The 288358-nt window shown below is 45.9% G+C and overlaps 1 protein-coding gene across 1 annotated transcript; it reads left to right on the top strand.

Annotated features, from left to right (window-relative positions):
* The first annotated feature begins 78017 nt into the window (after positions 1–78017).
* On the top strand, positions 78018–272005 carry LOC126524340 (uncharacterized). Its single transcript, XM_050172670.3, has 3 exons — positions 78018–79032; positions 233508–233691; positions 269204–272005. Exons 1-3 carry the CDS (start codon positions 78223–78225, stop codon positions 269908–269910), a joined length of 1701 nt encoding a protein of 566 aa, XP_050028627.2. The 5' UTR covers positions 78018–78222; the 3' UTR covers positions 269911–272005.
* The last annotated feature ends 16353 nt before the right edge of the window (positions 272006–288358 follow it).

The raw sequence follows: 288358 nt of genomic DNA, 5'->3' as shown, positions 1-288358 counted from the left end.
CGAACAGCCTACGCTTGCGTCGCTGCTCTGCCACTTTTTAAGTGCCAGCTAGTGCACTTATGGCTGCTTGTGAGCGGAAAGCTTGGGAGCAGTGCAATCACGACACGCAAGCGGGTATGTCACGTTGTGTTTCTTGTATTTCGCGGGAATCCGCAGTGAGCTGAAAAACACAAATACGTAATAAATATAAAGACAGAAACTGTTTACTCGCACGTTTCGCAAACCGCTCTGAAACTTTCTCATCGGAATTTTTTCGCTAGCTTCGTTGCTTCAGAAGTTAGTTAATTAATCTTGACTAATTATCTAATTAAGCGAAGTACAAGAATGGCTACACAATGCGTACAAAAGTGAGCAACATGCATTTGGTCGTGTCGTCTTAGAGTGCATCGGCATATTCTTAAGCTCTGGCTAAAGTTAGCTAAAACACCCTGTATAATGCGTCAAACAAGGCAAGTGAACATGTCGCGAGATCACAGATTCACAGATCACAGAATCCTAAGGCCCGCACCCCCCTCCCTCCACTCCCCCTGTGCATCGCGCGCGATGGAAGGCGGCGCGCTTCTTTCCCGCTTTTCTCCGTTGCACACACAAGACTGTACCACCATCGTCGGCAACCCCCCCCCCCCCGCTACGCTTTCCCTCTCACATACAACATGCGGCACGGCTGACCATGTTATCGCCCTTGGACTTCTTACGGAACATGACGGCGACGAAAGGAATACGCGTTGAGTGTCCACCTAATAGTTATCGCACTAACATAGCAAGAGTATCCGGTAAGTGAAGAGTCCCATTACTTTTCGCAAAAGTAGTAACAAAATCGATCTTTTAGCATGCGATAATTCGCTGCGCGCAACAATGTCCTTGTGTGTTTGTGGGAAGGGAAGGGGGGGGGGGGGAGGGACCGAAATAAAAAAAACGCAAAGGAAAGCATCTTGGCCCCAGTCGAATGCCTACTTGGGGCCGAAACGTGAAACGCTTCGTCCACAGAGAACCAAATGCACGCTGCTCGTTATCCTACACTGGCGAGTTAAGACTTTCCGTAGGCGTTGCGATAACATCGAAACGATGGTGATGCCCTCAAGCGAACGCGTTGCAATCTGTCGAGTCCCCACAACCGTGACGGCGAGCCACCATTGCTTCTTTTTCTCGTCTGCTCGCCATAAACCGTCCAAACCTCTCCGAGGCCAAAGTCCACTCGGCCAGAGAAAAACGAACGCGCACCGCAGTGCGCCGCGCGGTTTTAAGGGCAACACGTGAAAAACGCATGACCTCAGGCTGGCTCTGGTAGCCCTCGGGTAACAACAATAAAAAATTGGAGAGGCTCCATGCGTCTTCGCGAATAAAATTCAAGGCAGAAAAAAATAAAGAAGAACGCAGTTACGTTTGCTGGCTTTAGTGTCTTGACGTGGATAGTTTGGCGCACGTGAAAAAGATGTTGATATTGTTTTCTGTGACATGATGGCAAATATGAACCATCACAACGCTTCGTCTCATCGGAACTTGCTGCCCGCTCTGCCCACTTGTCTGATAGTGTATTTATTTGACTTGTTTCGTTGTGTGGTCCGATGTACGACTTTAGAAAAGTCAATGCAGCTTTGGCATCAAATGTTAATAAGAACATGTCAATGCACATTTCGCATCAAAACTTTGTGATCTTTATACGTCTAAGGCTTCTTAATTGAAATCCATGCGCTTCGTAGATTCTGCGGCCTCTGCGACATGCCGCGACGAGCCCGCTCGCCATCAAAGCGCCCTTGAAACTTTGTGCTCGGATGGGGATCGTTGCGTTATGTGCATCCAGGTGCATGGGCGTTGCCACGAAATCCAGCCCGAGTTCACAATCTTCGCGCCGAAATGTCTTTTCGGGCGCGAAAAATACATTCTAGAGGAAATCCAGAATTATTTCCGGCGCCGTGGGTTGTTTTGGTTGGCGATGCAGCGCAGCACGCAAAAATTTCGGGGGGTGGGGGGGCTGAAGCCTCATAAGGCCCCCCCCCCTGGTGACGCCCCTGATATATATATATATATAGAAATATATATATATATATATATATATATATATATATATATATATGTTGTACAGGTGGATTCATGAGCATACAGCGTAAAATAAACGCACCACTAGAAATAGATACCCTTCACAGTAGCGCTAAAACAATGTCATAGTATCGAGAGTGGTAACAGTGTCATCGCAAAGGCGGTAACGTGGAAATTGTTCGAAGCGCGGTATTTTGTTTAATTTATTTTTGCTCACGCGGAAGCAATGTTGCCTTTTGGGGAAAAGAAAATAAATTAGAACTTCATCTGTTTTTCGCTTTTCTTTGTTAAGGTATACTGAGACTTTGCACGTGTAACTTCAGCTTGGCACAATATACCTTAGACCATGCAATCCACAATGTTCTTGTGTGTGTTCGAAGGCCCTACTTAGGCCTTTTAATGAGCGGGCCTGAGTCCGGCCCGGGGGCGCGGCCTCAAGCCCAGGCCCGGCCCAGGCCCGCCGAAAAACGCTTCGGACGGCCCGGCCCGGCTTGCGGGTCGGGCCAGTCCTGGGCTTTCCAGGTCGACCCAAGCCCGTGCAGTGCTCTAGCGGATGGTACTAAGCAGACTGGACTGGCTGTTCGAGAATACATGGTGCATTTCCGGATTTTATCAATGGATTCCGAAGAAGCCGATCGTTTATTTACAATGTAATCGACCTTCTCTTCAAAAGTAGAAGAGACCCCGTCGCTTGGTATGTGCAATATTTCTGGATATAAAAAGTGCCTACGGCAACGTCTTCCACTACTCGATTCTTCAGGCGCTTGAGAATATCGGAGTTGGTGGCCGGATGTACACGTGGGTTTACAGTTATGTCTGTGGCCACACCATTTTCATGTTCACTTCGGACGGTGAGACTGATGGACATGACGTTCGCATGGGCGTATCGCAAGGTGGCGTCCTTAGCCCAATATTGTTCAAAGTCATACTGGTGGACCTTGCAGACGAGCTCCTGACAACTCATATCAGCAGGTACGCGGATGACATCTATATCTGGTAATCTGGGGTCACACGTCCGCAAGTGTGTGCGAGGCTTCAACGTGCGGCTACCATCACGGCGAAGTACTTGTGCCGTAGAAGCCTTCAACTACCAGCAACTAAGCGTGCAGTTTTTGCATACATGCACAAATCAACGTCACAATATTCCATCGTTGTCGACGGAATATAGCTCGCTTTTGTGACCCACCACAGATTCCACGATGTGATAACAGACCGCAATCTTTCTTGGACCAAACATGTTACTGCGCTTATGGCTAAACTGAAAAATTTCATGCACGTTCTTCGTGTTATATCTGGACTGAGATGGAGCCCCTCTGAACGATGTTTTCGCCAAGTGTACTCGGCACTTTTTGTGGACTACATCCGCCACAGAATGCCTAGGTTAACTCACATGGGATTATCTTGTATGCGCACGCCGGAGAGCCTTAAGGCACAAGCACTGTGATACGCCTTGGCTTGCCACGCTGCCCGTAAACTAAGGATACAATAGCGGAAACACGGACTTGCCCAATCGATATATACTGGTCTTGTGAACCTTTGCGAACTTCGCCTACTGACCAGACATACCATCCACTGTGAACACTTCCAAGAGCCAACCTTGACGGTGTTTTTTCTAAAGCATGTCACTCAAGCATAATACCTACAAGGTTCCAGGCCGTCAACACCCTCGAGGCGCCCCGATGGGACCACTAGGAAGGCTTCAAGTACCCGGAATTACGAAGAAATCCCACGTTTCTTCCATTCGCTTGAGACAGCTCACCCTGTCCCATATATTTACATTATATAGTGGGATTGCATCAGTATATACCGATGGTTTTGTCACACCATCTGCCACAACGGCAGAATTTCTTATCCGACAACTTGGAATTACTCGGCGATTTCAATTAGATCTACGGCGGCGGAACTTGTGGCAATACGGCAGGCTGTTCGTTTTATGAGAACGCAGACACCTCATAAATGCACGGTGTTCTGGGATGCCAAATAGGCGCTAAATGTGCTAAAATGCTTTTTAAAGAAAGGACCATCTTACCTGCTCGTGCTGAAAATCGCCGAAATTCATCACAGTGCCTAGTTAGGTGGCCATGTGATCACTTTTCAATAGGGGCTTAGTCATTGGGGTGTGATTAGCAATGAATTCACTGACAGTGAGGCAAGATCGGCATTCTCTTCTTCTGATAAAGTACGGATTGCCTACTCGTGACCTGACACGAAATCTAAGATCAAGGCACCCATGCAGGACTTTACAATGGCATACAGATCCCACGATTACATCCACAGACGCCTACAGATGATTGAACCAGACGTTGAATTCTGTTTTCCTCCGAAGGTTGCGCGGAGCAAAACGTAATTGCTATACAGGATTCGGCTGGGCGTTGCTTTCATCCGTCGCTACGCACACCTCATCGGCCAGTCGAACAGCCCTGAGTGTGAGCACTGCCAGACGCCTGAAACCCTGGAAGACATATTGTGTGATTGCCCAGCATATATGCTGGAGTGAAGGACGCTGGAAAGTTCCCTAGCCAGCGTTGGCAGGCAACCACTGTCGAATAACGCTATCGTTGGCCCATGGCCTGACACTGGAACTTCAATGCGGGCAACTAAAGCGTTGTTAAAGTTTCTGCAAGACACCAAGCTAGACGAACGGCTGTAGTGGGGCTTTGTGTCTGATATACACAAGCACTATCCACCTATCTTATCATCATCACCGATCCCAGTACTTTCGCTCACCTGCCTTCATCCCTAGTGCAGAGTAGCAGACTGGAGCGTGCTAGCTTAGCTTACGGAGGTATAAGCCATTGAGAGGCGCACGTGTTTTTATAAGCATGAAATGCTTTTTCACTCCCGTTGTCGGCGACCTTCAAGAGACCTTGAGCAAAAATCCGGAGCCGTTACCCGGGCACTCAAGACGAGAATGGTTCGAACATGGGGCGAGAACGAAACGAGACTATCCGGCCATTCTTGCGAGAGCAAAACAAGATCATCCGGGAAACCAGTCAAAACTTAAGAAAATGCGGTCTCTGGCCCCCAACCTCTTTTACAGGACCGCATTACATACGCTAGTTCCTGCCCAAACAAGTTACACAAAAATATTGCTCCCGATTCCTTCCTAATGTTTGTTCACAATATCACTGAATCTGATTTTTTCTACGCTGAAGTTTAATTTGTAATTCCCGATAGCGACATTCAAAAGGCAGATAATGTGCACCATACAATTCATTGTCATTTTTTGGCGCTGAGACCGGGCTTTCCGTGCTCTTTTTCAACGCCAGCGGTCGGCGAGTTCTGCGGTGCGAGCTCTGCGCCGCCTCCTCCGAGAGATGGCGCCATGCTGCGTGACCAAGCCGGCAGCGTCCGATGTGCCGCGGGTGGCCGCAAGATGGTTGCGAGTAAACGTCGTAGTTACTCCAGCCAGTCCGCTTTCCCAGCAGACATGTCATGCTTACATCAACTCACGATTACGGGAGAGCCACCACTCGACTATGCTCTGCGTTTCTGTACGTTGTATGCGTGATTCCAATTGATGCATACACTGTACGCTTCACATTGATGTGTGCTTGTAAGCCCTGCATTATGAGAGGTATGAGGCATCGCATTTTTTGCTTGCTTGAGAGGTAACAGCCATTCGCGATGATAGTTTTTGTACCACTGGGCCGGACGACGTGCTTTTTTCGAGGCCATCCGGGTTATGAGCCACTTAAGGCTTTTACCTTAAAGAGCGTAAAAGACAAAGATTTCTGAAGAACAAAGAAGAAGGCAACGAGGAGACAGCCCACGCATACTAATGTTAAGGAGACAAATGTGTATGCAGCATTGTTTGGCAAGGAGCTCCTGCATGCGTTCAGATCTGCGGTGGATTGGTTAGAATTGAAATGTCCGGAGGTGGCCTCTTCTCCATCGTTACTAGATTAGGTTATACAGAACCGTGCCCCCCTCTAATAAGTTGTGCTTTCTGCTTACGGTCTTATGGGTGCCCTTCCAATGCGCGCACGAATGAATTTGCATAGCTATGCACGACTTTGTCACGTATTTCAGATTAATGTAGGCTACAGTAAATATGACGTAATGTGTACGGAAAGAAAAAAATACGCTGAGGTCAGCCTTCAATATAATATAATAATATCTGCGTAGCCATATACAACGCAGGGTATCTTGTGTCCGGTAATTTAATAATAATGGAGGTTAACAGTAAAGATGATGCATTAGGCTAGAAGCAGACAAAAACAAGAAAATGCTGAGGCCACCCTTGAAAAAAAAAAAGATGACGGCAGCCGTTACCGATTTTACAGGGAGCACGTTTTTCTCTTTTTGACAGCTGGAGATTAATGCACCCCATGCTTGCACAGTACACCAGTAACCGTAGAGCTTAGGCGGCTCTACTTCCTGACATGACCTGGCGCCGGCTCGCGTTCGTCATTTTTCATGGTGAATCCGGTTTTCTTTTTCCTTTCTTTTTCCGTCGAGCTTTTTTCTCTCCGATGTTACGAACGGCCACAGCAATCTTGCGGCACAAATGTGGTGGCGGAAGATCAATAAAGTGCGCTAACAGAAAGTTTTTCTGATCAGACAGGCGGCTCCGTTGTCTTCGTTCCGTCTTTCGTGGTTCTTCCCATCGCGATATATTGAGCAACGATGCATCATCCGAATGTTATTTTGAGAGAAGTGACATGTTGCGATAAAAAAAAAAAAAAACTCGCGTCCGGGACTTTGTCAGCCTCACACAAGCAATGATTGAGGGAGGAAATATTCCAGCAGAGATAGGAAAGGAAGCGCCGCTATTGATGGTGCTGTTTTCTAAAAATAAAAAGATGCACAGTTACAACTACCATAGTTGTATACCCGGTAGCTCGAGGTTTCTTACGTCCGATGGTTATGTTCGACGCACCTACGTACTAATTGAGGTTATACTAGCACCAACTGCACAAATGTGAAGCCGACCAGTTGTAAAAGCGGCCCGTTGTTGCGATTTTTGCTGTGCAGTGATTATCCCACAATTCTACGAAACAGAGGTTAAGAAAAAGCTCTCGATTAGGAGCCTCTGTCGGAAAACATCGGAGAGAAAAATCGCTTTTCCTTAGCAACCACTGCAATGATTTTAATGAAGGTTGCTGAATTTAAATGCAACATTCAAATTTAGTTAATAAAGTTCGTCCATCTATCCAATTTAGTAATGCAAGAAGTGGATGTTCAAATAATACGATCAATGTTTTAGGAAAATTTTTCAAAATAGCAAAACTCAATAGAACACGTGTGTCAAGTGTAAAACCCTGCAACTCTGCAATAAAGACAGATATCACAAATCTACATTGTGCCGAAGCTTACATCGAAAGCGGAGCAAATTAATGTATCATACACTGCTACGCAATCTACGACTAACTATATGTGGGCACGACGTGTGCAGAACCCTCGTGCAATTGTTACAATTTCAGGTAAATTTATATATCAAATGTACCTGCTCTAATTGTTCTACCAGACACAGTTTACTGAACTGCAATATGTGTTTTTGGTGCAGAATTTACGCATTTGTAAACTTCGTGCTTGTAGGTTTCGAAACATCAATATTCGGTGTATTTGTGCAAAACAATGAAGGTGGTACATCAATAGGCTGCTTTCTGTATTTGCTAATATTTTACTGTGTCCCTCAAATGCAACGAATTTTACTCAAAAGACTAAGTGGCTGTCTGGTAAAAGCATTTCAGCGTTCTACATATACGTGACTAGGGAAATAGATCTGTCACTCCCGTCGTGGGATTAGCCGGGTGCACATTTTATCGAGTTTTGCTAGATCCAGTAAAAGTTTATTCACTCACTCACTAGGGAAATCTGAGTTACTACCTAAGTGTTTTCACAACGACTTTTTGTCTTGGCTTGTGTACCAGCCGAAACACCAGGAATATAATTTGGAAGACCAACGTATGCCATACTCTTTTCTCTGAATAGGTTTCTCTGAGGACATTGTGATTCCTGCCTGTATATATGTATATGTAAATATACTAAACAGGTGCTCTGACGGACGCCCGAGCCCCGTCCACAGAGCAGTGCTGGTCAGAGTCGCTGCAGGCGTAGAAGAGAAGGAAGCAGCTGCCAAATCCGCACGCCACTGAGGCCACGACGGCTACCTGATGTATTCGGACTCGTGTCATGCTTTGTCGACACCGCGAAGTTGGTTTACTGCACTCGGTTATTTTTGTGTTCCGACTAAGCCTGACGAGTGGCTAGCGCGTTGGTTTTTCCACCCAAAATATAACGCTATCCTGAAACCCGTGGGACTCCGGCAGTCCCCTGCACATGGCGATGATAAAGCTGCAGGCAAGGATCCGGAAGTCGCCGATGTTACCTAGTCTAGTTGATGCGATAGCAACGAGGTGGCTCGCATGAGGTCCGCGAGGCTGTCGGGCGAACCTCCCCAGCAGACACGGGCGGCGTCCTTAGAGGATACGGCAGCCCCGATGCTCACTCTGGCGATACGCATTTCGAGGGATACGTGGACGGCGTTCTCTGGCCGCAGGAGACACTGAAGACGCCGTGGCGCTTCGAGGGCTACGGTTAAGGCTAGGCCGTCTTAGGCTGCGTTTTCGTAAGCTGCGCCATTGCAATACAAAGAGACAATCGGTCGCGCACCAGAACGCATGTTTATATATATGTAGATGAAAAGTCTTGGGATATACTGGCACGTACACACCCTGGGGGATAGGGTAAAAATCGGGTGGGTCAAAGTAAAACATAACAGGAAAAAATTTTAAATAGGTAAGCTAGAATCGAAAGGTAACGATTGGCAAGCCTGTCTAAATTTATGAAAATAGAGATTTTACCGTACCCATCATGATGAAACAATTCAAACTCAATTTGCGTGTGAAAGAAAAAGAAGCTTAAAATTTTGTATTCAGAGTTTAAATCTAATAGATCCTAACAGGACTAACAGGAAGCCTTGCATGGCAGCGCTAACCTTCCCGTCGCTGTGCCCAAGTGTGGAGGCACCCAATGATAGTAAATTTTGAACAGTTAAATCTAATCCACGAAGGCGAAAGAGTGTTTCTAAGGTTCGTATTCTTAAGCTGATAAGCTGTCGACAAAAAATTTCAAAAAATTTCTATGGCTTCATCTTTCCTCCACATATGACAGATTGGTGAGGGTGCCAGACCAGTGCTGTGTAAATAAAAATTTTGAGAGGTATGCTTCAACGAAGCCTGCTAATAGTTACTTCAATTTTTCTTCATGGACGTAGATTACTATTTCAGGGGTACAATAAGCGTTTAAAATCCGAGGGATGTGTTATTGGTGGTGCAGAGAATTATCGCGGCATCATTTGCCTCCGAAATGTTGCAGCTATTATCAAGGCTGATGTGTGGAGAAATTGAATGGCTGGGCCAATTATGGACCCCTTTGCAAATGAATCTGCCTTTTCCGTTAGAGCTAGGCCTGTACGCCCAGGCACACAGACTAAACGGATGCGTGTTGAGGTATACGCAAAACCTGAGATTCAGTAGGTGCTGTGAGTGAAGTGCACAAATAGAAAGAATCAGTTACAATGACTGCGCAGTCTGTCGGTGGCCCTTATGTGTGAAGGGCCAGTACTACCGCTAAAGCTTCTGTCAGGCAAATTAGTGGAAAGTCTGAAAGCCAAATGAAAAATGCCCAACCGAAAATAGGGCTTCATTGCCACATTTTTCTTCGTTCTGAGTTGGATCAGTCGTTATGACCACGTTTGTTTGTGATTTCAATAAATAATTCTGTAGAGTAGCACGTCACATTAGTTAATACAGATGTTTTGCATTACTTGGAAAAGTGTTGTTAGGTTGTATGTGAATATAATTTTCTCCGGCGCAGATCGGCTTCACCTCCCGACTTCTAAGCTTCAGAGTATCAACAAGAGTTCGTACACAATTAAGAAGAAACTTTTGCTCGGGTGTTCCCATCCAAATACATCTTTTTTACGTGTGTAAGTTTTTTATTTGGGCAAAGTAAATACAAGATTTTCCCGCAATGTAAGGCAAATTGAGGGCGTAAACCTCCTAAGGCCTCTACCTCGCTGGAGGTCCTTTAAAAGGAGAACTCGTTTTTCTCGGCAATCACTGCACCAAACTTTACGTTTCTTGTTTGTTGCATTTGAAAGCGAATCTTAAAATCTAGTGACCTGGTTTCGAATTTTTGATTTAGGTAGTAATTATTTGACTAAAATTGGCAAATATCCTACATTTTCTAAAAACGAAACTATTAAGTTTACAACTCCGTAATTAAGCAATGAAAAACCATATCACAATTCTGTGAATTGCATGTCATAGTACATTTAAAGCAGACAAAATTTATATTTTACATAGCAATCTAAAAAATTAAGTAATGTGTAAATACACATTTTGCAGAACCCTTGTACACAACGTACACAACTCAGAGAAAAGTGGTTTAAGTCAATAAAATTCGCTCCAACTTAAGAATTGCGTAATCCGTGCTTGTAGATATTTGGGGAAATTAAGATCTCGCAGCTGGCTTACCAATACTCCGTGTTCAACGCTACCTTATGCCTTGGGGATATTGTTACGGAAGGATAAAAGAAGTCGAAGGAAGAAGATCGCGAGACGCTGGCTGCAGCGTGTTGTTGCTCGTCAGTCATCTTTAACTACACTGACTCTGCTTGTGTATATATCGTAAATACAGTCTTTCTATACTCCCAACATCCCCGTAACATATTGATGGTAGGTACGGGGTACCACGGCTGGAAACGGAGATCTGCAGGGAACGTCGCACCCCCGTCCGCACCATGAATGACAGTGAGCACGCGTGATCAACGTCATTGCCGCCTCCAACGTCACCGTCGCCAGCTACATTGCTGTCACCTTCGGCTGTCGTTGTGCATCCCAAGGACCCTGGATCTTTCTGCGGGACCGATGGCGCCGTTTGAGGAGTGGGTGGCGATGTACGAACGTGTGAGTGGAATCAACAGATGGTACCCTACGCTCATGCTAGCTAACCTGTTCTACCTAAGAGGTACGGCAAAGCACGAAAACCAAGAAGAGGAGCTAACCAGCTCGGACTAATGCAAAGACAAGTTTACAGAGTTGTTCTGCAAATCAGCTGGCCGTAAAATTGCCGCAAAGGAGGAACTGGCCTTCCGTGCCCAATCCCCCACGGAGTCCTATGTCTCGTACATCCAGGACACGCTGGCACTCTGTCGTAAAACTGATCACGATATGACAGAAGCTGAGAAGGTCGGGTACATGCTGAATGGCATTGCCGACGACGCTTTTAATCTGCTCGTGTGCAAACGCTGCTCGACAGTTGATGCTATCATAAAGAAGTGCCGACAATTGCAGCTGGCCAAAAGCCGATGGGCCTTGCAACCATTCGCCAGACTTCCCAATACTGCCGCAACGTCGACATGTGAAGATCAACCCGCACAGCAGCATGCGCCACCATCGGAGGACGTGGTGCGAATTGTTCGACGCGAACTGGATGCGATGACGCCCTCAGCTTTCTGTTCGCGTAGCCCTGATGCTACCGCTTCTTCAGTTCCCCTCGTACAACCTATCGTTTGCCAGGAGCCTGAAAACATTGGTTCACATTCGATCTGAGCTGTCGCTAACCCCAGAGCCAACGAACGCCCTTCTACTATTTTCGCTCCACCCCGACGCTTCTCTCCGCCTTATTGCGACCCGACTCAGTGGAGAACTGCGGACGACCAGCCAATATGTTTCACTTGTCACCGCATTGGTCATGTCGCCCGATACTGCCGCAACTCGTGGCCCTCAACACCTCGCACGCCGACCAACCTGAGCCTTTTTGATGGAAATGCCCGCAGTGTTTCGGCCACCGCCAAGTCTAACAGCGCCGACAACTTTGCTCGAAACACGTGGTACCGTCGCTCACCATCGCCGCGCGGACATCAGTCTCGTTCACCGCAAACTTGTCGCCCATCTTCCAGTTCACCGCACCCACGTCGCTTTTGCTGCCGTGTGGCGTTTGGCCGCTCCCTTTCAGGAAACTAAGAAATTCAATCCTCGGGGGCTGTGCTGCATTGCCTACTACTGCAGCAAATCTCCTGTCTGTCCGCACAAGGAGAAATGTAATTGACGTTAAAATAGACGGCATACATGTGCAAGCACTCGTCGACACTGGAGCCTACGTATCTGTGATGATTGCTAGCCTACGTAGACGTTTAAAGAAGGTTCTCACCCCAGCAGCTGCCCAAGTGCTTCGTGAGGCCGACGGCAGCGTGTTGGTTGTACTTGGAATGTATACTGCGCGCAAAGTATAGCCGGCCGCCCTACTTCTGTTCTCTTTCCTGTGATTGACAACTGCCCTTACGACGTTATCCTTGGATCTGACTTTTTATCCAATCATTGTACTCTCATCGACTGTGCAACCGGCGTTCTTTAGTTAGAACTACCTCAACTCACCGACGTGCTTTTGAACCAGAAATTTGCGGTTCCGCATGTACTCGTCATGGTTACTAATGGCGACGTCGGTCTACCGCTTTTGAATTTCAACATGTGCCCTCAAGTGCTTCCGGCCGGCATTTTCTTGGCGAGCGTTTCTAGTAGTTCCGAATTTGACATTGAGAGTCTGAATGCCGAGGGTGGTTTATTAGTGCCAATCGCAGCTGACAGCTCTGGTTCCTTAACGGACGACTTCGTGAAAATGATTGTACTTGACCTCACCTCTACACAAGCCACGGACGCACGTCTCCTACTCCAATCGTACAGTGACATCTTTGATTCCGGCGACAGGCCTTTAGGCCAACCATCTGTCATTCACCACCATATAAACACTGGAGACACGAATCCTATTCGTCGGCGTCCCTATTGCGTATCGCATGCTCAAGGTCGAGTCAACTAATCAGAAATGGACAAAATGCTCCGCAAAGGGGTCATCGAACCATCCAGCCCTTGCAATTCGCCTGTCGTCCTTGTGAAAAAAAAAATATAGTACCTCGCGTTTTTGAGTCGATTATCGCCACTTAAACAAGATCACGCGAAAAGACGTCTACCCACTACCACGCATCAATGACGCTTTGGACTGCTTGCATAGAGCTAAATATTTCTCATCTATCGATCTTTCATCCAGATACTGGCAGCTTTCAGTTGATGAAATGGACCGCGAGAAGGCGGCCTTCATGACGCCGCTGGTTTATATCAGTTCAAAGTCATGCCCTTTGGACTATGCAATGCTCCTGCGACATTTGAACGTATGATGAACTCTCTTCTCCGATGCTACAAATGAACCACCTGTCTTTGTTACCTTGACGACGTTATTGTTTGTTCTCCCACGTTCGGCAGCCACCTTACCAGACTCGCTGAAATTCTTGCGGCCTTTCGAAAAGCCGGTCTCTAACTGAATTCCACGAAGTGACAATTCGGGCGACGTGAGATTACCGTGCTGGGACACCTCGTTGTCGCATCCGGTGTCCAACCAGATCCGGAAAAGTGCGCACCGTACGCAGTTTCCCAGTACCACCTTCTGCTTCTGACGAGCGCTGCTTCGTCGACCTGTGTTCGTACTGTCACCGTTTGGTCGAAAATTTCGCCGACGTTGCTCGGCCTTTGATAGACCTTCTAAAGAAGAACACGCCATTCTCATGGGGCCAGGAGAAGGCTAACGCGTGCGACGCTCTCATCGGGTTTCTGACCACCCCTCCTATGCTTGCCCACTTTGATACAGCTGCACCGACCGAAGTTCACACTGACGCGAGCGGCCAAGGCATCGGCGCTGTGCCAACAACAGAATGGTACGCACTGCGCTGGCTGTCTTCCTTCCGGGACCCGACAGGAAGGCTTGGTCGCTGGGCTTTGCGGCTCCAGGAATTTTCATTTATTGCTAATTACAAGTCTGGACGCCTTCACAAAACAATGATTGCCTCTCTCGTCACCCCGTGGATCCTTCTGATCGTGCTGCGCATGAACCGGCGACCTGCGTGATGGCTTTTACTGACATGACCGGCGTGCGCGCTGAACAACAAAGCGACGAATCCTTACAGTCTATCGTCGCCGGAGTGCAACCTGGCAGGACCGAAGGCATGTGCCGCATGTTCGTGCTGCATGACAGCATCCTCTACCGCCGCCATGTCAACCCTGAAGTCCCTGAGTTGCCCCTTGTCCTTCCTCGTCATCGGCGATCCGTCCCTCTCGAACAACTTCAGTACGCACCGACCGCGGGACACCTTGGAGCTTTCCCTACCTACAACCGCGTACGCCGCCGGTTCTTCGAGCCGGTTCTCTACCGCTCTGTGCTTCATTATGTCTCAACTTGCGAATTGTGTAAGCGCCGGAAGAAACCTCCCCTGCCACCTGTCGGATGACTCCATCTAATTGACGTTCCATCTGAACCTTGCTTTCCCGTAGGCCTTGACCTGCTTGGCCCTTTTCCGACGACGACTAGAGAGAATAAATGGATCGTTGTCGCTACTGATTACGCGACACGCTACGTGATCACAAAGGCGTTGCCTAGTAGTTGCGCAACAGACGTCACTGATTTTCTCCTCCACTACGTCATTCTCCACCATGGTGCACCTTGACAGTTACTTGCAGACCGCGGCCGCTCGTTCTTGTCTCGAGTTGTCGACGACCTCGTCCGCTCTTGTGCCACTGAGCACAAGCTGTCCACCGCCTGCCAGCCACAAACTAACGGTCTTAGGGCACGTCTCAACCGAACACTCACAGAGATGCTGTCGACATACGTCTCCAACGATCACCGCGACTGGGACGCCACACTGGCCAACGTGACATTCGCGTATAACTCGTCCTGACGTGAAACCGCAGGATATTCAGCCTTTTATATTTTGTATGGTTGTGGCCCCACATTGCCGTTTGACAACATCCTCCCTTCTGTGCCACGCGTTGCAACTGAGTACGCTCGTGAGTACCCTGTCGCTTCATGTGGAACCGTTCGCAAAGCAAACAAAGTTGCCGGCAGACAGTTCTCCCAGTCCTCCTTATGCTCGTAACAGAGCGCACGCAAAACTCGCTTAAGCACCGAATGCCACCTCTCTACACTGTTTGACTGAGGGTGATAGACAGAACTGTGTATTAACTTTACCCCGCACTTTTGCAAGAATGTGGAAGTCAGTGCGCTCGTGAATACTGACCCTTGATCTGCCTGAATTTCGGCTGGAAACCCAACTCGTGCAAACACTGTTAAAAGCGCGTCTACTACTTCGGTGGAACTGAGCTTTTTCAAAGAGATTGCTTATGGAAACTTGGTAGCCGGACATAGCATGGTAAACAAGTACCTGTAGCCCGATTTTGTTTTTGGAAGAGGCCCTACCGTGTCTATTACAAGTCGTCTGAAAGGCTCTGTTATTAAGGGCACTACCTTCAGTGGAGCTTTCCATGTCTCTCCTGGTTTACCAGAACGCTGGCAGGCGTCGCATGATCTTACAAAGTTTTCTACGTCTTTGAAACAGCCAGGCCAGTAGTATTCCATAAGCAATCTTTCCTTTGATTTGTTTATGCCTAGGTGGCCGGACCACCCATTTCCATGACAGAGACTCAAAAGGTCCTCCCTATACTTAGTAGGTACGACTAACTGATCTAAAATCCTACCCTTTCGATCTCTGTAGTGCCGATACAACAAACCTCCTCTCTCATGTATTGTCACGTTGCGCCTACCAATGCCTTCTTTAGCTGTGTCATGTAATTTAGCTAAGCTCTCATCATTCTTTTGCTCAGCTGCCAGTGACTCTTTATCCACACGTAAGAGCTGATCAAAGTTCTTTGAGACCGGTGATAATAACGACCCTGTCTCGCTTGTGAGTGCGTCAGCTTGCTCTTCCTGCAAGCCAGAACCTTGACACTCTAGTGCTACGCTCTCTTTGAGCTGGTCAGCTGGCAGGCTCTCCTCAACTGTTCTTTTGTCCCTCGGGCCTAGCTCGGATTCGGGTATTGAACTTATCCCCTTTTCTGCTTCCGCTGGAGGAGCTTGAGCATTTTCAGCCGAAAGCGCTGCGATCTTACGAGCTTGGCCTCGGGTCAATGCTTGTACTATGCCCTCTCCCAGTTTGAGCCCTTTGTCACGCAGTAACTGATTCGAACGATTCGAAAAGATGTAAGGATACTGCAGTGACAAAAATTTGGAAACTGCAGCCTCAGTCTCTAGCTCCCCGAATGGTCCATTGATTTTGACTTTGGCCATGGGCAGACACACGCTGTGTTCTTCTACAACCTGTTTTATCCATGCTACTTCTCCGGTGAAGTCATCTACCGTCACGTAAGATGGATGGACAATGTCCATCGTGGCGGCACTGTCTCTTAGCACTCGGCATGGTTTTCCAGTAACTTGCAGGTCGTGAAGATATGGACTTAAAAGTTCCATATTCTCATCTTTTTCCTCCACGTAGGAGAAAACTACGCTAGGCTTCTCGCAGTTTACAGCTATGTGTCCCAGTTTGTGGCATTTGTAACAGCGAATTGATCTAAAAGATTCGGATTTTCTTTTCTGTTCTTTTTGTGCGGTTTCTCCGTTAAGTTTCTCCTCGCTCTTTTCTGCGGGCTTTTCCGCCATGTCTACAGGCTCCGATTGTCTAGTCTGCGCAACCCTTTTGAACGGAAATGGTTTCCGCGGTCCATTTCGACCATCCAAGTTTCCGCCCTCAGCGTTCAACATTCTACGGGTTCCGTACTCTTCGGCTAATTTGGCCGCCCTTTCCACAGTGTTTACATTCCCTCTGTCTTGCACCCACAGTTTCACAGCTTGGGGGATGGTTTTGTAAAACTGCTCTAGGATAGGATAGAAATAAATTTAATAAAGTGCCGGCAAACGACGATTTAACGAGTCGTGACGCTGGCCAAGCGTCGGCCCGGGGTTATACTCTACTCTGCACTAGCCCCGTTGGGCCCGTTTGTAGTGGGTCACGAGGCTTGTGCTTTTCGAGCGCACCCCGGGCCTGCTGGACGGCCCATAGTTGTGAGTCCTTGTCTGTAGACTGCAGTGCACTTTGAAGTTCTGGCGGGTAAGTCCTGCCGTCGGGAACCTGGCACAGTCCCACATGATGTGCCATTGGTCCGCCGGACCCGGTGCACAAACACCACACAGCCCACTCGGATAGAGCTCTGGGTGAAGCACGTGCAGCATTGCGGGGGCGAGGAGTGACGCGGTCTGTATTTGTCTTAGGATTACGGCCTCCTCCCGACTGAGTGCCGGGTATGGAGGCGGCATTGTCCGTCGAGCTAAGCGGTAACACTTGGTTACTTCGGCATAACTAGTCAATCTGTCCTTGGTTTCGAACCACCACACGGAACGGTCACTCTCGGGGGCGCGGAAGGTAAGCGCTCGCGCCGCCGAATGGGCAGTCTCGTTGTGGTTCGGTGAGGATGCACACTCGCCGGCGTGCGCCGGGAACCACTTGATACGGACGGTGCTGCCGCGGTCTTGAAATTGGAGCTTGCCGATGATGGCGGCCGCCGGCGCGCATATTCGCCCCTTGGCAAAATTGCGCACGGCATTCCTCGAGTCGCTGAGCACGGTGCGACACTCGGCCTCGGTGATCGCCAGAGCGATGGCAACCTCCTCAGCGTCTGTGGCGTTCGTGCACCGCACGCTCGCTGCCGTTGTCTTGGTGCCGTTAGCTGCCGCAACGACCACTGCTGCGAAGCCTTCCCGCTTGTATTCCGCGGCGTCCACATACCGGGCGTGCGGGTCTTGGGCGTGTTGTTCGGTGAGGGCCTTGGCCCGCGCCTGCCGCCGTTCTTGGTTGTATTCTGGGTGCATGTTCTTCGGCATGGGGTCCACGTAAATGTGGGCCCGTGCCTCATCTGTGATCTCGCACGGTTGCCGGCTGGGAGCTTGGGGGTTGTAACCCAGGGACGTCAGTATACTGCGCCCCGTCTTGGTTGTAGAGAGGCGCTCGAATTGCGCGGTGAGCTGCGCCTCGGCTATTTCTTCTAGGGTGTTATGGACGCCGAGCTGCAAGAGCCGAGCCGTACTCGTGGTTTCCATTAAACCCAGCGCCGTCTTGTAAGCCCGTCTGATCAGCGTGTTGATCTTGGTCCTGTCAGTGACGTGCCAATTAAGGTAGGCCGCAACGTAGGCAATGTGACTGATCACGAACGACTGGAAAAGGCGCACGAGACTGTCTTCACGCATGCCCGCCCGTCGTGTAGAGACTCGATGTATGAGCCAGATGGCGTCCATTGCCTTGGTGGTAAGCTTGTTGATGGTCTCGTCGTTGCGGCCGCTCTTGTTGAGCAGCAGGCCCAGTACTCTGATCTTGGGCACCTCGGGGATGCGTTGCCCCGATGCAGTCACAATTTTGATGTGATCACACTCCCGAAGAGGAGCGCGCTTCCGTCCCGATCGAAGCGGTGTGAGGACGAACAGCTCGGATTTGGCGGGCGAGCACATTAGGCCTGTGCCATCAAGGTGGTGCTCGATGGCGGTAACCGCCGCTTGCAGCTGTTGCTCGATGCTGGCGTCGGTGCCACCGACCGCCCACAGGGTAATGTCGTCGGCGTAGATAGTATGCCGGACGCCGGTCCCCGCTACTGCCCTCGCTACCCCGATCATGACGAGGTTAAAGAGCAACGGCGATATGACCGAACCCTGTGGAGTACCCGTACTGCCGAGCTTGTGTTCGGGGAGCTTGAGGTAGACACATGCATTCAATGATCATGTCTCTGCTGTCGTACCCTTCCGCGCTTTTAAGCCACTCGACTAGGTTGGCCTTTAAGCTATATGCAAACTCCGGATATCCCTCGCTATCTTTCTTGCCTGTGCTCCTAAACCTTTGCCGAAAAGCTTCGGCTGAAAGGCGGTATTTCTTCAGGAGTCTCGCCTTAACTTTTGCATAATCATATGCATCCTGTGCACTCAATCTGGCGATTACTTCCGCCGCCTGACACGGCAACATAGATAGCAACCGCTGTGGCCATGTACTCGGGCCGAAGTTCATCTTTTCCCAAGTCCTTTCAAAATTGCTTAGGAACAAGCCTATGTCGGTCCCGTCCTCAAATGGCTTTAATAGCCTGTCCATGCGGTACGATTCTGCCTCACTTGATTGTCCCAGAGCGCCTTCACTTCCTTGAGACAACTCCAAACGTTTGCTTTCAAGTTCAAGTTGCATTTTTCTTAACTCGCGATCTTTATCGCGTTCCTCTCTTTCTCTGTCCCGTTCTTCTCTTTCCCGTTCTTCTCTGTCCCGTTCTTCTCTTTCTCTGTCCCGTTTCTCTCGTTTTTTGAGAAGTTCAAACCCCATTTCAATTTCTTCCTCACTGGCCTTTTCGGAAATTAGCTCCAATAATTCCGATTTTAGCATTTCCTTGCGCACATCTAGGCCAAGTTCCTCACCAACAATCAACAATTCGTCTCTCAGCAGTGTCCTTAATTCCATGATTGCTGCTTTACTGCCTTGATCCTGCTCTCTAAATCTAGCTATGAAAACACAACCTAGCTAACACTCAACAATCTAGCTTCCTTACAGTTCTAAACAGAACAACCACAAAATCAAGCCTAGAGAGTCAAAGCAAGAATCAAGCACTCACCGCAGATACAGCACCATCTCGCAAAGTCCATCTCACCGCTGTCAGCCAGTTGTCAGGATTGGGGGCTCAATCCCGTCGCTCGTGATCCGTTGTCAAGTTTGGAGTCCGGCATGAATTCCAAGGTAGCTGGCCCATGCCGTCGTCCAACTTATCCACGCTGAGGACGTTGATGAAGGGAAGAACTGCTTCTCATCGAGAACGAGGAATATGGGTTTATTTACAGTATTTAAATCAGTCTAACATGACTGCTTGAGAAAAAGGGTGTCAGTCCAACATGACTGCTCAAGAGAAAGTGTGTCAGTCCAACATGACTGCTCAAGAGAAGTGCATCGAGCATCCGCACAACAGCCGTTTTTAAACACTCGGTCCGCCGGTGATACAAGGTGACGCGAACGTTCGTTTACTCATTGTAAATTCGCCGCCGCCCCGCAGAACAGTTTACGCACACAAAGGCACACACATTCCGATGTCCGGAGCCGACGTCAGAGGGGAGCCGTTCCGGATACCTCGGAGTCATTCTGGGTAGCTCGTTGTCCTGCGTCCTCTTCGGCGCGTGGGAAGCACCAAAAAACGGCCTTCCCGCGGCAGCTCGCTCACGCGTAGCAGATCAGGTCCGCGCTGGGGAGTTTGGACACAATAGTTCGTTCGCCGAACTCATTCCGTCACAACGGCGATGGGGCTAGGGGATGGCGGCGGTTTTCAGCACAAAGCCCGCTTCATCGAACGCATCCTAGCTGAAGCGACGGAGAGTGGGGGATGCGCGTCTTGTTCCGCAGTCGTAATTGGGTGGCAATCCTGCATTGCAGCTCGCCATTCTTAACATCGTGAAGTCATCGATCGCGCTCACATGGCGCGTCAAGTCACCCGATCTCGTTTATTAGGCTCGCAGCATATACAAAAAGAGCTTTATGACCAGTGCCGTCGCGATGTCAAGTTCGCCCCAGGTGCTTGGGTACTGCTGTAGTCACCATTATGTCGGGTCGGCCTCTCCCAGAAGCGTCTATCTCGATACACGGGGTCTTATGAAGTCCCACGTCGAGTTAATGACGTCAATTACGATATTTCGCAGTTACAGCTTCATCCATCATCAAGTCCGACGCCTGTTGACATCGTGCACGTTTCGCGGCTAAAGCCATACTTCGCTCGCAATTGTTCGCCTACGATGCGCCGATACAGCTCTTCAGAACCAGGGGGTCCTGTTACGGAAGGATAAAACAAGAGAATGGAAGAAGACGATCGCGAGACGCTGGCTGCTGCGTGCGGCTGCTGGTCAGCCATCTTTAACTGCACTGACTCTGCTTGTGTATATATTGTAAATACAGTTTATGTACACTCCCAACATCCCCGTAACAATATCAAGCGCAATCAATGCCGAATACTGGCCTTGGCGCCCTGCAACTCGAGTGCAGTTTTCAAGGTCAATATGCGCCTGCCATAGTAAGCACCCCGGCCTGCGTCTAATTTCACATGGGCTAAGAAGCATTGCCTTGTTAATAACATTCCCAACAGGAACGTGTAAGGATCTTTCTATCAAGTTTTCAAGATTTGATTTTAGGGCAGTTCACGTGATGTTGTCTTAGGTGTAACCCTCTGTCGGTGGTTTACGTAACGGTATCCTCTTTGCAATTTTCGATTCTGGCGGAATGAAAGCCCCTCTGACAGAATAATTTAACGTGTTTAATCGATCTTCTTGCTACTCTTGATGCAAGATGTTTAACATCGCCGAAGTGACTCCCTGAAAGCTCGGAGCCGTCGTCGGAAATTTCCGTAACACATTTGACAATTCCTCAACAAATATATCCATAAAATCCACATCAATAGAGAAAATCAACATAAGGGAAGGAACATTAGAAGTACAGCGATGCTCGAGCTCTTTAGCAATAACTTTCATTGTCTCCGTTATGTCTACTGGAGATATGACTGGGTTCTATGTTTACCGGCAACAGAATGATTTCCTCACGTCTAAGAAAGCCAAATAACGTGCCTTGGTTACTGGGTATTGAAAGAAAATAAAGATGCTTTATCTAATATCCATCGTCTGCTTTCAAAAGAGTACGTTTAAATGTACTTGCAGATAATTTATTGTCTGACCGATTATTCGGTCATTGGTTCTGTAACAATTTCTTCCAGGCGGTTTTTCTTCTTCTAGCCTTCTTCTAGCCTTCTTCTAGCCATCTGAGTATTTAATAGCTGGCGTAAGCAATGTGAGGAGCTGGCGACTAATCAATACATCGTTTTTATCATCACCTTTTCAAATGCAGCTTCAACTGTCTGCGCAAAGGTAGTATTCATGAAAAATGTTTGGCGTGCGGTAACTACAGCGCACATCTGAGTCCTCACCTTGGGAATCGTCATAGTGTCTCTTCTAGAGCACCTCTTGTTGTGTATAACTTGTACCACTTGCGTTTCTTGCACACTAACGAAAATTTTAATAGTCCACTATGTGCGAACCTTCACAGAGGCTACATTTGTCAACTTGGGCAATGCAATCGATATCAGAGCGGCCTCCTCCACATTGCAACAGCGCCAACAAAATTTGCTCCCACCAGCATTATGATCGAATAACCAGCAATGACTGCATTGTAGGACAGGTGAAGCAAGAAGTTTAACGCTGAAGACAAAGGTGCTTGTCAAATCAAAGGCCATACTTTGATTTTTGATGGGCACGATGTATCAGCAAATGTCGCAATAACCGACTCAGTTGGGGCCCTATTAGTTCCCACAATGCGAATACAGCGGTAAATCGCTGCAACTCCGATGGCGAGCTTTTCCAGGGTTTCAGATGGTGGTAATTGAGAGTAAACTCAGCGCACAAGTCCCTTGGCGAATGCAACATGTGGTGGTATGAGCGAACTCAGCGGGACAGAAGCAAATGACGAGCACTTCAGTTGGTCCGCTATGGAAGCCTGGTCCGGCGAACTGCACACTATGCCTCCACGACCGAACTGCCGCACATCGGTGATACTCTGGTCGTGGGGAGTCACAGCATGAATTCGCTCTTGAATTGCTTTGTTCAGCCTGACAGAGCCATTTTCGAGGTCACTTGCGCGACAGAAACGATGCTTACGCCACTGCGGAGAGAGGTCTGCAAAACTAATTGATCAGGTTTGAGGGAGGCTGTCCAGGCGGAACGCACCTGCCGAGTATAGTTCCTGGACATACAAGCGGCCGCAGATGTATGGCTGCAAATAAAACTCATTCCAGCTTAAACAAGAAAGAAATGAAAGCAGCAAGCAAAATTAAACAAGAACTAGCCTTTTGCTGCTGCTCGTCTGCTCACAACCGCATCATGATCGCCCGTACCCAAGTGCGTCTCTCTGTATTCATTGCAATATATATATATATATATATATATATATATATATATATATATAAATATATATATATATATATATATATATATATATATATATATATATAGAGAGAGAGAGAGAGAGAGAGAGAGAGAGAGAATACAAAAAGGAGCTCATTCTAAGTGGAGAAAACATTTCAAGAAATCTACGTTGAAAAGAGCCACATATGTATTCATGATGTTCCAGTCGGTCCACGGCCGCACCGTCTAAAATAAAATAAATTTGTTTCTGAACGACCGCAAAGCCACCCTGACGGTTGGCGACCTCGAGTCCGAAGAATGAACCCAGGGAAGTGCAGGTGCCCCCCAGGGCTCAGTTATATCTCCGCTCCTTTTCAACTTAGTCACGCTAGGTCTCCCCAGCATACTACGGGAAATCGAAGGAATCCACCACGCTATACACGCAGACGATATAACGATTTGGGCGGACCGCGGCAGTGACGAGCAAATTGAACACGCACTACAAACGGTCATTCACGAAGTCGAAGAGTACCTCCAAGGAACGGGTCTCAAATGCTCCCCGAGCAAGTCCGAACTACTCCTTTACCGGCCCACGCGCAGAGGCATGCCACCAAGGAGCTACGCAGGACCCCGGGAGTACGAGGAAATCGGCCTGAACACCCAAGACGGAAACGCAATCCCCAAAGTAAACAAGTTCACTATCCTCGGAATGATGATTGAGGCCAACGGAGCTAACGGCGAAACCGTGAGGAAGATCGAAGGCGAAGTCACGAGCGCCACAAAACTTATGAATAGAATAACCAACAGACACGCGGGCATGAAGGAAGAAAACGTCGTTCGACTGATCCCCTCATTCGTTGTCAGCCACATCGCCTACGTAGCTGCCTACCACAACTGGTACGTCGCGGAAAAGAACAAGATCAATACGCTCATAACGAAAACGTACAAGATAGCCCAGGGCCTCCCGGAATCGACGAGCACCGAGCTCCTGGCTCAGCTGGGCATATACAACACCCTAGAAGAAATAGCCGAAGCACAACGCATCTCGCAGCTCGAACTCCTGTCGACCACCACGACGGGGAGGTACATTATGAACACGCTCGGCATAACGTACCACAACCAGCACGGCCAGAAAATGCAAATCCCCAACAAAATCAGAGAGACCGTTACGGTGGCAACCATCCCCAGAAACGTGTACCCCGATTACAACCGAGGTAGAAGAAAGGCAAGAGCCGAGGCTCTGCTCCGTTCATTCGGCAGGGAGAGAAACGCGCGCTTTGTCGACGCAGCCGAATATGCGAACGGCCAAAAATACGCCGCCGTAGTCATAGACGCAGACCCAAAAATCAGAACTACATGCAGTGTATACACCAAACACTCGGAAATAGCGGAGTAGTAGTAGTAGTAGTAGTATAAAACTTTTATTAAAAAAAATTACATTCAGGTCCAGTGGGTGGGTTCCTCAGTCCAGGGCCCCACTGGCGATCGCGGCACGCCGGGCTTGGTCGAGAAGGGCCAATTGGTCCTCCCGCACCGTGCTGGCTAACCACACCTCCCACTGCCTACTGTTGGAGTTTTGCCCCATAAGGGGTGATTGGATTTCTTATGGCCGACTCTGGCACGACCATGTGATATGGTCAAGAGATGGCCGCCCTCCGCACCAAGGGCAAGTGTTGGGATACCGGGTGGGGTGCATGTGGTGTAGTAGGAGTAGGTGTGGGTATGTACGGGTTTGTAGTCGGCGCCAGTCCCGCATTTGCGCTGAGTCCAAGGATGTGTCTGGAAAGCTATACCGTTGCCTTCCTCGTCTCTGTGCCTCCTAGATATCTTTTGCTGTGATCGGAGATTCTACGAGAGTGCGTTCCGTCGCTCGGATGCTATATTCTCGATGCGAGGCGGTCCGCCCTCTCGTTACCCCTCCCTCCGGCGCGGAATGCGAAGTCGTACTAAGTGACTCGCAAACGGCAGTAAAGAATTATGCCAAAGGTCGAATTTTCAAGGAAGCCCTGTCCATTCTGGCCAAAGCGGGCAGATCCAAAACAGCGAGCTCCATGATCATATGGTTCCCTGCGCACGTCACCACGGAAGGCGACGCGCTCCCGAACCTAAACGAGACGGCGCACCGGATGGCGCGAGACATGACCCGCCGCGCCGAACAGGGCAACGCCTCTCGCACGATAGCGAACGCTTCTCGAGCAGAACGGGACCGGCTCAGCAGATACAACGACATAACCAGTGCATATTTGAGCGCCAGAAGGATATACCCACCGCCGAGTCCCAAATTGAACAGGAGGCAGGCCGTCGCCTGGCGACAACTCCAGACGAACACCTTCCCTAATCCATTCCGTCTGAAACGTATCTTCCCAGATAAGCATCAGGACGACACGTGCAAATTGTGCCACGAAGGACCAGCAACACTCAAACACATGCTGTGGGAGGGCAATGTAGTTATAGGAGGGATGGCAGTTACTCCGGAGACCCTGTCGTCGAGGTGGGCCGCCGCTCTGCGCAGCTCAGACCTCGGAATCCAGACGTGGGCAGTCCAGCAAGCCCGTGAGGCGTCGTTGAGGCAGGGCCTTGACGTTCCCCCGTGGGAGACCTGAGCCCGGGCCACGTTAAACCTTGCCGGACGTACAAGAAAGTTGTATCCATCCATCCACTTTTTTTTTTCATAGCGGATTTCTTCGTATAGAGGGTGTTCCAGGTAACTTTAGCCAGAGTTTAAAAATATTCAAATGCCACACAATTGGACAGAACAAAGATCCTATTGTTTGCAGTCGATTGTAGACACTAAAACTGTCTTCACCGCTACGCCTAATTAGATGAGCAGTGCTAATTAATGAACTCTTTATTTATTTATGTATTTATGTATTCATTTATTTATTTGTTTTGGGAGTACTGCCGACCTCTAGTATGAGGCCTTAGGTTGGACTGGGTTATAACAAAGAAACAGATTTGAAAACAATGAGAAACAATTCTAGAAGCGCAGCGGGAAAATTTGCCAAAGTCCAATGCAGGTGCTAGGGAGAACATGATTCATGCACAGGTAGAAGAAACTGAAACGCTAGAAACTCGAACACTAGAAATTATACAATTCAAGGGCAATTATACAATTCAATATTATAATTGAATGAAGAGTGTCAATGAGAAAAGTGTAGAGCGACATGAGAAACTCCCGGTACAGCTTTCAGTTCCTCAATACGTGCTACATAAAAAGATTTCTCCGAGCCTGCGCACATCACTATTTAGGTGCACACGATCAATACATTGGGTGATCGCCATAACTGACCACACACCTCAAAACGGCTGGTTGCAACAAACCTGCTTCGAGGTGGCGTCAAGGCGTAGGACCAATGTGCAGGCCACAAGTATCTGTCCTGGGTAGGATTGACAGCAGCTCTGACAGCTGCTTTCGACCGTATTTTTTCATGAGGTTTCTTTGCCAGTCAGGTACAATTAGAACACCGTAGTTATATGTCTTCTGGGTGTGCGTGCAAATGCCGCATTGACAATTTGATAATTACGACAGTACACCTGGAGTTAGCTCATTATTACAATTACCGAATTAAATCTAAGTAACGAAAGAATTACTGGCGGCTACTCTTCTGTACCAGGTATATATATATATATATATATATATATATATATATATATATATATATATGGGGTTAGGAAAGCTGGTCGGGCCCCAGCCCCACCCCGGAAAAATAAAAACTCTCCGCGTATGTTTTGCACCACGGCGTCTTTCCATGTCAGGCAATGAGGCAAACAAGTCCCCATGTTACAACGTTCGCCGTAGGCTGAAGCTTCTCTTGTGCGGCTGTTTGCTGATGACGCCGTGTCCTCGGGATGAGGCAGAGCCAAATACAAAAGAACGCAACAGGAATAACAGCCTAAGGTATGCAAAACACGATATAAAAAAAATTATGTCTGGGATTTCTTGTTATGCAGCTGCTTGCGTTATCATTTGTCCATGTAACCGCGTATCTCGGAACCATAGAGTTTCTCACTATAACACCTAGAGGGTAATCTGGCGCCACCGTCTATGGAAGTTTCTCAAGGGGGCACCGTGCCGTCATGGGAATGACGGTATATGTGTCTGCGAGGCTCGCGTTGGCTGGTGTTGTAAGAGGCTTCGTCTAAAACGTGGATATGGCTACGCAAATAACGCGTTCTCAAAGTAAAATCTTCATAAAATGTTTCCATTCACGCATTTTACATCTTTACTCACCCACGATGCATGACCAAGCGAAGAAAAGCAAGAACAGACGACCAACTGTTTCAAAGCGAGCGCAAACCTTGTCGTCTGTCCTCCAACTTTAGCGGCCAGCTGATACTTTTTACGTAACATATAGTCGTACACACAATAACAAGTTCTTATAGTTAAAAAAACATGTTTTTGCGTAATAATAAAGCTAAAACAGCTTTTCACGTGCTATTCTAGTAGAAAATGAATCATTGTGACAGACAGAACGGTACTTGCCAAGCGCGTCTTCAAGGTGTCCTGTCTTTACGAGAACGATGCCAATCCGAATCCACAATATACCGGCATTCCCATGCATACCGCAGCGCAGCAGCGCCAGATTTCCCTCTAGGTAATGTAGTGAGAAACTCTATGCTCGGAACAACCAGAAAGCGTGCATCGTTTGTTGTGGATGAGTTCGGCGCGCGTTATCAGCCGGAACTTGCCACTTTGTGGCATCGCGATACCGCAAGCACCCTGAGTCCGAGTGCATATTCCGTTAAACCCGCCGTGGTTGCTCAGTGGATGTTAGCCCCGAGAACGAACTACAGGGGCGCTGCGAGCGCCGCTCGTGTGACGACAGGGCAAGTACTCGCGCTTGTCGGCTGCTGCAGTTCGGGGGGTGTCCGGGCGCCTTCTGCAGTGTTTTCGTTTGTTTGCTCTCGTTCCCTCTGCTTGTATACTGATGGCGGTCCTCTCAAATACACCTTTACGACGTCTTCTTTCGGGAAAATTTATTCAAAGAGATTATTTCTTAGACGACAATACAGTTCTCAAAGGCAACGTTACAGTGCCAGCCGAAGGAACGCAGACCAGCCTAGTGCGACTTTTTCATGCGCGGATCGACAACCGCAAGAACATAGCATATCAGAATGCAGTTATGATACCATACGAGAAGCGGTGGAACAAATATATCACAAACGCTGGCTATATATGATTTCTACAACATTTACCTTCATTTTAATCAGCTACGACAGGTTTGCTCACGACGAGCAGTTCACGGTATAATATCGAATTTTTGCATTTCTTCCCAGAAACACTCGGCAGTAACACTGGAACTTAACTAACACTGCAGTTTACATTATACCAGGCCCCCCCACTTGGCTTCTTCAACTACTTCTCAAAATTAGGCGGTTCTTCACGTGTTTACTGGCGGTAATCTTAAGTAAAGCTAATTGAGGCTTACAGCTGTTTACAGAATACCAAAAGGAATGTACCAATATATACTCCTTTAACTGTGCAACACGTTCAACTTACTGGAGCAATTTACTGGTGTTTGTTGCTTGAGGAATATACATGACACCCGCCGCGGTTGCTCAGTGGCTATGGTGTTAGGCTGCTGAGCACGAGGTCGCGGAATCGAATCCCGGCCACGGCGGCCGCATTTCGATGGGGTCGAAATGCGAAAACACCCGTGTGCTTAGATTTAGGTGCACGTTAAAGAACCCCAGGTGGCCGAAATTTCCGGAGTCATCCACTACGGCGTGCCTCATAATCAGAAAGTGGTGTTGGCACGTAAAACCCCATAATTAAAAAAATATATATACATGACGAATCTGCTGGGCGATCTGACACAGGCCGCTCGGCCCAAATTTTTATGAAATATGAATTTTGTACTGTATGACTGCAGCCAGAAAGAAGCCGAACCGTCATTCATTAGTATATGGGACACATTGAAGATATTTACGATATTTACTTTACGAAGCTTCGCGAGGTTCTTTTTTATGTACGGACGAAGCGAATAGTTCTGCGGTTGTAGAGTTAAACAATGCTGGATAGAGACATGGTCAAGCAGAAGCTGCTTGAATTTTCCTTTTCTAGGCAGCCTAAGCTGTGCTGCAGTATTCGAGTATAGTTTAGGCATTGCAACTGGCGCTGTAAAAAACTGCTTTATGGTTTCAATTCGAGCTTGTACGGCACTGACGGGTTTCGCGAACAATGCGTGCCTCGCCATAAGTACAGTCGGTTGCTAACATTGTTCGAGGTCTGCGCCATATTGTCGATAAAGGCTACTGAGGGCCACCATGAAACATTTCATCGCTTGCTATTGATTGGCTCTCGACCATAACCACGAAACTTTTCTTTCAGGTGATTGCTACTATGATATTTGTGAATTAACTATGTAAATAATCTACATAACACGCCTTCGGGTTAGCAGCCATGAGCAATTCGTTTTACACGGGCTTGTTTCAGAGAGCGGTGAAAGTAGTAGCAAAAGTTTTCACACGACATGCGCGCCTAACTCTTTCTTTTACGCATTAATAAAGTCCCCATATTTGACTAGAACAACTCATTAGAGTAATAAGGATCATGGTGAGAGCTTCGCAGGGCAGTTTCTAACACGGACAACACGTTGGCACCAAGTACCAGAATTCTTCTTCCACGTAGAATGTCTCTCATAGCTAAGTACTAAGGGAATGTTACGTATTTAGCGAAGCATCGTACTCAACTTCAAGTATTGAGTTTGCAGACATTCTTCTTTTACGCAAAATTTATGGACAGACACGGCGCATACATGCACTGCAAAACCAGTAGACATTCAACGCTACATATAGCTTGCGATATCCAAGCCGCAAACTTTCTCAACTCACGCGCTTTTGAAGAAGGAACAGTGGTTCAGGCATGGCAGCAGAAAGGAGACGACATGCCCTTCAGTAACTATGGCTCGAGCCACCCGCACCCCAAGCGTACGCGAAGGCAACGAGGGCACGCGGCCGCCGAGCGAGCAGGAGCGAGCGGCGTCCTGTAGAGTCACTGGAAAAAATTTCAGAGTACCGCAAAGGTCGGGATTTGACTGGCAACATTGAGCGGCCACCGCCACATACCTTCCAAGCCGACTGCGTCGCGGGAAGGCCGCCGTGTTGGAAGAGCTTGATATTCGGTGACACGTCGGGTTGAGTATTTACTGAAGTACAAATACTTTGTGCCCGGAGATAATGGTTGCTAAGGACGAAAATAAAATGTTATTTTGTGCGAAGTAATGCAGCCGCTGGTTGTTTTGCACGCCGATCGTGTTTACTGCTGGAACTGTGCTTCGATTGTGGGCAGCAGCTTAGCGCTGCTATCGGGAGCTTATGCACGCGTTTTTTTTTTTTTCCGCTTCCGCGGAGCGAGCAACTAAGGAAACATTTCGTCACTTCGAGCAGGAATGAGGCAAGCTTGTGCTTTTGGGCATGAACCTCGTGGACCGCCGTCGGCTTCTATTGAATGTTTCCAAGCAGGGCGAAACTAACACCTGACAGTGCCACAGGCACGTACGTTGATTGTATAATTTCACAAGCTAAATCGGATACATTTAATTTAGTTTGTAAACGGATACCGCGCGTTCTCCATTCTGCCGGGCGACTTCGTCCGCCGTATACGCACGACACCCTTCGACTGATGAATACATTGTTGCGCCAAAAAAAAGGAAAATAAACACTTGGGAAGGAAGAGGACGAAACGACAGATTGAGCGCTGAACTTCAACTGATTTTGTTCTTAGAGCAGGGCAGGGAGAATAAACAACTGCGCATGCAGCTTCTGCATGCGCATGCGCATGCACCTTTTTTGGCGCACCAATGTATTCATTAGATCTCAACCAACTCGCCCAGGAACAAGTTCTACACTTCGACTGCCGTGTGCGCACCAGTGTTTGGCCGTGATCGTAAAACGATCTTTGCACAGCAGGCGTAAAAACCAACTTCGATGACCATTTTGCGCACTAAATCTTGTGGAAGGCCAGTATGAGACATTTGCGTGATTACAGCAACGTATATGTACTTCTGTACACTGATAATGAGCGAGAGTTTGCTACACTGCGATTTATGAACGCGGCTGTCTGTGCGTTCATGAACGGCTACTCTTCTCAACTTATTTATGATTGTTTTCTTAGACTGCCAAGATTTTCTGCCTGTGTAAACAAAAAAGCAGGAACGCCCGCTGGTGACGCAGCACATTTTTTTTCTAAGTTACATAGGCGATGTATAAAATTCTTGTGCTTTTAGAGCGATTTATGTAACGTGCATAGTGACAGAGTGAAACTAAAGCTACTGGGTGTTCTGTTGTTTTGCATTTCTTGTTATGCATCAAGCACAACATTATTTGGGTATGCACCGTAGCATTTCAACATAAAACATAATATGTATGCTGACTTCAGTTCATTGCATGTGCTCGGCTTACAAGCTCAAAATTTGAAGCATGTGTTGTGAATATCACCTGGCCATTGGTTTCAAGCTCGAAATCCGTATGTATAAATGAGCAAAGGATAAGTGGGAAAAAAAAGTATCATGGGCCTCGTATTGACCATGTTTTCATTGACTGCGATCGTCACGATCTGCGAAAAACAAGTGCCACATGGGTCGAGTGACTCGAGGCGAGTGCGCGCTCACGTGCGCGGAGATATCATGCGAGTACCTGGTGCACGTGAGGACGCGGAATTCTCGCGCGACAAGTGTGCCTTCGCGTGCTACGAGCACGGAATAACCGCGTGTGTTGAGCAACAAACGCGTACACGTGTACCCGCGTCAAGCGTGCAAGACGCGAACGATCCCTGCAATGCACTCCTATTTTCGTAGCATCGCTAATACCGCGTGCACTTCGCTTAAATATCTTCCAAAACAGGACCGAAAAGCACAAGCAAGGTGTACTTATACCTCACACACGCGGGTGTTTTTTGTAGGCTTGAAGTTCTCCCGGCCGATTCTGTGTAATCACGCAGAACGGCGCTCTCGGTCATTTATCCCGGTCGGAATCGAGTCTGGAAAAGTCTTTCCAGACTCGGTTCGGTTGCTGCATCCGAAGGCGCAGCAGCCAGGCATGATTTCCTTGTAGTCAAACGCGAGCGCGACAATGGAAACAGAAAAAAAAACAAAAAACGTAGGGAGCCTGCGCTGCCTGCAACTCAGCCAGCCCGCCCGGCGCTTGGAAGGTATATGGCACCCCAAAGTCACATGGTATGGTTGGGCCAATGAACGCGTCGGCGGCGCGGGGAAAACGAATGCGGTACACTGAAATTTTTTCCAGTGATTCTAGCGTCCTGGCCGTGACGTCACTCGCGAGAGGGCGCCACTCCAAATTATCGCCGCTAATGGTGTTGGTCTGCTGAGCACGAAGTCGCGGAATCGAATCCCGGCCCCGACGGCCGGATTTCGAGGGGGGCGAAATGCGAAAACACCCGTGTGCTTAGATTTAGGTGCACGTTAACCCTTTACTGCATAATTTTATGTTTCCTCAAAATATTATCCATGGAATTGTAGGGTAGCATAACAGTAGCTGTACTCCCATGGAAACTAACTTTAGCGAATTTCTTTGGCTTGAATTTGCAGAAAAAGGGTACGTTGCGTATTTGCAACAACGTGCAAATAAAGAAGTTGAAATTGAAAGGTAGACTTAATGCAATTCATATTCAGATGTATATTTGCTTGTGACGATCATTGGTGCACCAATGATTTAGTGTGGAAAAAAAAGCCATTGTACTTGCTGGTGCAGGCACAGGTGGTTGCCACACTTTGTGCAGTACGTCATCCAGATTCCCATGCAGCCAGGAAACAATGCAGTGTTTTCGCGTTATTGTCAAAATTTAGAACATAGAAGCACAGACGTGAGGCTGTGCCCGTGACGACGCGACACGGCAGCGTGTGGATGCACCACGTCCTTTTTTTTTAAGAAAAGAAAGGGGGGGGGGGGGGGGGGGGAATTCGACCAGAAAACATCTTGCACGCATATTGAATCGAAACGGACTTACACTCGTGGTTGTCATCACTACTGAAAAGGTCGCTGCATTCACTATCGGGAGGAATTGCTCGGCCGTAAAACGTTTGGGACCATTTCACTTTTCCGAAAAAAATAAACTATGTACACGTTGTTGCGTTTGCGCAACATAGCAACGTTCCGTCGCCAGGAACAGACTATTCGGAAATAAGAATGTTTTTTTTAATCTTCAGAGTCACGAGGATGTGGAGCTCAGCGTAAGAGTTGTTTTTTTTTAGCTTTGTCTTATGGAGAAATATATTTACAACTGGCAAAACTTACCTGTATCACTGCTTGCATGCAAGCACAGCCTCCGCCACGTTTGTTTTGGTAGAAGATGCGAACGATGACCACAAATGGCAGCACAAAGCAGTGCATTTTTCAGACGAATGTTGCGGAAATGCAACAACGTGTACAGGCAGCTCCAAATGGACTTTGCATGTGTTTTTAACGCCGTTCATTGGAATGTTGCGTAAATGCAACAAGGTGCAGTAAAGGGTTAGAGAACCCCAGGTGGTCGAAATTTCCGGAGTCCTCCACTACGGCGTGCCTCGTAATCAGAAAGTGGTTTTGCACGTAAAAGCCCATAATTGAATATTCCGTTAAACAAGGGCACTATTCAACGCTGCCACTCGTGCAAAGCAGATCTGCAAGTGAATTAGGCCGCGCATGCTCCTAGGCAAGCCACCTTAGAACCCGCTACCGCCGCAAGGTGTCGCGCCGCGGAACATAGCTCGCTGCTCGCGCGCTCTACGCGGGAGTGGACGGCACTGTACTTCAATGCGTTGAGTAGATGCGGAGTTGTTGGCAATCATTTTCTACGCGGTGCTTCCGCTCTTTCTTCGAGGACTTGGAAAGCGAAGGCCTGCCCACAACGCTCTCCCTATTGAACGCCACCGTGCCGTGCAGTTCAAATTTGATTTTGGATGTTCACATAGGGACCACTACTTCCTACATTTGGCGCCTACGACGCACAAAAGACGGTTCTCATAAGCGAGCCGAAGTGCGCTCAGGCAGCGGAATCGTCGCGGCGGCCCGCGGTGGTCGCCGTGCATATATACGCTATGCATCAGACTCTAACTGCAGTGAGTATGCGCTGCGCTTGCTTTGTGCACGATGGTGCTTCATCGCGCTCTTATAATCCAGTGTGGCCGTGCTATGTGTGTGCGTACAGGCTTTGTCCTGCGCTAGCTTGAACGACGGAATGTAGCCACATCCAAGTTGCGCATTTCAAAGCGCTCTCAATAGCTCAGTATGAAACGAAGTCGGCCAAGGCGTCTAACCAGGAACGGCCATGATTGAGCGCGGTGGCAAGCATGCGTCTAGCCTCACCTTAAGTTTCGAGTAGTTCAAGGCTAGTGGAATTTTCAAAACTAGTTGCAATTAGCGAGACCCGACGGCTACGAAACAAATAAGCAGGGTGGCCAGCCGCGGCCGACCATGAGGAGGCGATAGCCGGCTTGTTCCGGAAGTACCTGATTATTATCGAAATTCGAAAGCAGATTTTTGTTCACTTCAGCCTGTTTATGAAACTGCGTCAATAAAAAAACACAGTAACGGTCGGAAGAAAAGCACTGATCGAAACACCCTTCTTGACTGACATCATCTATGGACCAATCACAACCGAGTATGCGAATGCGCTATATTACGAGATAATGCGTGAAAACAGTGAGGGGCAGGTTTCTATTTAAAGAAAAGCGTTTGATAGAACGGTGACTTCGCACTTCGCTTGCGAGCTCCACGTGTCGCGAACAGCTGCAAAATTGGGCTGAGATGTTCGAATCAGTGCATGTTATTAGCGGACTGCCTTTTTTCAACATGTCCGCAGGGTGTTTCAAGACCCGTTTAATTGGTGCGGCCCATTCGTTGCCAATAGATCGCATTTCAGATGTGCTCAGGCCCAATTGCTAATTATCGATTTCACAAGTGTTGTTACCGGCACTTTGCTATCTTGGATGATTTTACTTTCTAATATGCACGAGTCTGCCTCCTAGAAACGCGTTTTCTTCCTTCCTTCCTTTCTTTCTTACTCCTTTAAATTACCAGCGTCTCAATACCGCCTCAACTCTCCCGGCGGTGTGGTATTGAAATGTTACACACGGCGAAATAATTTCTCAAAAGTACCCGGCTCGATCGACGGACGCATCTGAAGCCAAGGTGAGAGGTTGTGTCAAGTGCCCGTCCGAAGTCACTGCGCAGTGAGGTAGGCCCGCATCACCAACCGGCTCTGCCGTCGTGTCGCTTGAGCTGACGTGCACGCCACGGTTCGTCTCGAGCGGCGTAACATATGTCAGGGCTGTATCCCTCCCTGGCGTCCGCAGGCGTGCAGGCGTCATTAATGGTGTTGTCGGGCTGCCTACTCGACAGTGGTGTCACGTTCTTAGAGCGCGCACCCCGCTCAGCCGCTTGGCTGCTCTCCCTCGCTCTCCCGCGTTGCCGGCGTGGGGGCGCAGTGGTGAGAGAAGGCTGGTCTCTCTCTCTCTCTTTGGCGCCATGCCTTGCGTCAGCGATTTGAACTTGCTTCTTCGATCAAACATTTTCTTCACTGCATCGTTTGAGGAAATGGACGTGAACGAAATGCTCACCCGCTGTGACGGAGCGCGTGGAGCATTCTCTCTTCACCGGTGTGCTGCCATACCCACGCAAACAAGCGCTCTTCAGCCCTTAAAAGAAGAGGCACCGCCTCACGCTGCGCTTTGTGACATTGAAGGCCGCACCGGGGGTGGCACGTCATCGAGCGCATTACGCGTAGCGAGGTGAACGAGCGCGCTTCTGCGCTTCGTTTTTGTTCACTTCTGCGGCAAATTCGATTAGGCGGTGGCACTTTGTTTCTGTTTTACGACCTGCCCTTTTTCCTGTTCGCTGTGTTGGCAGTAACGCGTGCTCGCTGTAACGCCACGCGGACATGTGCGATAAAATTAAGCATTTTTCTACCGGCTGCATATTCGTTTCTTGATGTTGCTCATTAGCAGATTTGCCGTCAGTTACTTTGTGCTTCAGATCACCTCTTGCGCGCGTTCAATGTTGATCCATGATTTGACCTTGAGTATTACGCACCTAGAATGTAGAAGAACCCTTTTCGTGCTCTGAATATTGCGACATGCGCCTGTCATCTTTTGTGTAAGGGGCCTTTCGTGCCTGTGCGAGACTTATGCCACATTTTTCACTATCTTCAACTCAGACACATGTCAGCGCTCTACTGCTTAGAATAGCTGCGCGGTGGAGCTGCCCAGGCTAGAAAATTTTCTTTCGTTATATAGTGACGATTGCTTTTCTCTAAAAAATATGCAACACTTTCTTAACCAGCAATGGTGTGATGTCGCGGACCGGCCAAAGGACATGACCACACAGCATAAGTATCTGTTGTCTAAAGTGAAGTAATCGTACTTGCGTGCCTTCGCTCGTATTTATTCCCTTCTAATTTTCTCTTTTCGAGGTATCTTAGATGTTAGCCTTGTACTCCTTGATCGTATCCAGTACACACTATTATTCACTACACACTATGTACACACTATGTTCGAACTGGACGACGGGTCTTTTCAATACGCTTAATTTTTCTTAGAAATAATATGACTTTGTCCTTACACCTCGTTTGACATAGCCCCTATTTTGGTTGTTGCAGTGGTATATTTCGTGAAACGACACAAGAAAACGCGATAAACACTGGCGTGCTTGTCACCGCATATGGTTAAATCACTCTTTAATTTCAAGATGGCTTGCTACCTACGGGCGTTACTGCTCGTATTTGGCAACGCCAGCACACACATATACGTATGCACGCAGGTACCTCAAGCTCAATTTTAAGGTGCAGGGATTATATGACCGATCACCGTTTGGTGTACTGCGCCTAGCTGGCGGCTTGCAAAAGCATGAACATGGTGACGATGTCAAAAGTGCCGCAACGTTATTCAGCGCAAGAATCGCGTAATAAACATGAGTATATCAAGACGAGTATAAAGTTAATATTTTTCCATCTGGTTTAAGAAGTTTAGCACCATCATTATGATTAATGCGGCAGAACGTGAAGGAGTGACACAGTCCAGTTTGATCATTAAAAGCTTTTATTGCACTCATCACTGACATAATTGAATAGCATAATTTACACTTGCTAAAGCGTTTGCAGCGCGTAAATACAAAGCATAACTAAAACTGGCTCTTGTGAAGTGCAAGATATATTTCATAAGAAGTGTATTCGCATGATGTGACACTACGCACATTGTTAACGAACCAAACTTGCTTCTGTGAAAGAAATTACGACTTCTGGAAAGAGGCAGTCATATATTCAAGCAAAACTTTTTTCTAACATTTTCTGGCGATATGGAAATAATAGAAATCGGTGTATATTTCTCAATAGCGTTTTTTTCTTCTATATTTACAACCACAAAAAGCCAACTTTCAATGAAGCCGAAGAAGCATAGGCAAAATTAAGCGTTCTTTTAATTGGAATAGAGAAGATGGCAGAGTGAAAGCGGCAAGAGGACAATTTCTACAAGTGTGAGCCAAACGCACATCTTCTCCATTACGCGTGCGATTCTCTAACATTGAGCTACCGTGTCAGCCAGCGCCACTCATGGTCACGGTGGCAGATGCGGAAGATCCTTTGAACGGCTGGCCTTACATAGTACTAGATAACTATACCTCGCAGGCTACATCATGGCATGGCAGCTGCCGAAGTCGAGACCCTCAGTGCGAAATGAGAGAGATAAATCGGAGAGCATAGCGGTGAGATTCTTTCTATTTTTTGTAAGTTATAACCAGTTCAACAATACAGAATAGCATCATTGACATTTGCTAAAGCGTTTGCAACGCCTAAATATAAAGCATGACTAAAACTGGCTCTTGTGATATGCAGGATATATTTCATAAGAAATGTATTCTCATGAGGTGACACTACGCACATTGTTAACGAACCAAACTTGCTTCTGTGAAAAAAAGTACGACTTCTGGAAAGAGGCAGTCATATATGCAAGTAAAGCTTTTTTCTTAAATTTTCTGGCAATATGGAAATAATAGAAATTCGTGTATATTTTTCAATGCCGTATTTTTGCCTTCTAAAGGGTTTTCCCAATGGCTTTCTTCAATTTTCCTTATTGGGTTTGGTGATTAGAAATCCGTTTAACATAAAAAGCGCAATCTCCCATAGTCACCAACGAAAGGGTGTTTCGTGATGGAGTGAGCGTTTAGACAAGTGGACTTGGCTTCGTGGGCATCCATTGTTTAGAAGTTACGCCTGTCGACACACCAGCCACCGTAAGACGTTCCTTGTTCCTTTACCCTCTGTTTTTTTTATCGTCCCGTGGAACTATCTCGTAGCATGTCCGATAGTGTACAACATTTATTTGGGAGTGTAGAAACCGACATTTCATCTATTTCTTGTGGCTTGCTGAGACAGGAAATGGCGATAAGCCGGCGCAAGATCTCTTTTGATAGCGTAGGCAAAGACGTCGAAGTAAGCACAGGTAATTTTGGCGTACAGGCACGTTTCTGTGAGAAAACATTGCCAGAAGCACCCGTGAAGGCGCGAATGAGAAGTTCAACCGTGGCGTACTTGCTTCTTCCCGAAAGGAAAAGCAAGAATATGAATAATAATTTTCAATCCGCATACGTTGATATAGAAGATATGATGAAAAATCGTCAATCCCTGATACTGGGTTCCTGCCTAGTTGATAAAAAGAAAGGGCAACAGGCGATGAAAGAAACATAAGCTGTAAAGGTAGTTAATAAATTAGCCGAGATTTTCACTGTAGGTTAAGAATTTAAGATCAGCTTAAGGGAAGGATTATTGGCAGCGTACGCTATCAAACTACTGCAGGTCAGACAACGAAATCTGGTAATGGCTTGTATTGACACTTGTAAATTGATCATTTTTGTGGTGAACAAATCTTTGTAGAATAGCGCACCGCACCACTCACAATAGACTGACTGGGCTAAGCACGTTGAACGAGAGAAAGGCCTAATTTAAGGTGAACTAAAGAGTAAGTTAAATTCAGGAGAGACTTGGTGATCAAAATCACCAAGTTATTGCGCACGCTTTTCCTGACGGAGTGTGCAACTACACAGCCCAACTTTCTGCACCATTATTCAGGGCATGGTCTGCGGAGAAACCGGGGAGTGACGGAAGATAAACTTGGAGATCGTCAAGTGCCGCTGTCGCCTCCCTAGCGGTCAAAGTTTGGTTTGTTTACATACACTTCATAATTGTAGCCTTCGTTGACATTTGAGTCTTTTCGGCCCTAGATTAGGCTTTGAAGTTGTCGTCGGTCGTCAGTTATTGTTGTATCATTACGTCGTTATCAGTTGCCATGTAATCATCAGCCGACGCACCCGCTGGTGCTGTATATACAATAAATAGCATACGACATGAGCGATTCCTGGAGCAGTGCAGCAGGAACGTAATACCCGCTCGCCCTGCCGTAAGCGCTACCGCACAACACAGCTATGTCGCGTCCGCCGACGGCAGTGGCGGCCCCGCTAAGTGACGTTCGTTGTAAACCAAGGAATTAGCTGTCAGGCACGCTTAAGTTCGCTCGTTATACAGGCTAAATCGTTGTAGAGGCTTTTATTTACTATACGCATAAGGGATAATTCGGCCGCGACATAAGGAAATCTTCATTCTAGAGGTCGTTTCGTACTATAGGCGTTGGTTCTAGAGGCGTTCGGCTATAAATTACGGACGCGCTTGCCTAGTAGGTCATATTTCGAGGAATGAAGACTCTAGTCGTCGTTATCGTTGGGCTGGCGCGTTACTTGTTAGCTCTGCAGCACAAATTCGCCGAATAAATAGTGAGTTTTTTTATTTGCTGTTGTGCCACTGTTGTTCCTCACCGTCAATACAACGTGAAAATATGAGAAAACATGATTTTTCACAGATGTTACGATAATTGTCATGTGCCCACCATTATTCCTTGTGGTAAGTGGCATCAAATGAGATTTATGACAATAAGGAAGCAGCGACCCAGATAGGTGCCTAAAGGCTAATCTGCATAACTACTATGTGTTTATGTTTTGCTCGATTTTGAGAGACATTAGTAACCTGTAAGTAAAACAAAGTATTCATAGGAATAAGGCACTTTGAAGTGAGAAACTTCAAACATTTTGACAAGGCCATTCGATGTCATACTTGACAAAATACGATTGTCAGACAAATATCACACGAGTGCTACATGAAAAAATGGGCTTGTGAAGACCACTTTGACAAGTTCCTGTGGGAACTTGATCACCAATTTTTTCTAATATCTAGTCGCCCTGAAAGCTACCCGTCACCATAAAAAGCGACAGTTCACTTCATGCAGCAAAATAAAACTGCGACTGCTCGGGAGGAAATTGACTTCACTGATACTGTTGACAGAGAAATGCCTCAGCCTAGAGTATTGCTTTCTTCAGTTGAAATTTAGGCCTGCAGTCCCGTATATTAATCAGAGTTGCGATATCTTGAGCTGTACTTTTATTCAGATGGACAATAACTGTTTCACTGTTTCTTTATTACCATTGACTAAAACTGGAAGTGTGGGAGTGTTTTCTTCGGTAAATATGAAAACAAATGCTCAAGAAAACTTTGTCATTAGCTTTTTCCAATCAATATATGTGGCTACGTTATGTTGTAGCAAGGCAAGTGTGGTATTTGTTTTAGATTATTTATCGTTTTCATTATACTACAGGCCTTCTGTCACCGATGCACAAATTGTTTAATTCAAAATATACGCAATACCAACAACGTACAAGAAGATGAGAGTTTATAGCACCATACTTTAAAATACTGGCTCAGTGAGGCAAGAGGTTGTAGCCGCTCCGCATTCTTGAACCACCCTCTCCTTCTTATAATGTTACTAAGGAAAAAAAGAACACCCGAGAAGCTTAATTTTATAGTTTTTAAGACACCAACTTGTGCTATAAAAACGTTGCCTATAGCATTATTTATATGATGATTGATGATGGTTCGTTCAAAATAGCACAAACCAACTGTGGGGTTAGGCCAAAAACTCAATGGCATTATAACAAAGTATAGGCGAAAAATGAAATCAAAAGGTTTGAATGAATAAATTTTTAAAAAGACACCGCCATTACCGTGGCCAGAAGTGACTCATGACTAGAACTGCGTGGCTCGTCTGCAAGAACTCCGAAACTCGGCACCGCCTGCAGCTAATCCACCAAAAACCACGTAATGTACGTAGACGCAGCCACACAAGATCCCAGAAAAGAACGCAGAGCCGCCCCCGTCATCCACGCAAACCATCGCGAAATCACAAGTGGTTCAATGAGCCAAAGCACCATCACTGGAGCTAAGAAGTTAGCAGTCGCTCTAGCAGCGGCGAAGTTCTTCAGAACCGGCAAATCTCTAACCATTCTAACTCATTCCCAAGACGCCTGTCAGAATTTTCTGAATGGCAGAATAAGCCACCACGCACCCCGTGTGCTCCGCAAGATTACAGGCGGCGTAACACGCATGACAACGCAGCCACAGGCGATGCAACACAAGCTATTGTGGGCGCCGGGACATGCAGGAATCGCGGGGAACAAAGAGGCGGACAGGGTAGCTCGAAGGTTTGCAATCCGAGCGCCCGAAGAGTCTACACTCAAAGGTTTCACCGTTTGTTCCAAATGAACACCCGGCTTTATTGGAACACTACAGGGAAACTAGGATACGGTAAACTACCCCCACATATATCACTCGCGAGGGCGGAGGCCACTGATTGGAGGCAGCTCCAGACAGGCACCTTCCCCAACTGAAACCTACTCAATAAACTGCACCCCTCCAGATACGCAGCTAAGTGCCCGAGGTGCGGTCGAAGGTCCACCTTGTATCACACCACATGGGAATGCCAGTTTATAACAGCAGTCCCCAAAATCATAAATCCAAGTGCGGAGCAATGGGGGGCACTGCTGGCCAACGACCGCAGCGAGGAACAAATTGGTCTCGTGCAGCGAGGACGCAGGGCAGCTAAGGCCGTTGGAACCCTGGACAAATGGCCCCACCCATGCATGCCAGTTGAGAGCGGTCAAGAAGCCCCTGACAGACTACCACAAAAGACCCTGTAAATAGAGACCGATAATGTTTTTCATGATGATGATGATGATGAAAAATCTCGGAGTCTACTTAAGTGCTATTTCAAACCTGCCAATTGAATGTGCAGATGCAACGCGCCTGCAGGAATTAATGTGAAGCGAAGCTATAGTGGAGCGGTAATCAAATACTTGACACAAACAAGGATACGTTCAATTTTGCTTACTTTAATCACAAGCAACGTAAAATCATATGCAACGTTTATGTTTGTCCACCACAAAAGCCACAATTTTATTCTCACGGAATTTTTATATTATCTAGTTTTACGTCCCGTGTCACAGTGGCGTATACCCACCGTGAAGGTTTGGCCAAGGATGCCTACACGCCCTGCGGCACATACCGAATGCCTAAATCAAAGAAAGCGAAATAAACCAAATAATTCGTAAATAGAATGCACTGTTCCTTTAATATGTCGGTGTGCTTTTGATATATATGTGAGCCGACATTAGATGTTCAGCTGCTGCCCAGGAATTCAGTTCTTTTCTTTCGCAGGCGGAGGCACGCTACTCCTGCGAAACTTGCGTACTTGCGCTATTCATCGGCCAGAATAAAATGGTTTTACATTGTGCTTTTCCTGGACCATACAATTTTTTTATTAAGAAAGTAATGGGCGCCGAAAAATTGGCGCTATTGCAGACGAGTTCATAGGCGAGGTGGACACGTTTTTGTCGCAACGTCAGCTTCAGAAAACTAATTCACATTAACGTGAACATTTTCTTAGTGCCTTGGGGCAGTTGATTAAATGAAAAATTTGGAGGCAGTGACATTTACGTGCACACCCATCTTGTAAACATCTCGAATATCGCACTTAATTGGCGATATTCATCATAATATTCCAAAGATCAATCGAGGCAATGTCGAGACCACGCAGCAAGATAACTTAGGAAGAGAAATTTGCCTTCCCCCGTTCGTCCCCGGCGGTCATATAATGTCACAATTAGGCTGCGCCCCGTGGTCTGCAAAACTGATTGCTTATTGGCATCCGCTTGAAACTGGTGGTGACAAATAGTAACTAAGCATACTTGAGTTACTCAGGCATGCTATACATGTTTTTCATTTTGGCATTCTTGTATACATCTCTTTAATATTTGTTTCTGTTCCTCAAAACTTCTCTATCCACCTTGTACCACTACTTATGCCTGTAACTGATCCGGCAATATCATTTTCTTCGTTGCTTTTTTCAGCCAGTACACCAAACATATCTTGTTAATATCGAGTACTGACCAATTGATGCTTCCGTCCGCTTTAAACCGAAGCGGTACGGTGTACGTTACCTACGGGGCTCATTTGATGAATCCCTTCGCACTGAATTAGAATGTGCTCTGTGGTGTGCAGAGTTTGGCTGCAGCATACACAAGTCTCGTCTAGTTGCAGGTCCTTGCTCCGGTACGTTTCTTTTTCTTAGGCAACAAGCCCTAGTCTCAAAGAGCAAGGCATTACCTTCGTGTTATCGTACAGATTTGCCTTCTAATTTCTTTGTTCACATTCTCGTAAATCTGCATGGTTCATTTTGCTTAAATGCTTTGCATCCAATTCACTGTCTCCGTTTCTCTCACTTTCTTTGTGATAACTGCTGGTTGTCTATGTACACTTTCAATTACTCTGTACTTGGCTGCCAACTTTATAGACCTATTCCTCCATTCTGTGCCCACGCTTTTCAGGTACAGACACTTGTGCACTTGAACCGCCCATTTATTTTGATCCTTGTTCCTCAGCCTTCCTTAAAAACTAATTTTGATCTGCGCTTCTATGACTTCAAACGAGGTCCAACCCATGTCCCCCTGCACTGCCTCATTTGTGGTTTTGCCGTGGGCTCCCAAAGCCAACCGGCCTATCTACCTTTGACTAACTTCGAGCACCAAGATATAAAATTTTAAGCATATAATGGCGTTCGTGAACTTTAGCGCTGGCACCATTACTCACTTCTAGATTCCACGCAGCACCACATATTTATTGTGGCCCTAAAGGGCTCTGTTTCGTTATTGCTGCATTCTGCTTCCACTTTATTTTCAGATTATCTTGATGGGTGCTTCACTAAGTATTTCCTTCGTTTATGTATAAACCGAGATGTCTGTATTGGTTAAATGTGGGTATGATTTGCTGTTAAATTGACACCACGTATAATTACTCGTCGCTTCATTGAGGATCATAATTTTCCATTTCTCTATGCTAAACTCAAGGCCTACATTTGTCTGCGCGTTGCGCACATATTCGCAAGTGTCTGTAAATCTCTTTCATTGTCCGCTAGTCGGCGAATGTCGTCCGCATACATCAGTCTGGGGAACTTCTGTTGTACCATTTGTCCATTACGCATGCATTATGAATCAAACCCTAATTCACTGTATTCCAGTCGTCTTTGTTTGCCCTTAACAAAAAGCATGAACAACAATGAAGACAGTGGACAATATCTCCCTCAGCAGCTCCACGATATTGTCATTTATACTTTGTGCTTGCGAATATCCCCTAAGGATTCCCGGTGTACGTGTACTGGCATGGCCGGGCGCGCCATCTGTCACAGGCGGTGAAAACGTTATCAACTCCAGTCAGGCCCCAGAGATTACATGGCGGGCCGGCGCGATCCGGGAGGACAAGGCTTCGCGCTAGCGTGTGAATGTCTCGCGAGCCATGTTCCGAAGCCATTTCGAAAGCTCTGCGGTCACCTAAGTTGGGGACGGATTCTGCGGTGATTACTTTGGAGATGGAGATACTGTCGCCTTTGCGTGACGTAGTGCTCAATCAGCTAATCAGCTCATCCTACTTTGCTCCAGCAGCCAATCAGCGCGCGTCTGACGGTGGTACTATCGCCGAAAGCGATCGTCGCAAAATTCGTCCGTTAGTACAAAATCGCTAGCTGTGTTCCATGCAAAACTGTGCGTGAGAAATTGACTGGGTGATATTGTGATCCGGATCTGGGTTCGTACTTCGGACTCAGGCGTCATACAGCGCACCGCTTGCATTGGCTGTAAATACGGTAACTGGCTCGCTATGCAGGGGCTTTGCATTAAGCTCCCTAAGCGGACCCACGGCGTCGTCCGTATTTATCGCCGAAAGTTGTTTGTTGATGAGGAGATAAGGTCGTCAGGTTAAACGAAACGAGAAACGAATTATTTTACATGTGTTCACAACTGGCTCCGGGTATGGGAGCACACTTCAAGCCTGGGCACGTTGCATGTCTGAGTATACACATGTCAGCACATATCTCACTGCACCAAAGGTGTCCGCGTTTAAGCAGTTCCTTTTCCCTAGTTCTCTACACACCGGAATTCCATAACCTTATTGCGTCCCATCAGAGGGGTCGTATACTGTTCGCAGCACTGCGCCCATGGTCACACCATCTAGCTGGACTCCGCTCCTGATATCCAACTTTCGAAGCCACCTACGAAGCGTTTCAAACTTCCCCTCGCTCTTCCCGGGGCGTTTCGTCGGTCTCAAGCAACAGCTGGCCCACCTTTACTGCGCTCTCTCGGCGCTCGGTTTTGACATTTATTGGAGTTACGGTTGAAATTCTATTATAAGTATATCATATTAGGCACGTCCTTACAGAATAAAAATAATTAGGTTGAATTAAAATGTGTTCGCTTTCAAATTTGCCAGTTAACCAACTGCCCCTAAGACACTAATAGAAAAAGTTAAGTATTACATTTTTGTTAACTATTGTTTTGAATCTCGCGTTATCAGCAGTGAAGTATGTCCGCCTCGCCCAGGAACTGGTCTGAAAAAACTCCACATTCGCCGCAATTGCAGCATTTTTTTTAAAAAGAAACATCTGCATTTTCTAAAGAAAGAACAGCCAATATAAGCCTGTTCGCTGACACGTGCTATGGCCGCACATTTAAGCTTTGTTTATATATATCCACAAAGTCGTCTGCGGAGATACTCACAGCCCTAGCAGCAAATCAAGGGCCACGGGAGGCTAGGCAAAGAAATTTGATGCGTGCTACAGAGTAGCCAGCCTTGCATAAGGGAGAACCAAATAATTGAGGATTCCGTATCCTCCGGCGCAGCAAGAGCCACTGGCAACATGAGAGCTCGTCATTTCCGCTTAACTTCTGCACGAACGCCGCTGCTTCGTACTCGCGACAAAATTGGTGATGGGGGGTGGGGGCATCGCCTGACTGCAGTGCGCATTAAAAACCACAGCCCAACTTTCTGCCAAACTTTACGGATAATTGCTTGCAGTATAACTCGCGTTGGCACGTTGAGTCGCCTGTCTTCGTTCTCGGTGGTTCAGTAGTGCCGTGGCAGCAGCAGAGATCGTCGTTAATAATGAAGGGCCCCATAGAAGCCAGAGTACTCTCGATCGCGACTCGCACAATTCATTATTTATGACGGCGGGCCCTTGCATGCCAGAAGCGGGTCCAGCCACACGAAGCGCGATAATTGTCTGAGGACGCGGAGACATGTGACGCGCGCTCAACGCCAGCTATTATTCCAGTGTGCGCTTGGGCAGCGTAGCCTGATTTGAAATACCGCAAGAATAGCGCATAATACAACTGTTAATAATTCAGAATGGGGTCACATTTCATAAAATGTATTTTCTATACCGGTGAGTCAGAAACATGTGCCCGCATGTTGTGATCAGCGCTCTAAAGAGATGTCTTTATATAGGCGCGAAGCAGTTTGAGTGGCATCCGTTGAGCTTGCAGTTGTATAAGCAAAGTGCGCTGCCGCGTGGAGCACGTGCTCGATATGCGACGCCTGTGCAGCGCGCCCGATCGACCACCCCTGCTCGAGTTTTACACAGCGCGCAAATGTACAAATTTGACCTTTGTTGCACTAAAGTGCAACTTCGATAATTTGATAAGAGTAAAGCTGGACAAGTTCAGTGCTCCTTTGAGCAGAAATAACTCAACTCCGCCTGAGAGCTGTTTGCAAAAGTATCACAATTATCAGTTTATGAATTCATCCAAAAATATCAGTTTTAGTAACAAGTTGATGGCTATTTTCAATATAATTGAAGTTGTCGATTAAAAGGCATTTGCGACCGTAACTTTGCTTTTAGAATATTTTCTATGAATGATACAAATCTGTGAAACGATCGTATTATCCATGAAAGTAGGTCAGATTTTAGCAAACATCTTGAGCGTCCAGTAAAAGGCCAGCGAAAAACATTTGCCAAGCGAAGACGCGTATTCAGCGCTGTCCTGCAGAGGGAAATTAAATGTTATTACTTCATCCGTGTCACTAAGCGCGACACGTCATGGATTGAGCTTGGCTCCTGTGTAATGAATACGGCTCAGCGTGTGCGTCAAACGGAAGGAGCAAACTTCCCTAGCCAGGCTCTTGTCGCAGACCCTTTTTTTGCTCCTGCCGCAGCTAGCGCACATGCTTCCCTGGCGAGAGCTGTGCAATAATGCGAACAAGCGTTTTAGTGTTAGGAACGAAGCGACGATCTCAGCCGAACACAGCTGCAGTTGACGTATGCTTGGTAACAATTTGTTTTTCCTATGGGCACGTCATGTGTACGTTAAAATTGAAGCAACAAATGACAGTACACACACCAATGCTGCCTTTCGAAGGGACGATGGCGCGTATTCCCTCAAATAATACAATATTTTTACTCTGTCACTTATAACGTAGCGTTGTGAGAGTAGCTTGAAGACAAAACAGGGAAAGATAGAAGAAGAAACATTACGTCATGATAACCGAAAGTCATATAAATATCCGCCATAAAAAGTGATAGCGAGATTCATTTTTCCACAAGGAAGCCCAAGCAGTCTAGGCGCAGCACGACACTTGGGAATACCGGGCAGTAAAAATGACATTTCAACACCGGGCGTAATAGTCTATTGCACGCAATATCTTAAACACTACTGCCACTACGAAACAGCCGAACAGAGCTGCCGGAAAACTCTGTATTCAGGCAACATAAACGCACATTTACGGGCTCAATTTTTTTAACGATAATTGCACGGCTCAATAAAATCAGTTATTTTGCGCAACATTTCCTTGGCTCCTTGGTGGGTGGCTAATAATTCAACTGGAACCACTCGATTGCCTCATTTTTACCGACCACCATGTTTGTGAGAGAAACTTGAAGGTTAACGAATAAGCTCGAGAACAAGGACCACGGAAAGAGCGATGCAACGAAAATTGTTAGGCATGACGTTAACAGACAGTAAGAGAGCGATGTGAATCAGAGAGCGAACGGGGATAGTCGATATTCCAGTTGAAATTAAGAGAAAAAAATGCAGCTGATCCAGCAAGTTAGAATCCATATAATGGAAGCTTGGCGTGAGTACATAAAGAGTCGAAACACGAGTACACGCACGCACAAACGCGGGTGCACACAAATTATATCGATCCTTTTTTAAGCGGATCGAGTTCCTGACTGCTAGCGCGTACGACGGACGTCTTGAACGCAGCCCGGTTTCAGAGGCAGCATGCGCATACGTACATAGCGCAATTCGAATCCTTTCTATCCTCAAGAAGCGTTTGGTTCCTCATTGCCGTGCAGCGCCAGATGCGCGATGGCGAGCTTTCGGGTTCTTGTTTATCTTTCCCTGCACGGCCGGAGCCACCGCTGCCGCTGATGATGATGATATTAATTCTTTATTGGCGCCCCCTTTGAAACGGGGCGGTAACAAATCGTAAACTGGCCTGCTTGGTTTAATAAACTATACTGTTCATGCGTTTCATTCTAGCATTTGTTTTTACATCTTCATAATCATTTTTTTCCCTCGAAAATGATCTCTCTACCTTGTATCGCTCCCTAATCTTGTAACGCATCCGGTCATATCAATTTCTTCCGTGCTTCTTTTTTTCCACCAATACTCTAAAGTTATCTTGCTTATCTCGCCAGGCAACCGGCTGACGCTTGCGTCCACTTTAAATCCAAGCGCTTCTGGAAGATGCACGTTACCTCCGGGTCCCGCTGTGTGGATCACATCGCATTCTATTAGCATATGCTGAGTGGTCTCTGGATTTTTCCCTCAGCGTACAGTACATATGCCCCATCTTTCTGTGAATATTTCCTCTGGTGAATCTTGCTCGTGAAGCAACCAGCTCGATGCTCAAATAGCAAGGCGCTGTCCTTTGTGTTACCGTAGAGTTTTTGCCTTCTAGTTTCTTTCTTAGCATTCTTATAAATATATCCATGGTCTGTATTTGTTTCCATTCTATGCATCTAATTCACTGTCTCTGTATCTCTCACTTTCTCATGACTCCTGGTTGTCTATTTACATTTTGAATTACCATGTACTTCGTAGCCAACTTCCTTGACCTCTTCCTCCATTCTGTAGCCACGCTTTTCAGGTAAACATATTTGGGCACTTTAGCCACCCATTTATTCTGATCCATGTTCCTGAGTCTTTCTTGAAAACTAATTTTGCTCTGCGCTTATGTGACTTCAAAAGAAGCCGAAACCATGTTGCATTGCACAGCCTCATTCGTGGTTTTACCGAGGGCTCGCAAAGTCAAACATCATACCGATCTTTCGTTAACTTACAACCCAAATAAGATATCCGATTTAAAGCACTGAATTGTATTTTGGAACGTTAACGCTGGCACGATTACTCCTTTCCGGATTATACGCACCACCTCATATGTCAACCTCCCTCTTATATTCAGATTACCTTTACTGAGGAGGCGCTCTCCTCCGCACTCGGATTTGCGTATGTATGTATGTATGTATGTATGTATGTATGTATGTATGTATGTATGTATGTATGTATGTATGTATGTATGTATGTATGTATGTGCGTGCGTGCGTGCGTGCGTGCGTATCTACGGACGGACGGACGGACGGACGGACGGACGGACGGACGGATGGATGGATGGATGGATGGATGGATGGATGGATGGATGGATGGATGGATGGATGGATGGATGGATGGATGGATGGATGGATGCTATGAGCGTCCCCTTTGGAACGGGGTGGTGGGTTGCGCCACCAAGCTCTTGTTATTATATTGCCTAATGTCCTACCTATGTTAAAAATGAAAAAAAAAATGAAAGGGAAACATGATGAATTCCCATAACCAGACCTTCTTGACCTCTATTTTGAACTTTGTTTTTCTACGTTTCCGTTTTTTGACGTTTCCCTACTTTTCTTCCACGAATCATCCAAGCGCTGGTTACTGATCTCTACTCCGGACATGTTTATTTTCACCCTGCTCTCCCTGACCCCAAGGGCTTCAAGGAGTCCAATAGTGCCTAAATCCACCTCGGGGGAGATATCTTCACATCCTAATAAAACATATGCTCCATCGTTTTCCTAGCTTTACCACAGCAACCACATGCTTCTTCTTCCTTCTATCTCGCTTTATAGGTGCGTATACTAAGGCATCATTATCTCGCTTCGAAAAGTGATGAGCTTCCCTTTGACTTATATTGAATTGTTCCTTTTCTGCTTTTGTTTCTTCCTCGTAAGAGTTACTCATGGCAGGTTTCTTTTCCGTTGCCGCCACCCATGATATTATTTCAGCCTCTCTGACTTTCCGCTTTACCTTCTTTGTTGCTGTTTTCTTCACCTACAGGCCGCATAGTTTTACTTGAAATAAATAGTTGCTGGTAAGCTTCCTAGTTCGTTTCCTCCACTGTGAATCAATGTTTTTTTCTGTACACCCACCTCAACACTGTCCCAGCCCATTCACTTTCTTCCATATTCCTCAGTCGTTCTTCATAATCAATTTTACTGTGAGCCTCCGTGACTTCAAAACTTGTCCAGCCCAAATCACCGTGCACAGCTTTATTTGTATTCTTCCCGTGGGCACGCAATGCGAGGCGTCGCACGGACCTTTGGGTGCCATCGAGTCCTGATTGTACCCCTGATTTCAAGCAAACAACCGCATTTTCAAAAGTAACTCCCGGAACCATTACACCTTTTCACATACCCCGTAGTATCACGGGCATATTGTATCCCCATAGCGCTCTGTGCTACATTATGCCTGCGTTTCGCTTCCTCTTTACTGTTATTGTTTTTTCCTGTGTTTCCCTGTATCTATTGCCTTCGTTGACTTTTTTATTGCTGAACTACGCCACGAAGGAGGTATTTTTTTATAGGTGAAGCAAATTTTTTAAAGATTGCCAATGACAGATAGAGCAATTCTAATCCTTGATCTAAATTACGAGATGAGGAAGCCACTATTTGTACGATAAATGAAAACGTTAAATTGAATAATTAAAGTAATTACGGTAATTAATTCCTTAAATAATTTTTTATGCGCCACGTATTTCAATCTACGAATTTCAGCCGTGGAGTTCGCATGGCGTGTTCACTTGGAACGAATTCTCTGGACAGGATAAGTTCCGAGATATTAATTTTCGAAGTTTCCGCAGAAATGCATTGGTGTTCCAGTTACTTCTGTGCTTCAGTGCTGTTAAGATTGGGGGCTCAATCCCATCGCTCGTGGTCCGTTGTCAAGATTGGAGTCCGGCATGAATTAGAAGGTAGCTGGCCCATGCCGTCGTCCAACTTATCCACGCTGAGGACGTTGATGAAGGGAAGGACTGCCTCTCATCGAGAACAAGGAATATGGGTTTATTTACAGTATTTACATGCAGTTCATCAGCCTAGCATGACTGCGAGACAAAGTACATCAGTCTAACATGACTGCTTGAGAGAGTGTCTCAGTCCAACATGACTGCTTAAGAAAAGTGTGTCGAGCATCCGCACAACAGCGGCTTATAAGCACTCGGTCCCCGCCTTGATTCCAAGGGGACGGAAACGTTCGTCCAGTCATTGTAAGCACGCCGTCTCTCTCCGGGACGGCTTACACACACACACGCACCCACACACACACACACACAGGTTCACGGTGCGAAACCGACATCACACGAATTTCGTAGAACTCGGAGCGGACCCTCGCAGCGCGACCGGCTAGCCATTGTCTTGCGTCTTGGTCGGCGCGTGGGAAAGGGCCTCCGTCGACGTTCCCGCGGCAACTCCCCCACTCATAGCAGAGCAGGGCGGCGTTGGTGGGTTCGGTAACAATAGTTGGCCCGCCGAACGCATTCAGTTACAATGGCGATTTAGTGACGCCGTGGCTAGAGGTTTGCGGCGGCGCTTCAGTGAAAGATGACGCCCGCGGTCGCAACTGGTTGGCAAAACTTGCACTGCAGCTGGCCGTTCTTAACAGTGCATAGAACAGCGTTTTTTTGTGTAATAGCCATTTTTGCGTCTTTAGGTGTGTGCTACTGCTTATGTGTCACTGCATATGTATACGGTAGCTTGCACCTATTTTTGGCCACTCTTACAGAATCGGTATGTGCCACTGTGACAGTAGAGGGGACAGAATCTTTGGTGCATGTAAACATATCATCCTTATTCTCTCGACCTGCATCCTACATCGTCTCCATCCTCGTGATACAGCTGCTTCGACGTCTCACCCTGAACGAATCATCCTCTCTTAGTACTTGCATTTCTACGTATCTATCTCCCCCTTCCACTCTGTTTCTCTTTTTATCCCCCTTAACCCTTCCCCCTGCGCAGGGTAGCCAACCGGAACTACTTCTGGTCAAACTTCCTGCCTTTCTCTGCATATTTTCTCTCTCTCTCTTGTAAATGGTGTAACTGCTCAACATTTCATAAAATTATAGTTGTAAGCTGTGCGGTGCATGAACATTGACACTGCGTACGGTTATACTTCGCATAATATGAAAAAAAAAGCATTTGTAAGCATCGTATCTAGTTGTATATAATTTAAATAACCCCTTCACCTACGATTCCCTTCACAGAGATGCCAACATATCCATAGTATTTGCGTAATCTTTTTTTGTGTGTATTGCGATAGTATTTGTCTAGCTTAGAAATTACGACCCATATGTATTCCATGCTTATGTATATGCTGCCTCAGCAGTGCAGTTTGTGACGGGCCCTGTTGGACTGCTGCCAGCCGACGCGACCTCGCCATGCCATCCAGCGAAATTGCTGTCCCAGCAGGCAGCGGCTGTCCCGCGCACTCTGTTGCCGGAAGTTCGTGCTCTTCTGCGTGATCGGCTACAGGAAGAACATTAGGCCGATGAAACAGTCCGCGGCATCGGTCCGATACGCGTCGCGTGCCGCAGAGTTTTACGATGCGTGTTTCCTCAGCCGCACGCAGCACCCTGCTGTCGTGCGCAAGGAAAATGTGCGCATTTCTTGCGAAAACATTCCTTGCGCTGTTTCATTAAGCAATGCGTGTAGAACACCTTCGCGTCATTATAAAAGAAGTGCAACGACATTGAGTAAACAAATTTTTTGTAAGTAATTAAGCTTTCAACATTTTCGTTTCACAGCAAAGACACAGCCATCACCACCTTCTCTTCAACAACCGGAATGTCACGTTAGCGCGCCACTGTGGCTATGTACGCAATGTAAAACAGAGAAAAATGTAGTCGGTTATCACTCGCCTTTCATTGCGAGATGATCTACGAGCTAAGCCATAAGCTCTTTAGTGGCGCCATGCGCTTGCTGCCGCTTTTCAACTAAATATGCGACGCGTTTATAAAAAAAAAAGGACAAGCGTCTCTACGACGACAAGCAAATGTGAGGCAGGGGTGCTCGCTCTAGCAGCAAATTACCAGCAATGACGCATGGCGACCGCTGTTTTCTTTTTATTTTCTTTCTTTGGCTAAGCTTAAAACAGAATTATCCGCGCTTACGTTGTGCTTTTTAGTGAAATGTTGATCACATTTCCGCCTCGCATTCTTCCTAGAAGCATGCTGAATAGTTTAATTCCTTGTTTGCTTAGAAAAATAAATGAAGCCGCCCTCTTATGCGCAACTTACTGTTCGAGAACCAAGCTTTTGCTGATACGTGGACGGGATTCACTAACAACGAGCCACTAAACTCCGGAATAACGAGGCAATTGACGATTCCTAGTATATTATTGAGCAGGACGCAAACGAATTCAACCTTTCTGTAAGATTTTAGTGGGAACAAGGGTGGCGCTATAATGCTTGTTTTGAAGTTGTGAGAAGAAAAACGGGGGGAGGGGAAGCAGTCAGTGTACAGACGCATGACAAAACCTACAGAGAGAAAAGATAGAAGGCAGGTGTTAACTGAGAAACGTGTGGTTGGTAACCCGGCGTCGGAGGATGGCAACATCCGAAAAGAAATAGCTGTAACGAATATCACTCATGCATTACGTGGTCCTCTTAAAATGAGAAGAAGAAAAAAGAACAGAGAGGGTCACGAATATAGCCGGTTTGATGCCTTCACGTAACGGAAAGAATTTATTGGTCAGTCGCATGACCCTAAAGTTCACGTACAACGCGAAGCCATCGGTCAAAAGGATGCTGCTCCTCCTCTGCCTTGACGACGAATGGCGCTGGCTAACGCTCCTCGGGTTACACTTCGACCGCACACACGAGTATCCAAGAATGTGGACATGGAAACAGCCGCCGCCGTAGCGCAGCTGGTCGAGAAAACTCACGCGTAAGGCGGAGACTGTGGGTCCGGCTCCCATCGGCTGCAAGTTGATTTTCGCCCACTTTCATTTCCCTTTACTTGTTACAGCAAAGCTGCTAAAGCCTACATTCCCTACTATCGTGTCCGCGCGTAGAGAAAAAGTCCCGAAGATAATGCAATACCGGGCCGACCCGCGACAGAAGTAATGCAGGCGTTAAACACTCCCCATATGTGAGCCGATCTCAAAGATGGTGCAATGCCGGGCCGAACCGCGACGGAGGTGCAGTTTGCCAATAAGGGGCCCGCATATGCAGCTTCGGTGGTCATCCTTCTTCACAGAGTGGAAGGGCACTGAGTTTTTTTCGGACGCTTCAGTATAAAAGAACAAATTGTGTCCCTTCTGCTTTCCTCGTCTTCCCTAACTGTTGGCTTCGTATTGTATGCTAGGAAAAACTTCATTCAGCTCAAGTGGCCCTAGATTCCGAGCCAGAAGCGGGCTGCTCCCACGTCGGGACAGAAAGGCTCCTTGGTTTCCGCCCTTTAATGGCATTGAGGGTGGCTTAGCACTTGTGCCGGCGATCCAAAGGGATATATTGTGCCTTCTCTATATGTTAGAATACGGCGACCGGTTTTATATCAGATTGTAAGAAAATGGTGAAGATTCAGTAAATTAAAGCACAATTAGCGATATGCGAAGTGTGAAACGCGCAGGAAATTTTCGATATTTCACGCGAGAAAGCGAGACCCGCTGACGTGCCTAGAAGAAAGATGTGGAACGACAACTCGGAATCAATGTTTGGTTGTTGAAGCTAAACATACAAACATAAGGTGCCCGGCTGCAGGAGTCGCTAGAAATCAAAGTCAAGTTAGTCGAATACATAAAGTTAAAGCAGGACATCGGCTTGAAAATGCCGGCCAACATTCAAGTCAGGGACTCAAGAAGGGTATTTATAGCAGCTGTGCCCTCGCATCGTGACATTGGATACTAATAATCACGGGCGATGAACATCTAGTTGCTAAAATACTGCAAATTCATAATGCGACTGCAATACTGCAATACCTACACTGTAAACGAAAATAAACCCACCTGGGAGTTTTTAAGAGGGGATGTGCCCTAAAACCTCCCCTCCTCAAATATTTACTCCGATGTATGGGAGCAAAACAGCGCCATTCCCTCGTTTCACTCCGCTGGCTAGCTGCGGGAGTATTAAGGCGACATGACGCGATTTTACTCCGCTTAAAAATCTTGTTCTCCCGTGAAACTCCGACAGGGAGTTTTAAAAAACTCCCCTCCGCCGATACAGGTTGGTCACGTGGCGCTTCCCATCAGGCTGTGCGCCTCGCCAGCGACCGGGCGCGTTCGGCGGAGCGGGCAGTGCTCATGGCTGACGGTTTGTTTACGTGTGTGAAGTGTCGTTCCGTGACAGCGTTTCGTCAATTTGTTTCCCGTATTTCCTTCCAGAAAGTGTTATAGGCATGCCTGAAGCTCACTGTATCTCAGCTTCAAGTACATTAGCTGTGATCACTTTGCTGACAACGATGATTGCAAGAGCCACGTTTTCAAGTGCGGAAAAAGGTTTAGGTATACCTCGAAGCTGCTCACTGGCTCGTGATGTCGGCTCACATTCTGGCTGTGTTTTCGTGCTGCGTCACCCTGTCTTGTGTTCTTCAGCACGTGAAATGCGACTTCTATGTCCTTTTGAGTACATGCTGACAACGTCCAGTGTAGTGTTTGAAAGGACCACGTAGCAATGGCAACAGCAGCCACTGTTCGAGCGACGACATCCGTGCTAGTCGCGCATGAATGGCGTAACCCAAGTTCGTTGCGGTGCTGTGTTGCCAGTGAGAAAGACCGGAGTGCAAGCAACTGTTTTTATGTATCTGTGAACGGATATCCTTGCCCGAAGAAAAACGGTAGGACATAAGTATGCGTACTGAAAATAAAGCTTCTTATTGAGCGATGTGAATCGAATTGTTATCGCGCATATATGTTTTGGTCACGTCGTTGCTTCCGATATTGCATTAACATTACGCTCTATCCGAGACACTGATTTAGACGCATGCCTGCTGGCTCCGAGTTTAGGGATTCACTCGACAGATCAGCGATGTAGCTCCTTTTCGCAACCGAGACAGATTGCTTGGACGCAGAGAAAGTAGTGCGGTGTATAAAATGTATGACTGCGCATTTTTCGGTGTTACGTCGGCTGCTGCGGGTCATGCTCACACGTAATAATTTCTTGCTACGCTACCACTATATCGCAAACATTTAATTTTGCTATGCAGCACATGCACTTACATTTTTCTTGCTTACTGTAACTAACGCACTACTTTTCGGCCGCGAACGCCGGCAGTGTGCGAAGTCGCTTCAGCACTCACAGAATGGCATGATAATTTTGAAAAAATTACGCCATTAACTTCTTTTCTCTCACTATATTGAATTAACAGTTTTGTGTTGATTAAGGTATTCTGTTAATTTCAGAGAGGCAAATGTCGTATGAACGAGCATGTGAGTCGTAATTCTGAAAACAGCACAGCTGCTCCCTAGGCGGTTTCGAGGCACACAGTATCGTGGCTATATATACTGGCACCATTGCTTCTTGAGTATCGCGTGTACGTGGGATGTCTTTCAAATTTCTGCATTGGGCGCTTCTGAAATGTTTATGTATGTCATGATATATGTGCTTTCATTGACTTGTTTCGTCGAATTTGACGCGGTCTCGTGTGCATATTTCGAAATTTGACCAGCAGCCTCTGCATGTGAACATGTTCGCGCAAACTCACGCGATGCCTCTTTTTATACTCCAGTTGCACCTCGAAAAAACTCCGTCATTTGCAAAGCAAAAAATAAAGAAAAGACAGAAAAAAAACTCCCATAATTCCACGCAAAAGTTCCGCTCGTATGGAGTAAAAATTCTACTCCGATCATACGGAGCATAATAAACTCCGAACCGGGGGATCGCTAGAGGACAAGCAGTATACTCCCACCTCGGAGTGATTTCAGTTTACAGTGTAGGTTTATTTTCTTGGTCTTCGATCGAAGACATTGATATTCTCTATAGTCACGCTTAGGTTTCACGGCATGCCAAGAACACTTTTTTGCAGCTCTATCCAGCTTCATTAAAACGTATTTCTGGGTGAGTTGGTGCATACTTGATCTGAAAATCGTAACAGCGCTAACACATGCGTCCACAAAGTAACAAGGACGTGAAGCGCTTGTGTCTCGTCCTTGTTACTTTGTGGATGCATGCGTTAGCGCTGTTACGATTTTCAAATTATCTATCCAGCTTCCTGGAAGCTTTCTTCAAGCGATGAAGTAGTGGACGTCTTCTTTTTTTTTTTTTTCGTCCGCCCCGCCATATTGCACTAACACTAGTACCATCTATGAGCTGTCTGCTTTCGCCGCCATGCTTGTTTGGGCTAAGGATCAGTGTTATGTGCGAGATATATATGCTCGGCGGCAGTTGCTGATGGTTTTACTCCGACTCACACGGTCCACACACTATAACGCGGAGCCCTTAAGGTTCGCGAGGATTCTGGGAGACGCACTGAAGGTGGCATGGCGGGAGTTCCCCGCTTGCGTTGAGCCAGCTGGAGCACCCTATGCGATGTGCGCGCTTATGTTTAAGCATACAGTCCGCCTCGGCGACGAGTTGGGTATCTCTCAAATTCGTTTCATGAATGTGTCCTCATTACAACATTCTCTCTGTAGTTCTAAGCTCTGGTTTAGCAGCAATGAATGTTTAAGACACTTACATGACGATGGTAACAGTGCAGGTACCGTGCTCGTACGGAACAGCTTCTGCTGCTTGCTTTGACAAGGATTTAAAATATTGGCAGTAAATACATTGCGCGACTACCTCGTTCGTTAGACGTGGTTTTCGCTTCAGAATCAAGTAACATTAGTTAGCAATAACAGCATGCCCTACGTGTGAATCGTATTAGCCTATAGCGGTCGAATGACCGGCTGCGGACCGCGTGAGTTTCCGAAGCAGCTACTCAGCAGTAGTTGCTGCGCGTAGATCTGTTGGTCCTATAACGCATAGACCAAGCATGCGGCATAACTATGGCGAGTCTTATTGCGGCGTTAGAACGCGTTCATTTTTCTTATTTTTTTATGACCGATGACGATCAAACCGGCCGATTCACTTTCTTTTTCCATAAGGAATGTCGCTGCCGCTACAATATTATCCAATACTCAATTCCACAATATTTCCTGGAGCGATTCACGCAGTACAAGTCTCAACAGATAAAAGGAAATTGAATTCCGGGGTTACACGTGCGACTCTCTGACCTGATTTTTAGGCACGCCGTCGCGGGGCGTGCGCCTACGTCTAAGTACACAAAAACCGATCTTTCTTTTTTTTTTTTTGTCACCGTCCACATCGAAGTCACCCGTCTTGTGGATATTGTGTCCTCACAAATAGTCACCGCATTTTTTTATGCGATCCCCGTTGAATATTACTGCTATACTTGGCTGAGCCAATGCCAAAGAACAAAGCTTATATTTCATGTTGTTTACAACCGCAGTGATCGCTGTGTTGGGCCCCAGCAGCGCCATACAGAAGGCTAACGTAAGCATAGCATAGTAGACTCGGAATATTTGAGAATGATGCCGGGGGCTGACGAAAATGTTCTAACGCTTGGCGTTCAGGTATGTCGGGGTTGCATTGGGTTGGCCGCGCACGGGCACTCTTGTATTCAGTTCCTGCGCCAAGCGACGAAATGGAACATTTTCCGCTTCACGAGAGCAATCAAGGAACCGCTGTTCTTCGTCAAGTGGAACACGATGCAGTTCCACTCGGCTCACACAATCCACTAATTGCGGGTACGAATCTCATGTTTAGGCAGGCCGGGCAACTTTTCTCAGCTCCTGCTGCACCCAAAAGCTGCATTATGGTCTGCCGACGCGCATGCATAAAATGACACCACTGTTTGGAACGTCTCCCAATCGTTGCGCAGCACACGATGGCAACACATTAAGGCACAAGCTGCAGAAAAGGCTCGCGGCGCTTGCCAGACTTCTCCTCCTCGTGCGATGAAAAATTCTATATGCCAAGAAAATTTTCTTGAGAATATAGGCGCGCAGTTGCGCACTGTCTCATATTCAAGGGTTCGGCAAAACGTCGTCTGGTCAGCAGAACTTTTCGCTTAGCGAGCTCGTACATCACAGTGACTGACTGAACGGCGCAAACACATGCAATGTATGGCGAACAAAAGACCCATTTGATGCTGGCAGAGCTGCGTCGAATGCCGCGCTCTTGCGAATGGATCCCTAGCCTTAACACCAGCAAGGATGCTCTAGAAGAATGTGCCACAGGTGAACTAACGCAAACTCATTGTAAAAATATATTCACGTGCTTCAGTTACAATATTTGGTGCCGAAGCTTTTTTCTTTTTTAAACGATGTCCCTCAAGATGCGTAGTATGGCATCACGCACAACTTATCAATGCCCGTCACCCCAGAGAATTCTTTACTCAAGAGTTTGCACAGCTGCCCCAGCAAATCGTGTGGTTGTTTGAAATTGCAGGAATCGCGCGTGAGAGAAAAAGACGTTTCCTTAATTTTATTTTTTTCCTTTCAGAAGATGCTTGGATGAATCGCACAGTCACTCTTAGTGAAGGTCACCGAGCTTATTTCCGGGACATTGCTCGTAGCAGTGGCTGCACATTGATGAGCACCGTGCCCAGTGGTCGCCGAGCAGACAACGCAGGTGACGCTGTCAGCCTGTCTTTTCAACCTTTCCACTTTCCCGAACAAATAGCGATAGAGCTGAATGGATGTTTACCCTAATGGCCTTCTAATATTTTGCCAGGTCACACCCAGGAGCAATCTAATTTATTTCACTTTGCCATTTATATCTTTCTTCTTCAATCAATGGTCGCATGGTTGGGATATCATTAAAGCGACGTTCTTCGTTCTGCCTCGGACGACAGCGCCTCTGAATCTCTTGATTTGAAATGGTTCAATTTCTTTTTAGCGCCTTTCCTGCAGTACCTAAAGTTAGCATATTCGGCACTTTCATTTCACTTAAGCATGTGGGCATGCGGCTTTGTATATTCAGGAAAATCCATCTGCCAAGTGCAACTTTGTTGACATCCTGATTATTACGCACATTTCCGTCTTTTTTTCAGTTTCGCTCTTTGTCTCCCGTAAACAACTTTTCAGCTAATATATTAAAACTTGTTTTCAAATTTTTGCATCAGGAATTGCGCTACTGCGACGATGTTACGCAATACTCAATTCCACTATATTTTCTGGAGCTACCAAAAAAAAAAGTGTCGGTTGGAAAGCCCATCTATAGATATACGCACAAGAATTTCAAATGCAATTGTCAGATCATGGTGGCGCAATCGAAAAAGTAGCTTGCTTGCAGAAGTGCACAAATAATGGCGGTAATATATATATATATATATATATATATATATATATATATATATATATATATATATATATATATATATCGCTCTGTGGACCATTTGAGGGCGCTACCGATCGACTGCTGCAGTGACAGCCCACTCTTTCAGGGCTCATGGAAAATTTATCTTCATCATTATTGTCAGCCTATTTTTATGTACAGGACAGGACGGAGGCCTCTACCAGTGATCTCCAATTATCCCAGTCTTGTCCTAGCTGATTCCTAGCTGTGCCTGCAAATTTCTTAATACCATCATCCCACCTAGTTTTCTGCCGTCCTCGACAGCGCTTCCATTCCCTTGGCAACCATTCTGTAACTCTAATCGTCCACCGGTTATCTACCCTATGCATTACAGGTCCTGCCCAGCACCACCTTATTCTTTTTATTATCAAACAGAATATCTTCTACCCCCGTTTGCTCTTTGATCCACAGCGCTCTCTTCCTGTCTTTTAACGTTACGCGACAAATTTTTCGTTCCATCGCTTTTTGCGCGGTCCTTAACTTGTTCTCGAGCTTCTTCGTTAGCCCCCCAGAATCTGCCCCATACGTTAGCACCAGTAGAATGCAGTGATTGTGCACTTTTCTCCTCAACGGCAGTGGTAAGCTCCCAGTGAGGATTTGGTAATGCCTGCCGTATGCACTGCAATCAGGGTCCCCTGTGAGTATTTCACCTAGATAAACGTACTCCTGCATACTCTTGAGGCTGGCTGGCGATCATGAATTCTTGTTTCCTTGCCAGGCTAAGGAACATCACACTCGTCTTCTGCATGTAATATGTAGACCCACTCTGAGGCTTTCTCTGTTCTCAACTCTGGCCAAGCGCACGAGTTTCAGCCCAGCCCAGCAGCACCTCCTTTCCTGTGCTCCCTGACCGCAGCTACGTCGCGGGCGGCGCTGCTCAAATGCGAGCGTGTAACTCCAGCAATTAAGCGACAACACTTATATTACAGACTTTCTCGGCTGAAATCCTGAATTATTCTTTGCAAATTGTCCCCAGCTTTGCTGAACAAGCATAACGTAATGTAAATGTAAAGCCGAAAGGAGAATGTGACGAAGAAAAGGAGAATGTGCTGAAGTGGTCGGTCAGTGTGTGACGTGGCCTCGGGCAAGTGCGGGCGCGTCTCCAGCTCCTGCCCTGGAGATGGTAGGGGGTAGATAAGGCTGCCCGGCCCAGAGAGGGGACCACGCACCGTCCACGCATCGGTCTGCAGTCCCCTAGAGCGCTGCGATTGTTCATCGCATTATCCTGGAAGGTTTCTGCTGACAGTCCGCGCCTCGTCTGGTGCCACGGGGGTGAGCCCAGGCTTCAGTGCATCACCACTCACCGAGCCGCGTCCTATGCAAAAGGGTTCAGCCAAGCACCGAGCCCGGGTTTGTGCCACGGCGGTTCCTACGAGACCAGGGCACGTCAGCCAAGAAGACTTCCAAACGATCAGGACTTTTCATGTAGGACGTGTGTACATTGTGCCGGGTGTTTCTGCGAAGACTGTGGTTAATCTTTAAAAATAGTCTATGGCAGATAGAACAATGATAATCCTTGAGCGTGATTTCTCAAACGGGCGGACGTTATATTGACGAGAAATCGAAATGCAAACTCGACTATTTAACAAAAGTGCACTAATTAGGTTTGAACTTATTACTTTACTGCACGTATTGCAATGTCCAAATCGTAGATTGGTAGACCACAAGGTAGACCCACCTGGAACGAATTCTCAGAATGGCACCAGTGTCGTGATAGCAATTTCAGAAATTTGCGAAGAAATTCATTAAAGGACCAGTTACACTTGTGGCTCACTGCACAGAACGGCGTTTTGTTTGACGGTGCACATCTCGAAAGCAGGTTTGATGGTGCACATCTCGAAAGTGATGTCATCCACAGAATTCTTTTCATGTTTATATTCCTGGCAGCCTCACAAGCTACAATTTGTGAATTGCAATACGTGACGTACGGTTATGTGTTACAAATATTTAGTGAATTTTTTTTAATGAGTATACTACGCATTTGAATTTTTCGTGCAAGTAATATTCCCTTCTTAGAGTAGACTAGTTCAGGGTGTATAATTGTGCTATCTGCCGTAGGCGATGTTTAAAAATTACTTAATTGCCTCGCAGAAACACCTGGTGTAGAGATTTAGGTGTCCATAATGCGCGTGCACAGTTTAAAGTATTTTTCATCACTGTTTGTTTCTGCGATTATAAATGGTCGTTCTTGATGTGCAACTTGTGCCTGTCTCTATATATATAGTCTGCCGGAATTTGTGACAGCATACCATAACGAAGAGATACTGGTGAGGCATGGTGCAGGGGATGACTCCGGGTAATTTTTACTTCCCTGACCAAGGTGAGCCACTATGCTACCACGGTGGGTTCGCAGTGAATGGTACTGGAGAGGGTCTCTTTGCCTAACCCCTTTCTCTGGAGGTATTTAGCCGCTTTCCTTGTAAAGAATTAATGTAGCTGTGGAGCCTTTACAAATAATTGTTGATATTCAAGTGTGCTCCCAGTATTCATTGGTCACGCAGTGCCTCCGTGATTGCTGGAATTTCCGCTGAATCAAATGGATTTTGCTGATCATGAAACCCAAATAGAGAGGTTGGTTGCCCTCGGAAGATTTGCCAATTACCTCATTGATGACGTGGATATGATCCATTGTAGAATACATGTTCCTGAAGCCAGCCTGCCCTCTTGGTTGATTGAAGTGTTGACCTGATTCTTTCGGAAATTATATTGGTGAATACTTAATACAATACTGAAAGCAAGTAGAAGGCCTATAATTCTTCATTTTTTTAGGTCTCCCTCCGTATGGATCAATGTTATGCATGCATTCATCCAACTATATCGTACACTCGAAGCCGTGAGGTGTTATGTATAGAGGGCAGCAAGCTTTTGAAGCATATGATCTCCTCCATCTCTGAGTAATATGGATAGGCAAGATAAATTTATCTTCTGCTCTCGTGCAGTTCTGACAAACGCCTCACATGGCGAAGGCTCTCCACGACTGTAACGCTGCTGCCGGCCTTCCTCATCGTGCCAGCCTTGTCCCACTGTGCCTGGCATCTTCGAGGGCATCATTCCTGCTGCGCGGCAGCATTTGTCTCTCCGGCTGCGTTGTGCCATATCACCTCCGCATATTGTTAGTAGCTAGAGTATTGTAATTAAAGAAAACTGTATTTATTAACCTAATTGGTTTAAGAACTCTGCGAGGAACATGAGCGCAACCCTAAATCTCGCTATCGCTTTCGGTGCTTCGGATGCGGGTGAAACTTCCAATATTTTACTTTATTAAAGTCATACTTTTGCGCACAGTACAGCACTCTTAACCAATCAGTTTATACGTAGCCACCTGTACTGCCGCTTGAAATGCCCGGGTCGTCGGCTCTGTTCTCTACGCGAGTAGGTATTAAATTGGAAACGGTTCCGAAATGTAATCACTGCAACAGATGTGCGCTGTCGAGCACATCAGCCTTTCATTAAAGGAAGTTTTTTTCTGCCTTCTGTATTTTGCCTTGATTCACTTGCTCGGTCGCTCGCTCACCGAAAAAGGTCGGCTGATCCTAAATTGGGCTGATCATGGAAGCGGCGCAATTCACGGTTGCGTGGGTGACATGGTCGGGGGTCCCTGCGTTCTGTCGATTTGTCGGGCCACGTAATCGCTACGCTTGAAAACACAGTCTGGAAATGAGCAGTTCTATTATATCTTATTAAGCGCTTCACGAAAGATTTGCTTCACTCTGATTCCAGCACATGCGTTGAATTCGCATACGGTTCTGTTTCTCCACGAGTAATATTCGATCCGCCTTTCTCCTGCGCCGGCTCGCAAGCGCACCTTAGTGTCGCCATCTTTCCTGTCTGACTCTTTTTGTCTCTTTTTCTGAACATGCCTCCTTTCAAGAATTTTTCGACCAAATATCGAGCCTTGAACCAATTTCAAGCTGTCTGGAAACATTGCCACGTGTTCAATGAGAAATCAAAACTGGAAAAAAAAAATCACGGGTTCTCTTATGTTATCCCTAAGACGACTTGAAGGGGAAAGCCCAAGCGCCGATGCATTAAACACGGATAGATGTACACATCTCCCTTAATTCGCTTGCTCTGCTTCGCTTAGTCATCCATTTAATTCATTTACGTCGTTTAGTCGTCCCTCTCAATTACAAAGGTCCAGGGTTCGACAGCCATCCAAAGTCGCGGGTTGGAGTGCGGTAATTAACCCTATCTTATGTAACTGTGCCTGAATTAACTTGCCCTTCATTACCACCTATGGTCGTGCTTTCGACTCCCACCAAAGTTCGTGGGTTCGAGTGCCTTAAGTCTAACTAACTTTGCCTTCAATAACGCGAAAGTTCATGGGTTCCATTCGCACAAATGGCCGTGGTTCCACTCCAACCAAAGGTCGAGGGTTCATAGCCTTAATTAACAACAGAGGTCTTGGGTTCGACTCAGACCAAGAACCTGGGGGTTCGTAGCCTTTTTGTACCTTTCGTGTTCGTCGACGCGTTTTCGCTCAAGGTCGACTAACCGATGAGGCGTATAAGGCTTGTGTCTGAATGCGACAATTTTCCTTATATAGGCATAAATGACACCGACTCCTGATGGAAGTCTTTTCATAAAAGAAAAAGAAAAATTTGAAGAGCCGTTGCAGCCAGACCCTGAGCGATTTAAAATGGTTACGTCCGGTTTAATGTGCCCTCGTTAAACATTGTGGCTAATCACTCATACATATCGAGCGGCAGCAGGCATGCGTGATTCGAAAGGAGGAAAGGTGCTGAGTGCCTTTTTCTCACTTTTCTTCTGAACCCTCCGTGCCACTCGATGTGGGTAATACCGAATTTTCGTCTTGTGTGCGCGAGGCGCTCCGTGCGCTGTATATACTTGAACATCTCTTTCGTTTATTATTTTTCATTTACAAGCTTAGACAATGTGAAATTGTATCACGATATATAGAACACTTTAAATGAATGTTCAGCAGCGTTTTCGCACCTATGGGAATAGCTCGGGTGGTCGAACCCCAGTTGCGTGCATTTTTGAAATTGTCCGACAACGTTCTTGCGGGGGCCTTGCCGTCATCAAAGGCGTCTTTGCTACCCCATATTTGGTGACCTTGTGCCCCAGTGTATCCTACGAATGCCCGTTTGAAACTTCATCTATTGCGTGGTCGTTACACAATATTGGTTTGTTAGCATTTTTTTTCTATTTTCAATTGCTTCTGTGTCTGCAGTCTATTGGGTGTGAAGCAATGTTCAAAAGGAAACCGAACTTTTTACCTAGCGCGCCAAGCGGCAGAGGGAGCGCGCTGTGACTGCTGAGCGCACGTGATGGTTGTTGTGCACAACTAACTGCCATTTGCCGCATTTCACTCCGACCGTTAGTTGGTGAGTTACGGCCGCTGAAGTGAGAACGTGCACAAGCTGTTCGTTCGATCAGTATCAAAGTGACAATGAAAGAGCTTGAAGGACAACGTGTGTGGCGGGAATTTTGCTACAAGTTTCGCAAAACATTGACATGCATTTTAATTGCTTAGCCAAGCATACGGAGAGTCCTGTATGAGTCGCATGCAGTGCTATGAGTGGTTTAAGCGTTTTAACACGGCAGAATACAGGTCGGTGACGATCCCAAGCCTGGACTACCTTCCACATCAAGAGATGATGACCATGTCGAAAGGGTTCGTGCTGTGAATCGTGGAAATTGTCGTTTAACTGTTCGAGAACTTGCTGATGAAATGGGCATCAGCGTGTGATCACGCCACCAAATTTTGAGTGACAAACTACAGATGTGTTGTGTCAGTGCAAAATTCTTGCCGCATTGACCTGTGTCGGAATCAGCCAGGAACTGCTTGTCACTCCCAATGACATTGAAAACTTCTTCAAGAACATCGCGAAAGGCGATGAGGCGCGGGTTTTAGGCTATTATATTGAAACGAAGGTGCAGCTATCGCAATGGTTGGGCAAAGGGTATCCTCGTCCAAAAAGAAAAGCACGCTTGAGTCGGTCAAGGATCAAGGTGATGTTCATTGTGTTTCAAATGCGTAATTATTTCTATGCTTACCCAACGAGAAAACCGCCCGTCCAGAATGACGACCGTGTTCGAGATAGCACCCGCAGCAGCGAAGCAAATTCACCTTCGAGCAGTCTCTCACCTAAACGCCAACGAAGCGGCGGCAACACAGCGCATGCGGTGCTGTCAGCACACGCCTCACTCTGGAAATTTCGCAGATCGCTTTCAAGATACGGGCCCGCCCGTCTCTCTTCAATGCTAAGTAAGCGGTGAGAACACAGCGCGCGAAGCTATCGGCAGTTTTTTTGTCGACGTCGCAGATCGCATTCAAGGTGCCGCGCACGCGGTGGTGCCATACGAAGCCGCCGCCTGAGTACGTTAAGAAATGGTTCATAAGGGTTCGACGCGGATGCATACGGCATTAAAGAGCTATAACGGCGTTTAACGATCGGAACAGCATCACTGCACCTGTCGTCGCCACCTGTAGTACTGTGCTTGTGTCATCAATGCTCCTTGCGCCGCAGTCCGCACAAGTTCGCGTTGCCACTGCGACGTCGTTACTACTGACTGATCAAGTTTCGTAATTGGTAATGATACCAGGCTGCTTGGAGATCACATCAGCAAGTGGAAATATGCTTACGCATACTGATACAACTCCCAGAGGAGTTTCTGCATGACTTTTTTTTTACTTCATGGGCACTGTCCATCAAGAATGGTAAACAAAGAATTCTAAATCTACCAGGGCATTCTAGCGCATTTGAGGGATGCTGTGCGCAGTATGAGGTCTGAATTGTGGCAATACCAGACTTGAAAGTTGGATCATGACCGTGCGCTGGCCCACACGTCGCTCCTTGTCCGCAGCTCTCTACAAAGCATCACACTCCCGTTCTGCCCCATCAACCGCTTTCTCCGGATCTAGCCCCAGTAGACTTTTTCCTGTTTCCCAAACTTAAAACCACATTGAAAGGACGTAGTTTCCAAACCATAAAGGAGATTCAGGCCAATGCGACAAGAAACCTGCGCGTCATCTCACAAAGTGTGTTTCAGGAGGCTTTCCAAAAATGAAAGAAAAAAGCGACAAGAACAGTGTATTGCTAGTAAAAGGGCTGCTTTGAGCGTTACAGCGCTTAGAATGTTGTACATTAAGCAATAAAGACGCTATGGCTAATGTTCTGCTTCTTTTTAAACGCAACTTCTACTTCACGTTTTATATGAAATCCTCCTTTATCGAAATGTCAAGAGGGTTAAAAAACAGTTCGCTCAGTGTGAGGTGCATTTCCAAGATCTGCGACCCATCGATCAAACATTTGTAATGTCTTTCCGCACGTATATCCAAACGAAAGAAATGCGTGTAGTTGTAACCACCTGTCATAATGGAATAGGTATAATGTAGTTTATCTTCGATGTAACAAGGTGAGCTGTAAAAATAATATTAGGTATTAAACCTTAATTGATTGCTGTCGCTTGTTTGAATGTTGCATCTGCGGAAGATAGGTCAAGCAAGACTCATATCATGATCTACTGATAGAAACGCTATGCTTAGAGCCAGTTTCGAGAAATAAGTTTTTAACACGTGTCTTGAAATGCGCTGCTATTTTAGGGAGATATAATATATATATATTATATGTAGCCAAAAAACAAGCTTAACCTGAGGGAAGTGTTCGAAACCTGTGTGACACACCCTTACCCGAGGAATACCAGCGTGTTCTCCGACGGGGCTCCACGTTTTCGATTGAGCACTTGTGCCGTGTGCCACTATCTTCGTCTTACGAAGAAAGTGATACGACGATGAAATGTTAACTAGCCCACTTCTCCATCCTATTGCAACGTTACTATAGACTGAAAATTGTCGGCTTTTTCATCGCCTACATTTTCTTGGTCTGACGGGGACAAAGTGAAATCAAGATGTTCATTGCTGGAATAGCGCGAATGGAAAAAAAGACGCCGCAAGAACACAGGGCTAGCAACGCATCGTATCGCTGAAGCAACGTTTATTTAAAATCTGTAATGGCCATTCTGGGACTCTCGTCGGTTCGGCTACAAGTGAAATGCAGTTTCTTTCCTACCGGCACACTTTGCTATGGCAACCGCATGACAAGGCTTCCCATCAGCATGACGGCATAGCGAAGACTCCGTGACGACGATGTAATGCGAAGAAAGATTGGCGTCAATGGAACGGACCCAGGCGGTAGGATGACGATGACATGGCCACAACGAGATGACGACTTTGAAATGATGACCGTGGTATAATAACTACAGCGTGATTAATACGGCATGAAGACAATGGGAAGACGGCGGCACGGTGCTTGTGGCCTGACAGAGATGGTACGACGACAACCGCATAACGAGGCTGGAATGACGACGATGCCACGACAGCGGTGCCATAATCGCGATTAAATGTCGACAGCAAGACTGCGATGGAATGATGAAGGACTCAAGTCGATACAATGACGAAGGCGGCATGATGACGACGCCATGTTGGCAATGATATGGCGTTTTTGAAGTGGTGACGATGAAAAACTACATTGTTACGACGATGGCATCAGGATAATGGTATGTTGACGACTGTGTTACAACGATGGCGTGACGAGAGTCGGATGACGAAGTTAGCATGACGGAGATAGAAGAACAAGTGACGGTATTATGGCTATAATATGACAACGAATGTATGACGAGTGTAGGACGACAATGAAATGGTCTTATTGCACTGCCGACCTACAGTCGCCATGCATTTGTTGTCATGCTACCGTCTTTGTGGCATGGACAGTGGTATGGGGGCAACGAGTTTATGACGATAGCGTAACGATGACTATATCACGAAGACTTCGTGACGACGATGTTGTGACGAGAAACAGATGGCAAGGCTGTAGTGACGATGACGGAATCAACACGACCACGGTATGACAACAAATGCATGACGACTCGATGGCGACGATGGCATGACTGCGTCGGCATAACGACAGTCAAATGACAAAGCTGTGATGACGGTGACGCAACATCCATGACGGCATCATGACCACGAGCACATACCTCTTGTCCTAAGCTATTAGACAACTCAGGTAGCTGGGTCTGCATAGAACGCGTGACCACGACAGGATCAGGATGACAATATGACAGCAAATGAATGATGACTGTATAATAACGATGGCATGACAAGGGCATGACGTCAATGAGATGACGACGATGACGTGACAACGATTTCATGACGAAGATACTATAAAGACAAAGGCGTGACGTGAGTCGTATTACAAAGCTGGAGTTTCACGTACACCGGGGTGGCGCAGTGGTCTCGGCACTGCGCTGTTAAGGTCTAGGCGCGGGATCGAATGCCAGCCGCGGCGGTGGTATTTCCATGGGGGCGAAATACAAAAACGCGAGTGCGCCGTGCATTGGGTGCATATGATAAAATCCCAGGTGGCCAAAATTAATCCCGAATCTCCCACTACGGCGTGCCTCATGATCATATCCTGGTTTAGGCACGTAAAACACCAGAATTTAGGCTGGAGTGATGACGATTGATCGACCGTGACGGTAACACGATGACCGTATGACAACGAATGCATGTGACGATGGTCTGAGGATGTCCCTGTGACAAAGCTGGAATGACGACGGTGCAAAGACCACGATGACATCACAACCACGAGCGCATACATAGTAACCCAAACTGACAGCCCGCTGAGTCGGCGTAGAAGCCGTGACGACGACGGCATGACGAGGGGCAAATCACAAAGGTTGAATGATAACGAATGAAGGACAACAGCGGTATCACGACCTCGAGCACCCAGTGGCTGGCTTAAGCTGGTAGACGTCTTGAGTCAATGGGTCGGTGTGAGCGGCAAAACAGATAGATAGATAGATAGATAGATAGATAGATAGATAGATAGATAGATAGATAGATAGATAGATAGATAGATAGATAGATAGATAGATAGATAGATAGATAGATAGATAGATAGATAGACTCCAATCACCTGAAGTAGGCAAAGAATGCTCAATCGATTAAAATTCACAGCTACTTTGTGTTTGCATTACAAATACATTTCACTTCCTTATATTATATCTGCATCGTGAAAACATTCAATAATCTCGCGCTCTTGCGCTCATTTTTACTTTGAACACGGAACCCGTAGCGGTCTGGAAACTTCATTATATGGTTATTTCCTTTTGCACCTTGGATGTCAAGTGGAACGTCAAGCGGAAAGCCAGAGATGCTGAAATAATCTCATGGGTGATGGTAACGGAAAACAAACATGGGATGAGTTACTACTTAAGAGCAAAAAAAGGAAATCAGAAAAGAAACAATTCGTGATAACTCAAAGGGAAGTTCATTACTTTTCGAAGCAAAATCAGGATGCCTTAGAACACGCCCCTTTAAAGCGAGAAATAAGACGGAAGAATGAGCATGTGCTTGCTGCGGTAAAGCTAAGGAAACGATGGAGCATGTTTTATTAGAATGTGAGGAGTGGTCGATTTAGGCACCACTGGCCTCCTTGAAGCCCTTAGGTTCAGCGAAAGCAGGGCAAAAAGTAAACATGTCCGCAATAGAGATTAGTAAGAAGTTATTGGAAAGTTGGTGGAATAAAAGTAGGGAATCGACAAAAAACGGAGACGTATAAAAGCAAAGTTCGCAATAGGGGGTCAGGAAATTTGGTTGTGTGAATTCATCGTTTTTTTTTCTTTTTCCTTTTTTAACCTAGGTAGGTTAGTAGGCAGTATAATAGCAAAAGCTTGGTGGCGCAATCCACCACCTGGTTCCAAAGGGTACGCTCATAACGTCCATCCATCCAGAACAGAACGAGTTAACGGAAAATTCCCGACCAACTGTGTAGGCTCGCAGCTTCTCCAAAAAGTCACAGGCCTCCGTGACACGGACAGCGCAGTCAGAGCGTAAGCTGGACAAGTGACTCCACACTGTAAACGCAAATAACTCCGAGGTGGGAGTATAATGCTTGTCCTCTAGCGACCCCCCGGTTCGGAGTTTATTATGCTCCGTATGATCGGAGTAGAATTTTTACTCCGTGCGAGCGGAATTTTTGCGTGGAATTATGGGAGTTCATTTTTCTGTCTTTTCTTTATTTTTTGCTTTGCAATGAACGGAGTTTTTTCGAGGTGCAACGGGAGTATAAAAAAGAGGCATCGCGTGAGTTTGCGCTAACACCTTTACATGCAGAGGCTGCTGGTCGAATTTCGAAATACGCACACGTGACCGCGTCAAATTCGACGAAACAAGTCAATGAAAGCACATATATCATGACATACATAAACATTTCAGAAATACTCAATGCAGAAATTTAAAAGACATCCTACGTACACGCGATACTCAAGAAGCAACGGTGCCAGTATATATAGCCACGATACTGTGTGCCTCGAAACCGCCTAGGGAGCAGCTGTGTTGTTTTCAGAATTACGACTCACACGCTCGTTCATACGAAATCTGCCTCGCTGAAATTAACAGAATACCTTAATCAACACAAAACTGTTAATTCAGAATAGTGAGAGAAAAAAAAGTTAATGGCGTAATTTTTGAAAATTATCATGCCATTCTGTGAGTGCTGAAGCGACTTCGCACACTGCCGGCGTTCGCGGCAAAAAGTAGTGCGTTAGTTACAGTAAGCAAGTAAAATGTAAGTGCGTGTGCTTCATAGCAAAATTAAATTTTTGCGATATAGTGGTAGCGTAGCAAGAAATTATTACGTGTGAGCATGACCCGCAGCAGCCGACGTAACACCAAAAAATGCGCAGTCATACATTTTATACACCGCACTACTTGCTCTGCGTCCAAGCAATCTCTATCGGTTGTGAAAAGGAGCAACATTGCTGATCTGTCGAGTGAATCCTTAAACTCGGAGCCAGTAGGCATGCGTCTAAATCAGTGTCTCGGATAGAGCGTAATGTTAACGCAATATCGGAAGCAACGACGTGACCAAAACCTACATGCGCGTTAACAATTCGATTCACATCGCTCAATAAGAAGCTTTATTTACAGTACGCATACTTATGTCCTACCGTTTTTCTTCGGGCGAGGATATCCGTTCACAGATACATAAAAACAGTTCCTTGCACTCCAGTCTTTCTCTCTGGCAACACAGCACCGCAACGAACTTGGGGTACGCCATTCATCCGCGACTAGCATGGATGTCGTCGCTCGAACAGTGGCTGCTGTTGCCACTGCTACGCGGTCTTTTCAAACATTACACCGGACGTTGTCAGCATGTATTCACAAGGACATACAAGTCGCATTTCACGTACTGAAGAACACAATCCAGGTTCACGCAGCACGAAAACACAGTCAGAACCTGAGCCGACATCACGAGCCAGTGAGCAGCTTCGAGGTATACCTAAGCCTTTTTCCGCACTTAAAAACGTTGCTCTTGCATTCATCGTTGTCAGCAAAGTGATCAGAGCTAACGTACTTGAAGCTGAGCTACAGTGAGCTTCAGGCATGCCTATAACACTTTCTGGAAGGAAATACTGGAAACAAATTGACGAAACGCTGTCACGGAACGACACTTCACAGATGTAAACAAACCGTCAGCCATGAGCACTGCCGGCTCCGCCGAACGCGCCCGGTCGCTGGCAAGGCGCACAGCCTCATGGGAAGCGCCACGTGACCAACCAGTTTCGACGGAGGGGAGTTTTTTAAAGCTCCCGTCGGAGTTTCACGGGAGAACAAGATTTTGAAGCGGAGTAAAATCGCGTCATGTCGCCTTAATACTCCCGCAGCTAGCCAGCGGAGTGAAACGAGGGAACGGCGCTGTTTTGCTCCCATACGTCGGAGTAAATATTTCAGGAGGGGAGGTTTTAGGGCACATCACCTCTTAAAAACTCCCAGGTGGGTTTATTTTCGTTTACAGTGCATGGAATACCGTCTTAAACTGCTTGAACATGCTATATGCAAGTACTAAGCATGCGGAAAGTATTATGTTTTGATTCGGCCGCATTTGTTGAAACACATCCGTCGTCACAACAACGAACTGAACTGCCGGACCGGCGTCGACGGTCAACCGCGGCTTGTGTTGATTTCTGCACAGCGGTCTGCTGAGCCCGACATAGCCTGGTTCCAGCCGCGCGCGTGGCTCTACGATTCGCTTCTGCAGCAGTGGTTCGTACCTTGCGACGAGGTGCCATAACGCCTCACAAGGAGTGAACAGAGGCATCTAGACTACGCGGCGCACATGTCACATCCCTTGACGCGTGGCAAATTGCAATGCACCTGCTACATTTCCTGACACCCGGTGGAATACAACGCAACTGCAATGCAAAATTTGCACGTATCGACGCTAAGCGGCGCACATCGCGCATCGCGTGACACTTGGTATGATACGATGCAACTGCTACACGACGTGCCACCTGGTAGAACTATATGCAACTGCAATGCAAGATGTGCACGTATCGACGCTAAGCGGTGCACATCTTACATCGCCCGACTCCTCGCACGCTAGGACGCCTTATATGGCATGCTTCTACAGCAACTAGGAAGCGCTGACGTCGCACAGTGCTAGAGTAGCTAAGTCCTGCGCGCAAGGCCCGCGTTCGATTCCGCCGGAAATGGGGTATTTTGACGCGATAGCGTTAATGAGCTCGTGTCGCAGAAAAGCCGGTGTCGTCGGCGGCGTGGGCCGCGAGCGATAAATCCCAGAAGGTACTTCACAAATAAAAAAAAAACAACTCGCAAGATGGGCTGGGTGGGAATCGAACCGGGTCTCCGCAGTGTGAGACGGAGACGCTACCACTCAGCCATGAGTTCGATAGTTCAAAGTAACACAAAAGCGCCTCTAGTGAATGCGGTGTTGCCTTATAAACGTGCCGTAGAAAGTTCTACTGTGGTGTATACCGGTAATTATGAGCATGTAAATTACAGAAGTCTCAGTTACACGAGTAGCGAAGTACGTTTCCGCTACATTTCTTCTGCGCTCTGCGCACGCGCAGAGCCATCTTACGGCAAACACAGAAGACCCCCTCCTCGCAATGTACGACGCTGCCCCGACAGGTGGCGCGCCACTCGCCCGCGCGACGCGCCTCCTCTTTCCGCTCACAGCGCGATTCCTAGGTGCAGTGTTCGATGCGGGACGCCTCTGACGTGATCGCTGCGCCGTAGCGCGTCTGGTGGCAAAGCGTCCCCTGCGATATGTGCCGTGCTGCTGGCGAGGAGCCATGCGTCTGCGTGGTGCTCCCAAGCGAGATAGAGGACGATCCCATCGAGGCGTCAGCCCCATGATCGCGTCCGCCTTCATGGCACGTCGCGGCCCGGCTGTCCATGCCGATTACGACGTTTGACTCGCGTAGATCGTTTCTCCCTCCGAGACACCGAGTTCTTTGGTTCGTTCCGCTTGCTCAAGCGCACGTTTCGTCATTTTGTGGCTCAAGAGCAGCCGAGCCAATGAGTGGGTGGTGCGAACGGGGTGCGATAACGCTATCGCGTTCCACTCTTGAAGGCGAAGCTTAAGCGTCCTCCAATTTTTTTCCTCATTCCTGGCGATAGCTGCGACGAACAGCGGCGGCGGGGGCAGAGAGCGTCGCCAACCGAAAGGGCTATTGGATTCAGCCCATAACAGCTTACGCTGTAAACATAAATTCGAGGGTTTTACGTGCCAAAACCAAGATATGAATATGAGACACGCCGTAGATAGGACTGTGGATTAATTCTGACCACCGGGGATTTTTTAACGTGCACCCAATGCACGGTACACGGGCCTTTGTGGATTTCGCCTCATCTCAAAGTGCAGCCGTGGCCGGGATTTGATCTCGTGATTAAGACCAAAGCCACTACTGCACCACGGCGGGCAAGTGCGAAGTACCATGGTTGGAAGATCGTATGCAGCGGCGTCTCGATTCACTAACTTAATTTGTTCTGTGACTCCACACGCGAACCGAATTGGTCGTAAATCAAACAGACTTTGCCATAGTAAACAAGGTCAATGTGATTAATCCATTCAGACCGTACTGATTTAAACGAACTTTACTTGAACACCAAGATGTCAAAACAAGCTTACTGTTCCCTACTTCTTAACGAGAGAGGGAACACTCACAATCTTATGGTGGCAGGGGCACGAAACTTGTTGGGTGACAGGCTGTTCACGGTTGAGTCATTCTGAATAGAAACTTCGTTTTCCTCGATTTTTATTCTCTCTTCATTGCTCTTTTAGCTGTAGGCTCAGCTGTGACAAGAAAGATTGTTCAATTTCAATGCTTTTACTTCGCTGTCAAACCATCCGGAAATTGGAAACCTTGTCGTTCGTCGTCGTTAAGCACTGTGTTAGTTACAGTTAACCCTTTGTTAACGAGTGCTGCCTACAGGCAACCATACCAGAAAAAAAATTTTCTTGCTGAGTTTCAGTATTGAGTACGAAGTTTTCTGCTTAATGTTTTCGGCCAACACTGAATAACAGGCAACAATCGTCATTTCTTGGTTTAGAGCAAGAACACTGGGTGAGGAAGAAGTTTGGTGCACGACAGCCTGCCTTTTGAAAGCAAGGTCAGAGGAGACTCACCGATGCAAGATCTCCGGCTGCAGCGGCGTCACACATGTGATGTAAAGCAAATGAAATGCGCACCTATGGTTCACATATGATAAGAGCTGTCTATACAAATTGAAAACGAAGCCTTAGGAGGCCTAGGGTGAAGCCCACTTCCAGTTTCTTGCCTTGGGTTTTTCTCCATTTCTGGAAAGCTGTCCGCAAAATATTTTGTTCTTTTTGTTGATTATGCTTATCCTTGAGGTGTTTTGCATATTTAGATAGAAAAGAAACATTTTTTTTGTGGGTTTGTACATGTGTCAATCTTAAAGGATTAAATTGGGCTGGGACTTTTCGAAGAAGTCTTCGCAAACTTGGTACATTTCTTGAAATAGGGCATCAAATAGAAAACCAATTTTAAGAGATGTAGGGAATATTTGAGAGAAACGTTATATTAAAAGAGTATTTTCTTTGACTTAACATTAAGTCTGTGACATCATCTGAGCGTCACACGAGCGACCTCCGTAAATGCGATGCCAAGTTTGTAAACCGAAATCGACTTCTTGAAGCGAGGTAAACGGGGCTATTAGAGAGTCGAGTTCGCGAACGGAAGCGCTAGTAAACCGAAATACCACTGCGCTGGTCGCTGTTTTTTACTCTTGTCTTGCTGTTTCGTTATACGTCGCTTAACATGCTTTTATCGACACATTCATTTTCTTCACAGTACGTTATGATCAGCTATAACTGTTGTACGGCATACCTACACAGTGTATGGAGCGCTGCATCCCTCTTTGCTGCACCTGTTTTCCGTTTAAGACATTGGTCGATCTTGATGAATAAGCTTTGGTTGTTCTGAGCCAGCGATGTCTTCGCCAAAAGTGGGTGGCCTCCTCATTCCAGGTGGCCGTGGGTCCAGGCTAGTGCTCGCTACGCGGTTGAACTTGCAAATATTTGGTAACGATTAACTTCTATCGATTGTTTTTAAGCACTGAAACTGCATATTCGTGAATCTTTTGACCAGTGCAGTAATTTAGGATGTCAATCTATTTCTGTGAGACGCTGTGCTATAAGATGATATTTTCATCTCTTCTCGCACTTCCCTTGACGCTGAGTATACTAAACACGGGAAATATGTTCGTATAAAAAAAAATACCCAATTTGGTCCCCCTTGACTTTTTTTTTTGCCGTTGTCTGACCTGTATATTCAGAACTGAACCAGCAAATAGCGTACTACTGCCTAGCAGTTTTCCTCGAATAACGTTAATGTGAACGATTCATTCCGTAATGCAGTCTTTGCTAGGTAGGAACATGCGACTAATTTCTTTGCTAAAGGGCGTTCTGTACAAACTCTCATACGCCAGAAATCAAACTGTAGCCGCATGTAGCTCGGTGACCGGTGGCTAGGTATGTTGACGTTTGTTCTTTATGCACGCGAAACAGCCACCAGGCGCTCAGACAAGAGCACATCCGTTTGTAGCTGGCTCCTTGCCAATACGGACTACAACGCATAGACCCTTGCTTTATCACTACATGTTTTGCACCATTCTACGCACCTGCTGCAAGCGCACGATATTTCCGAGGGACATCCGCCAAACGTTCCCTTACGTGCTCCGCAAGCTGCCGTTTGACTTTACAGGTACGTGAAATGCTATAACGACCAAAAAAGAATCTGAATACATTAACAGATCTTCGTCAATCATTCATTGCATGTGCCCGAGTAAGGGCAATAGGGTGTCGAGTAGCATTGCTTGATTGGCGCTTTCCTGCGTGAACTGAACGTTGTCGGCCGCGGCAGCAGATTGTCATCTCCACGCGACCGACAGCGCTAGCGTTGTTTGGACGGCGAACTGCGAAGCGTAGCTCCTTCGCGAGCCATTGGAGCTGCGCGGAGGAGAAGGGCTTGCACGAGGGCGAGGAGGAGCGCGATCGGTGAAGCACCGTCGGCGGAGTCTCCGCACAACCGCCGTTAGCTGCGGCGCGTGCTCGGCCCGTCCCGGCGGCGTCTCGCTGTGCGCGCGCTTCGCCCGGCGTGGCGCGCCGTAGGCACCCGCTGGATCTCTGGCACGCGGTGTCGTTGCCTGACACGCACCTCTCTTTGCCTCTTCGGGAGCGTCGTTCAAGTTTTTTGTTTCAGTATTTATCTCTGTCTCCGTGCGCTCTCACTTATTTGTGCGACGACCTCCTATGCCATGCGGCGACGGCCGTCACCAACGTGCCAACCGCGATTCCATCAAAGCGGTGTTACGTGACCTTCATTTTCTCGGAAAACAAAGGCGCGTGCGTTGCAGCTGCATCTCCCGTTTCACACCGCTCCGCGCTATCGGCTTGCTCGTGGGAGTCGAGCCCGAGCGTAGTAGAGGCATGCCGCCGCACGAGGGAAGGAGGAAACGCTCTCGCACCTCGTTCGGTCCAGAAGTGATATCGCTGACGTGCATTTTGTTGGCTGTGCCGGATGTCAGCGCGACTGTTCCAGCTTACGCAAAAAGAATGAGCTTCGAGGACTTGAACGCGACCAGTAGGGCCGGTGCTCAGCCGCCGACCCCGTGCGGGGAGCTGTGCGAGCTGCCCACGGCGCCCGTCTTCAAGCCCTCGTCGCTCGTGCGAGTGGTGGTGCTCGCCGTGATAGGCGCCCTGTCTCTGGCTGGCAACGCGGCGACGCTGGCATCGATATGGACGCACCGGCGTCGGCGTTCTTCTCTGTACATGCTACTCGCCCACCTGTCCGTGGCCGATCTTCTGGTGACGTTCTTCTGCGTGTTGGCAGAAGCCGCCTGGACGTGGACCGTGCAGTGGGTGGCCGGTGACGCGCTCTGTAAGCTCGTCAAGTTTCTCCAGATGTTCGCCCTGTATCTGTCCACTTTCATACTGGTGGTGATTGCCTTCGACCGCTTCGCCGCCATGCGTTTCCCCATGCGGCGTCCCAGCGCCCGCCGTACTGCCACCCGCATGGTGGCGGCCGCGTGGACTTCAGCGGCCTTGCTCAGCTTGCCCCAGGTACGATACGGCCAAGTCACATTTACTCATTCTACCGTGTGCCAGAAACTTAAGCTGTTGTGAAAAAAAAACTCTTGTTGACATACTACTTCACTGGTTTATAGGAACTCCAGCCAAAAATTGATCTCAATTACTTTGGGCAAATGATTGGCCAAAGTAAAAGACGAATCCTTTTACAATGCCTGCCAACACAACCCCCGCAGACTCATATACCGTCATTCCCATGACAGCACAGCGCCCCTTAGGAAACTGCCATACACGATGGTCCCAGATTTCTCTCTAGGTGTTTTAGTGAGAGCTATGCTTGATCGTTATAGCAAGGCCGATCCAACTGGACTGCGAAGCTTCGGGCGGAAAGCGGTCCAAAAGCAATCGTCGCCTATATCAGCAAGGGGAGTTATGGGAGCTGCGATTGAAGCACGACTATGGGAGGAAGTAAGAAACATGCGAAGAAAAACCGCTTCTTTTTTTAAATTAATGCAAGAAATAGTTTGATATCATTCATCGAAAATAAAAGTCCTGGTCACAGTTACGTACGTGTGGCGAGGAATTATAAGACAACTCTCTTTTACTTCAGCATTAAGAATAAATACCCCTTTTCAGCGCCCGCTGTTGAAGTATGCATAAAGGCGCGCTCGTAAAGCCCACCTTCTGCTATACGCCCCCCCTTACACGTTGTGTTGTTTTGCTTGTATACGCGTGTCTGAGTTCTGGTGGCGCAGCGTTTGCGCGCCATGTTTCATCGTTGTTGTACGTGTTCACCCAAACGGAGTGAGTTGCGACCACCAGATAGCCTACTTTAGCTGCCTTCGTGCGAATGCCCTGGAGGACGGGCTAGGAGTCTGACGATGCGACCTGCCTACAACACCCAAAGATTTTATTTTTCGCCTGCAGAGGAACTATATTTTGCTCGTTGGTGCGATTTTGACACCCGCAGCATTCACGTTTTGCTGCATTATTCTTAGTGTTAAAAGCTAAAAACACCCACCGAGTCAAATTTCCAAATACAGCTCCAATGGTAGGCCACGAAACCAAATTTCACGCCTTTAAAAATAAGATCACATCGCTTATGTTTTTTAACGACAACCTTTAACTTTAACGTCACACTATTTTTGGTTCCGGCGGAAGTATTCCCTCGTCACATACATGGCGCTAATCTCCATGAATGGCCAAGTAACGGTCATTTTTGAACGTATGGCCCTCTTGGAAGCTTCGCTACTAGGTATATTTACCATAGTTACAATGTCACGTTCTTGTTCCGTGTTTGTTTCTTGCCGTTCCAGGAACGTATTCATAGCGCAAGTGTGATGAAAATAAAACGGCCATTTATTTATTTATTTATTTATTTATTTATTTATTTGGTTATATTTTTACGTATTTCTATTTATTTATTGATTCATTTATTTTATTGGAAACGTGTTGTTCCTTCTCACACAGCGTCAGAAAGTGATAACTGTCAAGAGGGAAGAATGCGAGAAACTGTACATGAGGCATGTGGCCAGAAATTCGATATAGCGATTTTGGCACGAGTGCAGCATGCCTGCCATTGTCGGCCTAATGATTAGAGTATTGGGGTGGCCAGCCGCACGACAGTGGTTCCATCCCACCATTGGTTGTACATTCCTTCGTAGGGGAATTCCCCCCCCCCCCCCCCCCCCCCCCCAATTTTAAGCTGTCTAACAAAAAACTGGAGGTGTGTTGACGTACGCGAGTGCGTCACAGCGTGCGCGAAATCTTGTACCGTATCATGATACTACTTCAAATTATCTTTGCGCAGCCCTGTCCAGCATATAAATATATATCGTCGGGCATTATTTGTTTGCTGATTTTCATTCTTTTACTATTTACGCAATGTACTTCGCTACTGATATTACATAAACCTTCATCAGGAGACAACGGCTTTCATTGTAACATCGACGAATGCATCAAACAGGAAGGAAACCAGAGGAAACTATCAGGAAAACACAGCGTAATAAATAGGATGGGTGCCGCTCTTTGGTCTGTATCTCTCTCGTGCTTTTATTTTCATTGCAGTTTTCTTCTGGTTTGCTGGTATTGCCCTACATATAATACCATGTCACACACCAACTGGCCAGACAAATTGAATTGATATCTGTGGTTTTACTTGCCAAGCCTACAATTTGACTATGAGGCACGCCGTGGTGGAGGACTCTGAATTAATTTTGACCACCGCGAAAACGTTAACGTGCCCCCAATGCACGGGACACGGGCCTTTTCGCATTTCGCCCCTATCGAAATGCGGCCGCCGCGGCCGGGGTTTGATTCCGTGACCTCGTGCTTATAGCGGCGCAACAGCATAGCCGCTAAGCCACCGCGGCGGGTAAAAAAAGATTACTCTTCTGTCGTGGCTTTCTTTAGAATACGCGCCGGGCGTTAGCAACGTAACGTCCCACGTTACTTCCACGGACGATCACGTGGCGCCCTTATATGCAGTTACGCCTGGACATTGGCAAATATGTTGCAGCACTGCAAATCTAACAACTGGGACGAGAGAACTTATTGCTTAAACCAGCATCTTGCAGTGCCTACCAACGTGCAGTCAAATCGTATTATAGACGACCGCCTTCTAGGTCTGCCTGTGCGTGCTGCTCACAGAATTGTGTTCATAAGCATCACCTTGTCCACTATCAGGATTTACGGGCATGTACTTTATTCGGTAATTCCTTCCGTTTGATAGGCGAAAGCGAGGAAAATGAGAGAATTACGTGTCTGGTAAGAAGAGTGGATTTGTTGACAAAACGTGACACCGTCATTAATGAATGAAGGCACATCAGCGAATGCCAAAGTTGGGCCCGCTCAAGTGTTGCTCTGACACCAGCATTACACGTGGCATAAATAAAACTGAGGTTTATAGGGAAATGGTCCTCAAAGCTGCCATTCTCTGTCCACTTTTAGGAAGTTGCTCTACAATTTTCTCATTGCCGCTTTTCATCCAATTATAATATTTGAGAAGTTGAATAATTGATTACAACTTGGTATGTAATTAGGTAGAATTAAAGAATAATCAGAGTATCTCCTAGTCAGGTCAAACAACATTATTTTGGTTCTGTCAAGATATACGTGGCAGTAGGTTATTTTTAAACTCGGTGTCCTGTAAATGAACGTCTTACCACACTTCACACTCACACACCTTCCTTGCAGTTTGATGCTCCTAATTCGAACGCATTACAACATATTTTCTTCGACGAATAGTAAACACAACCACAAGACAAGCTCTGGATAACAGCAGAAATTTTATTGAGTCGGAGGAAGAATGAAATCAAGTACTCTACTTAAGCGGGAATACACTCGTGACAGAGCATTTCCATTCCAGCTAATCTCGTACTGCAAAACAGACACCGTAGGGCCTAACCGCTAATATTTTTCTGATAACGAAACTCAGCCAACTTTGTTTTAACGAATTGTCGAAGCTGTTCATTTTTCTACACCATGTAAAACCGCTCACTAGCAGCGCGGATGATGTTTCCCGCGGCCAGAACAGTCCATTATATCGCCCGGCATTACGAAAAAGCTGGTTCCTGTATCGTTTATTTATTTTATTTAGTATCTTTTTTTGCGAAGAAAGGCGAGGGGGAAGGGGTGGGGGAGGAGGTTGAATTGAACTGGAGACCCGTTGCGGAGTGTGGCCTCCGGTCACGCCGCGAAATGGCATTTCATTTAGATGGAAGGAAAGTTCGGGCAAGTTGATATGGATCCATTTCACGGCGATGAAGAGCGAAAGAAAGCACGCGGCTAAGCGTGCGCATGTGCTCGCTTTTGTGCCTCGTCGTTGCCATGCTTTATTGCGTCTTTGATCGTTAAAAAAGAGCATTTCTTTGCCTCTAATGACTTCTTCTCTTCTTTTTCTTTTCTGGCGGGAAGGCGTGCTTGTAATTTTTCTACTATAAGAGAGAAAAATGACACTATTGCATCCCTTAACAATGAGTAGAGCGATTTACTAGGCGTGCGATATGAAGGCGGCGAGCTACACATCGCGAAAAGCAACCTTTCTGTTAAGAGGACTACACAGTGCGTATAACTGTATTGAGCTTCTGCGTGCTGAAATACGTACGCAATACGTGATGCTCGCACCCAATTTTAACCTGACAACGTTCAGGCATATCTTATTCCGTAGATAAGGTATGCAAGCATTAGTCCCGAGAACGAACTACAGGGGCGCTGCGAGCGCCGCTCGCGTGACGTCTGGGCACGGACTTGCGCCTGTCGTCTGCTACAGTTCGGGGACAGTGACTATAGTTCGGGCGGTGTCCGGGTGCGTTCTGCGGTGTTTTCGTTGGTTCCCCGTCGTTCTGGCTGCTTGTATACCTGTGGCGGTCGTCTCAAATGTATTCTTACGACGTCTTCATTCGCGAAACTTTAGGTAAAGAGCTTATTTCTTAGACGACAATGCAGCTCTCAAAGGCAACGCTACAGTGCCAGCCGAAGGAGCGCAGAACAGCCCATTGGGGGTTTTTCATGCGCTGATCCGCAACCGCAAAAACGTAGTACATAAGAATCCAGTAATTGATAACGTACCTGCTGCGGTGCCACAAGTATGTCACAAACGCTGGCTATATATGACTTCTACAACAGTTACTTTGATTTTAATCCGCTAAAACAAGTTTGCTCACGACGAGTGCTTCATTGAATAATAACGAATTTTTGCATTTCTTCAGAGAAACGCTCCGCAGTAACACGAGGACTTAACTAACACTGCAGTTTAGATTCTACAAGCACCACTTGCTTTTTTATCTGCTTCTCAAAATTAGGCTGTTCGTCACGTGTTTATTTTAAGTTGCGGTAATTTGAAGTAAAGCTAATGAAGGCTTACAGCTATTTGCAGAATACGAAAAGGAATGTACCAATATATATTCCCTTTACCATGCTACACGTTCAACTCGATCAGTTGAGAAATTTACTGGTGCTTCTTACTTGAGGAATATGCGTGGCGAATCTGTTTGGCGAACTGACGCAGGCTGCCGGGCCCAAATTATTTAGTGAAATATGCCTTTTGGACCGTTTGGTTGCAGCCAGAAAGACGTCGAAGCGTCAATCATGCGTGGTATGGGACATATTGAAAATATCATAATTCCCCGGTGGAGGGTCAAAAATCAAGTGAAATATGCAAGGCTTGTGGTGTTTCCTTTATGAAGGCTTGCGAGGTTCTCTTTTATGTACCGACGAAGCGAGTAGTTCTCCGTTTGTATAATTAAACAACCCTGGACCGAGACGTGGTGAGGCAGAAGGTGCTTGAATTTTTCTTTTCTAGGCAATCTAAGCTGCGCTGTAGTACTTGGAGAATACTTTAGGTGTTCCGATTGGCACTGTGAAAAAATGCCTTATTGTTTCAAGTCGAAGTAGTAGTGAACTGATGGGTTTCGCGAACAATGGGTGCCTCGCCACACCGACAGTCGGGTGCTACCGTTGCGTGAGGGGTGTGCCGTACTGTCGATAAAGGCTAGTGAGAGCCACCGTGCAACATTTCATCGCTTGCAATTGATTGGCTTTCGATCTTAACCACGAAACGTTTCTCTCAAGTGATTGCTACTATGGTATTTGTGAATTAACTACCTAAATACACTACATGACGCGCCGTCGTGTTAGCTCCCATGAGCGATAGTTTTTTGGAGGCCTCCTTGTGTATGGTGTCGCTCCTACACGTACTCAGTGCTTACTCTTTCCCTTTCTTCCTCTTACTATTCCCCTTTCCCCCACCCCCAGTGTAGGCTAGCGAACCGGATGCTGTTCTTGTTGACCTCACTGCCTTTCCTATCCTTGTTTTATCTCTCTTGGAGGCCTGCTTCAGAGAGAGTTTGTGAAAGTAGCAGCAACATTTTTCATAAGAAATAGTCAAGTATGGCCACTTAATAATAAAAGAAAGAGATAGGCGTGCATTAATACTAGCCTAACTCTTTTTTTGCGCATTAATAAATGGCCATACTTGACTAGAACGACTCACCAGAGTAATAAGAATCATGAAGGCAGCTTCGCCGGGCAGTGTCTTTCTCACACGGATAACATGTTGATGTCATTTACCAAGATTTTTCTTCCATGTAAAATGCAGTGTGTCTCATAGCTAAATACTGAGGGAGTGTTAAGTGTTTAGCGAAGCATCATAGACAATTTCGGGTGTTAATTTGCAGACATCCTTTTTACGCAAAATTTATGGACAGACACGGCGCATATATGCATTGTAAAACTAGTAGACCCCTTCAACGCTACATAGCTTGCGATATATAAGCCGTAAATTTTCTCCACTCACTTTTGAAGAAGAAACTGGTTTAGGCATGGCAGCAGAAAGAAGCCGACATGCCCTTCAATAAGTACGGCTCGAGCCACCCATACCCCAGGCATACACGAAGGGAACAAGCGCGAGCGGCAGCCGAGCGAGTCGCAGCAAGCGGCGTACTGGCCATGACGTCACTCGCGAGAGGGCGCCACTCCGAATTTTCGCCGCTAATATTGTGTCTTGTTCGTCGCAGCAATAATTTAGTGTTCGAACGGACAGCGATAAAACCCATCAGTTCTTTAGCTTAAAAGTTCATTGTTATATTTTCTGGGACTGAGTAATTCATGAGAGAAGCATGACGTTTCGTACAAATAAACGTAAGCATTCAGAAAAAAATAAACATTGTTTTTAGTTCACTATGCAAGAAAACTGCCCAAAACTGTTACAAAAAAAAAGTTAGAGATTTGGTAGAACTTTCAAGAGTACTTTCGCACTTGTTTTGTGTAGCTATTTTGGAATGCAAAATTATTGTCTTTTTTTCGTTGTCTGCACGAGGTAGGTAACGTGTCAGGGTATTTATTCCATAAATAATGTTGCCATATTTTGGCGAGTCTGTCTTTTAACAACTTTTCAGTGTAGTCATTAAGAGTCTTGTCAGCGTTTCGGAACATTCAAGGATTTGACTTTTTCGTGAATTTAATCGGATCACTCTGTTGTAATTTGCAAACGTCGATGATCGGGAATCACATATCTCTAATGCGATTTTTTGTGGGACACCTTATGACGGGATAGTTTGCAGTAGTTACTTTAAACCTTTGGCAGCCTTGCTTGATTAACTGTTGTCGATATTCACGAATTCACAGTAATTAGCAGTAACGCTGTATGCTTAAAACACACTATAACAACATATTTAAAAGACCTCCCAGATTTGTTTCGGTTATTGGCCCCAATCTAATAGTAAATACATATCAGTATACACTTTCCATTAGTACATTGATCTTCGCCATTAGAGCAGTAAGTAAACTTCACAACGAGTTACGCTCTCACATATCTCCGATTGCTCCGGCCCTGCATCAACGAGCCTCAGCCTATGCATTCCTTGCGTCTCCATTGCGTTCCCATCAACAGTTTTCGACTCGTGCAATGTCAAAAGCATATATTTCGTGCATCCCCGTGCGTACATGCTAGACCATTTATTTCGCCCAGAACAACATTAAAACAAGGCGTTACTGTTGTCTCGTCTGAACTGCTGCTGCTGAATACCTTGCTGTCTTAGGCAAAGGTTCAGTAGAGCACATCGTTTTGCATTTATATGCTCTGCTTAAAGCACTCGAATCGTGTAAACGTTCAGTACATGCGAAAGGTTTGGATCTTTTTGGCAGATTTACAAATTTACTATCTCCCATATGGTATACAAGAAAATGGTGAGCGGTGCAGCCATACGAAACTTGATCTTTCTTAAGGGGGAGTATCAATTAGAAACCGGTTGCAATTTATTTATTGCGTCAAACATTTTGCATCCTTGACTTCGCCATTGTCAGGATGGTATTATGATGACGATCGTTTAACCATGAATTTACTACGGTAAACCGCTGCAGAATTTATTGCAATTTTACTGAGAATGAAGTGGATGTAAACATTTGTAAGGAAGTCAACAGCGCTTGCGTGAACTATATAATACTTGAGACAAAAGGACCAACTATAGCGCGGAAATGCAGAAAAAAATCACTTACACTCTAAAAACAGAGAGTTCCGGGCACTCTCTTCGCGGGAGTATCTGCTTGTCCCATATTTCACTCTTTTTTCGAGAGTAGATCGACCCCCTTTGAGAAGAGAATAACTCTTCCTGACAGAGTTTTATTACTCCGCCGCAAGGGAGTGCTTGTACTCTTCCGCAGTATGCGAATACTCTCCCCACAAGGGTAATAGTACTCCCTCAGACCGAGTACTTCTACTCCTCCAAGCCGAGTGTTTCTACTCCCCCAAACAGTGTGTTTGTACTCCTTCAGAACAGAGTGCTAGTAATCTTTCCAATAGTGTGAAAGCAGGATGTAGAGCCATGGTCACGCTAGAAGGAATTCGCAATACTTACATGTGGGGATTATTTGATTCCTTCATCAGCAGCTTCTGCACTTATGCTTGGTGAATGTAATCTGTAGTCACTGAATCACTCAAATGATACATTTTTTTTCTTAAGAGGTCAAAATCTTTATTGATCAGTCACAAGATAAACTAACTAATAGTTTGAGAAACATACTGACAAACACATAAAATCAGATTACAATGATGCCCATGAACTTTACAACACATGTTGTAATAAAACATAAGTACATTCTCTAAAGTTTCATCAATATAAAAGTGTAGAAATATCCGGTATTTTTCAATTCGCTACACCTTCTCAAAACTAAAGTACACAATGGAAAGTTAAGCATACAACAAACGTGTGTACACTGACAAAGTATTGACACTATGATCGAAGAGAAATATGTGCCACATTACTGGTCCAGCAAACGCAATTCTGGCACAAAACACATACACTTATATGGCAGAGGTTAACAGATAAGCTGCTAAGCATGGGGCTGGTAATGTAGATAAATTGTGGAAGAAACGTTTTAGTGTGCCATATTCTAAGACAGCAGCTCGTTTGATAACGTCCTGTGCAGCGTATGGATGTTCCTGACTGAGAGTACAGTGCATTTAGAAATGTGTTGTATATTCTCATGTGAGGCCGCAGGTCCAGCTAGCTTTGCTTATACTTCACATAAAGTTATTCATGTGCCTTCTCTTGGGCGTGCAGCAATATCCGGCCCGGTCTCAAAACGGTACAGAGGTGTATCACAATTCCTATTCGGTTGGCCTCCTCACGAAAGTAGTCTCCATTGCTGTTGGGATTGATCCGTTACATTTTCTGAAAAATAAATTAAATTAAATTTACAATATTATCTTGTGTGTAGCAAATCAGTATAAAACTGCAAGGAGCATTGACAATAAAATCTTCCGCAACAAATTTCTTGCCATATAAAGTAGCTTTTAATTCACATTACGGTAAGAATGCTATACTTCTGAGGAGCAGCTTGCGTAATTAGGTGATCAATTATTGTGACTATTTGAAAATGCAATCTAACTAAGTATAGCATGACTTCAGATGCGAACGAGAAATCGGATGTGGTGAATGTGATGCATCAAAGGCGACATAAGCATATGTACAGGCCGGGAAGTGCACGAAAAAGACAAACAAAGAAGCAAATCATAAATTGGGAAGGCACCATCCTGTTTCACATATCCCTTCCATGCAAGTTAATTTTGCATGCGGCTATGCACGTACTTGCACAATGAGCCAACTACCTGAAACCAAAGCTTATTTCCTACTCAACTGGTTAAGATGCGCTATAGTAAGAAAAATTATCGCACTTCACAGAACCTTATCTTCGTCTCAAAACAAGTGTTATGTGTCTGGGATGATTAATACATCGCCTCACTGTACACTCTATCTGAATTCCAGAAAGTTACCATGTGCAAAAATGCTTTAATTTAATTTAGCCATCAAACTAAGGGGCTTTTACTTGTTGAACAATATATGTTCACATGTGCCAATTGATGAACAAGTGTTCCACACAGGTGCTCTCAGTTTCCTGCATTGAACAGACCTCTGCCTCCACTAGTATACTTGGTTGGCAAGTAGAATGAGTCAGCCTCATCAAAATATCAAATACCTGCCAGAAGCTATCATAGGAATATTTCACAGAAGGAGAAACCACAATTTTTCATTTTTAGAGTTATCTTCAGTTGCAAGTGACTCTGTGGCTTCTAAGATGTAAGGTGCGCACCACGGTGTACGCAGTTAAAAGCCTTAATTGCTCCTTGCTTTCGCTTCGGGATGCACGAGCGGTTCTAATGAACTGGTTTCATGAGCATACACGTTAACGATAATGACTTCTTAAACATGGGATACTCTGCCCCCAATGCTTCCCCTTTCTCGAACCTAAGAGGAGGCCATACTTCTAAAATTAGGTGTAAAAATAGATAAAAGGGAAGACATCAAAATCTGTCTGCTTCATTTCAGCATATAAAATACAGAATGACTGGTTTGTATTAGCATGTTTGCGTTTAAGTGCTGTTCAATTATGTAAACACCTAACCAAGCATGAGCTGTTGCTTTTTATAGGGAACACAGGCACCGTGCTCATTGCGAGTATGTATCATGTCACTAAACAAATATGCAATTTCATTGTATCACTATTTTTTATCGCATGGATATATATGTTGAGAGGCAGGAAAAAAGGCAGTCACTTTTCACAAAACTAATCACCTTTTTTAAAGACACATTTCTAACTTTTCAATGACACTTGCTCCTATGTGTTTGTCTCCAAAATGCATACTTAATTTTAACTTTCCCATCAGAGACATTACATAAATATGCCATGTTAAGATGACTGCCCAGAGCAGGTGAGAATTTTCATCTTGGCGTGACATGCTGTATTTTGATAGCTTTGTTGACATTTATTCAAATGGTACACCCAATATAAATAGTTTTCTTGGCCAAAATGCATGGCAATGTATTTTGATTCCTTGGCGCGCGCTCCTCTGCACTACGTGTAGTCGCGCTGGGCTGGCTCTTTGACATCCTTGTGTCCTTGCAGCTCCCTTCTTGCTTTATATAAAGTGGGTGCCTGAAAAATATCGTGCGCAAAAGTCAACACGATGACATATGCAAAACAACATCAAACAGTCAAAAATAAGGTCACGGCACTAAAAGAAAGTCTTAGCTCTTAGTCTTCCTATGGAAATACATGCGAAACATCTAAATGACTGCAAAAGTCAACGGCTAAAATAATTTCAATTTTGATATTTAAAGAAAAAAGAAATAACCGACAGTTCATCCTCGTTCAGCATCAATTCTACAATACTCCTACTAATAAATTGAATATTGGAGATTGTCAAATATCATAAGTCTGTCATTAGTCTTGTGTGTTGCAAACACCACTTGTGACAGATTTTAAGCACGTGCCCAGTTTGCCCCCCGCACCATCTCTAGTTCTGCCACTGCTCAAGCCGTAATTTGAGGATCATATCTGCAAACATGATGCTTAGTAGGGACGAAAATATGGTCCTCCAGTTCAGTGGATGTGACTGGATGTGCCTACAAGAATGAGCAACAAGGCTTGTTATGGCAAGTTTACCCACATTTCAATACTAACAAGAAACCGTTCACTGCAGCCTGAATCTAGGCTTACTGAAAGCCATGAACTTATTTCATTTATGAGGTGCGCAATGAAGTTCATTTTTTGCAGACTCGACTACTGCTGCAGTTTGAAATGTAGCATTTTACATTCTTAAAGGCATGTAAAAGTTGCAGTTAGACAGCAGTTATTAGTTTATTAGACCAACTATTTGATATTTGTTCAACAGATGGCTGGTAACACGTAATTTAGGAAACGTTTTATTTTTATACATTATTTCTCCACTAAACATATTAACGCGATAAACACATTTTGATCTGCCATGCAGTAGCAAAATGCCCACATTACGCTTCTAACCTCCAGTGAAAAGGTGACTTAGCTTTTAATGTAACATAACTCGGAAGAGCCAACTCATATTAGGAAATGCACAGATATGTCCAAAGCAGTTAGCGTATGCAAAACGCCCCTCCAATTGTAATTCCAAACAGCAGCCGTTATATTTGATGGCGATGCATAACTCGCCGCTTTGCAATTCACGGAGTTCGTAGACATATGCACCCTTTCGGATCTCCACCGTGCTCGAAAACCGCAACAGGAGACATAAAATCAGACATATAATCAAACAATTTCAATACATGAGCAAAATAGTTCAGTCTTAGGGCCAAGCCCCATAAGAGCAATTTAGTGTGCGACGGCGACAAGCGACAGCTTCGAGCGACAAAACGGGCCTACACTTGGACAGATCGCTTGGTTCTGGAAATCTGGAATTCGTCGCTCATCGCCCGGAGGTGCTATCAGCGACTAGCCAACAGCGCGAAGCCGGAACTGGATGTACATCACTCAACTAATACCGACTGTCGCGCGGAACGAGCAAACGATTGAATTTTTATACGTGCAAAGATAAGAACCTATGGCAAAGCGTTCAGAAATATTTTATGTTAGTTTTTTACTGTGAAATACATCAACTTAAATTACTAAAGCATGCGTCAGGCTAGTTTTGACGCGTATATGCAGCCCTCATACCGGCAACACCGGGGAGGTGTCGCTTAAAATCGTCGCTCGCACGGAGTACGACTTGTAGGCGACGAGCGAACGCGAGAACCATCTCTGTCGCATCGCTTGTAGCTGTCGCGCGCAAGATCGCTTATATGAGGTTTATGCTTCATTCAGCATGAAACGAATTCCTCATGCGTTTTAAGTAAGTTCAACATAACGCGCCCAACTGGCTTCTTGCAGCATGCAGCTGAATGCCTGCGGCAACCTGCGGAATGCCTGCGGCAACGTTTCTAACTAGCACTGGCGCTGCACGTAACTTCAGTGGTCGCAGATTACCCATGGGCGCTACACCGTCAAGCGCGGGGCTTTTATATAACGAAAGCATGCCGCCAGCAAAATGACGCTTTGTGTTATGTGACTCCTTATTTAAGCAGCGTTTCGTACACAGCAGACTGTCAAACTGAATAAATTCAAACACACAAAACGCACGCTAAGCACGCTCCGCATAGGCTCGGAATCACGGGCTAGTGAACAAACCATTTTAAGCGTCCTCTCGCCTCACGTCTTATTGAACATACCATGGTTCTGGCAGCGTTTGCGATTTTCAAAGCTCTTGCGGATACCGGCAAGTGATAAAATCACATGCAGATATCGCGACTACTGGCTTTTTCGATTGACATCGAGAGACACACCGCGCTTGCCTAGTCCGTTGTCAATCGCGTCGGCTAAGCGCCGCGACGACTTCCTGGCGATAGCATGTCATACACGCAAAATGCGCACCTAAGTTAGAATTCACTTACCGTGGAGGGTTTGTTGTTATAACCAACGAATGAGGAACCACTGTTGTGCTTTCGTGGCGACGCGAGATGGCTGACACACGATCTCCCTTGGATGGCCTTCGTTTGTGCTCTCTGGACGGATCGCCAGTGTTTCCAGGTCCGACGAGGTAGTGTAGCCCAAAGCTAGAGAATTTCTAGCCGAAATGTAGCCAAACAAAAAATAGCAAATAGACGTAGCCAAATACTGCCATTTATATCTGTCCTTTTATTTGCATACGCATTCTCGCCTTCGACTACGGCAATTCGTTTTTGCACAACCCGTAGAAACAAAATTTCCGTGACGCCGTGACGGTCGACAACAGCTATATGATGCTTGCACAAAGAACACTTCCTGGTTGGCCCGGGAAAATCTGATGTTCCAGAGAATCGCTGCAGAGGGCGAAAAAAATTGACCACGCCAAGAAAACACCTCCACTCCGCAGGGCTGCGACCGTGAGCGCACAATTTCCCGCTAGAGGCCCCGTAACAAGCATAAGTTGTTCATCTGGCTGGAATTTTTCGCAGCATCCATACGTGCAAGATCATTTCTAATCATGGTGTCTACCAACTTGACATTTTCAAGTTCCCTGAGTTTTCCAGGTTTTCCCTGAGCGACACAAAACTTTATTTTATGTCAAGACAGGCTGACACCACGTCACTCGACGCTGTCACTCTCAAGTAAGCATTTCAAAAAATTTAAAAAAAAGCTTTATCCTGTTTAACTAGTAAGGAGTAGCGTTTATTTTATTCAAAATAGAAAACTGAAGGTAGGGAATAGGAAAATGCACATCATTTATAATATCTTCAAAAAAGGAAAATGATAAAGTCAATTGTAAATCGAGTCGCACATTTTCAAATACGATTAAAAAGAGATGCACACAGAAGAAAATATTTTCGAAAATGAGCTGTTTCTAACAAGTAATAGCAAGGTCATTGGTATTAGGCCCGAACTTTCTCCCAAGTGAGATTTTGTCAGTACTTGGAAGGTCAACTTTAACTGTTCTCACGTGCTCTTAGCCCACGCACAGTGCCTCCCTTTTGTGTTTCGCTGCTTTCAAGAATTTATTTTAGTTTCGACGGGGGTCACCTGCATCTTTGCGTCAGCCAACACTTTGCTTTTTGAGCTGAAGCTCCTTCAAAGAAGAGGCGGCACAGTTCCTTTCCCGATCATTCCTCAATGGGACGGTCATTTCTGTTCTTGTTCTCGTTCCGCCGCGCGTTTGCCCCACGGCCCATTTCAAGCATCCTCTTGGTCAGCTGTTCGGTCAACGTCCGATTTTTCGTACTTCCTAGGGGCGACGAAATCGTCCGAAACATCAACTCGCGCAGTTCGAAAATATGAATGCGTCTTTTACTAGTACCCTTGAGGGCTCAAATACTCAAACACACGTCCAAAAAAGCTCTGAAGGCCTGCCAATGCACTTATTAGGCATATCGCTGCTCTTACTGTGACAGGAGACGGCGGGTGCACGCGTGTATAATTATGGAATACGTGCTGTGTCCCGTGCGAATTGCCCCTTCCCACGCTTGTTCAACTTCACCGCAATACTTTACGCATGCTTCACCGCGTAACAATACTGTGCTGAGGCGACGCTGCCTTTCGGGAACCGGCCTTATACAACGCGCCATGCTTTCTACGCTTCGAAAGCAATCGCGAGGATTACAGAGGTGGAGTCGGTGGCATTACTGACAGTGGCGAATTGTTTCAATGAGAAACACGGCACCGAACGGCAAGATCCTTAATAGCGAACGTCGAAGCATCTAAGCCTAGCGTTGTCGATGCGGCGGTGGCTACGGCTGCCAGCGGATCGGCGTGCGAGAGCGCTTGTTCGAGGCGGCGAGATAATCAAAACGGCGGTGTTGGATTTGATCAATGCCGTATCGGACCTGCGGTTGTGGCGAAAAGTACGGAAAATTGGACAGCGAAAGGTTCTTGCGTCTGAAGTTAGAGACATTGTTATACATTGACTCTGTGAGGCACGTGGCGGTGACACGATGCCGTCCGCATTATCGTGCATTTCACAAAAATTGGGTGTCCGGAAAATTGTTCGTTGACTGTACAGTGGCAACTCCTCCAGCCAACGACACGCCGTCAAAGACAATTCGTTACGATTTCTCTCTTTTACTGGAGCCAGTAGTAGCGCGACTTTCAATAATATGACAGTTAATTTCCTCCTGATTGAAGCACAAATTCTCCGAGTTATCTCTGAGTTTTTCTAGACTATTCAATATTCCTGAGAATTTCCGGTTTTCATGGTTTTCGGGGTTGATAGAAACCCTGATAAAGTTCGTGTCGCCAATTTATTTCTGTGATCGGTCTTAGACCAGGCAGCGTTCGACCTGGCTGCAGCAGAGTTCGACACCGGCAAGCGCAAAGGCGTGCAAAAATTTGGAAGGCGCTTAAGCTTTAGATAGACTTCAAAGATCCATGACTGCTTGTCACGCTTCCCGGAAACCGTAGCTTCCTCGCGGATACGCACGCAACGGTGTTGTTGCAAAGGACCGAGCAGGCCGCGCTGCTCGGAAAAGGGGTTTGTGTTTGAGTTTCCGCGCAACAGAATTACGTTTTCTGGTATATTCAAATTAAACTCCGACGCTATTATGTCAGTAGGTTGTGTTTAGGTCGTACTTTCCCATTTTTCTGGTGTATCTTATTTGGACCTAGCTTAATTAGTTCAGTAACGCCTCTGTGCCACGCGGAGGGCCTGCGTGGTTGTGCTTCAGAATGATTTTTCGTTAAGCGACGTCTGACAGCGACATCAGATTTCTTGCGACACGGTGTGCTTAACGTAAAACCGATTTCGACAGGTTTGGAAAGAGAGGCTCACCAGCAGCGTTTCTTTTTTTCTTAATAGCACGCGAAAATGCAGCCATGATTTTCCACCATCATCTTCGGCTGTCTCCTCCGCATGGGCGCGCGAGAAGACATTCGAAGGTGAGAGAGCTACATGAAAGGGCGAGGGGAGGGGAGTTGCAAGTAATACCCCTGTCAACAGGGCAAATTAAGTGCACTTACGGAGACTGCATTCGGCTTTAAGTGCGCTTTCCAAAACCTAAACGTCGCAAGCGGAGTGTACTCGCACAAGAGTGCAATCCGGTCGGAGTGCGTTCCCGGAACGCACTTTGCTGGTCGAGTGCGTACCCTCGCTGCCAGCGCTTTCAACAATACAAAATGCAATCCATAGCAAAAGGACAGGAAGTTCATTCTAGCTGTTGAACAGCTTCTAACAAAATAATCAGAACATAACTAGTTGATACGGTGTTCTAGCAGGAGAAAAGGCGCCACGTCGCACGCCACCATATTGTTCTGAATTTGCTATAGGCATTTGTCTTGGCCGGCCTTGACTTGCAACGCTCTTATGACAAAATTATATCGTTTTTTGTTGAGTAAATATAGATTATGATTGTTTTTGATGTATAATACAACTAAGGCAATGGCATTTTAGAAGTTTATTTCTTAAATTTTAATCTACATATTCAAAAACGTGGTTTTAGTCGCTCGCCATTTTTTTTTTAGTGCGAGTGCACTCTGTTTTCCCGTTTAGCACCACGTAGCATAAGGTGTCACTAAAGGTCACGAAGTGCACTCACCGTAAGTGCACTTAACTTGCCTTCTTGACAGGGGTATAAGCGTGCGAGAGAAGCGTATTTGCTTTCCCGCCCGCCTGATGCACGTTAGATGGACGGCGCTAATTACGTACACTATAAGAACAGTTGCATCCTTTGGAGTGCATATTTGCCTGACAACAGTAGTCGTCATCCGCCTTTCGCCTTTCGTAAAAGCGCTGCGCTCGCTACTTTCCTGTCGAGAATGCTCTGGCATGGCGTTCGTGACTTGGAAGTACCGGGCTCGCAGCATTAAAGAAAGTAAATGCGGGCAAGACGGATGGCGATTATTGTTGAGGCAAATATACAACCCAAAGGGTGCAACTGTTTTTAGAGTGTAGGACGCCTCGATAACACTACAGTGTACTAGAAGGGCGTAACACCACACTCCTCCGTGGCAGGCGGCGCTAACATCGAGGCACCCCACTGCCGTCGAAGCGGAGGGGTTGCCGAGGCCGGCTTTAAGTGCATCAAAGATCAAAACCACCCGCTCAGACAACGGCGCAGAGAAGGGAGGGCTGGGGGGCATTTCGCGCACGCACACACGCACAGCTGTGCTGCCGCTTCAGCGAGCTAAAACATAGCCTTCGAAATTTTTTTCTGCTAGGTGAGAGCCACCTCTGTAGCGCGGTTTAGGGCGCCACTTCTAGCCCAAACAAAGCCAAGTCGCAGATTTTCAGTAGCCCAAATATTGCCACATAGCCAACTCGCCCACGTCGACGCGAAAATTTCTTTTTCTGTAGCCCAATTTCGCTACATATAGCCAAACCTGGCAACAATGCGGATCACCTTTCTCCGGTGCTGTGCTGTTCCGGGATGTTGTGCGTTCGCGCGATGGAACAGCTCCGAGTGAAAAAGTAGAGCGCTTGCTCCGCGTTCCTTTGAACTGTGGCAGCCTGTTCTCTTAGATGCAAAACGGTGTGCTCTTTGCTCAGCGTGCGTGAGTGCTACATCGCCATTTTCGGGGCCAGCCTCCTAGAGTTGAAGTAGAAGCTTACGCTACGTTTTGTTCTCTATTGCCGCAAGAGAAGAACGGGCATTCTACTCTCTCTCAGAAAGGCACTCTCTCCTTTCTGACGGAGTGAACAATGCATTTCACTCCATTCGGCATTTTCTTAGAGTAAAACAACGCTTTCAAGAGTAAATCGGTCCCTTCACTTCTGCGATACCCTCCCTAGTTTTTCAGTGATTGTGTGCGTTAATGTTTGCAAGATAAATAGTTCGCTTTATGGTTGCGATCTGAGCTTCTCATTTACGTTAGAGACCGTGCCTTCCCTAATACCCCAAACGTCCGAAGCAGATGCTGTGAAACTGCCCATATCAGAGGTGACCATAAGTCTCCTAAGTAGACGAAACTCGCTCAGGTTCATTCATGAAATATAATTCTTTGCCTAGGGCTCCCTCATACTCAGTTCACCAAGCTCTACTCAGCTGTACTCACACAACACACACATACACACATACACACAACAACATTGTATTCAACCTGTTTTGTTCGGACTCCCATGTCCACTGAGGCCGGCTCAATCGGACTCAGGTACATGTGTTATACCAGATCTGAGCGAGTCGACTCATGAGTGAGTTTGCCGACTTGTGCCGTAAAGGTAAATATGTTGTCCCTTACTACATCCACCCTTAGACAGATCTTCGTGATGCCAAAAAATGAAAGGTGAATATATTGTCTCAAACTGTCTTTCCGCATGCAACGCCACTTTGAGGGACGGCGAAGCCCGAATACAGACGCGAACATGCATCGGGTGGCCGTGTGACCACTTTGAGCGAGACGGCGAGTACTAGCACCGGTATACACAGAGAGTAAGTGTCGTTCCTGTCGTAATATTGCCCCACTCAGGGAAGCTGTATATTTCTAGGGTGTGCGCACAGACAATAAAACGCGAAGAAATATTGAAGGCTGGTGTGCACGCCACAGCGCTAATGGAAGAAAGAGCGCTACTGCTTGCTTCCCGCACGCGCAGGTACAAAGACCGTGACCTTGACATTGAGAGACGGCCTGGAAAAGCGCCCACCGCAAGCAGCGCAAGGAAAGGTGAAGTGTAAAACAGAGGAAAAAAAAAAAACGTGCCTCCGCTGCGACGACCGCTTGTCGCAACCGCGAACCCGATAGCAATGGTTCTATAGTTGGAATTTTCCTTTTGCCGTATTTTCTCTTTGGCGCCAGTCTGCCGCCGGCCTTCGGCACCGTGGCTTCTGACCCTTCTCAAGCGGTCGGCCCGTGAGCCGTGGTAGCTGGACAATACGGCACGAAGGTGCCTTTGAGGGTCCGCGCAGTTGCTGTCGCAATAACAGATGGGCAGCCAGCTGATATGAATCCGTAAAATAGCTAGCAGCTTACGACTGCTGTTGTTCAGTGCAGCCTAATAGTGTAATAGCGCGTTACCAATGCGGAACTTTATGGTAGCACATCAGTTCAGCGGAAGCCCGCAATTTGGACAAAAGTACATGAAAGGTAAAAATTTATAGTGCCTCTTTAAGCAGTGATACACGATAGACGGGCTTGACCTCCTGTAATCGGGGTTTCTGCACTGCTCCGTTTAGTAACATGCTCACCTCACTGGCTGGGCCGTTTACTACGCCTTTGTTGAGCTGAGCTGAGCTCTGTAGGAAGGAACGTACTTTTTAGCCTCGCGACTGATTTTATTTTCTTTTCTTTTCTTCTTGGACTTAGATGTTCTGACGGGGCCTCGCTCGCAGAGATGAAAATTGCATTTTATATAGTACACATCCCAATAGTACTTTATGAATGCATATGCGAATCTGCTGTATGTATGTATGTATGTACGTATGTATGTATGTATGTATGTATGTATGTATGTATGTATGTATGTATGTATGTATGAGACGGTGATGATGGTGGTGATGATGACGATGACAACGAGACTGTTGGTGTGTGAGCCGTTTGTTTGTTTCTGGGGTCATTTTCTGCATCATGATTTTCACCGAACATCTGCAGTAGCGTGTCAGGACGTCAACTATGCTAAGGCTGCACTCTCCTGTTTCACATTCAAGTTAACATATCTCTCTTCCTTACTCTACTCCGTTCCACCCAGTTTATTAAAAGAATGTTGAAATAGATAGAATCAGAAATTTAACGCGAATTTTCAGTCGAGCTATGGCTATTTCCAGAAGTAACCTACACAATACACTAGAGGGCTGATATTCTATGGGCGTAACAGCCATTGTCCTGCATAGAATGTCACGTTTCGGAATTGTCGCGGTTTGATTTGTAGTATCGCGACTTCTGTTACGCGTTGTGCTGGAGGTAGTATCTGTCAAAAGTAGCATGTCAGTGTCGGAGTGACTGTCTTGTTGTCCTTCTGTACCAATATATGCTACTCCCTACCTTTCGTATGAAAATACGCATCGTGAATGGTGCCCTTGCACGTCAAGTTTATTCTTTAGGAGAGAGAGAAACCAAGAGATGAAATTCAGAGAGACTAATCATGGAGAGTAACCGTGTGCCTGGCTCCTCAGCAATAGAGAAGAAGAAAAGGTTGAAAAGATGCAGAGAAACAAAGAGGAAATATTAGAAAAATCTGCGTGCACAAGCATGAGCAAGGCGCCTGACAAAGACTAGTCTTTGACACAGTCCCAATGCTTTAAGAAAAGAAAAACGAGCATACATGTGTTCATTATGCAAAAAAAGGGTGAGGCGTTCAGACAGGAAACAAGAGAAGAGAAGTGGACAAGACGAACATGTGTTCTCAGAGCAACTCGGGCTGCCGTCTGCGTGGAGCAGGACTTAAGAGAGACAGAGAGGCACAAAGACAGGAAAGGAAAAGCATCATAGAGCGGGGTAGGGGTAAGCATGCACAAAAGAAGGAAGCAATGCAGTAGGAGAAATGATAACAAGTGATGCGTGCGTACACACACAATAGCGTCCACCACGCAATCGAAGACGGTCGCACGAATGAAAAGCCTTCAATAAATGCAGCAGCACTAAAGTCGAAAAAGTGCGCATCCTTAAGGGTACGGTTGGTAAGCTTAACTATTTGCGAACATTCCACGGAAGGTTGCTCACGGTTAGCACGAAGAAACTTAATTCTTGTTCTTCGTACGTTTGAGAAGCCAATTTTGCAGCCCCTCAGACCCGAACAGAGCTTCCACCGTTTTGAGGCAAAGTGATTCAGCTGCGAGGCGATTTCGCGTTTTCGCGATAGCCTCGGTTAGTGCAAGGTCTAGTTTTCGTTATCTGCATTAGCAAGTGAAAACGGATCTTAAGCCGAACGGCAAATCGCGGCAGCTTGGGCAATCCCGTAAAGTGCCTTTTATTTCCATGAGAACCTGTTTGGCTCCCTTCTCCCGTACGTGTCACAGCGGCACGAGTGCCCTACTTTCGTTGATCGCACCTAGCAATTAGATGGGCTTCCTTTTTTATGAACCTTGGTACGGTTTAAGACTTGAAACGGCGGCATACCATCATTAGGCTTTCTTCCGTGTGCGGATTTTATTTTTTTTTTTGTCCTTTTTTGTCTGCTTGCTTTATCTGCAAACAAGAAGGCTCATGTTCGAGTGAATGAATTCTCGTGGAAAACGTATTTATTACGGCTGAAACAAAGATGGTACTTTACATAAACCATGAATCCTATGGCACAATGCCATATCGACGGCTGGAAGAAATCTACTGGCAAAAAAGTGATGCCAGTTACACATCGTGTTTGACTTTTTATTTATTTGCATACGTGCATTCGCTCTGAGGCTTTATTGTAGGGGGTTGTTTAGGCTGGAAAACTTACAAAATGAAGGAGAGTCACAACCTAAAAACATAGAAAAGATACCCAGCATGAACAACGCATCGGTAGGAAAGAAAATACAGATACAGTACATAGCGTGATTGCAGCCGCATAAAAACAATCATTGTACATCTGCACTTACAAGTCATTATGAGCTGTGCTCAAGTGCTCCCAGTGCGCAGCGGCAAACGTTTCACTAGACGCCTGAAATGAAGAGGTAGGCATGAATAGCCTCGGATTCGCTTAGCTTTGTCCGTTTTAAATACGTACGTACGAGGATGGAGGTGCAGGTGCCGATTAATCACCAACACCCCACAGGCAATCTGCTTCAAGAATGGACACCTAGAAAAGGTGCATCGGACTTTGAGAGTGTTCCATGACACAAAACGCGTTAAGTTTGTGCCACTAATTGCGTAACACTAATATCGTCGCAAAGCTTACGGTCCGTAAGCTTTGCCTATTTTGCCTCCAAGTTTTGCCTCCAAGTTATTTTGCCTTCAGTCTATTTTGCCTCCAAGTTATTAATAAGGACTTTTGTGTTGGGGTCCCACACCATAGAAGCATATTCCAGCATCAAAGACGCGTTAGAACAATATAGAATTTGTGTGAGAAAGGTCCACTTGGCGGTCCACGACACTCCACTTGACGTACTAACGTCAAGTGGAGCTTCCTTAAAATTTCTTTTAATAAAGTTTAGGACACGTTCTATTCTTAAGGTGATGTAGGGTGCGTGTTTTTTCCATTTATGGCCTGCGTGCCTTTTTTCCATTTAAGGTCTGATGAGCAAAAAAAAAAAAAAAAAAAACCCAGGTATTTTGCTTGATGTACTTTTTCGTTTAGAGTAGAACGTTTTCTAGATGGGGGTAGTTGCAAAAACGTCAACTCACTGTCTGCTGAAGTGAATATGATTACGTTTCGCGTTATTGAGGTTCATGTGCAATTTATGGCATAAATCAAGAATTCGGTCAAGGCCAGCTTACTCAGAAGAAGAACCATCATCATTTTGTAAGTACTTATAAAAGGCAATCATCTGCGTATAACCTAATTTGAGATGTTATGTTAAGACATGTCGTTGGTCTATACGAAATATGAAGGCGATCCTAAACAAACCCTTGTGTGACTCTTACAGTGATAGCCGCAAACTATGATTCCAAGCCGCTTACGACCGCCTCTTGTAATTATGCACGCAGCGAAGCACGGAATCAGGGAGGTCAAGGTAAGACATCTAAAGGCGTAACTGTGACTGCTGAACAGGGTTGAATCCCTTTTTAAAATCTAATAGAACGCAATCTATTTGTTTTCTAAAATCAAAAGAAGAAAATATGCCATCGGAAGACTCAGTAGCAGTGTGACAGTAGAAAAGGCCGCACTGAAAGCGTGTGGAGGACGGTTAAAAAGATTGTTGGTGTCTAAGTTGTACAAACTGGTTAAGTATAATACATGTTCCAATGCCTTGCAGCACAGACTAGTCAGATATATATAGGGCTCTAGTTTTGTGCAAATTTACGAGAACGTACAGTAAGAATCGGCACGACATTAGCGGCCTTCCAGTCCCAAGGAAGGTCACCGGAACTAAAGGACGATCTAAACAAAACAACAAGGAAGGTGCAAGTTTTCAAAAAAGAATATATAAGGAATGAGGCCGGGTCTAGTTGCTGAGCTTGGCTTCAGCTTACAAGAAAGTTTACACACTCCTTTATGGGATACATACATGGGGGGGGGAGGGGGGCACTACCTCTGTATAGTCATTCAGCGAAGTATCACAAGCATCATTCACGGGGGCAGAAAACACTGACATATAATAATAATTGAAATCATTATCTTTATATGGGTCGCCGGTAATATTTCCTTGAGGATCTGATATTGCTAATCTTATACCTTATACTTTTCCAGTAAATTTCACAAACTACTACACTGAGACTTCTTCCTCACGAGCTATTCATATTGTCTAACATATAAAAATAACATTTCAAGAAATCGAAATTTTTCTTTGTTCTAAACCACAAGCGTATTCTCCAAATGTAAGTGACAATGCGCCTATGTGACATGATGCATGAGCGCGTGTTCATGTAAGCAGCAGAGAAGAATTCGGAAATCATGGGGAACGTAAAAATACACAACTGCACAATTAGATGTTTTGCATGCGAAAGGAACAGTTCTCCATAACGCAAGTGATACACGTGCATGGTTGGTTGCCAAGGTAGCATTGTGTGGGTACCATTGTTATGATGGATTCGCAAATATTTTGATCATATTTTCAATATTATTATTAATATCAATTTAATATTATCTGCTTGATGTAGCTGATCGGCTGCTGTATTCACTGTCGATGTTTCTTTTGAGTTTACTTTTACGGTGTCTCTTGTTCTTATAGTGGATGCTAACCTTCTGTTGCGCCCATGTTTTGTTGAACACACAATGACTTATATCACATACCGTTTTGTGTATAGTCAACATATATATTGACAATCGTTTGTGTAACGATAGAAAGTTACTTTTGCTTTAGAGGCAGCCTTTTAAGTTGAAATATCAGCTTGGGTATGTTGTCGCTATGACCAAATCCTCTAGTAGCGGTAGTGTTATGTCGTGGGCACTATAATAAATATTTCTTTATTTTATTTAAGTTGAGTCACTGCTCTCAAGGAATTATGTAAGGCAACACAATGTACCGAAAAGTCCGCCAACAATTGTCTTGAACGACACGCTACACCTACCCGCATGCAGCAGGGAAGTGAAAAGAAGAGGACCAATGTTACAAGACGTCGCATCACACAGAGGCCGAGGAGAGGCCGCGACTGACAGGGATCGAGTACCAAGGCTCAAAAGATTTTCACTTTTTTATTTACAGCACGTCAACTTGATCCTTCACCTTTTGGGAATGAAAACTCAGTAAGAGAGGATTCTGTAAAAAGACATACCTATATAGATATATATGTTAATATCGTAGTACATTCTCCTATATAGGCGGCGCATAAGTAGGGCCTTGCGCTCCTTGTAGGCGTGAAGCCAGCTTCCAGACAAATTCCGGTGGACGTCTCTCTCTCTCTCTCTCTCTCTCTCTCTCTCTCTCTCTCTCTCTGGCACTGTTTCGTGCCACTGCCTGCCGCACCGTGGCCTTGGTGAGCTTGTTCTTGCAAAGCTTATACCTTTACTATCGGACTAGTTTTCCTTAACTGGAATACAGGATTCACACTCAAAAAGAAACTGTTGCGAGCGCCTTGCACGCAAACCAATTGAATTGCGTGGAAGTTAGCCTCACAGTTTTAATATCGTGATTTAGAAAATATCCGCTCACTTATTTCATTGAGAGTAAGGTGATTTTCAAAGTGCAGAGAGCTAAACAGCAAAAGAAACAAAAAACAGGGTGTTAAGGTGCGCGTCTTTTATGAGAAGCACCTTATTTAGGTACACATCATCCTGCCAATGTGTACAAAAAGCAACAGACGGCTCGACGGAATTGAATCTGGTTGACGTTTCAAAGTAGCACGCGATCAATAAGAGACGCCGTAGCAGGGACTTCTAGAATGATAGTGGCCAACCACGGGCCCTTTTTTTTTTTCTTGTACTCAAAGTACGTTGCAGGTGTGCGCATTGCCCGTGACGGAACCCGTGACACCGTGCTAAGCGACAGAACGCCATAGTGATTGATACAGCGCGTCTGGTGATGATGATGATGCCACAAGTGGTTGACGCACAAATGTGGTCCGTACGTACCAACGATGTCCACCGTCAAATAAAAAAAAAATTAGTTGCTAAGTTTTCTAGGAACCCGTCTTTCATTTCATGTTGTAGCCTTTGTACACGTCGAACATTTTATTCACTAGAAAGCAGGAGGAAATTATTTCTTGTTCACATTAAACATTTGCCAGCTTTGAGTGTGATCGCGAAAGCCGTAATAACGACATAGGCTAGGCGTTTAGAAATACTGTCCAACATTCCCTTTACACGCAGGCGGTACGAGCAGGACTTCTCTTCCTATTTACAGACGCAAAAGAAAACATAGGCGCACGATATACTCTGATATCGCGCGCATTTCTCTTGAATCGTGGTCTACGCGAGCGCACGTGTGCTGTCTAAGCCATTCGTCGGTGCCCCGTCCAACTTGGCCAGCTACCAGCATTTGACGCACGCAATGCCGCAGCGCAGGCGCTGAGTCGTGCCTTCCAGAAACCGAAGTGCACGACGCGCACATCTCCATGCGCACAGAAACGCAGAGAACCTTGGCGAATGCTTCTGCTAGACGGCATCTGCAGTACGTCGACCGAACACTTTCGTCGCATATCGACCGTTCGGTGACGCGAGCCCTGTTTACTCAATGGATGGCACACGTGCGGAAACGCACGCACAATTTCCTCGAACCTTAGAACAGAAGTGCCGAGTATACCAGCCGTGGTTGCAAAGTGGCTATGGTGTTGGGTTCCTAAGCACGAAGTCGCGGGATCGAATCCCGACCACGGCGGCCGCTTTTCGGTGGGGGAAAAATGCCAAAACACCCGTGTACTTTGATTTAGGTGTACGTTAAAGAACCCTAGCTGGTTCAAAGTTCCGGAGTCGCCCACTACTTCGCGCCTCACAATCAGAAAGTGGTTTTGGCACGTAAAACCGCATCATCCTAATTTAAGTGACTTCCTGTGTCCCAAATCCGTGTTTTCTTTCGCCCCTCGTTTCCATGTATTTATGTGAGTAGGCTTTACGTTTTAGGTTTTATGTGTGACACATATGTTTTATGTGACGCTTTTAATGGATGTCTCTAGTGTAAATATATGACTTTACTTACGCCCCACTGGGATCGACTTGTGTCAGTTTATTTCAAATTTCTATATTATATTTCTGACGCCCATCTCTTGTGGACCGCGTCTGAATATACGCGTTATTTTTTCTCACATGCGTACAACTTTTTTATATATGCTCAACCCTTACAGAGAAAATGCAAAAATTGAACTCCGTTTGCTGGCAATCGCACTTTTTTATGAAGGCTGGACCCAGGCTGAAAATTTGAAATGAAATCTTTGTGGTTGGTTTTCTACGTGCGCCTGCACATACATACATACATACATACATACATACATACAGACATACATACATACATGCATGCATGCATACATACATACATACATACATACATACATACATACATACAAACATACATACATACATACATACATACATACATACAAACAAATCTGTGTGTGTGTGTTTGTGTGTATAGAGTAGTAGGCCTTCCCTTGCCTAGTACTCTACACTGGGAAAAAGCACGGGGAGGAAAGGAACGACGATAGGAGAAAGAGATGCGCATAAGACATGTCCATCCCGCTGCGGCAACCCTAAAGCAATAGAAAAGCAATTTACGCATCACCGATTACATCTACACACAGCGGTGCTTTAGCGAATTGCAACGGTATCGTGACGCTTATTTCATTGATTTAAATTTGATGCGCAGTTTAAGCTGGCGCGCTCTCATCAAGAACTGTAAGAAGCACGTTGTTTATAAAGATTTGGCTACTAACGTGTTTTGAGTATAGTACAGGGCATGTCCGAAAAGCAATGCCAATGAGTCCAATAAAATAAAAAGATTTATTCAGCATATCGGTACAAGACTTTAAAGGTTTCAGAATAGGTTCCTCCTGCGTCGATATATCGCTTCCTGCGAGATTTGCGGGAATCGACACGTCATGGTAGGCATCCTCCTCAATGTCCTTTAAATGCTCTGTGAAAGTCCCTGTCACTGTGCCAGCTGTGCGAAAATGATGTCTTTTCGTGGCAGTTTTCAAACGCGGAAAGAATAAGAAGTCTGAGATGTTGACGACACTGCCACAGTTGAGTTTTGGAGCAGAAGGTATACTTTCGAGTCACTGAGATTCATTTTTTGCTACGCTTGTCGACTCTCCACTGAAACCGTTCAGCAAACCTTGAGAGTTCCCTCACCGGCGAGCAGGGCACTTGTGTTTACTGCGATGCATTAAAGCCATATGCAGGTCCTACCTCTCTGTGTGACCGCATCGCACAGCTTTCGTGCTGAATGACCTTTGACTGAAAGTTTCCGAGCGTGCCGAAGAGAGTCAATGAGCTTAATGCACTTCAAATCAGCTCAATTATGCGCGAAGCGTAAGGTGTTTGAAAACGTAGTCATACGTGTGCTGTTTTGCTGTTCATTAACTGCTACTGTATGAAAAGTTTAACTACTGAATAGCATCAATTCCAAAATCGTAGCCAAAAACAAAGAGACAATAAACAACGTTGAAAAAGCATCGATATAGGTGGTCCCAAATAGATCAAAACGTATCAATATAGATGTATATAACATACTGAATGCCTTATACAAGTTCACGAATACATACATATTATGTGTAATGTGGGGCAGCGCATGACCTGAGATACAGAGGTTAAAAATTAAATTATTGGTCATTACGTTCCAAAACCACTTTCTGATTATGAGGCATGCCGTAGTGGAGGACTCCGGAAATGTAGACCACGTAAGGTTTTTTAACGTGCACCTAAATCTAAGTACACGGATGTTTTCGCATTTCGCCCCCTTCGAAATCCGGGCGATGTAGAGGTCACTTCCGCTGAAAGACTGATGTGGTATACCAAGGCACATAAAAAGTCACTAGCCGGGTAAACGCGTCATGGCTAGAATTTGACATCGAGTAAACAAATGACACCAAGGGAGGACACTGACGCGAAAAGTAATCATACTACACAGTGCTAAAAATTACGTCACCCAGATTACACAGTACTATTTCGAAAGAAATGAAAATGTCACCGTCCTCAAGAAAATCGCACTGAGCTTTCACAGCTTCTTTAGCTTCTCTCAGGTAGGAGTAATTTTTTTACGATAAGGGACGCCTATCTGACAGGTGAAGGCGATCGCAAGATTTCTCCCGATCGTGATCGAATTAATGAGGATGTGCTTTACACAAGCTTCCGGGATACCGTAGTGCCCGCAGTCTGAAGAGGACATTTTTCCTATACGATAACGAAAGCGAGGCATGTGAGTAACTTTGAAACATAGATGATGTGAGACTTTATCCAGGAGAGAGAGAGAGAGAGAGAGAGAGAAACATTTATTCGGACCATCGAGGTGGTTGCCCTTGAGGTCGAGTGGGTGGTGTCCTCTTTCCAGGACTCCACTGGTCATGGCTGCTCGCCGTACTTGCTGGACAAGAGCTCCTTGTCCCGCCAAGGTATCGCCCGTCAGCTGTGCCTCCCACCGCTCAAATGACGTGCTAGGCGTCTTTAAGCGTTGAGGTTTACCCCCGCACCCCCACGAGATGTGAAAGTGTGTAGGGCGCGTGTCGCCGCAGCAGGGGCAGATGCCGCGATATGTATGTGGGAGCATTTTACTGTATCTTTGTAGGCTTGGAAATGTGTTGGTCTGAATAAGTTGGAGAGCTACGGCATCTTCAGTGCTGAGCTTTCTGTGAGGCGGAATATAAATCTATAGGTTCGGCTTTACAGACTGTAAAACAAACTAAAACGTTTCCGTGATACAAGCTCTAGAACATTGGGTGAGTTGAGGTTGCGACCAGTATTCTTCTCTATATATTGAAAAAAAAAATAAATTCTGTCGTTTTACACGCCAAAACCATGACCTGATTAGGAGGCACGCGCCATAGTGAGGGACTCCGGAAATTGGGACCACCTGGGGTTCTTTAACGTGCGCCTAAATCTAAATCTCTATGTTGACTTACGTGCTACCGTGCAGTTATCGCCAGAATTAAATTCTTGTGCTTCTTCGCTTTTAGAGCGCTAAAAAAAAAGAAACGAAGGCTTGAAATGAAATTTGGCATCTTGCCAATTAGAAATGGCTTTTCTTTTTCTTCTGAAATACTGTGTTCCCTTATAGTTATTTTTCGATAAGACCGCTCGGATGTGTTTACTATTCTTTGCTGATTACCGGGCACGCCAAACTTAGCAGAGGTGCACGCTCTTTTCGGACAATAAGCGTATGCGCCTGCGGAGCATTGGCGCAGCTAGAGTTGCGTAAGGCTGCAGTTAAGCGCCTGCTTTCTTTATTTTGCAGTTCACCGAATTCTTTCGCTTGTGTGCGACTAGGTGCGCAGACTTTACACGTGCTCTACACGTCTTTCACGGCAGTCACTGATATCCTTGGAAATTTAGCAGCTTACCAATGCTACACCATGTGTCGCTAGCATAAATTGCAATTACTGTGGATTGTAAAGAAGCAGCAAGTAAAAAAACGCCTCTAGCGCGTTGTTACTTCAAGACGCAATAGCGAAAGCTATAAACTTACGTCTTGTCATCCGTAACGACGCTGATATCGCAACCGCAGGGTCAATTTGTTGGTACACGCAAGAGAAATGGGTTAGCTTTATGTCGCACCTGTTTGAGCCACCGGTTCAATGAAATAAACTGGTCAAAACCGTAAATGGAAATACGCCCTCTACTTGGGGTTTGCTCGTCGCGTTTTGATACAGACTGGTGACAAACCTTTGACGTGTGTTCTGCGCATAGCGATGGGCCAGGAAAAACAGTATAACACTACCACTGCGCCGAATATGGGTACTAAACTATGATTTTCTATAAAAAAAACGTAATAAAGTTGCGTGTCCCGAAGAACGGCTGTTCACTAGTAAGAAAAAAAAATGTTACTTTCGCGTCACGTGCATGGCCTTACCGTGCGCACATACTTAGGTTAAAATTTCGTGTTTACGTGGGATCATTAAGCGCAACTATTTTATATCGATTATAATTTTTCATTACGTTGAAAAAGAATACGGGCAATTAAGATAATCGGTGCTCGCTCTTTTTCGCACAGCATTCTTACTAAAGCAAAGTCTCCAGCGCTGCGGTATTTGCGCGTGCTATCGCTGCTATCGCGTTCCCCATGAGCTGCATCGCATGAACCATGGCCGGAGCTACACTCTCCGGAAAATAAAAGGAGGGGGGAGAGTTACGTCACTCTAGCAATGCGCATACCCCCGTATCGCCATCTGCATCAGTTAGTATGCGAATATTATACTGGCCTGCCGAGCAGTGCTTGCTCATTCCCAAACAAATGCATAGCGATAGGGAGAGAATAGCTACGAATTGGTTAATGCCGAAAGCGATTCTTTTTCGTGGTCAGCGGTGCACATGACGAAGCACACTGCTCTAGGGGATCTGCGCTTCTCGGCGAGCCAATGCATTATCTATCCGCAAATAAAGTACACGACGGCAATCATGGAGGTATGCACATTGCTGGAATGGCGACACCTTTCCCACTATCTTTATTGCGATTGATATTGACACATCAGGCGCATTTTTGCCATCGTCCTTGCGGTGATGTTCTGTATGAAGTCCAAGGGATATAACTTTGCCGCGCACCGCATGCTCTATGTGCGAGTGAAAACGTACGAGGGTAAGACGACGATCGCCGCTCAATCTCGTGCGCGCAAAGGAGGAAAGCGGGGAGGAAGCGCGCCGTCTTGAGTAAAGCCGTCTTGACTCACGCACAAAGAACCGAGGGGAGGTAGAGGATGCGCTGTACTTTGTTAGCAACTACGTGCGGCGCGGTCGCACGTTCTTTATCGTGGAAGCGATCTGCTTTGGGGATGGCCGACGAGTCTCGGTGGGCCTACGGCTCTGCCATTGCTGTGCTCTCGCCGCTCAGTTCGCATTGAAGCGACAGACAGCGCAGAGGTCACTTCGCAGGCTGCTGCTGCCGCGCTTCCTCACGCCAGCGTTTTGACAGCGAACGCCCGCGGGCATCGAGTGTGACGTGTGCGTGTTTGCCTGTGCGCGCTGACACCATGCTTGTTAATTTAGTTAGTAAGCGATCGTTTACACGTTTATAGAGCTACTATCCTTACTTGTTATGGCTGTCTACTAAGTTGATATTGCAGTCGATGCTTTGCCTTTCGGGCGATACTGATACCTTTATCACACCTAAAAGAAAAGGAAACATGGAGCTGCCTTCCCATGGTGGAATCGAGGTGGTAGAACCTCGGTTCTCCAGCACAGCAGAGAGAGAGAGGGAGAGAAAATGATAAATGAAAGGTACCCAGCACAGCAGATAGATGCTATAAGCATTAGGGGGCAATCTTTTTTTATGGTATTTATTTCATTCACGAATGACTCTTGCGGGAAGCAATCAGAAAAAATAGCTTTGAAGTCTCTCCTAGTAGCACGATGACGAAGACACATACGCAAAAGACCACCGAGAACGCGCTGCTCAGGTCGCAGTCAATGTTTACAGCAAAGACCAAAATGGTGCTGAGCCTATGCACCTCCCAAATAGATAATACCAATCTGGAGGAAACTCGCATTGTTCGTATAGATATTTCAACTGGGCGATCATTTGAATAAAATGATTTGCCGTTAAAATTATTGGTTCGGCATTTTTGATCCAACATGCGTGTTTTCCACAGGCTCTGCATTCCAATGAGTAGAAACATGTCAAAAGATACAGCGTCACAGCTAGTTCGCACCAAATATCACGCGGAATGAGCATTTAAATCAAAGCCCTTGTGAAGAGTTCTTTGAAGCACATCTGAAAAAAAAAAACTACCATCCCTGCAGCCTATAAAGGAAGGTTCAATGGTTTCAGATACATCACACAAGTGGCAGTTAATGGACATCACGAAAAGGTATCTTGAATGCAGCCAAGTCCTGACAGGCAAGGCTTCAGAGTGTAAGTTAACATATGTGTTCGTAAAATGCTTCTTCCTTTACAAAACCTTTATTGAAATTCGGCCAAAGTCGCCCAAGTACTTCTATAGCGTGCCAACGCCAACTATACTCCGTTTCATACATAAGGTGCAACACTGTGGAAGCTACGCAAGTAGTGCAGTCTCCAAATTTTATCACTCCGCGCGTTTTGTGCATGCTTCGCTGGGCGCCAGCGGCGTTTGCTCGCGCGAGCATGCACCTGAGACTGCCGCGACGGGATGCAAATAAAAAACAACGAAAAGCAAATTGATATACAACAACGTGTTAGCTGCTCAATGAGCGCATCGTTTGTCTGCTTCTAAGGGTAAATTCTCATTTTTATTCAGAACTGACCTTATATAAAGAACATTTTCACGAAAATCGGTCAAGAGACACCGAACTATATTTAAGTGTGAACGCAGCTCCCGCAAAAAGTATCTCTAGCCTCCACAACGTTGCACCTAATGTACGAAATGGAGTATCGCTCCTTGACATGATCGTCACCTGTGTCACGTTGCGTGGTGCACGCGAGCACATGCGAGCGGGCCAGTTTCCTTTGCGCGGGAGACGCGGGGAATGTAACTTTATAGCGTTTGATTAACCGCTTCACTAAAGCTTCGCTTCACATACGTTCCCAGACGTGTGTTGGATCTGGATCTCGGGAGCGTCGCTGTTTCCATGGCTCTCGCGTTGCTGCTCATATTGAACGCAATATTACCTCAATACACTGATCCCACCTGACGTCGTTCTACTTGGCCGTCCCGCTAACTTAAGGTACATCATCGAGGACACTGTGTGACACACGACCACACCTCTTTTGCATGGGCACTTTAGGGGTCCAGATTTAGAGCTAAATGCATAAATACAACGAAGAGTTATTAGATGTGTAGAAGATGGAGAGAGAGGCAGAGGAGTGACAAGGAAAATTAATAATACATAAATAATTAAATCAATATATATATATATATATATATATATATATCTATAAATAAGCTGGTTTCACCCGCTTTAACAGCTGTGCGGTATTGCCTTTCACGGCAAAAGTGATCCGAGCACACCGGTTAAGCGGAACAGATGACTAACCTAGACTGCTCACATGCACTTGCGGAAATTTTTAGACTACGCTTTAGTCAAAGTCAGCTGAAAGTTTTTTATCGAATGTCCTTTTCCGCGCTCCTTTAGAAAACGAACGTACAATTTTTTGTTCGTCCGTAATTCTCTCACCAATACATCTATGCGCGCAGTTAATCCCGTTTCGTGGTAATCCCATTAGTTTGGATCATATGCCGCCGACACCACGTATTTTTTCTGCCTTCACATCATTCACACCAACTGTTCTTAAGACACGAATAGGAAAGCATACTTGTCGTTACAACAGTTCAGTTTCCTCGTAAAGTGCGTGCCATACTATGAGTGAACTGCATTATAGATTGACGCGCCGTGTATATTTAGGGCATGAAATACCTATTCAGTCATGCGCCGGACGTGCGTGGTTTGTAGGTCAATCATATGAGCCTCAAGAGACATCAAAGAAGAGCGCCAACTAAACAACGCCGTCGTCTATAATGAACGCTGTGGCTGCAGAGGAATTAGCTGCTTAACCTTCCGTGATGCCAGTACTTCGTTGCAGAAGGCGACCTTGATGCTGGTGCGCGGACAAGCTTTAGACGTGTAGCCCGCAGGAATCGACGTCGTGATAATGCCTCTCATGGGTCCTGGACGACTTTCCTAACGTTTTATTGCTTAAATAAAAAAAGAAATGAATAGGGTGGAGGTCGTTTCTTGGTAAACAGCCCTTCGTGGTCTGGTGCAAGTTGTTATGGTCTACGACTAAAAGCCTCCGGGGATTGCGGCGATGGCGTTCGGTCGCAACGTGCAAACCAAAAACCATGTTTGATTTAGTGGGTTTACTGAACCATTTAGCTTAGTGGGGCGTACACAAATAGAATAAAAATGGCCGAAATATTTTGCCCAGATATGACATTTAGTTTGGTACGAATGAGGTGTTTGAAGCAAGGCACAGTACAGGGTAAAATAATTAAGTAATTTTGCGTTCAACAGGTGAATTGCAGTGCGGAATTGGGACGAGAACATATTAGGCGACTTCTTTCCCTCAGGTACATCAAACAACCAGAGTGAATGCACAAAACAATGATGGAAGCAAGCACTGGCAATTCGGTTGATTTCGAGGAAAAGCTTCGACTATTTTGTTAATTGTAATATTAAGTAGCAACGGTTTTACTCGACACTTTTATTCCAGAAGCACGAGCTGACACGCCGACAATGAAGATCCGAAGCGATGGTGATGGGGCTGTGTACATACGAGGAAGATGACGCCCACAACACAATGCTCAAACTAATCGCCCCCTTCGACGGACGCGGCCAGCCTGGCCGCGAATCAAGCTAGCGTAGGGCACCGGCTTGAGGAGGGAAACATGCACGATCTTTATCTCGCGGCAGCCTGGGTCAGTAGGTGTGTGAACAGGTGTAAGGCGGTAGTTGACTGGGAAGGCCTGTCTGATGACTTTGTAAGGGCCGATGTACCGAGATTGAAGCTCTTCACATAAACCAGGCATTCGCACAGGGATCCAAAGCAGTACATCGTCGCCAGGGCGGTAGAGAACAACACGGTGAATGGCATCCTGACGACTCTTACGGTCTTCTTGGCTCGCCTGGGTATTTATGCGAGACGAGACAAACTGGTCGCAAATGAATGGAGAAGCGTTTACAGGGCCAGAAAAGAAATAAACGTCGAGGGCAGAGGTTGGATATCGGCCATAGACCAGAAAAAATAGAGAGTAGCTTATGGTGAGCTGGACGCTGGTGTTGTAGGCGAATGTCACAAAGGCGAGAATGGCATCCCACTTACGATGGTCAGGTTTGATATACATGGACAGCATATCAGTGAGCGTGCGATGAAGTCGCTCTGTCAGACCATTTGTTTGGGGGTGGTAGCTAGAGGTTGTTTTGTGCATAGTTTGGGAACCTCATTAAGCGTGTTTGAGAGAAATGCCTTGCCGCGGTCGCTCAAAAGTACGCGAGGGGCTCCATGGCGTAAGTAGATAGCTTGAAGAGAAGCAAGCAGCCAATTCCGAAGCAGTCCCCGCGCTGACAAAAGTAGTTTCTGCGTACCGCGTCAAGTGATTTATTTATTTATTCAAAATACTCACAGGCTTCAAATAGGAGTATTGAGTGAGGGGGGCATGTACAGAAAATGAAGGATACAAAAAAGCAGCTCATGCATCATTACACAATGGGTAACACTTTCACAGGACGCAGAGAACTAATGAGAAGTATAAAGTTACAAATATAAGGCCAGAAAAATATTGCACAGTATATGCAATCTATGAAGAAACATTGAAATGGCGGCTAAAATGGTCACTAAGGAAGTACAAGGCAGTGAAAAAGACAGTTAAGAAAACCAGAGCAGTACTTGGTCTTTGAAGGCTGCAGAGTCATGAAAGGCAACGATGCGATCAGGAAGATCATTCCAGTAGCTTATGGCACGCGGAAGCGCTGATGAAGTAAAAGCCGTGGTTCGACCAAATATGCGCCTAAAGCTGTGGCTATTACAAAGACGACGGGATGTAGGATGTGGTTCGGTAAGGGGAAGGGTAGTAGAATGCTGACTATGAATTATTTTGTGGAAGAGACAGAGCAAAGCTACCTTCCTTCGCAGCTCTAGTGTTGGGTGTGATAGCGAGAACTTCAGGTTAGTAACGCTAGTCTGTCGGTCATATTTCCTGGTTATAAAACGTACCGCGCGGTTCTAAATTCGTTCAAGTGATTGTATTAGATAGGCCTGATGCGGTGACCGTATGGGCGAGGCGAATTCAAGTTGAGGACGAACAAAAGTCAGATAGGCTAGTTTTCGAGTGGTTAAAGGGGCATCTCGACGATTACGTTTCAGATATCCAAGAGTACGCGATGCTTTGGCGGTCATTTTATTAATGTGAGTCTTCCAGCAAAGATTGACAGTGAGATATACGCCAAGGTACTTGTATGAAGTCGCATGCGCACAAGGGTTAGAATTTAGTGAGCACGGGAAGGCTGAAGGCGTCTTTTTGCGGGTAAAAGTCACAGTTCTGCATTTGTCAGGATTCAGCGTCATTTGCCCCGATGTGCACCTGTTAGTGATTTGATCTAAGTCGTTCTGAAGTTCAAGGTGTTCAGAGGGTGAGCTAATTTTCCGATATATTATGCAGTCGTCTGCGAAAATTCTAATTGTTGAAGTAATATTAGACGGCAGGTCATTGATGTAGATTAAAAACAGTAATGGACCCAAGACGCTGCCCTGGGGAACGCCGGAGGAGACATCAGTTAAACCGGATTCATATCCGTCGACGACGGTGAACTGCTTACGAAATGACAGGAAATTACGCAACCATGAGATCGTTGAAGAATGTAAGTGCAACGACGATAGTTTAGCTATTAAGCGGGAGTGTGGAACACGATCCTTGGAGTAGTCAAGAAAAATGCAGTCAATCTGGAAACCTTCAGTCATGTTAGAAAAAAGTTCGCTGGTGAATTCTATTAACTGCGTGTCACACGAATATCCCTTCCTAAATCCATGCTGGTTTGGGAAAAAGAAGCTATTGCGTTCAAGGTAATGCGCGATGCCTGATGCGACGATGTGCTCAAAAAGTTTTCATGCGATACAAGTTAGAGATATCGGGCGATAGTTACTGACATGATTTTATCACCAGCTTTAAAAATGGGAATAATTTTAGCGATTTTCCAATCATCAGGTATTTCCCCGGTAGACAATGATTGCTCGAATATGTTACAGAGGATAACGCTGGAAGGATTTACGGTGTTCTTAAGTATTTTAGCATTTATGCCGTCAATGCCACAGCAAGTTGATAACTTGAGGTTATTAATCTAAGATGCAATACCAGTAGCAGTTACGTTTATAGGTTCCACGTACTGATAGTGGACATCGGTTAGCTGTAGGATACTGGAATGGTCTTCATGAGTAAAGACAGATCTAAAGAAAGTGTTAAAAACAAATGGGCACTCTTGTTTACTTATGGGTGCCCCGATGTCGTCTTGAAGTAATATATTAGCATCCTTGTTTTTCGGTGATATGGTCTTCCAGAATTTTGACGGGTTATTCTTGATAAGAGATTGAAGATCACATGACTAGAACGTGTGTTTAGCTTTGCGTACAGCTTGACAGTATTTTTGATCAGCTGCTTTGTGGTTAAGCCGCGATTGTAGGATTCTTAATTGTTTAGCTTTCCTAAATAAACGTTTCTTTTTGTTCTTTAGCGTGCGCAAAGACCTGTGAAACCAAGGCTTCGATATATTAACCCGGAAAGAAATTTGCGGTATGTAAGAGTGAACAAGCTCAGTTAATTTTTCTTTAAATAAAGTCCAGTTTTCGTTGACCGGTCTGTCAAAAAAGTAGGAACATATGTGCGGCAAAAGTTTTGTAAACCGAGCTTGATGGTCATCGTAGCCTCCTTTTTTATAATCTTTGTTTGGGCCATGTGGTACGCTGATAAAAAGATGTAGTAATTGTAAATTAGAGAAGCAGATGGTCACTAAATCCTTCACTAAAAGACACTGGGCTGATCAAGTCGGGAGCAGTCGTAAGGATCAAATCCTAGATGTTACCACCGCGGGCAGGTTGATTTATTATCTGGATAAATGGGAAATCTAGACTAAACTCTATGAATTCATTAGAGTCGGTAGAACGGGATGTTAGGTTTTTCCAGTCGATGTCAGGATAGTTGAAGCCACCCAAAAGGAAGATATGAGCTGTTTGGGATTTCTGTATAATTGCACTAAGGTTATCGGTCAAGTCTGAAATGAACGAGCTCGTATGATCTGGTGCTTTGTAACATACCCCAAGTAGGCACTTGTGCGCCTGTGAAGGAATACAAACCCACAAGATTTCCAGTGGGGAGGAAACATTAACATGATATTGTTCGATATGTTTTTTTATGGCGACTAGGACGCCACCAGCCATTGGTCCGATCATTCCGGTGAATGATGCAACCCTCAGTGTCAAATAAAACTTCGTGATCAGCAACATCTGAGTTAAGCCATGTTTCTGTTAATACTAAGATGTCAGTACCATTGCTTTCTAAGTGAGAGCATAGTTCAGTGCGCTTGGGGAGAATGCTACAAATATTAGTGAACGATACTTTAAGCTCCGATGGTCGACTGCAAACATTTGAAGCTCGCGTATCCTGTGGACGTGTTGCCGGGGCGCGGTTGGGCTATCTGGAAGACTGTATCACAGTGTTTGAAGCAGAATCATACGTGTATACCTGTTTATCAATCCTCAACTAATCAACGTTAAGCTTGAATGACATCTTTTTAGATTTAGCATAGTCAAGAAGATTTTTTCTGGCAATGCGTGTTTGAAGGGAAAAAACCTCACACACAGCAAAGCCAGTGTCCTTGAATTTATAGCCTTGTTCGAAAGCACGTTGCCTGTCTTTAAAGGAGGTAAATTTATCTATGATGGGCCTACATTTATCTTCATGATACTGGCCGGCAGTGACCATCCATCGGTTGCCGTCTGCAGTGGCCTGGAGAGGAATGCGGACCCGAACGCAGCTCCAGGAGAGGATTGTGGAGAGGTCAAAGGGATCTTGAAGCACTTCCACCGCTCGACGGGCAAAGATTTTATTCGGCGCTTTTATTCCAAAGGCACGAGCTAGCGCCCGACAATGAAGATACGAAGCGATGGTGACGGCTATATGTACGGATGTGGAAGATGACGTCCGCAATATAAATTCTCACAATAATAATATTAAAATTAAGACTATATTATAAATATCCTATTCATTACAATACTTCTTATATTTCTTATAATAATTATAAGCGTGCACCTCCACCAGTGTCGCGGTGCAACGAAGATAGGAGACGAGGAGACATATAACAAAAACAGCTTGTTCTTGTTTTACGTGTTTTGTTATAAAAAACAGCCTAGAGATTACTTCTTGGTCTTCTAATCTCCGCTAGGCCGATGCACGAGACGAAGCCTACTAAAGAAGGTCTTACCGTTGTCTTTGTCGTCGACATAGAAGAGACGCGGCATTATTGCTATCCGTCTCTGAAGAGCTTGTCGATTGCAGGAAGAAAGATTATCCTCGGGAAATATGAGGCAGTGCTCCACCTCACGCGAAGCGTATCGCATACAGAAGCGTATCTGGACAAATAAAACATTTCGCAAAGAACGGTCTTCTCAAATTGACATGGAAACCTTAAAAAAAATATGCTGTCATAAACGCTCTTCTAGTAACCTGGTTTATTAGCCATTAGCAAAGTTCGCGCAAGGATGTCAATTTTTTTTTCTAATTATGGCATGTGAGCCTGTATTTTTCATAGTAATAACTGACGTCTCATTAGAATGGCGCTTACAAAATAAAATATTGAAATAATTACCTAGATGAGCGTTGAAATCCACTTGTGCCCATTGCATGTGCCCTGTCTGTTGCAGTTAGCTAGGTGGCCAGTTCGCGCAGTGTATATTTTAATAAATGTAAGCGAAATTGAATAAACAACTCAAGCCTTATGTAAAAAAACTTTGACTGTTTCAGGTTAATTCATAAAGATTGTGTTTGATTAATTTGTCTTTACAGCCTTCTTATAGAGATCATAAAGCAGTCCTAGATCATGCGTTGTATGTTAAAATATAATGAAAACTAAAGATAAGTTAATTATCTCTTATTGGATGTTCTATCTTTTTTGTTTGTAAAGCACAGTAACGGTTTGTATAGATAGTCCATAATTTATTGACTGCACTCAGCATTGCTGAGCTACAACACCCCTTCACCCCCTTTTTTTTTATCGCCTTGCTTTTCTTTGCTGAAACGTAGAATTTTGTCGTTTTCCCCTTCTCGGCGGCAGAGGTAAGATTTTTTTAAAAATAGCGTGCCGATGATTCTATTGCAGACAATGGAATAAGAAAGCTTTTCCTACACTGAATAACACCACTATATAAAGAGGGCAGATTTCAAACCACGACATCGCAATTTCAATCTTTAGCATTTTTTGAATGGGCTGTCCCAAATAATAGAATCTTGGGGTTTGCGTGCTAGAACCGCGATGTGACTGTGATTCAGGCGGTATTGGTGGACTTTGGGATAGTTTTGATAACCCGGGGTTTTTTAGCGTCCGCCCAGTGCACCGTACACGGGCGCTCTTCCATTGCGCCCCCATCGGAATGCGGCCGCAAAGGCCGAAATTGAAGCTGGGAATTCGAGCTGAGCATTGCAAGGCCATAGCAGCAGGGTGGGTGGATGGCCAGTCCTCACGTGCATTTAGAACTTCGTAGTCCTAGGACTGGCGGGCGAGCATGTAAGATCGAACTACAAGCGCCGTTTGAGGTTCCGCTGCTGCTATTCATCTTGTTCAGAAACTTCGTGACTTACATTTGCGCGAGAACTACTTTTGCAAAATACGAACGTGCTTCTTAATTCAACGACGCAATGCAAGAAATAAGGGTATGAAGGGAAATTTCGAATACTCATTAATTTCACGACAGAAAATAGTTCTCGGCTGAGCCAATAACACTTGTAAAAGCTGGTGTGTTAGCGGACACTTGCCGACGGGCGGGGTGCCTAGGAATGAACACAAGGGGCCGACATGGTAAAACGCACTCACACACGCATATTTGCGCTGAGGAAGAAAAGCCTACGCAGGAAACAATAACAACGAACAAAGAACGCGGGGTGTACCGCAATACCCAGCTCTGTAATTTTTTACGTTAAGGGCACTGCGTGAGGATAAATATTGCTACGGAGCAATATGTGCGATCACGAAAAGGCGAGCAGTGTGAAGACGACGGCGACGATTAGAAGCTAGCGCGGGCTGTTGCCTCTTGGCCAAGCGCAGCGTATTTTCTTGTAAATATACTCGTACATAGCTTTTCGTCTGCGTCTTCCTACGTAACATATCTGGTGGAGGAACTGCGAATTTTTGTTTTGTTGTAGTGTGGCTAACGCCATGGACTGAAAAGAAAGAATTCCTTCATACCTCCGCGAATCCTTGTGCATAGCCCCAATTCCACGCAACATGCACCCCACGTGCCACAAGGAAAGAAGACGAGCCCGAGTGGATGCTCTACGTCGAAGACACAGGCCAGATCCGGACGCCAGATACACCGACGCAGCCAAGCACCCGCAAAGAAACGCTTACGCCCTGAGTGTCGTAGATTCTCAAGGCAGAGAGCTAGCGTCTGCCACAGTCCGTGCACAAAACCCCGAGACTGCAGAAGAGACGGCGATCGCCCTAGCAACTACCACGTGCATGGACGCAGCTGTCATCGTCTCCGATTCTGAATCAGCTGTTAGGAACTACGCTAAGGGTCGCGTGTCGATAGAAGCACTGAAGATATTGAAGCACTGCAGTACTCCGATCCCCCCTACACCTGCGTGACATGGGTTCCTGGGCACGAGGGGTTTGAGCGGAACGAAGCGGCACACGCCGCGGCCCGAGGCCACACCTGCCGGGCCAACCTTTCCTACTCTCGAGGCGTACGGTCTGCGTCAGCGGAGGCAGAGACCGTACCCATCACGTACTCAGGGATCCTTCATCATCACAGGCTGGAACGCAGGGTGTACCCACCACCTCACCCAAAGCTCAACAAAGAAGAAAGCACTACACTCAGAAGACTGCAAAATAATACTTACATCAGCGGAATCCTCGTGCATAGATTCTACCCAACGCTACAAGGGTACCACTGCGCAATGTGCGGCGTACCGGACACCTTAGCGCACCTGATCCTCGAATGTCCATGGCATCTAGACAAAGACGCATTGCCTTCACCGAGAGACTGTTGTAACGCCAGACAAGAAAGCGAAGACCTCATAGAAACGTGGAAGGCCAAGCTCGTCTCCGAGGACCTGGAGCAACAACGACGCCTCGCCGCCAGGGCCAAGGAGGTAGCGAAGGCCAGAGGGTTCCTGGAATAAGGAGATCTCCCACCGAGAGTACAACCGGGGCTTATCCCGGGATACTGTTTGCAAAATAAAAGTTTATTCCTCCTTGTAGTGTGGCTAACGCGTTCATCTGGCAACTTATTTTATAACGCAAGAGCTTGTGTGCGCTGTATTAGTGTATAAAATAACTCGTTTCCCGAACCAAGTAGCCAGCTGCCACGCCGCCCTTTTAAAAGGATTTACGCATTCCACTTTATAGTGGTAAAAACAGTTACAAGACCAAAATGGCGCATTTCTCTAAGCTTACCTGATTATTTACGAGTCCTCTTGCAAGAACGAAAGGTATACGGTAGGATGAAGTATACAATGCTCAGTTTGTCTTACCACATGCGTCTAAATAGGGTTGCTTTGAATTCCGTGTGTAGCAGCCGTGTGGCAATGTTGTGCCCGAAATTTATCGTATATATGCGTAAGCTCGCCATTCAACTACAACAGGACCCAGATTTAGGCTTCGCTATTTACGCGGACGACATAAGTCTTTGGATGCAAAGAGGGTCGTAAGCGAAAAAACAGGACACACTCCAAAGAACAGTGGGCAAGATACTGGCTTTCACGGATGGATCAAAAATGAAATGCTTGCTTGAGAAGACCGAGCTGATAAGAATCAGGGCTAAATACGCGAGAATGAACGATATTGGGCCAACAACGACACATCTGCATTGACGTCCTGTCAGGGAGGTGAAAATACTGCGCATTCTGGTAATGTGGGTACAACAGAACGGAGGTACCACGCACACCATCTAAACGTTGAGAGCAACAACAGGGAACGTAGCCTGTATGATACGGATGATAGCTAGCAGTAAAGATGGGCTAACTGAAGTTGAAAGGATCAGGCTAGTCCGCGCCTTCATAATTGGCAGGGCGACGTACGCACTCCCATGCCAAGCACTAACAAACGACGAAATGAAACAACCTAACACAATCACAAAGAAACCCTTCAAGGCAGCGCTAAGCATCCCCGAAAGTGCTAACAACGATAACATTGAGAAACTAGGCATCTACAACAATTTTGAGTGAATACGCGAGCGCGGTCCTCATAGCTCAAAGAGAGTGGCTCGGCTCAACGAACCAGGGACGTCCAGTTCTACAGAAGCTGCGTTTCACGCCACGACCGCTATACTGCGGCGAGGATGCAGTGTTACTGGACAGGGACACGAGATCTCACATCACGGTGGCACCTGTACTGAAGAATATGCACCCAAGATACCATGTCCTTAGAAGACGAGCATGGGCCGTAACCCTGTGGAATAGTTTTGGGAAAGGTTCGGCCGCGTACTACACAGACGCTAGCAGAGCCAGTAGAAACAGTCGCACGCTAGCGGTCACCCAAAAATAACGTATGATAACGGCCACAGTCGTAACTCGTTTTACGTGTGGGGCCGAAGCGGCTGCTATAGCCATGGCCATTGCAGACGCGGAACACAGAAACGCGTCGGCAGTCATACTATCCGACTCGCAGACGGCATGTCACCCGTTTGGTAATGCGACAGTATCCAAAATGGTACGCAGAGTTCTGGGACGAGCCTTGACAGAACACCACGACATCATTTGGTGTCCGGCCCACGAGGGTTTGGAGGGTAACGTTGCGGCAAGCTGTATAGCTCGAGGATTCAACAACCGAGCTAAGGCCGAGCAGAGCGCGGGACTTCTTCAAAGCACTCGTGACATCCTTCTAGAACAACGGGAGAACGCAGAGCCTATTGTCGACCACACACAGCCCTTAATACACAGCAGAGTAGGGACTGGCGACACATTCAAACAAACAGCTTCCTCAACCTGCATCACCTCAGTAAATACACCCAACTAAATTTCTGGACGTTTGTCCATGTTCTTCTAACAAACCCACACTACAACATATATGGCAGTGCCTGGAAAGGCCTTTCATAGGCCTTTCCAGGCCTTTCAATTTGCGGTTACGGCCTGTGCTCTCAGTGACTTTGTTGACGTGTTTGTATTAACGGAAATTATCATTACCGACACTCTAACCGATGTATTTAGGCTTCCCGGTTACCATGCCTATTTCATTACACGCAACAACAGCAGGGGTGGTGGCATTGCGGTATACTTCAAGGAATCATTGATGATCTCCGAGGTTACCGTTTCCTTCGGCACAGCGGAGGTCATGGCCTTTGAAGTATCCTGTCGTGGTATTTTATTTTATCTTCTTGCTATGTACCGACCTCCTAGTCAAAATGTGTTGGGATTTATTGAAGAATTACAAACTATACTGAAAACCAACTTTGTTGCTAAAAACGTGTGCATGATAGGGGACATCAATATCGATTTGATGAAGGGTGATCGCCATGGCGCTGAAAGTTACTTAACAGTACTCGCAGAATTTGGCATTGAACCACATGTCGCCGATCCTACTAGAGAAGAATTTCTTAATAATCGCATTACAACTACCTGCATTGACCACGCTAACGTCCGTGCGTCGGACATTTCTTCTGTGTCCGGAGCTGTAATCAGACAGAAACTGGCAGATCACTATTACATTGCATGTCGCCTTATGAAAACAGACTCTATGCAGCACGCTAACTCTACCAGGTGTTGTGACCATTCTAGACCAAAAAAAGTTCGATAATCATGTCACTGAATATGATTGGCATTCATTTACTCATCATAACACTAACGACACTGCGTACGATAGCTTGGTCAGGATATTAGGCGAAATAAAGAAAGTGTGCAAAAAAACTTTGGTTGTGGAGAAACGTAAAATTGACTGCCAGTGGCTGACTGCGGAAATCCTGGCTGCTATCAAAGAAAAGGACACTTTCTGGTCTCGATGCCGCAGGGCGCCAAAAAATGACAAACTTCGAGCAGAATATCGTTGCATCAGAAATAAGGTAACTGCGCTTATCCGCTTATCAAAGAGGAAGTTCTTTGCACAGCAGTTTCACAACACTCGTCGCGACGTAAGGAACACTTGGTCTCTGATAAACCAGTTACGTGGTAACATACGCTTGTCCGTCCAAGAAGCAGTGGAGCATAATTTCGGTGTAGTGACGCCTATTTTGGCTAATGAGTTCAATAACGTATTTTCGGCTGAGCAACGGGTCGCAGTCCAAACTTTGAGCTCGACAAAGATTAAAAACAGTGTATCGCCATCAGCCTTCCTTCCTCTCATGACAGAATCTGATATTTTCAGCATTTTGTCTAGTCTGAAACGTAATAAATCCGCCGGACTTGACAACATTTTCATAGCTGATCTGATAAGAAACATTACAGCTCTGAAACATGTTCTGCTATTTATTTTAAACGGCATAATTGCAACTGGTACATGGCCAGATTCACTGAAGAGGGCTCGCGTTGTTCCTCTGTACAAAAGTGAGAAAAAGAATGATATTGCCAACTACCGCCCTATTTCTGTTCTTTCCTGCATATCCCAGATTTTAGAAAAACACGTACTTTCTGTGATGAATGCATTTGTTGCTAAACATGACCTAATGAGTGTGAGTCAGTACGGATTTGTTAGTGGGTCTGGAACACAGGTGCTATTAGAAAATCTCTCTGATTTACTGCACCAAAGCCTGGAAAACAATGAGGTGGCATTTGGGCTTTTTTGGACGTAAAAAAAGCTTTCAACACAGTAAATCATCAAATTTTAATCTCTAAACTGTATTCATATGGATTTAGGGGTCCTTTTTGTCACTAATTAAAAACTATCTTCACAATCGCTCACAAGTAGTCATGTTTGGGCCTATCTGCAGTGACGCGGTAAGTCTGGTGTGCGGTGTCCCGCAAGGGTCTATCTTATCTCCTTTGTTGTTCAACTTATATGTGAATGATATATGTGACCACGTGAAAGCATCCACTGTATTCCTTTATGCCGATGACACTTTACTAGTGTCAAGCAACCGTGAATTTTCATGTGCCCTGGCTAACCTTCAAGAGGACGCTGTTAAAGTTAGTGATTGGTTTGCCTCAAACTTAATACAAATAAATAGCACCAAATCCAGACTTGTCTGTTTTCGTAACCCGCACAAAGATCTACCAAGCGTCGCTTCCATATATTTACACCCTTCATATTGCTCTTTGTGCTCTTGTCAACCAATAGCTAGCGTCCAGTCGGTTAAGTATCTTGGTGTGCACATAGGCAGTGATCTGACGTGGAATACTCATTTGACCCACATTTGTAAGAAACTTAGAAGTGTTGCATGTTTGTTGTTTAATTTAAAAACCATGATGCCTTTTTCTATCAGAAAACTAATCGCCCAGGCTCTGGGGTATAGTGTTTTAAGATACGGTATGTGTTGTTTTTTAACTGCTCTTTCACATGGAAATGTCGCGTTAATAGGATTTTGAAAAACATCGCTACAAGCGTCCTCTACATGCCACAGGAGAATTTGCCCCGCAGTGTCTTTAGAACAGCCGGTTTGCCTTCTTTTGAGAATCTTTTTAAACAAATCGTAGTACTTAAATATTTTTGGAGCAGTGCATACAGGCACATAAATACGAAACCGATACCTTTGAGACATGTTCCTCGTTATCTTAAACCGAGAGTGCGCACTCACTACGGTAAAGCAACAAGACGCTATTATGTTCCTGCTATCTTCAATGAACTACCGGACGATGTATTTTCTTTGTCCACCCACAAAACACTGAGAGTTGCTGTTCAAGCGTTAGAGAACCTTTAATATGTACTGATGTTATCAGTGCATCTTTGATAATGTGTGATGGTTGTGCCAAATGCACAACCAGCTTTGATGGAGTTCTGGTGTGGCGCGTAGATTGCCGCGGCTGCCGGTTGTCGCCGCACAAGCCCTCTTGTGGCTTCGGCGCTTCCGTTTTGTATACTGTTTTAACTATACTGAATAAAGATTATTATTATTATTATTATTATATTTCACTAGCCCATACACAAATGCACACCCACTCATGTTAAATAGGCACTGGGAGGCATGGCTTGCGGACGAGAGAAAGGAGGGCGCAGTGGCTCTCCTGGACCAAGCCCAACGAGCAGCTTGCGCCAGCGCAGCCCTGGACTAAGGGCCCAACCGCACTCGCCTAATTTTCCTTTTGAATAATAAAGTTTATTTCCTTCCTTCCTTCGACAGGCGTGCTTTTCGTGGTTCCGGTGTTTCGTAGCACTTCGCGGGTGCTTCCAAAATCTCTATGCCGACCTTCTGCCATGAATGTCACCGTGCATCAAATTCCAAGGTCAGAATAACTGATTTCCAAGCGTGGGTTTCGCGGCAACAAATCGACGCCGTGCAAAGAAGAGGAAGAAGAAGACTCCGAAACGCCTTGAGTAAATCCCATTTGCATAATGAACCCTGCCAGCACAAGCAGTATTTCGTTCGTACGGTTCTTGAGGCCATAAAGCCTGCTTACCAGCAGCAATCTCAACTAGGGACTCCGAAAGATGCCTTCAGTAACTAAATCAGAACCTCAAGAAGTATTCCTGCCATGTTGTCTGGGAGCGAGTGCGCAAAAACCACTTTGTTGGGTTGCGCACGTGGAGAATCGTCTCATTAGACGCAGTTTTTCTTTCAAACCCCGTTGCAGGATTGCTGTAAATAAATTTTTAAGGGGTCGGGCATATCACCTTGGCGCTACACTTTTCAATGACTGAGTGAGGCTGACCGCTGTTGGATGTGCTTTACGGATAAGTAACGAGATGGCAGGCTGAAAATTAGGGAGAATATGCCTGCAAATGTATGTTTGCATGGTGGCTACTGAATAAATTTCTCGCTGGATTAAAATTTGCGAGGAAAATTAAAGTAACAGTGTTTTAGAACTTTATAGCTAAGTATCTCAAAACACTCTTTTGCAGTATAGACATTATTATCAAAAAGCATGAAAAGTTAAAAAGCAAAAGTTTTATAAGCTATATCTACACATGCATTGACAGCTAATGTACCAGAATCACAGAGATCAGCGCATACTTTACTGTTCTAGAAGGGCATTTATGCACAAGGGATAGCATAATTCATTGGGGTCTCGGTGAAAATTATAAAATCAATATCTTTACCTATAAAGTACTAATTCTGTTCGTCTATTAAGAAGAAAATGACGAATAACATAATATCTACATTAGGGTGCTACCTTTAGCAGTTTCTAAGATTGTACCTAAATATGGCTAAAATACAAGGCAAGTATGGCGCTGCAATGGGAGGCTATCCTTCGCGCTGATGACTCTGAGGGTAGCAAACCTAACTGTCGTCTGGTTGACCTCCCTTCCTTACGTTTCTTCCTTTTCCTCCTGACCGGCAGCAATGGCTCCTCGGTCGAACCCTGGCAGCGGAGGAAGACGGAGGGCGGCCAGACTAGGCTGCCCTTCCAATCAACTCGTAGAATTGTCATGTCGAATAAAAATGAAGCAGCACACCCAGTCCACAAAAGGTCGCAGAGATCTGTGAACTTGAAAAACCGTGACAACTCCTGAGTTTTACAATTTTGCGCTTGACCTCAGAACCACTGAGTATTCACGCGGCGGCGCACGTTCAGTAGATGAAGGCTTTTAATGCATGTACTTTCTTAGGGTACTTCGAGCGCTTTCCCGGGTGTATGTGTTTGTGTGTGCGTGCGTGCGTGTGTGTGTGTGTGTGTGTGTGTGTGTGTGTGTGTATGTATGTGTGTGTGTATGTATGTATGTATGTATGTATGTATGTATGTATGTATGTATGTATGTATGTATGTATGTATGTATGTATGTATGTATGTATGTATGTATGTATGTATTAAACCGTTCTCCCGCCTAGCTGGGTCACTAGCACTTAGTGGTCGAATAGGTAACGCATCGGGATGCTGTACCACAGTAACAGAGTTCGAGATCAACCATCACAACAACTTTGACGCCGAGTTTCTGTGCCAATGTGTACATACGTGCCGCTCTTCAACGAACCTCTTTCACGCGGACATGGGCCACACTAGATGCGTGACTGGGTGTGCACCGCTGTACGAAGAAACACTCTGAGGCCGACTTGGAGCACTGGGTATGTGCCACTTTGGGCTTCAATAAACCTCTTTGGTGCCAACTTGGGTCAGTGTGTATGTGCCAGTGGCTGTCTGCTGCTCGTCAGTGGACGCCTTTGACGCAAACTTGGGCAACTACGTATCTGCCACTAGAAATATGCAGCTCCATAATGACGAGAAAGTCCCTTAAATATAGCCGATACTGAGCGGAACGAACCCCACGTCACCTGGTGCATTAGCAGGATGCTCCACAAATGCACCTTCAATGAACACCTTTCACGCCAACGCTTTAGCGAGCTGCGTGAAATGAACCGCTTGTCAACTTGGGTCACTGAGAGTGCGGCACGCGAGGGAAGAATTCTCAGCGTTCGCACCCACCGGCGCGACACAGTTCGCGTCTGGGAGGCCACGTCACTAGGTGGCGCAGCGAGTCCTGAAAAGAAGTGCGATAGAGGAGCCTCATTTCCGCACAACGTGTTTTAGATCGCAGCTCTTAATGGTCCGTTCCTGCGGCGAGCGTCGGCGGCGTAACTGAGCGAACGAGCACAACAAAGAAAGGTGAACGGAGCGGCAGATTAAAAATGCGAATATCGGAAAGGCGCAGACTAATGAGAGCGGTCCCTTCAGTGACGTGTACGCGGGAAACTGGTTTCATGCGGATCCGCCTGAGGTCTCGTTTCTTAGTATCGTGTGCTCGCGTCAGCTCCCGCTCGCGCATGTTTGGTTTGCTTCGTTTCGTCTTGTTCGCCCTTGTTTCGATTGACTTGGTTTGCGATTTCTTTATTGTATACGCGACACGAATTGTGTAGTACTTCTTGGAAGCCAAGCGGCACCACCGGTTACGCTGTCACCTTCGACGACTCATGTACAAAAGCCGAGGCGCTTGTCTTCTGCTGCATGCATCTCTCAAAATCCTTGCCTCAGTAGATCGCGAAATGAAAACGCGTATATAGCTGCGCTCATATTTTCGCATTAGGGAGTGTCGCAATCGTCGGCGAATTTTTTTTTTCGGCGTTTGCACGCACCAGCGCGCCCTGCAGTTCAGAGACCACGCGTAGGCTTCGCGGCGACGGCGCTCGATGGCGACAAGTATTCTTAGGGAATCGCCAAAAAGGATGGATCACGCTGCAGTACACGCCTTATACGTAACTCGCTTTGACAAAGGCAATACGTACTGTCGCTATATTGATTCAATGCTAATGCATTACAGTCGACAGTGATCCTGATATGGGTTCTGCCGAAATTTTTTGTGCTTCCATGAACCTAGGAGTTAACGCGTCCTATCTAGACTGCCAGAGGCTTTACGCTCTTACACTGTTGCACGAAGACTGGCAGGTGTAGCGAGGCAGGTGTGGCGAGCTCGAAGCTGCAAGGCACCGCAGGAGAAACGAGAACTCCTTAAACCGAAACTATGTGCTCCCAGAGAATAATGACTGTTTCTATCAGCAAAGCAGCTTATAATTATTTTCTACGTTGTGCACGTACCTCTGCTTTTCTGTCTTGTTCCTGTGCTAGCCATTGTGAGAGTATGAGAGTAACGCGTACTTTTGAAATCCGGCAGTATAAATGGCGAATGCCACCGATATAGTTGCGTTTTTATATTTTTCGGACCTGGTCAGTATTTCAGAAAATTGAGGGACGACAACTTGAATAGCGCTAAATTATAATTCCAGAATAAAATGTGTCTGTGTTCGCCAGGGTATTGTGATAATATTTTACAGGAAGGCAACAGTGTCGTTTGAGAGTGAAATGGCACAACTATAGCAGTAGTGAAAAGAGCTTTAAAGTAGAAAGCGAGCAGATGTGCCCAAAATTCTGTTAGGAAGCCACCGAAAAGTAAACCAATACCGTGAGAAGCAGTTGACCTTCAAGTAAAAGCAGTATAGTAAATGTTGTATTATTAATTATGAATAAACTTGTTACCATTCCCTTATGAAGGCCAGGCTGTAAATGTATTTTTTTTTCTCAGGCTTTGCCGAGCACGACAGCCAGAGACAGCGAAAGAATGAGCTGGGAATGGTAGCCTTTGTAGGCTCAATGTTCGTATGAATTTTTGGATACCATATGGCATTCCGCGCGTACAGCTACGCTACTCTTATGCAGAAGTTATAATCAGGCGTATTTTATTTAATGAAGATCGATTCGTCGTATATTATGCGCAAACTTTCGAGAATGATCTGCACGAAAAATCTCACGCCAGTGGAACACATACTTGTTTTCCCCCAATAGGTGCGTGAACAACTGGCACTGGAATCTTCATTAGCACTAATTGGCAACGCACCACTGGGCGAAGGCGTCCTAATGAGCCTTGTGACGCGCATTTTAACAAGGAACTCTGGCATGAGTGCACACCATAAGCTTTCCAGCACCGTGAGTTTAGATTCGCGGCTCTTAACGCGGCCCGCTTACACAGTTTTCTGCATATTCTTGTCCTGCACTTACTACCATTCTTCATAGTAGTCTGTTTTCTTTATTTTGTTCAGCTGCCTGCGCAGAGCACCAGCCTACAGCATTTTAATACTCCCGGCCGACCAGGCGGCAGTTCCTCGAACTTTCCGCTTTCTCTCTCCATCTCCTGCATTGTTCTCTCGATCTTTAACATCGATTAGCCCGTGTTTTGGCTTGTCTTGTAGACTGGAGTTCTTTGTTCATTGTCCATTGTAGGCTGACAGCAAGTTTCTGCCTGTATGGACTCATCATACTAATACGTCCGTATCAGACGCCTTTAAATTAGAAAAATAAATATTGATTAGAACATTTCTCAAGAGGAACTTGTTATTAAATAACTGGCATGGCAGGAATTACGGAATTGGTAAGAGCGACAAGACACAGAGAGCAGACGACATACAGCTCCTTCTTGTTTGTGTCTCGTTAGACTGCTCCTCGGGACTAAGTGGAGTAGTCATACCAAATGCAAAAGTGTGCGAAGATGGCTATACTTTACTACCGCTAATATCAATCATGTTCCTTCTTTTTCATTTGTTTGACGGTGGAGGGGGGAGATGGCATACGGAGAAAGAAGTGGCGTCGCTTATGCAAGATATAACTGGACTAGCAGACTATAGGCAAACATGAGCAGAGCACACAGTCGTGAACCTTGCCGCTGGCGTAGGTGATACGTAGTTTCTACTTTAATTTTCTCTCGCCCCTCCCTCCCCAATCTTCTCTTTAACTTCCGCATGGGGCCTCATATATCGTTCCGTAAGCCGCAAATACCCGAGTGACTGCTATAGAAATAGAGCTGCTTAGTACTCTACACGAAAGCGTTAAAATCAACATGAAAACGAACTTTTACAGTCCATTGTTCATTCATATTGACCGCAAGATGGGAAAGGGAAAAATAAACATCTCCTTTAGATAACACACAACAAAAATAACATACACCAGTTATTGTTAAATTTCACTCGATTTTCGAGTTTTCTCTTCCCTGTCTAACGCACCAGCATCTCAAGCGCTCGCTTCCACAAGTTGATTTCACTTTTGAAGCATGCGTTCGCGGGCTAATGGTTAGAGCATTAATACACTGGGCTGGTTAGTTCGAAACCGACCATTAGTCATTTATATTTCTTAATTAAATGTTTATTTGGCATTTGGCCTTCAGGTTAAGAACATGCGATATTAGAAAACGCCTCAAATTGGCAATAATTGTGTAAATATTCATATCAGATCTGTTTAAAGCGTAGCTTTCTTTGTCTACCCAGGCAGAGACCGATGGGAAACAGTGGTAGACAAAGAAAGTTTCGCTTTACACTGGTCTGATATGAATATTTATCAAATTATTGCCAATGAGTTGAGGCTTCCAAGAACGTCAGCTCTTTTCACGAAAGCAGTGAAAGCACAGCTTACATTTCTTTTTGCCGTCACTTTAATATTTCGGCACAATATTGATAATTTTTCTTGTAAGCGCAGAATTTTTTCTTCGTCTCTTTCTTTTAAAGCATACAAATCGGTGTGTTTCTAGTTCACACCTGAACAGAGCAGCACGAACGAGGATAGGCGATGCACTTGGCCTGGTCTCGTGTATCCTGGCGCTTCCGTTCTATTCATGCAGTTCTAGTCAAGTTGCTCATAAAAATAGCTCTGCAGTTGTCGACGGCCGCAGCGCACGCCGAGTTTACCTTATTGCGCAGTTGGTATAAAAATCTTCTTATTCTGATACTTCTTGCTCGACAAAACTTTACCGCAAGAGATTGGGATCTCGTACACAATATCTCTCAAGCGCTATCTGTGCTTTGTCTTACATTCACACCTTTCAAGGGAGGTCGCAGAAGCTTGCCTGCAGTTTTCAAGGTCGAGAAGAAACGGTATAAACGTGCATATCCTGCTTTACATTACTGCAAGTGTTTTAAGGGCCAAATTTTGTCTTCTTCGTCTTTTTCCGCTGTTACCCCGACAGCCATGGACAACCATAGGGCTCAACTGGACACGTTAACCTCAACAGCCTGTGTTTTGTCTTCTGAATAATAATTAATGTTCTTTACAAGAAATGCTATATCGGAAGCGGAAACGCTACCAATCGGCAATATTAGCCGAACGATGTACAGAGATGTCTTATAGAATTGCTTTGTACATTTCGTATTCTCTGCCTGGTCTTTCTTTCGAGCTGTGGTGTCAGGTTCTCTTTTCTGAGCTCCTTGTATTTGAATTCTGCAAGGTCGTCAAGAAAGAATGTTGGCAAGGCATCGTCTGAGAGGGTAGGATTTACAAAATTTACAAACTGGAACGGCAGGGGTATAAGAGAAACCACATTCTGCATATTTTCCTCGAAGCCGACGTACTATGTATAAGAAACCTAGAAACATATTAACATGTTGAATAGAATTATTAGATTAAGCGTTAATTAAAGGATTGCATCGCACATTTGAGATTAGCGCTTGCAATCCGCTTATCGCTTGGCGACCCGCCGTGGTTCCTCAGTGGCTATGGTGTTGGGCTGCTGAGCACGAGCTCGCAGGATCGAATCCCGGCCACGGCGGCCGCATTTCGATGGGGGCGAAATGCGAAAATACCCGTGCACTTAGATTTAGGTGCACGTTAAAGATCCTCAGGTGGTCGAAATTTCCGGAGTCCTCCACTACGGCGTGCCTCATAATCAGAAAGTGGTTTTGGCACGTTAAACCCCATAATTTAATTAAATTGTTATCGCTTGGCGGCCACCTTTGAGCATTCACGGTAATTTAAGCTACGGAATGCTCTCTATTGTGCATGCCATACTGTGATTTAATGCGTCTTAATTGCGTTATCATCAGCTCGCTTTGTGCTAGGCCACACTGTGATCATTAGTAAACAAGACCCAGCGTTCACAGGAACTAGATCTGCTAGGAAGTTCTGGAGGGCTTATTCGGTAACCCTTTCCCTACCAAGGACAAGCCAGGCTAGGCGTTAAACTATTGACACGTATACTTATTTCTCCCTTTTCCGGGGACTGTATTTCACCCGCTAACATAATGCTATCGCCCAACGCAAGAAGTGCGCCTGCATGATTTGGAATTTACTCGAACGTTGTCGTTGATTCCGTCTCTTGTGTAGTTTATCACCGAACTTGGAGTAATCATATTGTATGCGCGACCTGAATTGTGTAATACTTTCTGGAAGGCACGCGGGCACCAGTGATTATGATGGCGCTCTTTGGCCATACCTGGCCCTTGCGCCAATAAAAGCTACACATTCATTCATTCATTCATACCAGTGATTACGCTGGGAAGATCGACGTGTCATGTATAAAAGCCGACGCCCTTGACCCGCAGAACAAATATTTACGATCGCCGACTATGCTCTCCGTTATTGCTCAGTTTTGAGTGACACGTTTTTACTGGGCAGTTTCACCTAATAAAGACTTAACGTTTTGAAGTCACGCTTTTGACAGTGTTATTCTACGCCATCATGACAGCGTGACATGTACGTACCGTTCCTACTGAGGACAATCTGTGTTTGTCGAGACGAACCTTCAAACACAATTTTGTTGGCTTCACCGTTCATAGGCTATTTCGAGAATGAGTTATACGGGCGTCCATCAAAGTGACAGTGGCGCTCTATTTTAGTGCGAAGAACATGACTTTCCAGCTAACCTAGTCATGAAGCTCTCCATTAACGTTGTTATTTGCCCTGTATTTGCTTTCAAAATAATTTTCCCAAAGCCCTCGTCTAAAATAAACATTTTAAATTCTAAGACCTGGCTCTTTACGCATATCTTTGTTTGAACCAATAAAAACAATAGTTTTATTTGGGTTTTATTTGGGTCGTCTTCTGCAAGGTGTGCTCCGTAGTGAAATGGTTAATAATTAATAATCTTTGTCCTGCATCAATGTCAGGGTGAAGAACGGGAAAGGCACACAGCATTTCACTTGGCGAAGACTGCCAGTTCAAAAAAAATGTTCTACACCTAAGAATGCCACTTATGAGCCATAAGTGGTGAGGAAGCCATACTAACGAAAAATTATTGCTCTACATTTTTCTGACTACATCTACATGAAAGCGCACGGGCGTATATGAACTACCACTGATGTTTTACTTTTGTTAACTGGAAAAGCTCACATTTAGGCTCTTCTTTAGTCAAGTTAAGCGATTGCAGATCCGACAGCGTCTGCATTAGGCCTCATTGCCAAATCTAACTAGTAACGGTTATCTGCTCATTTGTAGGTCTAGAGCAGAGCCCCTGAATGAACCCTATATAAGTCAATTCCATGCGAGGTATAAAATCTGTAAAACTAATATTCAGAAATCGCTTCTGTTACCTTGAATTGTCAATCACAATTCCTTTCAAGCTACTAGATGCCAGTAAACAAGAAACTTCGCCGCAGTCAATGTAATGACCTCAATGTAATGACTTGAATCAAAATGTGTTGATAGTACTGCCCATTCCGAGCACCATCTTTTCATCATATCCAGCCTAATAGGTGCGACCGTAAAGAAGCATAATTTTTCACGAATTATATGATCTGCAACTTTCTGAGCTGATTCAGCGTCTGTCAGACGTGGACGCAGCGTTTCATATGCTTTAATGTCCTAGAACTCGCGTCCTTGGAAAACAATTAAGTCCTTTTGCGTAAAGGGGGAAACAATGAAAGTGATAGGGAGGTAATAGGGAGTGATGCAGTAACAACCTAGCTAGCTCATGCACAGCCATATTTTAGGAAAATGAAAAATGCATAGCATAACATAAACAGCTGGCCAGTGCCTGTATTTATTTGAAAGCAAACCGAGATTATCAAGTGTAGCGTAGCAGTGAGTTCAGTGACCTCTTGTGGTGTGAAAAGGTTGATGTAGTTAGTAGTTTTGTGTTTGTCTTTCTTAATTAGTTGCTGTTTTAACATGCACATGACAATGAAATGAAGGCACGTAGGGCAGAAGACAGGGCCACACAAAAAGTGCGGAAACATTCATTGACATTTTTTTATTTCCATAACAAAGCAGCGAATAGTTCCTTAGGTTCAGTTTTCTGAATAATGCACAAGGTGCTCTGCGTAAAACTGAAAGATTGTAGTGTTTTATTACCTATTCACTATTCGGGTAGCCAAATGAATGATACTCCCATTAGCACTGTGAGAGCACAGAAATTTGCAGTCAAGAGGCCGTAGTGGCTCAGCCTCTGGGCCAAATGTAAAATTGTTCCAAAAGAAAACATGCATACTGGTGAATTGGGTATGCATTCACATCTACTATTCAAATCCACACATCACAAGTTATCTTTCATTCCTGGCGCATTTCTCACCATTCTACAGACTTTGTTTCAGCGCTGTGTGTGTGCAGCAATATAACTTGGTAAATCAAAGCTATGGTTACTCAGTACACTGAAACCAACTTTGTGTTTGGGTTAGCTAATATAATGCTCCTACATATGGGTCAGCTTAGTATTATCAGCCGCTTTGTTTACTAGTTCACTGTTACGCCTGAACTATACGGTGCCACTGGACAATGCTGTATCCCTGCAGGCACGCTTGAACAGCTTGGCTATGCACTAACAACCCTTTACATCGCACTTAAATTAAGGTGGTGTAGATTTGCTGTCACAATGTGCTTATAAGCATAACTGTCGAGCATTCAACAAAGTGTTTGAAATGTAATGGTGGATGCTCAGGTTTGCAGGTGTCACGTTTTACAATTATAGTGCAAGGACACACCGATGAACAGGAAGGATACCACACAAATGCTCGTGTTGTGACCTCGCAGTCACAATGCAAGTAGTTTTCTGTGGTTTTTAGCTATAAACATGTGAAGCAATCTGTAAATTCAAAACTGTATTAAGTAAACTGAGACACCATGAAAAGCAACATAACACTAAGGTGTACACATTTTTTTGTCGCATCAGCTGTTTGTGGTGCAGGTCAAATATTTATACACGCTATTTGTAGCTGAAAACAGCATGCATCACATTTAGAGCTCAGAATGTTCAATACAAAATATTTCTAATGTGTCAGACATACATATGGTACCTTGTGCAATGCTTTGCACACAGATAGCTATGCTTGGCACAACTTGAGTAGCACATTCATAAGGGACTACTACATGCAAAATCCGTTTTGCACCCCTCCTTTGATATTCTACCCTCCGACACAGAAGTACTGACTGGAATTTTTTTTTATGTCAATATTTAAAAGGCAAACAAGTTTTTGGCATCACAGGTCTAAATCTCCCACACAGGGCACTTATTGCATGTTCTGAATGTGCATTAATTGCAGATGGTATATCTTCTATTGTGAAAATGGTTCGTTCGACATAGTTTTACCTGTTTATTTTTGAACTTACCCACAAGTTCTCTGCCCTGCTTGTATATACCTCCTTCAGTACTGGTATCTGTGCTGTGCCTTCATTAGCGCAGTAAATGTTGTGAAAGCTGTTAATTCATAAAGTAGGAAGCCTATCCAATATAAACAAGAAACTTGCAGGCAAGGTAATCACGACAAACCAGCTGAGACGGTGGTACTAATCTACTTGTTTTCGCTTGTGATAGCACAAGTGTTCCCACTTGTGCTGCTGGATGGTTGTGACTGATATGCTCACGAAGGTTTGGGTCATTCACATTTCAAGGGATGAGTAACTGTTACATACGTGTATCATCTTCCTCTGCCTATATCAATGACTTAACTATATGTGGCAGGTTTAGCTGTGTGATTATGGGTGTTGCTGAAGTGATGTATCACACATGGTTTCCGCGCACTACCCAATTGGCGAAAAGCATACAGGAATTGGTCTTTGAGCTATTGGTTCAGTGGTGGCTTTCCACTAAACTGACTGTTGAAGAGGCAGATTTCACTTCATCGAAAGGCCCATGTGAAAATTAGCCTAGAACTCATGACGCCAAATACTGTCACCATGTGTGACTGAAGAACAACACGTTACAGAACAATGAGCAGTGGAATTAATCTCACTAGTATACAAAGAATTGCAGCTGCATTCAGTATTTCACTGCTGGTATACTAAACACAAACCTTTATATGAGTTTTTTGGATGGCATAATCAACAAGATCCCTCTAATAAGCTGTGGCAAAAGCTAACTAAAAAGCTGCTACCCCAGGTACTGCATTGGCCTAAAATATGCATTCACATGCAGTGAATACAGGTCTTAAATTGGTTTACATAAAGGTATGAAATGTTGTAACTGCACCGTGTGATAAAATTTCAATAAGATCAGCTGAATACCACATAGAACATCTTTAATGGGTATAGTTGGTACAATGTGCCTTGATATTAGAAGTTGTGCTGTTTTATTCACACACACATGCACATAAATGCAAGGTACACATACATTTGTGTTCACGTGTTACTGTGTGCATCAAATGAACAGCACCACTTAGACTACAAGCCATAAAGACAAATAATTTTTTCGTACCACTCTAATTCCTATTAGCTATGCAGTGATTTTTTTCTCACATGCAGCAACTCAACTCGGTGCATAAGTTGAGCTGATGTTGCTAATCTAAGCTAGACGTGGGTGTCCCATGTCCAGAATATCATAAAATAAAGAAGTGACCATGTGTACGGGCCTAAAATTGATGGTTTGGCAATATCTTGTCTGGCTGGGTAGTAAATTTCTGTCAAAAAAAGAACAATTCAGCTTACTGACAAAGCAGTGTGGCTAACATAATATAGGGAGCAGACACTCTGCCTGCAGAGTCACTTGAAAATTTTGCCAGCAGTTCGTGCTCATTGGCTGGCTTCGTTCACATAACTAATGCTTACATAACTGTGAAAATTCGTGTTCAGGATAAACTCATAGCAGCCAATAGGCACGTTTTATATTGTGATAGCAGCTGACTTCTCAGGGACAATGCACTGTGGCCATGAACATGCTAAAGAATGACAAGAGGCAAAGTCCCCCTTTCTATAGTCTGGCAGCGCAGCTGAAAACGGTTCAGTTAATGAGTGGAACCGTGGCCTATTCAAAATAAAGATCAGTCAGATAGCCACTTATAGCGTCCAACATCCCACACTCACGAATGATAGGTAGCAGTAAACTTACTGGCAGATGAAAGTGCACTGGAAAAACATTTAATGAACATACTTTACAGGCCCAAGTCAGTTTAATGCACATTATTTGTTAATGACTCTTGGCAGAATGAACACGAGGAAAGAAAATAAAGCACTTATCAGGCATATAATGCTGGTACTTGTGCTATTGTTCGCTTTAAACTGAAGGCTTGTGCCAAAACAGGCGACACGAACCAGATAATCAAATAGGGTGGATAAACAAAGTAACCACAAACTTTCGCTTACCCAATTCTGCCTGCATTAGTAACGTGACCATGGCTGGCTAGTGAGGAAGAACTCTGGGTAAAATTTCTTTCACGCAGTTTTGCTGGCTGCTAGCAGCATATTATATAACACCATACCTGTGACACTTAGTTACTTGTTACTACTCATCCTACGTGTTCATTTTTACATTCATATTGCTTTTTGTCAGCAAGCGTGAAATTTTTAGTTAATAAGAAGGTAGTATCCAGCTCTTACCTATAACATATTCATCTACCATGCCACTGGTGTCTTCACAGACAGACTGTGCTTAGTCACTAGTCAAAAACAAGCAGCTCAGATTTTTGGCTATGTAAGCCGCTTGCATCACAAAATATAAGGCAATTTACTTCGCGAAATCTAGAAATTCTTGATCGTCACACTAGTGTCCACATTATGAAAATCAAGGCTGCCAGAAATTTGCATTCATGACATTAGTGCTCTCAGGCGCGTCCACATTTCACGACAGCGCTGAACGTCTTGACGTATGCAATTATGATGTTCCCTAATTTCCCCCCACCGATAGAAGCATCTTCAACAGTGCAGTAACAACTTTTGAAAGAAAAGATAGATGTACGAAGCAGAAAAGGCCGGTGTGATAGGGCTTATCTGTAAGGGTACTAAATATGAAAACGCGATCGGCAACACTTCTGCGCAGTTCACTTCTGAGCAAACGCACATCGCGTAGAACGAGCACTTCTACACCCAGCAACGCTGCGCACATCGCACATACATATCACGGTTTGTAGCTTGCAAACGCACTTCATAACAACAAGAACACAGCTCGAACGTCGCGGTCACCTCGGCGCGTCGCAGCCGGCAAAACGGCTCACGCGCAGTATAGCACACGCGGAATGGCAGCAATAACAAGGCGATAAAAATTTATCGCTACTGATTGTATCATTACTTCTGAAAGTTGCGAAGGGCTGGCGTTCACCACTTCGCGGCAACGATCCGCATACACAGAGCAGAAACCAAACGTGTACGCTGGGTGCGCCAATCGGACGCTAGTTATTTTGCCACGCACTGAACATGTGTCCCGCTGCTCAGAATGCACGTGTATGTGATGGACTTCTTGTTTGCGACACGCACGCGAAGCATGGAACAAAAAATCACGAAGTCGACGGCTTCAAATATTTCTTCCGACGCTCCCGTAAACACAACACACACTTTCTGCGCTCCGTCTGTTTCTGTTGGCGATCGCACGCACTGATGAGGTCTGGAAGGGTACGTCGGCTTGCTGCTTTCGATGACTATCTCCGTGGGTGCCAGATAACTAGTACAAATCACAAAAAGGAGAAAAAATCGACTGTTTCTGACGCGGCTGTAGCTTAGGCCTTACGTCACCGCTTCGCTTCGCTTCGAGCACGCGCCATGTTTGCTGTGACGACAGCCGAACCATCCGCCTCGGACCAGCCAGTGAGAGACGAGCAGGCGTGCGGACGGGAAAGTTGCGACCGCTCCTCGCTCACCAGTAGAGAGCCATCAGCACGCGGGCGGATGAGGGCGGAACGGACGGGCGGACTGACCATGTACGGGCCGCCCGAGAATGTTGGCAAGGCATCGTCTGAGAGGGTAAGATTTACAAACTTTACAAACTGGAACGGCTGGGGTATAACAGAAAGCACATTCTGCATATCTGCTCATTTGCAGGTCTAGAGCAGAGCCCCTGAACGAACCCTATATAAGCCAATTCCATGCGAGGTATAAAATCTGTAAAACTAGTATTCAGAAATCGCTTCTGTTACCTTGAATTGTCAATCACAATTCCTTTCAAGCTACTAGATGCCAGTAAACAAGAAACTTCGCCGCAGTCAATGTAATGACTTCAATGTAATGACTTGAATCAAAATGGGTTGATAGTACTGCCCATTCCGAGCACCATCTTTTCATCATATCCAGCCTAATAGGTGCGACCGTAAAGAAGCATAATTTTTCACGAATTATATGATCTGCAACTTTCTGAGCTGATTCAGCGTCTGTCAGACGTGGACGCAGCGTTTCATATGCTTTAATGTCCTAGAACTCGCGTCCTTGGAAAACAATTAAGTCCTCTTGCCTAAAGGGGAAAACAATGAAAGTGATAGGGAGGTTTAGCGTTGCATTTTAGCACCTCAGACGGTGTTCTAACTATGCGCAAGTCCAGCAGGCAAGGCAACTCCTGGTGGGCAGAAGAAACAGTGCCCTGGCCGCTACCAGGTGTTTAACTACGCGGGCGTGATGAGAAGGCAGTGGCGTTGCGGCTATCGCAAAACTACATGATAACACAGCGCGCACTCCACAACTGTGTCCAGCCGACGTAATGTATTTTTGGGTGATTTTACTTAATGTCTCATTGTTTGTTCTGCTACCCGCCGTGGTTGCTCAGTGGCTATGCTGTTGGGCTGCTGAGCACGAGGTCGCGGGATCGAATCCCGGCCACGGCGGCCGCATTTCGATGGGGGCGAAATGCGAAAACACCCGTGTACTTAGATTTAGGTGCACGTTAACGATCCCCAGGTGGTCGAAATTTCCGGAGTCCTCCACTACGGCGTGCCTCATAATCAGAAAGTGGTTTTGGCACGTTAAACCCCATAATTTAATTTTTTAATTGTTTGTTCTGCTGGGTATACCACGTGTCGCGCCTCAGCTGATTTTCTCGATGCAACACTTGACTACAACTTATCGTGAGTTGTTGAGCAATGCACTCGAGGCGGTAGCGGTTTGGACTTGATGTGAACGGCTGCACAGGTCAGTGCTCGACGGGTTTCTTACGTCGAAGGCTTTAGGGACCGTAAGCTCTTCAACTTCACAATTAACCTACTATTAATGTATTCAGAATGTAACGGCTCAAGCTATCCGATATTGTAACCGAGCAAATTGCGATAAACACCGAATTAGAGTTTCAATGAACTTTTCCTGCCATCGTTTCCGTGACGCTTCGAATGAGAAATGGACACAATTTAAACGCAAGGATTAGATTTGCTTGACGACTATGTGCCACTAATCTCTATCGTAAACGATAAAAGCAACGCTTACTTTACTGAGCAACTTCAATCATTACATAGTAAAAGGAAATGGTTGTGCAGTAAGCCCAAGGAAAGCCTACAACCTTGTCGTAGAGCATTAGACGCTGCTGAAAAGAAATATTCCTCTCACGACTTGTACTAGCATGTAAGCAATTATCTTAATTAGTTCTGGAAAGTAATTGGCCTTAATAATTGTACTAAACATATTGCAATACACAATACAAAATAAATTCCTGTTTCTGATGAAGATTGTCTAGTTAATTTCAATGCGTCTTTCTCATCTGTTTTTACACGGGAAGGTTGTTCCTCTGTTCTGTTTGTTCCGGAGGAAAACTTCGCCTTCATAGAACCAATCATCGTGACGGCCAAAGGAGTCTCTAAGATGATTACCATTGTTGAATTTCCTACTTTATCTGGTAAAGATAACAAACTGAACCTGCTGAAGAATACTACAGATATTTCCAGTCGCATTCTGTATCTTATCTTTAGCCAATCATTATCATCTGGTGAACTACCTACGGACTGGAAGATCGTTAAGGTTGTTCCCCTTTTATATCTGGTGACAGGCACTCTAGTGGTAATTATGGGCATATTTCACTAACATGAATATGCGGGGAATTACTTGAGCATGTTATAGCTTCTCATATCTACTATAACATTGAATCCAATAACTTTTTCTTCTCTAATCATCATGGTTTCAGGGAAGCTACTCCTGTACGCAGTTATTTGAACTTACCACTGACTTACACTTTAACAAGGACATTGATTACCAAACTGACGACCTTTTTCTTCATTTCTCTAAAGCTTTCGAGACTGTACCTCATGGCCGTTTGATTTCTAAGTTGTATGTTTTTTGTTTAGAAACATTAAAGCTATTTTGGCTTCTAACTTGTGTCAGCGTCAGGAATTTGCGACAATGAATAACATTTCGTCTAACATTTGCGATGTCACGTCCGGTGTCCGCCAAGGCTATGGCTTCGGTTCATTACTCTTTTTAAGATGCTATAATGGCTTACCCTCTGACATATAACCCTCACCTAGGTTGTTCGCTGACGACTGCGTACCGCACAATTAAATATTTCGATGAACATTTGACTCTCCAAAATGACATTGACGTAATCTATAGTGCAAAACTTAGTAGATGTCCCTGAACGCTTCTAAATCCAATTTATTTTCATGTAGCTGTAAACTCACAAGCTTAGGATTTCACTACTCGGTTACTAATAACATAATTTGTAATACCCTATCGTGGAAATAACTTGGTGTCCACTTTGCACCTGATCTTTCCTAAGCTACAAATCTAGCAGCCATCTCTTCAAAAGCTTCTAAGACCTTCAGTTATCTGCGCGGAAACTTGCGTAACACACCTTCTAATTTACAGAAAAAAGCATTTATAACCTATGTTCGTCCGCAATTACAATTCGCTTCATCCACGTAGTCACCATATCAGAAGTACCTGATCGGTATGTTGGGCGCTGTTAAGAACAGTACAACCAGGTTCACTTTGCGTAAGTACGGCCAGCTTTCTAGCATTACTTTAATAATAAAAAAAATACTCCTGACTTAAGTCAATAAAAACTAGTCGCATGATCCCTCTTCTATGTCTGTTTCACAGGTACATTCATGCAAAAAAAAAATCTCACCGTCTGCCGATTCATGCTGCTTGCGCACGTAACGACGTCTTCACAACAGGTCCAGTTTCATGCGCATACGTGGTCAAACGCAGTCATTTAGCTCATCGTCACTGTCTGGCTTTATCGCACATTGGAACAATCTTCGAGACCACATCGCATGTGTTACAGACCACGAAACGTTTCGCGATAACCTGAACACGCTCTTTGATAATACTGTATAGGCCCACATAAATTGAGCCAAGAATTTAAATAGGAAAGGCGCGCCGGAAGGGAATTGAACCAAACGTGTGCTATTCGCAATAGGCTACAGTAACACGGACAATGTTTTGTTTTCCCCATAACTCATTAATTAATTAAGTGCAATTACCCAACTTTTTAATTATTGGCTAAGGATCATAAGTAGATTTGTAGAACACCTTTAGAAACCATCGATCGAGTTGTTTGTTTTACGATGCGTCTCCCGTAGTCCTTTTTCCCGGGTTGCAAAGAAAGCCCGTGAGATATGAAAAAAGCCACGTGACGGATCACTTGCGCAGTGGTATTGTGCTGCTTTCAAGCGTGCGTTCGGTGAACAAGGACGGCTCCCGCCGGATGACGGCGAGAATGCCTGCTGCTGGCAGAGCGCTGCCGAGGAGATAAAGAACGCCCTGCCGCTTCCTCGTCGTTAGTCACGATGCAGCCGACCTTGTTAGCGGAACGCACGCTTGAGAGCAGCACGATACCACTGCGCGAACGCTCACTCACGTGGCTTTGTTCGTATTGCGTGGGCTTTCTTCGCAACCCGAAAAAAAAGAAGGCTACGTGAGCCGTATCGTAAAGGAAACAACTCGATCGGTGGTTTCGAAAGGTGCTCTACAAATCTGCGTATGATACTGTGGGTCCTGAGCAAAGAATTAAAAATGTGTGTAATTAAACTTAAGTAATTAGTGAGTTATGGGGTAAACAAACATTAACAGAGTTACTATAGCCTATTGCAAATAGTATGCGTTCGGTTCAATTAGCTTCCGACGCGCCTTTCATTTTAAATTCTCGGCATTTTTACATGTGGGACACCCCGTGTAATGATGCTCTCCTCTACTCTTTGTGAAAATAGCTGTGTTACCTCTTTCTTTGATGATAATCTTCTTTTGCTGTTCTGTAGAGACTGTTACTCACCTTAATACCATTCAGTTGGCCCGAATAAAAAAATATGTATTACGAACCGCATCAGAAATTTGGCCAATTTCCTGAAAGTATTGAAGATGACCATAGAGTTAACACTTAAATGAGATAAGCCTGAATTTACGAATGATGCGTGGGCAAAGCTCCTGTAACGGCACTTAAATACTGGCTTCGTAAAAAAAGAAACTTCTTAAACTAAACGTGTAAAGCGTTTACAATTGCTTATCAGCTATATTTCTCAATGTCCCTAAGAACTCTAAGTAACGCCATGTTTATATTTGGCGAAAATAATGCACATATTATGTTTAAACGCAGCCAAACTTTAACGTTTGTGGTTTAGTTATTAGCTTTGGAAATAAATGCTAAATCTTTGGTGTCAGCGTATGTTCATGCGCTCCAAGAGTCACGGATTAGGTTGGCCGCAATGTCCCCGGTGAAGTGAAAGCATCGCTCCATTTAAATTTTGATAAAATAGGGGGCAGGTTGTCGGTGATGTGTGGGCGAAGTGCGGATTGTAAGGGTGCACCTTGGCAGCAACCTACGAAGGAAAGATATATGGCGCGTTGTAACTGTGTTTTAATTGCGATAAGCAAAGAATTTAATCTGCCGTCTATGCAGCACTATATCTCTGAGAGAGTTGGAATTTAACAAAAATGAAAGAGTGGTTATCTTCGATGTTGAGGGTTGTTTAAATGTTCAAGGATAAATCACAGGATTTAAAAAAGTATTGTTTAACAACTACTTGCTCAACAGCCTTTTTCAGACGCTATCCTGAATGTTTTTTCAGTGTACTTATAAAACTATACGTCACACTGAGCTCACATTCGGTGGAAATATTGACAATGCTGGTTTATGCGCGTGGAAAGTTTAACGCTTATCTGGTCATTACGTTCCTTGTAAATACATGCTGAACAATCCATTTTTCCCTGTCTTTTTTCTTTACATGAAGCACTAGCGATGTCATTGGGGGGGGGGGGGGGGAGGGGCGAGACCAGTCACTTTGTTTATATTTAATAGTAATAAGGGGCAGGTTATGGGGTGACGCGTGGCAAACTGGCCTGTGCAGGAGTGGCACACTCATCTGGACCTCCGACATTTGGGTTTCGGGGCAACAGAAAGCATCAAGCCGGCGTCTTTTTCGGCTCACCCTGGTGCGCGTTCTCTCGCACCGACAGCATGTGGCGCGCAGAGCTCGATCGTATCACACTCGGAGTGTATGTGGAACCTCACGTCCACGGCGACGAAGGGTGTCCGGATAAGTATCATCTAACTAAATTCATGTTCCGCTCCAAGCGCGCATTTCGGCTAAATTATACACTTAGTCAAACGTCGCCACTGGTTCGAAAAAATAATGGCCACGTGGTTTGGCAAATGGAAGTAAACCAGTGCAATTCAAGAGCGCTACCGGGGTGGGGAAGGGGGGGGGGAGAGAGTTGAAGGAAGGCGGACAGTAAATTATAAGTCTTTGTGATGAAATGGCCAGCTCAGCAAATTAAAATGGCGAAGATTTCGGTAAGTGCACAGCAAAAATCGGGCGCGAGCACATGGAGCTATAATTCTGAGCTTGAAACCTCTCTCTCTCGTGTGCTATTCTGCCCTACGGAGGTTCCTCTTGTGAGAATAGCTTGGGCTGCTCTAACTTTCATGGAGGGAACGTAGTTCGGCAGTTAATGAGCCACAGTGCAAAGTATGTTATACGCATCTACTTAGCATCCCGGTGGAAACTCTGAAAACAGTTGGCGTATTGCAAATTCGGCATCTGAACAGCGTCCAACTTCAAAGTGAGGACTTCAAAAGCGCCGCCGATCTCTTCATTGGCTGGCGTGGCCCAAAGCGTGCCACCCGCCAGATCTCTTCGACCGTGTACGATGGATCGCGGTGATCTCGGCACTTGTTTTCGGAGGCGAAAGCAGGGGATAGGGAGAAGAATACGTTAATGATCGCTCGATGAGCCCGCTGGCATCGCACAGCAGATCGAAGCTCAATTTGCTATTCTGTGTACGACGTAATGGGCGAACGCGAAGGCCACTTAGTCACTGAAGGGTTTGGAGCCCGGTTGTTCTGTCGATAATTGGGGCACTCGAGTCAGCTGACGCCTGCAGATGTCTCAAATTGACTTAGGAGTGAGCTCGAGATAGTTTGGAATTTCGCGCAAGGCCAGTGGCTAACAAAGAAAGGCGCTGTTGGCATTGATAAAGCAAACTTTTCTGTCGAGAGGTGCCATCCAAACTCCACAGCTTACTAGCGCGAAACAACGGTTTTATCTGCGGTGCTTGTTGTTGTAGTGCATATCAAAGGGGCCACCCGCCTCTAATGGTAGAACGAAATTATAACGCCGCATTGACTCTCTAGCTGAACGCTAAACGACGCGAGAAAACATCTCGTGGAAGAACTGAAAGATGCATAATGTAGGAACTCTGTATGAATAAACGGCTCTGGATGGCCCTTTTAACATGCACAATTTTTTTCTGAATATACGTAAGGATCTCCCAGTTCAATATTTACGTGTTCGCGGAAGTGGTGCCGCGCACTCAAACCACTGATAGCCACTTTGAGTATTTGCTCAAACAGCTCGCCAACATATGTGCATCGTTTCTGTCGAAGTGAAATCTAATTGGGTTATTACACCCTGACTGAGCCAGAATCCCTAGAACTTGGCAAAATGAAGAGGCACATGCAGCCGAATAATATTCAGCCGTTAGTCTTCTCAACGGTTTACTGTGGCAGCTGTGAAGTCCTCAAAATTTTGTTTGCCTTGTTGGTCGGTAGCGTCCGTTGGTCCATTCTGATACGCTGAGGACAACCGTTGTCGTCATCGACAACACACAACGTCGACTGTATATATATATATATATATATATATATATATATATATATATATATATATATATATATATATATATATATATATATATCAGTTCAGTACTCTGTTATCCCTAGCTTCACTATTGCCACAGCGTAAAGGAAACGACAACCCCTCTCCACGACCATGTCGACTGGTATTCCAACTCGTGCCAGCGAATCAGTGTACATTTGGAAGTCGATCGCGCTAACTACTGAGCTATAAAGCTCACTTGGTGGTAATACGCAGTCGGAACACATACATGCCGTATTCAGAAAATAAACTTTTGAAGATATTACAAATTTTATCTGCAGCTCAACCTTGATTCCGCTGACACCCTATTAAGACTAATTAAATGCTATCCATGACTTGACGCTTCGCAACTGCTATGGCAGACAGACATTTACCGCATTTTGGGCTTGGACGAAATCAACTATACTGTCTCTAAAATATTGCCTGGCCGAGCGGGCGTCGTCGCTTGCGTGCCGCATTGCCATTCCGCCCCACCATTTGCTATGCAGAGGTAAAAGAATGATGAGATCCACTGAGCTGCCTTCACCAGATTCAACGGACAAGAAACGGATTGCGTATGGATTAATGGGAAAATTTTTTCATAGTATTTACGTTGCGATTCTCCATTGTCGTGCTCGTGAGAACGGTGTCGGCGGCGCAAAGGAGGCTTACATGGCAATGATGATGATAAACCTCGAGCATGGCTCGTGCCCACAAAAGAGCATGCGCCGAGAATGGGGTGGTTGGGGGAAAAACACCGCTGAATGTATGGACAACGTCAATGCGAAAAGCGACAACGCAGCGACAACGCCACATTATTTGCACATGAGCTCTTAAGATTCTAAGCCGCCACGTGCCCTGTATAGTAGCACTGCAAATAGACTAGAAAATAAATTCGCCGATATCTCGACATCAACTGCAGTATAGAAGTATTGGCCTTAGAGTTGAATAGTACCGAGGCGGGACAATAAAACTGGGTCATCGAGCCTCATTAAAATGAAGCCTTTAACACAAGAAGCTCCTCTTGACCTGCATCATCAATATTTATTTTTGAACAACACTGCATTTAGGAGTTGTCTAAGGATACTTAAAATTTTAAGGTCATCTTAAGTAATGCTGTACAGTCACGGTGGGCTGGTGAGTGCTTTGTAAGTACGTTGTCCTACTGAACGGTGAAAGTAGAGAGATGTGATTGTTTAACAGTAAGCTAACAAGTATAAGCATATCGTACGAAGATTTCCTGAGGTAACTGTATTTTTATAGTAAAATGTAGAACTGCCTCGCCTTTGGCGACCTAGCTGTGAATAGATGGTTTCATTAGGCTATGCGATTTACCTAAGTCCAGCTCCCTTAGACGGGGGTAATCTGAGACTGGTAAAGTCAGTACATGTGTGTAATTAGAATTCCCGTGTATGAGTTATTACGCAATAAAGAAAAAAAATGCGTACATCTAAAAGACAGCAGAACATGTTTATCTAATCCACACTGTTCTGTCGGTACTATCAGATAACTATATTAACCTTTTAATAGCATAACATACCTTTATTTAGGGTTTGAAATTATTGCAGAAGTGTGTAATACGGGGTAGTTGGTTAAGCATGATCTAAAAGACGTGAAAACAGTGAAAAACGACAACACACAGAAGACGAAACACACACCAGAAGCGCTGATATTTTGTTGCGCTGGAGCAATAAGATGAGAAGGGGGGCGGGAGAAGAACAGGCACGTTCAGCAAGCCGTTGTCGCATGGTAAGACGGATGAGTTGAGAGAGCACCAAACAAGATCTAAAATAAACTGAAAGAAACAAGCTCACAGACACTTGCACTAATTTATTACATGCTTTTATGGTACGTAATCTGGCTTTCACTGAGCGTTAAGAAAGGAAGAAGGGCCGCTTACACAAGGTTCACCTCTTTGGCAAATCGCAAAGGCCTCAGCTGTCAGGCGGCCACGAGCACTTTTAAAGCGTCCCGCGACCTGTCATTTTTCAAAGCCCGGGATGCACCCCCACGCACTGCAGTGAAGTGCAACGTTGCTACCTTGTTTTTGTCAGTGATTGTTATCAATGTTCGCTGAGTTGCTGGTGAAAACACCGACCCGTTTGTCCATTGTAGGTCTTCCGACTAGAGAGTGCAACTTCATAGACGACGTTGGCCATACAGTTCACAAAAGGGCTTGCGTGCTTTGTGTTGCACGTAGACTTGCTGGGCCCTTCAGCGTAGGCGCGCCTACATAGGTGACTGAGTTTGTTGGTGGCAGAAAGGATAACTGCTGCGGCTGATTTTTTGAGCGACTGGCTCTTTCGTTAAAATCTTACAGAAATGGGAGCGAGAGAACCAGTTTGAATATTTTAATCGGTGACTGAGATTTCAGCCTTAACAAATGGTGACATACTACTGTAGAATAAATTCTAGATTGAAGGTTGAAACAAAAGAATTTGCGATAATTTAAAGAAAAAATTAATGCGAGACTGGTCACACATTACAGATGAAGAGAAAACGGCAGGAAATAAAGAATCCCTGACGAAGTGCATGCTTGGCACAGAATGGGTGCTACGTAACTTGACAGAGAAATGTGTCTTGTATGAAAGTAAAAAGCGCTTTTGCAGCGCGCAAACCAAAATCAGCGTTATACCAGGGTCCGACAACGCATCGGGTTTCTAGTCGCGCAGCTTCATGCGAGGTTAACCAACTCTTGAAATCCATTCTTGAGGATACGAAGCGCTTGTAGACCTATTAGCTCGATCAATAAAATTTCTTAATCCTTTATTTTCCAACGTTATTTTAACCACTTCAATTATCCTTCATAGTTGCATATGAAGTGCATTTGTTTTTGTTTTGTTTTTGTGTCGCTTGTATGTGTTCTAATTATGCAGCTTAATGCACATTCCATAATCACAGCTTGCGACATCATAACGCACGTGTTCAAAGCGCTATTTAGGTGTCTCTTTTGTAGTAGCGCTTTTCTTGTCTTACATTTCTACCATTCTCGCTGCTTTATTATTGGTTCTGAACGAAACAGTTGATACAAATTGTTCTTGTAAATAGTGATCTAATAATAGCCATATTTACATTATCTGTATATTCTGTATCAAGCAATAGAATAAATTGCCTTCTATATCTCAGCCCAAACTGAGCTACATTCAATCTGGATAGACGGCATCTTGACCGCATATCGCACCAGGTTATCAAATTTGCGCTAGGATTCATGAAGGTCTAAGCCTAGCATTTGATTGCAATTGTACATAACACACGAATAAATTACGTATTAAGAAGTTGTGAACCACCCACATGCCTGTATCTCGGGATGTTGTGGATAAATGATATATCTGGATTATTTGTGTCATTTCATAAGGTTTAGAACGCAAAACAACACTCTTTTGATAGCACCACGTCTGGTATGAATAAGACAATGTCTCGTAAAAAGGCATGAGACGTTAAACCGTCGTGTCATTAAAATGGTGGCTGTAATGAAGGAATAATTTGGCTAGTGGCAACCTTACAGTTCAGTGACAAATGCACTAGCTTCTCCAAATAAGAAAAACATCTGCGCAAATGCGCCAGTCATTCGCGTTCGTTTGTTTCCATGAACCGTGGGTTGACACCGCGCTTATAGAACGAATAAAGAAACGCGATATAGTTCTCGCTACTTTTCTAAACACAAGGCCACCAGAGTACTTAATGAAATAGAAAAAGGGCCAGGAAGGTCAGCAATAAGTTAGGCCGTGATGTAAAGCTAGCAAGGGAGACGTATTATGAGAATAATTTCACTCATTCTTAATGATCTAAAAAAAAAAGTTTAGAAAACATTGAATAATCTGCTTCCGAACGGTGACCGAAATTCTGCTTTTGAGGTTATGGCTAAAAGCGTATCTTTCACAGGGACTGCACTGGCCGATATTTTTATTCAGCCTTTCTTACAATGTGGCGCGTCGGACGCGTTCGATGCTGATAGCTCAACTCACAAGTCTTATATTCCATGTAGTATGAGCAGATCGCTATTTCTTGCACTAACAGCTGAGGCTGAAATAAGTAACTTATTTCTAAAGTTAAAGAATTGCATAGCATGTGGTGTGGATGGCATAAAGGCAGAACCAATAAAAGCTGTGGCGCTGCAGATTTGGAAAGCAATGTCACACATATGGAATTTAATTTTGTGTACTGGCGCATTCCCCGGTGAATTAAAAATTGCACGGGTATCGGTAGTTTTTTAAAGGGGGAGACACGAATGACGTGAACAACTACAGACCGATTTAAGTTCTCCCAATCTTTTCCAACATAGTAGAGCAGGTCATTAACGAAAGATTTTTAAATTTTTGTACACAAACTAATATTATAACAGAAAAGCAATACGGTTTCCAAAAACACCAATGTGCTGAAATGGTGTTTCTAAAGATCAAAGAGAAAAGAATAAGTAACTTTGAAGACAGGCTGTACACAACAGGAGTATTTCTAGACCTTAAAAAGGCATTCGATTTCATTAAACACGATATCTTGTTACAAAAGTTAAATCAGCACGGCATTAGGGGAACTGCTCTTAACCTAATTAAAAATTATTTAACCAAGCGACTACAGTACACATATATTTGTCATTCCAAATCAGCAATGGGTGAAATCAAATGCGGTGTTCCGCAGAGGTACATTATAGGGCCACTTCTTTCTTTATTGTACATTAATGACATCACAAACGTGCCTCTAATACCTGACATAATCTTCTATGCTGATGACACTAAATCTTCTTTTCCGGCGGAAACTTGCTTACTCTCGAGCAAGAAGCAAATATTTGGCCCAATAATCTTTCAGACTGGCTTAGAACAAATAACTTGAAATTAAACAGTAAAAAGACAAAATACATTTTTTTCGGCCTCGTAACAAGGGTATTGATGATAGCTTAGCATTACAATTCCGTTATGAAGTCATTATACGTTCTACGTCCCAGAGGTTCCTTGGTGTTACGCTTAAAGAAAATTTAAGCTGGTCCAGTCATGTCGGCAACATTAAAACCAGCATTGCAAGATCCAACGGTGTTATAATGAATTAAAGCGTCTATTACCTTATAGATTAAAAAACAGTTCTACTATAGCCTAGTGCATTCGCGCCTCCAATATTGCTTTTGTGTCTGGTGTACCACGACGAAAACCAACATCCGTAGTTTAATAACCTTGCAGAAACGCATAATTCGGGTAATTGAGAATGCGCTCTATAGGAGCCACTCCGCTCCGCTTTTCAAGAATATATGTATCTTAACAATAGGAAGCCTTATTAACAAAAAAACAGCCATTTCAATATTTAAAGGGGCAAACTCAATGAAAGCGCCTTCTTTAAAGCATACCTCCCGAATGAACATAAATACAACACAGGGCAATTAACTTCCAATAAGGGCAAGATCCGTACAAATTACGGCATGCAAAAGCAGGCATTCATAGTTGCAGAGTTTCTGAATCATCACTCTGGCTTACTAACTATAATAAATGAACCACCGTCCCTAAGCACTTAAAAAAAAGTGAACATGTATTTGCTGTCGCTGCAGGTATGTACTGTTCATTCCTTTGTACACAAATCGCATTCAATATTTCTGTTGCGTATTTCATGTACTTTTAATTTTTTTGTGTATATATCCACTTTGTGTACCATGCTTACCCTGTGTGCTTGAGTATTTTGTGCATTGAGAACGGGTCGGGGAAGTGGACTGATACTTAGTCAGGCATTCGTGCGTATTTGTCCGCCTCTTTGACAGAGATTCTTTGTATTTTTTTTTTCTTTCAAAATAAACATTCATTCATTCATGACCCCAAGAAGGAGGCCAACTTTCATTGACAAAATATTTAATTAATTTTTTGTTTTTACATGCGAAAACCAGGATATAAATATAAGGCGTGTCGTAGTGTGGGTCTTCCGTATTACCTATGACCACCCGTGGTTCTATAACATACGCCTATCCAACGCACCTTCAACGTACACTTGCATTTTTTCATTTCGGCTAAATCGAAATGCGGCTTCCGCGGCAGGAATTGAACATTCATTATTAGCGTTTCTGCTGAACAGTCAAGGAGCGTGGAGCACAAAGAAGCAGGTGCAGTGCGTTTTGATTTATAGAATTTCTACTGTGTTGTTCGGTTATCCCTGGTGTCTCGCTAACTATACCTATGGTGTATATATCTCTGTAGTCATGGGTAGTTGTGTCTTATGCCATGCCGATAACAAACAGCGACTTCTGCCTTTCGTTTTCACCTGTAACTTGCTGCCCTAGCCAGCTTTCTCTCGATACTGCGCGTACGTTCAGATGGCAAAGAAGAATGTCAATTTTCATTTTCTTCCTTTCATGAGCTGGGCAAATATACTGGCGTCACTAGTTGTTTTGACCTCGTCCAGCAAAAGCGTACGAGCACGATTGTGCAAGACGTAATACTTTTTCCCACCATCACAGGGCCACTTGAAAGTCGTTTGCTCGCAGGCACTGCGCCTCATTGGCAGCAAATGTTGTCACCTGCAGTCTCGGTTTCTTCCGTCGTCAAGGAAATTGTCCTGTCACTCGATGGGCTAACAGTCTCTTGGTGTGCTAACCTTTCCTTGCAATGCCTTGCATTACTGCGAATCATGGGTTCTTTGCTTAGTTCGGAAATTCAGTTGCTCGTATGTCAAAATCGTATTCTAAACAAGATAGATGAGGAAGTTATGAGTATTTAGCAAGAAATAACAAATTATAGAGAGCAAATCAGTGATTAAAATAACGACAAAGGCACGAAGTTCACTTCAGAAGTATCATATAAAGGAGCCTCCCGCTCCCTACCCCGTCGAGCTGTCTCATTACTTACTAGGGCACAAGAAAGAACAAAAGCACTTCCTGTGGTGCGGATGTTAATTAAGCTTACGAATTCGGCGGCCAAAAAGATTCCTGAAATGTAAGGTTCGATGATTTTTTTCATCAACACATTGGGCTCCTGTTCTGGCTTGAGAGTGCTAAGAAGAAAAGCGCTAGTTATATACTTGTCGCAATCAAAAAGATGACGTTTCGTTCCTCCGGACTTCTAGACAACGAAAAGACAAAACGTTACGACGGAAATTGTACGTAGTGCAGTGCCATATGCGACGGGCTTCCTCATCTGCCTAGCTCAGCTGGTGTAAAAAATATTTGAACTGTCCCTCTTCTCCAACCGTCCTACTCTTCGCGCCTCTCCTCTATTTATTTATATTGGTAGTAGTAAGACGAAGAAACATTCGATCTGATAACTGCAGAATGCTCAAGGCCAATAAAAGTAAAGAAATAAATGGAAGTAGCTTATGTGGTGAACCCATCGCAACACACGCAAACCACTACGCAAGTGTTTTCAGAATGCCAACGCAGTGAGACACCGTGAAGACTTCGACTAGCCGTTGTGGCTATGCCGCGATGCTGAGGTCTGGTTACATTCATGGCCGGTGATGGGGGGAAGGTGTCTGCAGCAAAAAAAAAAAAAAATGAAATAAGTATCAACAGTCTAAAAAACGCCGCCGTCCTTTAAAATTACGCAAAGCTTACAATGTTTTACCTAGCGCTTCTCAATCGTTAGACAATGCAAACGCTTTTTTTCTGCAGTAAATGGCCCATTATCAGCCCTGCGGCCCTATAACGTAAGACTATCCCAATATGTTTTATTCCAATCTGCTGACGTCAGATTTGCGTAACCGCCAGCGCAAGCATAGGGCGGCGCCGCGCAGGGTTCTCTGAACAGACCAATCAAACGCTCTCATCGATTATAGGAGGTCACTTTTGTTTGCTTTAAAAACGAATAACATTACCTACACTGAGCGGCTTGTCTTATCTAATTAGCTGACAAGAGGCGAGGAGCACACTCAAGTGGAGAGATTTGATGAGGCCTAGCCAGTGCACTGAAAATTAATAACCGGATAAAGAGGGCGCTGCCGGCGTCTGCGATTGGTCCGCTTTTCCTTACTTAGCTTGCGGTGGCTGGTAGACAATCGTGGCGGCATGCAACGGAAGCTTAAGAAAAAACATTAAACAGAAGATCCTCAGCAAAAAAATGCTGGCAGAACGAGGTTGTAAACGTGCCAAAAGTGCTCGAAAGCGTTACATGGCCACACAGAAAGCTTTATTATACGCAAATAAACCCATGCTCTCCGGTAGGTGCGAGTAGCCAGCGCCTGAGTGATCGGCGGCAGCCATCTTTTATTCCTTTCGGAACGGGGCAGCCTGCGGCTGTTCAAAAATAAAATTTAGTTTCATTCGGCATATTAGTGCGTCATTAACGCGCACACATCACTTTGACGAGGTGAGTTTTCGCGGTTTTGTGACGTCGCGTGACAGGCAGTTGAAGTGGGTGCAGCCGGAAAAGTCTTGACGAATAGCCGAAGGATAATGGGGAAAATGTGTCGAATCAGAAATAACTATTTTTCTTCTGTTCGGTCGAATCATGCATAATCAGTGTGTACACGTCATATCAGATGGGAAGCTGTCGCGGTTTTCGTGACGTCGTGTGACAGACAGGTGAAGTGAGGGTTGTCCAAAAATGTTTCTGGCCAATCGCGGAGGGCTGATTGCATAATTGGAATAGACAAGTTTGCAACAGCTTTACGTTATACGTTATGCGTTATACACCCCTGTTGACCATTGATGCCAGATCAGTTCCTTTTAATTCATAAAGAGAACACTTCATAAGTGTGTGTGGCGTTGCTTCAGTGTGTCGCTTTATTAAGCTAAAGCAAATGAAATAATTGAAAGAATTGGAGGCGTAAACGCGCTTAGGGTAGATTCGTGTACTACACGGCTGGGGCTTGAGCAAGCCCATTGCTAACTCAAGGCTGCACGCTTGAGCCGCTATACTGGGATGTGCTGCAGCCTATTCGCTGATATCACATTCCGTCCGAGGCGTTTTCTAGACCAGAGCACAGTTCAGAAAACGTGAACGGATGAAGGTAACATGTATCATTTTTTTTCTTGAAGGAACATTCGTAAAACACTCTGCAGTCCTGCCGGCACAATTGGCATCTTGAAAAATCGCACGACATGTAGTAAAATGTGATTGCCTGCTTTTTCTCGCATATTTCCTCGCTGATTATCAGCGAAGTCTTTCGTAGGATCACGATGAAAGAATACTTGCAAGTGCCGCTCAAATGCAGCTCCTTACGTCGCATTCTCCGGAGCTATAGTTAATTTATATCTTGGCATTGGTAGGCGCAAAGGCAGAAAGCTCCACTGGAAGAAACCCACAGTCGGAGGCAGCCGGATGGATCGATGCCACGGCGTATCCTTCGCGAGTTGTGCACGGATCTCACGTAACAGACGGGTACAAGAATGGCGCGGTAGTGTCGGTAATTGGAGCTCGGACGCCATTCAGCCGACAAGCCCACCATAGCGCGAGCCTTACCCCAGCCTCGACGGGACGCCAGCGAAACCAAGGCTGGAACACCCATCTCTCTCGCTAGGTGGCGACAAGATCGGTGAACTTCCAGAGGAGAAGGTGGGGAGCCAGCCACCCGGCGGTGCCGGAACGGCGCATCATCAAATGCGCATCTCGCTCATCTCGAGGCGATGCGACAACGAGCAATTAACCACGGTGCTTCGGCGAGCTTTCTGGCCCCGAGCGCCAAGCGAATGCAATTACACGCGGACTCGGCGCCAAGAGTCAGTGGCACGAGGGGTGATTGCACTGTATAGGCTGTGAGCCAGCCGCTCTTGGTTTCAGCGCCAGAGTCTTGCGCGCATCACTATATAAACTATAGTAGGGGCGGGGCGCCCGTATGAGCAAGCTTTGAAGATGGTCAGCACATCCGAATATGCCCGTTGCACGGACTGTCGATACACGGAACACTCACTCACCTATGAAAGTTGATATATGTTTGTCGTGCTGCATCAAGGAAGCTTTACTTTTGAAGCGAAGCTTGCTATGGCTCTTTTTTCGAGTTTGCCACGGCTTCTGCTGCTGCTGTCGCTGTATTCTACACCGTGTCGCGAGGTCGTGCATAGCACACGGTAATGATGCGAGAGGGGAGATCACCACCGTTATCGCCAGCCTATTTTTATGTCCGCTGCAGGACATTGCTCTCTCTGAGGGATCTTCAATTACCATTTTCTTTCGCTAGCTGATTTCAACTTGAGCCTGCAAAGTTCCCAATTCCATCACCCCACTTATTTCTCTGCCGTCCTCGACTGGGCTTCCCTTCCCTTGGCATCCACTTTGTAACTTTAATGGTCGACAGGTTATTGCATGGCCTGCCCAGCTCCATTTATTTCTGCTAATGTCCACTAGCATATTGACTATCCCCGTTTGCTCTCTGATCCACACAGCTCTCTTCCTGTCACTTAACGTTACGCCTAACAGTTTTCCAGTGAGGTTCCGGCGATGACTGCCGTGTGCACTCCAAGCCATTTTTATTCTTCGACAATTTTACTGATCATGACCAGGGCCTCCTCTCAATAATCAGTTTAAACAAACGTACTCGATTCGGCACCGCATGGAGAGGCTGACTGCGAATCATTGATTCTTGATCTTTTTCCATGCTACTCACCATTGCCTTTGTATTCTGCATATTATTCTTCGATCCTACCCTTACACTTTTTCGGTTAAGGTCCTGACTAATTTGTTGCAGTTCACCCCCAGCGTTGAACTGGACAATGTCGTCTGCATACCGAAGGTTGGTGAAATATTCCTACTTGATCCTCACTCTTATAGCTGCCCAGCCTAACAGGCTGAATACTTCTAAGCATGCAGTAATAGCAGGGGAGAGATTCTGTCTAGTTGCTTGAGTCCTTTCTTGATAAGTCATCTTGTACTATTATTTTTGTAGAAACAGTGTAGCTGTGGAATTTAATTTACCGATATATTCACGTATGTCTCCCGTGCTCCATTAATGCGCAATGCATATATGACTGATCGCAATTCTACTTAACGTTTTCATAATCCATGAAAGCTATATATAAAGGTTTCTTAGTAACCTGATTGATGACATGGATGGGATCCTATATAGGATATCCTTCTTGAAGCCAGCCTGTTCTCATGGTTGAATCATTGTTGCCCTCATTCTATTGAAAGTTATTTTCGTTAACATTTTGCAGAATACTTAAAGCAAGAAAATGTCCCTATATTTCTCCAAAGCTTTAACTCTCCATTCTTGTGGATTAGTATAAGGTTAGCATCATCCAGCTCTTTGGTACACTTAAAGTATAGTGAGACGTTGCGTACAAAGGGCCGCAAGGTTTCCAAGCGTATCTCCTCAATCTTTCATTAAATCGGCTATTAAAACGTAGCTTCCCTTTGCCTCTTCCTTCGACTTTCCCTCTGCTGCTACTGCTGTGGGTTGTTGTGACTGCTGCTGTTGCTGAAACGCGTCGGGGAGAAGCAGGGGGGGGGGGGGGCTTCAGAGCGTTAGAAGAGACGTGTGGAACTCGTTTGAACCCCGCCCCGTCGAATGTGCACAATGCACTCTGGAGCTCCCGGGTCGTCGCCATATTAGCCTCTTGACAGCTGTAATTATCCGTCATCCCCCGCGAGCGCTTACCTTTCTACCAACGTGCAAGTTCAGGGGGAAGCTAGACAGAATGGGAGAGGAGGGGGAAGAGAACGCAGAGAATGGGTAGAATCGACGCAGTCGCGAAACTATCGAATAGCAGCCTTGTCACTCTTCACTCGCAGTTTCCATACAAATACGGCGGAGGGGGGATAGGAAAAAGGTGATGTGAAAAGGCAAGGAAACGCTGGATAAACTTAAGTTCAAGGTACGGTGCGGTGCGTTTCTCCTATTTCTGAAAAATAAAACCATGCAAATATGTCTAGCGGACAACTTACGCAGGGCGTGCAGAAGCAGAGCCGCATTAAATAAAGTGCAACGCAGGGTCTAGGCGACACAGCGGAATCGGTCGCTCGTTAAAACACTTCTGTGCCCCTCGCGATAGCTTTGTGGCTATGGCATTGCTCGAGGTCGCACACTTGACCGAGACAGTCGCATTTTGTAGGGGGCGAAAAAAAAAAAAAAACGCTCGTGCACTTTGATGTAGGGACACGTTAAAGAACACCATGGTTCTAAAATTAATCGGAAGTGCATCACTACGGCCTGCCTCATAATCAGATTGTGGCTTTGGCACGTACAGCCCCATAATCCAATCCAAGTTTAACGCTTCTGCCACAATGAGATGCGCCATGTGAGCCAATGACAATGCTTAACCCTCTCAGAGGTTATGAAATATGGCGCATAATAACGCCGCAAACAAACACCTCTCCCTTTGTGTTTTGTGTACTACGCAGACAAACAGCAGTGGTGCACGCAAGGTAACGTTTAACATCAGCTCACCACTGTCGTGTTGGACAAAACGTTGAAATGATTAAGCATTTGCCGTCAACATCACCGCTAACGGTCCTCAATCAAAGCAAACAGCACAGAAAGCTTCGCTTCGATCAATTCTCACAGCGTGTGGGATCTGCATAATTTTTAAACAATCTACTCCTACTGTTTTCCCATCAATGCGTGTACAACATCTTTACTAGTGTTAGCTGGTCATGGCTCACCTACACGGTGCAGGAGGGGGGCAATGCATTTGTCGTTAGGGGTCGCTTTAATAAAGGAAAAACTATACTGGACGTTGCAACAGTTGATGTCTAAGCAGGCGATACGCTACATTTCTGCTGCTTCTGAAGATAAACGTCGTGAAACGTTGTAATGCTATGGGGCAAGCCTAGCTGTTTTGTAGCGTTAGATTTAATGCGAATATTGTGCTTTTGGAGCTTGCTAGAATTGATGTCGTCTCAGTAGAAATTGAAGGAGTGGCGGTCATGCTATCCTCTTCGCTGCCAAAGTTGCAGTCCTTGGCAATGCCGCCTAGTGACTCTACGTAATTCTTCACGGACTCCGTTGATCTCTGATCATTTTTCTGGAAGCGGTACCGGCTCAGTCACTCCAAAGGCTTCGGACCGACCCAGGAACTTGACTATTACCGTGAAGTTGACCTCTGAGGTGTTCCGCGGTGACAGAAGTGCTCTCAAGGTTTGAAACGTCCGGTGGCCGCCCAGAATGGGTAGTGTGGCATGTTTCTTAGAAAACTGCACACTGCCACTCACTTCAATATGGAACTCGAGGAGTGCCACCTATCATGTCCAGTCGGCGCCGAATACAAATTCTTGCCCTTCGGCAATTTTACAAAAGTTGCCCGAAGTCTTCGGTGGATTTGGTTCCATCCTCGTCGCCAGGGTTAATCTGCTTTCCTGTTTCACAAGGCCGGCTGATTAGAGTAATCTTGCTTCTATTCTCCACTGATTTGCTGCGGCTATATGATGAGGGCATATTTTAGAAGGAATAAATGTTAAAAACGCAAGTCAAAGACCACATTTAAAGCGAAGTTTTCTTTGCCTCTTCCCTCGACTTTCCTCCTGGTGCTGCTGCTGCAGCTGCGTGGGGGCGTGGTTGAAAACGTCTACAAGGTACATGGTACGGACGTGGGAGGGGGGTGTGTGAGCCCTTTCCAACGAGAACTTCGTGGGCATTGCCACAGTGCCCCCTAGAATTCCCTGGTCGTCGACAAAATGCCATCTGGATGGCTGTAATTGGCGTTAGATTCCCCGCCCCCCCTCTAAAGCAGTGCAGAAGCAGCAGCGCTTACTTTTGTACTCAAGAGAAAAAGACCAGAGGGTCGATAGTGTGGTGGAAAGATTAGGCATATAATGCGTAAATGCAGCGCCTTTAAGGAACGGATGAATAATAGTCGCTCCTCCCTCGTGGCAACTCGCACAGGATGAGAGCCTGAGAAGGGTAAAGGTGCCTTCATATAGCACACATCGGTTGGGGTCTCTTCAATAAAAGAAACGCTACTACTAGACACGGCAAAATTTTTAGAAAAACTGTAAAAAATTGAATTCAAGGTATGATGCAGCACGTTTCTGCTATTTCTGAAAAATGAACACCGTGTAACTTTGTACACGCGTACAACTGACGCAGGGCTTGCATGCGCAGAGCCGCACTAATGCACCGCAGTGTCAAGACAACACGCAAGCGCCAGTCAAGGAAATCTGCACGTCAGCCACGATGCGGCGCGCCCGTGTGAGGGAATGACAATGCTAATTTTCTCGCAGGCTACGAGCAACGACGCGCAAAAACTATTCGAACAAACACGTCTCATTGTGTGTTCTGTGCACTGCGTAGACAAGCACAAGTTTTGTATGCAAGGTAAAATTTAAGATCACATCACGACTGTTGTATGGCGTCAACATCACTGCCAAGTATCGCCAATGAACGCAAACAGCACAGAGAGCTTCGCCTGCAGTGATTCCAACAATGTATGGGTTCTTTATAATTTTTTTACCATGACTAGCCGGCGAGAAATTCAAAAATGGAGAGGGAGGGGTGAGCCGACGCTCTCAACGGCCACTGGTTAGGCGCACTATGCCTGCTTACTCTTGGAGTAAAATAACTTAGCACTGACCGGCACGAGGATAAGAAGAAGGGGAAGTGGAGTAGTTTAGTGGAATTCCAAGTAGTAATTTCGTTATCTAGCGTTTCCTCTGTATAAGTCAGTTCAGCAGTGGCTAAACAAGAGATAAGGAAGAACTTCAGTTCTCGCAGCAAAGCAGGCAGTTTACTGATACCTAAACTACATCAGTACCATACTTTTCTCGTGTCTGTGTGGTACTGTTGGCTTGCGTAAGTTACAGAACACCAGGGCGTGCGTGACGCGCCTGCGAAAGTGTCTGTCGCCACATCGCCGAATTATCGAGGAAGCTTGTTTGGGCCAAAGTGACCGGTAGGAAATTGTCGCTGAGTGCTTTTTCGGCAACTGTCCAATGAATATATTACAAAACTAAATAAAAAAAAGGGAGATACACGTTCTTTGAGTGCCTATTAGTCGTCACGGAGTAAGCTAGAACCCAGAACGTGTAGCTCTAAGTCGGTTATATCGTTGTTAAATACATGCCGTCGAGCTTTGTGGTCCCTGAAAGTGCTCGAATGTAGTGATTTCAGATTAACCTTGATTAGGGGTTAGCTACAGTTCTGTTAATACTAGTTTTGTTCTCGTATATATTCAGTGCAAGAGCATTTTTTACAGCTATATACAGCTTTGCGTTTTTTGTTAGCTTTCTACTTTACGATTTTTGGGTATTTAATCAGTTATGGCCCATATGGGACTCCAGGTGGCACGAGTTATGTGCCCGATACATAGACATATACAAATAAAAAAATCCGAGCACGCCTAAACACTTCTTATGAGTTGTGAATGCGAAAGCATTAATGCCCAGTTGAACGTCGCTCAGCGGTTCTTTGAGTGATGACCCCCTCACAGGCAAGCGAGCGCGTTGAGACGCTTGGTGCATTTTGATTTGGCCTTACCGAGGCACAATCAAAACGCAGGCGAGAGCTTGCACGGATTTGGAACACGCGGATAACACAAGCTTCCGAGACCGAGCGCCACGGGGACGTGGCGCCGCGGCGATACCCTCTCGCTTCGTGCAATACCGCTGTAGCAGGTGTTCGCTTTCGCGCACTCTGCTCCGTCGAGGTCCGGCAGAGCCAATGGGAAGTTTCGCTGCTACAAACGCCGTCGGCTTTATTGCTCAATGACGCTTTCGCATCAAACGTCCTATGGTTAGTTTCTGACCCCGGTCCGTCTTCATATTAGCCGATGCTCTAACCATTAAAGCACGGACGCATGCCTGAAAAAAGAATGACACACTCTTCAGAATTTCCTCCATCCAAACCAGAGCTTGCAATAGATGGCGTGTAATGGGCGTCGCATAGCGAAAATTTACTTATCAAAAGGGAGCGCGCGCGTTTGTAGCAGCACCAACGAGGCAACGCACCGAAAGATGGGAAGAGAGCTACCGCCGATGCCGTCCGCGTTTCGCCGCGTGCACGCCGAACGCTCGCAGGTTACGAGACGCAATGGCGTAAACACAAGTAAATACAAGTAAACACAGGTCTAAAACAGGAACCTGTTTTATCAGAAACGTTGCCCGATGCAGAAGAGCCAGCGGCTTCCCACGTCGAGTGAGCCCAACTCTCCTTCCAGTGTCTAAACTTGCCGAGCCGCCGTCAGAGACACTGGCTGTAGTTACGGGCACTGCGCGCCTTCGGCATGAACGCGGATAAATGCGGATTGAACGCTGACGGCATCGGCGGTAGCCCTGTCCCGTCTTCCGGTGCGTTGCCTCGTTGGTGCTGCTACAAAATAACAATGCTATACCGAAAAAAATAAGCTTCCCTTGAATGCTCAGTGACCGAGAGGTTTTCCTGCGGTACAGCGCGTATCCAAGCGTTCGTCAGTGTTCCCTCCCTCAGGAACTTGAACGCGTGCACCTTCGTGTCCCCGTCTTAGCTGTCGCGGCTTCGCGGTACACAGCGTTTGCACGGCATTTCAGTGCCCTTCATTTCACATTTCTAAAGCTCGCACATACGGAAACACTCGCATCAACAAGCAAAACACGAACAACTGAACGGCGAAGACAGAGAAGACGTCGACAAAACGCGCCGGGGAATGCCGATTCCGCGGGACAGTAGAGTGACTGTTCGGCTGGACTCGCAATACTGCGAGTCCAGCCGTAATACTCCGCGGTGACTGACCGAACTCTTTTGCCGCCTCATCAGACCGCCCCATCTGCTGACGTACTGCGAGTGGAAAGGGGTAAAAACTTCGGCCTTCTCCCTATCCAGTTGGTTTTCATCCGGGCCGCACTCCTCCCTCGCGCGCGCGAGATTGAAGCGCTTTCACCGGCTCCCTCTCACACGCTTTCACTCATACGGAACCTCGCGGCGACGGCAGAATTTCGCCTGTAGTGTCCATATAACTGCTATCGCAATAAAGCAGAAATTGGGCGATTTTTTTTTAAGTTTTCCTAATGTGCCCAATAAAAGCGTGGCTTTGTCATCTTGTGCTCATACGCCATTTTAGCCGATTTTCCAAGCGTACTGCTCAGCCGCCATCTGGTTCTCAATGGAAAGTATCCTACATCGTTTTTGCCTTCTCCGACGCGGTCCTCGTGAAGCTGTCTGCTTCGCCGTCTTCGTGAGACTTGGAACGAGAAAGATGGCCCTTGTCCGCTTAGTCGTGTACATTGCCATCTACGGCGAGTATTGGAACGCAGAGTTGCATGCAAAAACTTGGAGGACGCTTAAGCTTCGCCTTCAAGAGTGGAACGCGATAGCGTTATCGCACCCCGTTTGCACCACCCACTCATTCGCTCGGCATGCTCTTGAGTCACACAAAGACGAAACGTGCGCCTGAACAAGCGGAACGAACCAAATAACTCGGTGTCTCGGAGGGAGAAACGATCTACGCGAGCCAAACGTCGTGATCGGCACGGACAGCCGGGCCGCGACGCGCCATTAAGGCGGACCCGATCATGGGGCTGACGCCTCGATAGTGTCGTCCTCTATCTCGCTTGGGAGCACCTTGCAGAAACGTGACTCCTCGCCAGCAGCACGGCACACATCGCAGGGGACGCTTTCCCACCAGACGCGCTGCGGCGCAGCGATCACGTCAAAGCTGTCCCGCATCGGACGCTGCACGTAGGAATAGCGCTGTGAGCGGAAAGAGGAGCCGCGTCGCCTAAACACGAGGTTTCGAGTGACGCACGCTGGAAGTTGGAAGGGGAGAGAGCGAGAAAACTTATTAAATGCAAGGGTACTGGGGCATCCTCGCTCCGGTCCCCACGCGGCCCCAATGCGCTTAAACGAGACAAAGGGGAGAAGCGGGCGAAAAGCGCGTCACCTGTCGGGGCAGCGCCGTAAATTGCGAGGAGGGTGTCTTCTGTGTTTGCCGCAAGATGGCTCTGCGCGTGCGCAGAGCGCAGAAGAAATGTAGCGTAAACGCACTTCGCTACTCGTGTAACTGAGACTTCTGTAATTTACATGCTCATAATTACCGGTATACACCCCAGTATAACTTTCTACGGCACGTTTATAAGGCAACACCGCATTCACTAGAGGTGCTTTTGTCGCGCTTTGAACCATCGAACTAACGGCTGAGTGGTAGCGTCTCTGTCTCACACTCTGGAGACCCTCGTATGATTACTACCCAGACTATCTTGCGAGTTGTTCTTATTTATGAATTGCCTTCTGCCATTTTTCGCTCACGGCCAACGCTGGCGACACCGGCTTTTCTCCGAAACGAGCTGCTCAATGATATCGCGTTAAAAAAGTCAAGAGAGAGAGAGAAGTTGCAAAGACAGGATAAACAATAAAGGAAACTTTATGTGTACTATGTCATCTCAGTAAAAAGGTACACGTCAGTGTACTGTTTTGTATAATAAGCTTTGTGTGGCTGTAATCTACAGGCGCCTCAGTCATTGACGAAGGAAAACAGATCCAATGTGTCTGGGGTCTGTCGTCTGTTAACGACACCGTCATCGGTGCCTGTCGCGTCTGCAGAGTCCGCAGCGTCCGTGTTGGTTGCGCAAGCAACCCAGAGCAATACTGCGTCCGTCGCTTTAACCTGCAGCACGTTTCCTGTCGTATTGCGCAAGGTCGCTTTTAATGAGATCAACGGAGGCTGGTTCTGCTGAGAATATTTAGAAACACTTTCTTGGTGAACGAGAAAATGCGAAATGTTGCTCTATCTTTTCGCCACAGGAGTTGCAGTATTGCGCGAACTTCTGAAGCAGTCTATGGCGCGTATGAAGGGGTGCTCATCACTTTTGGACTCGTACCATCATTCACCAGTCTGCAAGGCATCATAATACCTTTAAAGAAAAAGAACGTATTGTCAATGCGTACATTTAAAGAAGAAATTCATCAGCCCTTCCCCTCTGTGAAGAAGGAGCAGCGAAGCTGTGGTGGGTTTCACTTGAATCGACGCGTCTATACAAATATTATATTATTATTATTATTATTATTATTATTGTTATATTATTATTATTATTATTATTATTATTATTATTATTATTATCTGTCAAGTGCAACTAGTTACTTGATTTTATATCTTTTACGTCTCAGTGCCAAGTTAACAATATCCTGAACTCTTGCGGCCATGTACTAGGCCTATCTCTTAGTAATCCAGAAGCTATGAATGTGTCCTGTTGCAATTTTCCCCTTGTTAAGCTAGATAAATATCACCCCCGCTTCATATTTCATTAGAATTCGCGATACCTAGTAGCAGGAGATTAAAGGATACAGTAACACCTCGGTCTTTTAATTTCTCAAGCCCAAATTACGCGGGTCTTTACCACTATCTTAATAATGCGGACTGGTCTTCAGTAGCAGAACTAAGAGATGTTAATGACCAAGTCACCCCATTCACGAATATTTATTCACGACGGAATGAAGAACTTTCTGCCACTAAAAGGTGCTAACCGCTCTAAATTTTTCCAGTGGTGTTCTGTTGCACTGAAAACAGCTTTGAAGCTTGAAGACCGTGCTCACAGGAACGCACAGCATTCAAATCAGGGACACTGGCATATAGATTTTAAAAGGTACAGAGCACTCTCCAAACGTCTTTACTAGCGTGATCATTCCAGCTCTATAGCACATGTGGAATCTAGTACTTCTAAATATTCAAGGTGTTTCTGGAGACACGTTCGTGAACAGTCATCCAGGAATACGAAACGAAGATATCTCTCTAGTTAGTGGCGACGGTCAACTTGTTGCAGATGTCGCGGGCGCCTTCGCCCTACACTTTGGGTCTGTGTACGGTGAAGGCTACAGTGACGGAATTAGTGAGCTTTACAATCACCCTTCCATGGGCTCAAGTCTATCGGTCTCTGAGGAACTTGTATTGGAGAGCATCAAACGCTTAAAACTATCTTTTTCGTTTGGCGCTGATGACATTCCACCTGCTTTGATTAAGACGTACGGGTCCTTGCTTGTTCCAGTGCTTACTTAATTGTATTTTAATTCTGATTTAAAGACGGAACACATTCCCAAAGGCTTGGATAACAGGGCGGGTTGTTCCCGTCTGGGGTAAAAACTGCTGCGAGTAACTACAGGCCTACTTCTCTCCTATGCGCAGCATCTAAATTATTCGAGTCAATTCTGCACTCAATAATTTCACCCACTATTAAAAATACTGTCATTTCTCAGCAGCATCGGTTCATATCGGGACGCTCCACAACTACCAACCTCGTTAGCTTCATGATGCATGCCACTGAAGCAGTATACAAGAAAGGACAGCTGTATTTATTTATTTTCACCTCAGTAAGGCGTTTGGTGTTGTACGCCACAAAATTCTCCTTCAAGAGTTGACAAAACATGATCTGCACCAGCCGATCACCGTGCTGATAAGAAGCTACCTTTGCGACCGGTACTGCTACGTTAGCGTAAATGGTCAGTCGTCAAAACTTTATGCGGCTACACGTGCAGTTCCTCAAGGGTCTGTCCTAGGCCCTCTTCTTTTCTCGCTGTTTATTAACGACGTTTCGACAGTTGCTCAAAACCCTTCAACTTTGTTATAGGCTGATGACGCGAGACTTTTCACAGCGGTAAAATAGCTTAATGATTGCGCCGCTCTTCAGAAGGACATTTCGAATTTGCGTCATGGTTCCCTGGAAACAAGCTAGTCATAAATGCGTCAAAAACGAAAGTTGTAAGTTTCACGTGGAAGACTAACAGGAGTTTACTTACCTGTAGCGTTGAAGACCTTCTGCTGCCGAGAGCTCAGACAACAAAGGACCTTGGCGTGCACTCAGATAGCGCTCTGAGTTTCTCGCCCCACACTCAACAGACGAGGTGGCGTGCACTTCGCTCGGTATAGTAGGTCGGTTGCCGAGAGGATCCAAACAACCTGGTCCATTTGTAACTCTATATAAGAGCGTATGCCTGCCAGTTCTTGAGTTATCCGTGGTTCTCCTTGGTTCGGGGCGGCACCTGTAGGTCAAGTTGTGAACTTCTCGAAAGTGTGCAAAAAAGTTCACATCTATATGTAAACATCGACTTTTTAAAATGCTTTCCATCTCTGTAAGCTAACACAGACACTCACGTTACCTACCCTCGCCTGTAAGCGCAACAAATCGTATGTTCTTTTTCTTCACAATTTATTACATGGAGAAATCTGCTGCTCACACGTGTTTTCTAATGTGCGCTTTTACATTCTGCAGAAAAGCACAGAAAAAGAGCGCGCCTTTCAGCCTTGCAACTTCTGTGACTCTCTATCTAGAGCGCAGGCGACATATAACGCCCATTCAGAGTGCCTGGATATGTTTGTGCCTAATTCTAATATTTTCCTGAAAGGTGCTGCAGAGGAATTTCAATAACTGAATAAGAACTCTCAATCTGTTCTGTGTTGAGTCATTGTGTGATCCTTTTTCTGCTTCTCCACCTATGCTTTTTATTCTCTTCTTGTACGCACGTAGTGCTCTGTTAAAATCTGTATTCGCGAAATTATTATTTTGTATGTATGTGCGCGTGTTTGTAAGCCTGTACGCGCTTGTAGGCGTGCGCTGTTTTTCCTGTGCATTGTTTTGCCGAGTGCGCCAGCCGCAAGGCCCTCAAAGTTGTTCCTGCGAACTTTGATAAACACATTTGATTGATTTGATTGATAAGGTAGTCTAGACGACTAGGACGTAACCACAACACACTACGCCCACTGGTGGTAACAGTGCGTAAAGGACGCAGCTGGCCGTTAGGCCGAGCCTCAACGCGAGCGACAATATGCGTTGACCGGGACCCAGTCAAAGGAGCACACGAAACAAAACACGTTTGTTTGTAATTTGCGATCGAGCATATTTCCTAGTTAATTATCTGAATGAAACTTGTAAGGACTAGAGTTTTATTCTAGTCATTTTATTCTATGTAGTTTTGCTTCTATGTAGTGTACCCTATGTAATTTCTATTTTATTCTATGTAATTAGGAGAAATACAAAGAATAATCTAGCTTGCTCGAAGCAAATCAAGGAACATCACCTTGGTTCTGTCGAGCTACGTGGCAGTCATATTTTTTTAACACCCACATATGGCTTTTGTTTCGTAGGTGTAACAGTTCCTGAATATTTTTCTTGTGGTAATAGTGATGATAAGTGTTCTTTATTTAATTTCTAGATGCTAGTTTTTTGTGTGAGTATATGAGATCTAAAATTAACACACCTACTTCGTAACCGAGATATATGGGCCGTTGTTGCGCGAATATGAATGTGTCATCTTGTACTGCCAATTTTTGTTTTATTTTGCATGGTGAAGTGTTTTCGTCAAAAGTAAATCGAACTTTTGTCGTTTTTGTTTGTTGAGTTAGTTAAGGTCAACATGCTTGTGTTACCAACGTACTTGCGGGCATCAATAAGTTAAACAAAAAGAAAACTAAATCAAATATGTGGCGATCTAACAGAGAAAAGAACGGAGCACAGACACTGCACGAAAGAAAATGGTAGACGTGGGAGAGCCCGTGAAAGGTTATGCAATATACCCGGATAATATGACACCACCTGCGCTCTTGTCAAGTTAAATGGCCTCCCTACATATTCTACGTTAGGGTAAGCCTACTTCCGTGTGGACTCGTAGCAAACGACGTTGGGATTATGAAAACGGAAAGAGAATTGGGCGGGGCTCTCTTGGCCGGCATCGATAGTGAGCCCTATGGCTTAAATTCCCCAGCTTTCCACGAAAGGCATGTACTAAAATGTCTCCCTCGGGGGTCGGAAGACTGGGTACAAACATTTTTAAAGAAAGACATGTCTTGTCCCCGGTACCTACATTTCTTCGCAGGAGTTGGCGCATAGACGACCATCTCCTTTTTGGTTGATGAAGGACTCAAGCCATCAGTGCGAAACGCAAATTTTTCACAGTGAATTAAAGAGAAACAGCAAATGGCGCTAGAAAAATGGATTGCAACCTAAGAAAAAACGTCTTGCAGGAATTTCTCAATCCCATAAGTATGTAGGAGAAGGGAGGGGCTGACCTAGCACAAACTACAGCGAAAGAAATCGATAGGTCAAGCATCCCTCGGCAGCTAAAGAATGGGGGAAGACGGTGTGGCGACGCCATCGTAGCCGAAAGGCGTGGTCGCCTCGCGTCCTCTGCCAAACGAGCTGGCCTGATTACACGGCATACGAACGACTTCGCTCAAAGTATGTGCCTGCAGAGAAAATTTTTTGCAGCAGTTACTTCTAAACTAAGGGAATTCTACTAACGTACAATGGGATCATTGTGGTGCGACTGCTTCCACAATAAAAGTAGTTTGTACAATTTTCTTGGCAGATGCCTATATATCGGCGTTGTATAAGACGGTATAATATACCGCATAATAACAATCGGAACTTCTCGATTTTATGCGGACAGCATCCGCCCTTTAGTGACATTAGCATTTCGCCATGCTTTGCGCGTTATCCAGTTATTAGAATGATCATCGTTCGCTCTGCTTACTTTGCCTAGAATTAACAAACTTATGTTTACGTTTGTAGCGCCGATACTATTTCTTCTATTTAACATTACGTAGTAGCGTGAATTTCAGTGACCGGCCCTACTGTGTGGGATCTGTACTGTGTGTTCTACTTTATCTTTCTCGATTTGTCCTGTTGCTCTTTCTTTCCTCTTTCCTCCCCTCCTTCCTATCTTCAATTTCTGAGTTACTCTCACATCCCTTCTGAAGAGTAGGCAGGCGTTATGCCCCTTCCTGTGGCAGTTGCCAGCCTGCTCCTCGCTTTCCCTTTCCTGTTAAATGTATATATGTTTTCAAAACAAGTAATAATAATAACGATTGTAGTTAACAGAACTGAGTTCCAGTTGTACAACTGTGATACAAAGATAAAACAGCGAGCAAAGGCGAAGCTTCTGCACGTTTGTTATTTCTCCACTGAATGCCATTTAAGTTAAAGTAAGATTTATAAATTAAAGCAATTGATGTATTTATTTATTTCAGCCAAAGAAAAACATTATTTTGCAAAACGCGGGTAAACGCATTCTTCCATGACATTCTATTTTACATTGAAGGGCGCAGCCGCAATACACTTTTTGCCATAACACAACATAAATAAAAAGAAAATATGCAACACGAAACACTCACATGATCGTCATCATCAGCCTGGTTACGCCCGCAGCAGGGCAAAGGCCTCTCCCATTCTTCTCCAACTACCCCGGTCATGTACTAATTGTGGCCATGTCGCCCCTGCAAACTTCTTAATCTCATCGGCTCATTTAACTTTCTGCCGCCACCTGCTACGCTTCCCTTCCCTTGGAATCCAGTCCGTAACCCTTAATGACCATCGGTTATCTTCCCTCCTTATTACGTGTCCTGCCCATGCCCATTTCTTTTTCTTGATTTCAACTAAGATGTCATTAACTCGCGTTTGTTCCCTCACCCAATCTGCTCCTTTCTTATCCCTTAACGTTACACCCATCATTCTTCTGTCCATAGCTCGTTGCGTCGTCCTCAATTTAAGTAGAACCCTTTTCGTAAGCCTCCAGGTTTCTGCCCCATACTTGAGTACTGGTAAGACACAGCTGTTATACACTTTTCTCTTGAGAGATAATGGCAACCTGCTGTTCATGACCTGAGAATGTCTGCCAAACACACCCCAGCCCGTTCTTACTCTTCTGATCATTTCAGTCTCATGATCCGGATCCGCGGTCACTACCCTTCCTAAGTAGATGTATTCCCTTACCACTTCCAGTGCCTCGCTACCTATCGTCAACTGCTGTTCTCTTCCAAGACTGTTAAACGTTACATTAGTTTCCTGCAGATTAATTTTTAGACCCACCCTTCTGCTTTGCCTCTCCAGGTCAGTGAGCATGCATTACTAAGTTACTAAGCAAGGCAATATCATCAGTGAACCGCAAGTTACTAAGGTAACTTAGTAACTAACTTTTATCCCCAATTCTTCCCAATCCAGGTCTCTGAATACCTCCTGTAAACACGCTGTGAATAGCATTGGCGAGATTGTATCTCCCTGCCTGACGGCTTTCTTTATTGGGATTTTGTTGCTTTCTTTATGCAGGACTACGGTGGCTGTGGAGCCGCTATATATCTCTTTCAGTATTTTTACATACGGCTCGTCTACACCCTGATTCCGTAATGCCTCCATGACTACTGAGGTTTCGACTGAATCAAACGCTTTCTCGTAATCATTGAAAGCTACATATAAGGGTTGGTTTATTCCGCACATTTCTCTATCACCTGATTGATAGTGTTAATATGGTCTATTGTTTAGTAGCCTTTACGGAATCCTGCCTGGTCCTTTGGTTGACGGATGTCTGAGGTGTTCCTGATTCTATTTGCAATTACCTTAGGAAATACTTTGTAGGCAACGGACAGTAAGCTGATCGGTCTATAATTTTTTAAGTCTTTGGCGTCCCCTTTCTTATGGATAAGGATTATGTTAGCGTTCTTCCAAGATTCCTGTACGCTCAAAGTCATGAGGCAACACTCACAATGTAACAGCAAATGTAGGAGATATAACACTACCCAAAGAGGCATACAGAAAGACATCAGGGGCACACATAAATTTCAACGTTAATGCATCGGGCAGTTGATTTTTCTACGTTTTATACTTCAAAAGCAAGAGGTCCTGACTTTTGTGGAAGCAAACACTAATGTCTGCAGGGTGACTAGGTGGCCATTCATTTAATAAATGTGAATTTATGAATGCAATGTTTCCTTCCCTTAGTTACTGAGTGAGGGTGCTTTCATTATAAAAATTATGCCGGATATTGGCATAGACTGTTTCGTGCGTGATATTCACTGTAGAAATAATGAGTTATTTTATATTCCTCGCTTAGAATTTACAAGGATAGCTGGCATGTAGATAATTTCCTGGCCTGAAGTATTCGGAATTCCTTGTTGTACACCCAATTGTGCTAGCTTTTCACAACTAAATTGTTTCTTCAGCCTGAAAATTGGGGCAGGATTTTAGAAATGAGTTTTTTGCAGCTTCCATATTTGGCCTCTTCCACGGGTGATATTTCCTAATGCCCCATTTTATTTGGCAGCGGGAGGGTTATTCCGTAAGATATTCGACCGTGTGGACTGTCCATTTCGGCCGCTGCAGATTGGCTAGGGCCGCTCGTCTCCTCCTCCCTCGCACAGCCGCATCCAATCAGCAGCGGCCGAAATGGACAGTCCGTACAGAATACCCCCTCCCCCAGAGACGCCACAGCAACGCCCGCTGAGTGACATCATCCCAGACACGACGGCGGCGCGGCAGCGTCTGATCTGTGCCCGAGCGAATGGTGGCGGGCGGATGGAAATGGAACGCATACTCTGAAAAGCGGCCACAGGCACGGTACTTGTTAACAGGGCGTAATTGCTTAGCTAAACCTTCCTCCATCTTGTAGGTTTTCGTGGAGCATAATTTAATGAGCTGCTGCAAATTTGCCAGATCTTGCGTTCGTGCCAATTTTGGCGACACTGCGCTGTGATCTAACTGTCTGTGGATCAGACAGGTGGTGAAGCGAGTGACCTGATGAGACAGTGGCCCCCTTATTCATCCCTGAACCGAGGATGTATTTTTTTTTTCTTAAACGCAGATGTTTACTTGCAAAGATCACGGAAATTGGTCATTTCGTAGCATTCCACTGCAGGCAGCCGAGTGGTAATGTTTTCCCTCTACGGAACTTCGACGCAACTGCGGATATTCCGAGATGATATATTCTGGTAGTCTGCTTTAGACGTGAGGAACCGGCTCACTGCAACATACTGTTGGAGTTACTGCTGTGCACTTTGACAGGTGAAATGCTATGCAGCGAAACCAGAGCTCTTCGTTAAGTGGCACACTGTTGCCCTTTAGCCATTGTATATTTTTGTATCTTACACGGGCGCTTGTGTATTCTTTAGCATATATGCAGGTCGGCTGCAGCGGAGTGCCCTTTGATTTCCCGCGATAGGTTGTGCTTACTCTCAAAAATCCATTTGCCAGTTTTTGTGAATGCTAGCCGGCGACACTGCGGCTGCCGGCGTATTCTAGAACGCACAACAGTTCTTTTTAGCCACACGGACCAGTTATATAGAGAGATAATGGAAGCTGCTTGTTTTCAGAGGCAGGACGCCGTGTATCTACGCCAACGTTCCCTGCACCTTTTACGCAATGAGATGCCGTTTCTGAACCCAAGGTAGTGAATGTTTTTTGAGAGACTTGTAGTAGCCGTTATCATGCCAGTGTTGACTTTACCCTCTCTTAGCTTTCCTTAAATGTACACGTGCGCCGTACCACACTAGGGGTTTTAAAAAATCAATAGTTTAGTTTTTAGAACAAAAATCAAAGCCTTTTGTTTGATTTGATGAGATTTCCTTGGATAAGACGGGTATTTACCTAAGTGTGTTTCTGAATAAGCTTGATTTAGACTCAGCGCCTGTCACGTGGATTTGTTTTCTTAGTGGGTCTTCTTGCGTTGTTCCTTATGCAGTTGTAATGTCTTACGAAAACCGCCAATTTTTCGTCTCTGTCCTTGGGAAAACTATGTACGCAACTGATATCAAATTTAGCGAGAAATTTAGTGGTGTGAGGGGGCGACAGGGAGGGGGCACTACGACAAATGCTCTGTGGAAGTATAAATTTGTGTGGATGAAATTCTGTCTTTGTAAAAATTTCTTTACAAGGACGTGCTCTAGAGCTTATATGCGAGCAAGGTTTCAAAAGAAGCAGTCATATACGGTCAATGTTTTCAAGCATGTGGTTTAATCTTTTTTGTGTGTTATTAATGTGTTTAATTTAATAACAGGCAAATCAAACTTTAATTGTAATCGCTTGTAATAAACAGCTTCGATGGAAATTGGGTTCTGTTCCTCCAAGGTTGTAGAAGTCTGCTTAAATTTTTAAGAGTATCAGTAGCAAGACTGATGGGCTGTAAATTACACATAAATGCTATTTTAACATTTTTATTGTTTGATTCTTTATGTCAATCTTAAGCGCGAGAACTTCAAACAAAGCACACTGCTGTAGCGCAAGGCTGTATTTATTTGTTTGTATACTAATTAATTATACTGTGTAATTAATTAATGAAGACCTTGTATGTCCCGCTTAAAGGTGTCAAATAAGTGGTGCAGCGCTTATGACAGCAAACATTCTTCAACACACTTCTCGAAGCTGGCGGCTTGGCTGTGCAACACAATGTCAGGAGCGAGGGCATTCCAATCCTTCGTAGTTTGTATGAAGAAGCATCGGCGATCGGAAGAGGTGCGAGCGGGGCCAGGGTAAGCAGCTTTTTTGTGGATTGCACGACGAGGTAATCGGTGGCTAGGAGTGACGAACAAATTACGGAGCTGTGAATGATAAAATATACATAAAAAATGCAGATGTGGGATATCTCACGTGCGGAATTCAAGCTGGAAGCGTTAGTGCGTGCTTTCACTTGAGTTACGCTGGAATGGTAAGAAAAATCAGGAAAGAAATGAACCTGGTTGCACGGTTCGAAACGCTTTCAAGAGTTTTAAATAAGCATGCGTAATCGTGTTGTGGACGCACTGCAGTAGAATAACCTAATAATTTCACAGAAGGTGTGGCTGCGCGCACATGTTACGCCGAAAGTAGCCTAGAACGTGGTTAGCGTCGTGGTGATGCGCGTAACGTGATATGACCAAGTAGGATCGTGCGATATGGTTACGCCGAGGTTCTTTCGTGAATGTGCAACAGGTGTGCAAGAGGTATCGACCATGCTGCTTCGAGGCACGTGGTTGGAACTTCGGAAGAAATAAGGCTATTATTATTGTTGTTATTTGTTTTGAACACATATACATATATACACAGGTATGAGGAAAGGGAAAGCGAGGAGCAGGCTGGCAACTGCCACCGGAAGGGGCACAACGCCTGCCTACTCCTCTGAAGGGAGGTGACAGCAACACAGAAATGGAAGATAGGAAGGAGGGGAGGAAAAAGGAAAGAGGAAAGGAGAGCAACAGGACAAATCTAAAGACCAAAGTAGAACACTGCAACAGGTCAAATCTAAAGACTAAAGTAGAACTCTGCAGCCGGAGTTAAAGTGACGCCGCGTCGAACAGCCTCCACAATTATCAAGCACATCCATGGCTAGTTCGCTATGCGGCTAATTGTGTTCTCCACGATGAGACGCCAAGTAAAGCTGCACGTAATCACCGTTTGTTCACATTTAACGACACGAGCTGTTTCCTGAGCCAATGCTGAACGCGGTCGAGGTCCTTCTGGAGAGCGTTAGGAAGGAAGAAAGGAAGGAAAAAGTGGAGAAGGAAAGGCAGGGAGGTTAACCTGTTTGGCTTAACCGGTTTGCTACCCTACACATGGGAGAGGGATGGGGGCGATGAAAGATGGGGAAGGGAGAGAGAGAGAGCATAGCACAGCACACACACATCGTCCATTAGAGTCCATCAATCTGGCGTGGTACGTGAAATCACTGTCACAGCCGCTTGTCCAATCCCGTCTCTTTCAAAAACCAAAGGAGTCCCTTCGTCGCCTTCATCTGCGATGTCTTCTGTCGGCGGCGTGTGAAAATCGTGTCGAGGAACATTGGTCTAGTGTCAGCATCGGCACTGGTGGCAGTGGGGTGGCACAGGACGGAATCTTCTGCGAATACACGAATGTTAGATGACATTCATGATGGCATGTAATCGCTTTAAATGAGAAACATCAATAGCCCTAAGATTCTACCTTGAGGTACGCCGGAAATTACGGGAGTTACACAGGACAAGGCCGAATTGGCGTAGACAAATTGTGAGTGATTAGTAAAGAAGTACTGCGCATCCATTCGAAAACAAGTTGGTCAAGATTTGAAGGTGAAAGTTGTAGTAAAAGCGAAAAGCGTCTGATGCAGAACTTTATCGGACACCTTTTCAATAACCAGAAGAAGGGCGTCGACTCGTAGCTGAATGTCGAGGCTGCGGTAGTTCGTGAAGAGGGCGAGCTTAGTTTCAGAGGACCTACTTTTTGCAAAACCATGCTGAGTACGATGAAAAAAAAAAGCTGACAGCTTGCAGGAACTTCATAATGCTATACGAAACAATATGCTGCATTAATTTGGAGCAGATGTATCTAAGAAATATTGGACGTTAAGTCAATATAGAGACGGAGAAGATGATTTCTGTAAAGGAATATACTTTCATATCCTCCACCCATGTGGTACTACGCCCCAGAATAACGACTTCTGCTAAAGAATGTGGGATCAAGCGACGCTAGTATTATTTTGAGTTTTCTTCGAATCTTAGTATTTATTTTATCTGCACCAGCGGACGAAGTAAGGTTAAGGCATTTCAATTTATTTCGCGAAGTCGTAGCTGTCAAAAGAGACGGGGGATAAGCGGATTACCTTCACGTGGAAATTGTGGGATGTCTTCCGGAGGCTCATGAGTGAAAACTGACAAAAAATACTATTTAAACATTTGGAACATTTGAATCCGGGATGGGAACGTTACAATCGTCTGTTAAGCAAACGTTTTGACTAGATTGCAAATTTAAAGCCTACCAGAATTGCCTCGGATCATTAATGAGCCTAGCGCGTATGCTCCCACGTATGCCAACATTTTCGTGGGACAGCTTGAAGCAAACCTGATGATATCATAATCCTTTAAAACCCCACACCTATCTACGTTACATTGACCACGTATTTATAATATGGGAACATGGCACGTTAACCGACCTAATTAGCCAGTTCAACCGCTTTCACCCGAGTAATAAATTCACTGCTCACTACTCTCCCACTCAAATAAACTTCAGCGACATGGCGGTCTATATAAAAAAATGGAAAACTGAGAAGGACTGTTTACCGGAAGGAATATTTAGACTACAACAATCATCACCCGCCACGCCGCAAGCAAATCAATCTAAACCTAAATCACCTCAAAGCAACGTTAGAAGAGAAAAAATATCCAGAAGTTCCTCTCAGCAGAGCTTATGACCTCGCGTCAACATTAGAGAAGTGGTTGGAATCAGCTAAGAAACAGCATACAGCAGAATCTGGGTGACCACCATCCTTTACAAGAAAATATTCTCATTCCCTCCGAAATATAAACAACATCCTACGAAAATACCACCCAATATTATCAAGTAATGAGCGTCTGAGAAAAGCGTTCCCGGTGGTACCAAAGGTAACATATCGCCGTAACAGAAACTTGACATGAAAAGGCATGTTAGTATATTTGTGCACGCAAAAGTAAGCCAACATCATTCTCCAGTAATAAATGCATGTTGTCGCCACAGGTGCAACATCTGCAGGCACCTTTAAATAGACATTAAAATTAAATCCACGTACCGCAAATAGTTATTCGCAGGAAGTGAAAACTAGCTTTACTTGCACCAGTTCCTATGTAATTTATATGCTTGAATGTTCCTTCAGTAAAAGACGATATATTGGTGAAACGAGAGAATCAGTGAACGTCAGGTTATACGGACATCGCACGGACACAACTAAAAGGTTCCAGAAGCAGTTGTGGAGCATTTCAACCAACCAGTTCAAAACGTTGGTGAACTTAAACCCTACATCCTACAGTCAAAGTGCCGTTCTGCGGGAGACTGAATATACAGAGAATCGTACGTCATTTATAAGTTCAAGACATTGCAACCAACAGACATAGAGGTTTTAAATGGAGCTTTAGAATATATGCGCTATACTAAATTTCAACGTATAGGCTTACTCATTTTTCCTTTGTTTTCTGGGTGTTTTTTTTTTTCGGTCCCCCGTTTTTTTTATTTTGTTTATATAGTTGAATCCATTTCTGTGTTTTGATTCCACGAGCACCATTTCCTGCCGCTTTTTTTATTCTCTCTTTCAGGGAGACGATCTTACACTGACCTCCAGCGAAGCAGATAATATATATATATATATATATATATATATACATATATATATGTATATATATATATATATATATATAAGAATAATTCTAGCTATATGCAGGTATGCAGGGTGTTTCAGCGAACGCTTTAAAAAATCGGTAACTGTTGCCTGTGGCATATCACATTTCTAGTTTATGAGTTGGTCTGCTCGAAGCGGCGGACAATACTTGCACAAAAAATTTAGATGCAAAATTGGCCAATTATTAAAAATTCACTAATGAAGCCTTTAACTAATTACATTGTGGCCCATATTGCAATTTACAAACTATAGCCGTGCAGTTGGCATGTCATATCCACTTAGAACGAATTCTCAGGTCAACACGACGAGTTTCGAGATATAAATTCCCGAACTGCGGAGAAATGCATTGGCGTTCCAGTTGTTTTATTAACAAAATGTCGTTTCATGCACTAAAGTAGACAAGTAACTGGGGTGCCATCGGAGATGGTTGTTCGGCGCGTTCGTTCGGTTACCGGCGCGCGCGATTGGCCTACTCCGCGCTGACGTCGCCAGCCGCGGGGCGCGGCCACGTTTTTCGTGACGTCAAAATGACGACATGCTCCTGTCAATCATCCTCCCACTGAGCATTTCGTCTGCTAGGCGCCGAACCCAACGGGAGCTGGGAAGCGATCATACGGCTTCGCATGGCGCGTCTGGTGGATTGGATTGTATCCAAACGGCGGCTGTGGCAGGCCACGTTTGGATCCAATCCATAGCTTAATTCGAGAAAATGGCGCTTCCGTTGGGAACTTAGGGTGTTGCGCTGGCGTTTCTAGAGGAACGAGAAGAGCAGGTGGGGGTGCGAAACGCGTTTGAAGAAATGGCAGAAAGTGAATTCCGGCGTCTTTTTTGTTTCTCGAAACAAATAATTCTTTGGTTGTAGAGAGAAATCGACCCCATCATCGGGGCCAGCGAGCCACTGGAATGTTGTCGCTGCTTCTTGAAAAGTGCGCCACTCCTCCCGTCGTTTTTTTCTTTCTTTTTTCTTCTCGCTGTGCGCGACACCACCTAGGGACGACGCAAAGAAACTAATAGTTATAAATTGCAGTAGTCACACGTACTACTATTTGAAAACGTGTTTGGGCTTGAGAAGAAAAAATACATTTTTTTTTTTAGATAAAGATATTATTCATTTGGAAGACGAGAAACATTTCGATTTGTAGTATACTGTCTCAAGCAGACGGCATACGGCGGAAGTAAACTTCCGGGGAGGTCACCGCTTCCTGATTGGCTGCTCTCTCCGCCCCGCTGTCACAAATTTTGCATACTGCAACTTTGTGACGTTGCAGCAACTGAACAGAACGCGTATCGAACAAAATATCTCCGATCGCGCCCCTGGAATGCCAATGCATTTCTCCGCAAAGTTCGGGTATCTATATATGGAAACTGGTGGTCGTCCTGAGAATTCGTTCCAAGTAGATCCGCCTTGCGAGGTCCACTGCTATAATTTGTACATTGCAATACGGGTCACACGATAATTAGCTAAAAGTTAATTAGCGAATTATTGTTAATTACTCGATTTTGCCTTTCATTTTTGTGCAAGTTGTGTTGTGTCCGCCACTTCGAGTAGACCGGCTCGTCAACTAGAGTTGTGATATCTGCCACAGGCAACCTTCAAAAAATTTTGAAAGCGTTCACGGAAACACCCTATATGTACTGTGCCGAGGAAAGCATATGTCGCCTAGAAGATAACAAGGCCACTTCTCGATACGTTGGCTCTCGCTTTTACCTTCTTCTTGTTTTGCTCACCGTCTTGACTTGCCATCTCCCGTATTTCCCGTGTTTTTCCGGAAAGCCTAGCAAGTAATTTACATGAAACGAACGCTCGCTTGGTTTTGGGGGGCAAGAGACACGAATTCTTTCTCTGCAAAATAGCACTTATTCCAGAGGAGCGGGCTCTTAGAACGTTTAGCGAAGTGGAACAGTATCATTTTCGTATTGTTTAGACGTTTATTAAGGGCGGTAATAAACCACGGCAATGACGCGCACTCTCTGAATGTTACGATAGCAAAATAAGTCTATAAAAGCCTTTGCATCTTTGCTTTAAAAAGCGACCACTTTGCTTCGACGGACCGCTCTGAGAATGATAGGATGAACCCTGCGCAGAAGCTGCAAGTTCACATTTCATGTGTTCATAGTCCGTCTTATCCTTACAGTAACAGTCTTTTTAATATTGTTTGGCCGAGGTGACGCAACCTAAAATGAGCCATAACAAACTGATTGGTGGCCATGGCCAAGAAGGCAATCGAGTGAAGGTACGTAATCCGGATGTTAAGTGAAATATCGAGCGCGTCCGAGCTGTGGCCAGTGCTTTTCGGGAGACATAGTATAAATTTTGAAAGATTAAGATGTTCGCAAAATTACTCTCAACACACCGATTTGAAGGTGTTGTCACCACAGGCCCGTGTTCTGCCGACACAGAAGCACTGCTAGTGAGCTCCTTGCCATCGCAAGGAGAGAATTTGACGACATGATGCTGCTGCGTATCCTCCGGCCCTCGTCGAGCAGTTGGTCTTCAGCTCTTCACGCGGTACCAAAGAGTGACCCACGGGATTCGCGCCCTTGCAGCGGCTACCGTGCGCTCAACGCGCGCGCCGTCGCTGTTCGCTATCCGCCCCCTCACATTCATGGCTTCGCAGCCAACCTAGCTGGAACGGCCATGTTTAGCAAGATGTATTCAGTGAAGGCTCCTAGATCATCCCACAATGGCTTCTAGAGGAGATGTTGAAGCTAGATCTGCCCACGTTTTTGCAGGGAAATGGAAATCGCCAAACGAAGGAGTGGGAGCGGGACGATACACAGCGACAATCGAATACAGCGCTGCTTGAATATCGGGAATGGTAGCAGACGTCGATAGTAACTTCGAGGTAGAATCGTTTTCAGGAGATGACGATGATTTCAAGGTCGCACGCAACACCTACAGGTTGACATTAAAGGCTATGTGAGCTGCAATGAGAAGGCCCCTACCACGCCTGCTACTGCGGTCATTCCAGAAGATGTCCAAATTCAGCGAGAAAGATAGGAATTCGTTAATAGATACGGAAAAGGATAACCAAGTTTGTGACAACAGAGCAACATGGAGTTGGTAATACGATCGAACGACTACGTCTTTTTCATACATCATACATCAGTAACCTGCCATGTCGCAGCTTAAATGGTTTTGAATTGAAATCGGGAATTTCTCGTGCCAAAACCACGATTTGATTGTGAGGCACGTCGTAGCGGAGGATTCTGCTTTATTTCGACCACCACGGGATCTTCAAAGTGCCCGGAAGGGACGGGAGACGTGTGTTTTTGCATTTCGCCCCCATCGAAATGCGGCAGCTGCTACCGCGATTTGATCCCGCGACTTCGTGCTTAGTAGTGAACGCTATAGCTGCCAAGCCACAGCCGCCGGTAAACGGCTTTACCTGTGACTTAGCATAATGAAAAATAATAATGCGCACTATCCGAGTAAAGGTCAAACGTACTTTGATGCTGTTCGAGTAGTCTTTTAGCTTATTCGTGCACGATATGACACACTCATTATTCTTGAAAGTAGCTAATCTTACGAGCACGGGTGGAATCCTATTTTCGGAAAAGTTCCAAGTTTGTTTGCCTATTCAATATCCGTTGTTATAAGCAGGATTTCGAAATGCGAACTGTAAAAGTCAACAACCAATTTCTCAGACTGCGCCTACGACTGGACGCCAGTGTTGCCCAAACCGAAAGAATTCACAGACAATTACGGTACTTCCTAATGTGGAATTGAGCGCAGCACTGTACGTGCTTTCATTTCGCGATATATTGGCGCCGGCAGAGAATCCGCCTCGTGCGCACATTGCAAACGGAGTGAAGTGTGGCCCGTCTGCCTCGCTAAACGCGAGATCTGCGAGACGCAGCGCGTGGCTGACGCGTGAGTGCTATTTACAGCAGCCGCCGCAGACAGACCTCCGCTCATGCAGTGCTTTGTTTCTATATATGATATCGGTGAATGCGCTGGCCCTGTGCCATCGCTGAACAGACGACGCACGCTACTCCTGTGCCATCTCCTAGCGGTCGTCACCGCACAGCCCGTCTTGCGGGGCACTACGCTTTTCTTCTCACGCTTTCGCCAGATCCTACTCCTCCGATTTTCGCCTCATGGTTCCATTACACTCTCCTCCTCCGCCTTGCTGCTCGCGATATCTTCGCTATCGGCATCTTTCATCCTTCGATGTGCTCTTTCGCTCGGTTACGCCAAAGGACGCCGACGGTAAACGCAGGAACGGGCGCCTAAGAACTGTGCTCTAAAACAGCAGGTTTGAGTGACGGGCGTGGTCTTCAGAATCGTTTATTCTTGAATTAATGGTCACGATATGATTTGCGTTCTCTTCGCGTGAGGACTTGATGCTCTCGACTTGGACTTTTGCTTGGGAAATCAGGTTCAATCTCAGAAAGCCTTTGCCTAATTTCATCGAAAGTTTTATCATTCTTTGAGAGTGCTGTTTGAACTGTTTACATCTTGTTCAGAAGGGCTGTGTGTCAAGATAAAATTTCGGGCAGGGCAGACGTGATGTCACATGCATCTTGCGTAGGTGAAGTGCGAGTGCTCGGTCCACGATTAAGTTCAACATCACCGCACAAAGCTAGCAACCTTAGGAGAAGACGAGAGCAGTGAGTAACTATAGCCAGAAAGCACTGAGGCCTGGGCAGGACAATTAAACAAAAACAAAGCGCGTTCGCCGTGAGTAAAAGGAATGGTTTACCAGCAAGATAACGAAAACACAGTGAAGGTTAGCAAATGGCATTGTAGGCGAGCTTCGAGGCTTACCGAGCGGCGCGCAGGCTTGGGATGGTCTGAGAAGTAGTTATGTTTTTTTTTTTTAATAAAGACATTCCGCATGGTGGTTTCTCAGCCCAGACTGACTCTCCTTACCACGGCTAAATACCATACGACGAACTAAATGAAAATGTTCGCCATACGACGAACATTTTCATTTAGTTCGTCGTATGGGTCACAATATGCCGATGTAATTTATGTGCACGCTACAATGTTTTCAGAGATTGTCAATTTTCACAACAAACTTCCTGTTTTAAATTACGGGTTGCCTTTCTTCGCTCGCATTTTGAACGCTCATTCTCCACATAGCAGGGCTTTCATCTGACTTAAGGTTAGTATTTCCATTTCTTCTCACTTCAAGAACCACCTGTTTATTTACCATAATGAGCTACTTCACAGTGATTTCATTAGGGCAGTGATGACTTGGAATTCCTGTTAAAGTATCCCTAAAGTAGGCTGTTCAAACGTTATATATATTGTGCATTCTTCAAGCCTCTATATTACGGTTAGCATAAATGTCATGGGTTGACAACAAGACTACGGCATGCGTGGGACCAGCAATTCTGTGGCTTGTGGCCAAGTAAATACCTTAATCAAGACCGCATTTCGGCAAGGATCCCCGGATGAAGGCATCCGCATTGCTTTTTTCTATAAATACAGTGACGTGCGCTTGGCGCGAATGTTGCTAGAATGCAATAGCAGACATACGCCAAAATTGCTCCTAGAAGAAATTAAGGAGCCATTGAATTCCAAGGGAGCTCAGAGGGCAGTACAATGTTTGCTTTACAATTTTCAGAAAGGAAACCTTTTTTTACGAGTATTTTCTCTAAATGTATCACTTAAGTTTCATGAAATGTGCCATGAACATTTCTTCCGGTATACGCTGAGGGCACATCAAACACTGGTTGCGAAATTTCTCTCGTCTCTCGGTTGTGATGAACTGGTAAACTAGACGACGCGTCGCGGAAAACGAAAAAAAATATTCCATGCATGTGTTAAGGCTACAAAGCAACCGTCTTCCCATGGTCAATCCACTCGCAGGAAGGAGGTGCGCGAGGCGACAGCGGGGTAAGACTCTTATTTTAGGCTATATTTAGCTAGAAGATAAAGGGGAGATGTTGGAAGCGTGTGCTTGCGCTATGGGCTATGGTTTTATGAGTGATGAGTGATGAAACTAATTATCGTCAAATATGGTGATACTTTTGCAATCAGGAACGATTCCGGCCAGTAGCAAGGAAGTATTTGTAAGATTAACCTAGAATACAAAGTAAGTTGCGTCATAGTTGCAGCCTTCTTGTTCTTTTTTGAGAGAGAGGGAGAGACATGGCATTAGTTATGTGTTGCTGATGTTTCATACTATATCTAACTTTCTTTACGCTGACATAACCAGGCTAGCGAATGCATTTTGGCTGCACCGTAGATTGTCGCAATTTGTCACTGTGTTGTTAACGTTCTGACTCATATGTGGCCTTTTGCGCTGTTCCTCTCTTTACAGGAAAAATTCATTTTATTATCTCACAACATGCATTTTGAAATCAAAATTTGTGCTCATGCAGTGAAGGAGTCGTTATGGCTCACCTTTTCCGCGGCATCGAGGGCTCCAGACGGCACTACCGACTATCGAAGAAAAGAAAAAAACTGCCTTCGGTCTATGGTTCTGGCCGTTTATTTTTTTGCTGCTTTACTGCATGTAAGGGAGCGAAAGCACGCCGAGGCCCGCTGCGGGCCATTGTTTCAGCGCTAGTGCCCCCGCCCAGCCGCCTGATGAATGAACTCCGTCGGGTGGCCGCGCGCGAGAGGCTGTTGTTCATGTTCACGTTCACCAAAGAGCGGCCGAGGAGAAGAGCGCTGAAAAGAGCACTTCATCCGTCGTTGGCTATAGTGTGCGTGTTTTGTTTACGCCGCCCTTTGCGCGAGAGGTCTCAGCTAATGACACTGCCATTGGCCTGTCGGCCACATTCAGCTGAGTACATTGTCCGAAAAAAGCAGTCATCGTATCCCTGTGCGACAAAGCTCCCGCGTCATTACCCTTGCCTAGGAGACAGTTCCTACCAGTACGCTTCACCGCAGAGGACCTTGAATGGTCGTAGTCTTTTTCGGGTCATCGGGCCTCACGGTTCTTTTGGTATTATCACTGCGCTGTCTTGAGCTATGGGTACTGTTATTTCTTTTTTGCTTGGTCAAATAACAATGTGAACGGCATTATATTGTCCAACAGACCTTTACGACTTAAAAAGTTCTCCCTACCATTTCTTGCTTTATTAATATATTAATGCCGAGTTTCTTAATGTTGGCTCTTTCTTTGTCCCTGTAAATATGCTTATATGACCAAGGTAGCAAGAAAACTGCGCGCTCTTCCACACTATTCTACTGCAGTCTAGGAGTGAATTACCTGCAATATCACAACCACGACAGAAACACAAACGATGGTGCTTCAAACGTTCCCGGTGCGAACAGAGGCGCACGAGTTTTTGGTCGTCTGCCGGGTCTCGCGCATTTTCACCGAAGCCATCCCATTCGATGCACAGGGTACACAAAATAATCGGAAAATTACAAGTGCCTACAATATTTATTTTATTCTTTTCTAGTATAAATTTTCAGACTGCCCATTTTGTTAGTGAGGGCGAGGACGCGGAAGCCCAACTTGCCGAAGGGTTGTCGACCGCGTGAAAAACCTCGCTGGAAGGTGTGTCGTCACACGACAACAACAGACACAGTTGAGGCATCGAACTCGTTCTCTGTTCATAAAATTAACGTAAACCTTCACTGTGATTCCAGTAACATCGCATACAAAATTCGATGCGAGGCGTGTAAGCAGGAATATATGGGACGAACCGAAACCCCTTTTCTCTTGCGGTTCAACAATGGCATGTGAGAAGTATCCCGAATCTCCAGACACGTTCGACAGCCACGTCGCTCCTTCGAACGCATAAGCGTCGTGATTTTGCGCTCTGGTTTCCAACACATCCGTGCAGCGCGAGCAGAGAGAATATTTTTTCATCCATAAATAAGGAACGTACGCTGAAAGAATTACATACAATCATCATCATCATCATCATCATCAGCCTGATTACGCCCACTGCAGGGCAAAGGCCTCTCCCATACTTCTCCAACTACCCCGGTCATGTACTAATTGTGGCCATGTTGACCCTCCAAACTTCCTAATCTCATCTGCCCACCTAACTTTCTGTCGCCCCCTGCTACGCTTCCCTTCCCTCGGAATCCAGTCCGTAACCCTTAATGACCATCGGTTATCTTCCCTCCTCATTACATGTCCTGCCCATGCCCATTTCTTTTTCTTGATTTCAACTAAGATGTCATTAACGCGCGTTTGTTCCCTCACCCAATCTGCTCTTTTCTTATCCCTTAACGTTACACCTATCATTTTTCTTTCCATAGCCCGTTGCGTCGTCCTCAATTTAAGTAGAACCCTTTTCGTAAGCCTCCAGGTTTCTGCCCCGTACGTGAGTACTGGCAAGACACAGCTGTTATACACTTTTCTCTTGAGGGATAATGGCAACCTGCTGTTCATGATCTGCGAATGCCTGCCAAACGCACCCCAGCCCATTCTTATTCTTCTGATTATTTCACTCTCATGATCTGGATCAGCAGTCACTACCTGTCCTAAGTAGATGTATTCTCTTACCACTTCCAGTGCCTCGCTACCTATCGTAAACTGCTGTTCCCTTCCGAGACTGTTAAACATTACTTTAGTTTTCTGCAGATTCATTTTTAGTCCCACCCTTCTGCTCTGCCTCTCCAGATCAGTGAGCATGCATTGCAGTTGGTCCCCTGAGTTACTAAGCAAGGCAATATCATCAGCGAAGCGCAAGTTACTAAGGTATTCTCCATTTACTCTTATCCCCAATTCTTCCCAATCCAGGTCTCTGAATACCTCCTGTAAACACGCTGTGAATAGCATTGGAGAGATCGTATCTCCCTGCCTGACGCCTTTCTTTATTGGGATTTTGTTGCTTTCTTTATGGAGGAGTACAGTGGCTGTGGAGCCGCTATAGATATCTTTCAGTATTTTTACATACGGCTCGTCTACACCCTGATTCCGCAATGCCTCCATGACTGCTGAGGTTTCGACTGAATCAAACGCTTTCTCGTAATCAATGAAAGCTATATATAATGGTTGGTTATATTCCGCACATTTCTCTATCACCTGATTGATAGTGTGAATATGATCTATTGTTGAGTAGCCTTTACGGAATCCTGCCTGGTCCTTTGGTTGACGGAAGTCTAAGGTGTTCCGGATTCTATTTGCAATTACCTTAGTAAATACTTTGTAGGCAACGGACAGTAAGCTGATCGGTCTATAATTTTTCAAGTCTTTGGCGTCGCCTTTCTTATGGATTAGGATTATGTTAGCGTTCTTCCAAGATTCCGGTACGCTCGAGGTCTTGAGGCATTGCGTATAGAGGCTGGCCAGTTTTTCTAGAACAATCTGCCCACCATCCTTCAGCAAATCTGCTGTTACCTGATCCTCCCCAGCTGCCTTCCCCCTTTGCATAGCTCCCAAGGCTTTCTTTACTTCTTCCGGCGTTACTTCTGGGATATCGAATTCCTCTAGATTATTCTCTCTTCCATTATCATCGTGGGTGCCACTCGTACTGTATAAATCTCTATAGAACTCCTCAGCCACTTGAACTATCTCATCCATATTAGTAATGATATTGCCGGCTTTGTCTCTTAGCGCATACATCTGATTCTTGCCAATTCCTAGTTTCTTCTTCACTGCTTTCAGGCTTCCTCCGTTCCTGAGAGCGTGTTCAATTCTATCCATGTTATACTTCCTTATGTCAGCTGTCTTACGCTTGTTGATTAACTTCGAAAGTTCTGCCAGTTCTATTCTAGCTGTAGGGTTAGAGGCTTTCATACATTGGCGTTTCTTGATCAGATCTTTCGTCTCCTGCGATAGCTTACTGGTATCCTGTCTAACGAAGTTACCACCGACTTCTATTGCACACTCCTTAATGATGCCCACAAGATTGTCGTTCATTGCTTCAACACTAAGATCCTCTTCGTGGCTTAAAGCCGAATACCTGTTCTGTAGCTTGATCTGGAATTCCTCTATTTTCCCTCTTAGCGCTAACTCATTGATCGGCTTCTTATGTACCAGTTTCCTCCGTTCCCTCCTCAGGTCTAGGCTAATTCGAGTTCTTACCATCCTGTGGTCACTGCAGCGCACCTTACCGAGCACGTCCACATCTTGTATGATGCCAGGGTTAGCGCAGAGTATGAAATCTATTTCATTTCTAGTCTCGCCGTTCGGGCTCCTCCATGTCCACTTTCGGTTATTCCGCTTGCGGAAGAAGGTATTCATTATCCTCATATTATTCTGTTCTGCAAACTCTACTAATACCTCCCCCCTGCTATTCCTAGTGCCTATGCCATATTCCCCCACTGCCTTGTCTCCAGCATGCTTCTTGCCTACCTTGGCATTGAAATCGCCCATCAGTATAGTGTATTTTGTTTTCACTCTACCCATCGCCGATTCCACGTCTTCGTAGAAGCTTTCGACTTCCTGGTCATCATGACTGGATGTAGGGGCGTAGAGCTGTACAACCTTCATTTTGTACCTCTTATTAAGTTTCACAACAAGACATGCCACCCTCTCGTTAATGCTATAGAATTCCTGTATGTTACCAGCTATATTCTTATTAATCAGGAATCCGACTCCTAGTTCTCGTCTCTCCGCTAAGCCCCGGTAGCACAGGATGTGCCCGCTCCTTAACACTGTATATGCTTCTTTTGGCCTCCTAACTTCACTGAGCCCTATTATATCCCATTTACTGCCCTCTAATTCTTCCAATAGCACTGCTAGACTCGCCTCACTAGATAATGTTCTTGCGTTAAACGTTGCCAGGTTCATATTCCAATTCATATTACATACAATATGTTGATGCAATTAGGTGCAATAGATGCAATGTGCGCCAATTAGATACAGTAATTTAAAATTTAATACCTCTCTAAGGCGTTCGACGTAGTTTCGCATCAGGATTTATTCACAGAACTATTGGCTTTTCGCATTCCTAACAAAATAATATTATGGACTTCCAATTTTCAAAAAAATCGGAATCGAAATGCAGTAATCGATAAGTATCTCTTAGAGCAAGTTGATGTCTACCTCATGGTTTGGTTCTGGCACCACTCTTTTTGGTGTTGTTTGTTAATGACACCCAGTTTTGTTATGAAAACTCCGTCCAGATACGACTGTTCGCTGATGACTGTGTTAGGTACATAGCCGTACATGGCTCAGTCGATCTAATAGAACTTAACAATTCACTGCACGCGATCTACTCTTGGTGTAACACTTGGGTCATAAAATTATACAAATGAAAAACTCAGTGGATCTCATTTACAAATAAGAAAATTACTTAACTTTGCATATAAGGTTGGAAGCACTAAGATCAACAATAGTAATGAGGTAAAATATGTAGGTAATGAACGACGTCTAACCTTAATTAGGAGCCAGATATATCAGCCATATATCCGAAGTCTCAGCAAAAACTATAACTCCTGTGAAGGAAATTACGTACTACACCGGCATATGTCAAACTAATTACTTACAAGACACTGATAAGGCCACGCTTAGAGTACGCCGATTTAATCTGGAGTCTCCATCAAAAACACCTCATACATAAAATAAAGCGCATACACAAGCTAGCAGTCTGACACGGTTACTTAAGGCAGTCTAGTGCTTCAGGTTTGCTCACAGGGGCAAGCCTTAAGCAATTTTCGAAGCTAAGAATAATTTCACGACTGCAATTTATTTATGAGTTACACCATCGCCATTTCAAGATAACACGTTCTGTTTACTAGGGAGACTCTTACAAGCACTCATCGGTACTAAATCATTCCAAAACAATCCGCCAAGCATTAAGTCATGTTAACGCTCGCAAATACTGCATTTTCTACTGGAACAATTTGCCTAATGATATTGTGTGTCGCGATAACATTGACTCGTTTATGAACCTAACACAGGGTATTGAGTTTTCACCATGAATAATTACGGATGTTATGTACTTTCTACTACAAATGCACTTATGTACCCCCTAATACACGGGCCGTCAAGGACCTGCAATATATTCAAATAAATATAAATGACTTCATCAGAGTCCGGAGCGGCTGACGTGCCTTCGGGATACGCAGTGAGAGAGGGAGAGAGAGAGGGGGAGCGCGGATATACGTTCACTTCTCGAAAATCGAGACGCTGGCCGCCACTTGCTGTTTCCTTCGCGTTCACATCTGGGGGCGAGTGGAAAATTAACAAGTCGAGTTTCCTCTGCCCTGGAACTGAAGTAGCCATTCTGAGTCACTAGTTGCCCCTTCTAGGAATCCGCATGTGCTGACGTGGTGCCAGTGGTCCGGTAAACGTTCGAAAACTGCACACACACGGAGGCTCCCTCACTCGGCTCCCTGAAGCTTTGAGCCCAACGACATAGTCGCTTTGCGAACTGCGTGTACATATTGTTTCTATGTATATTTTTTTCTTTTCTCGCTACTCAGATGGATCACAAAGATTGCCGGAACGGGCCGTGCCTCGTATATGTGTATTCTGACACTTTGCTACTTTCCACAACTTGCCGCTTTTCTGTCTCCTTTCCCGGCCCCTTCTCTATTGTGCCCCCCGCTGCCTTATTCGATTTGCCCTCTCTCCCGGGACATCGGCGACATGCGCCTTGGGGCTGCGCAGCGACCGTTTTCGCCCTCCCTGCCTCGTGACAACGGGAACCCAGCTACCGGTACTTTCACCCCTATGCCCTTCTGCGACTTCTGCGATATATATATATATATATATATATATATATATATATATATATATATATATGCATCGCTCACCTCCTTGCCATACGTACCTGGGACTCCGCCTACTCCTCGCCCGGCATCGTTGCCAATAAGGCTGCTGTAAACCTGAAAAAGCGCCCAGAAAGAGTCGATCACGGTCACAACTGTCCCTTTCGGTTTGATTTATGTGAGAACGTCTGCGCACACGATCTGCTCTCTTCACTGTCAGTGCTGACGTGCCATTCTTTTTCTTGCGAATCCTAATAAAGACCGGCCCGCAGGTCAAAACTATTGAAATTCAACACTTGTTCTGTTTACTTCTGTTTACCTTGTAGCATAGTTCAAGTTCGTTGCACTTGAAACGTAGCCTGAATATTTTTTATACATACCAAAGATGGGCAAGAAATACCGAGGGTGAAGCAGATTAAGGTGCTCGGACTCATCATAGAATCGAACGGCACCAACGGAGAAACGGTCAGGCATTTGCAGACTAAGATCACGAACACGATGAGGCTCATCAGAAGAATCATTAACAGACATCAGGGTAGGAGGGAGGGCAGCGTCGTCAGACTCATACACTCCATCGTTATTAGCCACACTACATATGTGACCGCCTACCACAACTAGTACGTGGCCGAATGTGCCAAACTGAACACCCTCATCAGAAGAACACACAAGATGGCACTGGGCTTTCCAGACAGCACAAGCACGGAACTTCTGCTACAGCTGGGCGTCCGCAACACGCTCGAAGAGTTAATTGAGGCATGCCGAATCTCGCAACTCGAGAGATTAGCGAAGACACGAACGGACAGGAGCATCCTGGACAAACTCGGGATAAGTTATTACAAGCAGCACGGCGACAAGACATCCCTTCCAAGCGCGATCAGGGAAAAGTTGCAAGTGGCTAATCTACCCAAGAACATGAACCTCGAATTCAATCAGGTTCGAAGAGAGAGTAGAGCCAAGGCTTTACTACAAGCCTTCGGTAGGGACAAGGAAGCGCTGTTCGTAGGTGCTACAGAATACGAGGATCGACGTAGTTTCGCAGTGGCAGTCATCAATATCGAAAAACAATAGGTCGGTTGTTGTAGTATATGTGGCAAAAACGCCGAGGTAGCGGAAGAGGTGGCGATAGCCCTAGCCACCGTTAACCCCAGTTACAGATACGTACTCAGCGACTCGCAGACGCCGGTCAGAAACTATGCACAAGGCAGAATTTCGCCGAACGCTGAGGCTATACTCAAAGCCAGCCCAAACTATGTCACCTGCGAGGAGACGGAGTAACGACACATTATACGGTTCCCGGTTCACACGTCCCCCGACACCCCCGAACCCAACCTCAACGAGGAGGTCCACCGCGTAGCGCGAGGTCTCACATTCCAAGGCCCGTGTAGAAGGATTCTCTCCTGTGGTTGGAAATCCAATGGAGGCATGGACAGAGAGGGACAGAATGACCAGCTGCTGTGATATTACATAATTTTATCAAAACTCCAGAAGTGTTTATCCACCCCCTAACCCCAAACTCGACAGGGTAGGACAAGCGGTAGACTGGAGGCAGTTACAAACCAAGACCTTCCCCAACGCCGTCCATCTCAGGAGGATATATTCAGACATCTACTCAGACGAGAACTGCAAACTATGCGGCAGGGCTCACGCATTTCTTAGACACATTTGCTGGGAATGTGAAGTTATATGCAGAGAAAATGCAGTTTCCCCAGATGAAGCTGCGGCGCGATGGACGGCCGCGTTGCCCCGCTCAAACCTCCAAAATCGACTATGGGCCATCCAGCAAGCCCCTGAGGCGGCAAGGAGACAGGATTACCGAACCTCCTCGGGGGTGGCCTGGGCCTAGGCCACGAATTTGCCGGCTTGTCAATAAAGTTGTTACTGAAATAATCCGAAGAATAAGAATGGGCTGGGGTGCGTTTGGCAGGCATTCTCAAATCATGAACAGCAGGTTGCCACTGTCCCTCAAGAGACAAGTATATAACAGCTGTGCCTTACCAGTACTCACGTATGGGGCAGACTCCTGGGGGCTTACGAAAAGGGTCCTACTTAAATTGAGGACGACGCAACGAGCTATGGAAAGAATGATTGGTGTAACGTTAAGGGATAAGAAAAGGGCAGATTGGGTGAGTGAACAAACGCGAGTTAATGACATCTTAGTTGAAATCAAGAAAAGGAAATGGTCATGGGCAGGACATGTAATGAGTAGGGAAGATAACCGATGGTCGTTAAGGGTTACGGACTGGATTCCAAGGGAAGGGAAGCGTAGCAGGCGGCGGCAGAAAGTTAGGTGGGCGGATGAGATTAAGAAGTTTGCAGGGGCGACATGGCCACAATTAGTACATGACCGGGGTTGTTGGAGAAGTATGGGAGAGGCCTTTGCCCTGCAGTGGGCGTAACGAGGCTCATGATACATATATATATATATATATATATATATATATATATATATATATATATATATATATATATATATATATATATATATATATATTGACACGTGTACTTATCTTTATCGGGCGACCACGTTTGGCCGCCTAACAAATGTTATTGCGCGGCGCAGGACGCGCCTGCATGTAAAAGAAGTTTCTGGAATGTTATCGATAGTTCCGTCCACTGTCTTTCACCGCAACTTGTGTAATCTGATTGCATGTATGCGCGACGCGAATAGGGTAGAACTTTGTGGAAGACACGCGGGTCCCATCGGTTAATCTGGAACATTCGACGGCTGATCTATAAAAGCTGACGTGCTTGACCCGCTGATCAGATTTCCGACGATCGCCGACCGTGTTCGCCGCTATCGTTGTGCGAGATGTGTAGCCTCTTTTTGTGGGCACAGGTTCGCCCAATAAAAGTTAGTTTTGTCTTTCACAGTATTGCTACTGTGTTCTTCAACGTCACCACCACGTGACATCTGGTGGAGGTGCTTGTGCGTTCATGTACCGAACGCCCCCGCAAAACCGCGATCCAAGCCCGAAGCCCGAGGACAAAACCAACATCGCCTAAGACCAGCGTGCTAGCCGCCGACTGCAAGGACTGCCCCCAGAGCACGGACTTCTACCTGAGGCGAGCAGGAAGATTGCCACCAAGTCTACCCCAATGGCAGCCCCAGCGTCCCCCGTCGTGCTACAGCAGCCCAGCAAGCCCCCGACGTTCCGCGGTTCAACATTCGAGGGCCCGGAAACCTGGCTGGAGACGTATGAGAGGGTCGCTGCATTTAACAGCTGGAACTGCGACGACAAGCTGCAACATGTCTTCTTCGCATTGGAAGACGCTGCCAGGACGTGGTTCGAGAACAGAGAAGCCACCTTAACGACCTGGGACCTTTTCCGAAGCGGCTTCCTGCAGACATTCACAAGCGTCGTACGCCGAGAACGAGCCCAAGCACTACTAGAAACCCGAGTGCAGGTGCCTAATGAGACCACCGCGATTTTTACAGAAGAAATGAGCCGCCTATTCCGCCACGCCGACCCGGAAATGTCCGAGGAAAAGAATGTCCGGATGCATGGTGTAAAGGAGGAACTTTTCGCCGCTATGGTACGAAGCCCACCGAAGACTGTCGACGAGTTTCTTCGCGAGGCCACTAGCATCGAGAATACACTGTAAATGCGGAACCGGCAATTCAACCGCCGCATGAATTCGACAAACTACGCCGGAGTTGCCGACAAACTACGCTGCCGTCGCCCGCCGTCAAGGTCCCCCTCCACGACCGCGCCAGGGCCCCGTAACGCCGCGATTCGCTGAAACTAAAGCACTGCCGAAAGGTAGCGCAGCCGAAGTGGCGAAATTCTTTGTAGAAAACATCCTGCTGCGACATGGCACCCCAGAAGTCCTCATCACCGACAGAGAAACGGCCTTTACAGCGGAGCTCACCCAAGCCCTTCTGAAATACAGTCAGACAAAGCACAGAGGGACAACGGCCTACCACCCGCAGACGAATGGTCTTACGGAGCGACTGAATAAGACCCTCGCCGACATGCTAGCGATGTACGTCGACGTGGAACACAAGACCTGGGATGCCGTCCTGCCGTAAGTAACATTCGCTTACAACACGGCGGTGCAAGAAACAACACAGATCACGCCGTTCAAGCTGGTCTACGGCAGGAACCCGACGACGACGCTCGACGCCATGCTCCCGCACGTCACTGACGAGGAGAACCTTGACGTCGCTACCTATCTCCAGAGCGCCGAAGAAGCCCGACAGCTCGCCCGCCTGCGGATCAAGAACCAGCAGTGGACCGACAGCCGACACTACAACCTCCGACGACGCTTCGTCGAGTACCAGCCCGGCGACCGTGTTTGGGTATGGACCCCGACACGCCGACGAGGACTGAGTGAGAAACTATTGCGACGATATTTCGGACCCTACAAGGTCATCCAACGTATTTGCGCGCTGGACTATGAGGTCGTGCCAGACGGCATTTCGCATTGACAACGGCGCTGCGCACGATCTGAAGTGGTCCACGTGGTGCGCTTTAAACCCTTTTACGGACGCCGACGAACTTCCTTGTTTTGTTGTTTTCTTTGCTACGAGTTCTTTTCTATATTACTTTCGTTTGACCCGCCGTGGTTGCTCAGTGGCTATGGTGTTGGGCTGCTGAGCACGAGGTCTCGGGATCGAATCCCGGCCACGGCGGCCACATTTCGATGGGGGCGAAATGCGAAAACACCCGTGTACTTAGATTGAGGTTCACGTTAAAGAACCCCAGGTGGTCGGAATTTCCGGAGTCCTCCACTACGGCGTGCCTCATAATCAGAAAGTGGTTTTGGCACGCAAAACCCCATAATTTTTACTTTCGTTTGTTTGCCGCATCGGGTCGACGCTTTTTAAGAGGGGGGTATTGACCCATGTACTTGTCTTTCTCGGGCGACCCGCCAAACAAATGTTATCACAAAGCGCAGGACTCGCTTGCATGTGTCGGAAGTTTCTGGAATGCTATCGGTGGTTCCATCCGCTGTCTGTTGTCGCTGAACCTTGTGAAATCTGATTGCATGTATGCGCGACGCGAATAGTGTAGTATTTTGTGGAAGACACGCCGGTCCCAGCGATTAGCCTGGAACATTCGACGATTGGTCTATAGAAGCCGACGCGCTTGAACCGTTGATCGGATTTTCGACGATCGCCGAGTGTGTTCGCCGCTACCGTTGTTCTTTGAGTGTAGCCTGTTTTTCAGGGCACAAGTTCGCCCAATAAAACGCTCGTTTTGTTAATCACAGTTTTGCTGCCTTCTTAACCGTCACTACCACGTTACAATATTTAAGCACGCCTTACCCTTTCATGTATTTACTGACGAAGGCCTGACCACGGTGGAAACGTAGGAATAAGGCATCGCCTTTTTTTCGTACGTGCGTCCTCAACCTACAAGTGTCTGTTAAATACGAGATCCCGGCAGACGTTCACCTCACACACACACACACACACACACATACACACACACACACACACACACGCACACGCACACGCACACGCACACACACACACACACACACACACACACATATATATATATATATATAGAGAGAGAGAGAGAGAGGGAGAGAGAGAGAGAGGCTGGCATCCAGCCTTCATCAAGAGTGCGATTGCAAGCACGCAGAGCTCAGTACATTCATCTTCTCTGTATAAGGCTGAAACGTATTTTTAAAAACACCTACGGTGTCATGACACCAGTGCGTGTACATTTACTAAAGAGAGAAATAACAGATTAGGTAGCTTATGAATACAAACACCCGTCCATTCACTGACGGCTACAAGGGCTGGGCGTGATAAGTATAAGTTGGAAAGACGCAGCCATTTTAATGCAGGGGAAAGGTGTCACATGCTAGCACAGAGCATGCGAGGGGTCAGAGCTGCCAGAAGGGTTTTTCTCCTTGAAACAAAGAGCAAGAGAAACACTCTCCGGTATGGTCGCACTTGCTCGGTGTGTATTTGTTCGCTGGCGTGGCTGGGTCTATAGGTTTGGTGCGATCGATGACCCCATAGTGCTCCATCGTTTTGGTCTTGCGAACAACGTGCCGGGGCAGCGTGCAACTGAAGCAGAATTTATCCTTTCTTTCGGAGACCAGCCGCACTGTAAAGATAGCATTTGTCATCTCAGTGGACATTTTGTCCATTAACTTCGACTAAATCGCAATCAACTGGCTCGAAATTCACGCAACTCTTTCTCACTTCCAAAGGACCATGGATAAACTACACGTTTGCGACATGTGAACCACAAATCATTGTAAAAAATAGTTTTCGTACCGCCGAAAAAGAAGCAAGCCTTTCATTAAAGTTGCTAGAAAGCCCGTCGCGCTCAAGGGAACAAGTTTCGTGCTGGGCAGCGCCACAAACCGCTAAATTTAGCGGCAGAACCACTAATTTGACAACACTGATTTTTATTTTTATGAAGAAGGAGTTAGAGGTGGGCTTGTTGGTGTTTACTTATTGACTTATTGTAGCCAAGGTGACGTTTGTCTGCGTGTATTCTTCGTCATACACTCTACAATACGTCATTAAGTTTATAATGGGTTTATCAGGGAGGCAATTTTTGTTTCAGGAACTCGGAAGGGCGCTTCGTGGAACTAATCGAACTGGCTACCAGTTTATGATATCTTTGCGGTGGTTGGAAAGACAGTTAGTAGAGACAGTCTGATAAAGCGTCATCCGGAACTCGTGCTCAAATTTCAGTGATAATAACACTGTCTTTAAAGTGTATTGCTGCCTTGAGAAGTTCATTTTGCGTGACTTGATGTCTTGAAATTTGTGTCATTGTATCAGCATCGTTGATTGGCTTCTAATATGCACATATGCAACATTGCGTCTATTTCAGTCCTACCCTACTAAATTTCACAAAAATGACCGCCTAATGCCTCATGGGGATCAGACTTGGTGGCTCTATAGCACATGGACAAACTTTCACCCTGGATACGACACGACACTTGTGCTAGACGTTCATTCGTCTATGATCTCTCTACGACGTTATTTTGATGCAGTGAGCAATAACGCTGCATTTCAATTGCTTGTTTTGAAAGGTAACCTCCGAAGGAATGAGCCCCTGATGTCAGAATTTGAAAACTAATCCAGCATTCACTTTTGTGCGACAGTTATGCGATCACTTTGCTGTTGCTTGTGGTTGATTTTCAAAACAGAAATTGAGAAAGCTATGCAGTAGTGTACCACGGTTAGCCCAGCGGCCTTTGCAGTTATTTATTGTATCTGCGTCGGCAATGAAGGTTACACTGCGTGTATTAAGTGTGACAGTTACGACATGAACGGGGGGGGGAGGGAATTTCGATTTGCCCGTTAACTTACGTTTAAAAAAAATTACACAGACGAGATATCGATTGGCCTCTCCGACTGAGATTAGTTTAACCTTTTTTTTAGCGCCCAGCATCGAGGTGCGAAGCGGAAGAAACCACGGCCCGATTTCCCCGTTATTTTTATGGTTACGAGACGACAGCTGGTCCCGCCATTTATGACGTATACCTTTGCTCGCATTGAAAGCGCTCGTAAGCGATTTTATCGGAAAAATCAATCCAGTGACCTGTGTATAAGCAATACGCGGAAATATGACTTCTCATGTAACCTCCTTAGCAGGCTTATCTGCAGTACTCGTGGGTTTTTTTTTTTTTTTTTGACGAGCTGTTCCTTCTTTGTATGCTTTTGTTGGGCTTACCTTGAAGTATTAGCGATGGGATTTCCTTCTGTGTTGCTATCCCAAGTTTTCAGTTTTCTGCCATTCGAAGTTGCTCGTTGCTGTACGGCCTCATAAGCAAGCTACGACATGTAGGTTTCGCAAAATGCAATGATACCTGCTGTCCTGCTTTCGACCACTGGTACTTGTAGCACAGGGCTAGAACATGAAACTGTAATCTCTCTGTCTAGGATTTTCTGTTTTTTTATCGTTTCCTGCGTTTTGTGAAATCCTGCGTTGAGAGCTACCATGCATTCGCAAATTAAACCTGTTCCGATCAGTTCCTTATTTGCATGTGCTTACAGGTGTCTTGTTGGAGACCGCCTTTGTTTTATTTATTTATTTACTAACTCTACTCTAAAAAGTACTTAATCCCTGGCCTGTGGTCAGAAATGAGCTCGCATGAGCTTCATCCCGCGGTAACTAGGGGCGCTATAACGTAAAACTATTTCAAACTTTTCTATTCCAATTCTGCAATCAGCCCACCACGATTGGTCAAAAACTGTCTTGGACCACCCCCACTTCACCTTTCTGTCAACCGACGTCACAGAAACTGCGATAGCTTCTCATCTGATATGACTTGTACATACTGATTATGCATGATTTCAACGAACAAAACAAAAATAGTTATTTCTGATTCAACGCCTTTTTGCCATTAGCCCTTGGCTATTGGTCAGAAGTTTTCGGGCTGCACCTACTTTCACCTGTCGGTCCCGCAACGTCACAAAACCGCAAAACCTCACCGCGTCATAGTGACGTGTACGCGTTAAAGATGCATTAATATGCCGAACAAAACTGAATTTTCTTCTGAATAGCCGCAGGCTGCCCCGTTCCGAAAGGAACAAAAGATGGCTGCCGCCGATCGCTCCGGTAGTGGCTACTCGCTCCTGCCGGAGAGATGGGTTTATTTGCGTGTAAGAAAACCACTTACGTGGCCGTGTAACGCTTTCGAGAACTTTCGGCACGTTTACGACCTCGTTCTGATAACTCTTCTTTGCTGAGGATCCGTTTTAGCGCATTCTTAAGCTTCCGTTGCATGCCGCCACGAATGTCAACGAGCCACCGCAAGCTAAGTAAGAGAAAGTGGACCAATCGTAGATGCCTGCACCACACTCTTCTTCCGGTTATCGATATTCCGTGCAGTGGCTTGGCCCCATCGAATCCCTCTCCACATGAGCGTGCTCCTCGCTTCTTGTGAGCCAATTAGATAAGACAAGCCGCTCAGTGCAGGCAATGCTATTCGTTTTTCAAGCAAAGAAAAGTGACCTCCTATGAACGAGGGGAGCATTTGATTGGTTTGTTCAGAACACCCTGCGGAATACCGCGCCCGATGCTTGCGTCGGCGGGTACGCAAATTTGATGTCAGGAGATTGGAATAAAAATATATTGGAATTGTTTTACGTTACACGGCCCTTGGTCACTTTCCGGTATCGTTGACACTAATGCTTTACTTGCGTTATGAAGGCAATCCAGATAAACGAAGCCGCTGTATTTCACGTAACTTGACATGATTGCCAGGTTCACTGCCAGGTTACGCTTTCACGTAACCTGGCCATGACATCGTAATGAAGTTCAATGGTATATCTTACTGAAGTTGTTCTTCTCGCACTTGGCATCTTCTCTAAGGAAAATTCTGGCAGAATGGCTGTCATGCACAAAAAAAAAATGAAACATCATGAATGCTTCTCTTATCAATGATTAGTTCTTCAAAGAAGACATCATGCCTTTCTGTATTGTACATAAAGAAAGGGGGAATGTGTGTATAACGTTTTGAATAAAGTTGCCTTCTTGCGCTCGCGAAGTCTAAGTGCGAGAATCGACCGTATTTTGCATATTAATAATCATAAAGTACGTGTATTGAGGTACGTGCGATACCAGCTTTCCCTCCGTTGTCCAAGCATGCACTCTTCCTTCAAAAGTCGTTTGAGAATGTGGAGCTCTAGCATCCATTTAAAACACAGAAGAGAAATTGAAGTCGTTCGTTTTCGCCCACTTTGGTATCAGGTTAGCTGGAATCGGAGAATGTCACATTCTCCGATTGCAAGGTCTCCTTGCCTCATGAGCTATTTACGGAGTTTTCATGTCACCAACGTATTTTGGCATCGCTGTTTTGAAGCTTCAGTTCGTACTTGCTATCAGAACATTGCGTGATCACGTATGTCGTTTGCTTCCTGTACTGCTCTACCTTGATAATAGTGTGTGTTCCGTCCTCTTGTTGCTGAGTTTACTTCCTTTCCATTCGCTGATTGCTCTTTCTCTTTACAACTGCTTTTATCATTTCACAATTGTTTTACTGATAAAATGCCATATTTCTTAAGTGAGGCAATACAAGCGAAGCTTGTATTGCCTCACTCGTGACACTGTCGGTGTTAGTGTTGCCGTATGAAAAGAAATTTGGAGGACGCTTAAGCTTCGCCTTCAAGAGTGGAACGCCATAGCGTTATCGCACCCCGTTCGCACCGCCCACTCATTCGCTCGGCACGCTCTTGAATCACACTATGACGAAACGTGCGCCCGAGCAAGCGGAACGAACCAAAGAACTCGGTGTCTCGGAGGGAGAAACGATCTACGCGAGCCAAACGTAGTAATCGGCACGGACAGCCGGGCCGCGAGGCGCCATGAAGGCGGACGTGATCATGGGGCTGACGCCTCGATGGGACCGTCCTCTATCCCGCTTGGCAGCACCACGCAGACACATGGCTCCTCGCCAGCAAGCACGGTATATATCGCAGGGGACGCTTTCGCGCCAGACGCGCTACGGCGCAGCGATCACGTCAGAGGCGTCCCGTATCGGACGCTGCACCTAGGAATCGCGCTGTGAGCGGAAAGAGGGGCCGCTTCGGGCGGGTGAGTGGCACGCCACCTCTCGGGGCAGCGCCGTACATTGCGAGGAGGGGGTCTTCTGTGTTTGCCGCCAGATGACTCTGCGCGTGCGCAGAGCGCAGAAGAAATGTAGCCGAAACGTACTTCGCTACTCGTGTAACTGCGACTTCTGTAATTTACATGCTCATAATTACCGATTTACACCGCAGTATAACTTTCTACAGCAGGTTTCTAAGGTAACGCCGCATTCACGAGAGGCGCTTTTGTCCTACTTTGACCCATCGAACTACTGGCTTAAAGAAAGAAAAAACTCGTGGCTGCGTATTCCACTTCCAGCCACCACAGCGAACGGACGTGCAATCATGGGCTCCCATGGAGCGGCTCAGGCGGGCGCGTCCCGCGGTAACGGGCTCAACGAGAACGACGATAGCGACTATCAGATTGTTTTGCCGCAGCTGCCTACGGGTCGTGTCGCGTTGAACACCGTGTTTTTACACGGCGACATCCGGGCGAGGCCTTTCAAGGTTGAAGATTTTCGTGACACCCTGCGCTCTACCGGATTGCTGCCTGAAGTCGTTGCGCTGGGAGCGTACCAGATAAACCATGTCTGGGCGGTCACCATGTGTGGCGCTGATGCAACAAAGCGTCTGCAGGCCGGCAAGGAGCTTCAGGTGAAGGGGCGGCGCTGCCTCATCATCGATCCGCAGGACCGGACGGTGAAGTTGCGGCTGCACTGGCTACTCCGCGGTGTCGACGACGAGGATGTGAAGACGGCATTTGCGGCCTTCGGCAAGGTGCTGGAGGTCAGCCGGGAGCGCTGGCGCGTTGAAGGCGTCAGTGACAAAGGCTCGACGACGAGGACTGTGCTGTTGAACTTCAAGAGCGGCGTCACCCTGGATGACCTACCCCATAAGATCCGGGTCGCCGGTGAGCTGGCCCTCGTCGTCGCCCCTGGACGCCCGATGCAGTGTTTGCGCTGCAAAGGAAACGGTCACGTACGCCGCGACTGTAAGGTACAGTCGTAAAATTTATGAGCGTGAACACGGGAAAGCGTGCCGAACTGTACAATCAGCGCAGTCTAGCGCTCGCTGGCAGTAATTTCGCGAACGAGATATTCGCGGCTAAGGCTGTTAGATTAGCGGATGCACTCCCTGCCACCAATGCGGTCTGTTGTCCCTTCAAGACCCGCAATCTGCTGCGTTAGCTATCTGCAACACGTGGTGATAACAGGTCAAGAAAGGCGCACTGATATGAACCCTACATGCCGAGCGCGTAACGATAAGAATACTGACGTGCTGTCCAACTCTGGAGTTCTTGTGCTTTTGTTTACAGCGCAGCTCTTATGCGCCCGTCCTTTGGTTTAACCGCGCCGCCGTCGGCGTTCCCGGTGTAACCGAGCGAAAGGGCCCGTGCAGCTAAAAACGGCCGAAAGAAGAGCTCTGCGTCGCTCGCTGGTTGAGACGTTTGTGATTGGTTGAATTTCTTGATCATAAAATAAAACACACGTGCTTTGATAACGCTGATACAGTTTTGCGTATAAAAACATTCCTTGAGCGGTTTTCTTTCACTTCTTCGGGAGCCACACCATGGCGCGTGTACCCGACGAAGAGCGACGGCACATCATTGACCTAGCGTTGAAAGAATACAGCCAACGGTCTATTGCGGCCATGACCGGCCGACCGCTCAAGACTGTCAACAGAATATGTCAAGCCTATAAGACAGAAGGAACAATCGGCGATGCTCCACACCGGTGCCGACCAAGAGCAACGACGGAAGAGGAGGATCAATTGATCATTGCGGCTGTGGCAGACGATCCTTTTCAGACAGCGAATGAAATCATGGAAAATACCGGAGTCAATGCCCACCCAGCCACTGTGCGGAACCGGCTGAAAGAAGCGGGCTTGCACAGTCGCGTCGCCGCACAGAAGCCCTTCCTCAACAGTACGCACAAGACCAAGCGACTCCAGTTTGCAGAACAACACGCGTCCTGGACGTCTGAGGAGTGGAAAAGAGTAATATTTACAGATGAATCCACCTTTTGCACCAAACAAGCCCAAAGGAAGAAAGTCTGGCGGCTAGAAAACGAGAGGTGATGCTTGCATTTGTATTTTATTTCCCGTTGAGTAGTCTCAATAGAATTATCCTAAATGTAGGAGGAGGAAGAGGAGAAAAGCTTCACGCAATCAATGGCTTCTTAACGATGTCGACTGCAGCTCGAAATTGAAATCTTCGGCTGCAAATGCTAGAATGAGTTTAGTGTTCGCCAGTCTCATTCAAGAAGCTTTATATCCTCTTTGCACATTTGTGCTTATTGTCCGTGCGCGCACTCTTTATTTGCAGGCACCATCCGACCAATATTCAAAGCGTAGCCGCAAGCGGCCGCACAACAGTAAATACCTGGGGAGCCCTCTCGCATCTCGGACTGGGACCGCTGGTCCGTATCGAGGGCCACTTGACATCCGCCCGTTACAGCGAACTTCTAAAGGACGTTATGCTGCCTTACGCTCGCCAAGGACCCTTTCCCAACGGCAGTTTCATCTTTCAACAGGACCTTTCCCCTATACACACGTCTCGCCGTGTCAAGGAGCTGCTGGAAGACGAAAGTGTAGAGGTCCTGCAGTGGGCTCCAAAAAGTCCTGACCTGAATATTATAGAGAATGTTTGGGGGCGGATGAAGCAACGCTTGGTGCGGCGTCCGCTTCAAAGTACGAATGCTGACGGCCTTTGGCAAGCGGTGCAAGAAGAATGGGAGCGGCTCCGTGAAGATGGCGCATTTGTTGCCTCCCTCTACTCTTCTTTACCGAAGAGGATGGCTGATGTCATTCGCCTAAAAGGCTGTGCTACTCTCTACTAGAAGCAGGCGAAAATGTTCACAGTTACCTTAAGTGCAGGATGCTTTCCACAGTTCTCACTGTAGTGCGAGTAGCAGTTGATTTTTGCTAAATTGTTCTTTCTCCTCCACTCTCAATAAAATGATTCTCCTAACCGCAAACTGTGCAGTGCTTGTGTTTTGTCTTTGACATATATGCACGCAAACTAGTCAGTAGTGTTTTACTTGAAAACATATCTGTATATATAAAATATATTCACACATAAGAGAACGAAAAACATGAGCGTCTTTGCAGACTTAGCTTATGGTCAATTTTTCACACAACTGAGGCCACTACAATGCGAAATATTGAGAGAAGCAGCAATGGCATTCCTCGAGATGTCAAAACGTATCTTTAGTTGTAGTAGTGCATGACTGTTGAAGGCGCCACCTCGATGAAACCACTGGTAAAGGTTATTTTAAAACGTAATTTTATTATTTTCTTTTCGCCCCCGGAAAGTCGATCTGCAATTATAAGGTATACCGTACTCCACTGTTGAGAATATCTGAGCGGCGATGAAATGGTAATAACATCAAAATGACCATATGCATAGGTTTCCTTGCCATTGGTTACAAATTCGCACGCCCAAGATCCAGGCACTCCTTTTAGAAAGGAACACATGTTGCTTTAGCGGCTGGGAACCCGCATCAGAATATCGCTTTGTGCATGCATGGGAAAGTGACAGCCGCTTAGTGCCCGCGCCTTTGTTATCAGTTATCCGTTATCGCTGTGCGAAGTAGACAGTGAGCGGGAGCTGGCTGGGAGTGCATCCGCTGATCTAACAGCCTTAGCCGCGAATATCTCGTTCGCGAAGTTACTGCCAGCGTGCGCTAGACTGCGCTGATTGTACAGTTCGGCACGCTTTCCCGTGTTCACGCTCATAAATTTTACGACTGTACCCCGATGTTCTCTGTGCCGACGTTTCGGGCATGTTGACGCCAAATGTGAGCGTTCTTACGCCACAGCGGTGGGTCGGCCTGAAGGTGACAAGACAGCAGAGGAAGTCATGGACGTGGCTGAAGCTGAGGAAGCTGCCAGAGGTACGGAAGACGTGGCCAAACTGCAGGAGACCACCACTACAGTGGCACCTGCTGCAGAGGAGACACACCGGCCCCCTGAACTCGCGAATAAATCTCCGAGGACACCGGCAACGGCAGAGAAAGACGTTGAGAAAGGGGAGTACCTTCCGCAAGTTGTGGTGGGCGCGCTGACCGACTTCAAGGACCAGGCAGCTGACGGGACCACCAATACATCGGTTGCTGGCGCGGCCGTCAAGCGACCGCTGGAAAAAGAAGACCTCAAAGGTAGCCATGAGGCAAACAAGACGGATGAACCGCCTGCAAAGGCGCCTCTGGGGAGACGCTCCGGCTACAAGCCAGTGCCGAACGTCGGGGCAGGGAGGCGTGTCGACGACAATCCGGCGCCGCAACAAAGCGACACCGGGCAACCGGACAAGCACGGTGGCGTCTAGCGGTGTGCTAGACGTTAAAGGTAAGCACCATGCTTCGGGTTTCCTTTTAAAAATATTAGTGAATGATGGCTTCCAACCTGTCTTTTAGTTTCGCCACACTTAATGTGCGAGGACTGGCTGCCAAGAAAAAGCAGAGTCAGGTCTATCAACTCTTGGTGGACCAGGACATTGACGTGTTGGCAGTACAAGAAACAAAAGTTGACGGGGAGGAGGAAACCGGAAGCATGGTGCTTCGATTCACGTCTAAGTATTTTGTGTTTGTTAGCCATGCCGTGGGAACATCTGCTGGCTGCATCATTTTTGTTAAAAAATTGCAAAGCCTTGTGATACAAAATTATTTTTCATGTGTGTCGGGTAGGATTGTGTGGTGCGATTTTTCGTTGGGCGAGCGTGACTGGCGGGTCATTTGTATTTATGCACCAAACGCGGATAAAGACCGAACCATTTTCTTTTCGGAAATTAAGAAGCATCTCAATGTCACGAAACAGCTGGTTTTGCTAGGGGATTTCAATTGCGTATTGAGTGGGAGGGATAGAGCTACAAAAAAGAGACCGAACGACAAGAGCACCGTATTGTTAAAGGAACTGATAGACGAGCATGATATTGCCGACGTTGCCGAATGTCTAGAAGGGGAACGCGAAGTGCAGTACACGCATTTTCAGGGCTCTAGCCATGCTCGGATAGACAGGATTTACGTGTCCCTTCAAATCATACCTGCATGTAACATTTACACTGTACTACCTGTCTCTTTCTCGGACCATTGCTTAGTGAAATGCAATGTGGGTGGAAAAAAAAGATGTAATAGTTTTAACTGGGATCTGTGGAAATACAACGCAACGCTACTACGTGACGAGCACTTTGTCCGTTTTGTGTCAGAAGCAATAAACGAGGTTAAACTGGATGGTAATAAGCAGATAGGTGATGATTGGGAATTACTAAAACAAAGTTTTAAAATAAAGGCCATCGAAAGAAGCAGCGTCTTGAAATACCGTGAAAAAATGAGAGAGAACGGGCTGAAGGAAACACTGCGGAAACTAATTGCGCTGGAAAGCAAACAGCCAGGTCTTTTTAAAGAAGACCTACTTAGGATAAAACAACAGCTGGAACAATTCGAGGAGAACCGCTATCGCGGGGCGCTCGTTCGAGCCAGAGCACAATCATGGGCCGTGGGTGAAACGCCCACGAAACGGGCGCTAGGTATCGAGAAGACGCATGCGCGGCGAAACGAAATAGAAGTGATTGAAGAGAATGGCCAAGAACTGAATGACCGGGAGAACATCGCAGGTGCTTTTCACCGACATTACGAGCGGCTCTTTGCATACCAGCCAGTCGATATCGAGGCATACAGAGCAAACTATCTTTCTCGTATGCCTCAACTATCAGCGGAAACGAAGTCACTTCTAGAAGCACCCATTACGCATGCTGAAATAGAAAGTGCTATAGATAACCTGAGCCCTAATAAGTCGCCAGGCCCGGATGGTCTTGGCGCGGCCTTTTACAAAGCGTTTAAGAACGAGTTGGTGCCTTTGTTGAAAGCGTTGTTTGACGAAGTTTTTGCTACCAACAGATTACCACCGTCTTTCTCTGAAGCCCATACCGTCCTTATTCCTAAGACGAACCAAAAAGCAATGCTGAGGCTAGTCACAGCATACAGACCCATTTCATTGACCAACACGGATTACAAAGTTTTAATGAAAGTTCTTGCTAGCCGATTACAGTCAATAATTAAGGATCTTGTAGGACCGCACCAGACTTGTGGTATAAAGGGACGCACTATTGCGACAAATGTACACACGACGAGAGGAGTCTTGGAATGCTGTGACGATTTTCGATATGCCGTTGCGATCCTGCAGATAGATTTAGAAAAAGCCTTTGATTTTGTCCCACACGAAATTTTGTTATTAGTTCTTGAGCACGTGGATGTAGGATCAATCATCGCTGATGGGGTAGCTCTGGCGTACCGGAACTGCTCCACACGGCTGATTATTAAAAAGACACTGGGGGCCCCCATTAATATAGAGCGTTCCGTGCGCCAGGGGTGTCCTCTCAGCCCGCTTTTGTTTGCCATCTATCTAGAAAGCTTTTGTTTGGCAATCATTCAAAATAGTAGCATAAAGGGCTTCAAACTCATGGAAGCCGAAGTGAAACTCCTGGCATATGCAGACGATGTAGCGGTGTGCTGTACAACAAAAGAAAGCATTACAGAGGTAACAACCATTGTTAAACATTTCGGAAACACAACAGGGAGCTTTGCAAATTGGAATAAGTGTCTCGGTTTTTGGCATGGTGAATGGCAGTCAACACCGGAAATGTTCGCCAACATTAGATGGATTAAAGCGCCAGCTAAATACTTGGGCGTTCCGCTCGAACATTACCGGCGGAATGAGGACTACTGGCTAGAAGAGGCCAAACGACTCAAGAAAAAAAAAACAAATTGGAAAGGTGCTCATCTCTCGATGTTTGCGAGAGCTACTGTATGTAACTTGTTTATAATAAGCAAAATATGGTACGTTATGCAAGTTTTCTGTTGCTCTCGCTTAAATGTGCAAAGGTTCCATAGAGTTTTTGCTGTGTTCATTTGGGCATCAGAATGGGAGAGGTGCAGCCGCACGAACTTATTTAGGAGAGTCAAGGACGGGGGCTTAGGCCTGTCACATCTTTTTGTGAAGCAGCTAGTAAACCGGTTTTCTTTTTTTCGAGACGTGCATGACCCCTTTCTGCGCACAATGTGCCAGTTACGACTGAACAAGCATCTGCCGATGTACGTGGTCTCCAATTTAAGTATGCCTGGTGCTCTTCGAGGGTACCTAAGGGAAGTCGTTGACAGTGTCCGTTTTCTGTCCGTACGTTTTTCTAATGATTATCTCTTTTCAGTGTCGCGGAAAAAATTGTACAGGGATGTAGTTGACATAATTATGCCGGTTCCGATGTACAGAGCCATAAACAGTGGAGGACAAGGAAACGACGTGTTAAAGCGTGTTAAGAAAATGCAGGTGCAGCCAAGCACTAAATCCTTTTTCTTTAAATTGCATACCGGAACTTTGCCGGTACGGGCCTTTTTACAAGTGAAGGGTTTTTATTTACCATGGGGAGCAAATTGGCTTATATGTAAACAATTAGAAACAATTGACCATGTTTTTTTTTGTATTGTTGGGCAGGGCTTTTCTTTTGGGACGTTCTTCAAAGAACACTACAGAAAGAATTGCCTTTAAGTCCATTAGGTATTAGATTTCTGACAGTAGAAAATGAGGACGGCTTGCCTTTGGACTTAATTATGCTAATGGGCCTCCACTGTTTATGGAGGGCTCGAATGGCCGGTTTCTTTTATGAGCCTGACAGCCGGCCTGCGCGGCTGCTCTTCCGGGACGATATTTCCAAGTTCATTGACGTAATTAAACAACAAGAATGTCCTCCGGATTGGCTGGCGAGGATTGAGCCCCTCGCCACATTAAAGGAATTTTAAACTGGACATGGCCAGCCACAATGTGACTGACCGCACAATATGCATGCGCACAAAGTTGAATGTGTGTTTGTGTATGTTTATGTATCACTTACCTTATTTCAAGAAATGATGCCCTTTGTGTTAGCTTGGTGAAACTTCCGGCAATAAAGAAAAAAAAAAAAACTCGTGGCTGCGTGGTAGCGTCTCCGTCTCACACTCCGGAAACCGTGGTTCGATTCCCACCCACCACATCTCGCACGTTGTTTTTTATTTATGACGTGCCTTCTGGGATTTATCGCTCACAGCCAATGCCGCCGACACTGACGACACCAGTTTTTCTGCGACACGAGCTCCTTAATGCTATCGCGTTGAAAACTCAAGCCGCGCGAAAATAAAGAAAGAGCCGCGCTAGCCAATTCAGCCACTGTTGGTTCTTCACTCATGTTTTTAAAGCAGGGTTTTTTATGCATGAAGAAGTAGACGCAACGCAAGGCGCGAGCCAATCACAGGCGTCCCCTCCCTCGGTAGGAGGGAAAGAGGGTGATCGCATGATCGCTATCCTCGCGCCGGCCGTATCCCGCCGATTCAGTTTCACGAACGCCACCGGCATCTCGCTCGAGCAGGGCTCGTCGTTGACGTGCCCATCTTACCGTGAGGGAGCACGAAGCCGAAGCCTTACGACAACGAAGAGCCGCGAAAACCCAGCTTGGCTTGCACGCCTCTTCACAGTAGGGGAATGGCGGTCAATTGTATTTTACATTTAAGAAAACTAATCACATTAATGTATTGTATTCTCTATATGTATTTTCTATAAATCCTTCCAATTGGTCGTTATACTTGCTTTTATAGCAGACGCTCGTTTATGCTGATGCTGCGCAAGTTTTTTGTTTTTGCCTTTTTTTTTCACTTGCCTCTAATGCTATTCGGCTGTCATTTGCCCTCTCAGCATTTATGTGCCAGAGCTCATGCTTTGCCTTTTTCGCCTGGTTTTGTAATAGCTTTTTCTTCTAGTAAACCTATCATACCGCGGCACGCGGCTTATCTTTAGACACGTTTAATGTGTTTTGAAACTCGGACCTGCAGCAGCTGTGTAATGCGCCCCCATGCGATGATAAGACATCTGATATTTCGTGCCGACATGGGACGCCCGCGCAGCCAGGGACCGCTCCGAGTGCCTTAGGAATCTTCGTGAACGACGCGCGGCACTCTGACGACTTCCTTCTCTTAAGGAGGACCTTGTCTTCACCTAAAGCCTAACAACAAACCACGAGGGCTCAGCAAGTCCCCCTGTGGAACCCTCACTTCTGGAAGCCAAAGCGTGTATATATTGTTATAAAAATGCACTATGACATCTTGTTCAATGAGAGCGTTTCTGAAGCTTTGCTACTTAATCCACTGTTGGTATAAAATTCAGTAGAGTACAAAGCATCGAGCGAAACTCTTTTCGCTTTCCTCTTCTTTTTTTTCTTTCCCCGCTGCCTGCGTGCAATCAACTGCCCTATCTATACTCGCACACCCGTCTGATAGCTCGTACGCGTCAACATTTGTGTCTGTGGAAGCTATTTCAGCCTAATTTTTACGGCGGAGTTGACTCAGGCTAGTTTCCAGCGTTTGGTGATGTGCGTAGGCAAGAACGCTGGCGGCTTCGATAGAGCTAAAATAGCTTAAGCGTAAGGCAAAATCGTATCAGCGTATGTGTTATAGCTACGTTTGAGGCCAGATGTGTCAAAACGGGTGATATATGACGATTTCATGTGTTGCGATCTACGCAAACAACGACGGCGCGACCGGCCTTACCGATGATGGGCGAGAGTCTCGCCGTGGGATTTGCCGACGCGTGAGCCGTACAGCCTGGGGTCGCTGCCCGCACCGCACACGTTCATCCCGGAACGTCAAAGGACCTTGAAGGTCCCTTGTGATCGCCACAGCTGGGTGGATTCCACCGATGGAGCCCAATCCCATCGTCATTGTGGGTGACTAACGTCGATGTGTCTCGGCCCGACAAAAGTTTCTTGGCGTTTCTCTTTGAAAAGTTCGGCCTTCAATGTTGCACCAAGACCAATGTCAAGGACGGGCCATCGGTCATGCTTAGAGCTAACGTTCGCTAAGAACATCTCCAGTGTCGCCACAGAGCCCATCTATCATAGCGATCATAAAGCCATAATTATTCTGGTCACGAGATAATCGCAAATGCAAATAAACATAAGAACGCACAGGTTTGTGTTAAATTGTTTTTCTGTTTTATTGTATTTTCTGTGCAGTTATATACAGCTCCGCTGGTCACCCACCTTCACAGGGTGGAATGGCTCCGAATTTTTTATTCCATATGCTGTCGTCTGTGCCAGCTAAGCGAAGCTGTTATGTCGCAGGCGGCATGAAAACACGCCACTGTAATTACGGGAACGCGGCCGTGTCTTTAGCTAACCTGCTGACAAGGCAGAATTGATTTTTCACGCACCGTTTATGCCTCTATCATCTTGGCTGTCTTGTTTTCGTGGCGAAAAGAAAAATACAACTACTGAAGCCTTCTTTGCTATATAAGAGACTTATAAAACGTATTCCGCTCCGATAGTGATTGCCGTAAACATTATGGCGCGAGCGTACAAAGCACGTAATGATATGATTACTTTTCATAGTTGCCGTATTTATGCATCACAGAACTAGATTCCTATAAGCAGTCCGCGCCAGGAGGAATAATACTAAATAAATGACGTAAATTGCGTATTGGTTATGGCTTATTGTATAGTACCTTGGAAAATTAATCCCAATTTATACCTGCAGTAGCATGAGCTCGCTTAAGCGCAACGTGGAAAGGGAAGCGTGTGCATATAAAATATTCCACGTATAAAATTCACAATCTCACATGTGCCGTCGGCCAGCGATACACAGTAATGAATAATATTAAATGTTTCAAGGGAAAATAAAATACGAATGAAAAATAATGTCTTCCTGGGGGAGTTTCGGGTGAGACCGCGGGGTGCATGGACCGTATGATTTATAGTGAGAGCTGCGCTGCAGCGACAATGTGTTATTCAGCAGTTGAATTACTTTTTGTTATCCGTTATTGTAATCGTCATCACCAACACTATCATCATCATATTCATGACGAACATGTCCAGTAGGCCCAGGTTGCGCATATATGCACTAACCCAAGAAGCACATGCCCTGTGGCATATATATGTGTATCCAATGACACCAGTGATACTTAGACTCCACTGTCTTCGGCATCGGCCCACGAAGGAGACTAAAAACAGGCATACCCAATACGGACAAGTGACGATAAGTCGCCATGGAAAACACTGTCTTCGGTAATTGCAAGGTTACAAGGAACGAGCAGGGTTGCAGTGCAGGGCTGGAGGGAACGTTACACAAAGTTCTTTTTTTCTATTTCGCGCACTTATTTTTCAGGTTTTGAAATGAACTTTTGTGTAGCACGTACCGAGGAAAAGAAAACTGAATCGGAAATTTGTCAGAACGTTCTATAACCTTCTCATTCACACTTTATTGCTTTAGTTATAATTTATTCAGGTACTCGCAAGGCCTTAAGGCGTTACAAAAGGAAGTAGGATATTCAACAATAGAAAAATACAAGAGCAAGTAGACTTCATTACAAAGCTTCTTCAGTTGCAGGATTTCAATGTGGACTTGTTGGTAACGCATCTTAAATTGTTTTACCGTACCATCAGGAGTCACACCAACGTGAACATCTTAAACAATCAAAGCGAAAATTTCATACAGTGATATGTCAGGGCATGCGCAACAATTTCAATTCCTTGTCACAAAGAGCCAATGACGGTTTACTGGCACAGGATTCCCCGAGGGCAGGAGTCTGCTCAGCTTCTAAGTCTAGCGAAATTCGCAGTTATTTCTACCAGTAACGGTTGTTGACCGAAACAGAGGGGAGCAGTGACGCTGCTTACAGTGAAGGGAGAGAACCCAATCTTACGCAACTTTGCCGACTTTATTCGTGCGCTCACGCAATCCACCATTCACACTTGTGCCCGATTGCCCGACGCAATACTTTCCTTGCGCGCTTAATAAACGAAATTTGGGACGAAGGATTCGAAATAACGTTTAGTATGGCGATTCGCTGCGCCAACTTTGAGATGGTGGTCAAGGCGCGATGATACGTAATGATGAATGGAGAAAGATCGTTTGAAGTTATGATGGAAGAATGAATTTTATAAAATACGTTCAGTCAAGCTAGACAGCACAGTGCAGAAAGGTCAGGAAGATATAAAGCTAGAATTTTTTTTTCATTTGTGAAACACTGGATTGGCGCGAAGTACCAGAAAGACCGAAGCGTGCAGAAAGATCTTGAAACCATTCGAGGGACGTGATTAGAGATTTAGTTTGGTGATTTCAGGCAGAGAGTCATTTTCTGCTTTGGATCGGGCTAGGGTGTTGTATAGATGAAGTCTGACAGATACTGGGGAACGGGAAAGGTTGCGGCGAAGGAAGCCAAGTATGCGGTTGGCGTTGTTAATAATATTACCGGCATGCAAAACCCAGAAAAAATCATAATTGATGTGGACACCCAGAGACTCCGGCAATAGCATTTGAGCAGTTAATCATTTATAAAACACAAACATGTAATAGGCGAAATAGAAAAAGTAGTCTGGCTTGCTGCAAGCGACGGCAAACAACGTTACTTGGCTCTGCTTAGCTAGGTGGCACTTGCATATTTTTGAAACTTTTAGCGCAGGTAACGTGCGACTCACGGTATTTTGTGACATACGGAATCAAACGCTAGCTTGAGGTCTACAAGTAACCATAATGCATGCTACTCTCTGAATAATTACTTCTTTTAATGTTATATATATATGAAAACCTGCTTTGCAAGATTTATTTTTTCAAACGATGTTAGAAGGTGGGAAACGGAGTGGGGGGCGTGTCGCTGGTTATGGTATCCTTACTGAGAAACTTCTTGAGAAGTTTTTAAGGGCCTGTGAATTGTGCGACCGCCTTTGACTGTTGTTGCGCGTAACATCGCGTTACTGCGTGTATCTTTCTCGTTTTTTTTTTCTCATTTCATTTAATTTCATTTCATTTTACTTCGTTAAAGACCCCGTAGTATGGGTATTACATAAGGGGTCTCTTCTTTCTCCTGTTATTCCCTTTAGCCCTTTCCTCAGCACAGGATAACCAGCCGGTGTTTACACTAGCTAACCTCTCTGTCTTTCCTTCCCTTTTGTCTCTCTCTCTCTCTCTCTGTGTGTGTGTGTGTGTGTGTGTGTGTAATCTAACGTTCCGGGTAATTTGGAACATATTTTATTGAGAAGGTAAAACATATATCGGGCAGTAATTTGTTTTTAAATGCTTATCGCGCCCTTTGCCAATGGGGTAACCACGCCCTAATTTCATACGATGTGGAAGAATCCCAGTTTCAAGCATTATCTTTGTGATACGACGTAAATCACGTGCAATTACATCCTCAACATGTTAAATTAGTGCCAGCTTAACATCATTATATCCGTCAGAGACATTGTTCATGATTTTATGCAGCAGTTGTACAACTTCAGAAGGTGCAACAGGTATATGTATCGCGGAGTTTGTAAGACTGAATATCTTCAATACAGGAGTGGCTACTGGTTCCTGCAAGTCGGCGTGCTGGGTACTGGAGAGAAAATGTTCATTCAAAGCAGGTGCCGCTACTCTGCCTTTCGACACGCGCAGTCGTTATGTTTACTTCTGTGTTCCAGGGTGATATACATTTTAGCAAATAACTGGCCATAGTACTTAAGTTTTGTGTGGCCTACTTCCACGGTGACCTTATTTCAATAGATTGTTCGTTATCACAAAGCAGTTGAAAACTCTTGGTTTAGAACATTATCATTTCAGTAGAAAACTACTCATATGCCTCCATTTTAATCGTTTTTCGTGTACGCATCCCTAGTCTGCTGATAAGATAAGGGAACAAAAATTTCCTAACGACCTTATAAGGATCCACAGCAATAATAACATTCCCGCAACGCAGTTGGTTGGCTGCATATCGGTTACACAAAAGGTCTTTTTTTTTTTTCTTTAGCTGCCCCAAATAAAAAAAAAACATGCCTTGACAGGTAGCAGAGTCGTAACTCTTCAGCTAAATTATTCGATGAGGCGGCCACTACTTCTGCAAGAAATCAGACTGTTTAACTGATTAATTAATATAGTTACAGTAATTAACTTTTCTAAATTATTTACGTTACCGCAGCTATACCAATTTACCAATTGTAGCAAGTGAGTTTGACTTGGAACACATTTTAAGGATGGCACCGGTTTCATGATATGCGCCATGAGATCTGCGGTAAAATACACTGTTGCTCCACTCACATTTTTAAGGAAACGCTGTTTTATGCATTGAAGCACAAAAGCAACTGGAGCGCCAATGCATTTAGTCGTTCGCTTAGAAAATAAGTATCTGGAAACTGGTGTTGTCCTAAAAATTCATTTTAAGTGGATGCGCCTTGCGGGCTCACTGCCTTAATTTGTAAAATGATATGCGTGTATATAGTAAGCTAATCATTTAAAATCTTGATTAGTTTAATTATGTAATTATTCAATTAAGCATTCATTTCTAGTTACAGTAATGTCAATCTCATTGGATAATTTAGCTGAAGGGTGAGAATTGTGCTAGCTGCCACATCTGCCACAGGCACATTTTAAAGATTTGATACCGTTAAAAGAAAGGACACCTGGTATATTGGGTAAAGTAGCTGTTTTCGCCATGGTTGGGTTCCGTGAGTACGTTTGTGCACATGAATGAATTCATTAGAACAGCAATCTGTCTCTATAATAAGTCATCGAACAGCATATTTATATTTACGCTGCTCGGTATAACAAAGGGGGAGGACGAACGGCTCATAAAATTAAGGAGCTGCCCCAAGAAATCGAAAAAGGTCAACTTATTCGCCAACGGCGGGCAATACACAACCACAGCGGTGATCAATATTAAAAGTGCCGCTATACATTCTACATTGTTTGCTAGAAGGGAAAATTCCTACATGACTTCATGTGCAAGGGATTGCTTAACACAGGCGGCCCCAGTACATGCTCCGCACTTAGTTCTTTCTAATCCATTGTATGTGTAAGTTTCTTAGTACATGGTGTTATCATTCACAGTCAGCTGTATTTCAGAATAGAATAAGACATTAAAATTGTGTGCAATTGACCCGAACAAGCAATTCAACTTGTCCGCGTTGTTATTCATGCTCCGCTCGTTTAGGTGGAATATTCGAGGCTGTTTACTCGTGGAATAAACTAAGTTAGTGAATGACTCAATATCATAGTGTGTACTATTCATGCAGAAAATCCAATGACATCGCGGGCTGGTCGTTTCGAAGCGCTCTAGATGACTTTCGCGAGCAGCGCTTTCTTCGAATGGTTGCAAGAGAGCGCGCACCGTGCGTTTGGCTGTCTAGATGTCTTCCTCGCCCGCTGCTGTGCACGGAGCCGCGGGCGAGGAGGACGTGGAGGCACTCGAGTTCTGCTGGTTCCTTTCGATCGCTCTCCTCTCGTGTCCAGCACTCTCAGGCACTGTGAGCCCTGTCGTCGGAGCAGTAGTCGAGATCGAGAGCGTTTCCTGCCGCGTCATCGAAACACAGTGTCGCCACTGTTGGCCGTGGTTGACCGAAACGTAGGCTACTGCATTGCTCGCGTCTCAACTAACGTTCGTCGCGCCGGTGAGTCCGGCGATTTTGGCGGTGGCGCCCGGTAACGTAGGCAACATCTGACGTTTGCTGTAGTCGCGTGTTTTCGCCTCTGCAATTTGCTTATGCAAGGGCGAGTCATACATTCAGTTCGCGTTCTTTTTCTCGACCTCTCAGTTCGGGCAACGCCGGGTCCACCCAACTGCAAGTCGGAGGATGTAGGCAACCAGTCGAAGATACTATAACTGTGCGTTCAGAGAAAAACAACTGGGTAAATAAAAAAAAATGAGGAGTCATTCCACTCTGTGAAGGTGGATGACCAATGAAGCTTTAGCACATCACACAGGGTGGGACACGGGTCCATGCATTTATTTGATAATGGTAGTGACGATAGCTTTGTGATTAGTGTTGTATATAATGATAGGTTCGGTTGGAACCGTACACATGTTCTTGGTCAAAGTTGAATCTATGCACGACCGCTGCTGAGTAGTTAAGTGATTTGGACTGGTGTGGCACATCAAACCCAACTCTTCTAGCGCCATCTGAGTGAAGCTCTTGCGAGTCAAGGATGTGTGGTTGTACGTACATGTTGTCCTTTGCGTATATGGCAACGCCTCTTGCCTGAGAGTTCATGTACTGTTCACAAACGATTTCGGTATACCCATCAACTTAAAGTAATCCACCGTGATCTATTCATTTATTCATTTATTATTATTATTATTATTATTATTATTATTATTATTATTATTATTATTATTATTATTATTATTATTATTATTATTATTATTAGGGGGAAGAGTGCTTGAAGCCTGCTGCACCTCCACTGCAGGTCTGCCGGGTATTGCACATCCGCGGGATCTGCTCATGTTCAACTTTCTTTGTTGTTGACGCACGAAGAGGAAAAATATATCGAACCCTAGCCATACATACCTCCGCTGCAAAATGTCATGGCGCACTCGCTGTCACCTTATCTACACTTTCCACGCTGGCGATTCGAACAACTGATGAATTTTAATCCTTGCGTACTAACACCTTTCCGCCCACTGTCCACACGAATCGTCATCGCAATTGCTTCTTCCCTTCTAATGCGGCAGCAAGAAGTCGTTTGCCACAAGCTTTGAGGATGGCCCAGTGCCTTTATATCTATTGTGATTTTCTTTGCATATCTAAGAAAGGTATTCCTCTTGGTTACGCGGAGAAACACGACGATCATATTTGTTTTATCACCCCGAGCAGTGGACACTCGGTGACAGATGTAGAAATCTGCCTCTGTGACCACTTCCTTACTCAGCTAACGAATTCGCATCACAACGATTTGTTGTGTGGCAAAAAAAAAAAAAAAAAAACGTGGCATGCCCTCTACCTAAATGGTATTTTTGAGTTGGTATTGTTACAATTTCTCAAGTCGGTGCGATAGCCTGACATTCTCAGCATGAACATTGTGGTTCAGTGTTTGCACATCCTGTATTTGTGCTTTCAGCTCTGTAACTTGTTTAGACTTATCTTTCGTAGTCCTCAGGTCTGCCCTGAGAACCCGCCTCAAATGTTCCATGATCTTGGCATCTTTCAACATTGCACAACAGAAATTTACGCCAACAAACAAAGAAGATGAGCGCCCCTTCCAGTCCGTGAAGATGGTCCAACAGCGAAGCAGTGTTAATTACACCGACTATTGCACCATGCGGTTCAAACTTTGCAAGCAGTCTATGTTGTAAATATTTATTTATTTGCGCGCGTGAGGCATGCCTTACGACGACGAGCCCGTTCACGAGCCCACTCTCGCTGACGCTCGCGGTAGGCAGCTTCTTGCATTACTTATGGTCTTCCTATAGTTGTAGCTGCGATGGGATGTGCGGAAGCACTAATCCAAAGATCCGTATATCGGGCGCAAGGCCCACGGTGATGATTGGGTGCCGGGACATGCAGGAGTAGCGGGGAATGAAGAGGCGGACAGGGTGACTCGAAGGTATACAAGCCGAGCACCCAAAAAATCCACGTTTGAAAGTTTTACCATCTGTTCCAAATGAATACCCGGCTTGATTGGCGCGCTACAGAGAAAGCAGGATACGATACGCTACCCCCACATAAATAAGTCATGAAGGTGGAGGCCACTGATTGGAGACAGCTCCAGACAGGGACTTTCCCCAACTTAAACCTACTGAACAAAATGTACCCCACCTGATACGCAGCCAACTAACTGCTCGGGCAGCGGTCAAAGAGAGAGAGAGAGAGAGAAGTTTAACGGTACGAAATGCAGAAAGGTCGGCCTGAGGTATATTCCTCGAGCCAGCTACTCTGCGTCGGGGGAAGGGGAAGAGGGAAAGAAAGAGGGAAGAAAGAGGCGCATGATGGGTGACGATGACGAGAGAAGGAGGATGTAAAACATATGGCAAGCAATTTGGCATGCTCAAAGCCTACAGTCGAGAACCGTACTTTTTAAAATTTCGGTAACGCCTGGATAGCCTTGAAACTCGAATGAGCGGTCAAAAGCTTACCTCGTAACACACCACATAGGAATGCCAACCTATAACAGCAGTTTCCAAAAGCATAAATCCAAGTGCGGAGCAATGGGTGGCACTACTGGCCAGCGACCGCTGCGAGGAATAAATTGGTCTCGTGCAGCGAGCACGCACGGCAGCTGAGGCCATTGGAGCCCTGGACAAAGGGCCCCACCCATGCTAAACCCAGTCAAGAGTGTCCAAGAAGACCCTGACCGACTACAACAAAGGACGCCAGAGTAGCGCGCGTCGTCTCTACGGAAACAAAGCGCGGTATGAGCGGAGGTTTGTCTGCGGCGGCTGTTGTGAATCACGCCCACGCGTCACCCACGCGCTGCCTCTCGCGATCCCCCGATTAGCGAGGTAGAGGCCGCACACTTCGCTCCGTTTGCAATGTGCCGCACGAGACAGATTGTCAGCGCCAGCCACGCTACTTACAGCGTTCTCTTCCTAATTTAAACCGTGTACCTATATAATCAAAAAACAAAATATTGACACGCCAAATAGAAATGCGTGTAGAGCGGCGCTCCAATTTCGCATTAGGGAGCATCGTAATCGTCGGTGAATTTTTTGTCATCCCCATCGTGACCTCGTCGGTCGGTCCCTTCTTCCGCCGTCGTCAGCCTGTTTCGGCGAGGAGCCGCAGTGACTGAACGGGCGCCGTCGATCCTCCCTTTCCTGGTAGGGACATCAGATCAATTATTATGTGCAGCGCGAAATTGAGACCGATGGTCTTTTCAATCGAATAGGGAATTCAGTCAAATAAGCCGAGATTGAGTACGCACACTTGTAAAATTCTTCTGTGAGAGAAAATTGACAAATGAAATGTCGTAGCCAAACCGGAAGAACAATTTACTGAGAATACTTTAACTCCTTAGCGGTTTTCTGTAGTCGTTCAATTCACGCATTCATTTGATATAATAAGTATATGGACTACCTAGTAGCTGCTTACTGCTTACGGACGAAGATAAAGCACTGGGTAGAAAAACGTAATGTAGCTTATGTCGTGAGCGTGCCGAAACAAAGTAATCACTTTTTACAACTGCTATATCGAAGGTTCATGAAACTTGCTCTCTATTTCCGCTTATCTGTCCTAAAACAACTAAATATGGGCATTCAGCATACGTATTTTCTTAGATTGATAACTTCACCAGCGTCACCGGATATCTAAAGAAACTATAACATTTGATAATTGCAGATAACTGCTTGCAAAAATGTTCATATTAACTTTTCAGCTGAGTGAAATAGGCCCGTTAGAAAGCTGACGTCGCTATCTATGTGGACTGTGTACACGTTTTCAGATATAAACGCAAACTCATATGCTTGCGGCTTAGTTTGAGACGATAAATTCAGGCATATTTCACTCCCGCGGCGGAAACGCAGAGCACCCCCAACTGAAACACCGCTCGGCGGCGCGAAACGCGAGCAGCCGCTGCCCCGCCATAATCTCGGACATATACAACACGGTCAGTCCACAGCGATTTGCAAAGCGTCACTGCGCAGCGACTGCATTGGCGGCCGAGCATGTGCCACTCGCCGTCGCTGCCTGGGTGACGATGGCGTTTCGTGCCGCCAGGGGGCAGAGAAAGGAGGGTGCGAGGGGGATGGGCGCTATGCGGTCCTACCATCCGGCTTCCTGACAAGGTCCGTCTGAATAGATCGCGAAGCTTCGAACTAAAGGCGTGCCAAAACCTATCGCCAGATATATCAGCTTGTAGTGCACGATTAAAGCGAGATTTGGTGAGGGGGACAAACACTGAATCTGGAGAACCTATCTGAAAAAAAAAATGTTCGAAACGTTTTAATCAGACTACTGCCATACCAGTAAATATACCGTTTCGAATATTTTTGCTCTACTAAAACAACAAATGTTATTTCCTTCTATTTCATAATTTGTTAGGTTGTTTTTTGTGACCAATACCAACCAGTGATTCTGGCGCAAGACTTGGCAAGACTATGCAAGCCAGCCATTATGTCGAGCAGAATGGCATTGCTCACTTGAACGACACTCTAAGAAGAGATTACACCCTTTGGCGTGCCCCTTCTGCCACACAACGATAATCGTCATCTGCCTTGATGCGTTTCCTTTCGTTATCGCTGCGAGCCCGGAACTTTCCGGTAACGAACGGCGCGCGCGTTATCAGCATAGAACAGTTTACACCCCTTGGAGTGCCCCTTCTGATAACGCGCGTGCCGTTCGTTACCGGAAAGTTCCGGGCTCGCAGCGATAACGAAAGGAAACGCATCAAGGCAGATGACGATTATCGTTGTGTGGCAGAAGGGGCACGCCAAAGGGTGTAATCTCTTCTTAGAGTGGAGGCGGTTTCATCGGAGTTTTCTTATTTGCTGGCGTGTTTGTTCAAAGCACGGCTTGCGCTTCACTTCATACACTCTTAAGCAAAATTACACCCTTTTGCCACAACGATAATTGTCATCTGTCTTGTCCACATTTCCTTTCGTTAACGCGGCGAGCCCGGTACTTTGCAGTAACGAACGGCATGCGCGTTATCAGCATGACGTAGCATTCCCGACAGGAAAGTAGCGGGCGCGGCGTTTTCAAGAAAGGAAACGTAAGCAAGGCAGATGACGATTATCGTTGTGGGGCAGAGATACACCTCAAAGGGTGTAAATTTGCATAAGAGTGTAGTTTGCGTGACCTAACGCACGACATTAATTAGCGAAAGGTGTGAATGCAGGATTTTGTTATCGGGCAAGTTCTCTGTTATCGTGAAAGTTGACGCTGGGACATCTGACGCTGTGTGCTTCGTCGTGACGATAAATGCGGAACGCTCCGCGAAGACACGCCGCACCATGTTCCTTGACTCTCCTAATACAGGCTTTGAGTGTCCGATGGGCAGCAAAATTAGTAAGTCGAATGTTTCCTAAATAATAATATGGGGCAATGCTGTCTGATAACTGTTGGATATGGATATGCGGTGTCCCACTGAATTGTACATGATTCTGGAAAAAGGTTTCGCATATCTTGCCATATATTACGACTTCGTGCTGGCCACGGTACTTTCCATTCATTCAAACCCTTTTGCTCTCCTGAATTATATTGGTTGCTTTGTTCTAGACGAATAAGAGGGAATTTACTTTTGAAACCTCTGCGGCATTGTCCTTTACTTCCATCCCATTCACTCTCCTTGCTAAAGATTTGCTGGAGCAGTTGCCATCAATAACAGCTTGTGTCAGCGATGCAAAGCGATACAGCCAGCGATACACAGCAGCGACAGAAAGTGTCAGCGATACATCTATCCTATTGTCGTCATCATCATCAGCCTGGTTACGCCCACTGAATGGCAAAGGCCTCTCCCATACTTCTCCAACTACCCTGGTCATGTACTGATTGCGGCCATGTTGTACCTGCAAACTTCTTAATCTCATCTGTCCACTTAACTTTCTGCCGCCCCCTGCTACCCTTCTCTTCCCTTGGAATCCAATCCCTAACCTTCAATTACCATCGGTTATCTTCCCTCCTCATTACATGTCCTGCCCATGACCATTTCTTTTCTTGATTTCAACTAAGATGTCATTAACTCGCGTTTGTTCCCTAACCCAATCTGCTCTTTTCTTATCCCTTAACGTTACACGTATCGTTCTTCTTTCCATTGCTCGTTGCGTCGTCCTCAATTTAACTAGAACCCTTTTCGTAAGCCTCCAGGTTTCTGCCCCGTACGTGAGTACTGGTAAGACACAGCTGTTACACAATGTTCTCTTGAGGGATAGTGGCAACCTGCTGTTCATGATCTGAAAATGCGTGCCAAACGCATCCCAGCCCATTCTTATTCTTCTGATTATTTCAGTCTCATGATCCGGATCTGCGGTCACTACATGTCCTAAGTAGATGTATTCCCTTACCATTTCCAGTGCCTCGCTACCTATCGCAAACTGCTGTTCCCTTCCGAGACTGTTAAACATTACTTTAGTTTTCTGCAGATTAATTTTTAGACCCACCCTTCTGCTTTGCCTCTCCAGGTCAGTGAGCATGCATTGCAATTGGTCCCCTGAGTGACTAAGCAAGGTAATATCATCAGCGAATCGCAAGTTACGAAGGTATTCTCAATTAAGCTTATCCCCAATTCTTCCCAATCGAGGTCTCTGAATACCTCCTGTAAACACGCTGTGAATAGCATTCGACAGATCGTATCTCCCTGCCTGACGCGTTTCTTTATTGGGATTTTGTTGCTTTCTTTATGGAGGACTACAGTGGCTGTGGAGCCGCTAGAGATATCTTTCCGTATTTTTACCTACGGCTCGTCTTCACCCTGATTTCGTAATGCCTGCATGACTGCTGAGGTTTCGACTGAATCAAACGCTTTCTCGTAATCATCTGCGTGCTATGAAGCTATATATTGTCGCAGCCTAGTAGAAGACGCGAAAGCCGGCGTAGAGGACGTATGGAAGCACTTTATCGGAGCAGTCAACGCGACGTCGTTGTCGTCGCTGTTTTTCCACTCGCGCGCTACTTCAGCGTCGTTCTCATCGCCTGGCACATACCCGCGGCGACCATATAGGATGTGACATTTGCCCCCCCTTTGAAGAAAGAGGCATCGTCCCGATGCACCAACGTCCGAAGGCTGTGCACAGACGGTGCAAAGTTGAGGTCATGAGGAAATGTATGGCTTCATACGAAGCACATGCACAACCTCGGGCAGATGCCGCCGGCGTTTGGAGCAGTTATGGCTGTCGGGGACAACTTCATAATTAACATCGCTGATGCGGCGCAGAACTGTGTACGGGCCGAAGTATCTTCGCAGGAGCTTTTCAGACAGCCCCACCGACGAACCGGAGTCCAGACCCACACCTGGTCACCGACGTTGTAGGTAACGCGTCTGTGTCTAAGATTGTAGTGTCGGGCATCGTATTCCTGTTGTTCTTTGATTCGCATACGCGCAAGCTGCCTGGCTTCCTCTGCGCGTTGCGTAAACTCCTCGGCACCAGTTTCGTCGTCACCGCACTCGTGCGGCAGCATTGCGGCCAACATGGTTGTCACTTCGCGTCCGTAAACGAGGTTGAAAGGCGTCACGCGTGTTGTCTCTTGGCGAGCCGTGTTATATGCAAATGTAACATATGGTAAAATCTCGTCCCAGTTCTTGTGGTCGACGTCGATGTACATACTCATCATGTCTCCCAGAGTCTTATTCAGACGTTCTGTCAGCCCATTGGTTTGGGGATGGTAAGCCGTGGTCTTTCGGTGAGTGGTACCACTTAGTCGCAGCACGGTATTCAGAAGCGCAGCCGTGAACGCAGATCCTCTGTCTGTTATGACCACTGTGGGAGCGCCATGCCTTAGGACGATGGCTTCGACAAAAAATCGCGCTGCTTCGGCTGCTGTTCCACGTTGGATAGCACCTGTTTCGGCGTATCGCGTAAGATAATCCGTGACGACGATTATCCATCTATTTCCGGCAGTAGACAGTGGAAACGGACCTAAAAGGTCCATGCCAATTTGTTCGAACGGCGCTTGCGGTATCTGAACACGATGCAGCAGTCCAGCTGGCTTGCCGGGTAGGGCTTTGCGGCGCTGGCAATCCAGGCATGTCTGTGTGTAATGTTTCACGATCGACGCAAGTCTCGGCCAATAGTACTTTAGCCTAATTCTTGCCAATGTCCGAGTGTAGCCCACGTGACCAGCGGTCGGCTCGTTGTGACAGGCATGCAGGACTTCGTCGCGAAGAGATGCGGGAATGACGAGTAGGTAGCTGCTGCCACTATGTGAAAAGTTCTTTTTATACAGAACGTCATGGCGTAAGCAGAATGAAGGCAGCCCTCTGGCGAATAACCTCAGCACGCTGCCTGTTCTTCCCTCTAAGCAATCAAAAAGAGGAACCAGTTCTTCGTCCTCGCGTTGGTGGCGTGAAACGGCGACAGTATCTAGCACGCCTAGAAAAGCCGTGTCATCATCGTCGTGCACTGCAGTCTGAACAGGAAACCGAGAAAGGCAGTCGGCGTCGGTGTGTCGTTTCCCTGATTTGTAGACAACCGTGAAGTCGAACTCTTGGAGACGAAGACTCCAGCGCGCTAGCCGACCAGCTGGAACTTTTAAATTAGTCAGCCAGCAAAGTGCATGATGATCATTGACAACGGTGAAACACCGACCATACAAATATGGCCGAAATTTCAGGACGGCCCACACCAGTGCGAGACATTCTTTTTCTGTCGTGGAGTAGTTTGCCTCCGTTCTTGATAGCGTCCTGCTGGCGTAAGCAATCACTCTTTCGGCGCCGTCCTGCCGCTGTACAAGCACTGCGCCGAGGCCGACATTACTAGCGTCGGTATGAAGAATCGTAGGAGCGTCGTCATCATAGTGTGCGAGCACGGGAGGCGTCTGCAGCCGTTGCCGTAGGTCGTGAAATGCCGGTTGCTGGTCTTCACCCCATACGAAGGGGACATCTTCTCTGGTTAGATGCGTTAATGGCCATGCGATGCGCGAAAAGTCCGCAGTAAAGCATCGGTAGTAGGCGCAAACGCTCAGAAAACGTCGCACGGCCTTTTTATCTGATGGCGTTGGGAAATTAGCAACGGCAGAGATTTTATCAGGGTCAGGTCGGACACCTTCACGACTGACAACGTGACCGAGAAATTGAAGTTCTTCAAAGCCAAAATGGCACTTCTCAGGTTTCAAAGTTAGACCAGCTAGCGTATTGCTTCAAAGACCGTCTTTAGTCTCCGTAAGTGTTCCTCGAACGGGACGGAGAAAACAATCACGTCGTCGAGGTACACCAGACAGGTTTGCCATTTGAGGCCTGAGAGTACCGTGTCCATTAGTCGCTGAAACGTTGCTGGCGCAGAACACAAACCGAAGCGGAGCACCTGAAATTCATGAAGTCCGTCGGGCGTCACAAAAGCGGTCTTCTCACGGTCTCTCTCATCAACTTCTATTTGCCAGTAGCCGCTTTTCAAGTCCATCGATGAAAAGTAACGTGCGTTTCGTAGCCTGTCCAGTGAATCGTCTATACGCGGCAGCGGATAAACGTATTTCTTTGTGATCTGGTTGAGTTTTCGATAGTCGACGCAGAAGCGCAGGCTACCGTCCTTCTTTTTCACCAACACGACAGGCGATGCCCAAGGACTCTTAGATGGCCGAATAACCCCGTCCTCAAGCATCGTCTTCACTTGCGTTTGTATCGCCTCGCGCTCTTTCGGTGCCACACGATAAGGATTCTGCCGTATTGGTCTGGCGTCGGTTTCGGTGACAATACGGTGCTTAGTGAGCGGCGTCTGGCTGACTCGTGACGTAGATGAAAAGCAGCTCTTAAACTCATCGATGAGCTCAAGAAGGCTGTTACGTTCGACGGGTGACAAGGTGGGACTGATATCAACCACAGGGGAACGCATGGCCACGGAGGCCGTCGCGTGCTCTACTGAGAGGCAGTCTTGTATTGAGGCAAATTCGTCGAAGTAAGCAACAGCCGTGCCTCTAACAATGTGTCGACGTTCCCTGGTAAAATTCGTCAGCAGGAGTTCAGCACGTCCGTCGTGTACGTTAATTACGGCCCTGGCGATGGAAACGCCTTGACTCAGTACCAGTGCGTCGATGTGTTCAGAGACACCAGTCCCGGTGTTCAAGTTGTCGCAGATAACAGGTACGAGGGCACAGCTTCGAGGCGGAAGCGTGACGTCGTCGTCGGCGATATGTAAGCGGGGTAGCTGGTGCTCCGCGGGGTCGACGTCGTCTGAGCTCGTAGAAAACGTGGCGACGAGGTCACGGACATTAATCACTGCACCGTACTCTCTCAAGAAATCCATACCCAATATAAGTTCCTTGCAGTACTCAAAGAGAATGACGAGGGTGGCGACGAAGGTTTCACCGGCGATTACTATCCTGGCTGTGCATTTTCCAATCGGCGTCATCAACTGGCCGCCGGCAGTTCTGATGTTGGGCCCGGTCCACAGCGTCTTCACTTTTCTCAACCTGTCGGCCAGCTTTTGACTTATTATCGAAAAATGCGATCCAGTATCGACGAGAGCGGCCACTTGGTGGCCGTCAATGAAAAGGACAAGATCGGCGCTGACCGCATCGGTTACAGGAGGTGTGGTTTGAGACGTCGGAGTTTTAGAGTCGTCGGTGATGGGTGCTCTTGGAAAGCTAGACGGTTTGCAACCTCACCCGCGGAGGTCGCTGCTTCTAGTTTCCCCGGCGCGGGCTAGGGGACCTGCCCCTAGAGGCGTCAGAAAAATCGCGACGGGTCGGTGGGGTATAACGAGCCGGAGAAGGGGAACGTGATCGAGGCGTCGCTGAACCTTCCGGCCGAAAGTTTGTAGAATTTTCGTCGCAGGTACGTGCAGAATCAAACACAGGGTAATTGCAGTTGGGAAACCTTGGATACCCGGCTGCGTGGTAGTGACACGCGCGATAACCATGTCCAGCTTCGGCGCAATGAGAGCACAGCGGCCGGCGGTCAGCGGTGCGCCACGAATCGGCCTTTCGAAGCAGGTAGCCCACAGGGGACTCGCCTTAAGACCGAGGCGCAGCCATCGGCTGGCGGCGATACGGCATAGCTGGCGGCGGCTGTGACTGGCGAAAATATGGCGTCGGGGGTGGCGGTGCTGGCTGCGTCGTAGTGGTCGACGGTGTCAGCAGCATCGAAGTCGCGGGAGGTGGACGACAGACAGCTTCCGCGTAGGTTAGTCGTCGCGGCACCGCCTGCCGGTCGGGGGACGAAAAGGCCTGTCGAACTTCCTCCCGAACGATATCAGCGACAGAAGCCACCGCTGGTGCCATAGGAGAAATCCCGAGCTGCCGGATCTCCTCTCGCACAATCTCCCGGATGACTTCACGCAGAGACGTGCCGTAGCTCTCAGGTAGAATTGAAGCATTCACCGGCGAGTTCGCACGATCATATTGGCGGTACCGTTGCTTTAGTGCCCGTTCTATAGCGGTAGCCTCCTTGGTAAATTTGGCAACTATCGTCGGTGGTTCCTCACGAGTCCGGCAAACAGTTCCTCCTTCACTCCGCGCAAGAAATAGCGTAACTTCTTTTCTTCGGCCATCTCAGCGTCTGCTCTGCGGAAAAGGCGGGTCATATCTTCTGCATACATGGCTACGCTCTCGTTTGGTTTTTGAATACGGGATTCGAGTAGGCGCTGCGCAGTGTCTCTTCTGTTGGTACTATAGTGAACGTGTCTAGCAGCTGGGTGCGGAAGGTATCCCATGTGGTCAAACTTCTCTCCCGGTTCACAAACCACGTCCGCGCACTGTCTTGAAGCGCGAAATAGACATTAGACAGCTTTTGCTGGGCGCCCCAGTCATTATAACTGGCGACACGCTCAAATTGGTCAAGCCAATCTTGGACATCTTCAAAAGCGTCGCCATGGAAACTTTCTGGGATCTTAGGATCCTGCAGCGTCACCTGCGATGGAGTTGCAGTAGCCATGGCGGAAGTAGGTAGACGCGTTCCAGCAGGATCCTGCAAAGGGTTGAACTCGGGCGTCAGTCCTAGCAGGCGGCGACTGTACCGGTGAACAGGAGTTTCGACGAACGAAAGTGATTCCGTTTTCGAGGTATGGCTCCGCGAAGGGGTGCCGAGCATGAGGCAATGCTATCCAGCAGCTCCACCAGTGTCGCAGCCTAGTAGAAGGCGGGAAAGCCGGCGTACAGGACATATGGAAGCATTTTATCAGAGCATGGTATGGTATGGTATGGTATTCCTTATGCGATGGCGCACACCCACTGTGGGGGATAGGCCAAGATTTGGGTGAAATTAGGCTATCTTTATTAAAAACTAAAATGGGTAAAGCTAACGGGAGGAAATGAACAAAAATAAAATGTTCAAGAATTCAAGACAATCTCTTTGTAGCACTTATAAAATACTCCACGGTTGAGCAAATATCCCTGTGGCACTTTCCAAGAGAGGAGGCTCCTAGAGAAAGGATATTTATAATTGAAAAGCTCAAACCAAGCTGTGCAAATCTTGATTCTAGATTAGTCAACGCGACGTCGTTGTCGTCTGTTTTTCCCCTCGCGCGCTACTTCAGCGTCGTTCTCATCGCCTGGCACATACCCGCGGCGACCATATAGGATGTGGCAATATAAGGGTTAGTTATATTCCGCACATTTCTCTATCACCTGATTGATAGTGTGAATATGGTCTATTGTTGAGTAGCCTTTACGGCTACGCAGTGTTGTTGAGTAGCCTTATTCTGCTGTATTCTGCACAAATGTGCTTTCTTCAAAATAAGTGATCATGACCATGTTGTTCTTTGTCACACCTTCGCACTCTGTGCACGCGCGGACGTTGTCTTTCTTTCTATACGTTTTTGAGGCTGTCATTAAACAGTTCTTTTTTCTGTCCCTTTTCACAAAATATATTTCGTGCCACAATCAAGAATACCTAGGAAATAACAACCTATTTATGTTCGCATTAATACATACGCCATCCCTATAGTTTAATGACACGCCGGCGCCTCAACTAATGCGATTCGCGAGCTCGCCTCGGCCTCTAAAGAAAAACTGCGGGCGTAGCTGTCAAAATGCCGGACACTAAAGAAATTTAAACATACGCGTCAAGCAGCATAAGATTTTGACGTCACAGCAATTTCCGGTTGTGGTGTCACTTTTTATTTTTTACTTGCTCTTAGTTGTCTTGCCGATGTGTAGATTGCGGCGGTTGTAACGATCCGCCATTTTCTTGATATGTGAGCTTCTATGGAAACTTCGCTACCAGTTCGCATATACCTTGTGCCTCACTCCGGAACTGAGCTTCGATTGGCCACGCCAAAGCACACTTATCATCAATTCAGAAGCAGGCAATACTATTACTATTTAACAAAAATAAAACTAATCGGAAAATGTTTCCCATTAAAAAAGGGGTAATCTTATTTGTCCAGAATGTATTAGCCCATCAATTGCTTATTAGTGCCTTAATGAAGAACTGAGTGGCTTTTTAGGTTGTCTGGCAATGCAGTGGAGGTTATGGTAAAGGAATCACTGAAGTTTGCTTGCCATCCTTGTGGTTCGGCATTTGTGAGCAGCACTGTTGCCAAATTAGCGGTGGTTTCCTGGAATGCCAAATTAGTGGTTTCCTGGGTTTCCTAATGGGCAAATTTGTTCATTAACGGATGGTGGGTTTTGGTGGTTTTTATGTTGTGGTGCTTTCTTTTATGGCAGTGCAAAAACTTATATTTTCGGGAGAATAATTCGTGTTTCACATGTCTCAAATATGTACTTTATCCATGCCTCTTCGGAAGCAAGACGAAATTATGATCATCCTCCACAAAACGTGCCATTCGGATTCCTTCGTCTGTATCTTCATGCCTCCTCTAAACTAGAGCTCTATCATAACAACATACTGTAGCGCCAAGGCGCAATGAGAGAGAAGACGCACAGACACATGTCACAAGCGCTACTAAAAACTTGTTACTAATTTATTACTTACGCGTTGTTAAAAGATCTGTGATGTATGTTCGCGTGTCTTTATAATTCTGTCTTTGCGCTACAATATGTCGTTAAGCAAACACCAGCTAGTCCGACTTGTCTTCCTGCAGAATACAGTTCTAGCTGTTTGGGCAGTTCCTTGCAGTTTCACTTTTTGCCATTTTTGAAGACGCATTTCAAGGAGCTTTGACTCATTAAATAGCTTTGCAGAAATTCATCCAGACATTCACTTGGCAACTTTCCATTTCTCTGCACGGTTGTTGCGTGGCCCAACACTGACGCTGAGCGTGTTTGCAGCCAGCTGAGTATGAATAAATCTAAGTTAAGCAGCAGAATGTCCACTGAGATGACCAATGTCATCCTTAATGTGCGGGATGGTCTCGGAAGAAAAGAATATGATGAACACTATGGCCGAGCACGTTGATCGCAAGACTGGTACAGATGGAGATCTACGGTGTCACCAATGGAACCGACCCTAGACGCAACTACGCCAACGCCAGCGAACAAATACACACCAAAGACGCACGAACATGCCAAGATGAAATAGAACATTTTTCTATAAATTTATTAACTCCCCGGTAGTTTAATTTGATTTCCGGCCAGTAATTGCAGTACACGCAAACGACTCTTTTAGTTTCGTTTCGCACTACGTTTCTACCCTTCACAGTCGCACAAAAATCCCTTATTAGCATTGATAAATCTATATTCTTTATCCCATTATCGACGAAAAGAAGCACATTTCTACTCAATGCAACTTTTTCTACACCGTGATTTGGGCAGGTGCAGTAAAACACATTTTGAACGCGATTCAGAGTGTTCTCTCCATTTAGTGGCCCTTTTAGAGGATTTTAAGGCACCTCATATTGCGAATTTTGGCGTTTTTTGGAGTCTTGATTAGCAAAGCATATATTGGTTCGTGAAAACGGCTTTTCATATTGAAGGGAAGCTTAAACCGGGCATTCTTCTTGCATTGAGGCGCCTGTAGCACAATATTTCAGCTCCCTTTATTTGGTTTAACCGGACACGTATATTCCGGTCTCATTGTTTTGAATATGTTACATCATATTCATGGTAAGGGCAACCTTTGGGTTGACGAAAGTAGAATGAACAAATATTTTATACACATAATATAGAAAATAGAATATGATAACTTAAGCAAATCAGGTATTGTCGGAGGTACTTGGTCAGACATACTTGCTTAAGTTGTTATAGCGCGAGAAAACTAAGCCAAACAAACACACATCGGCAGGACGGGCGCTCGTGGTCCAGTCGACGCTATGTAAGCTCATCTGCCTTGAGGAATGAAGTTAGCCTATATGCTGGGCGCTTCCTTGTCGTGTGTACATCACCTTCGGTTTTTCGCCATACGGGGGGTGTATTCTGTAAGTGTCCACGTAGTGGACATGTCTGTTTCGACTGCTGCTGAAGTGCTGATTAGCTGGAGTGCCTGTCTGCTTCTGACGTGGACCCCAGCTTCGCCAATCAGAACTTGAGCAGCAGACGAAATGGAAATGTCCACTAGGACACTTAGAGAATACCCCTCAGTACGCAGGTCGCGATCAGCAAAAGGCTGCTTTTGAATGGTAGCCACTCTATTTCTTGGGAGTTTGCCGCAGTCATTTATTTCCTGCATTGGTGACATTCTCGTGCACCATGCAATCTCTTGTTCACGTCCTACCTCCATCGTGTCGAGGTTATCGCGCTGCAGCGCTCGTCAATGCATCGAGCGCTACACGTCTCGTAAGAATTGCGGCCTATGAAACGAACCGTGCGATTAGGGTCGTTGATCAATATACGCTTCCCGTGCTGGGTTATTATCCCCGCCAGGTGTGTATGCGGTGGCGTTGCTGCTCTTCATCGCGAATGCATATAAAGCTTCAGCTCTTCCAGCGACGCTGCCTTGCACGACGCTAACTCGCTGTGTCATTGCTTGGTCCTGCACTTATGCGTGCACCCAATGCGCAGGTGTTCATCTTCCGCGTCCAGCGAGGCCCCTTCGCGGAGGAGTTCTACCAGTGCGTCACGTACGGGTTCTACTCGGCGCAGTGGCAGGAGCAGCTGTACACCAGCTTGTCGCTAGTCTGCATGTTTCTACTGCCTCTCGCCACGCTGGTCACCACCTACATCTGCACATTCTACACTATCTCAGGTATGGCGCTGTGTTCTGTGGAGACGCAAAACCAATATACACCTCATTATTGATATACTCCCACATACTGGACTTCGCTGTAGTTTAGTCTCAAATCGCAACGTGTGCCAATGTTGAACTACGATGTTATAATTTTCGTGTTTCTTTCAAAATCTTTCCTTTCGCTCAAGTGGTTCAGACGGCAGAACCCAGCACTGACAGAGGTAGGACAATGTAATGGCAATTGGAATGAGGATAGAGACGTGAAGAAACTGCAGACACAGCCAAATAATGATAACTCGTGAAACCTGCGCTTCATGGCTCTTTATTTTTACTGCGACCGCAGTGATGCGCCCGCAGTGTAACGCTCGCAAAAAGGATTTCTGTGTACGTCCATTCGCCCCTTCAGCGCCGCTCCGGCATTCGTCATCACACCAGCACTGAAACTGAAACCAAAACTTTGTTTCAAGAACGTCAGAAATATATGTACAAAGACTATCTGGACCGATAGCCTAAAATAGATAGTGGCCGGTCCGGTGCAACATACATTAAATATGCGCAGGTCAGCTAAAGCATGCAAAAAATATTAGGAATATATATATATATGTATATATATATATATATATATATATATATATATATATATATATATATATATATATATATGTTGGCTGAGATTTACGCTGACACTTAAGGAACGTAGGAACATATAGTCAGCATGAATCCCAGCCATGTGTGTCCACAGACTCGCAAGTTAACAGGTCTGCATAGACAGAAAAAAATGACCTACGTACTAACCCGAAATTACGTGCAGTTTTTATTTCAAGGGGGATCATGTTGCAAACTTTAGTTCTATTAAATTCTGTTAATCATTCCCCATAAACGTAACGACGTAACGACATTTGGACAGGTTAAAGTTACCGTTTGAAGCATGACTAGCATTGCGTATAGGAACGGAAAAAAGATCAACAGGAAGAGGCGACTTTCTATTATATTATTAAATGAAACAGCAAACTTGTAATCACGCAACATCGGAACTGAAAGAACGCGTTGCGATTGAAAAATATTACCTATAGGTTGATCGTGGCTTATTGCTCTCAGCATTCACTTTTGGAGTCGTTCTAGAGGTTTTAGATAACTAGTGTATGTGACACCCCATGAATCCAGGCAGTAACTTATGTGACATTGACATAGTGAAAAGTACAGTGTACGAAGTATAGCCTGTGGAAAATATTGGTGAGCTTTTATTAGAGTATAGCGTCCATAGGCTTCCTTTGAGCATACATTCTGTACTTGCTCATGCCAGTGCAAGTTCTCATCAAAAATGACCCCTAAGTATTTGAAAGAAGGGACTTGTTGAATAAGAATATTGTTTATATAATCATAGGTGAAGAAGTGCAGTATCAACATGTTTCCTGCGAGAGTGAAATGCAACGTATTTTGTTTTTGCGCAGTTGATAGTCAAGTGATTCTTGGCAAACCATACCGAGATGTTTGACAAATCGCTCATCACGTCGTTCTGGAGAGCTGGAAGGAAGTGCCTTGTAAAAATCAAAGCTGTGTCGTCCACGTATATCAATACCTTTGACCTCTGCATGGCTTGTGGGACATCATTTATATAAAGGGAGAACAACATAGGGCCCAAAACTGATCCCTGTGGTACCCCACAGTTAATATAGCTGTACGATGAATTAATGTGATCAATGACAACCTTTTGCTTACGTGCCGATAGATAACTAGAAAAGAAATCAAGTGTTATCTGTGATTCCAGAGCCATGCATTTTTTCGAGCAAGATGGAATGACTAACTGCATCAAATGCTTTCTTGATGTGTAAAAATACTACTACTACTATGTTCTTTTCATGCAGTGCGGAAATAATATATTTGGAAAGCTAACAACCGTAGGAGTGGACCTGTTAGCAACAAAACTATGCTGCTGGGGACAAGGAATGTCACGATTACGCAGAAAGTGCTTTAATTGTGATGCAGCGGTGGCGTAGAGGTAGAACACCCGCCTCGCGTGCAAGAGGTCCGTGGTTCGAATCCCGGTGCCGCGCAATTTTCCACCGGATAAAAAAAAAAAAAAAAAAAAAAAATCCGCGTGTTGATAAAATTGCATAAACAGGCCTGGAGTGTGGCCTGATGCCGGTGACCAGAACCGGTAACACACTCCCTCACCAGAGCAGGATTGGCCACCCTGGTGCAGTACTTGGCCACAACCTCCTATCAGGGGACCAACTGCAATGCATGCTCACTGATCTGGAGAGGCAGAGCAGAAGGGTGGGACTAAAAATGAATCTGCAGAAAACTAAAGTAATGTTTAACAGTCTCGGAAGGGAACAGCAGTTTACGATAGGTAGCGAGGCACTGGAAGTGGTAAGAGAATACATCTACTTAGGACAGGTAGTGACTGCTGATCCAGATCATGAGAGTGAAATAATCAGAAGAATAAGAATGGGCTGGGGTGCGTTTGGCAGGCATTCGCAGATCATGAACAGCAGGTTGCCATTATCCCTCAAGAGAAAAGTGTATAACAGCTGTGTCTTACCAGTACTCACGTACGGGGCAGAAACCTGGAGGCTTACGAAAAGGGTTCTACTTAAATTGAGGACGACGCAACGAGCTATGGAAAGAAGAATGATAGGTGTAACGTTAAGGGATAAGAAAAGAGCAGATTGGGTGAGGGAACAAACGCGCGTTAATGACATCTTAGTTGAAATCAAGAAAAAGAAATGGGCATGGGCAGGACATGTAATGAGGAGGGAAGATAACCGATGGTCATTAAGGGTTACGGACTGGATTCCGAGGGAAGGGAAGCGTAGCAGGGGGCGACAGAAAGTTAGGTGGGCAGATGAGATAAGGAAGTTTGGAGGGTCAACATGGCCACAATTAGTACATGACCGGGGTAGTTGGAGAAGTATGGGAGAGGCCTTTGCCCTGCAGTGGGCGTAATCAGGCTGATGATGATGATGATGGTGTTGACACCACTCAGGACAGATATCGGTCTGTAGCTGTCGGGGAGGTTGCTGTCACCAGATTTGTATACTGGTATTACGTTAGCAGATTTAGGTATGTTAGGATAAGTCTTAGAAGAAAATGCATGGTTAAATATGTGGCACAACCGACTGCACAGAACATGAATGTTAGCCTTTAGAATTTTCGGACGTATGGCGTCATCGCTAGCCGCCTTGTTGCCCGGTACCTTGTTGATAACCTGTCTGATGTCTTCCTCAGTTACGTGGCGCAGATGAAATTTGTCGTCCAGGGTGCACTTAAATTGGGTATATGAGTAGGGAACCTGCTCGCAAGGCTGAGACCAATGTTGGTAAGGTAATCATTAAAGTCGTTAGCTAAGTCACTTGTTGGATTATCAGTTATGATGCGTTCTTTGTTACCTATGCCAGTGACATCTTTGAAGATTTGCCATATCTTCTTCGTGTTGCCTTCATTTCTTTCATTTAGGTTAGTATAATAGAACTTTTTTGATTTTCTCATCATCCCTACTAATTTATTTCTGTACAACCTGAAATTTTGATGGTAATATTCATAGCTCCTATTGTTTTTCTGTTTATCGTAAAAAAAGTCTTTCATCTCCAGAACTTAGAGTATTCATCCATGGGCACATGGCATGCTCATAATTTCGACGCACACAGCTGCGCGTTGACCCCTCGATGGCGTCCGTAATAGATTGAACAAAGTTTTCACACTCGACATGCAGAACTTCGTCATAAAAACCTGAAGTAATCTTTGCACGCAATGATAATCTACACGTGTTGCTCGTTTGGTGGAAGTAATAACAGAAGAGCAAATGTATTTTTGAGGTAAAAAGAGATAAGTAGAATTGTGGTCCGCAATTGCAACATCGTATACACCTGTCGAAACATTCAAGTCACCATTGCACAGCACGTGATCAATAGTAAACTCCACGATTGGTCAGTTATGCGTGTAGATGAATAAATAACTTTCTTCATATTAGGTGACTGTAATAAAAACACATAATCATTGCAAGGATCTCCAGATAGGTCTGTGTCAATATCGCCGCAGATAACAACAGGCGCTTTAGACGCCATAATTGGAATCATAGTATTTTCCCTATCAGTAATGAAGTCAGTTACACTAGACGAGGGTGGGCGATACACAGCACCCACGATGACATCATTATGAAGACGGATAAAAAGAGTTTCAACAGATGAACTGCAAAATTACCTATTGCCAGGGTGAACGAAGCCAAAACAATCTTTGATGAATAGCGCCACGCCCCCTCCTCGTGTACCACTCTTTCTAGGTTGCGATAGCATGACATAGCCAGGTAGATGAACTGATTCACCTTCTCTAAGCCAAATTTCGGTTATAGCTATAACATCATAATGAGTGCTGAGACAAGTACACAAGTAGGTTATCAAAATTCGTCTTAATGCTGCGAATATTACATTGTAATACTGAAAAATGATCCTGCAGTGTTGACGCCATATCTTTCCACATTAGTAAAAAAATTTGCCATTTCAAATAAGACAACAGAAATTACAGGTAATTTATAGGCACATGCAACCTAAGCAACTTTGGCGAGATCTTCAGCACACGTCAAACACGGAGGGCTTCGAGAGAAGGAGCTAATTCAGCTAATCAAGGCTTTTTTCTTGAGCAAAATCACCTTCGAACTACCGTATCTCTCACTCTCTAGGCAGGAAGAGGATACCGGGAATGCTTGATTCGCAAGATACACAAAGTCGCTCTTGGTGTTCCAATTAGAGCATCCACACAAAGGGTTATGGCCACCGCCACATTAAATACCCTTCAAGAATTAACCGAAGCCCATCTATCATCGCAATACCATAGACTCACCACCACTCAAGCTGGGCGTGAGATCCTGAGACAACTTCATTATGCTCCACCATTCAACGAGAGCATGCGGCATCAACTTCCTCCGAACATACACGGCCAATACCACATCATCCAGCCCCTACCTAGAAACATGCACCCCGAATTTCACGTCAAATGCCACAAACTTCGAGCCAAGGCGCTACAACGCAGCTATGGACGCGGAAAAAGCCGCTATTGCACTTGCATCGGGGCTACCCGATTGCGACGTCATTATTAGTGACTCTAAGACTGCTATCCGGAACTTCAGTAACGGTTACATTAACAACCTCGCGCTCTCTCTACTTGTAGCTCACCCACCAGAAAAAGACATCGCTCTCGTATGGACTCCAGCACATCAAGGACTCCATGGCAACGAAATGGCTCATGCCGCTTCTCGATGATTCACGGACCGAGTGGCCGCAAATATGGGCCTAACTCTAGAACTCAATGACTCCCAACAGCACACCAATAAAGACACACTAGTCACATTCCATGAAATTTGTACACATTACAGAAACCAACGCCTATTGTATTCACCTCTCTCTGTGTCTAGAACGCGCCAGAGAGTGAATGAGTGAGTGAGTGAAAAACTTTATCAGCTCTAGATTCGCTGGTCTTCTGCGGTCTTCAGATGGAATCGTCCATCTTTTAGCACAACGGTCGGTTGCCCTTAGTCCAGGGCTCCGCTGGATGCTGCTGCCAGTTGTGCTCGCCGAATCAGACCTTCTTGGTCGACCTGGCGATCGCTGGAGAGCACTCCCTCCCATTGCTCCGCACTCGGGTTTGGTATAACGGGTACCACGTCTATCTTCTGGCATGTCCACGTTATGTGGTACAGCGTGGGTGTTTCGTGGCACCAGGGGCATTTGTCATTGTATAGTGTGTGGATAAATTTTGCTGAGTACGTGTAGGTTCGGGTACGAGCCCGTTTGTAGCTGCCTCCACGCGACAGAGTCCTCTCTGCTAAGGGAGTTGTGCGGTGGTGGATACCGCTTTCTGCAGCCCTTGTAGTAATTTATTATTGCCGAATAGTCTTGGGGTACAGGTTCGGTCTCCTCGAGGTCGCCTACGTTGGATGCTCGGTAATAAGTGTACCCTCGAGCTATCCCGTCCGCCTCTTGGTTCCCTGCCACTCCCGTGTGTCCCGGCGTCCATACTATCGTATGCCTAATTGGTTCTTCTTTTGTTTGTCGTTCTGTTATGTGGTCTCCGGAGCGGAGTATGCGGAGTGCTCCGTGCCCTATTCTGCCGCGTAGGTAGTTGCGGCACGCTGTTTGCGAGTCTGTAAGGATTGTTAGAGACCGTTTAGACCGATAGCCCTCCGCTGCCGCTAGAGCGACGGCCGCTTCTTCAGCCTCGACTATCGTACAGCCTTGTAGTGATGCGCTGGTCATCTCGCGTAGGTTCGAATCGATCACCGTTGCTACCGCGTTGCTGTTGCTCTGACCCGCTGCTCTGGCGCATGTGGCTGCGTCCACATATACCGTCGTTTCTTGGGGTGCTAGGGTCTTTTGTAGGTATTCAGCCCTCGCTTCTCTGCGTGCTTTGTGTAGGTTGGGATCCATGTTCCGGGGTATGGGTGCTACTTTTAGTGTGTTGCGATACTCATCCGGAATTGTTTCGGTCCTCTGTATCTCTTGAAGTTGATCGGCGCAGCCTAGTTTCTTCAGGAGCTCCTTGCCAGATGGGGTCTGCTGTAGTCTGCGTTGTTGGAAGACTAGTTGCGCCTCTTTCAATTCGTCGAAGGTGTTGTGTAGTCCTAAGGCTAGGAGCTTTTCGGTTGAGGTGTTGTGGGGAAGGTGGAGTGCGGTTTTGTAGGCTTTGCGTAGAATCGCGTCCGCCTGTTGTACCTCACTCTTGATGGGATTGTAGTATGGGAGGCTGTATGCCACTCGGCTGACGACCAAGCTTGTGACCAGCTTGAGTGTGTCCTCCTCTCGCATGCCGTGGCGTCTGTGTGAGATGCGCGTGATCATGCGGGCCACTTAAATCAAATCAAATCAAATCAATCAAATCTTTATTTCCAACGACAGTTGGGGGTCCCTTAGGCGAAAAGCGGTAATAACACCACTTGAAAATACCTAAAGGCCCACGTACATGACAGCGGTATTATGATTCATACGTTCAAAAAACAAATTTGCAGTAATCAAGTAAAAAATGCAGTTAAAAAAAATTTAAGAAGAGGTTGTGAAAATACAACAACGGAACAATAGAACAAATAATGTCAATATATAAGTAGACTCCAGAACAGTTGTACATTATAGTTGAAATATTCAATGTTCACGTGAACACACATCATAAAATGACGAAAATAAACGTGTTACAAGGAATAATGAAACATACTTGATCATGTTCGGGCAGTACAAAAGACATTAAAGAAGAGTTAGAAAAAATTCACGCATTTCTTTTTTTGTAAACGTAGAAAAGTTGGCGTCTTTCTCTTCATATTTATTAAGTAGGGACGGCAGTGTGAGTCTAAGAGACTGCAAAAAATAGGTCGTGCGGGAACGAGGAACAAGCCACTTGTCGGTGCTGCGGGTGCGTGAATCAGTGTAATGCATGCTGATATTAGATAAATCTTTAATAAACACTTTGAATTGTTCGTTTGAAAAGAAATAAGCATACATTAAACGAAAGTCGAACATGCGTTTCACACTGAATATTTTATAGCGGGTAAACAATGCAACTGTAGAACTATTGCGCGGGACGTTTGCAATATACCGAAGTGCTCTTTTCTGCAATAGGTGAATTGTATTTATGTTACTAAGGGTTGTGGTGCCCCAGACTAACAGGCAGTAATTTATATGGGAAGAAAACAGAGCATGATAAATCTGAAGTTTAGCATTTTCTGGAAGAAAGTGCCTACATCGTGACAGAACACCAGCAGCACGTGATAACGATTTAGTCAGTGATTCTAAATGACACGTCCATGTCATATGAGCAGAAAAAGTCACGCCCAGAATTTTATGTTTTTCCACTATTTCGACGGGTATTCCCTCAAGTGTTAATGATTGGTTGACGTTGACTTCAGTGCCTCGGGATCTGAAAAAGACAGCTTTTGTTTTTGTCGCATTTATTCGTAGGCCATTAGCTCTAGACCATTGCAGCACATCTGAAAGTACACTTTGAGTTCTCGCAACAGTTTCAGTTGGATCTTGTCCAGAAACAAAAATACTAGTGTCATCCGCATAGAGCAGGAATGAGGCGTCATTGTTTATCTTGACAATATCATTTATGTAGATATTGAAGAGCATTGGTCCTAAAATGCTTCCTTGAGGTACGCCACAAGAAATGGTTTTAGAAGATGAAAAACAGTTAGCAATGGAGACGCATTGTTTTCTCTCAGACAGATACGAACTAAATAGTGAATTAGCTACACCACGTACCCCATAAGCACTTAATTTCCCGAGTAAAATGTAATGGTTTAGGGTATCGAAGGTTTTGCTATAGTCAATGAAAACGCCCAGCGTAAGCTTTCTTTCTTCGATGTTATTAATTATCAGTTCTTTTTGAGCTAACAGTGCAGTCTGTGTAGATTTACCACGTTGAAAACCGTGCTGATACTCCGAAAGTATATTGTGTTTGTTGAAGAAGCTATTTACGCGGCAGAATATTATCTTTTCTAATCCCTTGGAGAATACAGGAATTATAGAAATTGGTCGGTAATTATTAGCATCATTAATATCTCCACCTTTAAATATAACAGAAACTTTTGAGATTTTCATGAGATTTGGGAAACAGCCAGACTGAAAGACTAGATTAAACACGTAGGTTAGACAAGGAGCAAGGAGGTCAATTACGTGCTTAATCGCCTCTACCTGAAATCCATCGACATCGACAGCTTTACTGTTTTTTAGAGAAAGAAATGTGCATACTATTTCTGCTTCATCTGTAGGTGCGAGAAAAATTGTGTCAGTATTATGGTAATTAATGTTAGTATGAGCAATGCTTCCCAGTGGTTGCACCGCATTAGCAAAGTGCTCACTGAAGTGCTCGGCTAGATGCACACCGGAAAGTTTGTTCCCGTTAATGGTTATTTCCGTTAATGTATTCTGACCCGCTTTGCGGTTCAGTGCCTGATTGATGGCTTTCCAAACTTGGTTCGGGCGCCGTCGACAGATGTCAGAAAACATGTGGTTATAGTAGGAGGCCTTTGCCTTTTTCAACGCGGCAGTTAGTTTGTTTCCGTAAGTTTTAAAGGCTTCAAATTCCTTAATATCACGTGTGCGCGAAAACTTCTTAAAAAGGCGACCTTTTTTCTTGATCATTTTGATATGCTCGCGGCCTACCCAAGGTTTTCTTCTTTTTCTGTTAGCTTTGGTGCTTACGTAAGGAAAAGATGTGTTGTAAAGACTAGTGAATATAGATAAAAATTCACGATAGCTCTCATTTGGGTCTAGCTTATCGTAAACAGAAGACCAATCTTCCCTCAGCATACGCATGCGGAATGAAGTCATATTTCTGCTAGACATACATCTATGTTTAACGATATCCTGGCAAGCTATTTCATTTTCAGTAGTTTTAGGAAAAGCAATAAAGACAGGACAGTGGTCACTTACGCCGGCGCATACCGTGCCAGCTGCGCTTACATCAGTGTCTATGCTGACGATAAACAAGTCTAGTATGGACTGGCAAGTTGTCGTTACGCGTGTTGACGTGGTAATGACGTTATTGTAGCCACAAGCGTAAAGTTTATTAAGGAATTCCCGGGAGGTCAAATTATCCTTGAGAAGGTTTATGTTAAAGTCGCCACCTATTAGAGTGTTATACTGGTGAATTGTTGAGTATTCTAACATCTCCTCAATACATTCCAGGAATACACTCATATCACCAGACGGTGGGCGGTAAAACGCCACGTACATGTTAATATTGCTCTTTATGCAAAGCACTTCATAGTCGGCAGTAATGCACGTAAATTCCGGGATTTTGTCGCAGAGCATGGGTTTTTTTACGTGCATTGCCACTCCGCCACCACGGCGACCACTTCGATTGATAAAATAATGGTTGTAGTCAATCATATTTAACATGTCGCTTCCTTCGTGATACCACGTTTCAGTCAACATTATCACATCGAACATGAAGTTGAATTCATTAAAGAATGTGCTTAATTCATCGAGCTTGGTGGCGGCGGAACGTACATTGAGGTGAATGGCAGTGAAAATGCCCTGCGACTGCGCCGGAAGTTTAAGTTCACATGGCAGACAAAACTCTTGATTCAGCATCGCGTGTACAAGAAAACGTAACACAGATTATAAGCATAAGTACCCTACGCAATCTTGACGAGGTCAGAATCTGTTTCAATGCGCACCACCTGACTGGACTGTGTCTTGCGCGCGAAAATCTTCCCATTCTTAGACCACACAAACTGCCACTGATTCTCCTGTTTTCTTGCAATTGTCTGTGCAAGCAGCCGCTTCAGTGTCGGACAGAAATGCTCATTCACGAAGATTTGGGCTTCGCTGGAGATTCCTACGTCACGATTCCGAATGCGGCTCTTGCGGGCTTTCTCGACCACGTGGTCCCGCTTCTGCTTGCTTTTGAACTGAACAATAACGTTCGTTTTGCCCTGCTCACGAGTCGGTACTCGGTGGCAAACTTCTATATCATCAGCAGAAATGGGTTCGCCAACGACACCACCAATCTGGCCTACAAGATCAATGATGTTTTCATTCTTCTTCTCAACGAGTCCTTTTATTTCCACATTCGACCTGCGAGAGTACTGCTCACCCTGAACAACTCGCTTCTGCAGCTCTACAATGATTGACTCATTTTCACTGCATTTACCCTTCAGCCTGTCATTTTCCTTCCTTAAGCTTTCTCTCTCGGTGCGCCCTTCCATTAAGTGTTGCTTCATTGTTTCAAATTGCTTTTCCATGAATTCAAGTCCCTCTTTCATTTGTTTCATATCGGAACGTAATTCGCGCAGCTCAGAACGTGCATCCCGTTCCTTCTGAGACATCACCAAGTGTAGAAAGTGCAAAATGGGCAAAAAGAAATACAATAAGCAAAATGACACAGCAAGTTGGCAGCGGTGACAGATAATAAAAAAATAATGAAACGCATCTGTAACAGACAGAGAAACAGCACCAACCTGTAGTAGAACAACCACTCCGATTAGTCCTGCGCCTACTGGCTGTCACCGCTGCCAAATGCTACGATTAATGTCGAGCGCTTCCTTTTATATTCTTGCTGATGCACTGTGGGTAGCTTCCGGGTGATGCCGATGCGTTGCCTTTCGTGAGCCCTCGGTGAAGGGCACCTTGCACCTAGCGGTTCGTCGCGGCAAGTCTCCGGGGTTAATGGCACAGTGGGTAGCTGCAGGGCTGCTTCCGATGCTGCGCCGCTTTCAAGCTTCCAGTGAAGGACACCCTCGTGCTAGCAGTTCCTTGCGGTGAGTCCCTGGTTACCTGTAGTAGAACAACCACTCCGATTAGTCCTGCGCCTACTGGCTGTCACCGCTGCCAAAAAAATGTGGTGGATGCCTTGAGTGGGGCGAGGGTGTGGGTGCAGCGTTGGTTTGACTGTGTCCACATCCCCAGGATTCTGATGAGCGTCTTTTCCGGTATCGGCTTCCCCTGGAGGTAGACGTTGAGCTTTAACTCGTCGCTGGTGGGGACTGTGCGGTTTTGCTTTCCTCTCCAAACTCTCAGGAGCTCGGACTTCTCAGTGGAGCAGGCTAGCCCTCTTGCTCTGACGTAGTCCTCTACGCAGGTGGCTGTCTCTTGTAACTTCTCTTCTTTCTGTCTGAGCGAGCCTGTGTTAACCCAGATGGTGATGTCGTCGGCATACATGGCATGGTGTATGTCGTCGATTTCATTTAATTGTTTTGCCAAGCCAATCATTGCTATGTTGAAAAGCGTGGGGGAGATGACCGACCCTTGAGGCGTCCCTTTGTTTGGAATAAGGAACTTCTCTGATCGGAGCCCTCCGAGGCCAATCGTTGCCGTTCTGTTTGAAAGGAAGGCTTTGACATAGCCGTAGACTCTCCTCCCGCAGTTCAGGTCGTTCATGCCCGTGAGGATAGCCTCGTGGCTTACATTGTCAAAAGCCCCCTTGATATCCAATGCCATTATTATATTCTCCCCGCTCCTGGGGACGTTCCCGAGTACTTCTTCTTTGATTTGAAGCAGTACGTCTTGGATGGATAATTTTGCTCTGAATCCAAACATGTTGTGGGGATACAGTTCGTTGTCCTCCATGTACTGTTGTAGTCTCAGCGTCACCACTCGCTCGTACAGTTTACCCAGGCACGATGTGAGCGAGATCGGTCTGAGGTTCTCAATTTGCAGTTTCTTGCCCGGTTAAGGAATCATCACTACCTCTGCATGCTTCCACTCCTCGGGGACGGTCTCAGCTTCCCAGTGTTTGTTGAGAAAGTCGGTTAATTCTGCGACTAACTCTTCACTGAGGTTGCGGATGAGTGCGTTATTTATCTTGTCTGCACCCACGGCCGTGTTTCTGGTTGTGCTTCGAATCGCTGCGTAGACCTCTTCTCGCGTGATGGGTCTGTCCAGGTTATCGTTTTCTCTTCCTCGGTAGCGCTCTGCGTAAGCTGCTGGGTTTGTGTCCCCGAAGCATGTAACGCGTACCTTATCCAGGAGTTCCGAGTGTTGTCCCTCGAACTGGTGGATGAACCGGTAGATCATTTTGTTGTTTTCTGTCTTGGTCTTGGTCGGATCTATGAGAGCCTTGAGGATATGCCACGTCCTCGCTGTGTTCAAAGTTCCGTTGAGGGAGTCGCTGAATAGCTGCCAATTTTGCGTTGCCGATTGCGCCGCGTACTCCTCTGCTTTCGCTGTGACTTCTGCGATCTTTATCTTTAGCTTCCTGTTGTATTTTTGTTTCTTCCACCTCTTCGTGAGCCCGCGTCTAGCTTCCCACAGCTTTAGCAGTCTGGCGTCTACCTCGGGCGTCTGCGTCGTTCGCGCGATTTCCTTGGTGTACTTGCGCTGTTTTTCAATAAGCATTTTCCCCCACTATTCTATCGATTGGATCCCGTTCTCGGCGAGATTCCTATCGCATGCGTCTCGAAAAGCGCTCCAGTCCGTAATTTTTGCCGATCCCAGCTGACGCCTTAGCCTGTCCGAAGTTACTTGCGTCTTGAGTATGTTGTGGTCACTACCTAGGTTCTCTAACTGGTTCTCCCGCACTGCTTGTTCCGCTCCTCGTATGAACGTGAGGTCGGGGCAGGTGTCGGTACTAACGCTGTTTCCGATTCTGGTTGGAGTGTCTGGGTCTGTGAGGAGGTTGCAGTCGGTGTTCTCTGCTGCCTCCGCTAGCGTTTTGCCTTCTGGGTTTGCTGTTTGGTATCCCCAGCTTTTGTTCATGGCGTTAAAGTCTCCTAGGATGATTAGCGTGCTGTCATTCGCTAGTTTGCGTGCGCCATGGAAAAGCTCGTGGAATTTTGCCTTCCTCTGTTTCGGGGGGCTGTATGCATTTACAATAAATATACTGCCCCTCTTTCTTTTCTTCTTTGGTATAATTTCTACAATCACGTGCTCTACGTCGGTGTCGGCAATCCTGTCGTGGCTTATGGCGATGAGTGCCTTGCTGACTAGGGTTGCCGTTCTTCCTTTCTCTTGAGTCTCGTAACACGTGTATCCTGCGAGTGTTGGTGTCGTGCCCGTCTCTTGAAGCGATATGATGTCGGGCGGTGTTTGTTGTGTATGAATGTATTGTTGGAGAAGGCCCTGCTTCTTACGGTAGCCTCTGCAGTTCCATTGCCATATATCTAAGGTTTCTTGCTTGCTTAAAGTTGTACTGGCCATGTTTAAGCCTCGGTGTTGTTTGCGGATGTGTCGGCGAGGGATGCCAGCGCGGGGCGGTGGTAGGCCTTCTCCCTAATGTTCTCGGTAAACTTCTGCTTGCGGATGCAGCTTCGGAGCTCTGTGACTTGTAATTGCACTTGCTGCATTTGTTGCTGCTGTTGCTGCATCATCTGCTGCATCATTTGCTGAATCTCTGCTTTAAACGTGGCGAAATCCTCGTTGCCTGCTTGCCATGGGGCTTGGGTTTGTACGGTCTGTGGCTGCGGAGGGTTGTTCGACCTAAGGTCTCGCACTGCCTTCGTTAGCTCTGCTATTTGGCGTTCCAGATCTTTCTGCCTAGCGCGTGACAGCTCTAATTCGCGTCTAAGCGCTATTTTCTCCGCGTCCTCCTGTCTAGGCTGTTCGCGGTTGCTGTTTGTGTTGTTCTTTTCGTTAGCTACCCCACCCGAGTGCGGAGCAAACCAAGGGTTTTCAGCTCCCCAGCTCACCTTGACGCCGCCGCTCTTTAGGGTAGGCTCCTTCTTCGTCTTCTTCCTCTGCTGCTGCTGCTGGCTCCCTCCCTTAATGGCCAGGGGCGGCAGGGGCGGGAAGGACCGTGACCGGCTCCGTGAACGACTCCGCGACGCCCGGGATCTCGAACGGCTCCGCGAAGTCTCCCACTCCGAGCTGAACCATCTAGGCTTCTTGCCGTGGTCGTCCCGGCAGAGAGAAATACTTTGGCGACAACTACAAACTCGCACTTTTCTTACCCCGCGCACTTTGCACTTATTCTTTCCCGCCACATACCCGACACCCAAGTGTCGCTTTTGCCCTGTCCCTATAGCAGATCTCTCCCCTATCATGTGGCAATGCCCTATCAAAACTCCTCCCCTCCCCCCCCCCCCCCCCCCCCCGCACGCTCAAACCAATAATTAGGAGCGAGGAGCTGTGGGAGACTGCCGTGCGCAGCTCCGATCCCACCCTACAGGACCGGGTCCTGAGGTGGGCTGAGTAGGTAGCGGAGGCCTACCACGACTGGTAGACAGACTTCTAGCCACATAATGTGGTGATGGATGCCTGCTGGGACTGGAGTACTTAGACCTCCCTCTCTCCCCCCCGGCCCCTCCCCTTTCTTAAAAGGGGAATAAAGTTAATTCATTCATTCATTCATTCAGCACACGTGAAGTGTAGCACACGTGAGTTATCCGCCTTCCGCATCACAATCTTGCCACTAGCTAGCCAAGTGTACTTCAAGTTCTTTTCCCGCTTTGCCTTCAAAGCAGCTATTAACAACTCCTTATTTTCAGGGCACAGGTGATCATTTATGTAGACCGGGGATGTCTTCCCGGGGATGTCTTCCCGGGAACCTAATGATGATGTTAGGCGTTGACGCGTTCCTAGAAGGAACTCGGTGCACGACTTCCACATCCGTTTCTTTAACGCATACTTTCAGGCAGGTGGCAATCTGTTGCATTGTGGAAACTAGATTCTCCCTTCTGCCACAGGAACTGCCTTTATTTCTATATTATTCTGTCTACTGTATTGTTGTAGAGCAGTAGGTTCCTTCTTTATATCCTTATTATCCTTAGTGAGGCGGCTGTTCTCACTTCTAACTTCGCGATTTTCTGCTCGCACTGCGGCAAGCTCTTTCTTTACTTCACCGAGTTCTACCTTGAATTCCTCAAAGTGTTGATTCATGAAGTCGATCGATTGCCTAAGCGTATGCAGTTCGCCTTCAATAACTCTGGCGATGTCTTTCCTTAACTCGTCATGCTTAGCGTCAATTCGAGCCGTAAAATCCGACAGAGCTTTTGTTAGTTCCATTATAATAGTGGGCGGCTTCTCAGTCATTTTGCTAGTCATTCACTGGGCAGTCCAGCAGCCTAGATATATAGCGTAAAATTTACAGTATAAACTGTACACGTGCCTGCCTCAATCAAGGTAAATGATTAGCTCTCGTCCAGCCTCGTTGCTGCCTGGGCTGCCCGTGAATTACGGCCAATCCTTGCTGAAGCAGTGGTTTTATAGCAGAGATGTTGCGTCACTGCATTCCAGGGGCGTTGCTTCCAACTTCATCCACTTGAATCCGCGGGGCACAGATCGCTTGCGCTCGCACGTCAGTGCCCAACGTGCTGGACGAGGTCAGCCAACTCGGGGACGTGGCAACGAAGTGTCGCCGCTTAAAAACAGTGATCCCGTAGGCCTCGCTAGCTCCCACCGCTAGCGCTGTGCATCAAGCAAGGTAAATGATTAGCTCTCGTTCAGCCTCGTTGGAGCCTGGGCTGCCCGTGAATTACGGCCGATCTGTGCTGAAGCGGTGGTTCTATTGCAGAGATGTGACGTCACGGGATTCCAGGGGCGTTTCTTTTTGATCCATGATTTTATTTATTTACTTATTACCATAAGTTGCCTGCGCGCAACCTTTTACCCTGAAACCCGCCACAGAATTCTTATGTGAAATAAAGCAATTTATTCATTCACACGTCACCACATTCACCTAGTGAGCGTTGTTCTAAAGGAAGTGCCCACATTAACAAAAGAAATACAGTGAAATAAAACCAAAAATATCAAGCAGCCACACAACGCGTGTCATTCAATGCAAAAAGACACATGAAGAAGAGGCGCAGGTTAGTTAACACTTCTTCATCATGAGTGTTTTCCATGGACATGTTGCTTGAGTAAGGCGGCAGGTGGGCGTTGCTAGCGCTCGCTCCTCTCACGTGTGTTTTAGCGTCGCTCTGGATTTTTGTCGCTTTTTTCGTTTTCATTTTCTCCGCTGAAGAAAACCTCTTCTTTCAGGGCCACTCCGGCGGTTCGTAATCACACCTGGCACCTTCGTTCGTCGGCATCTACAACCTCGTGCTTCGGCACCGAGCTCATGTTCTTGTGCGGCTTCGCGGGCGTGAGTTTCACCGCGGTACTCGCTGCATCGGTTCTGCTCATCCAAGCTGTTGCCCGCTGTGCCGAGAGAGCGGAGCCTTATTGGTGCAACCGTTATCTATGCCAAGAGTGTCTGCACATCAGAGAGGAGTGCAACGTGCCAAGACGAAACTGTTCTACAGAAACCTACCAATACTGTCTCAATATGGATGCCTGCTATGGCACTAGTTTATGGGCTGAAAGAACTCAAACAGATACAAGTCTGCGCAAAATATTTCTTTCCTGTGCAGGCGTACCTGGCACTGGTACTTATTTAAGGCGCTATGTTGTTAATGGCGTCGACTAAGAAACTTTTGTGGGGACTATCATATCCCATGCAGAAGGTCGTGACCTCTTGCTATCTAGGAAGCGGTCGCACGTGCCTAATCACTCTTCAAGGTCATCATCCCCACCAGAATGTTTCCTGTATCACGGCTGCGTACCGCGCCCCATGTATTCAATCTCTCCGTAGTGCACTGTTACTTTTGCCTTAAATAGGGACACACGGAATAACCATTTGCCTACTTATCAAAGGACGACATCCTCATTATGATATCATTCAACCTGAAACATCAAGGTCATGCTAATGCGGCTTATGCTAAACAAACGATCATGACATCACTCACGCATCCTGCCCTAGCAAGCTAGAAGCGACTAAGAAAGCTCTTCAGTGCCGTTTACCGCGACGAGCAGGGACTTCTGAATATCCATGGATGAAGCAAGTCCGTGTGCACAACAGTAACACCGTTTTGGCCTCGCTAGAAGAGGACGCTAACCAGCTGACTACAGCAACTACAGCAACACGTGATTCTGCCGCACCCATATATAGCGTAGCGGTTAGGTCATCCAGTTCGCGATCACAACGTGCAGCGCAATGGATAGAATACGCGTTGCTTCCCTTGGCGAAAGGCGTGCCCGATCGATGCTCGTCTGGCCATCTTGGAAAAGGAAATCCAATGTATCAAGAAACGCCGTATAGTGCTCCAGAGCCGTTGTGATGGATCGTGGGGATCGCAACCGTCACAGAAGTCCGTTTCGGCCCCTATAGCCAATTTAGAGCTCTCACTCCAAGAACCTTTGGCATTCACGCGCAACAACTTCAGCATCTCACCTCAGTTCTAGCGCCTAATCTCTATTTTTGATGGCTCCTACATACAAGTACACCGGATGGCATTTTCTAGTAGAACTGTCGCGGCATCTCTCGGAACGTCGTAGAACTGCGCCAGAGTCTCAAATATGAGAAGCTGTGTGTTTGGGCTCATTTCAGAGTTTGTGGTATTCTCTTCGACTTCAATTTTGGATCGTTGCAGTGTTAGGCCTGCTGTCTCTCCAGGAAGGGATGCAGCTTATATACGATCCACACTTTATAAGATTCGTGAGGGTCTTTCACGGTGTTTCATTTTATGACGAGAAGTCGTGTTCCTATCATTTCGTCTTCAACGCACGGGCATTGCCAGCGTTTCGCACAACGCCCATCCTTGAAACGGTCGTACGGCACTGTTCTGTCTCAGCAGCTTGGGGCATCTCCGACAGCAGCATCCTGGATGCCACATTATGGTAGCGGGATATTTAAACACCCCACACACCTCATGGAGTTGCGCTTTTATTAATGTGCGTAGTACGTGTGTGCTGGAAACATTTCTGGACGCCCAGTTCACGTTACTAATTAATGTAGCCGTGCCTAACCCTTGACGTGAGAAGTCTCACGTGGCGGCACACTCACCGGACTTATGTTGGTGGCTAGGAAGGACGCCCGTTTCGTGTCCCTGTGAACCAGACTGCTGGGGTGGCGACCACCATCCAATTCCCCTTCTTCTGGAGGAACTGGCCGCCTCCGCCGGTTGTGTCGAGTGGTTGATTGGGATCGATACAGGGTGGTATCAGAAAGCACACTATTCAACTTCGTACCAGATCCGTCGCATTGTCTTAGTGCTGCACTAGTTGAAGCAACTCGCACATCCTGGGTGGATGACACGCAGCCTTTTCAGATTTGTCACTTCTGCGTCCATCGGCATCGCGCGGCGAAGCAGAACTTGCATCATAACGTGGCCCTACATCAATTTTCATTTGGTTGGAGGCTCAACGCCTTACTGCAGCAACTCGGCGCCAAGAAAACCGCTTCGCAGTATTTTTTTCAACATCGTCCTTCTTCGACCAGTTTGGAAACTAGCGGTGATACAGCATGCAGAAGGCAGCATGTATGCGGACAACAGTTTTTTGGTCCGTTCATCCTGAAATCTGCCATCATAAACGAGTGCTTCAAGAGGCCCTAGACGTGACTCACAACTGGTGTGCACATATAGGTCTTGAACTCTCCAAGGGCAAGACAGCGTACACGTGAATAGCGAACAAGCACGGACGCCGTCAATGTACACTCCGGCCTTTCCATTTACTTTTGGATCAGCAACCAGTATATGAGACTTGAACCCTTCGTGTGCTCGGCCTTGAAATTTCTATTTCAGGATCTGCGGACCATGGTTCAAGAGCGCAAAGTAACAGGCCGCAGAAACGGACTATGGAGGTACGGTCCCCAACATGACGAGGATTTTTATCCGTTCCGTAGTGTAATCACGACTCGCCTATGGGGCCCAGTTTCACCATCTCACGATATCCGAATGGGCTCGCCTCGAGGCCACTTATCATGAAGCCGTGCGTGATATAATGGGACTGACACGTCTTACTCGGCTGCCAATCCTACAGGCCAAGTCACAACTCAACACTGTCGACGAGTCGTTGCGCCAACGTCGATATTAGCGCGCCGTATATCTGTCAACGTTTTGCTCGGCCGCTGAATAGGCTCTTTAGATCGGACATAAAATACACAATCGAGCTTTCGGGACACCCAATGTGGTTCCCTAGAATAGAGTAAAACTAACCGACAAGAACCCTCTAGTTCGTCTCTATGGCCGGTTCTTCGTCAGAATGCTCCTGTTTCCCGACTTCATCGCGTCGGTGATCATCAAGACGATGCGATTTTCGTGGCCTGCACCGATGCCAGTGTTAATGGCACCATGATTTACGCTGTTCTCGTGTGCCGATCCGTTCCAGAGGCAGGCCAGACGTGCTCATATGTGACTGATCCTACTCCACCGGCCTATCTTACCGATCTTGCCGCCTCACGTCACGGCTTAGCCGTGCTGCTCCCTTTTGCTCACGCTGCTACGTATTCTTCGCTCATCATTCGCAGGGGCTCTACGCAAGCCATCCACGATATTAGTGAAGTAACTTAATACGCCTTACTTTTAGATGGCGTTCATCGATTTGCTGTCATTACGGCTATCAACATGCCCGTCAAGTGGGTATCTCAAGCCATGCTTCCTCGAAGCAGATTTGGCAACTCACCCACAGGTCATAGCGCAACCACTTCCACATTTTCCTGAAGACTCCTCTAGACATGTGATCCGCTAAAAAAAATTCTGGTGTACCACACGATCTTTTATATCCCCGTGTGGGTCAGACTTCCGTGTTGAGGTAAGGCACTGAGAGGAGGTTACGCTACGGAGGCGGCCTGTCGACGCTGCACTCAGCCAGTCTGTGACCACTCTCTTGGCGTAACAGCACCTTGATCTCTATTTACTTCATGTTCGTTTTGTGGCACCACAATCCAGAATGTGGCAGCTTTTCTATTATTCCTTCTTTGAGGATGGTATGTGGGAAACTACTTCTAGCAATCGATGCCGAGGTTGCCATAGGCTAACTAGGCGTAAATTGAAGGCCTAAAAATGCGACGAGGGTTTTCGAATGGATCCCCTATATATGTTTCCTGAGGACGGTAAGACTAATGTTATTGCAAAACAAGCAGCATGGCCTTGAGCCGCTTCTTACTTGTCAAATAATACTTTAGATTAAGGATCGCATATGATAGCATCCTATTTTAGAATGGGCCGCTCGTTGGTTGTATGCAGCACTATATCTATATGCGTAAGGATTTCGATACTTACCCAATGAAGAAACCCGTCCGTTTGTCACGTAAGACGATCGCTTTCAAGATAGGGCCCACCGCAGTCAGCGAATACATCTGCGTGTGGTCTCTCGCTTCAACGCGAACGAAGCGGTGAGAACACAGTGCACAAGAAGCTATCAGCCCTCGGCGAACTTTGTCTACATCGTATATCGCTTTTAAGATAGGGCTCGAGCGGCCGCTCCATATACAGCCGCCGTCGGAGTACGGTTTGTCATCGTTGGTAATGGTTCGCATCGCGAGGAGGCAGCGTCATCGACCACGTCTACGTATACAATAGTGATCAAAAATACGCGTGCCACGGCTCCGGACGCAGCAGTGGCTGCGTGGCCAAACCGGGGCGCTGCTATCTCCATCGGTCGCCTGCTTTGAGGGCAGTGTTGTCAGGTTTGGCTATATATAGCCAAATTGTGCTACAGAAAAAAATGTTTGGCGTCGACTCGGGTGATTTGGCAATGTGGCTATATTTGGGCTATTGAAAATCTGCGAATTCGCTTTGTTTGGGCTATACGTGGTGCCCTAACCCACGCTTCAGAGGTGGCTCTCTTCGAGTAGACGCAAATCTCGAAGGCCATGTTTCAGATGGCTAAGCTGGCAGCGCTGCTGTGCGTGTGTGCGCGCGCGAAATGCCTCCACTTCCTTAGTGCGCTGTTGTATGAGCCGATGGCTTCGATTTTTGATGCACTTAAACTTACACCGCGCTTCACCGTGCTAACATGTGCGCGAGAAACATCGTCCCATCTTCGTCTTATCAGTTTCCGTCATCAGACAACCGATCACCGGGCATCGGAATGAGCCTGGGTGTAGAGGGTGTTTAATAGGGTTGGGCAATCATGGCGCCGGCATGAAAGGAGGGAAACACAGATAGATGACACGCTCCAGTGTGTTCATGTCCATCATTTCTATCACGCCAGTTACCACTTTGGACTTTCTCCACGTTTCTTACCGTAAGCTTTACTGCCATTTTCCTTTACCTGCGAGATGAATTTTAACGCGAAAGCGTCAAATGTTGGAGAAAATCTGGGGTAGGTGCGCAGTGTCGGCGTCGCTGTGCGAATGAGAAAAATAAACTCGAACCACGCAGGCCTTCCGCCTGGCGCACAGGTGTTACTGAACTAATTGAATTTCTCAAAGTAAAATGCGTCAGACAATACGTTAAGTTTGATTTACACACTACCTGCACACACGATAGCGTCGGATTGTAATTTGAATATCTGAGAAAACATATTTCTGTTGCGCGGAAACTCAAACGCTAACCCTTTTTCTCGCTGCCGTTTGAGGTCTGTCTTATGGCGAATTCGGCAAATCGCACCGGCGTGCACCAGGCTGCCCTCGAGCGACGATGATTGGATGAAACGGCGCATCGGAGCGCCTGCGGCGGTGCGAGTTGCCGAATTCGCCATTAGTGGGAACGATGCGCTCGATTCCTTGCGACACCATCCGGATGGTGTTCACATCCGCGGCAGTGCGGGTGAATGACAAAAATAAAAAGGCAAAACAGAAAGCTCGCTTTCGTGCATAGCTTTAGCCGCGAGCATTTGCAGGTAAACATTGCGGTTGCATAAGCGGTTTCAGGTGCTTCTACATGCGATGGAATGCGTACATACATTACATAATGACAACCTTGGTGTTCGCTATTCTCATGTTCTTCTTTAATTTTAATTATTCCTAAACACTGAGGCCCTATTTTGGGCTATTGCAGGAATGGAGTACAAGAAATACAACAAACAGACAGAAAGGTAGTTGAACATAATAAATAAAAGAAACGAAATGTACAGCTATCACACTAGTGCTTTTACAAAATCTGACAGTGGAAATGCACGAAAAGAACCGGGTAAGTCGTTCCAGCAGTCGACAACTATCGCAAAACAACTGTGTTGGAACATGTTGGTGCGCGCAAAGAAAGGCTTTAGGTTGAGGGTGTGACAACGTCTAGTTGTAGAAACACTGGCATACGCCATGTACTCATAAGCCGATGGTCGACAAGATTAGTGTATAATTCAATGTAATAGCTTCACGAAATCGATATGCCGCCTTGTGCATAGAATAGGTAAATTCAAAGAATTCATAGCAGACGAGGGCAAAAAATCACGATCGTAGCGGTGACAAATGAAACGAACAGCCTTCCTTTGTACCGATTCAACTTGGTTAATGTCGCGCGCTTTCTATGGGTTCCAGACGCATGAAGCCTACTCTAATATAGGGCGAATGAGTGTTTCATACATCAGTAATTTAGTGTATTTTGGCGATTTAGATAATGTTTATCTTAAGGAAGCTAATTTTCTTACAACTGTAGATGTAATGTGATCTATATGCCGTGAATAATTTCTAGGTATTTGTACACCCGTTCCGGGCTAACTACTGCGTTGTTGAAAGCGTGCAGATGCTATGAAGGAAAATGGCTGTTCGTAAATGACGCCACTACGGTTTTTTGAAAGCTGATTCGCAATGTACACCAATCCTACGCCAAGTGCAAAATCTGTAAAGGAATCCTGGAGTAGGGTGTGATCACTAGGAGAATAAATTACCCGATATAGGATGCAGTCGCCGGCATAAAGACGGACTTATGACTTAATATTGCTGGGAACGTCATTTATAAATACTAAAAATAACAAGGTTCAAAGAACAGAGCCCTGCAGAACACCTGATGTTACAGCTGTAGTTGAGGACGAAGTGGAATTAAAGGAAACTAATTGAGCGTGAGAGCTAAGAAAGCTAGATATCCGGTTGATAAGTGGAGGAAAACTTGAAATTACGTTTAGTATACCTACATTATAAGAAGCCAACAAACACTGACACCAAGGACAACATTGGGAAAATTACTTGTGCGTAATGAATGAAGTAAAGAAACGATGAATTAGTTTCCGAGGGGCCCGATAAAAATCAGGCCCCTCAGTTAACCCCTTTTCGTCTGGTTTATTACATAACGAGGGTTTCAAATCCGCCAACATTGATGCCTTCAGGTAGCATGTGTGGGTCTATTGACCGGTTGCCTTCACCCAAAAAGATCATGTTCTCGGGACATCTGCGGCAGAAAGGATGTTCTGTATCCGCCGCCAAGGTCTGTGAGCGATGGCGCTGGCTAACATTCCCAGCACTCTACTAGGAAACATAAATACCCAAGAAAGTGGATGGGGAAATGGCGCCGCGGTAGCTCAACTTGTAGAGCATCGCACGCGAAATGCGAAGGTTGTGTGATCGTTCCCCACCTGCGGCAAGTTGCTTTTTCATCCACTTTCATTTCCATTAATTTATCGTTCCTTTACTTTATTTATTACACACAATTTCTCCTATGTTGTCCTTGGTGTCAGTGTTTGTTAGCTTCTTATGACATAACTAATAACAATCGGGCCCCTCGGTTAACGCGCTTTATTCTCGTTTAGTTTACTCAGTAGCTTGTTGTGTACATCCGTGTCGCATGCTTTGTAAAAATCTACAAATAACGGATCACTTTGAATGCCAATTTCAAGATTGCTAGTACTGTTATGTGAAAATTCCACCAGTTGTGTTGTGGTTAAACCACGACGAAATCTATGTCGTTTGTTAGAGGAAGGTTATTCGATCCAAGGGGATTCTGTTGTATGCTTGTATATGATATGCTCCAGCAACTTAACGGAATTGGAGGTAAGCGATATAGATCTATATTTAAAAAAACGTGGCTTTTCACCAGAGTTATGCAAAGGCAGCTCCTTGGCTGGGTTCCAGGAATGGGGGACGATGCCTGAAGTAAAGGATTTGTGAAAGATGACCGCCAAGTAACGTGAACACCAGAGAGGGTGTCGTATCAGAAAGCTGTTCGGAATATTCCCAGGACCAATGCACTCATTTGTAAATGAAGTTCAGGATGTCGTTTTCACTGATTACCACATCGCCGATAGAGAGCTCAGGATTCCCGCTGTGGTTGGGCAGTCTACGTCTTCGTCTTCGTCTTCGTGATTTTGTTGTAACCGGAGTAGGAAAGGCTGTCACAGTAAACTAGTTAAGAGGCAGTGGATTCATTAAATTTTGCCGATTTCTTTCATTTTATGCTTGATTTATACTGTCGCCCAATTTGAGCGAGCCAGCACACCGGAGTCAAGAAAATTCACTGGACGCTAAACGTGTGGCGGCTTGTGGAATTCGCTCCATTTTAAGGGAAAATTATTCATTTATTATTGATTCCAAATACTTACATGACTTGAAGGCATTGCAGGATTTGAGTGGAAATAGATACGTATTTTTGCAGCAGACAACATCTAACAAGAAAAAAGAAAGCGTAGCTAACAAACTGTTTGGTGAATTGCAGTTCTGAAATCATTCTATGGGCAGAGTCTTTCATTGTTTTGAAAGCCTCTGGTATGGGTCACAGCAGTGACAGAAGCAGGCAAGCAGTTTCAATTCGTGCTGGTCCTTCGCGTGAAAAAGTCGCTGTATAAGTCAGTTTCACATGGTCGTACAAAATCCTTGGAGTTATGATCCAGGCGAAACAATAAATACGTAGGGTGAGCATAAACCTACAGTTCGCTTTTCTAAACATACTCATCCAAGTAAACCTCTGTTTCAGTTTGGTGTTCTGCCGTTGAGTGAGTCGTATAAAGTAAAGGTTGCTCAGGCAGTCAATGCAATAATACGTTTTAATAATCCGCTACCATCACAATATTTTGTTTTTCGGCAGGAAACGCGAGAGCAGCTACTTTTCGTCTGATGTCTGTTTTGTTATTGGACCCCAAGCTAGTCGCCAAGGCTATGGGTCCAAAGAGTATTGCGTATTGTGTGTGTGCAATGAATAAAATAAAAAAAAACGGGAGCATTTACGGCTCGAAGAAGTATCTGGCAAAGCAAGTGTATTCTTCATTGATGAAACGCCGTCATGTAGAAAATAATTTGATAAGATGAAGCTAGTAGCACCTTTTTGGATGGATTACATGGGAATGATAAGCGTTTATTGGCTTGGATCTCAGAAGAACGACACGCATTTGGACGAATAATCGTATTGCATAAATTTAATTGTAATAACAATTGTGCGTAGTAGAATCGCCTAGTTTACGATAGGCATTGCTGATGACATAATCGACGTGCATGCATCGGAAAAGTGGTTGGAGATAAGCATGCCGAGATATTTAAAAGAAATTGTAGATCCGAATGTAATCGCACTACGATTATACGTGACTGTCATTGGTGGTACGGTGTGTAACTCTGACCCGTTTACATTTTTAACGTTCAACTGCCTAAGCCATATATCACTCCTTGACAATGAACTATCAAGCTATCTTTAAATTTTCTGAGGATCAGCAGAGCTAGTTATTTTTAGATAAATTACGCCGTCATGAGCGAACAAATTAGCATGCGAGAAAGTAATTTGGTATTTAATTATACTATAATGACTCAATGTTCCTGATCTTTACATGGACGTGGGAAATAAAGAATGGTGGAAGAACATCAGGTATGTCTGAAGCGTCGGAATCTGAGAACAGATTTGAAATTGGCGTTATTGGTGGTGAGAGCAACATGGCTAGCAAGGTCATTCTGGCCGCGAGCAGCACGAACAAAGGACCGTAGACAAAGCTTGCATTCTATTGCTGTGATGCTTCAATGATACGAACAGGTAGATATGTTCAATCAAGCGTCTTGGTCCAGAAGTTATTCCAGTATTTTAAAATGGTTTGATTGGAAAGATTCGGAAAACCTGGGGCGAACTCGCGTTTGAGACGTAGAATGGTTTTATGTGCTTGTATTTTAATTAGAATGGCAGGGGAAATGTTCTCGCGTAGGCAGCAAAGTGTAGTACAAGGATAGAAAAATTTGTGACATGGTTTGTACGAAGTGTGCCATTAAGATTATGAAAAGTGCGCACACCAACGTATTTAGGAAAATCTGCAGGAGTTATACTGCAATTGTTCATGGTGCATGTTAGATAAGAGAGGTTCCGTTGGTGGTGTAAACAAATTAGCGCTGTTTTAAATACATTCAGTGTTATAAGCTTGATTCAACACCGTTCTTGTATCTTAAGAAAATCATTCTAGAGAGTGCAACCATCGGTACAAGTTGTTTTTGGGTGGTAGGCCACACAGTCATTGGTACACAAAAACGTGTCAGAGGAAGCGTTAAGTGGTCGGGCATTTATGTAAATTAGGAAAAGAAATGGTGCAAGAACTGTTCTTTGGGCACGCCAGATAAAGAAATACGGCAGGACGCATCTAACGATGGCTGTCGATGTTAATGCGAATAGCATTCGAGCAATATAGTGGCAACCGTGCTCCAGTAGTGGCGTTTATTTACCACGTGTAATTGTAGTTTTGAGACTGACGTTAAATTGAAGTATGGGGTTTTACGTGCCGAAACCACGATCTGGTTATCAGGCACGTCGTAGTGGGAGACTCCGGAGATTTGGACCACTTGTGCTTCTTCAAAGTGCTAATCTAAGCACACTAAGAAAATCTAAGCACACCGGTGCTTTCGCCCGCATCGAAATGCGGCCGCCGTGGCCTGGATTCGATCCCACGACTTCGTGCTTAGCAGCACAACACCACAGCCACTAAGAAACCACGGCGGGTGAGACTGACGTTGCCTCGTGTATATGTCATTATTCGGATATCGTCTCGCTTTGCTATGGCACTCACTTGCCAACCTGACCCACGAACATCGCGGCATGACGGCGACTGCATGGAGCCGACGCAGCGACGATAACATACTTGAAAAGTAATGATGTCGGTGTCACGAGAAAGGTGGTAAAACGACGATGTCATCGTGACAATGAGATGTGGATTTTGAAATTATGACGATGGTGTCACAACGTTGTAACGATGGCAACATTAGTACACTTAGACGTCGACAACTAATGACTACGATAACGCGACGACAACGGCAGGACAACAGCCGGATGAAGAAGCTGCAATGACCACGATTGCCCGACCACGGCGACACGACGACGGTATAACATAGGATACATGATAGCATCTGTGTGACGACCACGCAATGAGGACGATGGCATGACATGGGCGGCATAATCACGATGAGTGACGACAGCACGATTATGACAGAATGAAGCATAAGGAATTACGTCTACGGATGGACGACGGTGGTATAACGGCGACGGAATGACAACAATGGGTTTAGAATACTGAAGTGACGATCATGGTGGCAAAATGACAGCGTGACAACGATGACAGGATAATGACGTGAGAGCAACTGTGACGACGATGGCTCACGACGATGGCATAACTAGAGTTGGATGACGAAGTTACGATGACGACGATTTCATGGTCCCGACAGCATCACGACAGCGGTATAACAACGAATGCATGATGACGGCTGTATGACGACGACGCAGTGACGACGATGGCGTGACAATGGCATGAGGACAATCGGATGACGACGTATGTGTGATGACAATTGCGCGACGGTGGCTGTTTCATGAAACCTGTATGGCGACATTGACACGTGGACGTCGTCGTCACGGGAGCCGGATGACAAAGCTGGTGTGACGACGACTGGATGACCACGACGGCATGACGACGAGGGTCTGTCAAGGGATTCATGATTTCGACTGTCTGACGACGACGGCATGACAAGGGCAGCATATTTACGGTTGAATGATGGCAGTATGGCTACGAGAGAATAGCTAAATAAGTTTGACGTAGATAGAACAACGAAGGTGATATGACTACCTTGGCAAGATGACCATGTGATGACGTTACAGAAGTGATGATAATGATAAAGTGGTAGTGTGACGATGACGGCATGACGACGACTATGTGACGACCACTGCGTGATGACGAGGGATGACGAGAGTAGGACGACGAATCTAGAAAGACGACTATGCAATAAATGCGACAAAATCACGACAACGAACACATACCCAGTGACCCAGGTGATTAAACAGCTTGGATCACTGGGTCGGAGTATAAAGCATGACGACGGCAGCATGACGAGAGTCACAAAAAAAAAATGGAGGACGCTTAAGCTTCGCCTTCAAGAGTGGAACGCGACAGCGTTCCGATCGACCCGCCAAGGGGTGTAAGACAAAGCGCTACGGCGCAGCGATCATTTACGAGCCGCCCCGCATCGGAATTTGCACCCCCCAATCACGCGGTGAGCGTCGAGCAATGCAGCGTTCGCCACGGCAACGAAACGTGCGCCTGAGCAAGCGAAACGAAACAAAGAACTCGGTGTCTCGGAGGGGGAAACGATCTACGCGAGCCAAACGGGAGAAGAACGTGGGGTGGCAGCGTAGATATCCAGTTTGGTACCCTGCCCTAGAAAGGGGACTGGGAGACAGAAAGATGAAGAAGTAATGCGTATACATAGAAAGGGAAGCGGTTGAAAATAAAAGCAAAGAGATTTTTGAGCGGATGTAAGTAATAGAAATGGGACGATAACTCTGAAGACAAAACTGATTTTTCATTTGCTAAATAATAATAATTTATCATGTATTAATTTATTTACCTGCTCTTTTGAAAAGAGTTGATACTTTGAAGTGTGTTTGTAAAAATGTGCTGTGAATAGTTATATGTTCTTCCTTTTGTTTTAGTAGTGTTGTATGAGTATTGATCCTTGTAAACTGCTACTTCTACTCCTGCAGTGAGGTAAACGCTTTAGTCAGGAAGATTGCGCCCTCTTTTGCCTTACCTAGCAGGCAAACCTTGCATATGTTTTGCCCGAATAAATTACTGCTACTACTACCGCAAGAATTTAATGCCTTGCTTGAAAACTGGACTGACCTTACCAATCGTTTCAAGTGATGCAGATGCGGTGCCTAGTGACTTTTGAAACATTTTCGCTACAAAGAGACTAGAAATGTGCTTAGTGTCATTAGGTATTTACGTGTTGATACCATCCAATACTGTCGATAGCTAATTCTTTAGTGTTAGTGAATCGATAACTTTTGTGAATCAAGGGGGATCAAATGCCATACTTTCCAAAGCGGTGTAACTTACAGGCTGGAAATCAGGAAAGTTATCACTCCGTTCTTTAGTAACTATGAAATACAATGTGTTATTTGAATAATTATGAATAATTAAACCAGGAGAATCGCGCACGTTCAGTTAGTGTAATGTGTACTAGGTACATGAGGCCGTATTCAGGTGACATTTTTTTTTCCTTTAAAGAGGAAACAGTGTGACTGTGTGAAACGCAAAGTCGTAGGGAAAAGGTGAAAAAATAGGCTTTATTCGTTATTTATGCTTTCATATTCGCCTCGTTTCTAAAGAGCAAGTCTGTTTCTATTGCTTTTGCTTTTTAGTATGTTGGAAAAAAGCGCTAAGAATGACAAAGTGATCGTTTCTTTTTTCAGATTCAGATTTATTGGTTCCAGAAAAAGATGTAATTACATGACAAATATACAGACGAGGGTCCCAAAGTGAAAGAACTGTAGTAGGACCCTCTATAGGCGGCCACTCAGCCACTCATGTCTGTCGACTTCAGGTAGTGTAGAACAGTTGCATTGGCTTTCTTAGCTGTGATGCCAGGCTTCCAATACATTTGGTTTCGTAAAAGACCAATCGTCCCGTCTATTCAACGTACACTGGAGAGTCTGGGGTTGTTAATCGAAACGGGAACAGTGGTACAGGAGTTGATCGATGGTCTCTTCCCATACGCACTTAGCGCCCATGGGGGAGTCAGCCATTCCAATGGGATAGTTTTATGAGTTAGTGAAGGATGCTCCTATACACACAATCGACGCAGCAGTGTCGCGTCACGTCGGGACAGCATCGTTGGCGTTTGTAGTTTGAATGAAGGTGCGAGGCTACAGAATCAATGGCTAGAGTTCTGCGGAATATTACAGTGACTCATCGCAATAGTACGCGCTAGATTGCAAAGCGCTGTAGCAGTGTCTACTCCCGATGAAGTTATAAAAAGTGTCGGTGCTCCGGCCTGCACACGTTAGGAAGGGCATCGGGTAGGTGCTTTCCAACGATACTAGAATGTCTCGGCAGCCAATGAACGATTATATTATGTCCTTGTTCAGAAACCGAAAGGAAATTTCTTTGATGTGGGACACCAATTGGTCGTAATTTCCACGTAGTATGCTTCGCATGCCTTGAAGGGCTGCTTTAGAGTCACAAAATATCGCCCATTTGCGAGGTGGTTCTTCTTCAAGATATGTCACAGCAACGCAAAGAGCGGCTACTTCGGGACCTCTACATGTCAAGAAATGTGAAATTTTAAACTTAATGACCACCAATCAAAATGGGATAACAGTGGCGGCCGTCAAACTTTCCGGCACACTGTGCCTTAAAACATAAATTAAGTTAGCGTAGGAAGTATTTAAACGCCTTAATGTGATCTGCTTGAGAGCCGCAGAGGACGGGCTTCCTCTCCTCGCAATTCCTGGAACAGGAAGTTACGCAGGAGGCTTTTTCAGGCACCACAGAGGACATGACCTTTTCGTTGTGGGCGAGTATCTTATTAGCAGAGTGCTAATTAGCCGCAACTGATCTGGAAAACGCTGTCTTGAGTCTTTCGTCTGGTAAGCGAGGTGAGATAGCGGTTATTAGTATGAAGGGAGTAGCAGGAAAGTGCCATCAGAAGCCAGTGGACCAAGGGCAGATCCATCATTATACTTTGAGATAGGTAGCATTGCAACGAACCCAGATCATTTCCAAAGTGGTTGGCATGTTTATGAGCGTACACTGTAAAAAGTGATTGCTGAGTTTTGGTGATGAGCTCCCACCACCTCGCGAGCTGCTGTTTATATCCTTACGAAAAATGACATGGTCCGTTAAAGGAAGACAGTATGTCTGATTCACTGACCGATGAATTAAACCACGTTTCTGTTAGGAAGGCTCAATGAGGTTGCACGCTGAATCCAGTTTAGGTTTTGCAGCATATATGTTAGTATAGTTAGTATATGTTAGCATGCGTGTGTGTTAGAGAGCTGGTAAAGGGGTGCTTGTGTGTAAGCTTGAATAACAACTATTACTACGAGTGTTTGCCTCATGAATCGGAAATTCCGTCGAGCATCCGGCGTTAGCATCCGATGGCAAAAAAAAAAAAGAACGCCTGACTAAGTGATGACGTCACGTTACCAGCGCTGGGTCTACTGCGGCTCGCACTGTGAAATCCCACGGGAAACAGTCACTAAAAAAATTTACTTTGCGCAATTAAAAAACTGAGTTCACCATCTTTCAAAACCGACCTGGCCGATTCTCAAAATTGACATGGCCCACTCCCGAATTTGGGTCACCCACCTTCGAAAGTGATTTCGCCCAATTCGAGCACATCGCCAAATCAAAAGTATCGTGTGGAAGAGTCAGAATGCTTTCGCGTTCAATGGACTTAAGGAGACTCAAGTGCTCTGTAATTTTTTTCAATCATACGTACATTACTACATACACGTGTTTTTAACGCGAAAGGCATTCTTTGCCTACTTCAGCCGTCTTGAGCCTGCCTGCCTGTCTGGCTATCTATCTATCTATCTATCTATCTATCTATCTATCTATCTATCTATCTATCTATCTATCTATCTATCTATCTATCTATCTATCTATCTATCTATCTATCTATCTATCTATCTATCTATCTATCTATCTATCTATCTATCTATCTATCTATCTATCTATCTATCTATCTATCTATCTATCTATCTATCTATCTATCTATCTATCATCTCACGCCGACTGATGTGGTCCAGATTGTGGTGCTGTGTGGACGTTGTATTGTTGTCATTCTGGCTTCGTGCTAACTTTCGTCTTGCCATCATCCCCGCGATTACTACTCGAACCCAGTGACCCAAATTGTCTGATTGCATAGAAAACAAGCTATGGACTAGCGGTCACGATGCGGTCATGGTCTTTGCAACGTCATTATTCTAGTTTTGTCTTCGGACTCTCGTCATGTCATCGTGATCACGCTATCGTCGTTACACATTCTTCATGCATTCCTTCTATCACCGCCATGGTTATGCCATTATGTTCGTTCAGTAGTCATCGTTCTACATCTTTTATCTGACTCTCGTCATGGCGTCGTCGCCACGCCTTCCACTCCGACCCAGTGGCGTGTTGAGTAATAGCTTGGATCACTTGTTATGGGCTGCTCGTGGTCGTGATGCTCTCGCCGTCGTCGCATCGCCATTATTCAAGCTTTCTCATCGGACACTCGCCATGTCATCGCCATCATTGTGTCGACACGCATTCTTTGTCGTAACGCCCTAAGGAGGCCGTCGTGTTCGGTCAATCGTCGTCATTCTAGCTTTCGGATCAGGCTCTCGTCATGCGGTCGTCGTCACGCCTTCTACACAGATTCAGTGGTGGAAGAGGCCTAGTAGCTTGGGACACTAGGTACGTGTTTGGAGCCGTGAAATCATGGTCGTCTTTGCATCACCGTCATTCGAGCTTTCCGTCATTATGCCATCTTCTTACAGTCGTCGTCATGACACTGCCGCCACACTGTCGTTTTGCCATTGTAATCAACTAAGTATCTTCATCTCATTGCCGTCATAATGTCGTCCACATACCGGGGCCATTGTTCCATCAATGTCAATGTTTATTTCTCGTTGTATTGCAGCAATACTTTCGTCATTCACTCATCTTTACGCCGCCTTTGTCATGCCATCAGAATCAGACACTGGTTATCATGTCTTCACTCTCAGACCATCATTGTAATGCTGTCGTGGCCGTGCCATAATTGTCACTCCAGCTTCGTCATCCGGCTTGTCATTTCGGTGTCGTCGCGCCGGCATATTCATGTAGGTTTAGTGACGCAGCCGTGCACGGGTAGTCATCCCATTGTCTTCACGCTTTCGTCATCATGCCACCGTCATCACTGCATCGTCCTCAGATAGTCGTGATCATGCATTCATTTTCATACCTCAACGGGATGCCGTCACGGTTGTTCCTTCGTCATCACTGTGACTCCGACATCCGACTCTCGCCATGCCGTCCGTCGTCATCATACCTTTGTGGTCATGCCATCGTCGTCACGCTGTCGTTTCACCATCACTTCACCGTCATCACTTCAATATCGTCATCCAATTGCCGCCAGGCCGTCTATGCAAAACCACATTCGTGGATCGTACGAAGTTAATCCTTGCTCGTAATTCTATCCTAACTATGCTATCATCATCAGCAGCAGCCTATTATATGTCCACTTCAGGACGAATGCTTCACCCTGCGATCTCAAATTACCCCTATGCTGCGGCAATTAATTCCTACTTGCGCCTGCGAAGTTCCTAATTTTATCACCCCACCTTGTTTTCTACCTTCCCCGACTGCGCCTCCCTTGGCACCCATCATGTAATTCTAATGGTCCAATGGTTATATGTCCTACCCATTACATTGCCTGCCCAGCTCCATTTTCATTGCGGTAGCAATTATATGGACACTCCAGGCGCTTTTCTGCCGTCGCCGTCGCCGTGAAGCTCCGTATGAGTGAAACTTGTGAAGGTGAGCCGGCGAACGCGGTTCCATGTCGCGTGCGCGAGCGACGAACGCGGCCCGGATGCGTGCCCTCTCTTGTGGCGCTCGAGGCAAGAGGTGAGGAGAGGGAGGAAGGGCTTTCTTCTCCGGCGGTTGTTTCGGTGTCTCAATGTCCTCTTCGCCCGCTGCTTCATATAGAGTGGCCACTACCGCGGCGTCTACTGTGGCGTTGGCCACGCGAATCGCGGACGCCGTAGTAGACATCTTTGGCAAACGCCGTAGGGACGCGTTGCCGGCACTCGCGTATCTTGAAAGCAGTCTGCGACGTGGCTAAATTGCGCACCCGCGCGGGCCTTATCTTCAAAGTGATCTGCAATATTTGCAAAGTGCGCGTCGTGCCGGTTGCTTCGTATGCGCTGTGCTTTCGACGTTTCGTACGCGTTGAAGCGACAGATGCGCGGAAGTCAATTGGCTCGCAGCTGCTGCCGCGATTCCTAACCCTAAAGTTTTCACAGACAGTTTCCGCTGTCATCGAGCGATGTGTGTTCATGTTTACCTATACCCGCGTGACACGTGCTGGTTAATTTGGTTAAAACACGTTGACGGTGTAGTTGCTTAGAATCCACAATAGAATGTGTAAATGCGACTGAACAAGGACGTAGAAAGAAGCAGACACGCAAAGACAGCGCTGTCTCCGTGTGTCTGTTTCTTTCTACGTCCTCGTTGAGCCACACTTACATATTCTATCATTGTTAATTTAGGTAGTAAGCGAATGTTTAAAGCTTTATACAGCCGGTAAATCTACGATCCTTACTTCGTACAGTTATCTACTAATTTGCTATCGCAATCAGTGCTTCGCCTTTCCGGTGGAACTACGTATTTCTTTCTCGTAATGTCAATTAGAACGTCAGCTATCCCTGTTTGCTCTCTGATCCACACTGCTCTCTTCCTTTCTCTTAACGTTACGCCTAACATTATTCGTTTGATCGCTGTTTTCGCGGTCCTTTAACTTGTTCTCGAGCTTCTTTGCCTCTTGAAGTTTGTGCCCCTTATGTTAGTACCGGCAGAATGCATTATTTGTACAACTTTCTTTTGAATGATGCCATAGCCATGAAAAAGTATCATGCTACCGTTCTGATTCCATCATCATAGTTGCGTCGCCGTCACACAGACGCTTCCGTGCTTCTGTTGTAATACCGCCGTCGTCATGCTGTCTTGGCCGTGCCATTGTCGCAATTCCCGCTTACTCATCCGGTTGCCGTCACCGTCATGTCATCTTTGTCATACAGTCATTGTTTCATTGCCCTCATGTCGTCGTCAGTTTGTCGTTTTTGTAGCAGTGTCATAATTTACTAATCGACATCTAATTTTCGTCATGATGACGTCGTTATACGCCTGCGTCATTCAATCAATATAATTCCATCTTAGTCATTTCATCGTCACTACGCCGGCATCATACAGTCGTCGTCGTACATCCATGCTCTTGGGCAACCTTCGCAAGCGAGTGCCATAAAAAAGTGGTACGACATCAGCGTAGGTGGCACATAGCCGGTGTGACAAAAAAGTCTCAGAATCACCGTTAGGCGTGTTAAATGAACGTGAATTCAGGGATATAGTGCTCCGCTACATTGTTCGATTGTTGTTCGCATTACCACCAACATTCATCTTGAGATAAGTTCTGCCATAATTTTTCTTTTTTTTTCTTCTTGCAGTGCAGCGGAGCGCCTTTGTTCCTGCCAGAAAATCCAGCAAGGAACGGGGTTCCCGAAAATATGGACGTAGGCGTGCCGGCGAGCAGTCCTCATGTTCGGAGGCTCGGCCCCCGTCGTCAATGGAGGAAGCCCGGCGGCGTCTCCTGCACCGGGCCAAGATGAAGTCCCTCATGATCACCGTGGTCATCGTGGCCGCCTTCATCATCTGTTGGACGCCCTACTACAGCATGATGATCATCTTCATCTTCCTCGAGCCTGACGACCAGCTGACGGAGGAACTGCAGGCTGGCATCTTTTTTTTTGGAAGCTCGACAGCCATGATAAACCCGCTCATCTACGGCGTCTTTCACCTGCGGCATCAGAGGCCTTCGAGGGGATCGCGGCAGTTCAACAGCAGCGCCGCGTCGCGTGCAGTCGACCACTCGACGATGCTCCTGGCGGGGTCGCTCAACAAGGCACCTGCTGCTCCTGCGGCATCGACGACGGAGCCGCCGCTTCAGTGCGGCGAGGACTCAATGAAATCCAGAAGTGTGCGCGGCTGTTCTGTTTCCGAAGCCACCACTGCCTTAGTGGTGGGCAACGGTTGCCCCACGCGGATGGCGTCGCATTCCTCTCTGGTGACACAGCACCGGAAAGAGAAACGGAGAGAAGGAGAATCAGATAATGAGAGCCACACTGAATGTCGCACTTCACAAGATGATAGTTAGGACTACTGTTTGTGTCCATGAATATGGTGAGAAAAAAGAAAGAACATTGTTCCGTGTATTGACTTCATCTGCCATAGCTAACGGTGAACATGCAGGCTCAGAGTACTCTTCAGGACTGAGAGTGTGGCTCTACATTAAATGGGGCATCAATATTTTTGAGTCCTTTACAGAAGCGCTCTGGAGCGTATGAAAGTATGGTCCTTGACTGCTCAGTGACCTAAGTACTGTGTTCAGTGCCGAGTTTGAGTGCAAGAACAGTGACGTAGCGAGTGCGTTGTACAGCTGTTGCGTTCCCTTGGCATAACGTTGCTTTGACACAGCTTTTAATGGCAAGTAAGGGCTAGACGTACGCAACTATTGAAGTATTTCCATAACGAATGGAATACATTTCAATTTAATGTAGTGCTCGAATCGAACAGTTGATATTTGCAACACAGAATATGTATTGCATAGTTTTTGAATAATCAGAAGTGACTTTCAAGCACCAGAACAAAGAAAAAACTAAAGCAGCGAGGCTGGGATCATCTTTCTCATTTTCATCCTTTAACTACATGAATCGAACGCATAGCGAAATATTTTATGCCACTTAGGGCATGCAATTTGTCGATAATTGATTAGCCTGCCTATTCGATTTGCATTTGATTCTGTTTCAAAATTACTATTTGCAGACCCCTTGCAAAGCCAGAATCATCATTGAAAACTTCTTTTCTTTTTCGTAATGTTTGATTGTTTTACAACAAGCATTAGTGCTGTATTCTTCTTTCTCAAGAGTCAATTATTTCCTCAAATATTAAAACATGTTCAAGAGCTCAGCTTCAGAACCACTGCATGCGTGTACGTTTCCCAAATTGTGAACGACAGTACCGACCAAATGTAAACATATAAGCACTATTTTCTTTGGTGATAGTTCAACCACGGTAGCGTCTTACCTTTTCTATAGTCATGATATGTCTCGCGTGAGGTGTTGGTAATCATTACTCATGGTAGTCATTATGCTAGTTTTTGATATTGGTAAAGACAATATGCGCTCGAAAGACGTACACAACAAAGGCACATGCGAACCGTCTTCGCTCTTTCCCGTTTATTTCCATACATTCCTTTTTTTGTGCAACGGAAGCCCCATTTGCCTAGCTTTTCATTTTTCCAAAGGCCTGCCTTTATTTTTCTGCCTTTCTTTCTTTTTCCGGAATCCAACCCTCATAGTTTCGCATGTGCTCACTTTTCATTCAAGACCAGTTCAAAAGTTGTTCGAATTGCAAGCATTCAGTGCACATTGGAAACTCTTACACACGCTTTCACTAGAAGTTTTCCCTCAAAACTCTTATTTATCGAGAGAATTGTTGCTGACACCACTACCACAGAATTCGGAATAACAACGCAAGCGGTTGCGCTACGCTAACACCGTGACGATTGATTTGAGGTGCCGATTCACTTACACGAGCGTATGTCGCAGACATTCTTGACAAACAAATAAACTTTCCGGCCATAACAAAGGGACTTGATGAGCCCTTCTCGGTTGGGAAACAAGCGCACACGCCCTTGTCTGACACCATGAAGGGCAGGCAAACGCAGTTATCGAACAAAGGCACATGTCTTATGCGACATGGCGTCACATGACACGCACCCAAAATTACGCCATGCAAAAAAAGCAAAAAAACAAAAAGAAAGCATGCCGAAGAACAAATTCGCGAAAATCTTTCAACTGAGAAGGTAAGTACAGTATCGGTTGACCGAAGTTCAAAGAACGTCTTCATCTGCCGCACACATCAAGTTCGGCACGGCTGTACATGTAGCCTGAACGATAACAAAACAGGATATCGTGTTCACTGCGCCTGTACACAGAAGATGCTGCAATCAGTATTTCCGAGCTCGTGCTTCATCTGTTCTGTGCTTGTTCGACTGCATTATTCCGCGCTCTCCAAGAATGTAAGCAAGCAGTGAGCGCACACATGGCAATGTTGCATGGTATAGCCTTGCAGAATGTTGAAACGCAACGTTGCACTGTCCAAAGAATGGCTCCCCATAAAAGAAGAATGGCGTGAAGCATGTAACGGAAAACCAATAAATGTACCAAACTGCCTCTTGTGGTACCCAATGACATTTGTTTGTCACTGAAACTTAATAGGATGGCTGACATGTACATGGTCGTTCACTATTTCACTCTAAGAAAAAAAAAGAGCAGAAAGTGAGTCACGGCAACTTCACTCTCTTTTCTCTTCCGAAGATCTATTTTTGCGCGAGTAGAGTCACAAAATTGGAGTCAACATTTCTGCATGGGTCGTTTGACTCTCAATGGCACGCAAAGTGTCGTCGTGGAAGATCGCGACTCCTGTGCGACTGCAGAAGTCTTGGCGAGCGTAAGCTTAAACTTCAAGAGCAGACAATCTCGACAATTGCTTTTGGAATTTTTTTTTAGTTTGTGTGTAAACACATTCTCAAATAAAAGTTTCTTAATTTAACAATTCGCATATTACCGTAATACAGTTACTACACAGTTCTACACACGTTTTATTATTGAACCAATAGGAGATAGTCATTATACAATATCACTAAAAATTATTCCGAACGGTGAATACAAGGGCAGTGTGGCAAACATGATAAAAGACTGTTAAAATATGGTAGGTTACAAATAACTAAGGAACCATCAACACAAATCAAGAAAGTAATTTTATGCATAGAAAGGTTCTATATTATACCGTCGTGGTATCCCTGATACGATCTAGAAGCACATCATGTATACAACGTGAATTCGGTATTTCTATACCCACAGAAAAACTATAGTACGCGAATTTGATTGATTTAAGTGCATGACGATAATAAGTATTTTATAATGGCACATTTATTGACTTACTTTAACAACAAGAACTGCTGGCATTAGTTATTTACATAATGGCAATAGTGCTAATGCGAGTTGAACACATATGCAGGCACTTTTAAACTACACTGAACTACAGGGTTGTAGACAAGGCAATGAAAATATGAATTACCAGATACATGAAAAAACGTATAACCCCAAGGAGAACTCAGTAACAGTGTCAATAACAATATTAGTCAAACAACACAACTTCAAATATTGCGCCAACTTCTCCTCCAAGACAGAGGTCAAGGCACATTGGAAGTCCTTCGTCTCCAGGTTTTGCAGCTGACAGTGCACTTTGCGATCCGAAAGAAATATCGGTGCCTTCTGAATTCTAGCACCTCAAGTCTTTCTGCTAAAAAAGCAACTTCACTACTCGCAATGAAGATGCCAATAATCTGGCAAAACTCTGGGTCATTCCCTTTGCGCATTACGCATCCTCTACTTTGTAGTTACCTGGCGTAGTGTCAATGATTTTGCTTGCCACATAATGCTAATTGACTGCGCCTCTTAAATGCATGTGTGAAGCTCAGCCCTCTCCACAGGTATTACGCTGCTCGTGGACAGCACACTGTCCAAAGCTAATTCATTGAACTCAAAATTTTGAAGCAGCTTGTGCCTTTCTGCAAGGGTCTTACAGATATTCCTGATATTCTTGACACGCATTGCAAGGCTCATAAAATATTGTTTGCCTCAAACCTCATGCGCCACAACTACTTCAGTGTCCCAAAAAGAGATATCATGGGGTGGTAAAGTACTAGGTAGTGGATTTTTTAAATCGCTATGACAGGTATGGGAGCCGGGGCGCAGCGTGGCCACGGGGGTGAGCAATGGCGATGAACGACGTAGTGCGGCCTATCTCGGCAACACAGAAGCTGGGGCACAGCTCGGCCTCAACAGGACCGCATGGCGATGAACGCCGCAACATAGCCTCTCTCGGAAGCGTCAGGAGCCAGGGCGAAGACAGGCCACGGCAGGATCTGCCAGGCAGCCTCCGAGGACAGCGGTATAAGCCGGGGTGAAGCCCGGTTCAGCAAAGGCAGGACCGGGGACGCCGGGACGTGGCCCGCCGCTCGATCCGCAGTGCCCGGCGAGAGCTTCTCCTGCTGTCCCGCACCGCTCAGCTTGTCGACACCGTTGCTCCAACCAATCTTGCGGGACCCACGCAGCAATCACGCGCACACGCGCGCTTTTTGGCCCCGCACACCGACGCAAGCACCGGCACTCTGCAAACCTCTGGCTGCTCTAATTGGGTTAGTAATTTCAAGTTCATCTGTATACAATAACAGGTGAAGCAGCTTCTCTTTACAGTTCGTAAACATGTCAGTCACATGGTTCTTATAGATCCTGCCTTCACGAAAGCTTTGTAATACTGTTGCTTCGGCAGCCTCGGGTTTCGTTATGTGTTCAGCGATACCCTTGCTCTGGCTAAAATTGCTCAAAGCACTGCCTACATGAACGTAGTAGAAAGAAGCTCGGTCACTCTGAATATATATTCACTTCTTGGCCTCGGTGAAAGGGAACTCGGATTCAGCACTCTCAACTCCTTGGTACTACGAGCGAATATAATCAACAAGGCCTTCAAGGAAGTTTCGGTTCAACAAATTAGTAAGAGGTTAAGGCACAGCAGAAAAAGATGAATTCAGCGCACACCTTACTCGTTCTGCAAACTGTTGCATGGTCCATCTAAGTATAGCCTCAACTTCTTCGAACAAAATTTCGCAGGTCTCATTGGGCACCTTTCGTGCTTCAGCAACACATAATAACAGGTTCGCACGTAATTTTTTGTTCAATCCTAAGGCAAAGTGTTCTATTGTTGGTGCTCCGCCATTTCCTGGAATTTTCGATCAGGAGAAGCAGTTGGTTCGTGCTGCGTATGATGAGCGAAGGGCGGGCCAGTAACACTCGGAGCGCCAGGGTCATCTGCTGCTTCTCCGTTGAGCTGTTCTAGTGATGGGCCACGCAAGATGCCGAGAAGTTCCTCATAAACGCACAACACGTGGAAAAGCAGGCGCTCTACGAAGACTTCTTTTATCTTTTGAGGAGTTTGTTCTGCAATGGGCTATAACACACAGTGCTTTACGCACGTTGATAAGAAAGACTCTCTTTCGGCACGCTGCACAGTGATTTAAGCAAATTTACAACGTCAAGCATGACGGAGGTTTCGCGCGCGCCGGTACGTAGTAGACCACGGTCCATAGGCATCGCCTTTGGCTCTCAACGCGCATGTGCAAGTATTTCGTCAAGCAGCCGCATCTGGCGCCACGTGTAGCGCGGTCGCTGGACCGACTCCACGGCACCCAAAGGTCTGTGGGATGCCTCGCATAGCGCGCCTAAATGAAGTGGTGCAGGGTGATATGCGCTGGACAAAATTTCAAGTCAGGGAAGCTCAGAGTAAAATTAATCTTGAAGAACAACTGAGAAATATGGAAGAAACTAAACGATTTGAGAGAGAGTTCAGGCATTTGTACAGTAAATACATTCACCCGCAGTGGAATACATGAACTAGGAAACTTACCAGCAAGTATGCGACCGGTATATCAAGCAACATGTCAACAAAGAACGTCAAACACAATGTCAGAGAGGCCGAGACATTCTTATGGGTGGCGGCAATGGAAAAGGAACGTGCTATGAGTAACTACCTCAAAAGAAAAAAGACGAAATCAGGAAAGAAACAATTTATGATAATTACAAGGGAAGCTCTTTCCTTTTCGAAGCACGATAAGGATGCCTCAGACGGCGTAGTTCGAAAGCGAGAGACGCCAAACAAGCATATGATTGCTGCATTAAAGCTAGGGCAACTATAGAACATATTTTCTTAGAATCTTGAGATATCTGCCCAACTGTCGCTTTAGCCTCCTCTAGCCTCCTTGAAGCCTTTAGATTGAAGGATAACAGGGAGAAAGTAAACATGTCAGGAAGAGAGATTGGTAAGCGGTGATTGGATATTTCGTGGGAGAAAGTCGGGATGCCATCCACAACGACGTAGTACAAAAACAAGGACGCCAATAGTTGTCCAGAAAGTCAAATGCTGGGAATTGCTTGGCTTCTTTTTTTTAAGATAGGTAGGACATTAGGCAAAATAAGAACAAGAGCTTGGTGGCGCTACCCACCGCCCTGCTTCAAAGGGGACGCTGATAGCATATACCCATGCATTTATCCATTCGCGCGCTCGCGTCTTTAATCTAAAGGCCTCTTTACAGTACGACGTAGCGATGACGCACGTGCTCACTCGGCACGACGCCGCTATGACAGCCAAAGCCCAGCACTGTTTTATCGAAGGCGCCATCATTTTGCGATCACAGTGCCATCTATCATCCGGCGCCATGCTGGTACGTGCGACCGCGCTGGAGGATGCCTGCGAGGATGCCCGGAGGATACACGGCGAACCTCCTGTTGGCGAAAAGTTTTCGTGCTTCCCCGAGAAGTGTCAACAAGTCGTTCGGATTGGGAAACGTAGCGTGTCGTCACTAAGCTTTAGCTTCGATACAGCTCCACCCACGATAGGAATAGGAGGTGAGTCAAGTCTGACCATTGTCGATACGTAACGTATACATGTAACGTGTTATTATTGTATGTCTGGCCTTGAACTTTGTTAGCGTATCACTCAGGCGACAAGAATCAGAGGTGTCTCCATGTGTCATGCGATGTGCCGCACCAGCGTACAATCCCAATTCAGGTGACTGCGAAGCTCCGAGGAAACACGCTTTGTTAACTTTCGTGGTCCTAAAATACTGGTGGTACAATTTTCTAAACATTCTTTACCTGATACCCGAGCAGCACACTGTACAAAATAAAGCACAGTAGAAACACTATCAATCAGACGCAGGCAACGCGTCGAAAGAATATGCGCACCCCTAGGGCTCGAATGGTGCCTGTACGTGCAAGGGCACCTCAACTACTTGACAGAGCTGGAAAGCGAACTACGCTTTGCAACAGCAATTTTATTTTCAGCAGTAATACAGCGCGCGATGAGTGGCGTCGACTGATTGCCGGGAGATTCGGAAGCACCGGAGAGTCCTTGTGAACAGGGCCGGCCGGCACACGGTGGGCATGGCTTCGTTTACAGAATGAAAAAGAAGACACCTTCGTTTCTTAGCCGGCACGCACTGTTTGCATAATACGTGCTAGGCCAACTTCCGCTAGAACGTTGGTCGCCAAGCATGGTAATCATGCTTGGCGACCAACATGTTTGAACATACAAGTTTGATGTGCTGGCACGAAGAAATAGTCCATTCGCAATAATGGACCGAATACGCTCATTTCTTTCTTATCCAAGTAAGGTTATGGGTGCCGAGTTCGTCGCCGTGCCCTCACGGTGAACGAAACCTTCCGAACATATACACGCGGTGACATCAAGACATTTCTGTTTATGCTGGCAACACAAAGCCGACGCTTCTCTGCTATGGCAGCGGCGGTGTCCACGAAGTCGCCGCGGCTGAAGTTGCACTTCACGCTTGCTTCCGGGAGTTACCTTGTAGTCGAATGCAGCAGAGTGGTAGCCCGTTAGCTTTGAGTCCAGGAATCTCAGACAAAACACGTTGTAATCGCTTTAATTTGCGATTAAACCTCTACCTTTCCAAGCTGCCACTGGAAGAAAACGGAATACGCATATACCAGTTCGAGGAAGAGAGTGGAACGGTGCGCTGGTTCCACGCTACCTTCCTCTACGCGCGCTGGAAGCAAATGCCGCGCTGCGTTTTATTTGCGTTTCTTTTTTTGTGCTGTTCGCGAGCTACATGCGGCAATTGCTCGCAAGCGCTGAACAAGATTACACTCTTTAATGCAGGCTATGCTCTAACCATTGACCTAGCTGAAGGGCGGTAGGGTGCCAACCACCCGACATCTTTAGTTTATATGTACATATATACACGCACATATACAAACACACCCACGAACGCACGTATAGAACGGTAGCACAATCCTCCCGTGAAAACGCGCATTACCTTGCAACAAAAAGCGGTGCAATATTTTTCAGCATGCTTATGAAGTTTTAACGCCGATGCCGGAAGGCAAGAAATGTTTCAAAGAGTGTTTAAAGAAAACTTCACCCACCTATGGTAGACAATTATTGGTTGGCCCATTTTGGCTGCCGAAACATGACGAATAATGATCGTCGCCAAGAGAACCATCGTGCCTGCAATTATGTCACTGACCGTTAACCGTGATCGTCATTCATCACTAACTATCGTTCACCGCAGCTGCACGTTTTCGATGTATGCGGTGCAGACACGTAGAGTTAAACGCATCTCAAGTGTTCACATGCGCACATTTTATGTGCGCATGTAAATCCTATTTTTACGTTTCACTCATACCGCATACTAAAGACCTGCTTCGTAGCAGCAAATCCGCAAGTGAAAAAGATTCAAGATGCGCGAGCTCCTAGACAAAATTTAATTCGTACAAGAGAATGGATGAGCAATGGCTGGTGGCAGCAGGGGAAGCGTGCTGGTTCTTGGAACCTTGGGGGGCACAATTCAAAGCCAGTGGAAAGGCAACAAGCTGTTAAGAGCAACAAGTTATTCTTATTGCACTAACGACACAAGATGCCAAACTTGCAAAGTAATTATTCACACGTTGCAGACTGTAATATGACAACACATATTTCTTTATGTCTTCGTACTACTCAGGTTTATCTCTTCATACTACTCATACGCCAAAAATCGTGCTAGTGAACAATCTTTCACGCTAGGCGTACACATCTCATCGTGTACAGGAATGTTGCTCAAAATAAATGCTGCTTTAGTGTAAACAAGCCAACCTCACCTCTGTGAACAAGGCGAACGCATCTCGCATATCCTGGTCCCTTTCGGAGCCGGCCAATTCCGGCCCATATGCAGTAACCATGCCGGTCTCGGGCGCACATCTGTCCGTCGGCACGGCACCGCGTAAAAAGCTGTGCCACCTTCCATGCGGTTTGTGCAGTTTGGTGCACTGCACCCCCTCATACTGGAATACAAGTGTCAATATGATGTGTTTCGTATCACGTCACCAAAGTCCTTAACTTATTATGGTCGAATACCGTACCTGCATCCCGGAGCCGATTAATGCAACGCACGCTCGACGGTCCGCTGATTGAAATGTCGATGACACTGATGAAAACGAGTCGTCGTTGTGCCCATAAAGTTGTCTTCGCAGCGGTGCAGCTGAACATTTGACGTCATTTTGCACCACGTGATAGCACTCAGCGAATAGCGGTGTGAGCGGCGCCAGAAAAGTTATGCGCAACTCGGTTCCCTGCGAGAGCATATGCAGGAACACTATTGCCACTCAGAATGCACCGCATCCGCGTCTCGCGACTGGTGGCGGCGCGTCTCCTTGTACATTACAGTGAGCTCGCCGTTTCTTGTCATCCTGAAACTTGTCATATATATTCATCGCATATATATATATATATGGATAGAAGACGCTCACATTTGGCTGGAAAGTTGGGTGGCATGGTTCCAGAACAGAATGAACACCGTGTTGGGACCTCTCACTGGTAAATGCTGCAATGTGTACGTCGACGGCATTACCGTCTACTCTCGAACAAAAGACGAACGTGAGCTACACTTATCGCAAGCTTTGAATGCTTTGGCAATAGCAAAGCGGAAAATAAATTTAAGAAGAGTGACTTTTTTAATAGATCAGTGGTTTCACTAGGAAAGACATTTGACGGTCGTACAGAAAGTGCGAAGGAAGAGTCGGTGCAGAAGATTAAAACTTTGACGAAACATCGTGACTTGCGCTTTTTGAGTGTTTTATTTAACCTAGCTGGACATTTCAGGGCCTTCATCAAGAACTTTGTTACGAAAGCAAAATGTTTGACAGCATTAAACCAAAAAGACGCCCCGTTCATTTGGAGGAAGGAGTGCGAATACATTTATCAAGAACTAGTGAAGACAATATCGACGGATCCTGTCTTAGTATTTTCAGACTTGAATAAAGCTTTTGAGTTTGTACTGACGCATCCTGCTATGGAACGGGCGCGGTCAACTATCAACGACATGCCAGTAAACCAACTGGATACCAGCTGAATGTAATCGGATATTACTCATACACCTGAAGCAAATCGGAAAGACACTACAATACCACGGAGAAAGAGACATTGGCCGTCATCATGGCATTGCAGTACTTTCGCCCATACCTCTAAGGTCAACATTTTAACTTGTTTACGGACGACCAAGCTTTAACTTATTTGACCATTACTCAATCGAAGGGAAGGATTGCTCCTAGGGTCAGCGAAATCCAGCAGTTGGCCCTCGTCGCCGTTCAGCGTCCTGGAACGAAGCTCCCCTACGCGGCCCCTTTATCAAGACTGCACATTTCGGAGATTGAAAGAACTGAAAACGAGCATGTCGCAAGTATTTGTGAAGACGCAGAAGAGATTGTATTGAAGGATGGAATGTTCGGCGTGCCAGAAGCTAGTCACCAGAAGATTTTGAAGCTTAATCGCGACAGCCCCCACTCGGGAGGGCACGACGGCTTTCGGAGGACATATATGACGGTGCTGCAGTGCTTCACGTGGAAAAATATTAAAAATGACGTACGTGCTTATGTAAGGACTTGCCATGATTGCCAAGTGAGAAAAGCAAAATATACGCCTAAGGGAAAAGAGGTGACCATACCTCTGTACTGCAATGTGCCATTTCAATTTGTGCACCTAGACTTTGCCGAGCTTAATAAGAATAGAGAAGGAGCGCGTAGGACGCAAGCTTTTCTGATTGCTGTTGACCAGTGTACACGAATGGCAGCTGCGAAACCAGTAAACGAAGACTCTAACGCTGTAATTTTGCTTATGAAACGGGAAATGTTCAAGAATACGAAAGCCATTGTCACTGACAACGGTCCAGAATTCAGAAGCGAAAGGCTAAGTTTGGGCAGAGGAAAAGGGGATCAGCCTGTGGTTCACTACACCTACGATCATTAGGGTGATGATCTGGCCGAGCGATTGATCCGCGATTTGAAGAAATACGTAACATTATATCCAAACTATCCTGGCGGATGTAAATGCGCTCTCGAAGCTGCTGCCCAGCATCATAACGGCTGGCCTTGGCTGCGCACCTTTTTTGGTGCCTCTGGAATCAGCCCATGGCTACCGGCGGACCATCACCTGGCTATAGTAAGCAAGGTAATTCCACAAGAAAGTGCCAAGACAAAAGAACATCAGCATCAGTACAAGCTGTCAATGTCCGACACCAAACAGAGGCCTAAAATTCAAGACAATGAACCAGGGCACTTACTCCTTGTACGCACAGGACCGGACCTCTCGTAGTCTCCATTCGTCTCCCCCTATATGGGGAATAAAACAGTGAAAGAACTATGCGTTTTGAAGGCAATTTATTGCAAACCACCAGGGGAGAATAGTGAATCCCGCGCCATCGGCAACGCGATTGTATATTACCCCAGAAGCAGAGACAATCAAAGCCACGGATGTGTGAAGGGCCTGAAGCGGAACCTATCTGAAGATAGGGAAGAACAGGACCGAGACTGAGACTGTGGGAAGAGAAGAGGAGGAAGGAATAAAGAGACCGTCTCATTCATATTTCCTTACACTCCTTACTTTTCGAAGCGAGATCAGGATGCTTAGAACGCATAGTTATAAAGAGAAGTACAACATATTAACACAAGCATCCTCTTGCGGCGGTAAGGCAAGGGAACCAATGGAACAGGTTTTATTAGAATGGGAAGATATCTACCCAGCTGTCGGTTTGGGATCCTCTGGTCTCCTCGAAGCCCTTGGGTTCAGGAATAGCAAGGAGAAACTAAAAATGTCTACAACAGAGATTAGTAGGAGGCGATTGGAGGTTTGGTGGCAGAAAAGTGGGGAGACCAAAAGCAACGCAGGCATACAAAAAAAGTTCCCAGTAGTCGCTCAGAACGTTCGATGGTGGGAATTATTTGAGTGTGTTTTTCCGAAAAGATAGGTCGGACATTGGGCATAATAAGAAAAAGGTGGCGCGACCCATGACGCCCTTTCAAAGGGAACGCTTCACAGCATCAATCCATCCATCCGCGGCACCAGCGGAGCCGGCCGAATGTTGACATCACCGTCGACATTCGGTTAAGCAGATCACTTGGTGCATTGGTCTGTGGGCGATATGCGGTCTAAGGTTTGTGCACTGCAGAACAGGAACGAAGAAGGTGTTCGACAGCGCGGGACGGAAGTCGTTCAGTGATCAGCTGCCTAGGAGTGCCCTCATGTCGTATGACGTCATACAGAAGTAAATCCGCAACGTCAGCAGTGCAGCTTGCGCCATTGCTCGCATGATGATGTGACGTTTCGTGTAGGCAGTCTATGCACTCGGTTTTAGACATAGCAGAATGGCCTAGGAGATCGATGCCAAAGCGAAAGAATTGTTCGCAAGGTACAGTGATGGAGTGTACGCGTCCAGCTCGTAATACCGAAGATCATTTGGGACGCTAAATGAGCGCACAGGCAACAATATTGCGGCTCACAGAGCCACTCCTGGTTCATTAATCAGAAGCTCACAAGCCGTGTCAGTAGAAGCGGCATCGAAACGCGGTCGTGGGTACGGGAGATCCCCAGCTGGCCGACGGTGGCTGTGTCATGTAGCTGCTTAAGAACTTGTATGCGAGTATGTCGAATTAGAACGAGCGAAAGTTCCGTACCTTCAGGGCAAAAGTTGCGTCAGTAAGGAACACCGTCGCAGAGTACCAATGCGCTAATAGCCGGTTCAGCATGCGTAGAAGCTACGCGATTGATCAGCAGGCGTAAAGAGTGTTCACTACATTGTGCATTGCGAATGTCTCGCACGACTGAAATAGCTAGGACGCAAGCATCGGTCTCGTGCGCATCGTGCGCATCATGGTCTCGACTGTCGAGCGGGGGATGGGAAAGACAGCCGGCGTTCAAGTGTAATAGGCTTGATCTGTACAGAACAGGGGTCGTATGCTGAAACGATCCAGTTCGGCGAGCCTATTATCTTGACCACGCCTCCGCCAATGTCACACACGCGGATTCGCTATTTTAGCAAAACCAGGAGATAAATAGCGCCATCTGGTAGTTCCGGCCTACCTCAATTTGACGGCATCGTGATGTAGGGTGCTCCAGACATAAACTGAGTAAACGAACCCGAGTTTTCCCGGTCGGGGAAGAATGTAGCAAAAACAAGAGACATGGTAGCCGTGGCGTACCAACAGGGGAGGCCGGGGGGCCGCGAGCCTCGGGTGCCAGTTGGTAGAGGGGGGGGGGGCGTTATATATATGTCTGAAGACCGCCCTGTTTCCGCCGGCTTGAATGGGCGTAAATGGGTATAGAATGCTCCGGTAACTAGCAGCCGGAGCTCATGTACCCGATGTACAAGATGTTTAGTGCCGCAGAATTGTAGGCTGCTGCATTAGCAACATCCTACTTAATAACTGCACAAATGTGCTAGCTAAAAAGTAATTCGCTTAATGGTTTCTGTGTTATTAGTATGAATAAAGGGTTCTATTTATCAGTTTTATAATATTTGTAATATTTTTGTATCAGTTTTGCGGTATTGAATAGTAACGCTGTGTCCTAGTCCTAACTAACCGTCTCTTTATCATTCTGTTGTTGCGTTACTTCATTTCAGAAATACAGTGTGTTGTTTCAGCTGCACTTCCTGAAGGCAACAGACTTGTGTGCCCGACTATAGACATCGTGCACCTAACTTAGTGGATCTGAAAGTGCGGTATAGACTGATGTTTTCTCTCTTTCACTCCCCATTCCCCTCCCCCGGTGTAGGGTAGCAAACTAGACTCAGTCTGGTTAACCTCCCTGCCTTTCTTTCTTCCCCTTCTCCCTCCCTCTCTATCTCTCTCTCTTCAGCTGCACGGAATTCAACAAAAAGGTTCATTTTTGGAGGTTACTTTCCGATGTCCTATCAGGTTAAGTGTCCTTGTGACCACTAGACACTCAGTATCGTGCAAGATATGGCAGTTAATTAATAAGGATATCTTAAATAACTGCTCAATTAGCAATTATAGAGTGAACAAAATCGCCTTGCATATTAAAGCCTGCAGTGCTTTGGCACTGCAGGCGGCCCAGTATGGCAATACCAAAAGAAATATGGAATAGTGCACCAATGACGTCGATATCTCCATCCTCTCAATTGCGAGTGCATACCCAGAGTAGAGCAAGCTTTCGCTTGCACGGGCTTCATCGCGGCTTTCTCTCTCTCTCCCTCTCTCTCTCTTTCAGTTTACTGAAACACATCAGGAATATAAGCGATAAAGGTGATAACATGGTCAATCGAGGAAGGCACAACAAAGCCACATGGATACAGGGCATCTGTTACCGTAGCGAGCTATCTAGGCAAATTAATTCCTGCTGACAAAGGGCGATCGAAGGCTGGCTAATGCACCACGTGCCCTTTCGCTCAATGTGGGATGCTTCCACGACTAATCTAGTGGATACATCAGTATGCTTAAAAAATTGTTGACCCTTGGAGCAGAGGCCGGCAATGGGCAGACACATGCGCATAATAATTCTTGTCCATGGACAACCAGGCCACGTGAATACATAAGCGACATAGACGTTCACATGGTCAATCGAGGAACGCACAACCAGGCCACGTGAATACTGGTGGCCTGGTTGTGCGTTCCTCGATTGACCATGTGAACGTCTATGTCGCTTATATTCCTGGTGTGTGTCTCAGTAAACCTGTTTGTGAGTCAGCGCTCATCCTGTGTCATTTCACTCCGTCGTCGGTATTGTTCGCGCTGTTACCATTATGAATACATTCGCGATCTCTGGGAACGACAGTGAAAGGGGGGTCCCCAGGGGACATGCGCGGTATCCAAGGCGGCCTTGCTTGTGCTGAAACATACAACCTCCCCCCCCCCCCCCCCGCTCCTCGAAAATTTGCGGTATCCTCGCCTTCCTGCTTCCTGATACACCCAGGCGGAGGGGGGGCGGTGACAGAAAACCTATTAAAAGAATTAAATTCTGGGGTTTTACGTGCCAAAACCACATTCTGATTATGAGGCAAGCCGTAGTGGAGGACTCCGGCAATTTGACCACCCGGGGTTCTTTAACGGGCACCTAAATCTATGTACACGGAGTTTTTCGCCTGCATCGCAATGCGGCCGCCGTGGCCGGGATTCGATCCCGCGACCACGTGCTCAGCAGCCCAACACCATACCCACTGAGCAACCACGGCGGGTTACAGAAAACCTATGGGCGCCGGGTGCTAGACGACCTAGCTACGCCACTGCTTGGTAGTTTATAGTATTTTCTGGCAGTTTGCATGTAGCCTCGGGTTTTTTTTTGCTGGTTCTTCATCGGCTATTGCTGTGTGTTGCCTTGTGTAAGGGACAATCGCTGCTGACAGTATCTTGGAACAGCCGGCAGCGGTGCCATGAACAACGCGTTGTTCGCGTGGTTGGTGGTGACCGGTTGATGGGGAAGTGTAGTAGAGACAAGTCAGGCGATGCCGCTGTGGCGGTGCACGATGGCTGACACGCAGGCGCAGAAACAGTGTGTCGCTTTATAATATTGAAACGGGCAGAGATATACGTCTACATGGGACCGTGTTTACTCTGCAGAAGATATGGCCGGTACAAGCAGCATGGCCGAACGTTAGGTTAGCCCCCACTACATCTTATCTTTCATCTTGTTGGCGATCGCCGTCTTTGTCGCTCTCATGGCATCGCGACATAACTTTCGGCGGCGAAAGCGCCAACCCGGCGCCTTCTAGATGGCGGCCGCATGATAGGACTTGAGACGACCCACGTGGATGATATCAGTTGATGTGGACGACGGGGAAGCATCGGCTGGAGCTACTTCATAAGTCTCATCACTGCGCTGTCGGATGACGCGGTAAGCGCCAGAGTACCGGGAGAGCAGTTTGTCCGAGAGGCCCACACGCCGTGAAGGAGTCCAACGGAGGACGAGGTCTCCGGCAGAGAGCTGGACATCACGATGACGGTTGTCATAAAGATACTTCTGTCTTGCCTGCGACTCAGAAAGGCGACGGCGGGCAATCTGGCGTGCTTGGGTGGCTGTAGCGATAGCGTCGCGAGCGTACCCAGACGGGGCCCGAGAGCAGTTGGCAGGAGCGTGTCGAAGGGCAATGTCGGGTCAGGACCAAAGAGGAGATAGAAGGGGTAATAGAGAGCGGTGTCGTAACGTGATGAGTTGTAGGCGAACGTCACAAATGGAAGCGGGGCGTCCAAGTCACGATGATCTGAGGAGACATACATCGAGAGTATATCTCTAAGTGTTCAGTTCAGCCGTTCAGTCAGGCCGTTCGTGTGAGGGTGGTATGCTGTCGTGAACTTGTATTTCGTGGCACAAGAGCGAAGTAGATCTTCAATAACGCGAGATAAAATGTAGCCTCCCCTGACAGTGAGAAACTGGCGCGGAGCTCCGTGGCGTAAGATGACGTCTTGCAGCAGGAAGTCTGCGACGTCGGTAGCACAACTGGTCGTGATGGCTCGTGCGACGGCAAAACGGGTTGAATAATCTGTTGCGACGGCGATGTACTTATTGCCAGCTCTGGAGCTAGGGAAAGGGCCCAACAGGTTGAGGCCAACACGATAAAACGGTTCGGTGGGTATATCAAGAGGCAGGAGGGTTCCAGCCGGAAGCAAAGCAGGCTTCTTACGACGTTGGAATGGTTCACAAGCAGTGACATAACGTCGCATGGTACGGTAGAGTCCAGGCCAGCAAAATCGTCGTCGGACGCAGTCGTACGTCCTGGAAACTCCTACGTGGCCAGCGGTGAGGACATAACACAAACCAGTCGGCACACATGCCCGTCCACTGTAGGCATGCAAACTTTCACTTAACGAATGAAAAGTCTTTTTGTTTGCCTCTTGTGCTGCTGCCTTCTTGTATCGTCGCCTTTCTTACAAGTAACGCCAGATTTGTAGTCATTTTGACGCCTGGTAAACAACCCGTTTGTGGCGATTCGCCAATAAAGACCACTTCCCCTTATAAAGAATACTCGCCATACCAAAGATAGTGAGCAGCAGAATCCGTTCTTAACAGAATATGAGTCGGGTTCATAAGCTGTATACTTTCGGGAAATTCGCGAACCTTTGTCGCGCCAGCACACATGTCTTGCCTGAGCATTTCAAGTAACGTTGCCACGACTACACGTGAACATTACGGGGACACACGCACAGGTCTCGAGATGCCCCGTTGTGCGCAGCGCGTCGGTCGCGGGGCACACAAGTGGCCAGGTATTTTGGGTTTGACTCCACTCGGCGACGGCAATGTTTCCTCAGAATCGAAAAGCACCAATAGCAGTCATCTGCTACCCGAATAACATCGCCATTACGCATGGCTGCCCAACAGTACATTTCGCGCGCCTCGTCGCACACTGTAATGCGGCAAAACTATCTGCAATATTGGCTCAGCGCGACGGGACGCACCGCTAAAATGAAGCTGATGACAAGTCCCTATCTGTGCCATTACTGATATCATATTTCTTCAAAGAATCTAAAATCTAATATGGCGACTTTCTTAGAACATCGCACTGTTATCTAAAATTTGCAAATTTATGTCGGCCCTCCTGCGTGCGACATTTCGCTTTCTCGTTTAAGCGAAAGTATCAAAATATGGCTGCCAATGACTACATTTTGCCCATCGAGGAAGGGTACAGCTTTACGTCACTTTTCGTCGTCCTGACGAAAGGGTGTGAAAACCTTTTTTGGAAGCCTCTCTTTCCCTGCACGAATTTCCAAAAACACTGCTTTCCCACAATTAGAGAAACAACATGGCGGATTATGGCGGAAATGCAGCCAACATGGATGCGCGTGCGGAATAAAGCGCCTGTTCGTATTTGACGATTGCTGAAAACGCTTGCCGTTGCTTGCTCTCTGCTTAAGCTCGCCGAACAAAATGTTTCACACTTTTAAACTCTTTCTGGCAGTGTTATTCTTTCTTTAACAACACCATAACAACATTTCTGATTGAAAGGAGCGCAATTCTCTACCTCCAACATGGAAATCGCATCTTTACTCAGAAGCGCTATCAATAAAGCAGAATGTAATTTCGAGCACAGTCGTGCACTCGTAGCCTTGTAGAACAAATGTTTTCGAGAATACTGACACGTGTACTTGTTTACCCTTTACTCTGGGACGACCTTTAACCCGCTAAGAACTTAAGCTTATCACTCAGTGCTAGAAGCACCTACATGATTTGCAACTTACTCGAAGGTTTTCGTTATTTTATCTATTGCGTATGTTCTCGCCGTACTTTCACGAGGTAGTCAAATCAAAACCCGGTCACGACGGCCACAGTTCGATGGGGGCAGAGTACAAAACAACCATGTACTTAGATTTCAGTGCAGGTTAAAAACTCCAGATGGTCAAAAATGATCCGCAGTCACCGACTATGGCGTGGTTTTGGCACGTAAAACCTTATACTATTTAATTGTGTAGTACTTTCTCGAAGACACGCCAGCACCAGCGATTACGCTTGAACCTTCGACGACTCATGCATGAAAGCCGACGCGCTTGACCCGCTGAGATTTTTCCCGATCGCCGACTGTGCCCGCCGCTATCGTTGTGCTTCAAGTGTCACTTGCTTTTGTGGGAACAAGTTTGTCAAATAAAAAGTAAGCTTTGTCATTCACAGTTTTGCTATATTCTGTTCTTCACCACCACAACAAGGGG

Source organism: Dermacentor andersoni, chromosome 3, assembly GCF_023375885.2.
Source record: "Dermacentor andersoni chromosome 3, qqDerAnde1_hic_scaffold, whole genome shotgun sequence".
Taxonomy (NCBI): domain Eukaryota; kingdom Metazoa; phylum Arthropoda; class Arachnida; order Ixodida; family Ixodidae; genus Dermacentor; species Dermacentor andersoni.
The sequence above is the reverse complement of the archived record's forward strand: the minus strand, read 5'-3'. Positions and strand labels throughout refer to the sequence as shown.

What these genes read in the sequence shown, in the direction of transcription:
- LOC126524340 (XM_050172670.3), top strand. Translation starts at nt 78,223, where the DNA reads ATGCCATGCGGCGACGGCCGTCACCAACGTGCCAACCGCGATTCCATC. An exon ending in CCTTGCTCAGCTTGCCCCAG is followed by an intron (nt 79,033 to 233,507) that starts GTACGATACGGC and finishes CCCAATGCGCAG; the next exon opens with GTGTTCATCTTCCGCGTCCA. An exon ending in CACATTCTACACTATCTCAG is followed by an intron (nt 233,692 to 269,203) that starts GTATGGCGCTGT and finishes TTCTTCTTGCAG; the next exon opens with TGCAGCGGAGCGCCTTTGTT.